Source organism: Vipera berus (genome assembly GCF_964194415.1).
Source record: "Vipera berus genome assembly, chromosome: 2".
Classification (NCBI taxonomy): domain Eukaryota; kingdom Metazoa; phylum Chordata; class Lepidosauria; order Squamata; family Viperidae; genus Vipera; species Vipera berus.
Genome location: NC_138203.1, coordinates 74,161,692 through 74,450,049, shown reverse-complemented (window position 1 = coordinate 74,450,049; position 288,358 = coordinate 74,161,692). Strand labels below are relative to the sequence as shown.

General features: G+C 38.0%; 1 protein-coding gene across 5 annotated transcripts; it reads right to left on the bottom strand.

The window, feature by feature from the left end:
* Nucleotides 1–50,406: 50,406 nt before the first annotated feature.
* KDM4C (lysine demethylase 4C) lies at nucleotides 50,407–268,611 on the bottom strand. Of its 5 annotated transcripts, XM_081319370.1 has the most exons (23): nucleotides 268,008–268,611; nucleotides 254,727–254,768; nucleotides 253,720–253,884; nucleotides 247,608–247,783; nucleotides 243,884–243,998; nucleotides 238,917–239,110; nucleotides 235,370–235,419; nucleotides 219,002–219,105; nucleotides 208,284–208,421; nucleotides 147,436–147,626; nucleotides 142,596–142,846; nucleotides 141,118–141,431; nucleotides 139,110–139,221; nucleotides 121,587–121,768; nucleotides 118,670–118,883; nucleotides 117,957–118,033; nucleotides 93,653–93,708; nucleotides 90,375–90,483; nucleotides 69,254–69,439; nucleotides 68,152–68,322; nucleotides 57,345–57,464; nucleotides 53,103–53,195; nucleotides 50,407–51,464 (listed from the first exon to the last, which is right to left on the bottom strand). In XM_081319370.1, the coding sequence occupies exons 3-23, from the start codon at nucleotides 253,861–253,863 to the stop codon at nucleotides 51,288–51,290; spliced, it is 3,174 nt and encodes a 1,057-aa protein (XP_081175496.1). In that variant the 5' UTR covers nucleotides 253,864–253,884; nucleotides 254,727–254,768; nucleotides 268,008–268,611; the 3' UTR covers nucleotides 50,407–51,287. The 5 variants fall into 5 exon arrangements, with proteins under 5 accessions (XP_081175496.1, XP_081175498.1, XP_081175497.1 ...); XM_081319371.1 differs by lacking the exons at nucleotides 50,407–51,464; nucleotides 53,103–53,195; nucleotides 57,345–57,464; ... (9 more) ...; nucleotides 142,596–142,846; nucleotides 147,436–147,626 and adding exons at nucleotides 172,298–172,346; nucleotides 207,876–207,934; XM_081319372.1 differs by lacking the exons at nucleotides 50,407–51,464; nucleotides 53,103–53,195; nucleotides 57,345–57,464; ... (9 more) ...; nucleotides 142,596–142,846; nucleotides 147,436–147,626 and adding an exon at nucleotides 171,917–172,346.
* Between the last annotated feature and the right edge of the window lie 19,747 nt (nucleotides 268,612–288,358).

Genomic DNA, 288,358 nt, shown 5'->3' with positions numbered 1-288,358 from the left:
CTCTAAGAAAACTATTACACTAGATAAAGAATGTCTTGGTGAGTATTGTTATCCCACAACCCCACTTTTAAGACCTCTGACACAGAGCTGGGTGAATATAAAATCTAGGTATTTTTTTTATTAATTCAAAACATTTATAGGGCCACTGATCTTATAACAAACTCTGGGCCGTTCCCAATCCAAAATTAAAATAACATAAAAACCATATTAAAGCAATTAAAACCACATGCATAAAAACATTGTGCTAAGTCAAACCAGTAGGGGGCTGCCAAACCTCAGGGGGAAGAGGAAAGGGCTGCCACGGAAAACTCCCATACCATGGTGATGTTTAAAAGATGGGCCTAGGCGTCTGCCTAGTTAGGATGGATGTGTAAATGGAAAATGCAGTCCAGCAGATAACCAGGTCCTGTGCCATAGAGGTCTTTAAAGGTGATGTCTAGCATCCTGAATTGCATCTGGAAAGAAACTGGATCCCGGTGCAACTCGCACAACAGAAGTGTGCCAAAGGCAAAACTAGGGGCACCCATCACAGAGTGCACTGCTGCAACCTGCGTCAATTGATTTGTGCCACGTGATCTTCAAGGAAAGCCTCACATAGAGCTCACTGCAGTCATCCAGGTAGGAAGTGGTCAAGGCACAAGTGAGTGAAAATTTAATTAATTTTTCAGTTTAGTCAGAGATAGGTAGCAAAAAGCTGGCCAGAAATGAATCTCTAGTCTGCCAGACTTTTAAAAATGAAGCAGTGAGTTGTTTAAGATTCGTCGAGAACCCAGAGATAATGTATCCCCCAAAACAATTCTGACATAAGAGAGTCTCGTGTTGGTGAGGGCATTGACACTGCTAGGATTAGACTAGTGTGGAGCAAGATGTCTCCCCACTAGGTTTCTGTCATCTCCCACCTTCAATTTCCTCCCTACAGTGTGCTGTTATTTTTCTGCTGGAAAAGAAAGGAGAAAAAGAATGAGGTATGTGAAAGTCAGGGCCTTTTTTGATCTTATTTTTAAAAGACAGGCGTGGGATCTGGAATCTTCAATGTCCTGGTTCCACTTTATGGTCTGGGATTAATGAATGAAGAGAGTAGTGAAATTTATTACTAATAGCCCTGAAATTATAATCAGTTGCTAAAAAGAAAAGTGGATATGCTTGACTAGGTAAAGGTAAAAGGTAAAGGTTCCCCCGCACATGCGTGCTAGTTGTTTCCGACTCTAGGGGCTGGTGCTCAACTCTGTTTCAAAGCCGAAGAGCCAGCGCTTGTCCGAGGATGTCTCCGTGGTCATGTGGCCGGCATGACTAGAAGCCAAAGGCGCACGGAATGCTGTTGCCTTCCCACTGTAGTGGTCCCTATTTTTCTACTTGCATTTTTACGTGCTTTCGAACTGCTAGGTTGGCAGAAGCTGGGACGAGTAACAGGACCTCACTCTGTTACGCGGCAGTCCGGATTCGACCAGCCAAACTGCTGACCATCTGATCGACAAGCTCAGCGTCCTAACCCACCAAACCTTCCTATATGCCCATGGTCTCAATCTCAAAATGTGTTTTTATCTCAAAGAGTACCAAAAAGTAGGCAAACATTTCAACAATCTACCAACAAACAATCAAACAGTAAACAACAGTATACTCAAGGGAATACCAAGTACACTCCTACCAACACCGACAGGGCAAGCCACAAACAGAGAGCAAGCACCACTCCCTTCTAGCACTGAGGATATGGCCTAGTTGGGTAATGAAACATCTGCAAGAAAACAGCCAAGCTCAGAGAGCACCAAGGACCCCTCATTTCAACCCTGAGCTACAAATATTCCCTTCAACACTTACCTGATATGCTGTGAGATTTCTCTGGTTCTTACATGAAATGTCGCAAGATCCAAAGGAGATTCCACAATCTTGCAAGTGTGTGGGTGCTTTGACAGACTCCATTAATTTGTGAAATTATAAATTGAAGCATTTGTTTAATATCGGGGTGCTGTGCGTAGCAATGCTTTGGGAGGGCTTGTCAACCTCCCGCTTTGAAAAAAAGGGGACCAAAAAAAATGGAACCCAAAAAACCAGAGAGTGGAATCTAGCTTTGATTTGCACCACCTGAACTGGCAAGATTGTTGCTTATATAGGATGGGATTTTTAAAAAGCCATTTACCTGTCATTTGGACTGCTGCATTTCCAGAGCCTGTTAAACACAATAATTAGATTGCAAATTGGCATCCAACAACAAATGTAGTGAAATTGCAGAGCCCGGCTTTTTACGGTGCTTTTTTTTTCCTCCTGCAGATTTTGCCTTCCTCACAATCCGTTTCCAGAATAATTGTGCCTCCCTTTGTCGAAAAAGATGGTTGTACTTACGTAGTGCCCTGTAGAAAGTGAACCCATACGGCTCAGTGAATCCCATCATCATTTTACCCCCTAATGAGAGAGATTGTTTGCAGGCAGATGAAATTAAATTGTAAGCTCTATTGACTTCAACAACAGGTGCCATTTGTGGAGACCCAAGGGGAAAGATTGAATTGTCAAAAAAGATTTAACTCTTCCCAACACCGAATATTTCCTCCCATCACACAGCTTTAGCTCACGGAGACATCCGCCACGAACAATTCAGGCAACAGCAGTGCTGGGAAAATGGCCAGGAAGGGCTGAAATTAATTGGGATGGATTGATTTTTTTCCCTTCCTGATTATCAACTTGCAGCCATCAAGATGGAACAAAATAAAGCATGGGGGAAATTAGCTAAACTCATTCTTTCTCCATCGTAAGAAAAAGTTGGAGGAGCGAAGGAGGTGGTTTAAATCATGATTTGGAAGGAAGAAGGCTTAGCAGATGTGGTTAAACATGATGGAACGATTCCAGGGTTAAAGAAATGAATTCAAATGAGATAATGTTGCAGGTAATTCATGAAACAGATTGGAAGGATTTTATTTTATTTTTGTTAAAACACCCTAGGATTTGAACAATTTTTATGATCAATGGCTCTTCTCAGTCTAGAGGTGTAGCTATTATTCTTGATAGTTCTACTTCCTTTGAAAGGAAGGAGATTATAAAAGATAAAAAGATAGATTACCCTTGTTAGACAGTTTGGACTGGGGCTTTAATTATTTTAGCCTCCATTTATGAACCATAGAAATTATAATTCACTTTTGTTTTACAAGTAATAGTTGTAAAATGTATGAATGTTGGAGAGCATGAAATAATTTTGACTTCAGCTGGAATTCTCAGCTGTCACAAAAGGCATATCTTTCACAACTAAATAACAAGTGTAAGAAACTGTTATTTGAGGTTAAATTAAAGGGTAAAAGGGATGAAAATATTCAACTTGTTTCACATATTATTCACAAATCCACAAAACATATTCTGGATTGTTTTCAACTTGTTTGCATCATAAAAGGTGCTGGTTATTACCTATAAAGCCCTACATGGCCTGGGTCCGGGCTATTTGAGGGAACACCTGCTGCCGGCATCAAACGCCCTTCGCCCAGTGCGCTCCCACAGGGAGGGTCTGCTCAGGGTGCCGCCGGTGAGAGATTGCCGGCGGGTGACACCCAGGGATAGGGCCTTCTCAGTGGGAGCGCCTGCCCTCTGGAACCAGCTGCCGGTGGAGCTGAGGACTGCCCCCGACCTCCGATCATTCCGCCGGGGCCTGAAGACCTGGCTCTTTGAGCTCTCGGGCCCAGGCTGAGGAGAAATTTTTAATTGGGGTTTTAAGTATACAGGGTCAATTTAATATTTTTTAATTTGGTTTTTTTTAACTTTTGTATGGTGGATTTTTTAATTTCCTGTAAACCGCCCTGAGTCCTCAGGGAATAGGGCGGTATATAAATGTAACTAAATAAATAAATAAATAAATAAAATATCTTCAGCAATTAAGGATGAATTAAAAATTATAGATCGCATGCTACTTCAATATATATTGAAAGGGGATTATTGTACTGTCCATACCACAGTAAAAATGTGATACTGCTCAAATTCTTCGATCCTTTTTTTTTTTTGTAATAACCAAAACTCAAAATTGATTTTCCAAAACAGTTTGGAAAATCACAATACTTGTTCTCCGGAATGGCTGAGGGAAATTTGTCAAAGATTCCCCTTCATATAAATAAAGTACAGCTTTTGTAGTAAACTCTGTATAGTATCACTCCTAAATTAAATGGATAATCTTCTAGGATCTTGGATTGAGAAGCCTGGGTCTCTTAAAAGGAACTTTAAAAAAAAATCAATGTTATCCAAAGATCTCTTAATTGTTTGACATGTTATATCAGCAATCAACAATATTTAGAATAAATAATTTGAATTATTTATGTTTTAGTATGAAACACAAATATCCACGGCTATAGACACTTTGGTACAGTGGTTAAAACAAAATAAAATTAAATTAAATTTAAAAAGTTGATATGGGAGAGAGCGATACCTATTAAATGTATACCCTGATGATCCTTTATTTCCATCATCAGATCACTGGAAGCTTCTAAGGCATTAAAAGAGGAATCTTTTGAAGGAATCTCAGGTCTCCTTGTTAATTTCCACAAATAAGAATTAGTATCTTCTCACAGATTCAGAGAAAATTAAGAAAGATGTTGCATATTGTTTTGTGCAACCAACAGATTTGTTACCCAGACATTACACTGACAAAGAACTTGAATACATACTTTCAAGGTAATTACACTTTGGTTTGTGTAGTTATCTTAAAAGACTTTGCCAAGTGATAAAAACAGAATGTGAATCCAAGTGGTAGAATAATAGTTATGAATACGATGTTCCTTCTACAGCTTATGTATCTTTTTAATGTGCTGCCCTATTGGACAAATGACAAGCAATTTCATATATGGCAAGGTAGAATGGAAAAGTTTCTATTTTGGATAAAGAATCCAAGAGTTTTGTTTTGTTTTAAACCCTCCTGTATCCACGTACAGCTGGCAATGTTGGCAAATGGTGTATCTTATATAAAATTCTGTTGTGAGGCCTATTCATTAAAACAGTTGATTTCCATACTGAAAGTGGTCCCTACAAGGTTGTGCATTTAGATAGAGGATATAGTGATAAATAATGGATAACGGAGTATAAAATTTAAGGAAAATAACAGTAGATTTTTGGAAGAAATTGATAATGGGCTCTTTGTGAATGAGAATCAATGTTAACCCCTAGGCAATTGCCTAGACATCTCTCTGCAGTTTCCTCAGCAAGATTTTATAACTGATTTATCATTGTCTAGGGCTGAGAGAGACTGGCTGGCCCAAGGTCACCCAGGTGAATTTGTGCCTGAGATGAGATTAGAACTCCCACTGTCCCAGTTTTTAGACTAGCGCCTTCACCACCACAACAAACTGGCTTTAATAGGCCTGCATGTATTCTAAGTCAATTGTGGCATAGAACAGAGGTCACCAACCTTTCTCGGTTGGCGGACCAGAGGGAAAGGGAGGGGGAAGCATTTTACACACACGCACAGACATAGTCGTGAGCATGCACCTGATGCAAATGGGGCCGGGCTAGCGGTCGCATGATACTAGCCGTGCCCCGTTCTTGCACAGCGCAGCACCATTTCCACAACCCACAGCTCAGCAGCAGCCCATTTTTCCACCCTGAGGTGCTGCAGCATACTGTTTTTGCACCCCACAGCATGGCGGTGGCCCATTTTTGTGTCCCATGGTGCAGCGGCAGCCCACTTTCATGCCCTGAGGCACAGCGGTGGCCCATTTTTGCACCTCGTGGCCATAGCGCTAGCGAGAGTGGGGGGGTGCGCACACATGCACACACTGGCCAGCCTGTCCCATGACCAGTGGCCAGCAGGCCATAGCCCACTACCAGGTCATGGCCCACAGGTTGGGGACCCCTGGCATAGAAGAAAAGCCACACTTTTGCTGTAGCTTCTGCTGTTATTGTCTGTCTCTGCATCCTGATTTTCATGTAAAGAAAGATGGAGAGGCACGGAATAAATGGAAGAAAGCAAATTTATTTCTCTTGCTTGTCTTTTATAGAGATAAAAATCCTATCTGAGTGGAGACTTTTCAGTCATCCTTGTGAAGAATCACTGCTTCTTGGCTGGAAAGGTGTAGTAATAGACCATTTCTTTTAAAAAGTGAAATAGTCAAAAGCAGAACTAGGACTTAAACATTTTTAGAAAGTGTAAATAAAAATAGGACCAGTGACAACTGCAACATGTTTAATATCAATGATTTATAAAATGTTGCCTTATATTGAAAAGGGCGCTCTAATATGAGTGAAATATGGGACTGGGGAAGAGATTTAGGAATGGAAAAATGAAACAAATTATGGTAAAGATTTCTTCAAATAGTTAGGCTTTGCAGAACTAAAGGTAGACACTTTCATTTTTGACAGAAATATCATAAAGAGGGTTCAAGATGGTACATCAAATTATTCATCAAGAAACTGAGATTATTTCTCATTTAACATTCCTAACTATTGTTGTCCCCTAAAATGTGACTTAAAACATAAACTGTTGGCAGTTTGTCATGCAACAGTTGGGTTTTGAAAAGAATTGGAAGGAGCATATATGGTCTACCGGTCTGCAAGAGCATAGAATAATATATTATTGGGAAAAATGATGATTAAATTTCAAATGGAAGTCAGACAAAATTAGACATATATGTAAATGAGGGGAATATGTTTATCATTTTTCTAAAAAGAAATCTTCCCAGTAACAAGAAAAATGAGAGTTGGTTCAACATCTTCCAATTGCCAAGGTTGAGAAACACTATTGTAAACTATATTTCATAGTTCTTGTAAGAGAAAAAAATGCTTTGATTTTTCCCAGCTTCTATATGCATGTTTCCTGCTTGCCAGCCTCTGGGTTCAAGTGAATTATTTCTCTCCCACACATAGAAATATCAATGTTCTCCACTCCAACCTGCAACCATAACTACATAACTACCCAACTACAAAACTAGACTTCATAACTTTTAATGGAATTTCTATACAGGAAGAATGATGTTACGACGACAAGGCAATGCTTCCTTCCTATCTTCCCATCATACTACCAGTTCAATATTTTTGCCAAGCATCAAGACAAATAAAATGGCATGTTCTGCAAACATGGTGAATGCTAGCAATTTGCTTTTTGTTCTTCTGAATAGAGTGGAGATGAAGGCATTTTTTATATATTCTAGGAACTGCTTGGGCTTAGGAGCAGAATGCTCAATTTTCTATATTTTGATCAGTTGGAAGGAATAATTATTGTTGGAGGGAATAATTATTCCAGGACTGCTCTCGGCATTCTGAGATAAACATGAGGGGAAATTACTGGACTGCTGATTTCAAAACATATTGAAAGCATTAGGAATGGGGAAAATCTGGTTTCCCATGGTTCCTGACCGTACGTTGTGTATTTATGGCTTAAATTTGAGTGTTCTATTTGGGTTATATCATGACAGACACTAGTGAAGATAGAGAACATGCTGAGATCAAGCTCCTTAGATATCAGGATGTTCAAATATTTTGATCCAGATAAATGTCGGATATAATAATCCTGTCCAGCTGCTGCTTTCATAAGACTATACTAATATAATAGGGGAAGGAAGAATTAATGTTATAACAAAGGTTTTGCAGAATATTTTGGAAAAGTCAATAATTTTAGTCCCCTTGCAACTAATATATAAACATCAATAAACTGTATTAGTATAGTAATCTTAATAATAAACTGTAACCTAAATATGGCTAAATATTCCTGGTCTGTATCATAATTGTTCAGCTCTGTTTAAAAAGACATACAAACCACAAAAAGTCAACTCTAAGCTGTAGTTCACATTTCCTAATTCTGTGCATGTTTCTCCATTTGATGATTCTACCCAAAATGTTAATCTTTGCAATTTTGCTGCAAAAAATCCTCTCTCGTGTAGATTACAGTACATTTCAGTAATGTAAACAACAATTAAATCAAGCATTACAGAGCATCAAAAATTGCCTTAGAGATAAAACATATGCAGATGATGTTTTATTGTCATGGTTAAAACTACTTAATTGCAATTTGAAAATGGAGAATTTTGCAAGACAATGATATATTTGATCCACTGAAATAATCAAATTATTCTTATATCACATTAGTGGCAATTTATCTCTCCTGCCAGAAAAGGAAATTATTTCCAACTATAATAAATGGATTTATGTCATTTATTTCCAGACTAGTTATTTCTACATTGTATAGATTTATTAGCAGATGGAGAAGCCCTAATATGCCAAATATACATGAAGTTTTTGAAAGATGAATGTTATTCCATATCCTTGTGGAATAATCTGGAAAGTGATGCTTAAAAATATTTCCCATCTTCAACTCAACCAAGCAACTAGGTAGATCTTGTGCATGTTGTTGTGAATTGTGCAGTGCAGAAATTTAATATATATTTTTTTCTTTTTAAAGGTAAAGGTAAAGGTTCCCCCGCACATGCGTGCTAGTCATTTCCGACTCTAGGGGCCGGTGCTCATCTCCGTTTCAAAGCCAAAGAGCCAGAGCTTGTCCGAGGACATCTTCGTGGTCATGTGGCCGGCATGACTAGATGCCAAAGGCACATGGAACGCTGTTACCTTCCCACTGCAGTGGTCCCTATTTTTCTACTTGCATTTTTACGTGCTTTTGAGCTGCTAGGTTGGCAGAAGCTGGGACGAGTAACAGGAGCTCACTTTGTTACACGGCAGTCAGGATTCGACCCGCCAAACTGCCAACCTTCTGATCGACAAGCTCAGCATCCTAACCCACTGAACCACCGCGTCCCTTTAAACACTTTATTCAGGTGAAGTCAGGCAACTGAATGGATTTGAGAATTTACTGGCCAAGCGCCCTTCCTGACGCCTATGCAGAGTTCTCAGCATATATTTTCTCTTTGCGCCCTGATAGAAGAAACATCTGCCTCTGCCTAGGATTGAACTCTCAACCTTCCAACTGGAGGTGAGCATCTTCACCTGTAGGATACTCTGCCACTCAAATTTAATAAATAAGTAAATAAAATTCAAACTTTAACAATCCTTCCTTTTCTCCATTTTTCAGGTTCATTCTCATTAGTGTAGATGAATTAGTCTACTTGCCAACAGGATCTGATCCATTTTACCATTCACACCCACATCCTCCAAATTATATTTATAACTGTGCCATAAATTGCGCCCCCCTGTGTATCTGGTTAAAGCTAGCTAGACAAGCTGAATTACAGTTAGCAATTAGACAAGGTTGCATCAAGAGGCAGATGCAAGACTACTGGTCACTCTGCAATTTTTTTATCTGAATGAGATTCTGAGCAACGGATGTCTTACTTAAAGGTCAAAAGGAAGTGGGTTTCTCCCTTCTTACAGAAATCTGGGAGATTAAAAGGAATGCTTTGCTCCGTTGGAGACAACAGAGAGATTTTATTATACGAAATAAGGTAAAACAAAGATCCATGTTTTTGAAGATGTATTCTGTAAATTGAGTATCTCAGATCTTCATGTCATCTTGTGTTTTGCCTGGCTAGTTAATGTTAGGGTTTGGTAACTAAGTGGGGTATATATATTTGGTTTGGTGTAAATTTCTATCTGAATTTTTCTGACTCTCCATTGGGCTATTTCAGTCCTGGCAGGCACATAAAATCCAAATTGTGACATATTCCTAGTTCATCTATACCATCATTTTTATAATAAATGATGGACAGGCTTCTGAAATATGGTTTGGTCTGTCCCAAAAGATACTATAAGAAAAATATGCAAGGCCCCAAGGAAGTGTTGTATGTAAACTAATACACTTTTGTTGTTCAGTACTTCAGAAATTTGATATTCATTGTCATCACCCCACCCACCCCACCCCCATTCTGTGGAGTTGGAAGAATTGAAAGCATCAGACAAATTGCTCTTGTATTTGTACACATGAATTTTCAGGTCACATGCAATGTCATTTGCTCTGAATGAACGCACTCATGCTTCACAAGCAGATCTGCTGTTGGCTGCTGGCTGGTTTTCTGTTCATTTTCAGTCTGAATTGCCCCTCAGAGTTCTCAATTTATATCATCATAAATATAAGTACTTTACAGCCTGGATATTTCTGGCTGCTGAAAAAAAGGCAATAATCTTGATGAAAAAGTGACCCAAATAAATTCAAGATACACCTTAAAAGTCCATCTTCTTCCCGCTGAAGCTATTTTATCCTTCTGAGCAAGAAGTTTCAAAAATAGGAGATGGAGGATAAGCTTTCCTCACCAATGAAATAGGGCCTCACCTTTAGATAGAGCTAGTGGACAAAAGGCCATGTCCTTTTGAAGTTTGGACAGCTGTTTTAAAATACAAAAGAAAGAAAGAAAGAAAGAAAGAAAGAAAGAAAGAAAGAAAGAAAGAAAGAAAGAAAGAAAGAAAGAAAGGAAGGAAGGAAGGAAGGAAGGAAGGAAGGAAGGAAGGAAGGAAGGAAGAAAGAAAGAAAGAAAGAAAGAAAGAAAGAAAGAAAGAAAGAAAGAAAGAAAGAAAGAAAGAAAGAAAGAAAGAAAGAAAGAAAGAAAGAAAGAAAGAACCCATTGGTTTTCTCAAAAGAGATTGCAGAGGTTGAGATCTGTAGAAATCTTTCCTAGATACTGAACTTAGTACAGCTTATTTCTGAATAAGTATGATAACGCCAGGGGTCTCCAACCTTGGCAACTTTAAGACTTGCAGACTTCAACTCCCAGAATCCCTCAGCTCCCTCAGTCCACAAGTCTTAAAATTGCCAAGTTTGGAGACCCCAGACTGTGTTGTAAGGCGCTAGAAAGAAAGGAAGCTGCTTTAAACCATTTCACCATCCAACTGGTAGCTTCTGCTCTGATGAGGAAAGTGTTTGCTATGATAATTGCGATCTATTATTTAGATCAGCTCCTTTTGACTAAAAATCCGGAGGTGGTGTTTGCTTGAAACAGAACGGCTCTGGTGTTAGCACATCTGAAAAGCATCAGTTTGGGAGAAGGTGGTGCCTATATAGAAAACAAAGTTATCATCTTTTATTGCTTATGGAAATAGTGTAAGAAGCCTAAGGGGAATCAATTCTGATTCCTAGTTTCCACTTGCCAATCCAAGCATGAACTATTGAATCACACCATCCATATAGAAAACCTGGTAATAATATTGCCACCTCCTCAGAAAGATACTTTGTTCATGAATAATAGTTGAGCGCTACCATGTTATCTCATCTGAAAATCGAATGAGCCTGCAGGTGTTTGCTTCTTTTCTTGGCCTGTCAGGCAGGTGAGAAAGAAAACCAGTTTCTTTAAGTCCAGGTATAAGCAATTTCCCATGGATGATTCACACCTGGCAAGTAAGAAGAGAGGGAGTGTGAATCTATATGTGTGTCTTTTGGCAACCAACAAAAGCTTTTTCTCTGGAAACTGATCCTCAGATTTACTCCATTATTCACTCGTGGGAGGGGGAGGGGGAGGTTGTGCAGAGGGTAAAACCTGGAGAAATTTATGGCTCACCTTTGCACAAAGTCGGGAATTTCTTAATGCTGGTTTAAATAGACAAGCAGCAGGTTCTTCTCATAACAAGCCATTTTTGCCATTTTGCTGCAAGGCCGGTTGAGCATGTCTGAGTGCACACGGGAAAGGTGAGCCCTGGGATCCAGGCAGGTAGTCCTATTACAGGCAATGCCGGTCGCCTCCTGGGGACCACCCAACCCTCAAGTCAAAGCAGCAAATAGCAAGTGGGTTTACATGTGCTACCTGGTGAGATAATGCCTGTCTCGTTCAAGTAAGAAGTGAAATGTGTTAATAACATCGCTGACATGTAATGATGTTCCTTTCATTTTGAACACATCATTGCACAGATATTGAATCCATTCATTCTGGTAATGGGCTCGAGTTCTGCAAAAGCATTTTCTCCTCAAAATAAATAAATAAATACAAACAATGAGCACCCGTGGGGGGGAGAGGAAGAAATGCAACCTCAGCATTCTCTTTCCATTCTCCATCATCATCGTGGGGCACAGTTTGTATTTTACCAGCTTTGTTCTATTACGGTCACTTCTATATATCTCTGTGAAATACTTGTTTTGTTTTACTTGAGGGTTTTTTTTTAATCCAGGATTCAGGTTTCAAGTGAAACTGTGTATTATTCCTAATTGGGCTTTATATTCTAAAAAGGTAAGTTAACCATAGATTATTTGCAGTCCACTTGGAATGACCTTAACCAGTGCTTTTTTTGTAAAAGAAAAAGGTGCCGGAACTCACACGTCATACAACCCGTCTTGCCTACCCTTACAAGGTTCCATCCAAAAAAGGTGCCGGAACTCCGTTCTGAGCGTTCTATGAGGAAAAAAGCCCTGACCTTAACAACTTCTTCACAACTCTACCCCAGAAAATTGTTTCTATCAGGGCAATAACTCTATATTTCACTCTTGATCTTTTGTCAGTGGTGAGCTGGTTATAATTACCTGCTCATACACACCCTTATGATGTATATGTCACCCCATTATCTGTTTTCCATTGTCAAATCATATTTATTTGTACAATATGTAGCCACCACAATCAGCCAGCCTCTTAGTGTTTGATAACATCTGTATGTATATAAAAACATAGTGTAAATATGACCACGGAGATGTCCTCGGACAAATGGTGGCTCTTCGGCTTTGAAACAGAGATGAGCACTGGCCCCTAGAGTTGGAAACGACTAGCACGCATGTGCGGGGGACCTTTACCTTTAAAGTTTTCTTAAACCAGCTGTCCTTCTGATACATTTGTATGATATTCGTGATTACCTATGCTAGCCAGGAATTTGGAGAATTGCACTTCCAAAACATCTGAAGGGCTACTTGGATTTTCCCCAAAGCCATGAAACTTATCTCGAAGTAATTCAGGACCTAGAACAATTTTATAGACCTGACAACAGCATTGTGGGAACATAAGGATTGGGGTGGGGTATCATCTCACAGTGTTGATAAATCTATACATCTGGAAAAGCCCACCGTTGAGTTTCCATCTTGTTTTTTTTCTGAAATTATTGAAAAGCAGATTTTAACAACACTGGTAAAATAATGCAATTTCTGTGGGGTATTTTTATTGTGTGAAATATGAAACAGGTAAACCTGGTAGCATAGTATACATTTGTACAATTGTTATGATTTTGTCACCCTTGTGGTTTAACAAATATCTCCCCTCCAGTCTATTTTTGGCATAGAAAAACAAATCGTGCTTTGCTTGCCCTCACCTCCTAGATTTCTTGTTTAGAGGGTACCATCTCATTGACCTCTCCAGAGTCCATTTGTTCATAGTCTCTGGTCATGAAGTTGAAAGTAAATGCTTTGAGATAATTCAGCTCTAAATTAAATATATAGTGAAGCATATCACTCTCACTTTCTCTCTCCTTCCCCCTTGGTTAATCTAGCTTCTGCCCTCCTCAAGAATTTTAGCAGCAAATTCCACTTTCCTCTTGGTTCCTGAGAAATAGATTAAATTATTCCCACTCCACTTTTGTATTTCGACTATTGTACAACTATTCAGAATCTGGTGAGGCTTCGCTGCCAATCCAGAACAGCTTTTCCATGAAGCCGAGTGGGACGATTGCACTTGTAGTCCAACAGATCTGAAAGACCCCAGATTAAGAAAGGTAACTGTAATTCCCATTGTGGGAAAGGAAAGGAAAGGAAAGGAAAGGAAAGGAAAGGAAAGGAAAGGAAAGGAAAGGAAAGGAAAGGAAAGGAAAGGAAAGGAAAGGAAAGGAAAGGAAAGGAAAGGAAAGGAAAGGAAAGGAAAGGAAAGGAAAGGAAAGGAAAGGAAAGGAAAGGAAAGGAAAGGAAAGGAAAGGAAAGGAAAGGAAAAAAAAGGAAAGGAGAATCAGTGGAAAGGGGTTTGTATGTATGCTTGAATGTACAATTCCTGTCACTATTTTAGAAAGTACAGGCTGTCAAATCCTGGCTAAAATGATCAGAAGAAGCCTTGAAAACAGCACCTGTGCACTAGAGGGAGTAAATGACTGAGGAGGTGGGAAGTTGCAGCTGGGATCATTTTATAGGTAGGAGGGTAATTAGAGGCAACAAAGGAACACACCTGGATGGATAAGGAACACCCACCCTTGGTGGAGCCAAGCGACTTTGGGGTGAAATAGTCTGAATAGCAGATTTTCTAATTCACAGCCCATGCCATTCATTCTCAATGAAGAGTTCTGTAGATGTACACTACAGTTCCCATCAACTATGTATGGCTGCTTTTACATCTCAATGACTCATTCCTTTAATTTACAATATTATTTTTAATATGTACAATATTATTTTTAATATGGCTCAGTGGGTTAGGACGCTGAGCTTGTCGATCAGAAGGTCGGCAGTTTGGCGGGTCGAATCCCGAGTGCCGCGTAACAGAGTGAGCGCCTGTTACTCGTCCCAGCTTCTGCCAACCTAGCAGTTCGAAAGCACGTAAAAAATGCAAGTAGAAAAATAGGGACCACTCCGGTGGGAAGGTAACAGCGTTCCGTGCGCCTTTGGCATCTAGTCATGCCGGCCACATGACCACGGAGACGTTTTCGGACAAGCGCTGGCTCTTCGGCTTTGAAACGGAGATGAGCACCGGCCCCTAGAGTCGGAAACGACTAGCACGCATGTGCGGGGGAACCTTTACCTTTACCTTTACATATGCACACACACATACTTAGACAACGTTTCATAGTTTTAATGTTCTCAAAGTGGAGAAATTTAAAAAAATTGGAAATTATAATAGAACAGCCAACCATTTATGGTTGCTGAGCTCCTTACCATAAGAACGTTGGACAGCAAATCTCTCCAAAAATGCCCACATAAAGCAACTTAAAAACAAAAACAGCATAGGCTGGAATAATCAGAATATGAGCCAGAAGTCAAGGGGGCAGCATTAGCAAGACTATTTCAACCAATGACCTTTATGAGCAGCTACCTGTTGACATTGGTCTCTCCACAAGGTTCAGCTTCAGGCCCAGTTGTACAATGGACAAATGCTGCCATTGGGTTGTATCAATGCAGAATATTAGCTCTTGCATAGTTAGTGGGAAATCACTGGCAGTTCATACCTCTTCCGACATTAGTCCAAATGCTAAATGAAAAGTGGGAGAAGTGGGAACGAACAGTCTGATCCTACCAATCTGGGCAGATCAGTGAGGACAATTAACCAGCGGAACAGCTTGCCTCCAGAAATCGTGGGCGCTTCATTACTGGAAGTTTTTAAGAAGAGACTGGACAGTCACTTGTCGGAAATGGTATAGGTTCTCCTGCTTGAGCTGGGGGCTGGACTAGAAGACCTCCAAGGTCCCTTCCAGCTCTATTCTATTCTAGTGATTCTAGCAAATCAAAGAAAAATCAGCTCTGCAAAAGGGAGTCTAACCATCTCTGGTTGTGCATTCTAGAACAGGGTTAAGGTGACAATCTTTTTCTAAAACTCTTTGAAAGACCTGAAGCATCAGGCCTCTCATTTATAATCAATTCTGTAAATTGATGAAGCAATGAATAAGTGGAGCATTGGCTTCAAAATATGAGTTGTCACAAGTCTCAAAAACCATCAGCCTAACACAAATTATATTACTATTTCTTCACCTCTCTTGGGGAAAAAACATGATTTCCCCCCTAAGATGTATATATTAGTTTTACTTAAGTTTTAAGCAATTCCATAAAGAACAATGCTTATCTCTCAGTGCCAAACCTGTATTATGTTCTTGCATCCTTCAACAAGTAATACAATCTGCTTTTTCAAATCTAATCTAATTCTTCCCACTATATTAGCATCACTATTTTAAGGTCTAATAATTGTATTTCAGTGTTCATCATCCCCATTGTTTTTGTGAAAATATTAATACCACAATGCTTGTATTTAATTTCCACATAACTACCCTGCCACAATCCAGAGACTCTTGGCCACTTACATAGAATATGAAACCAAATAAAACCACAACTATGCAATTGTAAAATGGTAACATCACCCAAAGAGAAAACTGCAAAGAATAAAAATAGGGAATAGAGTTGGCTTGCTAAAATCAGGAGAGGGCTGCCCAGAATAATTCTTTCTTTAAAAGCTTCCAAAATGTTAACAAGGAGTGGACTAGCACCATCTCCACCAAGAAGCTGTTCCACAAGATTGGTGGTGCTATGGAAAAGCAGGGTCTTCTGATTTTAGCCTTCCAGATCCCTGAAAATGTGGGATCAGTAGCTAAAATTTCTGTTTGATCAGAGTAGGTCTGGTACTTATTGGAATAGGTTGTCTTGTAGATGTCCAAGCACCAAAGCATAACGAGCTTTATAAGTTAAAACCAGCACCTTAAATTTTACTTAGAAATCATCTGATATAATGGACATATCTACTCTATATTACTTATTCCATAACAAATTGAAAAGGTATCACACAACAAGGATATGTGTTGTAAGAAGTTTGTTTTAGCCTTCATGGTATCAAGTACATATAAACAGCTTCTTATAAGATTAATACATGTCCTCAATTAAAGGAGAGCATTCACAGTTAAGTCACTCAACTTCATAGTGCTGGCTCCAATTCTCAATATATTCCCTGGAAGTCTAAAGAGAAATCTTAGTGGGTCAGTGCTTCCACAGAAGTTGTAAGTAATTGATCATTTGAACTTGGCAAATTGATAGAACTTTAAAGGTACTCTTTATTTAAGATTTGTGAAACTTCAAAGGATGCTAGTTGGAATCCTATTCACACTCCTTGTCATATCGTCTCTTATGATTGACTTGTTCCAAACCAGGTTGTAGAGCAGATACCATGCCAAGGCAATTGTGAACATTGTTAGGGTTTCACTGTGCATGATAGTTTTACACATATTGATTAGCTGGGATAACAATCTAATTACATAGGGGAGGTTCAATTGGGCAATGAGATTCTTAAGAAAGGAATTATAATTTGAAAGGATAATGGGCAAGTAGGATTCTACTTTCTATAACTGACTTGCAAGAAAAAATGAAAGAAATTTGTCCAGAGCTTCTATGCAGCCCTAAATTGGTCACAGAGGTTCTATAAGTATTATTTTAAAAATATTTTAAAATAAATATTGAAACATATTTTTTTTAAAAAAAATACATTCTGCATTTCCTTTAAAGCAAGATTTACCACTTATCACCAACCACGTAATTATATTATGGCCATTCAGAGCATTCTAGTCTCTTAGCCTTGCCTTCATCATAAAGAATCTTTGACATGATGTGGAGGAAACTCTGGTCTGTGGAACCTAAAAGTAGTAATGATTTGAAATAAGGATGAAATAATGGGAAAAATAGCACCAGTCTCGCTTTTAAAGCCTCCAAAGAATTTGATAGTATTAGGTTTCTCCGTAGTTATACAGCTACATAATGGAATCAAACTCAGGTAAGGTCATCATGGTGGAATTGGTGTTCCTAGTACAAGTGAGGAACATGTGGCTACCTAGAATGAAAAATACAGAAAGGGGGGGGGAATCCTGTGTGAATAGTACTGTGTGAACAGTATTTCTAAATGCATATCTACTCAGATCGAGTCAAAGAGAGGTATTTGCTTATAGGAGGTATTGTGCCGCAGGCTTCCTCTTTTTCTGCATCTAGAGCTGGTTCAAGGACAGGATACTTCTGTTCTGCCAAAGGTTGTCCTTAGAGAAATCTGTTGCTGGTTTGGAAATGGGACTTTGGGAAATGTGGTGAAACTCTTCTAGTTGAAGTGATTAGAAAAATGAAAAAAAGCTGCATTACTAGATTTTATTTTATTTTATTTTTTAAAAAAGGCCAGAGAAAAGCAGGTAGACCAGGAATATAAATATTCGTTATTATTTAAAAGGAAAACCTATGTTAGTTTTCAGATCAGCAACTTTGAACTTACAAGGCAAATACTATCAACATTGGGCTATTATAGCATCCTAATAAGGGTTTAGCAGCCACTTCTTGTTCAACTACCTTGGTTAGCGTGTGTGTGTGTGTGTGTGTTTGTGTGTGTGTGTGTGTGTGTGTGTGTGTCTTGGCATATTCGGGTCGAATACGCCAAGACCTACATACCTATACCCGTGAAAATGTACGAAAACATATATATACAATGGGGCAAATCTTATTTCCTGTTTCAGCCTAACCCAAGGCCATCCACAGGCTGTAGTCACAACAGTGACAGCTCATATTTGTGTAAATTTTTTGGATTGCTAACAAAGAATTAAAGGGAGGCTGATATGGCCATTTCAAACTCATTTGTTCTCATCAGTCAAACATACCCTTCTGAGAATCGAACCTGGGCCGACTGCATCTTAAGCAGTTGTTCTAACCCCAAGGCCACAGGCTCTCTCTCGCTTTGTTAGCTGCAAGGCAAGGGAAATATGTGTTAAGTGTTTTGTTAAGTATTTTAAATACCTTGCTAGGCCCCAAACACGAGGGAAATCATGTGTGTGTGTGTGTGTGTGTGTGTGTGTGTGTAATTTTTTTGGATTGCTAACAAAGAATTAAAGGGAGACTGATATGCATTTCAAACTTATTTGTTCTCATCAGTTTGAAATTCATATCAGTCTTCGGTTTCGAAACCGAAGACACCAGCCTGAAGATGATGAGTGGGACTTTGTCGAAATGTCACCAAGACACCCTCAATCCTACATGGGAAAAGACCCGAATACCCGAATACGCCAAGACCTACATACCTATACCCGTGAAAATCTACAATCTATCTATGTATCTATGTATCTATCATCTATCATTTATCTATCTCTATCTATGTATCGTGGGGCTGGTGTCCATTCTGGCCACAGGGAAATTGGGCAATATGGAATACTGCATCCAGTTTTGGTCACCACGATGTAAAAAAGATGTTGAGACTCTGGAAAGAGTACAGAGAAGGGCAACAAAGATGATTAGAGGTCTGGAGGCTAAAACATATAGGGAACGGTTGCTGGAATTGAGTATGTGTAGTTTAACAAAGAAAAAGGTGAGGGGGTGACATGATAGCAGTGTTCCAATATCTCAGGGGCTGCCACAAAGAAGAGGGAGTCAAGCTATTCTCCAAAGCACCTGAAAGCAGGACAAGAAGCAAAGGATGGAAACTAACCAAAGAGAGAAGCAACCTAGAACTAAGGAGAAACTTCCTGACAGTTAGAACAATTAACCAGTGGAACAACCTGCCTCCAGAAGCTGTGAATGCTCCAACACTGGAAGTTTTTAAGAAGAGGCTGGACAGCCATTTGTCTGAAATGGTATAGGGTTTCCTGCCTGAGCAGGGGGTTGGACGAGATGATCTCCAAGGTCCCTTCCAACATTACTGTTATGATTATGATTATGATCAACCCAGAGTGTAAAATTCTATAGTGGGAAACAAGAAATGAAAATGCAGCAAACTTGACACAGTCGGAAATGTATGTAAGATCTCAATTATTCTTGATTTAAAAAGCAACATCCAAGGGGAATTGCTCCTTCTTGCTCTGCTCAAGCAGCTCTCATTAGCACTAACCAGGATAATATGTATTCATCAGCAGCAAGAACCTATCATTAAAACTCACAATGTAGCGATTGCTAGGGGGGGAAGTGGGGGGGAGAGAATTAATTAAATGCTGGAAAGTATTTGGGATTAGCAGTCTGAGTTGAAATGCAATCACTAAGTGATCTGATAATGTAAGATCAATTATTGATAATACAAAGATGACAGCCCAAGGATGATAAAGCCAAATTGAGAGTGAGTGCTTAGAAGCACCTCTCTCTGTCTCTGTCTCTGTCTCTGTCTCTGTCTCTGTCTCTGTCTCTGTCTCTGTCTCTCTTTCTCTCTCTCTCTCAGAAGGGGGTGAGAAGAACTGGATCTGGCTCCCCCAACCCCAGCAAGGCTAGATTCTGCCAGCCTAGAATTCATCTACTTTTACAGCTCAGATTCTGGTCCGTCCCTCTCACTTAATTATTTATTAAATTTATATGCCACCCATCTCACTGATAAGGCCACTCTACCATTTCTGACAATATTATTCCCGTAGCAAGCAGCAAGACTCCTCCTTGCATTCTTCTTTCTCTTTCATAGCTCATATGGCCTTCCCCAGACAAATATGCCCATCCATGTTCTACATTAATACTAGCGGAAGAGTTTTTGCGGTAGGCCATCCAGAGGCACACCCTGGAGATGTCTCTATCAATAATGGAGCAATTCTGTCTGGCTAGAGAATTCGGATCAGAGAACTTGAAACGTTTAAGTAGGGCTAAGGCTGAAAAACGGATCTCAACCAAAGTGCCAAACTATGTTTTTCTGGGCTCCATCACAAGAATGGGTAGTTCTAACCCAAACATTATTGTGGTTCTGTAGAGAATTGTGCTTGGTAAATAGATGTGCGGGGATTATGTTGCTATCCTTTATATGCAAGCAGGCTTCAGAGAATTTGAACTCAGAAGAAAGCCAAGAGATCTACAACAACAAAGGACTAAGCAAGCAAATTCTCAATGAATTTAAGCTTTGGTATATGGCCTAAACCAGGGGTAGGCAACCTTGGCTCTTTTATGACTCGTGGACTTCAGCTCCCAGAATTCCTGAGCCAGGAATTCTGGGAGTTGAAGTCCACGAGTCGTAAAAGAGCCAAGGTTGCCTACCCCTGGCCTAAACCAACAGCACTTCCTGAATGCATATAAGACTTGCAATCAGTAGGGCTATCTAACATTTACTGGGTATTGAGATATGTGTAAATTGGTGCTGGTTCATGCTTGAACCCTCTCATTTCAAATGTGTCTTATTAGCACATTTAAGGCATTTGGTGAAGAGGATCATTGCCTACCAAAACATAGGCCACCACTGACTGCTTTTTATTTAAGGCAGCCTTTCCTACCTAATGTTCTCAAGAGAGAGAGATTTAGAACTCCAGAATGTCCAGCAGTTGATCTAAGTCAGGGGTGTCAAACTCGCAACGTCACGTGACGTGCCGCAACGTATCACGACTTTTTTTCCATTGCTGGCAATGGGGAGGGCGCAGTTTCAGCATGACGCATCCGGCCCGTGGGCCCACAGTTTGACACCCCTGATCTAAGTGATCCCTTCTACTAAACCTCAGATTTCCCCCTACCCTTCTTCCACTTTATTTAAAAGATCATTTGGAAACATAAGAGCTCTGCCTTTCAGAATACAAACAAGGCTGATTTGTCTGATAAAGGGAGCAACTAAGAAGTTGAACAAGTACCTGAAGAAAAGGTAGATGTTGGCGACCACATTAACCGAGCCATTTTCATTTTTCTTCCAACTGTTAAAAATGTGCTAGGTTGCACGTTTTGGGGAAAGTGTTGTTTTTTTTATATGCTTTGGTAGCAAGAAGGCCAAAGTCAGGGCTGAATTGATAAAGGGGAATCATCAGTATGATATATTATACATGGCAGCTTTAGCAATGAGAATGGCATTGTTGGTGAACCCACTGTGGGGGTGATGGAGAAATAGGAAAGAAAAACAGATACTGTCTGTATTCCAATAAGGCTTTGATTCTGCATGAGTCAGGAGCCCTTCAAAGGCAGACAACTTTGTGCATTTTCAGACACTGCTTTTCCTTGCCTGTGGAGCTGCATACATTTTTGCCAACCGTACAGTATCACCTGCAAACCAGCATTGATGTCGTGACAGCTTCTAAACAATTTAGCCACTCCTGGAAAACCTGTTTGCATGGGGGTTTTTTTCTCCAGATAAATTTTATGTACCAACATAAAGATATCGGCTTATTTGAAAGACCATTCGCAACAACGTTTTACTATGGAGTGGAAAAAGTGGATTGATTACATCCAGAACAAATATGGGACTAAAAAGTTTCATTTAGCATTTGCATAAGTTTTGATGTGATATTAGTATTGCTTGTAGTCATTTTATATGAGCTAGAGTGCGATAGACTTAATAGCTTACTGTTGTTAGCATATGGTTGTTTATGATTGTTTTTACTTTTATACCTTGTATTTAGCTCTGGGAAGTCGGGGATGGGGGAGGGGGGAAGGAGAGGGGGGAGGGTTAGGGAGGGTTAGGAAGGGTTGGGTGGGGGGTGGGGGAGGGATTGTTAAAGATAAAATGTATTGAAAAACTTTTCAATAAAAAAAGGAAAAAACAAAAAGGAAAAAAAATTTAAAAAAAAATTTATGTACCCTCTCCTCATGGACATTCATTTCCTGTATCAGAGGATTATCCGAGCACATGCAAATGAATCCATTGCAGTCAGTCTGGCAGCGATTCTGCCAGTCGGCTATTCGCACGGACTGTTGCCATGCAACAAGATCAGTATTGGGATGGAGTTAACCTCTTTTCATGGGCCGTTGTAGAGTTTGCTGCATTTGTAGTGTTTGCTCGGCAAGGCTGAACAGAAAACGTTTGAGGCTTCTCAATATATTTGTCAGTCATTTGAATCAATGTTCCCTTTCAGCTACCCTTACAGCAGCCTATGAGGGTACATTTGAAAGTTGCCAGACAAACATATGAAATACATGGGGAAATGCTAGAAACTTATTTTCTTTCTTTTTTGTGAAGAAAGGTGAAGGGTTGTTAATTTATGAAGCACAAGATGCTGTGTGGACAGCACCACCAGTAATTGGGTAGTTTGAAACAAAAGGAGCGAGCACAGATTGATTCTGTCTTGGTGATCAGCTGTTGGCTTGTGCTAGACTTGCAGGCAACACCCTGCTAAAAGCATATGAAATTTACAAATGACAAAAAAAATGTGATGAAATTACAGGTTGATAGTAAAATGTATTGGGAATTATTTACAAATAGAAAGCAGACTGTTTTTTGTAGATAGTATCTTTTCAGCCTCTGAGGGCCAGAGGAGCTATAGAGTTACTGCTGTGACATCAAAGCCAAAAGCAACAATTTGCACTTATTTACAAAGGCTGTGCAAAGCCTCAAAGGAGTGCTTGGACTCGATGAAGCTTTTAACAAAGGAACACTTTGCCAAAGTTGCTTCCCAAAACAAAGTTGTCTTCTTTGTTTTGGAACAGCAGAAGAAAGCAACTCTGTGCAGTGTCTCCTCTTGGTCTTCTCCCACCATCTCTGGCGTTGGTTGAAGTTCTGGGATGAACGTCTTTGAGAAATGCATTGCATGTGTTGAAGATGGCTTGCCTGGGGCAACCTTGATATGTGATTAGTTCTGCAGGCTGGAAAGCTTTGCCAATCCTACACTGTGTAGTCCATATACCCCAAGAGTCCTCTAGACTAGGCAGCTTCAATGGATGCTGAAATCCTGCAGATTTCTAACCCAAAATTGCTGAGTAGAGATGGGAGAGGTAGGAGTTAGCAGATAGTCATCAGCTGTCTTCAGATGACTCCATGGTCTTTGCTTTGGGAAAATTGCATTAACAGAGGGATTCAATCAAGATCACATGAGGTACTACTACCACTCTGTAAAGCCATAGTAAGACCACACCTAGAATACTGCAACCAGTTTTAGTCACCACACTATAAAAAAGGTGTTGAGACTCTAGAAAAAATACAGAGAAGAGCAACAAGGATAATGAGGGGACTAGAGGCTAAAACATATGAAGAATGGCTACAGGAACTGTAGTCTAGTCTAGTGAAGAGAAGGACCAAGGGAGACATGATAGCACTGTTCCAATATTTGAGGGGCTGTCACAGAGAGGAGGGTGGTCAACCTATTTTCCAAAGCACCTGAAGGCCAGACAAAGAATAACGGATGGAAATTAATCAAGGAGAGATTCAACCTAGAAATAAGGAGAAATTTTCTGACACTGAGAACAATCAACCAATGGAACAACTTGTCTTCAGAAATTGTGGGAGCTTCATCACTGGAAGCTTTCAAGAAGACACTGGACTGCAATCTGTCATAAATAGTAGAGTCTCCTGCTTGGGCGGAGGGTTGGACTAGATGCCCTACAAGGTCCCTCCCAACTCTTATTCTATTCTGTTCTGTTCTGTTCTGTTCTGTTCTGTTCTGTTCTATTATGTTCTGTTCCATTCCATTCTATTCTGTTCTATTCTATTCTACATATTGTCTCTACAGGTCAATTTTTTTTCTTCAAACAAAAGCGAATCTAAATGCCTTAATGCAGGCAGGCAGGCAAGAAGGAAAGAAGGAAATCATGACTTAATATGGGGATGCTATGATATCATAAAACTGCGCCTCTGGATAATCAATCCCTGTTTTAAATTCAGCAAAGGGAGCAGTAGGGCCCCCCATACCAACCCCAGGGAGATAGTGCTACTGCATTTAAGTCCTACTTGTAAGCTGTCTACTTGCATCTAATTGGTCACTGTGGGAACAAAATGCTAGACTAATTGGGCCTGCTGGTTAAATCCAGGAGGCCTTTCTTATGTTTGCCAAAACTGATTGTGTAGAGCGCCAGAAGGAGTTCTTTAAACTGGTGGATGGTCAGCTAAATGGCTTATATGCAGTTCAGAGTAAATAAATGTAAGGTGATACAACCTAAAACAAAAATCCTAATTTCATATACCCAGGGCTTTTTTTCTCATAGAACGCTCAGAACGGAGTTCCGGCACCTTTTTTGGATGGAACCTTGTAGGGTAGGCAAGGCGGGTTGTATGACGTGTGTGAGTTCTGGTACATTTTTCTTTTACAAAAAAACAAAAACACTGCATATACCTATTTAAGGAGACTGAGCTACCTGGAACTAAATAGGTAGAAGAACTTGGGGACGTAAAGGATAGCTTAATGAAGATGTTGACTCAGTGAACAGCAGCTGAGAAAAAGGCAGATTCTGTCATTAGGAAAGGTCTCATCTTTTAGCCAACATTGTAATGTCCTTCAACAAATTTATGGCACATCTGCATCTAAAATATTGAGTGCAGTTCTGATCACCTCCTCTATAAGAGGATATAATAGACCTGCAAAATGTGCAGAATTGGACAATTAAATTAATTAGGGTATTTGTACACTTTCCTCACAAAAGAATTCAACACATGGAACTTTTAGGTCAGAAAAATGTCACTAAGAGGATAGAAATGATTGAGGTGCTCAAAATGGAATGGCGTGGGGAACCAGTTTGGTCAAGTGATTAAGGCCCCAATCTAGAAACCAGGAGACTCTGAGTTCTAGTCCTGTTTTAGGCAGAAAAAAAATGTCTGGATGGCTTTGGCTCAGTCACTCTCTCACTCCAGGCTGTTGCTGTGGAAAAAAAATTGGAGGAGGAAGGATTATTATATACAGGTGAAACTTGAAAAATTAGAATATCGTGCAAAAGTTCATTTATTTCAGTAATGCAACTTAAAAGGGGAAACTAATATATGAGATAGACTCATTGCATGCAAAGCAAGTTAGTTCAAGCCATGATTTGTCATAATTGTGATGATTATGGCGTACAGCTCATGAAAACCCCAAATCCACAATCTCAGAAAATTAGAATATTACATGCAATCAATAAAACAAGGAGTGTACATAGAACAATATTGGACCTCTGAAAAGTATGCATATGTACTCAGTACTTGGTTTGGGCCCCTTTTTCAGCAATTACTGCCTCAATGCGGCGTGGCATGGAAGCTATCAGCCTGTGGCACTGCTGAGGTGTTATGGAAGACCAGGATGCTTCAATAGCGGCCTTCAGCTCTTCTGCATTGTTCAGTCTCATGTCTCTCATCTTTCTCTTGGCAATGCCCCATAGATTCTCTATGGGGTTCAGGTCAGGCGAGTTTGCTGGCCAATCAAGCACAGTAATCCCACGGTCATTGAACCAGGTTTTGGTGCTTTTGGCAGTGTGGGCAGGTGCCAGGTCCTGCTGGAAAATGAAGTCAGCATCCCCATAAAACTCGTCTGCGGAAGGAAGCATGAAGTGCTCCAAAATCTCCTAGTAGACGGCTATGTTGACCCTGGACTTAATGAAGCACAGTGGACCAACACCAGCAGATGACATGGCTCCCCAAATCAACACAGACTATGGAAACTTCACATGGACTTCAAGCATCTTGCAGTGTGTGCCTCTCCATTCTTCCTCCAGACTCTGGGTCCTTGGTTTCCAAATGAGATGCAAAAGTTGCTCTCATCAGAAAAGAGGACTTTGGACCACTGAGCAACAGACCAGGTCTGTTTTTCTTTAGCCCAGGTAAGACGCTTCTGACGTTGTTTGTTGTTCAGGAGCGGCTTAACAAGAGGAATATAACATTTGAAGCCCATGTCCAGGATCTGTCTGTGTGTGGTGGCTCTTGATGCACTGACTCCAGCCTCAGTCCACTCCTTGTGAAAGTCCCCAACACTTTTGAATGGCCTTTTCCTGACCATCCTCTCCAGGCTGCAGTCATCCCTGCTGCTTGTGCACCTTTTTCTTCCACACTTTTCCCTTCCACATAACTTTCTATTAATGTGCTTTGATACAGCACTTTGGGAACATCCAACTTCTTTTACAATTACCTTTTGAGGCTTTCCCTCCTTATGGAGGGTGTCAATGATGGTTTTCTGCACAACTGTCAGGTCAGCAGTCTTCCCCATGATTGTGATTCCTACTGAACCAGATTGAGAGACCATTTAAAGGCCCAGGAACCCTTTGCAGGTGTTATGGCTTAATTAGCTGATTAGAGTGGGACACTTTGAGCCTAGAATATTGTACCTTTTCACAATATTCTAATTTTCTGAGATTGTGGATTTGGGGTTTTCATAAGCTGTATGCCATAATCATCACAATTATGACAAATCACGGCTTGAACTAACATGCTTTGCATGTAATGAGTCTATCTCATATATTAGTTTCCCCTTTTAAGTTGCATTACTGAAATAAATGAACTTTTGCACGATATTCTAATTTTTCGAGTTTCACCTGTTCACTGTCTTGAGTTCTTTATTTAAAAAAAACAAGTCAGGATTAAAAAAAAATATTTTTAAAAAATCAGCAGGATCTGTTTTTCTTCCTGTCTGAAATGCCTAAGATAGGGTCATCCAACAAAGTTGTCTGGAAACAAAGAAGTAGCCAAAAGGAAAGTAGTTCTCCATATGCCAATACAATTAACTCTTGGCATTCATTAGTAAATGGTATAGTGAGGACTAGTAACTTGGCTGGTTTTAAAATGAGGTTAGATAAATTCATGGAGGGCAAATGTAGCCTGGGTTATCAATCTGGAAGACTAGTGTCAGCCTGGAGGCAGCATGCCTTCAGATGCAGGTTGCCAGGGAATTTTAAAAGAAATGGCATGTCTCTATCTCTTGCTTGTGGGAGACATGTTCTCTGTCTCTATTGTTGGACACTGGTGGGATACTATGAGAAAACGATAGCTAAAATTGCTCTTGGCCTATTCCAGCAGGCCCATTTTTGTATTCATGTGTTCCACTATTGCTGACTTAAAAGTCTAATATTTGGTCTCTTAAAGGCAAGGTCATTTAGGATGACATGAGCTAATGATGTTGTTATAATTTAGCCTTTCGGGTCTAACTTGCACACGGAGGCTAAAGAACAAAAAAAGCTGGGGTTGCCAAATGATCCTGTAGGATGGAAGAAAATACCTAAAAGGAGGATGAAATGAAAAGGGAACAATTGTCCTGTAAGGTAATGTGAAAATGTGAAATGTTTTTAGTTCAGAAAATAGGCAAGTTGGTAGAGAGCTCTTTAATGACGCATGCTGAGAAGAAAGTGGAAAGCGTTGGGGTGTTTTTTGTTGTTGTTGTTGTTATTATTTTTTTCACCCTGAAGGCCAGAGTCATCCAAAAAAGGAGGGCAGAAGATCAGTCTAAAGAAAAGATTATCTGTACAGTTTGCAGTGCAATTGTAGCATTACCTTCCAGAAGGAAGAAAGAAAGAAAGAAAGAAAGGAAGGAAGGAAGAAGAGCAGTGGGCTAATGCCTCCTTAAGTAACACCAGCTGCCTGCAATTAGTGCAGGTTCGCATCCCACCAGGCTCAAAGTTGACTCAGCCTTCCATCCTTCCGAGGTAGGTAAAATGAGGACCCAGATTGTTGGGGGCAATTAAGCTGACTTTGTAATAATGCCGCTTGGGGGTGTGTGAAAGCCCTAACAAGCAGGCATATACATAGAATGAAGGCTACTGCTAAGCTTGTAAGCCGCCCTGAGTCTTCAGAGAAGGGCGGGATATAAATGTAATAAAAATAAAAATAAATAAATAAATAAATAAATAAAAATAAAGAAGGGGAATGGCCATACCCTCTGGCTTTAAAAGGGAATTGAGAGAAACAAGCTTTCCATTGCTCCACTGTGATTCTTCTGAAGAATAGAAAAATCATGTGCCAGGTTCTCTTTTCAAGAAGAGCGGACCACCGCCCTCAATTTCCAATTGGCAACAGACCAGAACTCTTAAAATAGAAGCATTCAGGGAGTAGCTACAGTACATGGAAGTAATAATGAAGCCAGAATTACTAAGAATATTTTGTAAGAAAATGATAGGTATATTTGTTCTGAAGGTCAAAGTAGTTAAGTGGGAGCAGCTGTTGTGATCCTGAGAATCGGGTCCGGCATTGGTTTATGGGCTACATTTAAGCGTATGGATATTACTGTATACACATGCCAATTTACACATATAGACATCATATACCTGGCTGGAAATCCCTTTTGGACTTTGGCAAGAAGCAGAAAAAAAATGGGTTTTAATGATTAGGAAAAAAATAGATAATAGAACAAAGCGAGGTTTTTTTTTAATGTTGTAATTGTTGTGTCCTTAGTTATGGGAGTGGTTTCCCTTCGGCAGGAAAACCTAGTGCAATCATTGGTTGTTACTTCCCGGCGGGAGATTATGAGCCGGGGATTGGTTATGTTTAAAAGGAACCTAGTATATAAGGTAGAGTTCAACGGCTGCTAGCCAGTTGACCCATGTGAATTCAATAAACGTTCTCTTGTTCTACCTCGCTGTCTCTGCTCGTCAGTCCGGACTTAACAGTGGCGACGAAGGTGGGATTGACGGCAGAACAGCGAAGGAGCCGCGGAAGCCAGCAGAGCGAAAAGCGGGAAAATTTGAATCGCAGTCAATCGAGCAGCAATCTAACTGAACTCACAGGATGGCGCAAGTTGGTTCCCTGAAGGAGTTCGACCCAAATTACCCTGAAGACTGGGAAGAATACGTCGGTCAAGTCGAGGGGTTCATGCTGGTCAACGGGATAACGGAGGACCGGAAGAAGGCGGCGGCTCTCCTAACCATCAGCGGCACCCCGGTTTACCGGGTGGCCGTCGGTCTGTGCCAGCCCCTGCCGGTCTCCAGCGTATCGTACGCCGACCTGTTGGCCAAGCTTAAGGTCCATTTCACCCCAAAAAGGTCGGAACTGTTCTGGCGGAGGATATTTGAAAAGCGGAACCAACGACCGGGTGAATCAATTACTCAGTTTGTGGCAGCAGTCCGAGAAGCAGCCCTGCACTGCAAGTACGACAACCTTGAAATCAGAATAAGGGACCGAGTCGTTTTGGGCCTACGCGACGAACACTTGCAGAACCGAACAATCGCAAAGCCCACCGGGACACTGCAAGATGTATTAGACGAGTTACTCACGAGTCTACCGGCAGGCGCGACCCCCCCTACAACAGCATGGCGGCCTTGGCTGAAGTCAACCTCGAGAGCCATGTGGACGGTGGGGAGGTGGACTACCAGTGGGAAGCCGACGTTACCGAAATCGCCCGACGGTTCGGAAAAATGGCGCCGAGACCAACACGCACCGACGGACCCGACCAGGGTAGAAGACAGCAACCCCCTGCGTTTCAACGACCCCAGAGGGACAACCCAACCAGGCCTCGCGACCCAGAAACGAGGTGTGGAAGCTGCGGCGGAAATCACCTCCGATCAACGTGCAGGTTCAGAAATGCCAAATGCCGAGGGTGCGGTAAAACGGGCCACATCCAGGCCATCTGCCGAAGCCGACCGCGCAACAACCGTCTCCACGAGCTCGACGCATGGGCCTCAGGTGAGGTAACCCCCGAACGGAGTGGCGGAGAGATCCCTAGACCTAAGGCACGCACTTCCAACCCGGGGGCAGGGGTGGGGGTCAATCACGTGGGAACCCTTAGATTAAATTACACCCCTAGAATTAATCACATTTTGAGGCCTAAATTAAAAATAGAAGTCCAACTGCAAGGCATTCCTTGCAAGATGGAAGTGGACTCTGGGGCCTCAGTATCTATAATTTCAAGGGACACCCTTAGGTACGTAGAAAACAGAAGCGGCCGTAGAATTCCCCTTAAATCCACTAAATTACAGTTAGCCGATTTTCAGAAAACTCCTATAGAATTAGTGGGTGAGGCTACCATTAAGGTTAAATACAAGGGGTTTAGCGGATTATTAACTGTCCTAGTCACTGAGGGCCAGAGAACCAGCCTTGTAGGCCTTAACTGGTTCTCGGCCCTGGGCATCTGGGTTGGGGGAATTAACACTATACAAAGTAAAACCCTAAAGTCTGTCTGCGATAACTTCGCAGACGTGTTCGATGGGTCATTGGGTAGGTACAAGGGACCCCCCATTAGCTTCAATTTAGACCCCGCGGTCAGGCCCATTAGGCTTAAGGCCCGGAGGGTGCCTTTCGCCCTTAAACAGAAAATCGAGGCCGAACTAGATAAGCTAGTAGGCCAGGGCGTTCTAGAACCCGTAGAGGGAGGCCTTTGGGAGACACCGATCGTCACACCCCTTAAGCCGAATGGGGATGTGAGGATCTGTGCCGACTATAAGGCCACCCTGAACTTAGCCATGAAAAAACATGCTTACCCAGTCCCGACGGTGAAGCAGGTCCTCGCGACGATCCAGGACGGCGCCATTTTCGCCAAGCTTGACTTGGCGCAGGCGTATTTGCAACTTACTGTGTCTAAGGAAGCCGCCGAGGCTCAAACGATAGTTACCCACAAGGGGGCGTTCCGCGTTCACAGACTTCAGTTCGGGATAGCAGCAGCTCCAGGCATCTTCCAGGAGGTGATGGAGAGGACCTTGAAGGGCATTCCAGGTGTATGCCCTTACTTCGATGATGTCCTAATCTCTGGAAAAACTGAGGACATCCTTGCTGAGAGGCTGGAACAGGTATTGGGGAAGTTTAGAGAGGCAGGGCTAAAATTAAAAAAGGATAAGTGCTGCATAGGTGTAAAGTCAACTGAATTTTTAGGATTTAGAATTGATGCACTGGGCATTCACGCTACAGAAGGGAAGATTAGGGCAATTAAATTAGCCCCTGAACCCAAGAACAAGGCGGAATTACAAGCCTTCCTTGGCTTAATTAATTTTTATCACACATTCCTGCCTCATAAAGCAGCCATTGCTGAACCCCTTCATAGACTTTTAGATAGGAAGACCCCCTGGCTGTGGCAGGAAAAACACAGGACTAGTTTTCAAACACTTAAGGACATCTTGTCCAGCAACTCCACAGTCACTCACTTTATTGAAAACAAACCTATTTTCTTAGCGTGTGACGCTTCTCCTTATGGAGTGGGAGCAGTCATAAGCCACATGGATGAGCAGGGTCAACAGAGGCCTATAGCATATTATTCCAGGACCTTAACTAAGGCAGAACGGAATTATGCACAGATTGACCGGGAAGCATTGGCCATCGTGGCTGGCGTAAAAAAGTTCCACGATTACCTGTATGGTAGGGACTTTACCATTTACACTGACCATAAACCCCTGCTAGGGTTATTCACTACTGATAAACAGACACCACAAATTATGTCACCCAGGATGCTCAGATGGTCAATTTTCCTTTCTGCATACACATTCTCAATTAAACACAGACCGGGCAAAGAGATGGGGCATGCTGATGCTCTTAGCAGGTTACCTCTAGCTGATACTGGCACGGACCCCGCACCGGTGGGGCAAATCATGTCTCTACAAGAACTCTCTGAGTGCCCCCTGACAGCCAGGGACATTGCAGCAGCTACCAAAAAAGACCACATACTTAGCAGAATAGCAGCGTGGGTACAAGGTGGGTGGCCTAGCAAAAACCCTGACCCTAAGTTCACACCGTACTTTAGAAGGAAGGACGAATTGTCATCACACTTAGGATGTATCTTGTGGGGTAGCAGGGTTGTTATTCTAGAGAGGCATAGGAACACAGTGATGGGGGAATTACACGAAGGGCACCCCGGAATTGTTCGTATGAAAGCCCTAGCAAGGAGCCACTTATGGTGGCCAGGGTTGGACACAGCAATAGAGGACAGAGTAGCTGGGTGCTATCAGTGTCAGCGATCCAGACCAGAGCAAGCACACACGACGGTACACAAGTGGGAAGTGGCCAGGAACCCGTGGTCTAGAATCCATATTGACTTCGCTGGCCCATTCCAGGGCCTCACATTCCTAGTTGTGGTCGATAGCTACTCCCGGTGGTTGGAGGTCGTGCCTGTTAAGTCCATGACTTCAGCCAAAACCATACAGGTCTTACGGGGACTCTTTGCCACTCATGGGTTACCTGACGTAATTGTTTCTGACAATGGGCCCCAATTCACATCTAATGAATTTCAGGACTTCCTCAAGGCCAACTGGATTAGGCACGCGACATCAGCACCATTCCACCCCCTCCTCCAACGGATTGGCTGAACAAAACGTCAGAACAACCAAGGACGCCCTCAGACGAATCATCCAAGGCGACTAGCATCAGAGACTGGCTCAGTTCCTTTTGGCCCAACATACTACACCGTGCACGGCCACAGGGAAGAGCCCAGCTGAAATGAGGTGGGGCAGACGTTTGATAACAAAATTGGACAGACTACACCCTGACAGGCTACCAGCGGAACCTGAACCGGTCACTCCGACCCGGTCTCTGAACATTGGGGACACTGTGTGGGCTAGAAATTATGGACAGGGGGACAAATGGTCACAAGGAATAGTCATTGACAAAACTGGACCTTTATCTTATTTAATTGAGGGGGAAGGGAATCAGCTGATCAGGAGACACATCGATCAGTTAAGGAAAAGGGCCCCTGAAGGCGTACAGGCTAACAAAGAGAGGAAAACCACTACATCTGACACTGTTTTCCCCCCTGTCCGGGTTAACACAGCACCTGGGAGTGAAGGGAGGGGAATACAATTCAGGACATTGGAAGCAAACCCCCAAAATTGTAATGCAGAGATAGAACTAGCCAGACAGCCCACCAGGGTCCTCCAGTCAGTCCAATGAACAACAACAACCCACTAGGGAAATACCACCAGAGCCAGTACCACACACTACAGAGTCTGAGGCGTTAGCAAATGGCGGAACTGAAGACACCCCAGCAGTTAGTACGGCCAGCAGATACCCAGCCAGGAATCATAAGCCTCCTAGCTATCTGAAAGACTATGTCAAATAGTAAATTTCATTCCAGGGGGGAAGGGGTGTTGTGTCCTTAGTTATGGGAGTGGTTTCCCTTCGGCGGGAAAACCTAGTGCAATCATTGGTTGTTACTTCCCGGCGGGAGATTATGAGCCGGGGATTGGTTATGTTTAAAAGGAACCTAGTATATAAGGTAGAGTTCAACGGCTGCTAGCCAGTTGACCCATGTGAATTCAATAAACGTTCTCTTGTTCTACCTCGCTGTCTCCGCTCGTCAGTCCGGACTTAACAGTAATCATAGAATGACAAAGCTTTGTAAACCTATTTATATTTGCTGCAAAAGAAATCAAGCATCTTCTTTCTATTTACCCTTTCTTTCCGCACTTTTCTTTTTTTCTTTCTCTCTCTCTTTGTTATGCTCTATTAGTTTGTGTCAATTTTCATGTTCTCTGTGAAACTGTGTGTGTGTGTGTGTGTGTGTGTGTGTGAGTGTGTGTTTGTGTGTGTACATATGTATGTAATCTTAGACAGCGTATACCTAAATTTAGAGATGCATTATACTCACAAACACGCTCATACAGTGCTATTTGAAGTGGGGAAAACTTCTCCCTCAAACCAGCAATCTTGTTGTAGATTGCATTCAAACAGGCATGTTAAGGTCAATTGTTTTATTTTGTTGTGTTGAAGTGTTTTTAATCAATGAACAGTGGATTTACATTCTATCTAGGAAAGGAATAAATAATGGTGAGATGGCTGTCCCCAAATTCAGTGGCAAACATTTCGGTTTGACGAGACCAAATCTTGTCTCGAGTGTGCTGGAGGGTCCCAGAGGGGCCCCTTAATTGAAGGGGAGAAGACGTGATGAAAGCTCAAGTGCACCTCATTCCCATACAGCTCATGGATTTAATTGAAAAATGCAGTCAAAAGGTTTTCATTTTATTTCTAAAATGGGGTAATTCATCACACCTACGCGCTCTCCTCTTTTCTAGTGACAGAAGAGGGATTTGTTAAGGGGTGGGGGGAAGAAAAAGGAAACCTTGGCAGGCTTGATGTGGAGCTAAAATTTACAAGGTCCAGAGAAATGAATCTCTTTTGTGTTTTTAAGATTTTTTTCACAGGATTCTTCTACTGGAGATGCCATGGCTATCAAAAATGAGTCTGATTTCCGTTCCATTTTTACCAGCCAGATCTGCAGGGAGATGTTGCAACACAGAAAACTTCTGTTCAGGTTGTCCATCATTTAATTCCCCATCTGCTCTCCCTTCCTATTTAGGGGTTTTCTGCCAATAGTCATTATTCCTTACCATTATTCCATACTAAGCAAGCTGCTTTTAGATAATTGGTATTCTAATAAAGCTGCAAATATTAGAAAACCTCAAATATACAATTAGCATAGTCTTTATTTGACTGTTTGGGGGGAAAAACAATCAATTTAGTGTTTTTCCCCCCCCAACACAGCTTTTATACTGATGCAGATTTGGGAGTTTCTGGATAACATGCTAATGTCTCTGTTTGTGTATAAGGCTGCTTTGGCTCCATGAACTGAAAATTATTTCTGTGGGCAGATGCAGTCAGTGGATTGGAATACGGGCTGAGCTTTCTTAAGAATTCCATAAAAGCGGTGAAAAATAAGTACAAGTTATTAAAGAAAAGTCACATCTATTTCCCTTTGTTCGTTTTGTGTCTCACTTTCTTGAACTTTTGCTAAAGTTCAACTGATTGCAAATAAAGGACATAATTAGCTCTTCCCTAATAACATAACATTGCCAAAGAGGTTTTTTTATAAATCATGTCAACTTCCTTCAACAAAGTGCTCGTATCTGAATTGAATCTGATCCTTTTGTTAACCTAGGCTTGGATAGCTAACATTTCTTTCTTATGGCAAATTTGCTACGGCTTTCACAAGTGCTCATTTTCAACCCTTTAATAACATCCTATGAGCAATGACATTTTTGTGTTTTCATTTAAGAAATCTAAAAAGCCCTCCCCTTATCACGCTAGGCTTTCTGATAGACACCCTGGTTCAATTTATTTCATTTGATAATCACAGCATCGGGGATGATTTCACAAATGAATAACACATCACTGATAAATAAGACTACAAATAGAACATTTCTATGCATTTCACAATTTTGCTCCAGGTATGAGTCTTCCCATAAAGACAGGCCTATGTCTTATGAACTCTGCAAAATGTTCCACTCCATCGTAGACTCCCATTGGTGCACAGAATTGGACAGAGTCATTTTAAAGTCAGAGTATTTTTTTTTCAATCAGTAAAAGGAGCCCTCTAGGTAGGATATGAACAATTATGCCTGGCATTTCCTCAAATGTTTACCTAGTCTTACTCATGGGAACATCTCCTCCAAAATATTTGATTTAGCTAACTGTATGACAACGATTTTCATAGTTTAAAAAAAGGAAAACTATTTTGCTTGATTGGCATTGCGCCTAAGCTGAAAGGAAATATTTTTATGAAGCCCTTATGAGCCATCATGATTTTCATATGAGACTTTTCAGTCTATTTCCTCTTCTCTTGCCCTTTTTTAACAAAGAGATCTGGCAATCCCAAATTCCCGAGTTTCTTTTGGTGATCTCTGAATTAAATAATAAAGTATTAGACTGGTTATGGAAAAAAATAACTTAGATATATTTTTAAACAGAGAAATTGAGTTTTTATTCTGATGCTCATGTGAAGAAGACATTTTAAAATATATGCATATATTGCTTTACATCCTGTTACCGTAGGTTTACTTCTATAAACCGCAAACTGGCATAGCTAGATCTTTTCTTTTTATTACCTGAGAGGATCAGGGGGAAAAAGCAATGGACATTATGAATGAATGCATGTGATCAATAGGCTGCTTCTTGAATCTTTCTGAGATCTAATTGAACGGGCTGCTAAACTGTTCGTCGAATTGTTCTGAGATGGGGAGGAAAAACATCTTGTTATTCCTAAGCACCTTTGGAGATTGAGAGATAAAAACCTAGCTTAAGCACCTTGGCTGCCATAGATATGAACTATGTTTATCTTTTCCCGTTCTTGGGATTGTCTTTACTTTTACTATGTAATTATAGGATATTTTTGCACTGGAAGCAAAAAACTCCATTTCTACTCTCAGCTGCCTCACCATCCAAAGTAGCCCTCCAGAAATAATGGCCTACAACTCCCAGAATATCAAATCAGTATTAGGAATTCCTAAAGTGCAAACAGAAGACCTCTTTCTCAACTGTGCAGCCAGTATCTGATGTAATTCCATTAGCATACAACATGTTAAATTTTGTAAGCCACCCAAGTCACCTATGTGTGAGTTGGGCAGCTATTTAAATTTGTTAAATAAATAAATAAATAAATAAATCTGATCATGGAATATGGTGTTAGAAAGTGAAGAAAGAAGATGCTTCCTTTTGTTGTAGCAGTGGCCAGATATTTCCCCAGGCTTTGCTTCTCTTCTACTATATCCTGGGGGTTTTTTTCCTACTTTCCCATGTCCCAGAATAGAATAGAATAGAATAGAATAGAATAGAATAGAATAGAATAGAATAGAATAGAATAGAATAGAATAGAATAGAATAGAATAGAATAGAATAGAATAGAATAGAATAGAATAGAATAGAATAGAACCAGGTCTCTAACAGAACAGAACGGAACGGAACGGAACAGAACAGAACAGAACAGAACAGGAGTAGAATAGAATAGAATAGAATAGAATAGAATAGAATAGAATAGAATAGAATAGAATAGAATAGAATAGAATAGAATAGAATAGAATAGAATAGAATAGAATAGAATAGAATAGAATAGAATTCTAGAATAGAATTGGCCAAGTGTGATTGGACACACAAGGAATTTTTTTCTGGTGCATAAGCTCTCAGTGTACATACAAGTAATAGTGATAATCATGATCATATACAACATGAAAATACATTCATCATAAAAAAACATGAAACACAACTTTCATAAATCATAAGATACAACACTTAGTGATAGTCATAGAGTACTAGCTAAGCAAACAACATAAATCATACTAGGGTACAAAAAAACAATATAAATTGTAAGATACAAGCAGCAAAGTTATAGTCATAAGAAGATAGGGATAGGTAATAGGAAAGATGAGGAGTATCATAGTAATACAGCTTTACTAAGTATTTTGACAGTGTTGTAGGAATTAGTTGTTAAGCAGAGTGATGGCATGGGGGAAAAAACCTGTCCTTGTGTCTAGTCGTTCTGGTGTGCAATGCCCTATAAAGTCATCTTCAGGGGAGAAGTTGAAACAGTTTATGTCCAGGATGTGAACGGTCTGTAGATATTTTCTCAGCCCTTTCTTGCTTGTGTAGTATACAGGTCCTCAAAGGAAGGCAGGCTGGTAGCAATTGTTTTTTCTGCAGTTCTAACTATTCATTGAAGTCTTTGTCTGTCTTGTTTGGTTGAAATCAGACAGTTACAGAGGTGCAAATGAGAGACTCAATAATTCCTTTGTAGAACTGTCTCAGCAGCTCCTTGGGCCAGCATTAACCTTTCAAAGGTTTTCATAACTACGGATGTCAGAGCAACCGGTCTGTAGTCATTTAGTTCTTTGATGGAGGGTTTCTTTGGCACTAGGATGATAGTAGAGCATTTGAAGCAAGAAGGAACATAGCACATATCTAGTCATTTATTAAAGATTCGGGTGAAGATGGGGCCAATTGATCAGCACAAGCTTTCAAGCAAGAAGGAGTTATCTTGTCTGGGCCTGGTGCTTTTCCAGGCTTTTGTCTGTGAAATAGACCTTGCACATCATTTTCTGTGATCACCAGAGGTGGGGGACCCAAGGAGATGGGGTCAGTTGTAGGAGGTATGGCTGTTGTTGGTGTATCTGAGATGGGGATGGTGCAGATAGGTGACAGTAGATTCCTCTCATACTTACAGTGAAACACATTCAGGTCATCTGCCAGTTGTCGATTTCCTTCAGCATGAAGAGGAGGTTTGCTGTAACCGGTGATAGTTTTAAGAGTTTTCCACATATTTGCTGGATCGTTTGTTGAGGACTGATTCCTTAGATTTTCAGAGTAACTTATTTTTGATGCTCTGATCTCCCTTGTTAATACATTTGTGGCTTGATTGTACAGCATTCTATCTTTTTTTCCTGTAGGCTTCCTCTTTGGCGTGACGTAGTTGCTTGAGTTTAGCTGTGAACCAAGGTTTATTGTTACTGTACATTCGCAAGTTCCTGGTTGGCCTTCAAAAAAGCTAACATATGATGTTACAGTCTCTGTGAGTTCATCAAAGTCTGCAGAGGTATCTTTCAAATCTTTCCAATCAGTGCAGTCAAAGCAAGCCTATAGTTTTAGCTTTGCCTCCTCAGCCCAAGACTTCACTGATTTAATTGTTGGTTGGTTTTAAGCCTTTGTGTATAAACAGGTACAAGGTTGAATCATACAATGATCAGAGTGTCCCACAGCTGCTCATGATAAAGAACGATAATATATTCTTGCCTCTAGTGAGATAGTTGACATGCTGAAATTATTTAGGTAGTTCTTGGCTTAAGTTAGCATTGTTGAAATCACCTAGCACAATGAGTGAATCAGGATGTTTTTCTTCAGCCCACATAATCTGGTCAGCTAGAGTTTGTAATGACCCAATCAAGCAAACCACACCGTTTTTACTGAAGCAACAAGGATGTGACTTTCTAAAAAAAAAAAGTAAATTGGGGAAAAATCCTAAGCTTTCTAACTAGTAACAGAGCCTTGACTGTTTCTGCCTTTCTTACAGCATCAGCAGAGAAAGCCAGTGAAGTGTGTTCATTGTCTATGGAACGATTAAAAGAAATTCCCATAAACCTTCTGGCTTCCAGCAGCTACTATATTAAAAACAGCCTAAATGACACACGATACAAGCAATAATATCTTGCTTAGGGTAAATGAGTGTGTTAACTTCTGGAGTGACTTGGTGCTTTTATTGAATCTACTTCTTACCTTCTAGCGCCAGAGCAAGTTGTATAATAATTGTGTATGACATCAGCAACAGAGCAAGGACAGTTTTATAACCACTTTGAGTCCCTAATAACAGAGGTGTAAAAGGTAGATTTCACTTTGAGTAGAATAGAGTTAAAAGTATCTTTTTACAGATATATCATAAGGGGGTCTTTGGGAAAGCTGTAAAAGAAAGTGATGAAGAAGTTGAAAAATAGAAAAGTAAACTACCCAAGACCCCCAAATCATGGTTTACTGCATCCTGGATAGCCACTCTATAGAGCAAGCTTTCTGTGATTCAGGATTTGAAAATACCGCTCAAAGTGTGACCGTGACTCCAAAAACAATCTCTCATTTATCCCAAATGTTAATTTCACTCTCCAGTAAGTGAAAAAAAGTTTGCCATTTTCTCTAGGATAGACTTAGGCGTAACTATTATTTTAATTAGCATTACTTCATATTTACAAGAGAAAAGCTTTTTTCTTCTTCTTTTAAGTATTTTCCTTTTGCTGTTCTTTCTAAATCCTTCAGGCATTGTCAACACTTACCCACTCATCTTTACCTCACTCCCTCCTTTAAAAGGAGAAACCCTTTTTAATCATCTTTTCTTTCCCATCATTCCCAAGCCTACTTTAACCAGTTTCTCACAATTTGGCAAGTTTCCCATCTGGGATGCTCTAGATAGGAGACAGTTCTCAAGAGATGTTTCACCATAGATGTTTCAGTGTGACACAACCGGAAGGCCTCTGTCAAAAGCTTTCGGAACTGATCATAACCTTCCTTTTCTGGAGATGATAACACATTGCAGGAGATGACAGAATGAGACATCATTACAAAAGAGAAGGTCTATTTCATTTTCAGCAAATGTGGGAAATCTCTTTAGAACAGGGGTCCACAACCCCCTGTCCGTGGACTGGTACCAGGCTGCAGCACGCCAGCAACCGGTCCACACAAACAAGCAAAAGCCCATCCATGGAATGCAGGCAGCACACAAAACCACACACTCTCTAGTCCGTGGAAAAACCTCTCTCCACGGAACCGGTCCGTGGTGCCCAAAAGGTTGGGGACCTCTGCTTTAGAGCATTCTGCTCACTGCAGGGAAATTGCTTCTTATGTGCATAAATAATATAGAGTAACATACAGTATGTAAAGATTCTGCATCCTGGTTCCATTCTATCAGTTTCCACCTGGTCTCTTTTGAGCAGAGTTGTGCAAAGTTATAACTTCTATTGACATTCACTTGAATGTAACCAAAGTCTCTGTGAAACTCAATAATGCAGAGTTTCTGATTAAGCAAAGGTCTCAACTAATGTTGTGAGTCCTCCTCTGCCAGCAGATCTGGCAGTCGAGACATGAATCAGATGAGGGGGAAGGGTTGCCTGGGGTCACATCGGAGTCTCTGGAAGGCTCTAAGGAGCACGAAGACTCAGAGCTAGATGTGACACCGGGCCCATCTACTCACGCTCAGGCAGAGAGACAACTGGGTTGGGGGCCTGAACTGAGCGAAGATGAGGAACAGCTGGGGTCTGTTCCAGATGCAACAATGCACAGGGAGGAAAGGTGTGCAGGACAGTGGAGGGCGGTGGGGCGGATCATCAGGAAAAGTAAAAGACTCTAAGAAGCCACGCCCTGGGTACAGCTTTGTGATTCTGTTGTTGAATTTCTTGCCTCAGGATTCTTGGATATTTAACCAGGTTTGTCGGATTTCTAGATGCTTGAGTGACTTAAACCTTGAGCATTCCAGCTGAGAACTCAGAGACTGATCTTGTTTGTTTCAACAGCTAAAGGACTAGGTGGAGTTTTGTTCCATAAAAGCTGTGTCAAAATAAAAGGGGTTTATCTTACCAAGTCCTGCCTTGTTCAATGCAAAGGGGTTTTTCCTCGCAAGTAAGCAGTTGAGTAGCATTCGCGGAGGCTGGGACAGAATAACTTTCCTTTCAAGATCAGCATGGGAAGTTGGAGACTGAGATAGGATTTTGGAGAGTTGCATGCTGCACACAACATCATATCTCTTATAGGCCTTTCTCTATTGCAGGGCTTTTCAACCTTTTCACCCATTGTACCACTTTTAGGATATGGCAACATCTGAGTACCTAGCAAAGTGTCAAAAACATGATGACCAAAAAAAAGAAAGGAAAGAAGTGATGAAGTACAGGTAGTCCTCAACTTACAACAGTTTGCTTAGTGACTGTTTGAAGTTACAATGGCACTGAAAAAAGTGCCTCCTAAGCCACAGCCGAGCAAGACACCTGCCTGCCTGTCTGGTGGCGCTCTTCCTCCTGTCCGAGGTTTTCATTGTTGTGAGCATTTCTGTTGAGGATTGACAGCGGGGGGGTGGGGTGAGGAAGTTTGGTTTTTATTCCCCCCTCCTCTGCTGGTGGTTGCAGCAGGTTTTGGTCACTTCACATGACCCTGGGACACTGTGACCATCATAAATATGAATCAGTTGCCAAGCATCTGAATGTAAATCACAAGACCCTGGAGATGCTGCAACATTCCAGCTGATCGGCGCTTCTTCTGGGCTCAGCAGACATGCCAGGATCAGCGCCAAACTCCAGCTGGAGCCTGGCGCTGATTCTGGCGCTTCCACTGAGCCTTTACAGTCCTGCAGCTCCAGCCATCTCTCGCTCAGGCTTCTACGGTGCTGCCGCCGGTTCAGCTCATTCCCCTCCCCCGCTACCACTTTTCTAGGATGGTCGCGTACAACCTGCCAGGTGCCAATGTACCACAGGTGGTACCCGTACCACTGGTTGAAAAGCCTTGCTCTATTGCAACAAAAAAACAAGGGATATCGTGAGATGAAGATGGATTAGTGAACCATGTCTTGGCGCTTGTTTTATTGTACTTAGAACTACCTCTTAATTTTCAATTTTATGTTGAAAACTGTTGCTCTTTCTACAGAGTTCAAAAATTTGATCCAGTAGTCCTGTGATTCCCAGGTATGAAGTAAATATAAGCTATCTGCGAGTGAGGTCTTACCCAGGAAATGAATCTCACTTCTCTTCTGTCATTTGAGAGGAAAGATGGAAAGTCAAGCTACATTTAAATCAAGCCAATTGCAAATACTAGTGTTTTCATTTTCAACCTCTTTAATGGAATACCCTGGTGCATAAAGCAGTTAATTTTTATGGTGAGCTAATTTACATTCTTCAGAAAAGGAAGATATCAGAGCTGTTGTAGTAAAGTCATATGAAGGATGAAACATAATCTCTACCAACTTTTTCTGTTTTCCCACATCACCACCCCATTTCCTTCTACATAAAGAAGTTTTGTTTCTAACAAGCTGAGATGCAAGATGTCTTTTAAAGCAGGGCAAGAGAGGCTGAAGATTTATCAACAGCAGGAGGAGGTCTGTTGTAGTTGCTGTCACACAGTATTATAAATAGACATTTTCTTTGTGGCCAAAGAAAAGAGCTTTACAATGCATTACAGAAAATAGCTCTCCTAATCATATCACAGTGACATCTTTCACTAACAGATAACAGAAGGGGCTGAAAAGCGTTCTTCAGAATTTCATTCATATATATATATATATATATAAGTATCTTTTCAAGGAGGGATGCAAAGAGGTGGTCCCACAGAGCTGCATTCAAAAGTAAGAAATACCTATCTTTTGTTGTTATCCACTTTCCTGGCTATCTCAGATTTGGTATTGTATAAACTGGGAAGAAGGCAAAAGCAAGCTAAATCAAGGTAGATTAATGTGATGTTTTCTTTGCTCTTAATCTGCCACTCTCATATTGATATGGATCCCTGCAATCAATTAACTCTTAAACAGATGTATTGCTGGAGAAATATTTGTTATAGACATGGACTTCCTCCAGCTGTTCATGCAATTCCACTTTACTAAAATCAAATGCAGTTAACAAGAAAGAGAGTGGCTTGTAAGAAATTAGCTCGAGTGTTTAGTTCACTCTGGTGTGTTTCCATCATGTCTTAAAGTGACCACTCAATTCTGAAACTTTCTGAAATTCTCCTGAAATTATTTCTTCATTGCTAGTGGGAAGAATACTATGGTTTATTGGCTTGGAACGCTGAATGCTCAAGGAGTGAGAGGACTAGTAGGATTCAAGCATCTCTCAGTCATAAAGCTCGGTGGGGAGGGTGTGTGTGTGTGTGTGTGTCCCATTATCTTTTAATTTAAGCTATTCAGTTTGGTTGGAGTATAGAAGGAAGAATCATGGATGCTGCCTGAGCACATTGTGGAAAACAAGATGCAAATGTAATCATCAGTACTTTGTGACAGGAGTGGACTCTGAATAATATCTGTTGGCAGTTCCAACCCAGGGGGATTATGTAATGTGATGTTGGAAAAGAAAGATGTGCAAGCCAAGAAGACAAAAGAGAAGATCAGGGGATCTGTGTAATAAAGTATAATAAATGCTAACTGATTGGATAAATGTACTTTTCATGATTGTGACTGGGTAAAGAAAATTGCATTTCACGTGGCTGTGGAAAAAATTAGCTTGGATTTGGACCAAACAAGCCTTCAAACACAGGACGAATATATGGCTTTATTCTATTGTGCGATAAGGCAACTGATGGTTTGTCTTTTCTGTCAGCTGAAGTTGGAAGGGACCTTGGAGGTCATCTAGTCCAACCCCCTGCTCAGGCAGGAAACCCTATACCATTTCAGGCAAATGGCTGTCCAGTCTCTTCTTAAAAACCTCCAGTGTTGGAGCATTCACCACCTCTGGAGGCAGGTTGTTCCACTGGTTAATTGTTCTGTCAGGAAGTTTCTCCTTAGTTCTAGGTTGCTTCTCTCCTTGACTAGTTTCCATCCGTTGCTTCTTGTCCTGCTTTCAGGTGCTTTGGAGAATAGCTTGACTCCCTCTTCTTTGTGGTAGCCCCTGAGATATTGGAACACTGCTATCATGTCACCCCTCACTCTTCTCTTCATTAAACTACACATACCCAATTCCAGCAACCGTTCCCTATATGTTTTAGCCTCCAGCCCCCTAATCATCTTGGTTGCTCTTCTCTGTACCCTTTCTAGAGTCTCGACATCTTTTTTACATCGTGGTGACCAAAACTGGATGCAGTATTCCAGGTGTGGCCTTACCAAAGCATTGTAAAGTGGTATTAGTACTTCACTTGATCTTGATTCTATCCCTCTGTTAATGCAGCCTAGCACTGTGTTGGCTTTTTTGGCAGCTGCAGCACACTGCTGGCTCATATTGAAGTGATTGTCTACTAAGACTCCGAGATCCCTCTCACAGTTACTACTATTGAGCAAGGTACCACCTATACTATACCTATGCATTTGATTTTTCCTGCCTAAATGTAGAACCTTACTTTTTTCACCATTGAATTTCATTTTGTTAGATAGTGCCCAGTGTTCGAGTCTGTCCAGATCCTTCTGTATCTTAAGCCTATCTTCTGGAGTATTGGCTATTCCTGCCAAATTTGTCGTCTGCAAATTTGATGAGTTCCCCATCTATCCCCTCATCCAAATCATTAATGAAGATATTGAAGAGCACTGGGCCCAGAACAGAGCCCTGGGGCACCCCACTACACACTTCCTTCCATGTAGATGCAGTTCCATTGAGAACCACACGCTGAGTACGGCCTGTCAGCCAGCTACGAATCCATCTGGTGGTGATGCTATCTAACCCACATTTTTCTATCTTCTGGAGTATTGGCTATTCCTGCCAAATTTGTCGTCTGCAAATTTGATGAGTTCCCCATCTATCCCCTCATCCAAATCATTAATGAAGATATTGAAGAGCACTGGGCCCAGAACAGAGCCCTGGGGCACCCCACTACACACTTCCTTCCATGTAGATGCAGTTCCATTGAGAACCACACGCTGAGTACGGCCTGTCAGCCAGCTACGAATCCATCTGGTGGTGATGCTATCTAACCCACATTTTTCTATCTTATCAAGTAGTAGGTTGTGATCTACTTTATCAAATGCCTTACTGAAGTCCAAGTAAATTATATCTACAGCGTTCCTCTGGTCCACTAATTTTGTCACTTGGTCAAAGAATGTAATAAGATTTGTCTGGCATGATCTGTTTTTGACAAACCCATGTTGACTTTTAGTGATGACTTTGTTTGCATCAAGGTGTTCGCTGATTTGTTGTTTGATTATCTTTTCCAGAGTCTTCCCAGGTATTGAGGTCAGGCTGATAGGTCTGTAGTTTCCTGGATCTATTTTTTCCCCTTTTTTGAAGATGGGAACTACATCAGCTCTCTTCCAGTCCTCTGGTAGTTCCCCAGTGCTCCAGGATCTTTGAAAAATATAGTTCAGTGGTTCTGAGATCACGTCTGCCAGTTCCTTGAGAACCTTGGGGTGTAATCCATCTGGTCCTGATGATTTGAACTCATCTAGGCTGCACAGGTGCTCACTTACCATTTTCTTGCCTATCTTAACTTGCGTTTCTATTCTGTTTTTTATGGCACTGGTTTGGGTAGGTTGGACTGTTTTTTCCCTTTGTGTAAAGACAGATGCAAAAAACGAATTAAATAGTTCTGCTTTCTCCCTATTGCTTGTCACCTTCTTGCCACTTTCCCCCACTAATGGACCAATCATTTCCTTAACTTTTTTGTTTTTTATATGTTGAAAGAAGCTTTTTTTTTGTTATTTTTGACTTTGGTCGCAAGCCTTAGTTCATTTTGAGCCTTAGCTTTCCTCACTTCATCTTTGCAGGCACGGGCTATTTGCTGATATTCTGACTTAGTTATGTGCCCCTCTTTCCAATTCTTATACTTGTCCTTTTTATCTTTCAATTTATCAGAGAGTTCTTTATGCAGCCATGCTGGTTTCTTTTGAGAGCTGTTATTTTTCTTCTTTGTTGGTATTGTACTAGACTGGGCCTTTATTATCTCACTTTTCAAAATTTCCCAAGCTTCTTGAGTTGTTTTCCCCTTTAGGATTCTCATCCATGGAATTCTTCCCATGGTCTCTCTAAGTTTATTGAAATTAGCTCTTTTAAAGTCCAAGACTCTAGTTTGGCTGTGTTCTATTGCTTGTGCCTCCAGAATGTTGAATTCCAATATTGCATGATCACTTACCCCCAAGGTTCCTGTGGCTTCGACACCTTCTATCATTTCATCTCTGTTAGTGAGAATTAAATCCAATATGGCTAATCCCCTAGTTCCCTTCTCTACTTTTTGGGAGAGAAAGTTGTCTGCTAGGTTTGACAGGAATCTGTTTGATCTTCCACTTGGTGCAGAGTTTGTATGTGGGAATGACCTTGGGAGACAGATGGAAGAGCCACAGACTAGACAATGGTCAGACAAGTAGTAGCCGAGCCTACAGAAGGAATGTGGTATGGCAAATGTCTCAAAAGATGCCCCCCCCCAGTTTCTTAGGACATAAAGGCAGGGTTGGGGTGGGAAGAGATGTACTTCCAGACTTGCAAGTTTCTGATAATTATCTTTTTAATATAAATGCAATTTAGAGCAGGCAATTCTGGATGTCCTTCTTGTCTGGACCATCACACGAGCCTGACAGCTAGTTTCAGAATATAGTTGGGGTTTTTTGCTTGTTTATGCTATGCTGGAAGCTACAGTGTAAACACAGTAAAAAAAATTAAAATGAATAAACTTGACAATTGAATTCTCCAAACAATTCTCTGAAATAACAGCAACCAGCTATAATTAATTTTCAAATGATTCCTAGGAGAAGCCAAGTTTTCATTTACTTCCAGAAGGTGATAAGGGTGGGAACCACCTTTGCTTCAAGGGGCAAACTATTCCAAAGAGCACACCTGCCATTTGGCTTCCATACCTTGTGTTAGGAGGGGCCGTTGGCAGGCATTCCTTGATTCATTGTTTTCCTCAGATGGTCAGAAGCTTTTGAGGAAAGTCTCTGATATATCCAGGCCTTGAATCACGTAGGATTTACATGTATCAACCAGCACTAGCACTTTGAATTGCATTCAGAATTGTGCTGCTGTGGTAACCAGTGCTGTACAGCAGTGGTGTGATGTAGAAGTACTGCAACTCCTAATTAAGAATATGATTTTGGGAACACTTGAAGATTCTGGTTGGTCTTCAAGGGCAGCCCCATGTGGAACAAATTACAGTAATCTAATGACAAAGGCCTAAGCAACCCTCTTCAGTGCATCTGCTTCCCGTGCAGACTGCAAATAGCTCTCCAGTCAAAGCTATTCAAAAAGTCTGCCATAGTCTCTACCTGCCCTTTGGCCAGGAGCCAGCAGTCCAGGAGGACTCCAGATTCAAGGCCAGGTCTTTCTGGAGAAGCAGAAGCCCATCAAAAGGCAAAAATGGAACATTCCTGGAATCAGTCATTCTCTGATGTTCACATTACATTTTTACATGCTTAAAAAGTGGATAACCTGCTGCCAATATTTAGCTATTATGGATGTAATAGCTCCTGCAGAAAGAGGCCCTGAGACCTCAGATGGCCTATCCCCAATTTAAAGCCCTGCTTGCATATTGAAACCTTGGTAAATTATATCACTGTTGACATATGGGGCGGGAGGGAAGATAGTCGTTTTTTTAAGGTATAGGGATCATGGAATAATTCATAACATTATGTGTGGATGAGTTAAACTGTATAAGCAAGACAAATAGACAACTAGCCTACATATTCAATACTTTCTCTTTTCTTTCATCATCTTAATGGGGAGCAAGCTAGGACCGAGGCAGCCATGCAGCCTATAAGATTCATCCTTCTATTCCTTGATGCCATTAGCAGTCTCTGAAGCAACTGCCTCAGGAAATGTCTCATTAGCTAAAATGCATTGTGTTCTCTACAATTCCTATTATTTTCAATTGTCCAGAGCCAGCAGTGTCATATTATATTAAGGCCCTTGCCTCCAGGATAGCTGAGCGAGACTTTTAGAATCAAGCCTTAAAAAAAATAAAGCCTTTAAGTCTATGCACGGGATGTGTCTAGTGGAAATGTGGGTATCAGTATAGAAAATTAATTATTGTAAACTAATACTCCAGAGTCACAGATGAAACTCCTAAAGGTAATTTGCTATATTTCATGCTTGAAATTATATAAAAATGGAGAAAATTAAAAATCAGAGCAGAATCACTGCTCATATTTTTTCAAAAACAGAGAATGTAAAGGCCAAGCAAAGCACAATATTTTAAGGAAACTTAAAAGTTTCTCATGAATTGAATGCATTGGTCGTTCTTGGAAAATTAGGATTCTGCTAAATGACATAGTTGCACATAACGCAACTGAATGACTCTCTCTCTCTCTGTCTCTGTCTCTGTCTCTCTCTCTCTCTCTCTCTCTCTCTCTCTGTGTGTGTGTGTGTGTGTGTGTGTGTGTGTGTGTGTGTGTATGGATATTCAGATTAGTCCAGCAATCTGCATTGCAATAAAATTTATCAATAGGCCTGTTCTTTAAAGCAATAACTTTATTTATAGCCCAATTTTACTATTTTTATAAATAACTCAGGGCAGCTAACATTCCTAATATTCCTTCCTCTTCCTATTTTCCCCAAAAGAATGAGTTGGGCTGAAAGCAAGTGACTGGCCCAAAGTCACCTATCTAGTTTTCATGCTAAAGGCAGGACTAGAACTCACAGTCTCCTGGCTTCTAGCCTGGCGCCTACACGCCACTAGGGCAAACTGATTCTGTCGTATCAATTCTAGTAGTAGATATCCCTAACTAGACTTGCCATATCTTACAGCTACAATATTTTGCATGAAAAGCATATACTGAATCTTTACTGGCAGTACTTTATGTAATATTTACATTTACAGTACCATATTAAGTGGGCTAAAAACAAAGATTAAGAACTCATTTTTAGTTGTCTTGAAGATTGGCTATCAAGACTGAGGACATTGAGATCTCTTGATGATTTTATTCCTGAATGGGTAATATTCCCCTAGATAGACCTGATTCACATTTGGGTGGTCCTCCTAAACCCATGATACCTTCTTGAAGAGCAGATGGCAGCTGTGACTTGTAGGGCCTTTGTGCACATTTGTCATATGTGCCAACTGTTCCCATTCCTAGATTCCCTACTTAGAGTCAACCATACATTGGCACCTTTCATCTTGCTTACTACAGATTTTACATAGACTGCCCTTGAAGATCACTTGGAAGCTACGGCAGATCCATAACGCAGCAGCACAGTTATATAGTCCTCAACTTATGATCACAATTGACCCCAACATTTCTGTTGCTAAGCAAGACAGTTTTAAGTGAGTTTTGTCCCATTTTACAACCTTTCTTGACACAGTAAGTGAACCACTGCAGTTGTTAAGTTAGTAACATGGTTGTTAAGTGATTCTGGTTTCCCATTGACTTTGCTTGTCAGAAGGTTGCAAAAGGTGATCATATGATCCCAGGACACTGCAACCGTCATAAATACAGTACATATCAGTTGCCAAGCATCCAAATTTTGATCGCATGACAATGAGGATGCTGTAACAGTTGTAAGTTTGAAAGAAAGGTCATAAGACCCCTTTTTCAGTGCTGTTGTAGCTTCAGTCACTAAACAAAAGGTTATAAGTCAAGGACTACCTGTATGGGCACATGTTATATGCCCATGTAACTCCTACTTTTCAAGTTCTATTGTCAGTGTGCTTTCAGATGCAATTCAAGGTGCTGGTTATTGCCTTGAAAGCCCTTGATGGCACAAGGACTTGTTCTTGGTAGGGTTGCCTTTATTCAATTTTCTCTTCCCATCCAATCAAATCCAACAGGATTAGCAGGCCATGGGCCCATCACTTAAGCAATAAGCTCTCGTGTGATTTTGGAAACATGTTTTCTCTGTGCTGCACCTGCCCTATCGAGTAGTATATCTGGATAATTACATCCCTTGCTTGCCTTTCATAAGGCTTTGACAACCTTTCTATGCAATGTTGACACATATACAAAAGGGGAAGGGCTTTCATTAGGTGGTCCTGACTATCTACTCTTTTGACTCCCTCACCCCTAACTCCACCTGACGTTCCTGTCTGCATAACAAAGTTTAATCTGATTTACAGAGACCACTTAGAGATGCTGTCAGAATTCAGTATCCTTGAACATCCTGGAGAACTTTCAATTTACTGTACTTAGTAATCCATTTGAATTGGTTAATCTAAATAATGTGAAAGTGATTCGTATAGTTAATTCAGCAATTGCTAAATTCTCTCTAATTAGGAGGAACATGGCTTCTTTGGTCCACCTATAAGAAGATGGTTGCAGGATATATATGGAAAGAAATAGGACTGAAAAACTGGTTAAAACAATTTTAAAACTTATTGCATGATAACGACAAGAAACTATTCTTTTCTGCTACTGTAACATTAGCAAAATGGTATCTTGGCAGAGCCATTCGGGATGGTGAACTCTTGGGATCTTGTCATGTTGAATTTTGCTGATAAAATTATTTCTGTCTGTTCTGATTGTTTACTCCATACTGGGAGTTAAATTTGTAAGTGTAACTAGGCTGTCTAGTAATTATATAAGTTATTTGGAAAGATATAAAGACCAGCAATGTTTTGATTGCTCTCTAGAAGTTATAGAACACATATTGCAACTCTAATAAGCAAAGAGACATCATTTATTTATTTCAAACCCTATTACATTTGCAGACTATTATTTATAAAGGGAAGACAAAATTATTTTTCTATATTACATTAATTCAAAACTGGCCTGCTAAGCAAAGATATGTAAACTGTAATTTTATAAACACAATGAGGCATTTATTGTACAAATTGCTTTCTCTTTCCCCAAGAATATCTTGAAAAAAAAGTTTAAAAATAGATGCCAAAAATATCCCCCTTTAAATATACATGCCCTTTCCATTCCTAAAGATATCATTCATTAAAAACACCTGTCTTTTATTAATACCACCTCCCAAATCCCATGTTAACTGAAACCTAGCCAAAGAGTACTACTAGTAGTACTGTAAGTAGCAAAGGGATAAATAGTGTGAAAAGCCCTGTGCAAAGTGATGATAGCACAGTACTTACAGATTGTAATGCTCTTTATACTTGCATTTGTTTTAGCGAATGCTGTAGGAAGCTAAAACTGATGGAAGTTGTACAAATCATTTGGGGACGAAGATTCCTATCTAGATAGGTAATTTTTAAGTATCAAGGAATTGAGGCAAAGCACTTACTGACTGCAGCTCTTACTCCTGCTAGTCAACACTTTTCCAAAACTGATGTTGATCAAAGCAAATTGATTCAAATGTTTAATAAAGTAAACCCACACTGGAGCCCTAGATCAAGACATTTCAAAGGATTCCGAATACTTTGGAGAAAACTTCTCAATATACATTTATTTAATCCATTTAATCACTCGGTAGACGCCTGAATAAGAGAACATATCTTCAAACATTTTACATTTGTTTTTCTTTGCCCAGCAGGAAGTAAATTCATGCTCTTCATACCCCAAGAGAAAGTGAACCTGAACCCTTTCCTTTTTTTTTATAGTCCTTTCTGGCACTTCTTTTGGAATGAGGCTTTCAGGAAACTGCGGTAGCCGGGGTCATCCACGTACTCATTCTTAAATCTGGAGCTCAATACCCGCTGCCTTTTCTTTGGTCCTTGGATAATATCGGCACCATAGAACGTATCTTCAAACCTCATATCAGAAGCTGTAGACTAAAAACAGAGACTGGGAATATATTTCACAATAGAAAGCCCCTCCTGACAGGTTTTTTTTCCTGCCTTCATATAAAACAAATCTATTTAATATAAATCCTATATACCTCTTAAAGGGTAAAACCTTTCAGATTTAATGGCCACAGTCTATCTTCACCCCAGAGTCAGCCATCATATGACGCAGTCTAGGTCAGATATTGCAGATTTTTATATGCCGAAGGTATTTTTATCTAGAACAAATATGGGATATGAAGTGCTAACTGTATCTTATCCTAAGGTCTTCTGATGAACAGTTCTTGGATTCTTTTTATACTTACACATATACACAACATACACCTTCCTTCCTTCCTTCCTTCCTTCCTTCCTTCCTTCCTTCCTTCCTTCCTTCCTTCCTTCCTTCCTTCCTTCCTTCCTTCCTCTAAACAATTTATTTCTCTGTTCAAAAGTTATCTTTCCCAAACTGGAAATATATTAGTTTCTTAGTTGTTGAAGCACGTAGATTAGAAATATCACCAATTAATGTAATTCCTATTTGATATCTTTCTTTCTGGGAATCTGCTCTCACAATTCCACTGTACACATGAATAAAAAGCTTTATCAGAGTCTTCTGTTGCTTTGAAAATATTGCTGCTATATAGGAAATTATCTACTTTTATTATTATGAATATCTATGTAAGGTATGGATTTGCCTAAAAATCTACTAGATATGCGCTTGCACAAAAATGCCACCATATTTTGTTCCTAAAAGAATACTTTGGCTGCGGTAACCTTCCCCAAAACATTGCTTTGCAGCAGAGATGGAATACAATTCAGCTATAGAAATGGATGAGAAGTTGTTTTGACAAATATAAGCAATCTACAAATTTGATCAATCCATCCACACCATGTTACAGAAAAATGACTGTAAAACCTGCATATTCATGTACCTTCTACTTTATACAAATACATATTTACACACATTTTCATGCCAAATTCATACATTGATATAGAAACAACTTGGCATCAAATATGTTGTTGGTAAAATGCATTGTTGAGAAAAGCAATCAAGCCAGTCTGCCTACCCTTAGCTCTAGTTCAATGTATTGGAGGAGAACCAGAAAGTTGGAGAAAGTTGGACTATTGTTTTACAACAGGTGTAGGGTAGAAAAGACAGTTTATAACTGAGAGTTTAGCTGCAATTATATAAATTGGGGTTAGCTTTAATAAGAAGTATTGTATGGCAAGTTTGTTTGTGATACAGAAGTGCCAACTTCCTTTTATTATTGTTTGCTTGGATATATTTCTAAGTACAGTAAATATCAGTAAATGCTTGCATGGTCAAGGGAAACTAAACTATATACTTGTACAAGACCTCAGGAATCTTGAGGCACATAATTTTATAATATAAATAAGCAATATAATTTCCACCATCACATTCTTCTTGGATTATTTTCCTCCTGCTTGCCTCAATGTGATAGGGAACATATATTTATAAACCGATGTTAATTTTGATCTCTAACACTGGCAGACATTTAGGCAATAATATAAAAGTACTGAATCTTTATAAACATTTCTTAACATTATAATGTATGTCAAAGGTTTGCTTTGTGAAATTTTGTCCAGATTTGTAGCTCTAACACTTTCTTTGCAAATACTTACAAAACGGGCTCTCACTCTTTTGGGTAACTCTTCATCAAGACTGTAAAGTTCTTCTCTTTTTGTTGCTATCTGTGAGCCATCTTCAAATTCTACCTGATAAAATAAATGAATTAATCAAATAATTATTAACTGTTATTTTCATGTGGCAGTATAACTAACTAAATATTTCAGCTGTTCGTATGTAGGGTATTATCCCCATGATGAAACAATCATGTAAAAAATACTATAAATACTATAAAGGAAAGGAAATGTCAAGACATTAAAATTAAAGGCTTTTTAAAAAGTACAATAAGCAGTTAAGAAAAAGGGATAATGTATTTTATTATTTCTAAATTGTGCCAAAATGCAGAATGATATTTGTAAGCTTCATCTAAAAGATTTATTTAATTTTCTCCATAATTTATCTGGGCACATCTTTTCACTTTTTTGGGCAACACAAATGCCACAATAACAAGAGTTGAAAGCAATATAAAAGGAAGCAAAATTTCTCTTTTTACTATCTCCTACAGCCCCCTTTTGCAGAGGCCAACCCTGGACCCCTGTATACTGGACAGTTATCATCTTATCTCCAACCTCTCCTTTGTAGAGAAAGTTGTTGAGAATGCGGTTGGACGCTAGTTGCTGAAAATCGTGGACAAAATGGATTAGCTGGATGGGGTTTAGTTTCAGACCAGGGAAATAGTAGAGAGACAACACTGATTATGCTGGATTGTAACCTGTAGCAGAGTCAGGATGGAGGTGGTGCATCCACCCTCGTGCTCTTGACCTCTCAACAGCTTTTGTTACTGACAACTGTGGTATCCTTCTGGATCAACTGTGGCTAGGAAACACTTTGATGCAGTGGCTCATCTCCCGCCTCAGTGGTCAGTTCCTGTCGGTGTTGACAGACGAGGAAAGGTAGCATCCATGGTTCTCACTCGAGGGATGCCTCAGGTACTACTTTCCTTTAGCATCTACATGAAACTGCTGTAGTCATCTGCTAGTTTGGGGTTCGGTGTGACCAGTAAGTAGATGTAAAGAGTAAGGAAGGTAGCCTTGACTAGATTAGACCAACCATATAATTATTGAGCCCCCAAAATGAGATAAAGATGCTAGACAACATATGAACAATGACTTAATACAACATTTGAATGGAAAATTTACTTAGCCTGCTTCTTTGTGCTTTTGTTTGTGCTTTTTTAGTTTATGAATGAAAGCACAGACATCTATAAAAGTTGGGAGGGAAGGATTTCCCATCTTTAGATTGCCAAAGCCAAAAACTGGGAACATCTCTGAAACAAACAGCTGTTAAAAGGGGAAGTTTTAGTGAAGTGTTTTATCAAAGATAAGACTGTCGCTATAGGACTTTTCTTTAAGCTTATTAAAAGGGCCAGAATCTCGGCTCCTCCATTTTGTGAAAGCTCTCAAGCCTAGACTAAGGATCACTTGTGATTCTAAGAAAGAATGTAATTCTGGGATACTTTCCAAGGGCCTTGAGTATGGTTTATTTCTAGCCAGAATGAACGAATATGTCCAAGTTGGCATGTCTATTCAGGTTTACAGAAAGAATAATATACAATGTTGAGTCACTTAGTGGATAACTAGAAGTTGGGCTAAGAGCAAAACACACAAGGAGATGTCTAGTCTGTCAGACCTCCCTAGGAGAGTGGGCAGAAAACATGTAAAAAGAGAGTTTCTCTTCACCACATAACATCTGACCCAAGGTTTTAGATCTCTATTCCAAAAAGACATTTGACCTAAATGTAGAAGCAGTGACTGGTAGTAGAGAATTTTCTTAGCACAAAATCTTTAAATCCTGAGTAGTGGGGCTAGCAGGTGTCTGCATAAGAAAACATATCTTAGCTGACTGTACTTTGCACATGGAAGTTTTCCATCACAAATGCCGAAGCACTCAAACAGTTATGCAGCATATTAAAACAGCTTGGTGCATTTTCCTCCAATTTTCCAAGTGATAAGCATTAATCTTTCTGTTTTCAAGGTTATGGAAGACTTATGTCAAAAGGAAGAAGGTATGAGTGACACTAAAGGAAATGCCAGTTAACAGAATCTGATGGAACATCTTTAAAATAGTCTGTTGAGAAGATGAAAAGCTTTATCATGCTTAGGTTTAGATCTAATCCAGTATGAACTTCTTTAGCAGCAAATGAAAAAGGGAATGTAGCTAGGTGTAAGGAATGCTAAATTGCTTGCCTGCTGCTGCTGCTGCATTAGTTGTACCTTCCAAAAGTTCTAAATTATTTGATACCATTTTTTAATAAACAGATGTGGTAATTTGTACCTCTACAATTATTTTGTATTCTTAGCCAAATTCATTTTTTAAAAAAGTTCAAAGATCCTATTAAATTAATTATATTTTATAAAAAATTCAGATACAAAAAAATTCTACAGGAAAATGTAAATCCTATTCAAATTCACCTAAAGCATATATGAGAAGAATTCTTAAAATTATATTGACCAGCTCTGCTCCTAACCTCCATGTAATGTTAGAGCCAACCTAATTTTTTTATTATTTAGTGTTGCATTTTGTCCCATCTTATATGCAACACAGTACACATAGGGATCTTCCATCCACACATCAACCTGAGGAAATGCAGCAAGCTGAGAAAAAGTGATTGTCATAAATTAAGTCAGATTTGAAGCTGGTTCTCCTCAGCTGAAGCTCAATTTTGTAGGGTCTATAAACTAGACTCCTGGTGACCATTTTGACTAGTCAAAGCACTTTTCTACACAAAAAATTCAGAAGTGATTTGCCATTGCCTTCTTTCCAGGGTTGAGAGAAAGTGACTGGCCCAAGGTCACCCAGCTGTAAGAATTTCCAACTTTCTAGCCTTGTAGGTTAACCAAAGTGGGTCTCTGGTAAATTACAATGTAATTCACTATATTCCCTCTGATTTCAGAGAAAATTATTAGATGGGCCTGTGATTTCCTGGAGTTATTTCAGAGTTATTAGAAGTTATTAGTAAACAACTCAGTTCTGAAAACTTAACATTACCCATAATGGACAAATCAGAAGCAACTACTAATCTGGAGGAAGTCATCTTGGTATACATTTTCAACTTTTCCATGTGCCACTGCTGTTACTTGAAAATAAATTGGAAAATAACTCCAAATTGTTGAGTTCTAATAACAAGCAACAGTTATTCAGCTGGGTTTAATATAGAGAATGTTAATATATTCCCAATGAGTCCAAATCTGAATTAGGATTTATTTGCAACTATAAACCACCAGGTTTGTCAATCACTGTCCATATTAATTGATATCAGCCTCAAGAGATTTACACACATAATAACATAAAACCACTAACACAATATTGTATCAGTTACATTTGCTATTTAGCTCTATTTGTCTTTGTTGTATTAGAACATAATTAATTAGTGGTTTAATTGGAATTTCTGTAAAGTATTTGATTAGTATACAGAAATTTAGTTGCTGTCATAAGCTCACACATGCCAAAAGATTATATTAGAAAATGATAATGAGCTAACGTTTGGGCTTGTATTTTTTCCTACAAAATTTAACTCTCTACATTTCTGAAAGTCATGGCAGCCACGTTTTCAAAAGTCATTAAAGTTTGTTAAATATATTCTTTTTAATCCTATAGTATCTAGAATCTACACATTTTGAAAAATTACTTATAGGGGTTGCATAGATGTGTAAATAAGCCTTTCTTCAATATTTAACACTAAAATACTGGCTGTAATAAGATTATTACCGGTACATAAATATAAAAATATAACTATACTAGTAGCAGTGTATATTATACACCATGTGTTGACTTTATAGCTGAATTCCATAACACTAACACATGGACAAAGTGATGAAAATTTAACAGAAATGGACAGGAGTTAGACAAAACTCCTCTGGATCTGCTTTAGAATGTTGAGCTGAATATCTGAATATTATATATTAGAATAAATTTCTATGACTTATTGATAAATAGTTTTGCATGAAGACTACCTTTCCTACCACTCTAAGCAAGGAACTGTGCTACTTTAAAAATAAATGAAGCTAGAAAATTCTTGCCATTGGACTGGAATATACAGAATTCCAAGTTTGAAATAACATCATAGTACAGCGTACTATTTCATAGAAGCAAAAGTTATGGGGTCATCTAGCTCAATCTGCTGCTCAGTAATTGGTTCTAGCTTCTTCAGAACTACAAAAACAAGATTAACAAAAATAGTTACTATTATTAAATAATCCCAAACATATGAGTATCTTGGAATAATAAATGAAACTTACGTTGTACATATATGCTACGTTGGTTCCAAGATATTTTGCACCATAAAGTTTTCCATCTGACCATTTCACTTGAACAACCTCTCCCTCTGCAGGTGGGCCAAGCTTCAGGCAGTCTCTGCTCTATTTGAAAAGAAAAAAAACATGTTCAATCAATAACTTAAAGGATAACTTGTGAAAAACACAGGAAACGAGAAACACCGAAATGAGAAGAGATTCTTGTTTTTATCATGGTCTTACACTCTTCTCTTCCTCTCTGAAAAAAATGCCTGCTACAAACAGCATATATGAAAAGTCTAAAGAGCACACACGCACATATTGGTGATTATGTGTGAAAATGTAATCAAATGCATAGATATTGTCATAGAAAGACTTGTCATGCACCACAGAATACAAGGGAAGGGACTATGGCTACAGAGAAGATTTCTTCTTAAAGCTAACAAAATGTACTTGCTCAGCATCTACAAGAGAAGGTAGCATTGTTTCAGTTTGTGAAATATTTATACTCCCTATCTGTCTGTCTGTCTGTCTGTCTGTCTATCAAATATGTATAGCTGCCCATACAAATAAAGTGTCCTTGGGCAGCATACAACCATCAAATAAAACATCAAATGTAAAAACATCAAATATAAAAAATATAAAACCCACATTAAAAGATATTATAAATATGCAACTCTAGACGAAGAGCATAAAAAATGACTACCTCAGCAATAGAGCCACCTAAGCTCTGGGAACACTAGGCCTGATAACATAACCTGGTCTTGAGGGACTTCAGAATGTCAAAAGGGATAGAGCCAATTTAATCTCAGGGGAGGGGAGAAGAGAATGTTCCATAAGGTGGGTGCCACAAAGGAAAAGGCACTTCCCTTGGAACTTATCAAATGTAGGTCCCTAGCTGAAGGTACTCATAGCATATCTTCGCTGCCAGATTTAATGAGGTGCATCAGTCCCTTAGACAGTTCAGGAGTTTCCACAACCTTTCCGGTTTTGCAGACTGGCAAAGGGTAGAGAGGGGATGGTTCTGTGCGAGTGGCTAGCAAGCGCACATGTGCAGCTCCATTTGCACGAACACTGTGTATGCACACAGGCCGCTGACGGAAAAGGAGCACATGTGTATACGCTCACCTGCTGCTCATGCAAGTGGGGATGCACATGCCTACATGCTCGCCCACCATTTCCATGGCCCGGGTTTAAATAGCTCACGGCCCACTAGTGGGCTACGGCCCAGAGGTTGGCGACCCCTAGTCTAGGCCCATGCCATGAAGATTTAAACCGGCACTTTGAAGTAGATCCAGAACCAAACAGGCAACCAATGTGACTTGTGGAGCAGAGGTGTAACATGTGGTGTTCTAGGAATGCAAATAATTGCCCACGTTGCTACATTCTGTACCAGCTCAAACTTCGGGATACTCTTTAGGGCAGCCCCATGAAGACTATGTTGCAGAACTCCAATCTGAAGGTGACTAGGACATAAGTGACTAAGCAGAGCCTGCCTGTCCAGGAACAGGTCAATTGGCATACAAGATGAAGCTGTGCAAAGGCCTTCTTGGCTACAACTGTCACCAACTCATTGTGCAGGAGTTAGGAGGACTAGCAGATTGTGCAATGGGTGTGCCAGGACAGTTCAATCCTATTCAACACCAAAGATGGCACAGAGCTGGAATCAATTAGAAGTCCAAAATCCAAACCTACTCAGTTATGCCAGAGTTCAACTGAAGCATGTTATTCCCCATCTAGATCCTCAAAGTCTCCAGTCACCAGATTAAGACATTCATGGCATGGCTTCATTTGCCAAGGGTAAAAATATCCAATTGCATCATATGTTAATGGATATATAATGTCCATCGATGAGCTCACCCAGTGGCCTAATGTAGATGTTACAGAGGGGAGAGAGCACCAAATCTTGTGGCATTTCATATAGTAGGGCCTAGAGCAGAACATCTTCTCCCTCCCTAATCATTACTCACTGGAACTGACAGTGAAAGGAGGTGAACCAGCACAACACCATGCCACCCACACCCAATGAGTAATCCTCAAGAATACCATGGCCAATGGTACTGTAAGTTGCTGAGAAGTAGACAAGTATGGCTGCATTACCCTCACCTCACCTAGGCTAAAACATGACCAATGCTGTTTCCCTCCCATACCCAGGTCTTGACTAATCTTGACTTCATTCCAAGATGGAATCTTGACTAAAAAGGATCAAAATAATCTGCTCCTCCAAGGCCCTCTGAAGTGTTGCGCAAACGCCTTCACCCCCACCTTCCCTAAGAAAGGGAAATGAGATACTAGATGAAAATTGTGTAGCATGGGAGGGTGTGTGTGTGTGTGACAATGATTTCTTGAGGAGAGGGTGAACCAAGGCCTCTTTAAGAGGTAAAGGAACAACTGGGAACAAATCTGAGCAACTATATCTGGTAGATGCTGTGCAAATTCTTCTGCATGCCCCCTGTAAAAGGTTCTCCATGCCCCCTTTACCCACCCAAGAGGGCACATGCGACCCAAAACAGGTCTGTGGAGTAGCGATATGCCAATGCAATAAAGGCAGAGAAGTACTGATATTAAATCTAACTTTTCATTATCTTGAACATGCTGTCAAAAGGGATTTGGAATCTTTTTGAAATGTTTAAAATCTGCTTCTGAATTTTATGAAGATAGATCTTTTGATTGAATCGTGCTTGTCTTCTACCTTCATATTTGTGGGGGGCACATATTGTAAAAATGTGTATGTCTGTGTAAACACAATCTGTATTTATCTGTAAGCATGTGTGAGTGTATGTTTCTGTGTATTCCAGATAAACAAGTCAACCATAGTTTTCAAAGTTATATAATTTCTTCTGCACTAGATATAACTAAGGGAAGATGAGGGGGAAAAAAAGATTTACCATATAGTCTCCCTCAAAAAGAATGAGAAACTGCACAATCCTTCAGTTTAAAATCCCAGTGCTCTAGAGCAGTTTTTTCGGCTTTCATGAAATGTGGATTGTAGACACAGCGCTTAATTTGGCAGTGCATTATGAACCCACAGCTGCAGATCTCTTCGGATGTTCCCTCCTACTGTCTGAATCTTAATGCAGAGATTTCAGAATAGCTTCTTCACTCCAATGCTATAATGAACTTTGCTTTGCTTTTCCTCATTAACCTAGGCAGTCTCTCCCTCTCACACTCTTTGTTCCATTAGCGGATCCTCACCTATAACATGTGAGGAACTTCCTGATGAGTTGGAGACTGCAACTTTGCTTATTGATCCAATAGCGGCTGTAGGAATTTTTTTCACAGAGATATTAATGTCATAAAAAAGAAGAAACCAAGATCTTGGTGGAGTGCAAGTAGTAGTGCATTGGCTATAGGCCTATTATGCCCATTCCCATCCTTATTTTACTCAGTTTGCACAGTCACAATTTGGTACCATGCTGTCAGATCTGGAGTTGATCTGAGGGAGCACAAATAAACTGTGGGGGAGAAGGTGCTCCATTAATCGTGGAATGTCCATTTCTGCCTTATGTCCTTTTGATGGATAGTAGCATTTTTTTTATTCTTCATTTTATTCCTGATTATCTCTACCGCTCTTAGTAGAGCAATCCATTAAGATCTCTAAATCACTATAGTTAAAAGGAAGCTCAGTTTCAAAAGGAAAATATCAGATACCACGGTAGGAACAAATGACAATACACTGCTATTCATTTCTTTGACAGAGCCCAAAGGTATCTGACCGGCCCCTGTTGAAAACAAAGTGCAGGACAAGACAGATCTTTAGTTGGAGGCATCAAGACAGTTACAGAATTATTTTTATCCCATTATGGACATTGGAGTTTTTCACTGTTATAAGAAACATTTTTAAAGGCCGGCAAAATGGCCTTACATTTTCTATGCACTATAAGAAAGTAGATGAAACCTGTGAAGCTAAGTAGGGTTTTTGAAGATGATGATTGTTGTTGTTGTTGTTGTTGTTGTTGTTGTTGTTTTGCAAAAACTTTTGTTTTATTAGTTTTGCTCCATTGATATATTCTTGTAAGGGAACTCTTCCCATCTACCCCAATCCCATCCCCCTGGTCGTTCACAAAATTTGCAAACTATGCTAAATTTTAATTCCAGAAAACAATCAACATAGTTTGTAAATTTTGTGAAAGATTGCCAGAGAACAATTCCTTCTGAGTGGTTAAAATTACATGGAAACAAAATTGATCTCTTGAATATACTTTTGGACAGTTCTGAATACTAATAGTATATCTGCCAGAAAGAAAAATCTACAAGCTATTCAAACATCAGAACACGGAAACTGCTAGTTCAATATAAACCACTCATCTTAACATTTGGTTTTGAATGTAAATTTGAATGCATTATTTAATTTATATCCCATCTTATACAATTCAACGTGAAATAAATCAGTTTTTCTCAATTTGAGCAACTGGAAGATGTGTAGAGCTCCACACCCAGAATTTTGAGAGTTGAAGTTTATACATATTAATATTTTGGAAGTTCAGAAACACTAATATAAACAACCCTGCAAGGTGGGCTGGACTGAGAGATTGGAAATCGCCAAAAGTCACACAGCCAATTCTAATTCCAAAGGATGCACCGTAACTCATAGTCTCCCAATTTCTAGTCCACTAGCTTTAACTCTATAATGAATCAGCTCCCATATCAGTAAATCCATACAACTAACACTCTAAATACAAGTTGCTGTTTCAGTTTGTTCAGTATACATTCACCTGAAAGCTGTGTTTGAACTTTCCTAAAGAACAGGATTGATGCAATTGTTATTAAAAACTCAAACCCAACACATTTATTTCAGAAATAGGCTTATTGCAATTTATATACTCCTACTAGTAAAACCTCTATTACTATTAAGATTTGACTAAACAGGAAACTGGAATCCTGCACTGAGTAGGGCTTTAGAGTAGGGTTCTAGTTGTACTAGTACAAGCTCCCTGTTTTTATGGGTTTTAATTGTTTTTCTCTTTTTATGGATTTTGTATGCCACCCAGAGTCTTTCAGAATAGGTGGCCCTATTAAATTGAATCTATTAAATCAAATTATAAATTATATACATTGCAGAAAAAAACAGTAAATCAATATTTTTGAACCACTGTTGCTATATTTATACTGCCATCACATAATTCAAGAGCCTTGGTGGAGCAGTGGGCTAATGCCTCCTTAAGTAACACCAGCTGCCTGCAATTAGTGCAGGTTCGAGACCCACCAGGCTCAAGGTTGACTCAGCCTTCCATCCTTCCGAGGTAGGTAAAATGAGGACCCAGATTGTTGGGGGCAATAAGCTGACTTTGTAAAATGCCGCTTGGGGGAGGCCGAAAGCCCTAATAAGCAGGCATATACATAGAATGAAGGCTATTGCTAAGCACATTGATTTGTGCTTCTTAGATTGTAAGCCGCCCTGAGTCTTCGGAGAAGGGCGGGATATAAATGGGATTTTAAAAAAAATATATGCTGCTTAATGGGGGAGAAACAGTGACAGGAGAGAGAAAAAATTAAAAGATAGTGGAGAATTCCAATCTTAAATAATTATTCCTTATCAATGTATTTTTAATATGAAAATGGTAACAATAAGAAAAGTAAATGCTAGCAGAACTAGAATAATTTAAGATACCATACCTTTTTAGATTAGTGGGCTCATCGGGAATTTTGAGAACACCAAACATTCTCAAGTGTTTTTGTCAAATACTACTGGAAGGCCTTGCCCATTTTCAAAATGGCTACCATGAAGGACATAACACACAATTTTTTTTAGAATACAACCTGATACTGCCTCTAGATCCACGTACCCACTGTGCAACTTGCTCCCTTTTCTCAATGATTGATCCCATTTTTTAAGGTTACCATTCACAGACACAAAGAGATACAGGTTTGTCTTAATTCTTTGCTGCCATTTAGTAGTTGTCCATATCTTTGCAACTCAGATTTAGGACCTCTAAGCCAACCCATCATTTTTATTCACTTAGAAAGCTTATGTGATTACTTTGGGAGTCCTATACATTCTTTGAAATAAAAATGATTCCAGATAGTAACGTTTTGCAACACGTCAACTTCCTTAAAAAAAAGAAAGAAAGAAAGAAAGAAAGAAAGAAAGAAAGAAAGAAAGAAAGAAAGAAAGAAAGAAAGAAAGAAAGAAAGAAAGAAAAGAAAGACTGGACAAGTGGACAGAGAACTGGGTAGGTAAGATTGTCCAGGGGCATAAAGGCATCCTTGGCATAATGGATTACATGTGTGGGAATCCAACCTTAATGTCTTAATGAGAGCCAGTTTGGACTAATGGTTAAAGCACCAGATTAGAAACCAGGAGTGGTGAGTCCTAGTCCCACCTTAACCATGAAAAACCATCTGGCTGACCATCTCTCAGCCCAAGTCATCTCGCAAATTGTTGTTGTGGTGGGAAAATAGGAGGAGGGAGGAATATTAGGTATGTTAGCTGCCTAATTAGTTAGTATGTTAGTTATTTATAAAAAACAATAAAAGTGGGAAATCAATCAATCAACCAATTCTAGTAGTTGATGGGTACTTATTAAAAACTGAAGCATATGTCACCTTATCAACAACAGTATTTGGAGATTTCTCTGTGTGTACCTAAAATGTATTCATAGATATTTATTTTTCACAGTATACCAATTGCTCTCTCGGCTATATTTTGTAAATTGCAGTTATAAAGTATAAAGTCACACATTTTTCAAAACCAACAAATATATATGTTTAGCTCTGAACGAACGCCATGGAGCTGAGAACATTATTATGTTTAAACAATGTCTCAAGCTGTCTTGTTATTATACTGGCATTTTGTTAAATATATGATCACAACAGGTCCACAATTCCAATACAAAGGAAACCAAAGATAGCGATTTTGATGTTTCATGAAATGTAAATGTATTTCAAAAATGGAAAGTAGCCTTTACAAAAAATTCTTTGTTATATACTTTTGCTGTTACATATTTTCCATTTTTTTATGGCCGATGAGTTTAGAACCTTAAAAGGTGAAGTTTAATCACTGCCATTCTCATCTCACTGAAGGATCTCTGGACTATTCTATTGAATGGATATGGTTTCATTAGAGTCAACATAATTCTGTTAAGGATTTTGTGTATTAATGTTGATTTTAAAAAAAAAGAGAGAGAGAGGAAAAAGTATCCCTATATTTTTGTTCAGATAGGGGTTTTTTTGCAGATAAGAAAATATTCATTTTGGAAAAGATTGACCAAATGAATCATACATGTATACATTAAAATTAATTTGCTGCTGTGGCTGATTTCTTTGTATTAGTACAACTATGTCATGAGGTAATACATCTTTTATTAATGTTAAGAGCGCTACAACCAGCTAGATGAATTTAACTGAACAATGTTATATATTCAGGAGAACTGCATTGTTTAATGTAAGTATATTGGATATTTTTGAGATGAGACCAAACAAAAACACACAGGCTTTTAGAAAAATTCTCCTAGGATTCATGAAAATGCCAATTCATTCAAATAAGGTGTCAGAATCACAATTTTATAAACTGAAATAGTAACCTTCTGATACATATGCATGCACACACACACACACACACACACAGAGAGAGACACACACACAGGGGGGAGAGGGCGGGAGGGGGGCCTCTCTTTTACAAAAGTAAACTTCCTAACTGTGGATTTTTGTTCTAAGACTGTCCCAATTCCTTGACTGTTGGACCATGTACCAGGACCTATTCAATTTTCTGTAACTGCAAGGCTGACAAGGCAGAAGTGTGACAGAAAGCAAGATAGAAACATATTTTATTTGATTTTTATCCTGTCTTTATTTACTTTATAAGAAACTCAAGGCAGTGAGATATCTAACACTCCTTTCTCCTCCTATTTTTCCCCACAACAACCATGTGAGGTAGTGTGACTGTCCCAAAGTCACCCGGCTATCTTTCATGACTAAGGTAGGACTAGAACTCACAGTCTCCTGATCAGCACCTTAACTACTACACCAGGCTGGTTCTATATTAGGCTGCTTCAACATCTGACATGGAAAGAAGACAATCCTCTGCATTAAAATACTTTTCCCCTTGTTCCCACAAACAAAAAATTAATAGACAAACAAAGTGGGGGAAAAGAAACCTAGGCAGATAGTCTAAGGTATCTGCCTTTACAAACTGAGACGTGTAGCTATTGGCTCAATAAATGTAAGTTCTCTAGGTAGTCTGTGTGATTTCTTTTTCTGAACATAATGGTCTTGATGCCTAAACTGGTTCTTAACCAGTGTGTTGAATTTGAGATTGTATTAAAATATCATACAATAAACAAGCTTGATAGACAGAAAAATTAAAATGCCAGTTATGATTATGGAGATGCTATGGTGGGTTTCAATTCAAAGAGAATCCTGAATGTATTTAATTTTAAAATAAACTGCTTTTAATTTGTTTGATTAAACCATATATTTATTTTAAGGGCAACATCAATATGATAAAATATTTAGAAATGAGTACCAATTTATTAATAATGTATTTAATAAAATAATAAGAACTCAGTCTACAAGAAGTTATTCATTTGAATCTGAGTTACTGGATTTTGAGATTATTTATTTATTTATTTATTTATTTATTTTATTACATTTATATACCGCCCTTTCCCGAAGGACTCAGGGCGGTTTACATGGTGATTAAAAAACCAAAATACAAAAGTTAAAAACAAATTTTTAAAAAAATTATATGTGTCCCTGCCTAAATAAAACCCCAGTTAAAATAAGATTAATCCTCAGCCTGGGCCAGAGAGCTCGAAGAGCCAGGTCTTCAGGCCCCGGCGGAATGAACGGAGGTCGGGGGCAGTCCTCAGCTCCACTGGCAGCTGGTTCCAAAGGGCAGGCGCCCCCACTGAGAAGGCCCTATCCCTGGGTGTTACCCGCCGGCAATCTCTTACCGGTGGCACCCTGAGAAGACCCTCCCTGTGGGAGCGCACTGGACGAAGGGAACTTGATGCTGGCAGCAGGTGTTCCCTCAGATATCCCGGACCCAAGCCATTTAGGGCTTTATAGGTCATCACCAGCACCTTGAATCTCACCCGGAGGGCAACCGGAAGCCAATGCAGCTCGCGGAGTAGAGGTGTAACATGGGAGTATCGGGAAACCCCCATCACAACTCGCGCGGCCGCATTCTGCACCAGCTGAAGCCTCCGAGTGGTCTTCAAGGGCAGCCCCATGTAGAGAGAGTTGCAGTAGTCTAAACGGGAGGTCACGAGCGCATGAGTGACTGTGCGTACTAAATAATTATGGATTTAGTAATCAAATAACCCACAACAATACTACGGTTTAACTTCTCAGATATTGCTTCTTAAAATCACATTAAAATTGTCTTTGTAATTTTGATTTTCGTTGTTTTAGATTTTTTTAAAAAAATCACCACTTCCTGAATATTCATTTGAAATTTATAATCTAATCAACAAGGCCATCTCACGGTTTACACACTGTGTAGCACACTCCAGGTTATGAAAAGTATAGCAGCTACCTATTATGTTTAGTGGTATAGCTTAAGCCAAAATTTTCAGCCCACATATTTCTCCTGTTATTAATATAAAAACAAGGGCATTAAATAGTAACTATAAGCCTAAAAAAATTATTAATGTTGAATTATTTCAACCAGCTTTCCCAACTATAGTTTTCCTCTTGTATTAATATTCACTCCAAATGCCTTCTAGGGAAAACATACTGCCTCACTTGTGTTCCTATAATCAAGGAATATAAAGTTTAATATCCTTAAACCTCTTTTTTTTCCTAGCATTCTCATCAAAATATACACAAATAGGAAATAGTAGCTGGTCTCACATTAATGCAGTTGTGAACTAAACTGAAATTGTGCAGTAACCTGAACACATAAAAAGCATTTGGTATCTTTGTGAGCTAGCCGAACAGGGAAACAGATTAGAGAAATAGCTTCTTCAATAGCAGCAACACTGCTTTTGCACAACGTTTGATAAACAAGTCTTACCTGATATGCACACTGCATGGATTAGGAAAGCAGTTTTTTCAATCTTCTCAGTTACTGAAGCTACAGGTATATTATCTAATGAAAGCACCCAAAGATTTCTCCAAGGAATCTAAAAGTTCTTTGGTGTTTCCTTCAAACAATTATATGTTGTTCTTTTACTATCTGAGAAGCACTGAGGCATATCTAGACCTGATTACATTTTTTCTTAGCTCCAAATCACACTATCCCATTTGGATAGCAAGCAGTTTTTATTTTCTCCCACAGCTCAAGCTTTGATGCAGATGTAAACAAAAGACATACCACCCCAATAAGTAGTGCTGTTAACTTCTTGCTAAAATGTTGATGTAAGTATACTTATTGCAAAAGGCAAAAAAACAGTGCCACTTTGTTTATTCCAACTAAGCATCATTTGATAATACAGTTTACAAATACAATAATCAAACATGTAAACCCAATATCTTACTCGATTCATGTGAATCACGTTGCCTGTTATGTATTTTAACATTAAAGTTTTGGGTTAATTCATCAAGGAATTTTGTTATATTACCTCTCTGAGACACTACAACATGTAGAATTCCCACTCTAATATCTTTTATTAAAAGCATATTTCTTATTTAATTAAAAGACTTTGAAAGATTAGTTGCTATTCATTTGGAGAAATGGTAGCTACTAATTAGCACAAACAAGGTTGGGAAGCCCCTGAGAAAGTGATAATTTTCTGCTGCAAGAAATAACAAACATGAACAGAATATTAAGTTAATTATCTCTGTTGAAAGGTCAGAAAAAAATAGTTCAATTTTTCTGATTTAACTTTAAAAAAATAAAAGAATAAAACTTTCTAAAATAAATACTTACTACAATATCTTCAGGGAAGGTATCCAGACTGAAGGAACCATCATCAAATATAACTTCGTAGAAAACTTGAGATATAATTTCTATTACTCTGCAGCTGTAGTAGCGTGTGTTTCTGTGTTTTGCTATGACAGTTTGCCCAACTGAGACTGCTTTCTCAAAGGCTTTGGTTTTCTTTAAAAGATTAAAACAATATAATTAGTTCAAATACCATCTCCCTCTCTCTCTCTCTTCCTAAGTTTGTTTCACTGGATCCTAAAGAACTCTTACAAATTCTCAGATTGCCTCATCTAAGTCAGATCAAGACTTAAACTTGTAAAAAGCATACTTTATCTAAGTTACTTATAGGTTTGTCCATGGTATGTTTGGATCTAGCTCCTCAGTCCCACCTTTTCCACCACTGTATTCTGTGAAGCATTTTCACAGAGGATGGTCCGGTTAATAATGCTGGATGAAGGAAGAGAGCCGAATCCATGCAACATTCAGCAAAGCTTCAATTTGTGGCTTGCTCTGAATTCCATTTGGCATTTGTGTTTCTAGAAATCCTCTTTTGTTTATAGTCTCCAACTATAGCACTAAATGCTCATCTGACTACAGCCATCAAATTATTATTTTTTACCTAAGGATCTCTTGGGAGGTCCTTTAAGCCAGAGGCATTTGCAAGAAGCAAGGGGTAATCAGAGTGACAAGGGCAACAGTGTGGCGTTGTGATGCCAACTATGCTGCTTCTTCAGATGCATCCAATGTTACCCACCCATTTGAAAGAAGTAAAATTTGTGGCATTATAATGCTGTTCTCATTTTGACCAAATCAGCCAAATTTTCTGAGCACCTCCATCATATCCCATGGTTATATAGCTGAGAGTTTGAGTTGTAAAAAAAGAAAAGAAAAAGAAAGGAGTCTCAACATAGCTGCGATGTAATCAGCAGCTTAAATGAACTCTTAAGCATTTCATTAAACAATCTTCATTTCTTACCTCTTGACCTATGTAGTCTTGGCATTTTCCTATTCTAATAGCTTGGAGGGTTGTAACAGGATATATAATGACAGCAACAATATGTCTAAATTAAAACAATGTAGAAAACAATGGTATATAAAATCTTACCACATTTTGACTTATTTTGTGCCTGAAACACGTGATGTAGACAACGTAAGGCCAGTCATCTGGTTCCATCAACACCCCAGCAGCATGAGCACATGTGACATGGAATGAAGCTGGGCAACGTCCATAAGAGCACTGGATGCAAGCACCAGATATTTTCTTAATTCTTTGTCGACAGAAGATACATTTCTGCAGGTACAAATGGAAGGAAGGATTTCCAGAGATTTAATTTTGAATATTGACTAGCAGGTACATATGATCCATGATTTATGGCTACTACCCGAACCCAACTGGTCATGTGTTTTAGAATGTGGTGCAGAGAATACGGTAGTTGGATAACTGTTAGATATTAAATATTTAAAAGGAAATGTATAAATTAATCAAAATTAAATGTTTTGGTGGCAAACATACCTGTATCAACTACATGATACAAAATAATTTCTGTACAACAGGAGAAATCCGGGTAAGGTACTTAAATTTGATTTTGTAAATATCTGGAGATTTACACTTTTGTTGATGTAGTATTTATACAGAACCTCTCAGATATGCTGGCTCTCTGTTCACATATATCTGTAATATTTCTTTGCTGTTATTTTTTTCTGTTATCTTGGCACATTGGCTCAATAAATTATTTTGTTCTAGAAAGAGCAACAAAACCAGTTGCTTTAAGCGAATGGCAGGAACAAAAATACAGCTCTGAAGGAATGCTAAAGTACAAGAACTAAGGTTACTTAACTGAAAACTTAAAAAAAAACAAGAATCCATTTTTTTAAAAAAAAATATTAAGTAGATAAAATGAAATGTGATGTTGTGATGTTGAAACCAGTCAAAAGCTAGTAAAAACAAAAGAGATTCAATATATAACCCTAAATCCTATCATAGATCAAGTTCAATAGAATGCAGAGTTCTTAATATGTAAATATAAATATTACTGAACAGTATTCTGCATTAAGATTATAGCAAAATAGATACTAAATTAATATTTAGGGGGATAATACTATATGTAGAGAAGCCACTGACAGAAAAATCCCTAATTATGACCTGTCTATGTTCTAAGGACTAGATATAAATGCAAAAATGTATCATTTACCAATTTCAGCAAATGTGCATAAGTAAAAAATAAACCCCTGCATCTATATGGACCCAAAAATCAACTGGAATTTTGTAAATTCAGTCTTTAATCAAGCAGTTTTTATTCTGGACATATGTCCTTAAGTAGTCTGTAATGTCCTAAAACAGTCTAGCTTTAGAAACCAGTAAATAAAAATCCATTACTAAAATTGAAATACATCCGTAAAGTGACTAGGACTAATAAATAAAGTCAAAGAAAGGTAATCTAAGTCTAGGTTGTAAATATGATATCTAATTGTACATAAAATATGTTAAAACCTAAAATTACATAAAATACACCTAAACAGCAAGATTTTGTGTGGTCAATCTGGCAGATTTTACATGCTACAGCACACAACCTATTAACACAGGGATGTCAAACTCGCAATGTCACGTGGCGTCGTGTCACATATTGCAACTTTTTCCCCATTGCTGGCAATGGGGTGGGTGCGGTTTCGACGTGATGCATCCGGCCTGTGGGCCGGCAGTTTGACATGCCTTTATTAGCATAACAAATAGCAGGACATCTGTAAGTAGATGTAGACAGTTAGAACAATAAACCAGTGGAACAACCTGCCTCCAGAGGTGGTGAATGCTCCAACACTGGAGGTTTTTAAGAAGAGACTGGACAGCCATTTGCCTGAAATGGTATAAGGTTCCTGCCTGAGCAGGGGGTTGGACTAGATGACCTCCAAGGTCCCTTCCAACTTATTATTATTATTTTTAGTAGTAGTAGTAGTAGTAGTAGTAGTAGTAGCATCATCATCATTTTGGACATATGACAAGTCTGAGCAATCACAATATCTACTGATCAAAGATAGGATAAATTGAGTTTGAATCTTTTTATAAAAGGAGCAACAAAGAAATTATATATTCTGTGATTTCCACCTCTGAACCTTTTAGCTATTGATATTTTTTATAATAACCATCCAAAAATGACAGTGGTAAGGGCTTTATAAATTAATGCAAGTACTTTGGATTAAATCTAGAAATTGTATATAAAGCTTATTTTCTCATAAAGTTTAATTTCCAATTAATTTAAATTCCTGAACTAACCCAATGATTTTTTCTTCAGCACTTATAATTTTAAACACCTTCCAGAAGCTACTTCATATATAACGTATTGTAATAATATACTAGAGAACCAGTTTGGTATAGTGGTTAAGGCATCAGGCTAGAAATGGGAGACCAGGAGTACTAGTCTCACCTTATGAACAAAGCCAGCTGAGTGACTTTGAGTCAGTTACTCTCTCTTAGCCCTAGGTAGGAGGCAATGGCAAATCACTTTGGGGAAAAACTTGCCAAGAATATTGCATGGACTTGTCAAGGCAATCTCCAACAATCCAGCAAAAGTAGGCAATATATACCAAGATAAGATAAAGTCAGCCTCCTTTTCTTGGTAAAATGCAGTGAGATCAGTTTATTGAGGACAGTTGTGAGTAATGATGGTTCAAAGCCTATATGAGCTGTTTAGAAACTCCCATGAGATGGAATTTCAGTGCAGACCTAGAAAGGAGGATATATTTCCTGCTTTGAAGGAATCTGTCCACTATTATTTCTTTGGGATTTTCTGATTGGCAGAAGGGTCATAAAGTCTTTGTCTTATTGTATTGCTGAATATATTTTGATTGCTGTCCTGCATTAATTATTACATTATTTTCTTTTACTGCCTTGGGATAAGGCCTTAGATAGTCATAGAAGTGTGATCATTTCTTCGAAATTCAAAAGAATCTGTGTCTGAACCCTGCTAGCCAGGTGATAAAGCCATGTTGTTGTTGTTAGTTGTGAACTTATGTCCGACCCATTGCGACCCCATGGACAACGTTCCTCCAGGCCTTCCTGTGATAAAGCCATATAGCACCTTATATGATATTAACCTAATATCATGAGCCCCCAAAATCATTTTATCAACAGATCTCTAACCGGTAAAACTTTGCACGACATAGTAAGCTTGTATAACACATACACTTAGATATACTGGTTACAAATGAATCACCTTGTTAAATTATCTGTACATTGGTCTAATACAACCAGCAAATGTCCTTGAAATGTCCATTGGAGTTGGGCAGCCTATAAGATTAAATAAATAAAATAAATAATAGAAATAAGGTTCTGGGCTACAATTCACATTGGAAGACCAATTCCTGAATGCTATGTACCATGGATATACTATTAAATTTTTGTCATAAAAATAACAAATGCTAGCCTATTTTTCATAAAAAGTAAAGTCCATCTGAGCAGAATATAATGAATCAGTGAAACCATCACCCAAAAAAAACAACCCTCACTCATGTATAAAGATATAAAACAGGGCCAGATATAGCGAAGCATTTTTAAAAACAGGAATAAAAGTGACTTTCCTTATGCTCGTGCCATCTTTATTCAAATATATATAATGAACTCAGGTTTACAAATGGGGCAATACAAATAAATTCAAGAGATAGGGTCAAAAGTTTCAGTTATGAGCTCTGAATTTCTGAACTCTGCCCTCCAATTAGTTATACTTTTCACTTTCTACCTTTCTAGTTGTTACAAAACATACATCTTTCTATCTGCAAAAAAAAAACCAGGGAAAAAATAACTAGTTCATACTAGGCAGCCATTTAAAACTGATTGACCAAGATGAAAGGATTAAATTCAGAGCAATATGCTCTAAGCAATTTATTTTACTGAGGAAAAACCCCGCAAAGAATTCTTTATCACAAACTGGGTGCCTGTGCCTCCTAACCAATAAACCTTCCCTCCTTCTGAGGCTGACTTAGCTTGCCTGCTGATACCAATAAGCTAAAAGATAAATATTTTTTTTTCTCCTACAAACCTCAAAGAGATAATTTAAATTAAAAACACACACGTACACCTCATGAGAGAAGGAAACAGTCCTAAGATATCCAGTCACATTTAAGGCTTGCATGTTCAAATATTTAGAAAGAAGAATCTTGGCGCGCTCTGACAGAGAATTCTGATGTGATACAAATATTCATATCAAAATTTCATCTACCTTGAGGCTACTTACTGGCATTTCAGCAATGCGCTGCAATGTATTTAAAGGAGACACTAGAATCCGTGTGTGTCTGGGCAAGAAAAGACCGTTGTCAGTTATGTACGTGGATGCCTCTGTACTGGAGAGGTAAAATGCTGCATTTTTGAAGTGTATGGATAATGAAAAACAACACTGTTGTTTGTGTTATCTGCTGAAGTGGAGTCATTGCAGATGTAAATGCTGCATGAGCATTGTGGCCAAGGCAGGTGTTTGGGTCACTATGCACCTTCTCATTATTCTATTCTAAATCTTAGAATATCATTAAAGAAAGATGCCTTTCCAGGAATTACTAGTGTTGAACAATTCTTATATTTTCAACTATTTTAATGGAAGCATCCAATAAATGTGTTCTTATTTTCTCCAGCCCATGGGAAGAATATACATATTATTTGAGAGTTTACTCTTCTGGTTTAAGTAGGAAAGGTTTGTGGAAATATAACTATAAAATCAAAAATTAGTTGGTGGAAGAACTTGCAGTTTGTTGTTCATTAAACCATTTTTCTGAACACATGCTTCTCAGACTCTACTAAGAAATATAACAAATTTGTCAAAATACAAAACAAATGTACATTATTTGCCTCATGTTTTATCCTTACAATTGAGAAATTACAATTTTCTAAAAAGAAATAAAACATTTTGGAATTTGGTTTAGAATAAGCATAGTTATGTATACAAATTCTGACAAAATGAAAGATTCAACTGATTGATTTTACATCATGATGACACAAAGCAGGGATTATTCATGATATCTAGACCTATACAAACATATTATTATTATTTGCACCACTAACATGTTAGGAGTACTTTGGCATATTTACACTCTCAGAAGTGTAAAACATATACCAGATAGGCAGAAAAACATCTGGAACTTCACTGCAATGCATTGGAAACAGAATTTGAAATTCCTGTTAGAAATCTGTAGGACAGCATAAGGGGGAACCAGGATTTTTACAAGTAGTGAAAATTGCTTGTTCTTTCAATAAGTTGGGATACAATTGAGATGAAAAGAAATAAAAGGAATTGCTTGTACAAATCCTATAATACCAAATTAATATGAAAGTATGAGTTGGCACTGTTTGCTCAGGGCAATATTTTCAAATATTATGGTGTCACCAAAATCATTCTAAATGTGTAAAAAGTGGCTAAAACAAATATGAAAATATAGTTCATGTATACCTACAGAATATTCCTTTAGAATCAGAACACAAAATGGGTAAATATTCAACATGAGTGAACATGCCTAAATCTCGCATCGAACAGTTTACAATGAGCAATTATCTCCTGGCACTAATCTTCCAGACTTCTAACTTCATGAATTCTAAAACAAAATATTCAAATCATATTCAAATGCCAGTCCTTATCATTATAATACTAATCCAATCTTAAAGGACTCTTTAAGATTAAAGACTAAAGTCTTAAAGCACTCCTATTGTTGAAAAAGCACTAAAAATTAAAGAACATTATAGTTATTTCCAAGTATTTTCTCTTAAGAAAGAAATATTTATGCTTTATTCTGTAATTGTTTCTTCAATATGTTCACATTTTATTTGCATTATAAATGTTGAACCTAGAGGAAAAGAATCCCCTGCCTCAAAATATCACAACCTAAATATATTTGATACATCAAAAATTATTTCCTAAGATTTAAGATTACTGCATCAGTAACAGTTTATCAGAGTATCTCTACTCTGGGAACATTCAAGATGGCTAATAAAATATTAATATAAAAACAGAATAAAAAAGTCAAAAACATAAATTTATCAATAAAAAAGTACTAAAACATCCAAAGCCTGAGTTAATTTGATTGATATTGGTTTCTGGCATGCACTTATTGACAGTTTAGTGACCAGACAGATGAGACATGGAAAATATTATGGATATATACATTAATCTTACAAAGACATGCTATTCTATTTCTCTAAAAAGGTTCAGAATAAAGAGGAAAGGAAATGAGTAGGAAATTAACTTGAAAATAATAGCTATTCTATCCAAATCACACTGACGACTTGACCATTTTGTATTATTACACTATTTTGTATTGCAACTCTCTCTCTCTCTCTCTTGCTCTCACTCTCTCTTTTACACACAAACACACAGGGGGAGGGAGAGTTCAATGTAAATCATATTTAGCCTCAATGAAAGGATATATAGTCTGAATCAATATATTAAAACAAATATTATAATACATTGGTATCAAGCTGCTGGCCCGCGGGCCGGTTGCATCATGACGAGGCCGCGCCCACCCCAGCTCTGGCAATGCAAAAAAAGTTGCGATAACATCACAACACATCACGTGACGTGGCGAGTTTGACACCCTTGTTATAACATAATGTATTGAATAGCAACAAAGATAATATTCAGTGCCTTGAATATCACTAAGAGAATGACTACAAGCAGCTACCTGAATTAGTTATGAGAAGGCTTCAAATATTATTATTCAAATTATGTTATTGAGAGTCCAACTGATTTTAAAATAAGCAGCCTGAAATTTAAAACTGCAGCTTTATTTTATTTACTGAGTGGGGGAAGTAGTTTTGAAGTTTGTTTGCTGCAAGTAAAACCAATTGAACTAAACTTCAATTATTTCTGAACAGGCCTGCGGTTGATAGAGGTTGTAAACCGAGGCTACAAGTGAAAATGGAATTGTATTAAGCAGGATAGATTGGTCCTTACATTCCATTGGATGGCTTAATAGAAGGTATTTGTCGCTAATCACAAAAACATAGACTCTGAATAAAATATTTTGCAGATTGGCTAGAATTAAAGTGTGTTCCCTCTCTCATTTTTCTGCTGAAACAATAAAGCATAGATTATCAGCTTCAGCTCTTGGTGTTCTATAAAGTGCTATTTTCCCATATACATTGTGGACAAATGTACACTCTTAAACATTAATAAAGGCCCCATTGTTAACCATAAATTATATTCTTTCTTTAATTGGCTTGTATACTGAAATACAACAAGGCTTACAAATATTCAGTAAAATATAGGGCAGTTTCTTTGGTCCTTTCATTTTTACTGGAGATTATTTGGTTTTAATAAATCTGTGAAATTTATTAGAAATGATAAATTGGAAAACAAATCTTTTTTTCCTAACTCTCCCCCATACATATCAACAAATATACTGTCATATTTTATCAAGTATTAACATACATTCTTTTTACATTCTTATCTATCAGATACTCTTAATAAAATAAATACATACACATAAATTTTGGTGTTGCTCGTCCATTTCCCTTTCACTGTATCCACTCTCCTTCTCTCTCTTCCCTCTTCTCTACCTTCTTTCTCCCTACCTTCTTTCTTTCCTACTTCCCTCTTCTTCCTCTCCTCTCCTCTTTCCTTCACCACTCCCCTCCCATTTCTCCCCACTTCTCCTCTTCTCCTCCAACCTTCCTACTTCCTTCCCCCCTCCTCTACTCTTCCCTCACTCCTCTCCTTTCTTCCCTTTCATTCCTCTTCAGATACAATTCAGGGGTAATGTCCGAGCAACTCCTCTCCCTAGATTTTCAATATTTATATTAGATATAATAAGATTAATTTTCGATTACGTTAATACTTCTATTAATCTGACCTTCTCGGTATATACTTCTATAAATATTTATACAACCTCCAGTTATTCAATATTGCGTCGCCTGGGTCTCCCTCCTTATCTCCTCCTTTTTCTTCCATCTAAATTAGTATTGTTGTTGTTAGCTGCAAAGTTGTGTCTGACCCATTGTGACCCCATGGACAACGTTCCTCCAGGCCTTCCTGTCCTCTACCATTTTCTGGAGTCCATTTAAGCTTACGCCTACTGCTTCAGTGACTCCATCCAGCCACCTCATGCTCTGTTGTCCCCTTCTTCTATTGTCCTCAATCTTTCCCAGCATTAGGCTCTTCTCCAGTGAGTCCTTCCTTCTCATTAGGTGGCCAAAGTATTTGAGCTTCAATTTCATGATCTGGCCTTCTAAAGAGCAGTCGGGGTTGATCTCCTCTAGGACTGACCGGTTTGATCGCCTTGCAGTCCAAGGGACTCGCAGGAGTCTTCTCCAGGACCATAGTTCAAAGGCCTCAATTCTTTGCCTCTCAGCCTTTCTTATTGTCCAACTTTCACTGCCATACATTGCAACTGGGAAGAAATTAGTGTTAGCTATCTTTTAACCATATTCTCTTTTCACCCAATCATAAAATTTTCCCCAAATTTCATAATACTCTGACTCTGTCTTATCTTTAATTATCATTGTTGATCTGTTCATTTCCACACATTCCAATATTTTCCCAATCACCTCTCCCTCGGGGTGGGGGGGCTTTCAGTGTTTTCCAATTTTGTGCAAACACAATCCTAGCTGCGGTGATTATATGAATAATCAAATATGTTTTCTCTTTATTATATTTCTCTGGTAAAATACCCAACAGGAATGTTTCTGATCTTAGTTCTATATGTTGTTGTATCATCTATTCTATCCATGTTCTAATTGTATTCCAATAAGTTTTAGCTTCTATACACATCCACCACATATGATAAAAAGAACCTGGTATTTGATTACATTTCCAACATTTCATAGATCTGTCCTTAAAACATTTTAGCTAATCTTTCTGGAGACATGTGCCATCTATAAAACATTTTGTACATATTTTCTTTATAAGCTGTCGCCATTGTCAGTTTATAGTTTCTTTCCCATAGTTGCTGCCATCTAATTCAATCGTATATCAAAAATTTCTTATCCATTTTATCATTGTCTCTTTCACTTGTTCCTCCTCTAACTCCATATAGTAAGTAACTATACATTTTTAATCCATTTTTCTTCAGTCCCCATATTTCATCTAACTCTGTTGTCCTCAAGTTAAAACCATCTATTTTAACATCTTTTTCATGTCTAGATTGTATTTGTGTTCTCATGTACCAATCCATCTTCATTCCTTGTTCCGCTAATTGTTGTTTGGTTTTCAGCTCCCCCGTGTCTGTTATTAAGTCTTTATATCTTATAATATTTCCCATATTAAACATACTGGGGTGTATTAGCGCTTCCATAGTTGAGAGCCAATTTGGAATCTTCAAATAATGCTTTCTCTTTATTTTCTCCCAAACCACAAATAAAGAATTCCTTATATGATGTCTCTGGAAATAGCTATGTATCCTATTTTTCCCATACCATATGAAAGCATGCCATCCCAACTGCAAATCATGTCCCTCTAATGCCAATAATCTCGTGTTCCTCAGTAAGATCCATTCTCTCATCCAGGATAATGCTGCAGCCTGATAATATAATTCCCAATTAGGTAGACCAAACCTACCTCTGGGCCTTGTATCTTGTAACGTTTTAAAATTAATCCTTGCCTTTTTTCCCCCTGCCAAATATACATCAGTATTATTTTATTAAGCCCCTCGAAATATTTCTTTTCCAATCTTATTAGTATTGTTGGAAACAAAAACAATAATCGTGGTAGTACCGGTATATTCATTCTGATTATTGCAATCCTTCCCATTAATGATAGTTGTATATTTTTCTATTTATCCAAATCTACTTTGATTTGTCTTTTCAATTTGTGATAATTATCCTCTTTAATTGTTGCACATCTTGCTGTCAGGTGGATCCCCAGATATTTTACCTTCTTTACAATCTGTATATCTAGCTTTCCATTAATTCTTTTTTTTTGTTTTTCAGTAATATTTTTCACCAGCATTTTTGTTTTATCTTTATTAATCTTCAGCCCCGCTACCTCACCATATTTTTTTATTTGTTCTATTAATACAGGTCCTGTCTCTAATGGTTCCTCCAAGATAAATACTAAATCATCTGCAAATGTTTGAAGCTTATATTCTTCCCTCTTAATTTTCATACCTTTTATGTCATTATTCTGTCTTATAGTTCTGTTTAGTACCTCTAATGTCAAGACAAACAATAGTGGAGATAAAGGACATCCCTGTCTTGTTCCCTTAATCTCCTTAGTCAGATCTCAATTTATCATTATTTTGGCTAATTGCTTATTATAAATAGTTTTGATTACATTTATAAATTTCTCCCAAAAGTCCATAGTCTGTAATTATCATAAATTGCCAGTTCACATTGTCAAATGCCTTCTGTGCATCCAGGAACATCAGTGCCATCTGTTTTTCCGGGTGTGTTTCATAATATTCTAATGTGTTCAATACAATTCACATATTGTCTCTAATCTGTCTTGTAGGTAGAAAACCATTTTGATCCGATTGTATAAATTCATTTAAAAACTTTTTAAGTCTTTCCACCATTATTGATGAAAATATTTTATAGTCCACATTCAGTAGGGAAATCGGTCTATAGTTCTTTATTTTCTGCATTTCTGTTTCTTCCTTTGGTATCAGGGTAGTAAGTGCTTCAGACCAATAATCTGGTATCTTAGCTTCAGAAAGAAGTTCTGAAAGCCAAAACTTTAAACAAATAATCATGGAAGAACAAATAAAAGCAATTTCAATAAATATAAATGGACTAAATTCGGCCATAAAAAGGAAAAGAACACTAAATAAACTGGGGACATAAAATGGACATAATTTGTTTGCAAGAAGTTCATATTAGGAAACAACATAAAAATCTATTAGAATATCCAAAATTGGGAAAATTATATAGTTCACTTGCAGATCAGAGTAAAAGAGGTGTGGCATTATATATTCAGAAAACTAATCTTAATTTGTGAGACACCTGACACTAAATTCACAAAACTATAAAACTGTAACACATATTCCTCAACAACAGCTTTTAAATTATATTTTAATACCAATATGCAAAACTCATTTTTAGAAGTATTTCTCTTTGTACTTCAGTTGTGGAGAAAAAAATAGTACTGCCCAGTTACAGATAATAGTGAAAGGTAGTAGTATCTACCATTACTCGCAAGGGACAATGATTACCCCAGTGAAGTTAGCTTCATATAGATCTTTATGCAAAGCACCTTTTTTTCTGACTTCATGTTGTAGGCGCTTATAATCAAAATCTTTGAGGACTGTCTAGAATAACTAGACCATAAGGTCTTTCACTATATAAATAACAAACCCCATGCATTATACAACTTGCAAACAGTAGCTTTATATTATACATAATCTTTGAGGTTGAGTTCCTTTTTAAAAATAAGTAAATAAGGATACAGGCAAGCCACTGAGAGTCTTTGGATTGTGGAACTTAATCACAAGAAAAGTGGTTTAAAACAATTAACCAGTTATTGTTTCATGTTGAGCCTCTTTTTCTGGCATCAGTACTTTTCGCCTCTAACCTTCTAATTTGTGGTTAACTGTATGACAAGATTTATTATGAATTCTGTATATATTATAGCATACACATATACCTAAAATCGTTTACACACAAATAAACAGAATACTTAAGTAGAATACAGAACAAGTTTTTCATAAAAGCTCAGGAAATAACATATCCATAATTCAGAGAAAATATTTCCTCCTCAAAGAGGTCTGTGGAAGAACATTGTCTTAAATAAATTTAACTTGAGCAGCGTATTGCAATGAGTTGGAACCACAACTCATGTGATTGCTTATAATAGTCCCCTTTAACTTTACTTTTTGTTGTTATTTATATTTTTAAATATTAATTCACTTTTATTTGTAACATTTTATTTCAGCAATCTGTATAGGTGACATGTTCATAATGATTATGATTTTATATCACTGAAAAGGATTCAAAATATGTTTGGTCGACACAGTGTTAAGGATTCTTCTAGATATTTTGGAACATATTATCTCCTTCACACTATGTTCTACTACCACCCTCAAATAAGAGAATCTAATTTTGGTGAGAAGGAATTTCATTCATGGCTTACTGCAAGCAATTTAGCTCTGAAAGTTTTTGAGGACAATATCTCATTTGGAAATTTAATATATGCTTATCTTTTGTAACAGTATTTATTCTTGATATTCTTTGCATGGTGTTTAATTTGTTTGTTTTATGTTTATGGCAGCTAATAAAGAGTTAACCTGATTCTCACTTTTCTTTGTGTCTATTTATTAAACTATAGATGGAATGCTATGCATTCAGTGTAGTATATTCCCACCCAAAAACTACATAAGATTGCAGCTTTACAAAACTTTATGCTTTATGAAAACTCAGCATAGTGTTACCATTTAAATAATGCAAAACTGAAGGATCTACAAAACCAATTGTGATAGTATTTTTCTGATGGAAAACTGATATAAACACTATTTTCCAAGAGGAAAGCAACTTAGAAAGATACAGTATGTGGTTTGTTCATTTTTATTTAAAAAAATCAGAAGCTGATTTATTGCATTTCAAACACTTAAGGGTTTTGAGCATTAAATATGGGTCAGAAATCTCTAAACATATCAAAAAATGACATTCTTTCAAATAAATTCCACAAAATGACTCTTGCATAGTAAATTATGACAGTGCTTTGACTCCCATAAAGAATGAGAAACTTTCTCAGAAAAACTATTTCCCTCTAGTATACGGCTTATTTTGACATTGTCAATTCATCATTTTAAAAATGAGACAAAGCATAGACCACTTCACTCAGGAAGCTCATTGCCTCATTAAAAATATAGTCAGTATAGAACTTTATTTTTCTTAGATATTTTATTGTTAAACAAAATAATTTAGAGGGAAAAGATTCATCCTGTTTTGGCTTCTCTACTGTCATCTCAACTTGCATTGTAGTTAGAGTTGAAAAACAAAAGGCAGACATAATAGTGGGTTTTAAAATGTAAAATCACAATGTCTATTTCATGACTGCCTTAAAAATCCATGTAGTGAAGCCCTTACAGGTAAAAGCCTTTCCTGGAATAAGCCTCAACAATTGACTTAATGTTTGCACCTGAAACATCAGAAATTAGAAAAGTTGTGACAAACTATATCCTATAGATTTGGCTTCGGAATACCAATCAAATAATTTTGCCCCACTAGACTTGCATGCCCCTTAATCCATGGGGGTCCAAGCTTCTGGCTTGCCTGGGCTGCACTGAATGAAGAGGAATTGTCTTGGGCCGCATATAAAATATATAATATACCTAATGTATATAAATCCCATACTAAAGTTAAAAGTTTACGATCTTGTGGGGCTGCATTATCAGCTGTTCAGGGTTGCATGTGGTCCATGGGTTGCGGGTTGGACATGCGTGCCTTAATCCCTCTATACTTATATTCTGTCTTTGTGCCAGTTTTGATCCCAGGTGTAAATGAGTCCACTCTGATTCAGGTTTATTCTAAAATGAAGGTTTAATATTTTGCTTAATTGGTAGAATATTATATTAGTATTGTTGTGTAATCTATTAATAGGAATATGTAATATTTATGTTTTATATTGTTTCAGCATTTAATATGGAAAACATACCAAACTATTAAAAATACACAGTCAGAAAATTAATATATTAGTCATTGTTTTTTAAGAATGATGATCTACAATTCACTTTGGATATCATATAAAACTATATTACTTCTTTTGGTGGAAACACAATGAGAATATAAAAAATATCTGCCTGGAATTAAATAGGATTTGTACTTACTGCATCAAGAGACACAGTACTATAACCTATTGGATATGCTTTAAAAATGTCATGTAAATAACATCAAGGAACTATTGAGAATAAAATCAATCTGATCATATTAACCAGGTTGCTGTTGCACTTATTTCTCAGAATTTGTTTATAATTTAATTTTAATAAATTTTAAATTTGTTTTAAATAAATTTGTTACATACAATAATCCCTGAGTTACAAGTGTACCCTTAGCAAACGTTTGAAGTTACACGATAAGCGCCCCCTAGTGTTTACAAAAAATCCTAAAATTACGAATGTTGCCGCACCACGGCAGTTGTTCACCAGTACAAATGACTGCAGTGGCACTGCAATATTCACCCTGGCCATTCCCTCCCTTCCCCCCCCAAGATCTCCCTAGGCCAGAGGTCAGCAACCTGAAACAGTGAAAGAGCCACTCGGAACCGGTTCCCTCACAAAAGGAAAAACCGGGAGCCGCAAAAAATGTGCGCGCATGCACGTACATTCACACATGCGCAGAACAGGGTTTGACTGAAGAGTGGAGCCAAGCCGTGATATGCACCTACCCTGCATATTTGAATTGATTGGTTGAACTTTTTTAGACCCACTTTTTTTTTTGGACTGCACATGGCAGAGGACTGGGAGCCACAGGAGACGGCTGCAAGAGCTGCATGCAGCTCCAGAGCCGCGGGTTGCAGACCTGTGCCCTAGGCCCTAGGCCTGTGGATACTCACCTTGTGAAGATCGAGAGATCCTTCACTTTCTTGGCTGCTCCAGGCCTTTGGTGCATTCGCAGAGAATGGAGGCCTAAAGCAAGATTACGTGAGATCAGTGGCAAGAGATCTCATGCTACTGATTTCACATGATCTCATGGTAGTTTAAGCTTCTGTTCTCTGCAACAGAGAAAGGAGGCTGGGGATGCTTCCGTGGGCCTCCAGAGGCCCAATTTGGGCATTGGAAGCCTTTTCTGGGCCACTGCCACTCAGAAAGGAGGCTAGAAGATGTTTCTGCAGACCTTCGGAAGCCCATTCTGGGCCTCCGAGGCCTCCTCCAGGCCTCTGAGGCCCAGAACAGAGGCTGTGGGCAGTGGCCACGTGGTTCTGGAGGTTTGTTTTTGGCCTTGGAGGCCTCCCTCTGCTCTTGCTGGGAGCAGAGAAAGAAACAGAGAGGCTGGAGAAGAGACAGATATTCACAAGCAGCAGGATTCAACAGGGGAGCAATTGTGGGGACCCCAGGGGAGGGAGCATGAGGAATCTCAATGGGGGGGCTTGGGTGGTCTGAAGCAGGTGGCCTGTTCCATCACTAGGCCTCCCTATGACCTTCCCCACACTGAGATACCTCATGTCGCCCACCATTAAATTAGAGAATGTGTGGGTGAAAGCTGGGAGTGAATCATGTTCAAAGTACAAGATTTATTCCTACGAATCCTAGGGTTACGAATGGAATGGGCAGGCTCCATTACATTCATAATTTGAGGAGTGCCTATATTGTTAAGTACTCCAAATGTATGAAAGTAAATTATTAGAGTTCACATTCAGCATTATTCATAAATACAGACTTTTATGCTCACAATATTTCTAAATAAACTTTATATGTACCACTGACCAAATTATTTATGGATATGTAAAAAGCTGATATTTAACAATTTGTAAACAATGTATATCTCAAATAATAATATAAGAGAAAATTTCATTTACTCTGCTATAGACATCAAACATTGGTTAATAATTGATCTACAGGCATAAATGTCTATGTGTTCTAATGTGTAAATATTGTAAAAATAATGTTCTCTCAGAAGCTTGTAGAATGTATTTGATTTTTTTCCATCATTTAAAGTCTTGAATATAACTCTTTATTTAAGAAGAAGAAGAATACTAAATTTACAATCTATAATTCATTTCCATACATTCAGGATTTTAAAAGTAGTATATTAGTCCAATATATGTTTTATAAAAATATTTTACAGCTATATTACCTACATACAAAATTAACCAGTAAAATCAATTTACTGCAACATATAATTTTGAGGAAAATGAATGTTTCATTCATTTTTACGATACTAAAATCAGATTAACAAAAATGTATGATAAGATATATTCTACACACTAGCATCATTTTAATGCAACCATAAATTATTAACTAACAAAAAACTCCCTCTTGAATTTTTAGTCTACTAACTATATTTTAACAACATTCTGACTGAAAAATGCAAGCATTCACTCTTCATCAACGTATTTTAATAGAAATATGGTTGAACAATTCTGAGTATTATTCCAAAACAGAAAATATGGAAGTCAGATAGTCAATGTATAAGTTAATGTACAGTATAATGACTTTCCTTCATGTTACTCCCTGCAGCAATATTTTTGAAATGCTGAAAGTTAATCAATAGTTGCTTATATTCTAGGAATTGCATGACAACAGCATAGTGTATCAGTGTCAAATAGTTGTACACTGCTAGAAAAAAGGGTGTTATCTTTTCAAAATTTTGTACTTAATCATTTTCTTGTAAAATTAAATCCAAGACAATGTGCAAAGTTGTTTAGTTTTTAGATTTTATTTTATAAGTGGGTTACAGTATGGATACCCTTAGCACTACTATACTAACTGTTCCATTTTATTTTTTTTAAAAATTGACATATTAAAGTTATTTACCTTCAGGTGCACATTCAGATAAAACTTTGACTTTACCTCATACTGAAAATATCATAGATTTGCTATCACTGCGTTGTAATTTTATTTTCAAAATACTAGTCCTCACCCAAAAAGTACTCATGGATTTGAGGATTCACTTCTAAAATATAAAATATGAGGTAACCAAAAGCCCAAGGCAACTTCAGTCTGTTCAAAACTCATTTTCCCCTCTGCTTGGAGAAATATGTCTGAAATGTAAAAATAATAGGAAACTATGTGGTAGAAAAGAAAAAGTCACTGCCAGTCATTGTACAGATAAGTATCGCTCCTCATGTCATTCAGTCTGCTAACATTCAAAAAAAATTTAAGAAGACTTAATGACAACACAATGAAGTCCAAAAGTTGGCTTCCAAGCATTAATTTTTGTTTTAATCACTGTTATATTCTCAAAATACAGTAGTTTATATTATTTTATACATAAGCACATTATTTTAGTTTTATTTTTCTGCATTGCCACAATTGGCTATGTCTTTATCCTAATGCTTTATATAAGGTACATTCTTTTTTTATCCAGATTGAAGACAGGATTTGGCCTCTGAGAGGCATGCTGGGGTACAAAAGGGAGGGCGGAACAGGAAAAAACACTAAATTTCCTCCCCTTTCCATTTAATAAAAATTATATACAGTTAATATGATTATTCTCCAGGCATAATTTAAAAACATCTTACCTCAGTTGCATTGAAATTAAAATTTAGTAACAACTTTTGGAAGCTACTGGGCACTTTAAGATTTAATAGAACTGCATTTGGCCGTCAGGCTCTGCTGTACAATTACTGCAGTTTTACAATTATTATTAGAAAATAAAGCCGATCGTTAAGTTACTTCCTATTTTTCCAGTAATAGCATATTAGAAAAGAATGCAACTGCAAAAATGTGAAAATAAAAATCTTCATAATATAGTTGTGCATAATTGATTTTTTCATTTTTTTTACCCCAAAAGTTTTCTGAAAGGGAAACCAGCTCTGAACTTCATAATTAAACTATTGTTGAATTGATTTAGTCAATGGGTTTTTCATTTTTTTATATACATACAAAACTTCACTCAGAACATCTGGAATTTTATGAAGATTAATGCTGACAATGTAAAAGTCCAAAGCATATGAACAGTTCATTGCTTGAGTAAATAAAAGCTGTTTTACCCTCTTTTCCCCTGAGGGGAATGAAAACATTAGCTATTTTTAAAAATAAAATATTCTTCTTGCTGTTTGTGAGCTAACCAGACACTTCATGTGTATAATAAACATCTGTGCTTCTGACTTGAGCAACTGCTGGCAATTTCCTTATTTTCAGCTGTGGAAGACTTGGATCTCAAAGATAAATTCATACATGAAAGCAAACAAGCAATATGCATATTGATACGCTATGGTCCATTTGAGTTTCAAAAAATCTTTATCTGAGTGGGAAAGGGTATTGTCCAGATACTTTTATTATTTCATCTTCATTTTACAATCAAAACACCACTGATCTCCAAATCTGAAGATGAGAAGGGCCCCAACTGAAATGCCCTAAGATAAGTTTTGTGCTGCTTTTTTGTCACTCAACTTTAAATAAATTCATCATATTTTGTCTGCTAAACCTATGGTTACAGGAGAATCAGAATATGTTTAAATAATCACAACAAATGTTGTTAGCACATTAAGGCATCTTAACCCAAACCAAAAAGAACAGTCAAATTTCCTTTCTTTGACTTTGGGTCATCTTGTATTGAATAAATTTAATAAATAAATAAATAAAAATAAAGGACCTCAGTGGTGGTTCTTGATCAGCCTATGGCAGAGATGTGTGATACCAAGGATATGACATATCATGACCACAAATGACCTCTCTCCAGCAGCTTAGATGTTAAATAGGAATTAAAAGAAAGTAGAAGCCTGAGGCACCACAAAGCAGGTCCTCTGGCTTGACCTCAGCCCTCTATCAACATTGACTGGAACTGGTCCCAAAGAAAGGAAAACTACCATAGCACAATGTCTCACACTCTAATCCCCTAATCTTCTCAGAAGGATTCATGATCAAGGAGAACAAAAGCTGCTGAGAGATCAGGGAAGACCAGAAGACCCAAGCTCATCAAAGGACATCAAAAAATGCAACCAATGCTATGTCAGTATTTATGGCCAGGCCTCAATCCTGGCTGACAGTATGACAGATAATTTGCTTTTTCCTAGGCCCTCTCAAGCTGTAAGTCAACCACCTTCTCAACAATGTTCCCCAAAAGGGGAAGGTTAAAGACTAGAGGGAAATTGTCCAGATTTGTTGAACAATCCTGGATAAGTCTCAATTCTTATAGTTTTAAATAAACTCTAAGCAGAACAGATTTGTTCCTCTTGATATTTCCTGTCAGTGTCTTTTTCACCAGTCCCTTCAATACTAAGAATTTTCCCTTTTGTAGTCAAATATGGCAATGGAGCATCAGCAGTTTTCCATTTAATATGTACTTTTGGTTCCCTAATGCTTAAAAACCATGCTTTATCATGTAGGTAAATCTAGAATTGCCCTGCCGCCCTGTTTTTAATGATATGGATAGCTAGAAATTTGGTTTCTTTATCATGAGCTAGGCTCATGATAAAGGGATGCGGTGGCTCAGTGGATTAGGATGCTGAGCTTGTCGATCGGAAGGTCGGCAGTTTGGCGGGTCGAATCCCGAGTGCCGCGTAACAGAGTGAGCGCCTGTTACTCGTCCCAGCTTCTGCCAACCTAGCAGTTCGAAAGCATGTAAAAATGCAAGTAGAAAAATAGGGACCACTACGGTGGGAAGGTAACAGCGTTCCGTGTGCCTTTGGCGTCTAGTCATGCCGACCACATGACCACAGAGACCTCCTCGGACAAGCGCTGGCTCTTCGGCTTTGAAACGGAGATGAGCACCGGCCCCTAGAGTCGTAAACAACTAGCACGCATGTGCGGGGGAACCTTTACCTTTACCTTTTTGGGCATTATTACATTTTTCCTTTGTATGCCTGATGCCTTTCACCATCTCAAGATAGTTTTCAGAAATTTAATCAGGCGGCAATAACACATCCCTATTTATGGTTACAGGTCATCACAAAAATTGTTCTTAGAAAAAAAAACTTATCTTCCAGTGCATTTAGTACATCTGATTTTATATCCTATTTCAAATAAAAAGCAAGACCCCAATCCAATCCATTCCCTGACCTTTCTACAGTTTGGTATATACACAATTGGATATGGTTATTTACATATCCAAATAAATATAAATTTATTTATCTTTATTTGGATATATAAATAGCTATACCCAATAGTCAAATGTTCTGCAAGGTTTCAGTTAAATCTACAATGTGTTTTTGTTGTCCATGCATTAACTAACTTCCAATGCAGGCTCTTACAGTAGTACCAAGAATATTTTTCAAAGAATGCTTGCCACTTGATGCTTGCTGAGGCAGAACTTTGTGATATACAGCTAGCATGTTTGCAATAATAGCTGGAAAAATTGTTTCTCTCTGTAAATATTTCAACTAACCTATTTTAGAAACATAAGAAAACTTCAGGGTTTTATAGCTGGCAATGGAGCAAAATAAATAAATAAAAGCAAGAAAGAGTAAAGCACAAAGGGAAAAAAAAACACTAAATGATGTGATGTTATAAATTTGCAGGTGAATGTACCGTATTTTTCGGACCATAAGACGCACCCAGTTTTTAGTACCGGTATACTAAAACAGGGCTTTTCAACCTTTTCATCCATTGTACCACTTTTAGGACAAGGCAATGTCCGAGTACCACCAGTCGCCCAGCAAGGTGTCAAAAACTTGATACCCCCCCACAAAAAAGGGAAAAAAATGATAAAGTACAGGTAGTCCTCGACTTACAACAATTCACTTAGTGACTGTTCAAAGTTATGACGGCACTGTAAAAAGTGACTTATGACCATTTTTTACACTTATGACCGTTGCAGCATCCCCAGGGTCATGTGATTTACATTCAGATGCTTGGCAATCGATTCATATTTATTGATGGTCACATTGTTCCAGGGTCATGTGATCGCCTTTTGCAACCTTCTGACAAGCAAAGTTAGTGGGGAAACCAGATTCACTTAACAGCCATGTTACTAATTTAATTTCTCTCTCCTCTCTCTCCCTCTCCCTCTTTCTCTCCCTCTATTTCTCTTTCCCTCTATTTCCCTCTTTCTCTCTCTCCCTTTAGTTCCCTCCCTTTCTTTCTCCTTCTCTCTCTCCCTCTTTCTCTCCCTCTCTATTTCTCTTTCCCTCTATTTCTCCCTCTTTCTCTCTCTCCCTCTACTTCCCTCCCTTTCTTTCTCCTTCTCTCTCTCCAAACGGGGGCGGAGAGCTGCTGCCTTCGGCCGTGTTTCTTTCAAACGCGCGGACGAAGGCAGCAGCTCTCCAAACAGGGCGGAGAGCTGCTGCCTTCGGCCGATCTCGCGTTCCTGGCAATCTCCCTCGCTCCATTTCAGCTTGCTTTCTCTTGTAGCAAGGGAAGCTGAAACAGAGCGAGGGAGATTGCAGAAGTGCGAGATCGGCGTTTCTCAGGACGTGCCGTTCGTGCTCCTGGCAATCTCCCTTGCTTTCCACTTGCGGAGGTTGGGGCTGGCCATACGGATCACCTTCGGACCATAAGATGCAACATCGTTTTCTCCCCCTTGTTTGGGGGGGAAAGTGTGTCTTATGGTGCAAAAACTACGGTAAATGCTTCCAGTCTGCTATTGATAAACCAATTTTAAGGTATACTTAACTGTATTGAAAATACAGCAATGCACCTATTGTTTATATGATTTTTAAAATTTGCTGTCTTATGGCCATGAATTATATATTATAGTAACAATTTAGAGTATTATTACTCACCAGTTTCAATCTCTGCAATGGTATCCTGCTCGTGTCTATTGGCGTTCTCTCTGTGACATTACCAAACCTGACTTCAGGAATAGCAATTGCACACATGACGTGAGCCCACCTATAAAATTACAGAAAAGTACATGCATGCAAAGACAAAAGAAATACAAAATTAAAAAAATTAAAACAAAAGTTCATGTAATTATTTTTGCATATTTCCAAAACTGCATGTAAATCAAGATCATGGTTTTAAATATTTTAAAATGTTGAATTCATTTTTAAATATGACCTTCAGGTAGTCATATGAAATAAAAGTACTGTATTCAATTTAATTTCTCTTTTTCTCCATATGATTATTTCCAGTTGTATCAACTATGCAATTTTTGAAACTTAATTCATATTTAGTTTTTTAAAAACTATATTGAGGTGATATTAATGATTTTAATTAATTTAAAGCAGGGTAAAGTTATATTTTGATTTAATCTCTATAACAATAAAATATGAGACAACTACAATTATTTATTACAAGAGCCTTGGTGGAGCAGTGGGCTAATGCCTCCTTAAGTAACACCAGCTGCCTGCAATTAGTGCAGGTTCGCATCCTTCCGAGGTAGGTAAAATGAGGACCCAGATTGTTGGGGGCAATTAAGCTGACTTTGTAATAATGCCACTTGGGGGGTGTATGAAAGCCCTAATAAGCAGGCATATACATAGAATGAAAGCTACTGCTAAGCTTGTAAGCCGCCCTGAGTCTTCGGAGAAGGTTTGGATATAAATGGAATTAAAATAAAAAATTAAAAAAAAATTATTTATTTTATTCTATTTCTTAGATTTCTTTGCCACCCATCTCATCAAGAGTCGACTCTGGGAGCTTACAAACCTTAAAAGCTAATAAAATAGTTAAGCAATAAATAATCATAACAGCAATAATTTAGAGTAAAAAATTGGGAGGAAGGGAGAGAATGCACGTAAGGGGGTGCCTTGTTTTAATCCATCAGCCACTCCAATGTGATGCGCTCCTGTTGGTTGAATGAAACATTTATATATCTAAGAATTTAATAGATTTATATGCTATTTTAATAATATGTACTTTTACAGTTGCTTAAAACAGGAAATAAAATTTATTTATTCTTTGATTGCAAAGTGGTTACTTGTTCAGTATTCCAATATTACCTTAGAAGTAAACTGAATATTTTAGAATATTCAAATTCAGTTAATACTTCTTTATTATTATTCCATGCTTAGCTGGTAACTTGTAACTGCACATTCATTTTCCTATAATACTCTGTACTAGAGCTTTGTCAAACTTTGTCTCTAACTTGACAAACATTGGACCAGTATGGAATTTCATTCTTTTATAGCATCAATGGATTTATCCCAACTGACTATTTATCTGCACAGATAATACATGTAAAATAATCTGGAGAAATCATTAAGTCTTATGATATAACTTTATATATCTTAAGTACATTTAACTTAATTTTTAGCCATTAACTATTTTTAGCCAGATTTCATTTTATCTGCATTTTTAAGTGAATTTGATTCATACTTCTCAAAGTAACATGCACATTTGAACATAATTATTCTTCAGATACCATGTTTTTAAAAATTAAAAATTTGAGAATTTTTTAAAGAAAAATTGTATATTCGGAGCACTTTTGAACAAGTACAAAGATTTCTTGTTTTTTTTAAATTGGAATATAGTGAGATTTGAGGAAAGATTAGCAACTGCAATAGCACTTAGGCCACTCCATTGTGCTTTACAGCACTTTCTGAGCAGTTTACAATGTCAGCATATTGCCCTGAACAATCTGGGTCCTCATTTTACCATCCTCAAAAGGATGGAAGGCTGAGTCATCCTCAAGCCTTGTCAAGATCAAACTCCAAACTATGGGCAGAGTTAACCTGAAATACTGCATTCTAAATACTGCATCACCAGGGCAATGTACTACATTTACATTGCTCTGAACATAAGCCTAGAATTTGAATGAAACAGATAAATAGATACAGTATAACACTGTGAATAAATGAAGTGAATAAGAAACCATTTACTGTGTTCCAAAATGAAACATACAAGGGAATTATCAGTGGGAAAATAATAATAGGCAGACTTGTATATTAAAGCATAAGATAAAATAAGATATTGTAATGACTAATCACAGTTGGCTTTAAAAATAGCAATAGTTTACCTATAGACTCTTCTAAAAGTAATGTTTGTCATGAAGATCATCTGTGAATACTTTTTCATTAACCTGGTGTCCAAATTCTCATTGTTAGAAACTGAGAATGAGTGGAGCTTCTTATGTCACATTTACCCTAATTTTCAAACCAGTATTTCAGTTCTCATGCAAACAGTGCCTGTCAGGGAGAGCAATTTACTAAGGAAACTTGCAGATGCTACTGAATTACATATCCCAGCAATTCCAGTCAGCATTTAATTCAACACCAGTTCAAATAGTACATGGGATTGCCCCTCCCATGCACTAGTTCACAGGTCTGCAACCCGCGGCTCCGGAGCCACATGCGGCTCTTTCAGCCGTCTCCTGCGGCTCCCAGTCCTCTGCCATGTGCAGTCCCAAAAAAAAAGTGGGACTAAAAAAGTTCAACCCATCGTCCAGTACGCTCACACAGAGAAGGCCTCCTCAGGGTACCGTCAGCTAGGCAATGTCGGCTGGCGACCCCCAGGGGGAGGGCCTTCTCTGTGGGAGCACCAACCCTATGGAATCAGCTCCCCCCTGAGCTTCGGATAGCCCAAAACCTCCAATCCTTTCGCCGCGGCCTCAAAACACACCTGTTCCACCAAGCTGACCTAGACTGACAGGCATCTTAATTAATTTATATTTAGTATTTTTAATTCATTTTTAAATTCTCTAATTTTTTATTGCACTGATGTTCTCAATTTCATTTATCTTGATTTATGCACTTATTATATGTTTTATTGTGAGCCGCCCTGAGTCCTTCAGGAGATAGGGCGGGATATAAATCCCATCAATAAATAAATAAATAAAACCAATCAATTCAAATATGCAGGGTAGGTGCATATCTCGCCTTGGCTCCACTCTTCAGTCAAACCCTGTTCTGCACTTGCACGCATGTACGTGCATGCGCACACATTTTTTGCGGCTCCCCGTTTTTCCTTTTGTGAGGGAACCGGTTCCGAGTGGCTCTTTCACTGTTTCAGGTTGCTGACCCCTGCACTAGTTGAACTATTGGTAATACTTTAAAAGTTCATTATTGTTGATAAAATAGCAAAGATGGAATCGAGGGAGCTTATTGGATAAGTTACTTACTTTTTGTCAGTAGTTTGCTTGAGTGCTCCACCTCTCAAATTACAGAGGCAACATTCCTATGGGAGAGCAGAGGAGAGGAAGAATTAACCTTAAACTGCAATAAACTTTATATAATTGATTGTAAAATATAAATAACAATTAATCTCAATCTAATCTTTACCGTCATAAAACAGCATAATATAAATAACAGTGTTTTAATGGCTTTCAGTGCTTTTTTGAGATATTAAAATATTTTAAGGTAAAGGTAAAGTTTCCCCCGCACATGCGTGCTAGTCGTTTCCGACTCTAGGGGCCGGTGCTCATCTCCGTTTCAAAACCGAAGAGCCAGCGCTTGTCCGAGAACATCTCCGTGGTCATGTGGCCGGCATGACTAGACGCCAAAGGCGCACAGAACGCTGTTACCTTCCCACCAGTAGTGGTCCCTATTTTTCTACTTGCATTTTTACGTGCTTTCGAACTGCTAGGTTGGCAGAAGCTGGGACGAGTAACAGGCGCTCACTCTGTTACGCGGCACTCGGGATTCGACCCGCCAAACTGCCGACCTTCCGATCGACAAGCTCAGCGTCCTAACCCACTGAGCCACCGCGTCCCTTTTAAAATATTTTATTAAATAGTAAATATTTTAATCCCTCTAAAAAGTTAATGGAAGTAGAGAAATCACATGACGTTCTGGAAATAGAATTTGTACAGACTTTTGTTAAATGTTATAATATATGAAAATTACACTTAAATCTGCTGAATTATTTTGGACAGATTACTATGCAGCCTCTGCTTGAAAATCTCCAGGGATAATAGCCCATTCCTCTGGCTGCGACCTCTTACCATCAGAAAATTCTTTCTAACATTTCCCTGTAGTTTCATCTGATGTCCACTTTCTCCTCTTTATGACCGTCCTTCAGATGTCTTAAGACAGCCATTATATCACCCTTAGTCTTCTCCGTTACAGGTCTGTCTGTTTGTTTGTCTGTCTGTCTGTCTGTCTCTGTCTCTGTCTCTCTCTGTCTCTCTCTCTCTCTTTGTGTGTGTGTGTGTGTGTGTGTGTGTGTGTTTGCTAGAACTGCATTCCCAAAAAAAGACATGATCAGGATATATTTTTTTAAAAAATGTTAACTAGACTAAAATTAAGTTTATGTAAAATAAGCTATACAATTTATAAATTTAATTGATGACCCAAATACAAACCATTTTCTCTCACATACATAAACCTTTCTTACATATATAAATACAAAATACAAACACGTGCATCCTTCCAGTAGAAACTGCAAAAAAGAAGGGGGGAAAACAGGATGCGTTTACAGTGAGGAGAAAGAAAGTATTAGAAGGAAAGGGATGAGAAAAGAGGAGATAAGATGACAGAGACAACTGGACTGTTTAAACATTACAAAAATATTACACTCAAGAAGCAAGCTGATTCTTTTTAAAAAAAAATGAAGGCATTTGGTAACAGCAAAGCATGATGATTGTAACCTCCTTCACTTCTGTTTCATTCACACAGCATCACTGATTCCTCTCAGCTAATGTAAAAGCTTCCACCTACTCACTGGTAATTATTGAGTGGGTGGAACGTCATCTTCCTATCACATGAATAAGATTTTGGTAGGACTTCCTCCAAAGAAAACATGCTCATTCATAGTCTTCAAGTCATCTGACTGAAAGAATGGTCACTAAAATCTGAGAAATCTTTATAGCCTCAGGAGCAGGATGGGGGGAAATTATGTGGATTCACAGATGACTTTTCAAAGAATCACAATTACTGGTTTTTTTATATTACGGTGGAGCAGTGGGCTAATGCCTCCTTAAGTAACACCAGCTGCCTGCAATTATTGCAGGTTCGCATCCCGCCAGGCTCAAGGTTGACTCAGCCTTCCATCCTTCCGAGGTAGGTAAAATGAGGACCCAGATTGTTGGGGGCAATTAAGCTGACTTTGTAATAATGCCGCTTGGAGGGGATGTGAAAGCCCTAATAAGCAGGCATATACATAGAATGAAGGCTACTGCTAAGCTTGTAAGCCGCCCTGAGTCTTCGGAGAAGGGCGGGATATAAATGGAATAAAAAAAAAAAAGAAGCTTCCCAAAAGGGGCAGACAAATCAAGAAAGCAGGAAGCAGCATCAACTTGAGTCCAAGGTTCCGTCTGATTATGTCAAAAGTACAGAGATCACTATCACCACGTAGGTACCCTTCATAAATTTAGGTGAGCAACTATCTGAAGGAAGGCTACTCATTAAGATAAGTTTCCTAGAGGAATGTTCCCACAGCTGTACAAAAAACAACTGATACTTCATAACAAAATCAACCCTTGCAGATTACACTGTGCATTTCTCTCTCTCTCTCTTTTTTTTACAAAATGTTATTGAATATACAGTTAAAAACACAGAAAACACAGTGGACATGATACAACTTCCCTGGCTTAAACAATATTATTAGTATTACCTTGTGAAAAGAAAAAGAAAAAGGTCTCTTTACAATATGACAAAATATACGTACAGAATCTGTGAACTCTCTAGTAATGGTATAGGGTTTCCTGCCTGAGCAGGGGGTTGGACTAGATGACCTCCAAGGTCCCTTCCAACTTTTATTATTATTATTATTATTATTATTATTATTATTATTATTATTATTATTATTATTATTATTATTATTATAAATATTCTTTCGATCGTGTACATTACAGTTACATAACTTTCAATTCTATCTTATAGAGAATACTAGTGTAAAGATTTCTAAGCTGTCGACTTATCAATCAACATTTGTCCCAGCCTTCCTCCTTAACTCTAGCCATTTATACACTTCATTCCAAATTTCGTAATAGTCTGTTTCAGTTTTGTTCTTAAGCTCTAATGTTAACCTATCCCCGTGGAGGCGAACCTATGGCATGCGTGCCACAGATGGCACGCAGAGCCCTCTCTGTGGGCACACGTGCCGTTGCCCCAGTCCTAGGCCTTCAGCTGGGTTTTACAAAACCTTTTCGCTTTAGGTCTCTGCCGCTGTGTGCAAAAAAAAGGTTAATCAATCCATTTCAACTTCTCGCAGGAAAAAAAAAGATCTCACAAAGTTGGAATTGATTGATTGAACTTTTTAGTCCCACCCAGTCTGCTGTTACCACTGCAGCCACGCCCACCCAATGGGCCACACCCACCAGGCACCCGACGATACATAAGTGGGTTTTGGGTTGCAGTTTGGGCACTCAATCTCTAAAAGGTTCGCCATCACTGACCTATCCATTTCGGCGCAGGATAGGATTGTATTTATTCTTCTTCGGTGGGGGTTTCTTTTCCCTTCCATTTCTGAGCATAGGCTAGTCTTGCTGCAGTTAGAATGTGCAGTACTAAATATAAAGATCCTTTACTGAATTTATCCTTAGTAATCCTGAATAAAAAAAGTTTCTGGTTTTAATTCGATTTTTTGTGATATCTCTTCCAGCCAATTTTTTTATCTGATGCCAAAATTCTTGAGCTTTTAGGCACTCCCACCACATGTAATAGTAAGTCTCTAGCAGTTTTCTACATTTCCAACATATCGAAGAATTTTTTTATCCATTTTTGCTATTCTTGTGGGGGGGAGATGCCATCTGTAAAACATCTTATATAGATTTTCTTTATAGGTGGTAGCTAACATTAGCCTCCTGTTCCTATCCCATAAGGTTCCCCCGCACATGCATGCTAGTCGTTTCCAACTCTAGGGGCCGGTGCTCATCTCTGTTTCAAAGGCGAAGAGCCAGCACTTGTCTGAGGACGTCTCCATGGTCATGTGGCCGGCATGACTAGACGCCAAAGGTGCACGGAACGCTGTTACCTTCCCACCGTAGTGGTTCCTATTTTTCTACTTGCATTTTTACGTGCTTTCGAACTGCTAGGTTGGCAGAAGCTGGGAAGAGTAACAGGCACTCACTGTGTTACGCGGTACTTGGGATTTGACCCACCAAACTGCCGACCTTCTGATAGACAAGCTCAGCGTCCTAACCCACTGAGCCACCGCGTCCCTTTTTCCTATCCCATAATAATTGCCAATTATCTAGATCGATACTGTAGCCAAAATTTTTGCTCCAAATTAGCATTGTGACTTTTACTTGTTCTTCTAGCGTGTCTTGTTCTAATAAATATTGATATATCTTATCATTTTATCTTCTGTTCCTAATAGAATTTTATCTAATTCTGTGCGTTTTAATTTTATCCAGGGTTCTTTTTTATCTTTTCTGTATCGTGATTGTATTTGCAGATATGCCCACCATTCTAGCTCTATGCCATCTTCTAAACTTTTTTCCCTTGTTTTCAATTCTCCACTTTCATATAAAATGTCTTCATATGTAATTACCTTTCCTAAATTCATAAATTTTGGGTGCATAAATATCTCCAATGTCGATATCCAATTGGGAATTTTTATGTAATTATTTTTTTTAATTTTAGTCCAAACATCTAATAGTGCCCGTCTTATATAATGCTTCTGAAAATACTGGTAATCCACTGAAAATAAAAGGATAATGTCTGATGAATGCTGGAGAGATAAAGGAAGTCTCTAAGGAAGTCAAAAAAATATAACCAGGAAAATCAAGTACCATCTCAAATATAGTCTGGATACCACCTTTCGCATGAACAAAATGTATTGAGGTTAAACAATGCCTTCTCCTTATGAAAAAAACTGGACATAAATCAGCCTGGATAGCATCAAACTCATAGATCTTGCAGAAATTGACTATAACTATTAAAAATGCTGTTTTTTGAAACACAAGATGTAACCATCAAATAGGCATAGATTCAAAGGACTTACTTAATGAGTGACTAAGAGAAAAAGGATTTCCCCGTAGACACAAGGCTAGAAAAAGTTTCAGCGTAATAAAAGATATAAACCTCTAGTTCATGCCATAATCAGAATAGGAATAAAGGAATAAACTGAATTTCCTTCATTGCAAAAGAAACAAGCATTTTGAAAAATGTCTTTGTTGAAAGTTTGTGAGAGATCTCAATTAGTTATTACATTAAGCATAAGTGTGTCACTGATGTGATTCTTGACTTTGTTAGCTGTCTTGATAGTAAATATCACAAAAATACAGCAGTTCCATTATTAATGGAAACTGGCAATACTTTCCTTTCTATATAAAAACACTAGAGTAAACCCATATTTAATGCTCCACTTGACCTTGGAGTTCACTGGGATTTAAAGGAATTGGGGAATGGAAGCAGGATAAGCACTAATGTTCAGATATAACAAAGAAAATAAATGCAACATCTTCTCTCTTGGGCAGAAAGGCAAGATATTAATTGAAAATAATAATAATAATAATAATAATAATAATCTCATCTTAACCTATATTGTGTGGTTACAAATCATTCCATACATGGATAGATCTAAAGGCAAAATAGACTGTCAACCATCTCCATATCCATTCCTTAATGTGTACAGAACCATTAAATTGGTTTACAGGTAGTCCTTGACTTACAACCACAATTAAGCTTAAAAGTTATGCTGCTAAGTAAGACATTTATTAAGTGAGTTTTACCCCATTTTACAACCTTTTTTGCCAGAGTTATTAAGTGAATCATTGCACTTGTTAAGTTAGTAACATGGCTATTAAGTGAATCTGGCTTCCCATTGACTTTGCTTGTTAGAAGGTTGCAAAAGATGAACTTGGGACACTGCAACTGTCATAAATATGAGTCAGTTGCCAAGCATCTGAATTTTGGTCATGTGACTACGGGGATGCTGTAATGGGCGTAAGTGTGAAAAATGGTCATAAGTCTTTTTTTCAGTACCATTGTAACTTCGAATGGTCACTAAACAAAGTGTTGTAAGTCAAGGACAACCTGTATTAGCAAATTCTCTAGCCTGCCAAATAAGTCAATACTGTATAAAATTAATGAGAAATATACCACCCAAAAGTGCCAAGATAAATGAAAGAAGCTTCATACTTTGTCGCTTGCTGCTCCTAAAATACCTGATGTCTTAGTATTTGTAAAAATCTCCCGTCCTATTTTACTATCTTAATATTTATAAATCAAACATAAAGTACTTTGATACTTTATACTCATGTACTCATATATACTTATATACTTTATACTTTCCCATGTATTTATGGAAAAACTGTTCTTTGTCTTGTAAATTAATAAAATCTACAGAAAGCATTTCTGTGGTAATGCTCAATGATGTACTTCATTCTAAGCATAAAGATGGCTTGGAGGATCTTGCCACCTACCCTGGGTTTGCGGATCCTTGCTTTATAACATGGTGCTCAGTATCACATGCTGCTTTATCACTTAAAGAAATGACTTGATTGCACATAATCAATCAATCAACATGTGATTAGCAAGCTGTCTTAGAGAAATAGGCAAAGAAAGATGGCATTATCACATAATGATATCACATAACAGTGATATCAAACTGCACAAGCTTGGTAATAATTCTCAACAGAGAACAATACAATAAGATTCTTCTCCCCCCACCTTTTAAAAAAAACAATTAAATTTATTTCACTATTCTTTTATGTAGTATGTGAATGCTGGACTGGTAAACCTTAATAATAAACACGCATATATAACACAGGTGTTCAATGATATAAATCAGCGGTTCCTAACTTTTTACCACACACCCCTAGAACGTTTCTGATATATTCTCGCACCCCTTACAAAGGTTTGAAATAACAGCAATGAATTATGCATATACATTATAATTTTGAAACTTCTAAACCCAAGTTTTCATACCCCCTGGGATATCATCTTGCACCCACAGAGGGTGCAAGCACCTGCAGTTCAGAACTCCTGATATAAATGAAAGATTGTCTGGGAAACACATATGCATATAAAGAGAATTGTAATGGCAAGGGATCAAAAGACAATCAAATAGTGACTAATGAATCTGCTGTCATGAACAAGCAGTAAGTGAATAATAATATACAGCAAAATTAAAAAATATTCACGAACAACAAAGGTATATTGTTATTGACTAGGGTTTTCCCAGTTGTAACATGGCTGTGAAAGGAGGACCCTCAGAAAGGTTAAATGAAAAAGAAAAGTTTTTAATTGTTGGAGAATACCATAGATCAGAGGTCCCCAACCTTTTGGGCACCAGGGATCAGTTCCGTGGAGAAAGGTTTTTCCATGAACCGGAGTGTGCATGGTTTTGTGTGCTGCCTGCATCCCACTGATGGTGCTTTGGTTGTTTGTGCAGACTGGTTGCTGGCATGCTGCAGCCCAGACTGGGGGTTGGGGACCCCTCCCATAGATTGCAAGAACTAATCATTCAGCCACAAGAATGAGTGTACCAATAAGCACAATAATTTACAATTTGGCCTCTTCCTAACAAAGACAGACAAAGAGAGAGACATTTAATAGTAAAATTTACTCTTGCCCTTAGTATAATTATTGGGAGAAGGTATGAGAAAAATGAATAGATGTGGCTGTTTCTGAATACTTGGGAGAAGATTTCTACAAAAAGGCTTTGCCTTAGAACAGGGATGTCAAACTCGCAACGTCACAGAACGTGTCACGATGTATTGTAACTTTTTTTTCCATTGCTGGCAATTGGGTGGGTGCGGTTTCGGCATGACGCATCCAGCCTGCAGGCCAGGAGTTTGACACCCCTACCTTAGAAGGTTCAAAATGAAATGTGATAATACTACAAAAATATATATTAATAACATAAAATGCAAAATTAGCATATTACTAATCTCATCAGGAATATACAACTGCGATCAGCTAGCTAGGCAAATGCTATGAACTTAGATCATACTGGGCTACAATCTATATTTTGGGAACCTGGGAATTGTTTTCAGGAAAGCAAAATCAATGGGTCAGTACCAGCCAAGGCAGGTTAAAGGTGGATTGATTGAGTTTGATTCTGGTTGACTAGTATAATAACGGAAGTCATTTAGTACACATGCAAGGCAAACTGTCAGATTAGGTATCTGGATAATGGTATATAAGGCAACCTACCTCTGCTGCTCCTGACAAAAAGCTGTGACCTTAGTAATTGCTATCACTGTTAGATAAGTGTTCTTAAAAGATGTGCCCCCAGACAAGTGCTGCAGACTAGATTTCATTTTCTCTACAAGCACATCTTATCTGATCAGGTCAGAAGGTTATTTCCTCATCAAGCACATGCTATAGTGATTACATCTGAACATAATCTTCAATTTAAATAGTCTCATTAAAAGCTATGAATCTTATGGAGTGTAAATGTGAAGAGAGTCTATTAAAATGAACAAAAAAGAGGCAAGTATAATTCTCACAGTAAATTGATTTATCTTTTTTTGTCAATTATTCTTCGGGTGGCTGAATGAGGGGAAAAAATCAGAAATCATTGTCAAGACAAATCATTCCTATATGAGCTTTGGGGGGGGGAGGAATGGAGTGTCCTTCCTTCTAAGTGCTTTGCGTCTGTGGCTACAATATGGCAAAATTACAAGTTCCTATTTTTACTTAAATAGAGTTGAAATAATTCTTAGAAAATATAAGTGTGCCAGCCTCATTTTTCCCCTGTTGATTTCATTCTACTAAAAGTATGTTAAGACACTAAGACAGGGGTCCCCAGCCCCGGTCCGTGGACCGGCACCAGTCCGTGTCATGCCAGAAATCGGTCCGTGCAAACAAGCGAAGCCCCATCTGCAGGATGCAGGCAGCACACAAAACCACACCCCCTCCGGTCCACAAAAAATCCTCTCTCCACAGAACCATTCCCTGGTGCCCAAAAGGTTGGGGACCTCTGCATTAAGGTACATCCTGGTATCTTATAATGCTGCCTAAAATCATTTGTTTAAAATGTAGCAAGTTTCATATCAGCATTTGGAAGAAAAAAACCCAATTTGTTTGAAAACTATTTTCACCTATCTTTAACCATCTTTAATAGCAAACTGCAGAGATTAAACACAATAGACTATGAGAGGGACTCACAAAAATTAAAATAATGAATACATTTAGATTGAAGATTAAAACATTGACATGGGTTCTACAAAAAACTGTTAACAAGTTCAGTAAGGTCAGGATTTTAGTATTTGTGTTTTCTTGATAAGGGTGCTGAATGTTCCATTTTATAATCTACATTTAGCAGGGAAACATTAAAAGCAAATCTCACTTAAAGTTGTATTTAAATTTGTTTTTCTACCAACAATTGGCTCTTAAAGCAATTATACAAGGTGTCTACAGAATGGCTAGGGAGGAATATGATTAAACATGAATTCAAATTCTTCCCCTATATTGTTAATTCTCAAATCCTTTTAGGATAATTTTATTGTTTTATCTATTTTTTATATTTGTATCCATTTTATACTTCGCGAATTCAAAGTTTATGCTACACATATTGCTAATTTTAATCTCTTTTCTCTTTTGTCACACATATGTAGCCTAAGCAAGCAACAATGTTTTTTTAATTTAATATAGTTTTTAGCCAAAATTCTTTCTTTGCATTTACCTTTCTTAATTGCCCTGATATTGTCAATTTAATTTTGAATACTAATTTTGAATGCCAATTCCCTTATGCAGGTTAATGACCATAATAAAGTATTTCAATTTCCACTTACATATTTAAGTGCAAACAAAGCAAAACCAAAAAAAGTGAAACTTCCAAACTGAACAGCCAAAATCCATTTATGTACAACATCTGATGAAATAAAAATACTTTTGAATCATATTCTGACCTTTTTTGCAAAAGAATTCCCAGGCCTGGGAGGGACTCTTTTTATTTTTACTAGACTTTGTCATATAGTACCAATTTGGGTCTTTATACATGACAGCCAGCACTCCAACACTCTGAATCATGTCTGAAAATGGATGGTAGCTAGTTATGAATGGCATGAAGTAGACACAGGTAGGAGCAGCTTTCAAAGCAGCTGCTTCAGCTTTGCAAAAATTGCAGCTGCTTTATGATCCAGATATGGTTCCTATGCATTTCCATGTATTGCAAAGCACTTCTTTCAAGTAGCTTTTTTAAAAGAATACAGTCATATGCATGACTGGCTACAGTCAATTGTTTCTATACAGCATTCTGGAATTTCTGAACTTTTCAAATTGCAGTAGAGAGGATTCCAAAACATAATTCAATTGATAAATTTAAATTTAAATTAAACTAAACATAATTACGTAATTGATCGATCTGCAAGATCTGGCACTCTTGGGAATACATTATGGTTAAGCATAACAATGCAATCTAAGCCTCAGTCAAAACTTGAGTATTCAAGTTCAGAAATGAATCCAGGAGTACCCTGAAACAATATTTTCAAGAAAAGGGGTTTGTTTAGTGCAGCCTGAATTCCAATTCCTTGGTGTCCCTATCAACAGTAATTTTGTCTCATTTGCCATAAATGGCATTATTCATACCATTACCAATGGACATTCATTCACCATTTTAAAAACATCTTTGGATTTTGATACCAAGAAAAAGAGCTATGTCATCACTAGCACTTAGTGCCAGTAAAAATTAAATCCATTTTATTATCTATGTTTAGAGGGCATGTTCTATCCAGGTTTCTAAACAGATTTTTTAAAAAAATCTGTGGGCATATCGGAAATTTTGTTTCCAACATCCCTAACAGAGGAAGATTTTATATGAATCTTCCCCTAATTTGCATAGACATTAACATAAATTGTAGACCAGCTTTTTAAAAGTGTAAATTTCTTTAATGTCATTGTTAGTTACACTAATTTTTCCAGTGCAGGCTTTCAAACTGTTAGCTTCACAAATATGCAATCATTTTTCCCTGCTGCTTATTTGGAACATGTACCATCCAACTCAATCAGTGTGACTCTGGGCAGTGTACAAAATAATCAAGCAACAAATGCAAAAGAAAACAACACACACAATTAAAAATCAACTAAAACAATACATGGCACCCAGAAACATCTCTGCTCATTTTGATCAAAAGGCCTGAGGAAACAACCAGGTTTTGATTGCCTTTCCGAAGGCCGGCAGGTTCAAGGTTAATGACACAGGTTGTCCTCACTTACGTAACTACCCCAATTGAGCCTGGAATTTCTGTTGTAGGTCAGTGCAGTCACTAAGCATGTTACCACATGACCTGACTTGATTTCAGAACCGCTTTTGCAATGGTTATAAAGTGAATCACTGTGGCTATTACAGTTGTTAAACTGGTAAAAAAAATGCTACAAACTGCAGTCACGCGACTGCTGAATGCTGCACCAAGTCATAAATGTGAGCTGAGAACATGTGGACCAGGGGAGAGGGGATGGTGCCACAGTTGTAATCATAGGCAGGTCATAAGTACCTTTTTGGTACTTATGATACAACGTAACTTTGAACAGTCATTAAGAGACACGTAATTAAATGAGACTATATGTTGAAGGAAAATCATTCAAGCGGGAAAACTACATAGATATTGCTGTTTGTGGTTTTAAAAAAATCTTTTTAAATATAATTTTAATGAACTTTTAATTGGAGAAAGATGGATATTACAGTTAATGGAATCATACTTAATGTTCTTCTTGCATCAATTCAGAAAGTTCAGATTGCCTAAGGATCTGCTGGTACAGTTCTACAGAGGAATTATTGAGTCTGTCATTTGTACCTCAATAACTGTCTGGTTTGGCAAAGAATCCAAACAGGAAAAGTACAGACTTTCATGGATAGTTAGGACTGCAGAAAAAATAATTGCAATCAGCCTGCCTTCCACTGAGGACCTCTACACTGCACAAACCAGAAAGAGGGCTGACAAAATATCTACAGACCCTTCACATCCTGGACATAAAGTGTTTCAACTTCTCCCCTCAAGACAACACTACAGGGCATTGCACACCAGAATGACTAGACATAAGGACAGTTTTCCCCCCACCCCCAGGCCATCACTCTGCTAAACACCTAACTCCCACAGCATTGCCTTATGCCAAAAGATATTTACCCATGTAGTAGGCTGTATTGCTATAATGCTTCTGATCTTTTCCATCTTCTCATCTCCTCATTTTTCTCACCTCTCATCTTTCCCACTACCTTCTTCTATTGGTAGATTATGATCTATCAGTTGTTGTTTCTATCTTATGATTTATGATTGTATCTTATGATTTATGATCTATGACTTATCACTTGTTGCTGTTTGTATATACACTGAGCTTATGCACCAGAGACAATTCCTTGTATGTCCAATCACACTTGGTCAATAAAGAATTTCTATTCTATTCTATTCTATTCTATTCTATTCTATTCTATTCTATTCTATTCTATTCTATTCTATTCTATTCTATTCTATTCTATTCTATTCTATTCTATTCTATTCTATCCCATCCCATCCCATCCCATCCCATCCCATCCCATCCTATTATTTGATTAGGGCCTGTCCTCACACTGGAGCCTCCATCTCATTGCTAGACTACCTCTGAGATAGAATGAAGTCCAGCTAAGGTAGTCAGCAAGTAAATACCAATTGCAGCATGAAACCTAAAAAGGATGTCATTGACAAAGAAACGTTTTTGGGGAGAAGACACCCAATAATGCTAGATTACTTGACAGAAGCTCATCTTATTTTCTTTTTTTAAAAAAATGTTTTATTATTTTTTTAAGAATTACAATCTTTTGTGCTTAGTAAACAACATGTTGTCTGGGTTCACATATTTAACATTAATTTCTTCAATATAAATCTATCCAGTACTGCACAATCCAGTATTTTTTCCCTGATCCTCTTTTCTTCCCCATATTTTTTACATTTTCCCCTCATTACACAGTTACAATTTTGGCACCGCTAATGTATTCAAAGTTAGCTATAAGCATCTTCATCATATTTTACTAATGTTATACAAATAACAATAATATCAATTCATAAATCAATATCCTGTTTTTTGTGCTCTTGTTAAAAGTTTGATTTCCCATCAATATTTGAAGTATCTTTATCAGTTAAGATTCTTCTTAGTTTCTGTTCCACAGTGGTCCAATGCTAGCTCAAGCAGGAATTAGTATTAGTTCTTAATGCAATACTAATCTTTCAATATAAATATTAATATTTTGTTGCACAGGGGTATTTTCCTGAATCTGTCTTTTAGGTTTGAGAAATAAAACAGGATTAGGCTGGAGAGGGAAGAAAATAAGACATGTCAGGGTTATGGAAAGTGAAATAATTTGTGTTTGTTTCATGGATAAAGATGCTTGGGGGAGGAAAGGCAATATAAAATATAACATGGTTTCCAGCATTTGAATTGAGGGAAAGGACAATATGGGGGATTATTGGTAAATTGCCAAGTTATGTAGAACCTCTTTTAATAAATGTGATTATGGAGATCTCCATATTTATTAAGCCAAATTTCAATTTAAAAGCATCATAGCAGTCAATTCTATTTTCTATTTTAATATAGATCTTTCCTTAAGTCTTTCACTCCCCAATCCTGGTCAAGTACATCTCAAATTTAGACTCAGTTTAATGATTTCACTCAAACTAGAAAAATTCTCTAAATAAATTGACAAAAACAGTGTGGTTGAAGAATTGAATGAGTAGCCGTTTTTTAAATGAAATAATGCTGAATATTCACATTTTAAAACTAGCAAGGCATATTTCTCAGCATGTTTGCTTTACGAAAATTCTGTCACTGTTAAAACTACAGCAAGCATAGCTTGTAAACTGGACTCTCTGTTAGATATTGTGGTATGTTTATCCATCTCAGCTAGATAAATTTAACACTGTCAGAGATTTGTATTTATAATATATAATACTAAAATTGTATACAAAGAAGTCTCGGGAGAAGACAGAATGTCTGTATTTCCTTGCCAAATAGACAGCCAAAGGTGTATTCCAAAATGTTTTTGGCATTCAGCCTTCCCTCCTCCCCAATTTCATATACAGACTTTAAAAAAAAAAGAAAAAGAAAAAGTGAAAGTGAAAGTGAAAAAAATTGTAACTTTTCCCCTAAAAAAAATATTTTAACATATGCCCCTAAATTAAGAAAAGTTAAATGCATTTTAAAATATTAGAATGCGTCTTTCTTACCAGGATTACGCATAGAAAATAATCTTACATTTCCCCCCCCCCAAAAAAAGTATTCAATTGTGTCATCAGTTAAGCTTTGGGGGGTCAAAAAGGTGAGAAATACATAAATAAAAGACACTTCCATACGAAATGTTTCCACTCCCCTCAATCAACATTGGAAGCCAATTTGCAATCATCTTCACTTTTACCAGCCTCAAAATGCTGAGAACATGCTTAGGCCAATCAGTATTCCCCCAGCTGACAAGGGGAAGAGTATAAAGAGTAGACTGCTGAGCCAGATCCTTGAGAAACAAAAGACCTTTAGCCCTATTCCACAGAAACAAGGAAGGAAGGAAGGAAGGAAGGAAGGAAGGAAGGAAGGAAGGAAGGAAGGAAGGAAGGAAGGAAGGAAGGAAGGAAGGAAGGAAGGAAGGAAGGAAGGAAGGAAGGAAGGAAGGAAGGAAGGAAGGAAGGAAGGAAGGAAGGAATCTATTCCTTTTTGTGCTTTACATTTGAATAGGAAATGATAGCTTCATATTCATAATTGGCAGGAGGGAAGAAAACTCCAGGAGTTGTGGGCAAAGCAACTCAAAAGAACTCACGCAAACACAACAAAGCTGCAATGATGCAACTGTTAAAAGGACAACAACAGAGCATTAGAAAACAGGTAAGCAATCATAGCTGTCCCAAGCTAGATTTAAAAGAGAACAGAATCCTTATATAGGAGAAACCTGAGATGATTATTCAACAAGCAGGAAAAACAAACAAACATCCACACACACTTTCAAACTGCACTTAATAAGAGGAAGTACCAACCATCCCTTCCTCAGTGATTTTTTTGGGAATATACCAGATAATATGCATTTCTTCAGAAGCATGCATAGCTAGTTAAATGGAACCCACTTTAGCTAAGGTCAACATGGAATTGCAGTACATCCTTGCAGTACATATGTTATGAGCTATAGACTTCCAGTTTATATTCTCCATTATACATTTGCTGCTCAGAATTATGAAGAAAATAAATATTTTAGTACGAATGAGAAAACCGTAGGAAACTGTTATTTAATTTATACACATTTACTGATTTTCAATCTTTAACATAAACTGTTAGAATTCTTATCTTCCCATTTAGCCTTATAAATAAAATGAAGGCATTCGTGTCTGAACGGACTGCCAGAAGAATAAATTCAGGACTACGTACTGTACAGGATGCCTTCTTCCCTGAATTGTTAGTCATTATTCTTCCTGACTTTATTAGTAGTTTCTGCTCAAAAAACGTTTAAGATTAATGAGGCATTCCTCTCAATCAAGAAGCTATGGGTGAATATAGTTTCACTTTCAAGAACAGGGCAGATGAATTTTTAAACTTCTTGGTTCTTTTATTCTCCAGACAAAGCAGGGCCATTCTTTTCCCTTCTTGATTTTCTTTAAATTAGCCCCCACCACCAAAGGTGGGTAATACAGAATTCTTTGTCTTCTTCAGTAACTATTAGCAGACACATAGTAAACAGTGCAAAAATAAATAAATAAATAAAAATGCACAAAATCTTTTGAAGGGGTGGGAATGGGACATGAATGAATGAATGAATGAATCCCTCCATCTTGCCTTCTACCCACTCTCAACCACCCTTGCCCACTCTCTCCCCACAGGACATAACGGGCCTGGGTGCAAGCCACGGTGGCAGAGTGGCTTGGCCTTACACCTGCAACCCCATAGAGGTGAGAGCTCTATGGGGTTTGCTTCACCCAGAGTACGTTCTGGACCACCCCCGGAAGCAGAGTCACAACCCATTGTGAGAGGATGAGGAATGGCCTGCTTCTGGGGGTTCGCCCGGCCAAGTGGCAGTGGCAGGGCGACGATCCAGAAACGCACCTACCCGACTCGACCCTCCTACAATTCACCATCCAGGGGACTGCCTTCCCGGAACCCCTTATGACTATGCTGGTTCAATACTCCAGCACAGTACTACACGCCCTCAGGGGTTCCCCACTCTCCTGGGTGCGACCCGCCTGCATCACATCCAATCTCGATGACGGGCCCAACCACTGGGCCTCTGAGAGATGGCCGGGCAGGGTCAGGGTCCTCCAGCATAAGCCCAACAAGAGGCCCCTGATTAAGTTCTTAGCTAAGTTTTTTGTGGGGTTAGGGAGGGGGGAGGGAGAAGACTATGGTTGCGCGGGAAAGGCACGCCTTCCAGCCACCATAACGCATGCCAGGCCCACGACCATTCGCGACGGCGTACAACGAGGACCAGTCGCCGATAACACCCAGTGGCGTATTGACAAACATCCCATCCCTAGGATGGTGGGGAATGGCAGAAGGTGCACAGACAGAGGGCCATATCATCACCGGGAGTGTCATCTCCGCTCTGTAAAAGCGGTGAGATGCTCCGACCCTCTGTTCTCCCCCGGAGGACCCGGGAGCAAAGGTGCGCCCCCTCCCATGCTAAGGCTGGTCTACCTGAATGCAAGGTCCGTAGCTAACAAAGCCCACCTCATTCGTGACCTAGTGGAGAGCGAGCATGCGGACCTGGCTTGCATCACGGAAACCTGGCTGGGCCCAGAGGGTGGTGTTCCTCTGGTTGACCTCTGCCCGCCAGGTTTCCAGGTGCTGCACCAGCCTCGGGCTCATGGGAGGGGTGGGGGAGTGGCAGTTATCATCAGGGAATCCCTTAGCCCGCGAGAGACCACCGTCCCTCAGATGGTCGGGTGTGAGTCTCTCCTACTGAGATACGGCCCAGGGGCGCAGTTGGGCCTGCTGCTGGCGTACCTACCACCTAATCGTGCAGCGGCGGCCCTGCCCGAGCTACTCGATGCCCTCTCAGGGTTGGTGGTTGAATTCCCAAGACTCATGGTCTTGGGCGACTTTAATCTACCGTCCCTGGGAGGATCGTCCGAACTGGCTCGGGAGTTCATGGCTTCCATGGCGGCCATGGACCTGTCGCAAATAATTTCTGGACCGACTCATGAGAGAGGCCACACCCCAGACTTGGTGTTCTTGTCTGGACGGTGGCGTGATGATATCGGTGGGGGCACCACAACTGTTACGCCCCTGTCATGGACCGATCACCACCTCCTGCGGCTAGACTTCCCCCTTGCCACCCCCCACCGTGGGTGCACGGTGCCAGTCAGATGGTACCGCCCTAGGCGCCTAATGGACCCTGATAAGTTCCAGGCAGCGCTTAGGGACACGCATGCACTCCCTGCTCACAGCTCGGCGGATGCCTTAGTGGAAGCCTGGGAAAAGGCAGCCACGGAGGCTCTGGACCGAGTTGTACCCTTGCGGCCTCTGACCCGGCGCAGATCCCAGCGAGCCCCATGGTTCACCGAGGAGCTCCGGGAGATGAAGCGTCGGAGACGGGGCCTAGAGAGCCGTTGAAGATCCAGCCGATCCGAATCCGACCGATTGCGACTAAGAATCCTCACCAGGTCTTATCTCGCTGCGATAAGGGTGGCAAAATCCAACTATTTTTCCACCCTCATCGCGTCCGCAGATAATCGCCCGGCTGCCTTGTTCAGGGTGACTCGCTACCTATTAAACCAAGAGGTGAGGGAGGAACCCTTGCAGGGTCGAGCCGAGGAATTCGGTCAATATCTGCTGGATAAAATTGCTCGGATTCGAACTGGCCTGGACTCCAACTGGGCTGAGATGGAAGAACAAGACATGGACAGTCTTGTCGACGTCATCTGGGATGAATTTGATCCTGTAACTCCTAAGGAAGTGGACAGGATTATGAGAAGGTTGAGCTCCTCCACATGCTTACTGGACCCGTGCCCTTCCTGGCTGGCCTATGCAGCTCGAGAGGGGACACGTGGATGGTTCCTAGCGGTCATCTCTGCTTCTCTGAGTGAGGGTCACTTCCCCACCGCCTTGAAGGAGGCGGTGGTGAGACCTCTCCTCAAGAAGCCCACCTTGGACCCATCCTCTTTAAATAACTTTCGTCCAGTCTCCAATCTTCGCTTCCTTGCGAAGGTTGTTGAGAGCGTGGTGGCGCACCAACTTCCTCAGATCCTGGATGAAGCGGTTTATCTAGACCTGTACCAATCGGGTTTCAGGCCGGGCTACAGCACGGAGACGGCATTGGTCGCTCTGATGAATGATCTCTGGAGAGCCCGGGACAGGGGCTATTCCTCTGTCCTAGTCTTATTAGACCTCTCGGCGGCTTTCGATACCATCGACCATGGTATCTTGCTGCGACGCCTCAGGGGACTGGGAGTGGGAGGCACGGTTCTGCGTTGGTTCTCCTCCTTTCTCCAGGGTCGCTCGCAGTCGGTGCTGACAGGGGGACAGAGGTCGACCCCGAGGCCTCTCGCTTGCGGAGTCCCTCAGGGGTCGGTCCTCTCGCCTCTCCTGTTCAACATCTACATGAAACCGCTGGGTGAGATCAATCGCAGTTTTGGAGTAGGGTTCCATCAGTATGCTGATGACACCCAGCTTTTTATCTCAACTCCAAACAATATCAGTGATGCCCTAGACGTGATGTCCCGCTGCCTGAAAGCGGTCCGGGAATGGATGGGGAGGAACAGGCTTCAACTGAACCCGGACAAGACTGAATGGCTGTACGTTCCGGCAAACCAGGATATTCAGAATGTCCCATTGCTTTACCAACCGAAATCCGGATGGCCCCCGACCTCCGTACCTTCCGTCGCGACTTAAAAACTTTCCTGTTCCAGCAGTCCGGCCTGGCATGATAGCGTTAATTGGGGTCCCAGTTTGTTTTCACTATTGTTTTTATTACTTTTTATTGTTCATCTGTATACCTTCCTTCCTCTGTACACCGCCCCGAGTCCCTCGGGAGAAGGGCGGTTTATAAAAACTAATAAATAAATAATAAATAAATAAATGTCTTGAATGATGCAAGAATTGAGTCATTGTGAGTACTGCCAAAAGGAAAGGCTGTAGGGATGACTATATGTAGTTAAGGGATTTATTCATAAATATCTTTTTAGGGGTCTTCTAAAAAAAGAACTAAAAAAGAGGGGAAAGGTGGTATGGACTAGAAACTGTTTTATAACTGTATTTCATTCTACATACCACATATACTGTAATATACTGTATATATACAGTAACTAGTGAGCATTAACATTATTTTAAATTATTTCTCTTCAAAATACAATCACAAATACAAACTGAAGAATTTTATGGCAGATTAGAACATGTGCCAAATACCATTTAGAAAGAGCATAGTACTTTGCATAACTACGATACGAAAGCTAGAGAAACTGAAGAAGTAGACATTGTCAATTGAGTGTTGCAAAGAGAATGCTTATGTTCACTGCTAATACCTGCTTCAAGCAACAGAAAAGCAAGCTCCACACTGGACATTACCATATGGGTAACAGTGGAATCAGATCAATGAATAATTCAAAATAGAAGGCAGAAAAATACAATCCAGTCCAGCAGAATACTTCTAGTGTTTATTATGGAACCAATCATGAATTATTAAATATATCAAATATTTTAGAAAAATAAAGGGAGGAGGTATGCCAGAGAAGTCCACCCAAAATTTCACGGAAAAGATCAAAATAGATTTTATAACAAGAAAAGCCACTTTCCCCCAAAAAAGATGGAGAAATCCTTGGACAACAAAATGGATATACAAGGACTGAACACAACAGGTTTTCAACATCATGCAAAAAAAAAGTTAAAGATATTTTGATAATGAATGCCAATACATTTTTTAAAAAGGGAAGAAAAATAAAATGTTTTAAAAACGTGAGAAATTAAAAGGATACTTGCAATTAGAAACTAATAAAGAGTAAATCATAAATGATACCTTAGGCAAAATTTTAAGACAAGAAAGATAATATTAATCAGAACAATTAGTGAAACAGAGGGTAAACACATGAAAATGGTAGATTGGACTATCTCTGGGCTCGGGAATAAAGGTAGAAAATGTGCAGGAGAAGTAAAGTCAACATTAAAAATGCTGAGCTTGTTAGCTGGAAAGCTGACAGTCCGGATTTAAGACCTGAGCACAACTGGGTAAGCTCCTGTTACTTGTCGCAGCTCCTGCTCACCCAGCAGTTCAAAAGCATGCAAATGCGAGTAGATAGATAGGTACCACTTTGGTGGGACCATAACCGCATTCCGTGCACCTCAGCATATAGTCATGCTGACCACATGACCATGGAAGTGTCTTTGGATAACGCTGGCTCCCTTGGCTAAGAAACGGAGATGAGCACCTCCCCCCAGAGTTGGACATGACTGAACAGGGGAAACCTTTACCTTTACCTTTTATTATCTCCATGCTCAGGGGGAAAAGAGGTAGACAATATGCAGGAGAAGTAAAGATAAATCCTAGAGACAAAGTCATTGAAAAAGATATTTGCGTGTCAAGATCAAAATTGTTAAAGCAATAGTTTCCCATCTCTGTTAACATGTGGCAGTTAAACCTGGGCATTGCAAAAGGGTAAGAAACAGAATGCAATTGCCTTCATATTAGGGATTTAGTGACAATTACTGAAAGTAACAGCATGGATTGCAGGAAGAATCAATTGGTTGATCTGGATGAAAGAACCATTGCTTGCTTGAGATGATCAGCAAGCAGAAATTCATACATTTTGGACATGTGATTCAATTGGATGACTGACTACAAAATTATAACATTTAGCAGGATTAATGAAAACAGAATGGATAAAGTAGACAGATTGATAAATTATCAGAACTAATGATTGGGTGAGATGGTGGGCAGCTGCTTTTCCTGGAATGAATATAACTCAGGGGGGAAAAAATAACCTCAGCTCCAATGTCAACCAAAGAAGAACCAATACAGATGCTGCCTTCCCCACTCTCTGATATAGAGTATCCTGACCTGGAGTTGGAGGAAGGCCTCCCAAGTTTTGAGAATGCCAGTAGCATGTATAGAGGTTAAGATGATAGCAAAGCAAAGGAATAATCACTTGCAATGGAAACACCTGACGTTTTTCCTTGTCTGACTCTAGTAGTAAAGAATTCTTGAATATTAAGGGCCCTACTGAGGTGAGATACTTTGTAGGAACATTTGCAACATCAGAAGATGTTGGACGTTATATGAATTATGCATGTTGCATGAATTCTTGACTATTGGACTGGTTCCAGCAACTGCACCTACCTCTGCACTGAAGCTTGACTTCTGTAATTAGACTTTTACTTCAGTGTTACTGCCTGATCCCCTGCAACCCAGATGAAAGCCTGATGCCTAATTTATGGCTCTACAAGCAAATACAATGATCTATTCTCTGATCTATGACTAACTTGTTTCACTTTCTGCTGGAACATAGGTTGCAAAACAGTTGTTCATAGAGTTGCTCAAGGCTTATTTTTAGACTTCAGTTTTGGTCCCAGCACTAAAACCTACTCTTACATTTATCTATTCATAGGACTGTATCATTATGTGTAGGTATTATTAGATGAGAAGCCCTCATCATTCTAAACATTACTGATCTACCTACTCAATGAAACTCATGATAATTCTTACTAATGCTAAAAGGTGCCAGGTCAGTTCCTTGGCTGAAATAAAACTGACAAACTCTGGTTAGAGCAGCAGGGCTGTTTATCTCCATTTACTGAACTAAACTGATAATTACATTCTGACTTAAAAGACACACTGTCAGTTCTTGGGATTGACTTCTACCATTCCCCCTCCTTTCTAAACCCACCCACAACTCTTACAGAAGCTGTAACAAAAGCAGTTTCATAAGACCCAGAACTTCTGATTGTCTGATAAGGAACCTTTCACAATTTTCTCGGATAACCGACAAAGGAAGAAAAATTCAATTTTGCCTGGAAAGAATGCCTATCCTGCTAAAACGAAAACGTATTACACATTCAGAAATGGACTCTAGGAACATTTTAATAGCAGTTCACCAAGCAAACTCTGAATTAGCTGTATGTGAATCAATGTTTTTGTATTAATCTGTTCTACATTGGCATTTGCCATTTTATTTGCCTGCCTTGGTTAATATGCACATCATATTTGCTACCTTCTGTTTGTTCTTTACCAACAGCTGGAAGGAATTATTGTCCCTGCCAACTTGTTCAGTCTACTTCTTTTCCTAAAAAATAAATAAATTAATATATTCCATAGTAGGACTGAGGCAGTCACTATTTATTGCAAAGTTCACTTACTAATCCTTCTCTTCCTAATTTGTGTAGGACAGGGGTAGGCAACCTTGGCTCTTTTATGACTCGTGGACTTCAACTCCCAGAATTCCTGAGCCAGCCGGCTCAGGAATTCTGGGAGTTGAAGTCCACGAGTCATAAAAGAGCCAGGGTTGCCTACCCCTGGTGTAGGACAAAGGATAGTTCTTCAGTTACATCAGAGATAACATACAAATATGTTATGAAAAATTATAGATACAAAAGTCAATTAGCAAAATAAATTAGTTTTTAAAAGTATAAAGTAGCCCAGTGTGGTTTTAGGTATTCAGTTTTTACGAGGAACGACAGCCCAGGATCTGGGTATCTTGAGGCTGCCTTCTGCCATCTTTAACTGAGCGCCCAGATCTGAGAGACCTTAGGAACAGCCTTTCTCGTTATTGCCCCCTTCCCTTGGGGCATTTCCTCATACCTCTGATTGTATCCAAAAGTGTTATGGTTTCAATAGGCCATTAAGGCTTTTCAAAACACTTTTTTAGAGGGCCTTGGGGATCTGTTCCAATATTTTCTCTCCTGCACTAAGAATAGTACTGCTTGTTGTTTCTTGTTACTTTTAGGCAATGCTGTTTTTAAAAAGTTAGTGTTTTAATCTCATTACTGGATGGGGGAATGTTATCTACTAACAGTCACACATGAATGGAGCACGGGATAAACCCAAAATAAGCAAGCAGGTAAATATAATTTCGTGCATAATTTCATAGCTGTAATGTAATGTATAGACGACCTTGGGGAATGAGGGGAAAATATGCTGTCTAAGAAACAGACATGGAGGCCCTCAGTGGCTTAATGGTCAGAGAAAAAAACTTAGGAAGGATCTGCCCTAATAGATCAAGCGGTTAAAAGTGACAGTGGGAAGTTTGTACCATCAGACTTGCAAATTTGTATGAATGTAGCCTTGTAATAAAGTAGAGGTACTTCATCTAGCCCTGTTTACTGTATGGTTTACCTGGAAGGGCTACAATAGCTTTAGATGGAAAGAAATGCCAATTTTTACAAACTGAATGGTAAATTCTGGACTACTGTACTACATGTTGAATTTATCAGCACTTATAAAATAAAAATAATACAGTAGCACACATATATTTTTGAATAATTGATATCCCTTTATACCCATCATGTTTATAAAATGTTCTCTCAGCACATTGTGGGTTTAGGATTTTTTCCCCCTTTAACCACCTTTAGCTTCATGAAATGTTTCAACTAACTTGAGATAAATGAAAGTGCTATGCCTTATTATTGTCTCTAAATGTGAAAGTTGGCTCAAATTTCAGTAGTTTTATCTTCTACAATCTTACAACTTAATTATTCTGAAGATTTTAGTTATTGGGTTCATTCAGTTGAATTTACCATAAAAATAAACTTAATTTTTAGAGGAAATCAGTAAACTATAAAAAGATTCAGCATTTCTTGCAGGAAAAGAAACTTATACTGGAACAACATAGGAAATGTATTCAAGGAGTAAGAGGTATGCATCTTGAAACCATTCAACCCCAGCCATGAGAAAGCATAAACATAGCATAAGATATAAATATTTTCGTTAAAAGTACATTACCATTCCCCCAAATCCCACATAAAATACATTTGTAAAATAGAAGAACATCAGAAACATGTCTTTCTTTAATATCATAAAACTAAAATCTCAATAGAAAATAAAGATTTCAAATTATTGCTATTTTGAGGCGTACATTATATTCTATATAATTCTTTTATATACCAATTACCTGTATAATATGTATTCAACAAAGAATTTCAGTCTACTGCTTTGCACCTTTGAACTTAAGTATTTACCCTTCATTGTTATCAATTTTAAATTTCAGTCTGTTCATCCAGCTACAAAGGGTGGTAATAAATAATTGACAGTCCATTAATCTTTCTAGATGGAATATTGTGCAAACTTGGAATAACTTGTGCAGTACTCAGCAATTTAAAAGAATGGTATCAAAAAGCCTCAGTTGATTAGCTACAGTCTGGAACTAGCTGACTATCAGCCACATTGCAACAACAAATAATGAGAGCAATTTCTGATTATTATTAGTATCAAGATATTCAGTATTTGGATTTTTTCCAATTGTTCTTAATTTTTATATGGTTTATTTACCATATACCAAAATGATATCAAAAATTCATTCCAAACAATAATAATTAAAACAATATGTTAAATTCATAAAATAAATATTTGTCAATTCTGAGATACATACATTTATGTTTTATTGTCACATATAATATGGAGATTAGTTGGTTGGGATTATGAACAATTAAAGGAAGTTCCTAACTTACAGCTGTCCAGGCTCCTCTTTTACATCGACAACAAAGCCATCCATCGTGGATTTCGTGAGAAGGAATACCATAACAACCTATAAGGAAAGAGCAAAAATGATACGACAGGTTTTGCACTTTGTTATTTATCTAGCTAAAGCAGTAACATGTAATTGAACCATTAAAAAAAAAGATTTGTATGCTGTGATTAAAGAAAGTGAAGAACAAGCATTTGCTCAAAAATATGCAGCTGAAATAAAAGCAACAGTTCTCATTCCTCAAAGCAGCTTTCTTCAAAAATTCTTTGACTATGATAGCCTACTTATTAATCCAATACCCTTGCCATGGGAGAAAATTACTATTTGATCACAATAGTAATAATGTTCTATAATGAAGGGCCAGTACTGGGTAATGATCAATGCTGTGATTCAATCAAGTCACTTAAGTGTTCTAAGCTTTTAGGTCATGGTGTAAAACATGGTTGTAGAACTATAGATTCCTGCAAACACAACCGTTCAGTAATTCAAATCATGCTCTATTTCTGCTGTATAGAATATTTAAACCCATTTTCTGATTTCACCAGTATTAGGCTCTTTCATTTTTTGATACAAATGATTTCTATATCATCCTACATCTCCTCTAGGAATAATGATAGATTAATTATAGTAGTTACTCAAAGATTAGCTGAACAATGCAAACAAAATGAAAGTGGAATGTAAAGCTATGATACATACTTGCATGGACCTGTACACAACATTTTACACAGGATATTAGCATACTAGTCCCATCTTCTTCAATAAAGCCATTGGATGGATAGTTTTCAGTATTTTCCTCGCTATAAATAAAACATATCTCTGGAATAAGTGGTTTTGTCTTTTCATTGGACACACGTATTTCTTTTTGTTTTGTTTCAGACCAAGCATATATTTCTTCATTAGGTTTATCAGCCTGAAAAATAAATTATAAATAGAAACATGTTTACTCAATTTTCTTGTAATTTATTTTTTAAATTGCCCATAATTTATAATATTATATTTGATGCAATTTCTTTTTGAAGTTTTTATTTTTGTAAAATTAGAAGTTGAAGCAGACTTTGGCACTTATTTTTAATCTTTCTTGTTTCTGTCACCGCATTTAGTTCTTACTATTAATTTTTAGAATTGGTAAAATAAGAAAAGAGCAGAAAGCAGTATATTGACAATGAGGGAAGCATCAAGAGTCGTTCTATTAAGTAAAACTGCATCTGCTGTAGCCAGGGAGTATTTGATTAAGACCTGGAAATTTTGTCTCATGAGGTATACAACCAGGAATATCATTATTCTATAGTTGCTGAACTAGATTGGATTCAGATTCAAAAGAAAGATCTAAGCTCTGGCCAAAAATGGAGGCTACACTAATTAACTACCAATGTAATGTTCACCCTTTCATAAATTCAGTGGTGGGATTCAGCCAGTTCGCACCAGTTCAGCAAAACCGGTAGCTAATTTTTTGTTGCCCAGGCCCAGAATGGACTTCTGGAAGTAGCATCCACACAGAGAAGTGATTGTTCACATACTGAATCCCACCACTGCATAAATTGGTAAATTTTAGGGATGCTTAGTACAATATACAGAGTACAATATATACAAAACAGGGAGAACATGAGTCTTTTTAGAAGTTGCCAATTTTTGTAGCAAATAGAATGAAAATGACAAATGTTTTGAAGAACAAAAAAAGAGAAAAAATATCACAGCTATCAGTGTATCGAAATGCATATTTATTTTATTTAGCCATATGGTAAAATAGATTATTATCCATGATTACATATCATTAATATCTGAACAGCGAAAACTACAGTAAACGCATTGAAGAACATACGCTCATATTGAGACTGAGTCAAAATAATTGCAATGTAAACACTAGAAGATGAGAAAATATTTATTTCAATCTGAAATGGAAAAGGCAGCCATGTGAAACAAGATTTTTGAAGTAGCTGCCCAACTGTGGAATGCTGTCCTTAAAAATAATCAGTATCTTTATTATCAGGATCAGTCTTTTGGTTTTAAAAATTCTCCTGCAATTTTTTAGCACCTATTTATCTAATTGTTTTAGTTCCATATATGAAAATAAATTTGTTATTATCCATTCTTATTGTGCTTTATGCCGGGATTTAGGATATTATTGATATTTTATATCTTATTTGATTTTATGATTTATACAATACAGATAGTCCTTGACTTATAACAATTCATTTAGTGACCCTTCAAAGTTACAACAGCACTGAAAAAAGTGACTTATGAACATTTTTCACACTTATGACCTTTGCAGCATCCCCATGATCGTGTGATCAAAATTCAGATGCTTGGCAACTGGTTCATACTTATGATCGTTGCTGTGTCCCAAGGTCACATGATCATATATTCCAACCTTTTGACAAGCAACATCAACGGGGAAGCCAGATTCCCTTCACAACCGTGTTACAGTACTAACGTATCAACTGCAAGTGTGGCAAGAAAGGTCATAAAGTGGGGCAAAACTCATTTAACAAATGTCTCACTTAACAACAGAAATTTTGGGCTCAGTTGTAGTTGTAAGTCGAGAACTACCTGTATTTATCTATTTTGTAAGGTTATATAATAAATCAAAATAAATACATAAATAATACAAAACTTTCGGCTTTCCACAGCAAGCAGGAAAGTACCAAATCTCTATGTAAAATGGTAATTGAAAAAATTAAATATAATTTAAGCAATGTTGTTAATAGAATTTTTTTAAAAGCAAAGTTTAAATATAGTTCATTAAAAAAATTACAAAATGATCTAATCTTTCCCCTACATGCACATGGGAAGGATCTTGATATGAAAATCAGCTTTGCATAAAGTGAAAGAGGAGATCCGAGACAGGAGGAATATGCATTCATTATTTAAATTTCAGTGTATGTGCCTATCTACATTGAGGTAACTCCTAAGTGAAATTATACTCTTAGTTTAGATACACACATACACACAATTTCCTTCTATTTCTTTTGTCACATTATGCAACTAAGCAACAAAGACGATTGCTACAAACAAGAAGCATAGTTCTTCCTTCCTTCCTTTTTTAATGGTAAGTATTACAATGTCTAAGGGGCGCGGGGCTCAGTGGGTTAGGACGCTGAGCTTGTCTATCAGAAGGTCGGCAGTTTGGCGGGTCGAATCCCGAATGCCGTGTAACAGAGTGAGCGCCTGTTACTCATCCCAGCTTCTGCCAACCTAGCAGTTCGAAAGCACGTAAAAATGCAAGTAGAAAAATAGGGACCACTATGGTGGGAAGGTAACAGCATTCCGTGTGCCTTTGGTGTCTAGTCATGCAGGCCACATGATCACGGAGACGTCCTCGGACAAGCTCTGGCTCTTCGGCTTTGAAACGGAGATGAGCACCGGCCCCTAGAGTTGGAAACGACTAGCACGCATGTGCGAGGGAACCTTTACCTTTTACCTTATTACAATGTCTACATACCTCCCTGGAATCAGAGTACTTATTTTGATGTGCTAGATGGAGGTATATTTACCTTTCAAACCTTTACATGCTAAAAATAAAGAGACATTTTGTAGTTTCACAATAAAATAGTTGTGTAAGTACTAGAATTTTTGTGTAGCTGTACTTTTATTTTTCAAATAAAAACTTCCTTACCTTATAGTAAGGTTTGAGTAGTGTGCAAATGGCACAATAGGGTTCCAAGTTGGCAACAGCTGCATTGTACTCCTTTTCAGCAGTAAAATTTGGTATTCTGTTCTGCCAAAGATAGACGAGAGGCTTGGCCCAGGATTCTGTTTCTTGTATTTCCTCTTCAATTAAGAGAGCCTCAGGCAGTTCTTAAAAGAAATTGACATATGAAATAACTATATTTGGAAGGTAAAAGCAAACAATTATTTAAGTGGAAGTTAAAAAAGAATGAATGGCAACTTCATGAAAATGCATAAGAATAAATGAATTCAGGTTGAAGAGGTAGCTTGTATTTCAAAGATACAGAGAATTCCGAAAAGTCAACCAGTTCTCTTAACTCCCTATTTATGACAAGTTACTCATTCCTGCCAAAATATATATCAAGTGATAGTCAAACATGCCTATCACTGACACACAGAACAATGTGCTATTTTGAAAATAACTCCTTAAAGTTATTAAAATCTTTTATACTTTAAAGAAAATTATGTATCATAATGTGATCTTGGGATATTATTAACTAATTTATGATTAGCAAATCCTTTGCACAGAAGAAATTTAATGGTACCCTATATACTGAAAGAACAAGATGCTTAACTGTAACATCCATTCTTTGAATGATCTTCTGGACATTCAAAAGTATAGGTTCTACACCTGCTCAAATCTTTGTCAGAAACTATCTACAGCTAATGTGCTTTTTGATGGAAAACACAACTGAAACTTGGGGTTACAACTTCCCCTTCTGCACAAACAGAGACAATGAATACTGCTTTTAAAAGCAAATTTATTCAAGGCTAGTGTCCTCCACCAACAGAACTGAAAAACTAAAACAAAACATTAGTTTGAGGCCTAATGTTACATGGTATGCGGCCAGTTTATTTGCAAGACTGACGGTATCTGCTCATGACACCAGAATAATGTTGCAGGATTCAATCTGAGTCAGTCACTGGGACCAGAGGTTTGTTCTTCTAAGCTTTTGGACTCATGCTGGAGCCCATCCTCAGGGAACATTTCAATTTCTAAACAAGTGCACAGTGCATACATCCTAGAGATTGAGAAGTTCCCTGAGGATGGGCTCCAGCACAAGTTCAAAAGCTTGGACTCAGATGGGATCCTTGAAGTTAAGATGAAGTTACAGCCTGAAAATTGTATTGTTAGATAGACTGGATAATTTTGATACCAGATTTTGCTTTTATAGGGTTTGGAGGGAAGGACAATATTATTGTTGTCAATTCCCAGAGCTACCTTACATAAAATGGACAGCCATATAAATCATATAAATAAATAGATGATGTTCCTGAAAAGTTCTAATTAGACACACCCTAGGAAAACACATCAATTTCAGATGCAGATTATCCAATGCCTACGAACTATTAGATGGTTGAAATAAGATCTTCAACTGCCTGCCAACCACTAGTAACCTTTGAGATCAAAATAGGTTGTAAGTCAACAGGACTTAGGCTCAGAAGAGCTGTCTACCACCGACATGCAGTATTAGCGATTCAGCTGCTAAGCCTGGAAATATATTTCATTAAGAAAACCTTTGGAAACCAATTCTGTTGTGTTCTATGTAAGCAGACAAATGGCACTGTAGAAGTGTAGTTACCAAAGCCTCGGTGCCAACTATCATACCATTGCTATTAAACTGATTGCCTTTTGATATGAAAGGAACAACCTTGTGAAAACTGCATCTACTTAACCTCCAATAAAACAGTGAGAATGCAAAAGTACCCAGTTCTTCTAGCTACTGTAACACACAACTTCAGATGTTGTAACCCAGGGGTCTTCAAACTTGGCCCTTTTATGATTTGTGGACTTTCAATTCCCAGAATTCCTCAGCCAGGCATGCTGGCTGAGGAATTCTGGGAGTTGAACTCCACAAGTCATAAAAGGGCAAAGTTTGAAGATCCCTGTTGTAACCAGTTGAAAGAGTGCACCAAATGTGACTCTCAAATGTATTTGTTTGAGACAACCAAGAATCTATTGTCAATGCATGGATATGGATTGTTGAGAAACAGAGGTAGACAGCTATACATTTGCCTACATTCTTTAATGCTATAGAGAGATCAGACAGGGGAACTGAGACTGGAGTGTTGTATTTAATTACAAATTTTGGATACTTTTGAAATGTAGTAGTCTGATCTTAATTTAGAAATACATACCTCAGTATAATTAATTTTCTGACATACCGTATTTTCCGGCGTATAAGATGACTTTTTAACCCCTGAAAATCTTCTCAAAAGTTGGGGGGTTGTCTTATACGCCGGGTCGTCTTATACGCCGGAAAAAAAACAAATCAGTCGAGCGTCCCCGTTCTTGCAAAGCCGGGCCGCCCCGCGCAACTGAGCTAACTCCGGCGCGGCTCCGGGACACGGCTGGGCGGGAGCGTCGGGCGGCTCTCCCCACACGAAGGCGGCGCTGCCCGTTGGCTCTTGGCCCGAGGGGAGGGCCTCGCACCCGCCGGACTCACCTGTCACCAGCACCGCTCTCCCCCCCCCCACGGGGATGCGCTTCCGCCGGGCGGTGCTGTCGGAGACGAGCCAGCCTGGTGGCCGGGATCGGAGCTGCGCGCCGGACTAAGAGGCCGTTTCGTGAGGCGAGAGGGCGGCAGGAGGGGGGAAGGAGGAGGAGGAGGAAGAGTCCCCAGACGTGGCAGCTCTTCCTGCCGCCCGTGGAGCGAGGTCGGTGTCCTCATCAGCCGCCTTTGCCTTGGCCAGAGGGATGCAGGGTGGGCACTTTAAGAGGCAGGCAGGCGCGGCGTCCCAGGAGGGGCGTGGGCGCGGCAGTCGCTCTCCCGGTTTGGCAAGTTTCCCAGCAACAGGTCCGAGCGCAGGAGCCGCACCGCCAGGCTGCCCAGGAAAAGCAGCCACACCGAGAGGCTGCACGCCCAGTCCAGCTCCATGAGGGGCAGGGCGGGAAGCCGGACGGGAAGAGGGACCGGGAGCCCGGGCCAAGCACGCCTCGGCCGACAGTGAGAGGGAAGCGCACGAGTTCTAAAAAAGAGGCTGCGGGCAGAGCGGCCCCGCCCTGCGCCCAATGGGAGAAGTTCAAGGCCTGGGGGGGAAGCAGAAGGGGCACCGGCCGTGGTGGGGTGGCGGCTGCCCTCTGGCGCTGCCTGCCACCTGGGAAACGCTGCGCCTCGGGGGCCGGCAGAAGCACGGGAGCAGCGGGAGGGCCGGCGGGGCCAGTCGGGCCTTCGCCTCCTCTGCAACGGGCAGGGCATGTAAGTATTTTCCGGCGTATAAGACAAAACCTTGAAAATCTTCTTAAAAGTAGGGGGTCGTCTCATACGCCGGGTCGTCTTATACACCGGAAAATACGGTATCTAAAAACAGCAATAATTATAAAACATTTTAATAGCACTTTTAGTGTGAAATTATATCATGTTTATTCTTCAAGCGTGCAATTGTTGGGAAAATTCAAACAAATTTTGACTCCTATTGTCACTTTCTTTATTGTGTTCTTCACATAATGCAAAACAAGCAGATCTAAATACAATATAATTTTGGATTTTTTAAAAAAAAATATTCAAACATAAATGGAGAATCGGGTGACGTGGAAATTATATTCTTTTTTCATAAGTTTCTGTTATGATTTCTTGATGTATTTTTAATCAATATAACCATCAGCTAAATAAGCCACAGAAATTCATTTGGGGAACAGAACAACAGAAAGCAACATAGCATTCAGAATAAAATGAAAAAAGTCAGTCCTGTTTAGCCAACATATTCGTTACTTTAGTAGAGTAATGTAAATTTTATGTGAAGAATAACTATCCTCCTATTGAGGGTAGACTGAGAAACAAGCCCTTTCACAGAAACCTTTCTCAACACAGCCTAGATTAGCTAAAGCAGGGGTCTTCAAACTTGGCCCTTTTATCACTTGTGGACTTCAACTCCCAGAATTCCTCAGCCAGTGTGCCTGGCTGAGGAATTCTGGGAGTTGAAGTTCACAAGTCATAAAAGGCCAAGTTTGAAGACCTCTGAGCTAAAGCCAGCCGAAAAGCAAACATTTGGAAGCATATTTAACATCACTACCTGCTCAGAAGAATGTTACAACAAAATTGTAAAAGCGGGCCTGTTATGTTTGGGAATAAGGATTAATGTGAACAACTGGACTGTTTGTAAAAAGCAGGAAAGAATAGAACCCAGTACAGAATAAATGGTGTGGTGTGGAATCAGAAATATGACTTACAGATGGGGAAAATTATTATCAGGAGCGTTGAAAAACTACTACATAAGCTGTAGTTAACATTAATAATGAGGGCTCGCTATTCCTTGGAGAATCAGCATATGATGCTGATATGAAAGGAAGAGTGCAAGTATCAGGAAAGGAAAGGAAAAGTAATAATTGGCATTGGCTGTTTATAACTAATGAAGACAAATATATGATGAGGGAATAAGGCAGATTTTCATTTTCTAAGAATTTGTAGACAACAGCAAGTGGCAAATTCCTAAACGGGAAAATAGGAAGACATTTTACAGTAGCACAGGTAGTAAAATGGACACTGGGACCCAGCCGTCAAAAAAACCAGGCACTAAATTGCTCAAGCAGAAAGAAGAGCAAAAACAATGGAAAGAGCACAGTTGTGTGTCATGCTTTGTTTTTGAAAGAATAGGAGGAATTAGATGGTATAAATACCCGAATGGGTATAGGTAAAGGTAAAGGTTCCCCCGCACGTGCGTGCTAGTCGTTTCCAACTGTAGGGGCCGGTGCTCATCTCCATTTCAAAGCCGAAGAGCCAGCGCTCATCCGAGGATGTCTCCGTGGTCATGTGGCCGGAATGACTAGACGCCAAAGGCGCACGGAACGCTGTTACCTTCCCACCATAGTGGTCCCTATTTTTCTACTTGCATTTTTACGTGCTTTCGAACTGCTAGGTTGGCAGAAGCTAGGACGAGTAGCAGGCGCTCACTCTGCTACGCAGCACTCGGGATTCGACCCGCCAAACTGCCGACCTTCTGATCGACAAGCTCAGCGTCCTAACCCACTGAGCCACGGCGTCCCTTATATAAGGGACGAATGGGTATATCGGGGTATAAAAAAGCATTTATAATGTAGAGTTCAAAATGAGGGCAACTAAGTGCATACTAGGCAAGGAAATCATTATTTATATCCAGTGGAAACAGTTGATTGTCCCTTGATTTGTCCAACAGAAAGTGATGGGGATGATTTGGATGATTTCTTCTCCTGTAATACCATGGACCGCTGCACTTTTAGGATAGTTCAATTTTATTCCACCCATAGAATTGTTTTGTATCTAGTATTCTAACAGCTTAACTATTTCATATAAGAATCTCTTTTTTATACTTTATTTTTCAGCTACCTCAATGTGAAACAAGGCCCATTTAAGAAGCTATGGGATAGGGTGAATACTGGAATTTCTATTACCCAAAATGATCACAGTTAGGTTATCTAGAAAATTACCTACCTTGTTTGAATAATAATGCCACATGGAGTGTATCAGAGATAATCACACTTTTTAAAACAAAACCTGCTGTATGCCACCACTAACACTGTTCCTAATTTCATACAGAATCATTAAATTGAGCTGAAGTATAGGAATTTGGGTTAAACTGGGTAACAATTCTGTAGCCCAATATGGAGCAGTCTGAATGTTTTAGGAGGCAATAGGTCAGTTAAGCAGAATTGCATTTTAGCTTTATGCTTATCAATTTTGTACCCAATTATAACAGGGAAAAGGGGAAGGGAAAAGAGGACATTGGGGGGAAAAATACACTGTAATCAGAGACGTTCATTGAAAAGGTATTTGAATTCTTAAGGACCTCCAAACTCTCCTGACAATTCTACTTGCTAGAAGCCCTCTTGAATTAGGACACTCTCCTTCCTAGAGCAGTGAAATGAAAATTACACCTTGCCTGTTTGCTTCAGGAATAATTTTCCTGAGTGAATGGATGCCTACATAATGATTAGGACAAGATTATCTTTTTTTTGCCCAGATTTAATCCTTAAATAACACTGATATTTCTGAGTCTTTACTTGGAAAACAATTTCCAATGAAATCAACAGGTCTAGTCTGTTGAAAGTTAATAATTAGTAGTAAATGAATGTTAATATAGCTGAATTAGACAATACAGTGCACAAAAGCTGAATTAAATCATTTGTTTAAAAAAAAGATGCTGAAGCACTTCTAAAGTTAATCAATTGGCATAATTCAAATTACTTCAGTTTGGCTTAATACTTGCCTTATTTCAGTTCAATACTAATATTACATGTCAAAAATTATCAGGATTGGTGGACTTCCGGTGGCTCCGCGGCGACGGAGACAGCCTTCCCGGGCTGCCCGCGGCTCAGCTGAGTGTTTTTTCGCCCGAAACAGCGCCGATCAGCTGTTCGGGCGAATTTGAAGCCCCCTCCTCGGGAGAAGAGGAGGGGGTGAGGCCCCAGGTAGGGGTAGAGTTCTCCGGGGCCGCCTGAGCTTGGAGCTTGGGCGGCTGAAGGATTGAACTCCCCCGAAGCCTGGGTTGCTCCCAGCTGGCCGGCGTCTCTGCTCCGGATTTCTTGGAGCAGAGCCAGGCGTCTGCGACCACCCCTGCCTGAGGAAAGGACTATGGATTAAAAGGAGCAGGCAGAGCGGTACAAGAGGAAAAGGTGAAGAGGATTATTTTATTTTATTCTCGAGCTTGATGGATTTTTTAAACTTTAAGTGAAAGTGCGTCACAATTGAAAGTGAAAGATGGCGGCTAAACCTCCCCCTAAAACTCTTCGGAGTGGTGGATCTTCTCCGGTGCAACAATCATCATTACAGGCGTTGCACCCTCCTGATGTATTGACACCGAAGGACTTACGAGATGCTCTGGATAAACATGCCCAGGTACTTTTGGAATCAATTAATCAATCAATGGGTGATAAATTTGCACAGATGGAGGAGAAATTGGAGAAACTGGAGGAGAAAATAGAAGAGAGGATGGAACAGAAGTGCAGCGTGATGAAGGTAGACATTTTGTCTTCAGTGCATAAAGTGGCGGAATGTGTGGATGATTTGGATGAAAAAGTGGATGACTTGACTCAAAAGAATGCCATATTAGAAGCAAAAGTACGGGAGAATGAAGATTTAAGAGACAAAATGGAAAGGGAATTAAGTCTTGCTCAATATTACCAGATGCAGTTTGCTGTTAGAATCAGAGGCTTAAAAGAGAATATTAAGGAAGATTTAAAGCAGCTGGTTTCTGAGGCTCTCGAAGTGGTATTGAATCAGCCAGCATCTGAAATAAGAGAAGCTATGGATAAAGTGTTCCGTGTGAACTCATGGATTGCTAGACAGAGAAAGCTACCTAGAGATGTGGTGGTCTACTTTGCAAAAAGAGAAATTAGAGATGAAGTTATACAAGCTGCCTATGATGCTAAAGTTGTGATTGCTGATCAAGAAGTCTTGGTTTTAAAAGAAATTCCTCCAAAGATTTTAAGGAAAAGGAAAGACTTCACATTTCTTGTGCAAGAGCTTAAGCAACGAGATATAAGGTTCAGATGGGAGATTCCAGATGGGTTGATGGTGATGTATGAAGGCAAAAGGTACCGGCTGATTACTGTGAAGCAAGCGCGTGATTTCTATAATAACGTTTTAAAAGCAACCCCATTAACACTTCTGGAAGCTGCAAAGGGATCTGGAGAAGGAGAACATCAAGAGGTTGAAGTAGAGGAAAACGGTGCTGGAGGAGATCAAGCTATAACTTCTTTGGATGATCCTAGAGAGCAAAGGGTAACGCGTGCTGCTTTAAAACGAGCAAAGAAAATAAAAGAACAAGACCAGCAAAAGTCTTCGGAATCTTCACAATGTACTCATAGCCAAGCAGTGGGAGGAGCACGGCCTAAAGAAGATAGTCCTATCAAAGCAGTGCTTCAAGAGCTTTGGGAGGATATGCATGGCAACTAAATTTTTGACTTGGAACGTTAATGGACTAAATTCACCACAGAAGAGAAAGAAAGTTTTTCAATATTTAAAACAATTCAAGATAGATGTTATATGTTTGCAAGAAACGCATATTAGGGCTATGGACCAAAAGCTTTTATTGAACTCAAGACTGGGTACGCACTTTGTTGCCTCTGCAATGAATAAGAAAAATGGAGTGGTTGTTTATATTAAAAGTGCCATAACAGCGGACTTAATTGAAGCAGACAAGCATGGAAGATACGTACTGATAGACTTGTTGCTAGAAGGCAAAAAGACGCTTTTAGTTGGACTGTATGCCCCTAATCAACAACAACAACAGGCTGACTTTTTTAGTTTACTTCATACAAAGGTTACCCAGTTGGATTATAAATCTTTTATTTTTATGGGGGACTGGAATGGTGTTTTGGATGTACAGATGGATAAGGCTGGAGCTTTTAAGCGCATTCCAAGTCATGCTAGACTGCCTAAATCTTTTTTTGAAATGAAGGATGACTTGGAACTGCGAGATATTTGGCGTGAGAGACACTTGCAGGAAAAGGATTATACTTTTTATTCTGATAGACATCAATCTTTTTCGAGGATTGATTTTATTTTGGTGACTAATGATTTTTTTTTGAGGACTAAAAAGGTGAAGATTTGTGCAAGAACTATCTCTGATCATAGTCCAGTTTGGTTAGAGATTGATAAGGAGAAAAGAGACAGGCGCTCGTGGCGCGTAAATGAGAATTTGTTTAGAAATCAGAGAAATGTGGAAGAATGCAAACAGCGGATGAAGGATTTTTTTGAAACTAATATGAACAAAGGTACCTCTATGGATATGGTGTGGGATGCTAGCAAGGCCTACATGAGAGGGGTGTTGATATATATGAATAATAAACATAGACGTGCTGTGGAAGTTAGGAGGAAAGAACTGGAGAATGAAATAAAGGAAAAAGAAAAGGCTTTGATTTTGAACTCAGAGGATGTGAAGACTAAGGAGGCTATTAAATTGTTAAGAGGACAATTTGATAAATTAATGGCTGACCAAGTGGCAACCAATTTGCGGTTTGCCAGGCATAATACTTTTTGCAACGCTAATAAACCAGGTAGATGGTTAGCTTATAGATTAAGGAAAAAACAAAGGACTTCTAATATAGACAAGATTGAGCATAAAGGAAGGGTTGTGTTTCAACAGGACCTTATCAAGGACGCTTTTGTGGATTTTTATTCTAAATTATATGCTAAGGAGAAAATTAATGAAAAAGACATTGATATATATTTGGAGAATGCTAGCATCCCGGTTCTTACGCAAGTACAAAAAGAAGGGATTAATCAATTGATTACAGAAGAAGAAATTTTTACAGCAATTAAGGAATTGAAGGTGGATAAAGCACCAGGTACGGATGGTTTGACTGCGGCCTATTATAAAAATCTACAAATAGAGATGATAAAACCGTTAAAGGAACTGTTCCAGACAATCCAGAGGGGGGGAAAGGTGCCACCGTCTTGGAGAACAGCTTTTATTTCCTTGATTCCGAAGGAAGACCAAGATGCTACTCAAGTTAAAAATTACAGACCGATATCGCTTTTAAATACAGATTACAAGATATTTGCTAAGGTTTTGGCTAATAGACTGATGAGGGTTCTGCAACAGGTGATTCATGGGGACCAAACGGGGTTTATTAGTGGTAGGCAAATGAAAAATAATGTGAGGCATATAGTTGATGTGTTAGAGTTTTTGGAAAGGAACAACCAGATCTCTGCGGCGCTAATTTTCTTAGATGCTGAAAAAGCTTTTGATCAATTGAATTGGCAATTTTTGTTGAAAGTTTTAGACAAAATGGATTTTGGGGAAAATTTTTTGCAACCGATTAGGGCATTATATCAAAAACAAACTGCCCGAATTATAGTTAATAATAGCTTGACAGAAGCATGTAATATTGAGAAGGGCACAAGGCAAGGGTGTCCGTTATCGCCCTTGTTATTTGTGTTAACATTAGAGATATTATTGGTTAAAATACGGAATTCGGAAAAAATTAAGGGGATACAAATTAGAGATCAGGATTATAGATTGAGAGCATTCGCAGATGATCTGGTTGTTACAGTGACCCAGCCAGAGAACTCTGTTGTGGACCTGATGGAGATAATAACACAATATGGGAAGGTTTCTGGATTTAAAGTTAATACACAGAAAACCAAAATTTTGGTCAGAAATATGACAGTTTTGCAAAAGGCTCTTTTAGAAGGACTAACTGGATTTGAGATTGTTAAAAGGGTTAAATATTTGGGGGTGTTTTTGTCGCCCTCTAATACAAAGTTATATAAAAATAATTACGAAAAACTATGGGGGAAAATTCAAAAGGAATTGGAGAATTGGGAAAAATTGCAATTGTCTTTGTTGGGACGGATTGCAGCAGTGAAAATGAATGTCCTGCCTAAATTTTTATTTCTATTTCAAATGATACCGATTCTTAAGAAAGATTCTAATTTGGAGGAATGGCAGCGAGGTATCAATAAATTTGTGTGGGCAGGGAAAAAGCCACGAGTTAAACTTAAGATTATGCAGGATACTCGTGAGAGAGGTGGGCTTAAAATGCCCAATCTTAAACTATATTATGAAGCTGCTGCATTAGTAGGAATAAGTGATTGGATTAATTTGACACAAGAGAGATTATTAAATCTTGAGGGCCATGATTTGTTGTTTGGCTGGCATGCATATTTGTTGTATGACAAGAAGGTAGATAATGTGTTTAGAGTGCATATTTTAAGACAGGCATTGCTGAGAGTTTGGAAGAAGTATAGACATAAGTTAGATTGCAAGATACCACTGTGGGCAATTCCAAAACATGCAATAGAAAATATACATGCTGGTTTCAAACATGATGTGACTACGTACAAGGAGATCCTAAGTTTGGAAAGAAATGTCTGGTGTTTGAAATCATATAGCCTCTTGCGAGAAGGGAAGGTTGTTCAAAACTGGTTTCAATATACTCAGTTACGGGCCAGGTGGAAAGAAGATCAGAAAAATGGTTTTACAATGACTGATGAAAATTTGATAAAGCAAATTAGAAACCAGGGACCAGCACATATTAAACGGATATATCTTGCGTTGATAGAGATTGATTCAGAAACAGAACTTGTTAAGGATTGTATGATAAAATGGGCCCAAAACATCCAGGAAGTTATCACAATGGACACGTGGGAAAAGATTTGGGTGAGGAACGTAAAATTTACACAAGCTCAAAATCTAAGAGAGAATTTTTACAAAATGTTTTATAGATGGCATTTAGATCCTAAAAAGCTCGCAAGTATGTATCTGAATTATCAGCCTAAATGTTGGAGGTGCGGTGATGAAGATGCAACATATTTTCATATATGGTGGACATGTAAAAAGGTTAAGGCCTTTTGGATAAAAGTTTGGTGGAACATGCAGAAGATTTTTAAACAGAGGATAAAGTTTTGTCCGCAACTTTTTTTGTTGGGAATAATTACAGATGCTACAGTTGTGGACACTAAGTTGATGTTGAATTTAATTACGGCAGCAAGACTCTTGATAGGTCAGTATTGGAAGAAAGAGGAATTGCCGTCTATAGAAGAGTGGACTTTAAAGGTTTCCGACCTGGCAGAGATGGCGAAGATTTCGGCCTATTTGAAAGATCACTCGCAAGAACGCTATATTATGGAATGGAGAAAATGGATTGAGTTTATCCAGAATAAGTATAGGGTTAAGAAGTTTTATGTAGCATTTGAATAAGTCTTCTTTCTTTTTTCTTCTTTTTTTCTTTTAGTTTTTTTATATATATATTTAATATTACTAAGCTTTGTTTTATCCTATATAAGCTAGAGAGTGATGGATTTTAGAGTTTATAGTTGTTAGTATATGATTGTTTATGATTGGTTTTTTTTATATATACCTTGTATTTAGCTCTGGGAGGTCGGGGGGGAGGGGGGGAGGGGGGAGAGGTAGGGGGGAGGGTGAAGGGAGGGGGAGGGGGGGGTTTAAAGAAAAATTGTATGTTAAAACTTTTTAATAAAAAAAAAATTATCAGGATTGAATAGACAAAATATGCCAATATCAGATCTTTTTTGTGAATCATTCCAATTTTCTTCATTTTTAGCAAAACAAAGATACTGGTTTTTCTGAAAGACAATTTCAAGATTGTCTCTTTGCCAGCTGCAATATTACTTTTGCTAAAATAACACCATACCTAAGGTAAAATGTAGCCAATTACCCCCATGAGTTAATTAAGAACTTCCATTAAAAGTTAACTGACAAACTCTTACCACTATCAAAATTTTGAGCTACTTTATTATGTCTTAGGATCCTCTTCTCTCTCTGCATAGGGCAGACACATGCCACAATGAGTCATCCTCTGTACCCAGTGAGCCTCCTGCCCATTTTAATTTCTGGTCTTGAATCATAGCAATAGCACTTAGATTCATATACTGCTCCATAGTGCTTTTACAAGCACTCTCTGGGTGGTTTACAATGTCAGCATATTTGCCCCCAACAATCTGAGTCCTCATTTTACTGACCTTGGAAGGATGGAAGTCATCCTTGAGCCTATCAGGATTGAAATCCTGGCTGTGGGCAGAGTTTGTCTGCACTACTGGATTCTAACCACTGCGCCCTCACGACTCATCTTAGAACTGGCATCCATTTTTGCCTGCAAGACATTCTCTCCTCTTTCAGCTTCCACCTGTCTCCTGCTCCTGCCAGCTTCTTAACACATTTCAACTTCTCCTACTCCTATGACAGTGTCTATGCAATAACTTTTGTTTTTTCTTTCAACTCTATCCCAGATTATAACATACAAGTATTGCATGTACGGTGGTTGCATAACAAGATGGAAGATGGGATTTACTTTCTCTATTCTGCAACATACCCATTAATTTTATTAATATAATCTTGTATTTAAGCACTTTCTTGGTAGCAACAGCCAATTGGAAATTTCATTCTTGACACAACTAGCAGAATATGGATAAAACTCTGTCTCTGCTATTTCATGAAAAACACAAGAAATATAAAACTACATCTCAGCACAGTTTTTATTTATTCTGCAGACTAGTAATTTTTGAGAACTTACCAGGCTACACTACCAATTTATTTCTATATATGTGGTAGAGCTTGTTTCTTTAAAATGGAAGAATGATACAGATGAGGGGAAATGTACTTCAAATCTCTGCTCCTTTAGTTCTTTGGACCTGAGAGAAGTCTGACAAGGACAGCTCAAAATGTCCTTGTTTTCAAACATTTTACTTAAGTTCAGCCAAAGTTTACTATCATCGTTAGACACAAAAATAATCTCTAATTTAAAATGGAGCAATTTCATTTAAATTGAATAATTTTACCAGATGGCTTATAACAGTAATACAGAATTTTTGTGTAAATTAGGGGAACGTTCTAAACTATTGCTAAGCACATTGGTTTGTGCTTAAATTGTAAGTCACCCTGAGTCTTCGGAGAAGGGCGGGATATAAATGGGATTAAAATAAACAAATTAAAAAAATAAACCCACTCATAATCTTGTCTCCTTAGGACAGACGTGTCAAATACAAGGCCCGGGGGCCAGATGTGGCCCACGAAGTGGTTTCATGTGACCCGCGAAGCCATCCTGGAAACAGTGTGGGAACAGCCCCCGCTGCCTTGACCCCCGCCGAGGCCGGCCGGGAGCCAATGTACAATTTTGTGGTGGCCATCTATGCTGAAACGCATTCAGTCTTAGCTCCACAAGGCCATCTGGAAACAGCGAAGGACCAGCCCCTGCTGCATCGGCCCCGCCCACTGGGCGCACGCTGGGGAGGTATCACCCTTTGTGAGAAATAAAGAAATGCACCATTGCCTGGAGGTGGCCAGCACATGGCCCTGCCTACTTCGGGCAGGCTAGGGGCTGGGCAGCGTTGCGCTTCGCTTCAGATTCATGCCACCCGGCTCAGCCTCTCAGGACTGTGAGGAAAGTGCCCCACTGCCTTCCAAAACCAGGCAGGCTGAGGGCCGGGCAGCCTTGCGCAGGTAACATTGACTCTCATGCTGCTCATGACATCCCTTCCCTCAGAGCCCACCAAGTTGGATATGTGAAGTAGGCGAGGGCCATGTGCTGGCCACTTCCAGGCGATAGTGCATTTCTTCATTCCTCACAAAGGATGACATTTCCCCAGTTGTGTTTCTTGCCTGTTGTTCTCCCTCATCTCAAATATTTTCCCACCACTGGAAGGAAGGAAGGAAGGAAGGAAGGAAGGAAGGAAGGAAGGAAGGAAGGAAGGAAGGAAGGAAGGAAGGAAGGAAGGAGAGGGAGGGTCTGAGGGAAGTCCTGCCTTAGTCCTTCCCTGCTGCCCTTTCACCATCCCCTTGCCCCCTCCTCCTGGCCTATCCTGGGGGGGTCTCCCATCCTATTGCTAAGGAAGCTTTGGATACAAAGCCAGGTCTTCTCACATGGAGAGGGAGTGGGCCTCCCTCTTGACTTTGCCCTCGCACCCATCATGAGCAACCTGGCTAAGGAGAGCAAGCACAGCAGCAGCAGCAGCCTTGAGGAGGAGGTAAGTGCAGCTGGGCGCCCCTTTGGGGAAGTGGGGCTGGGCTTGGTGCCGCGGGTGCTTGAGGGATGGGATGGGCATTTGACCTCCGCGCCACCATCCAGCCCTGCCCCCTGCACGGCCTAAGATGAACAGTGAGGCTCCTCCAGTGGACCATGCCTTGGCACTTGCCCCGGTCCCATCTCCTTCTGCCAGAGACCTTCAGATCTGTCCCACTCCTGCCCAGGCCCCCACAGGCACCCTTGACCTGAACGATGTAGAGCTGGCCATGCCCACCCAGTAGGCCACACGCAGTCCAGCCATGCCCACCCAGTAGGCCATGGCCACCCTGGCCACACACACACCCCCGAGGGCAACCGCAATGCTGATGCAACCCTCAATGAAATTGAGTTTGATATCCCTGCCTTAGGACAAGCATATATTACATAGATACAGCTGATGGCTCAGAACTTTCTATAATTTGAAGACAGATGCTTCACAACTAATTGAAGTACTGTATTCAGTGAATTGGTGACATCACTCCACCCCAATACCAGTTCTGATACACATCTATAGATCTATTCAATTATTCACCAAGGAGATTAAAACAAAAACAAAGTTATATTCTGTAGCTGATCTATTCCTTATCAGTCTAGAAATATCAAAGAGAATAATTCTATGGTTGTAAAATACTAAGGCAGGAGACAGATGCCCAAGGTTTATTACTAAACATCCTTCATTTCTCCAAGCAGCAAAAAAAATATGATGTAAGTGTCTGCATTAGTTTAATCAAAGACTATAGGCAATTGCAGCATTTCCTTTATATTGAGAAAGCAAAGAAAGATTAGCATTGACTTAGTAATTTGGGCAACCATATTGCAGTTTTCAGCTAACACTAAATAACTAAATAACAGTACCTGACAGACACTTCAGAATGGTTATTGTTTTTTTATTGTTATTTAGAGGCATGCTGATTTTGATTATGAAGGCTACATATAGCTGTCATGACCAACAACCACTGGCCGCTTTCTTGTCTGATAATTCTTGGTCTGTTGCTGTTTACTACTTAAGACTTTTTTATGACAACCTGATTACTACCTGTTTCAAATTACTACCTCTCTCAATGTTATTCTGACTCTCAAAGAAATTAACAATCTCTTAGACTAATCAGCTATCACTCTTACACATGTAGCAAACCAAATTAGAAAAAAATTAAACTATACTGCATCAAACTCAATACTTTTTTTCCTTGTAGTTGTCTACTGCAAAGGACCCCAACCTTTTGGGCACCAGGGATCGGTTTCATGGAGAAAGGTTTTTCCATGGACTGGAGAGTGCATGGCTTTGTGTGCTGCCTGCATCCCATGGACGAGGTTTTGCTTGTTTGTGCAGACTGGTTGTTGGCATGCCGCAGCCCAATACTGACCATGAATTTTAAGAGAAAACAACAAATAAGCCTATAAAATGCATTTTCCTTTTTTTTAAAGGACTCTATGATTAATCTTTAACACTTCAGAGATAAAAAGTAGATATGGAGTTTTTAGAAAAAATGATAAACTTATAAAACCATAATTAGTTGTGTAGTGTAATAGTGTTGGGGCACAATAATTCAGCAGTTAAAGACACTGAGCTTGTCATCTGAAACAGCCTGGGTTCGAAATCTGAGTTCTGCACCTACCGTGTTTCCCCAAAAGTAAGACCTAACCCCAAAACTAGCCCTAGCTTGATTTTCTGGGTGGACCGAATATAAGCCCTACCCCAAAACTAAGCCCTAGTTTTGGGTGAAGCACACACATAAAAATCAAGCTAGGGCGGGGGAGGGGGGTGAAGCTGCCCCATGCGCTCCACCCCCATTTACCATAGCAGCCAGGCCTCCCATGAATCGACACCTGCCTCACCTCGCTGGCCCACTTGTTCTGCGGCACCCACTGGCCTGCATTTCACCGTCAGAGGCTTTCTGGAAAGGCCTCTGCAGCCGAGAACCAAGCTAAGGATTGAATCTGTAGCTCAGTTCTTGGCTGTAGAGGCCTTTCCAGAAGGCCTTTGATGGCAAAATGCAGGCCGGGGGGGTGTCATGTGCATCAACCTGCAGCTCCATTCTTATTGGCAGAGGAATTTCCTTTGGCCGAAGAAGTGGGCCAGCTAGGTGGGGCTATCAGTGCCACCATGAGGTGAGACTGTTGGACACCCACCCCCCCAAAATATGACCTGGTGCCTCTTTTGGAAGCAAAAAAAAGGAAATACAGTAGCAGTTCGAAAGCATGCAAATGCAAATAGATTAATAGGTGGGAAGATAACAGCATTCCGTATAGCTATGCTGGCCACATGACTATGGAAGGATTATCAGACAATGCTAGCTCCCTTTGCCAAGAAATGGTGATAACTCACTGTGCCCTAGAATCAGATATGATTGACAGGGAAACTTTACCTTCATCAGTGGTGGGATTCAGCCACTTCACACCACTTTGGCAGAACCGGTAGCTAATTTTTTGTTGCCCAGGCCCAGAATGGACTTCTGGAAGCAGCATCCACACAGAGAACTCTTTGTTCACATATATGAATCCCACCACTGACCTTAATAGCAATATAAAAGGATGCACCTTTTCACTCTTGTTTCATATTTGAAATTAGATACAAAATTCAGAACATAATAAAGGAGAAATAAATCAAACATTTTTTGACCCAAAACTGTGTCAGATCCAAATGTCCATTCAAGGTACAATTTCTCTCCCTAAGTGGGTTTGATATCTTTTTTAATGCTTCATTAAAATAATGTTTTTATGATGTTCTAAAGCTTTTTATATTCTGGGATGAAGTAATTACAGTATTTAAGCAACAGTTCTGAGTATCTTACCAGTTCTTTTTCCAATGCATTCAAAAGACAAAGAGAATAGAAGGATAGAAAGGACATTATGTATTCAGGAAACATGCCAAAAACATTTAATGCAGTTCATTCTACAATTATTGAATTTTTGGCATGAGATCAAATACCTTTTCATCTTTATCACTAAGCAACATTTAAAATGTATGCATATTAATTTATTGGCTGGAAAATACATTATTACATGGTGCTTTTAAAATATGCTCACCTTCATCACTTACTGCCTGCTGTTTAACCAGCGTCATAGGAGATCTGGCAGGGGGTTTATTTAGTGGATGACGCCAACTTTTTGATGTTTTGTTTTTTTCTCCTTCAAATATCTACGAAAGACAACATATACTGTATTTAAGATGAGAGAAGAGAAGAGAAATTATGCAGTGTATTGTACAATATCTTGCTTTCATGATCGGTGTTTTTGGGGAAGGCTCATGCCCAGTCGCAAAAGGTTGCCCCAATTTTGATCATATATACAGTAAGACGAAACAGAAAATTCATGGTATTGGTATCATGGTTAGCAGATAGCACATATCTTCCAATTGCAATGCCAATTTAATTTAGTTTAGTAGTCTTCAAGAGAAAAAAAATAGAAATGACTTTTGCCATCACAAAATGGAAAAAGGATTGGGAACTCTTGGAGATAAGTTTAGAATACATCATTCTGGTAAATGAGAGCTTTTAAAAACATATACAATTTCTACTATTGTATCAGCTGGCAAGGTCTTGGCACCTCACATTGTGAAGCATTATTTGGGACAGTGGATATTTAACATTTCTCTAAGATGTTATGATCTGCTATAACCCATTCCTAATTAAGTTGGAGTACTGGGATGGTAACTCATATTCCTCTAGTTGAGGCTATTCTACACTGTTAGCACCTACTGTTAGAATTTCAGCAACATCTGAAAATACACTACTTTTTCAGAGAAAAAGTAATTATTCTCTAATTTTAATCTTGATGGTAGCAATACAGGTAGTCCTTGACTTACAACCATAATTGAGCCCATAATTATGGTCATAAGTCATGACAGTTGTAAAGCAGGTCATCACATGACTGCATCTGATGGAATGATCCTTTTTGTGATATAGTTATGTAAATATAGCACTCATAAAGCAAATGCCATATTGTTAAGCGAACACCATGGTTGTTAAGCAAACTCATTGTTCGCTATAAGACATTTTTTGGCGGAAATCAAAAGTAAATGCTGGTTTCTGAAAAAATCATAAATTGTGGTCATGTGGTTATGGGACACTGCAAATGGCTGTAAATCCAGTCCTGTTGCCTAGCATCCAAAATGCAGTCATGTGATCACTCGTGATGTTTTTTTCCCAGAAAGTGCTTGATAGAGACCAGAATGTAATCTATTAGCAACTTACAGCCATCGTATACTTCTGAGCTCTTGGGATAGCCAGGTCTGTCTGCTACCCTGAAGAGTGGTTAGCTTAATGCATTACACAGCTGGTCTTATGATTAAAGAATATAGTGGAGTCACTAAACAAAGCAAAGTATTTGTGCAGATATTTGAATCACATCTGGATAGAGTCCTTGGTAGACAGACATAGCATACAAACATATTAGAAAATATTCGGAAACCATTTAGGAATAACAAAAAGTACCCAAGCAAATGAATTAAATATAAGCTGATATGCAAAATCTCATTATTGAGGAGATGTTTATTAGCACATTATATTAAGATGGAAGGACTGGCTTTGAGATTGTTAAATCTCATCCCTTTATAGAACAAAAATGTTGGAAGAAGGTGCCTTATTCTTGCGTTTAAAATATACCTTCCACTTTCTCAGGAACCCTGTCAATCCAAAACTGTACAAGTGCCAAAAGCAAATCTAGTCCCAAGTTATTGCTTTTTGAAGTCTCATTTAAATGGGGAAAAAACTAAATACTTAATAGAAAGTAATATGCAATAAACAATTATAAAGGCACTAGTTCAAATCCTCACCATAATCATATACAAATATACAAAACTATAGCCACAGGTTATTACATTATCTCATTCTTACACACAGCTCATAATTGCAACATAATGCTGATCTACATGCAGTTGTTGCAAGCATTATTAATGTATCTTAAAACAATTTATGAAAGGATATCTGCCTTATTGTAACAGAAAAATATAAGAAACCAATTAGGGGATTTTATTATTGTTTCTAGCTAAATACTAGGTTTTCTCTCATATTCTATCATCTTTCCTGGTGCTTACCGTTGATATTTCCCCTGGTTCCAGATCACTTTTATTGCTTTCAGCATCACTAATCTCATCCTCTTCTGTGGATACACTACTAATTTCTTCTTTCTCAAAGCTCACAATTTCAGAAGCAGAATCCTCTGGAGCTTGCCTTGAAATATTTGAAGCTTTTAAAACATCTTGATTGCCGCCAGGATATGAAAGCAAAGCCACTTTAGATTCTTCAGAACAAATATGTGCAACGTCAGAGACTTCTTTCTCTTCCTTTTCAGACTGTACATTATGCGTTTGAGGAACTTGATCAAGTTGTGAACTTGAAGGGGAATGACCTAAATAAAATTCACCATAAAGACAAAATAGACACTAACAGTTCTTATTCATTTCATTATTATACAAAAAACCTATCTGCAGACATTTTAAGTTTAGTGATAGATAATTGATTTCAACATCAAATATTTTAACAGTTGAGAAATAACTGATACTTTTAAACCTTCAGATTAAAATTGAATAAAGTCATTTCTTCTTTGTTAAATTTTGGAGAAATGGATTTGTTAATCTAAATATTTTTGGTATGTATTTATTGGATCTAGGGTCATTCTACAGGCAAAAAATACTTCCTGTGCTGAATAGTGTACTGTAATGAAAACACATTTTCATAATGAATACTATAATAAAAACATGTTTTCTAGTATCACTTCTTTTTACAGTCCACAATATATGTTGCCCACTATTATGAACAGTCTCTCTCTACCCATTTTATCAAATTGTTCGGAGACATTAGTATTCTTGAAAGTAGAGATTTAGTGAAGATTACATCTTCCATTATAATATAAAAATGCCAAATTAGATTCTCAGTCTTCCATGAACAAAATTAGTCTTTTCAACTTTAAGGAAGGAAATTCTAAATCCAACTCTATGTTTTTAAACTATTTTATTAGCTTAGCACAATTCAATTCTAATCCTTGGTAAACAGTTACAGAACAAGCAGACTTAGACATCGCTTCTTTAATAGTAATATAAGTGAGGAAGGGGCCTTCTATTTAATAGGAAAAACCAGGCTGTAATTCCAGTAGTTTTGTGCCATGTAACAATATGCTTACATGGAACACTGTGAAAAACTATACATTATAAGGTACATAGGTACTTTATTTGAAGGGCCTTTTTGCAATTTAATCCCTTCCTAAATATACTTTATATATTAGTAGTTATTATTTTCCCTGTTGTTATCCACTCCTCAGCTGTTAGGAAATCATGAGATAAAGTTGAAACTTTAAGAGCACTTAGCAATAGTTGTCTTCTGAATTATTACTGCTTTATTGGGACAACATTCCATTATTTATTATTGACAAATATTACAAGGGTACTAAGCATAACATAAATGATCATGATTGTGTAATATCACTGCAGGAATAAAGAAGCATAATGGAACAGAATAGGGTATAAATTAGAATCACAATATCAACAATCTGCAAAATATATGAAAAAATAAATACCATTTATCTCACCCAGTATCTTTTTGTTATCCAATAAATTTTTATCTATGTGCATGCTGCTTGGGACTTGTTCTTCCCCAGAAGGCACTCCTGTGTCTACTGGCTTTACTTTTTGTGATGGTTTGTCTTTGACCTTGAAGCAATCTGTAGCTGCTTCAGTGGCTGTGATTTCTGTACCAACCATTATGGTTGATGGCTTCTTGTCTTCATGAGTTTTAAGCTTTTTTGATCGTGATTGGGTATGCTGGAAGCTGTTATAAGAGATACTGCTGTCAAAATGGAACATCTGGCTTGAGTAAGATAAAATAGCTACCAATAGAAATGTTCTTTCTGCTTGCTTTAAGAAATGAAAAAAATGACATTTTTTCATCTTTTTGTGTAGAGATAGTTTACAATTTATTAACGAAGAGATTAACAATAGAGTAAAATTAACCTTTTAATCTGTCATTACTACACTTTAAAACTAGCATTAAACTAAAATGACCTCAAATAACCCTGCTAAAGCAAGTTCCATAGTTGGTTACTTGGTTCACCATTATTTAGAATGTGACAGTGCTTATAATCGCATTCTATCAATCTTTAGCAATGATGCTCAGCAGGGCTTTTTTTGTCATAAAACGCCCAGAATGGAGTTCCGGCACCTTTTTTGGATGTAACCTTGTAGGGTAGGCAAGGCGGGTTGTATGACGTGTGTGAGTTCCGGCACCTTTTTTTTCTTTTTCTTTTTTTTTACAAAAAAAGCACTGATGCTCAGTCACAAAATGTGGAAGACACTTTGACAATTGACTCTTCTGTAGCATTTACAGAAACTATACAGGTTTTTTGTTTGTCAGTCACAAGTACAGCTTCAGCAACAGCTCTAACTCTAACTGAATTGAACTACATGTAGTCCTCGATGTACAATCACAATTGATCCCAAAATTTCCATTGCTAAGCAAGACAGTTCATAAGTGAGTTTTGCTCAATTTTACGACCTGTCTTGCCACACTTGTTAAGTGAATCACAGCAGTTGTTAAGATATTGATATTGTTGCTCAGTGAATCTGGCTTCCCTATTGACTCTGCTTGTCAGAAGTTCACAAAAAGTGATCACATGATCCTGGGACTCTGCAACCATCATAAATACAAGCCAGCTGCCAAGTGTCTGAATCCTGATCACATGGCTACAGGGCTGCTGCAGTGGTTGTAAGTATAAAAATGGTCATAATGGCCACTTTTTTCTGTGCCATTTTAACTTCAAATGGTTACTAAACAAATGATTGTAACTCAAGGACTACCTGTACATACTGAGAATTTATTTCTATAGTAGAAACTACTAGACTACAGTGTATAAGATTTTAGAAATTATATTTAGCTATTAAGATTATTCACAATCAACAAAAGATGGAGAACCTGACTGGTGCTCTTTCAAATTCTAATGCACACATATTATTGCTCTTTTATTAGCAAACTGCTTCTATCTGAGGATGAATTCCCATCTTTTGACACATGCTGCTGAAATGGACTATTACTTAACAAAAAGAAAGTTTCCTATTTTTAGAAAAAATGGAAATAGAGAAGTCTCTGTCTGAAAGCCATCTTAATTTTACCCAAAGTTTTTCACTTGAGCATGATAAATAGCTCTAGAAAATGTATCTGAGTGCTGAACCATTAGAAGAGTGTCTTCTAGAACAATTCCAATATATCTGAAACTAGAAAAACTACCAGCTCAAAGCAAGAATTTCAAACCAGTATTATATTTTGCCATTGTTCTTTTAAATAAACCAGATACTAAGGTTATTTCTTCTCAATCTGATGAGTCTAATAAATACATTTTTAAAAATCTACATAATTTCCCTTAAGCTGTAGTATAATTTATATTTTTCATTGAGGCATGAAGGCACTGTTGAAGCTGATGGTGCCTATTAATTCTCTAGCAATGCTATATAACGTGATCGTGATTTGCCCTTTAAAAATCTATTGCACAAATCATGTCACAATAATGATTTCCATCTTTACATAAGTACCTTAAATTAAGCAGTATTAACATAAATGATTGCAACACAAATATTATCACTTAACTTTTTCTTTAACCTGGTGTTTCTATATACATGGGATTCTGTCTGAAAATGTATTATTCCCAAGAGTAAAATTATAATATTTTTCTGTGACATATTAGAGCAAAGATGAAACTGAACATTTTATCTTCATTTTGGAGATAAACATCTCATGTGTGTTTTCACTTGTGTGAGGACTATTAATTAAGCAGCACAAAAATGCAACCACCAGTTTAGCATAGTGGATAACTGCAATCCATGTACATACATCTGATAAAACTTTTGACATAATTACTACAATGTATCCATTTCTAATTTTAACTTTACTATCCAGATAAATATAGGTTGTACTGACAAGGAAATAATTTCTCTGACAAGTACAAATGGTACTTGTATAATAAATATGCCAAATTCTGTAGCAATATAAAAGTAACACTGAATAATTATATGACCTGCAGTTAAAGCTTATCAAGTTGTAAATGCTAGTATGCATATGTATTAATAATTAGATATGAGATGTTTGTTTAAAGTGTAATATCCTGCAAGAATTGTCATTTTTGGAGAGAAGATTATAAAAAAAATAATAAAGAGATCAAGAAGAGATCAAGCAAGGGCATATCTATCACAGAAGTCAAGTAATGATTAGGCAATGATTCAATCATTTGCTATATTGGAATGAGAATAGGAAACTTTTAAATAACATTCCCAGGGTTGATATAAGAAATAATTCAATTTCTTTATCAGATTTGGAGATGAGTTAAAGCAAAACTCATTCAATATTTATACTGAAAATCTGGGGTGAAGGAGATAATCGTAATCAATTTAATAGTATTGAAAAACATGTATGATCATTAAAAGTTTTATTAATCAAATAACAATCCTCAAATTATTCCTGCAAATTTTTATAAGTCTAAAGAAGAACTGTGGTTTCTCAAATAAATTTTGTTGAGAGTTCTCTCGTTCCAGTCAAAATATCATTGTGAGCAGTGGTGGAATTCAAATATGTGAACAAGCAGTTCTCTGTGTGGATGCCGCTTCCGAAAGTCCATTCTGGGCCTGGACAACAAAAAAGTAGCTACCGGATCTGCAGAAGTGGTGAGAACCGGCCGAATCCCACCACTGATTCTGAGACATAATGCAGGCACAGCTCGTATTTCTCATGATAGTGCTGCCTAACATAATGTAGAGCATGGAATATATCATATTTTCCACATCCACAGCGGCCATTTACATCCAAAGTGCAATAACGTCTAATTAGCTACATCTATTTTACCACAGTATATTATAGTCATAACATTGATTAAATTCATTAAACATTTCAAATGCAATTATTTTACCAATCTGACATAAATATATTTTATAATAGAATGTAACAAATATCTATTAAAATGAAGGATATTACTAAATCAAATTTTAGTTGTCAGCTCCTCTTAGAAGACATTACCTGTTGATTAGATCATTTGCAAAGGCTCTATATCAGGAGTGTCAAACTGGCGGCCTGCGGGCCAGATGCAGGCCATGCCCACCCTGGCTCCGCAAAGGCAAAAAAGTCGCAATATGTCATGTGACGCGATCAAGTTTGACACCCATGCTCTATACGTTTGGTTAGAACTAACCCAGGAAAAGCACCTGGTTTTTGATTCTGTAATTCTTTTCCTAAAGAGCTTGCTTCATTCCCTAATTTACATTTCAAGACTGGGTTTTTTAAAAAGAGGCAGAATTTGTTTTTGTTCTGTTTTTGTCTAATCTTTTATGAAATTGAACTATGAATGAATTGTGACCGTCAGGAGCTGCTAGCTGTTATATTGCATTTTTATTTTGTGTGTCATTTTTATTTTCAAGTCTTTATTTTACTAGACATTCTTGTAATTACTACTATATATGACTTAGTGCACAGAAGAGAAATTTCAGCAAACTTTAACATTGTGCATTTCCCTGTCTCCTCTCAAACTTTGGTGTGGCTTCAAAGAGAAATCTGAAAGCATCTACCACACTTTAGAATAAACACAGATGTCAATTTTTGAAGTATTTTTAGTATCTGTAAATTATAAATCCTGATCTAACAGAAAAACAGACAACACTACATAAATACGTCTATTAAAGCTTTCTACATTTTGAAGCGTTCAGATGTATTGATCTATAGTTCCCATAATTGTCTGATCTTTCATCCACACTGGCATGGGGACTATTGTCTAAAATATTTAAAGGACGTTAGATAAGAAAAGAGGAATATAAACACATAAATTGGAAAAATATTGGGCAAGTAGAAAACAATGTGTTTTTATGTTGGGGGAAAACATCAAAATAGATGTTGGGTGTTAAAAATAATGTTTACTTATTAAAATATATTTATTTGATCACATAATAATAGGTATACAAAAAAGATAAAATATATGTTTTTGATGAAAAGCATTGTTTAGAAAATTGCCTCTTTTGTTCTTTTTTATGCCTTGGAATTAGCCCTGATTCCTGGTCATTGCTGGACAAGTCTATGCAATTTTCTTGGCAACATTTTCAGAACACCTCCATAAAGAGAAAAAGTCTAAATATTATATTAATGCTCAGACCTCCAAACATTAAAGTTTCAATAATGCTTTCTTGTTCAATTTTTCAAAATCAATATATGTATTCAGTAAACATGTCCATGATGAAATACGACCTTTTGACACCCAAGATCAGTGTTAAATTTAACAAGACACAAATTAACTAGAATAAAATAAAATAAAAACTTCTAAATACAACATCTGAGACATGAAACCATATACTTTAAGTTTAACTATAAATAGTGGAAAACATTATTACCACCTGGAACATCTCTTTGTTTTCTTTCTTCTCTGCAACCAGGCCTTCACCTCAGGGGTGGTTTCAGGGGTGGGTTTTGTATGATCAATATTATACAAATCCTTTCCTTGTTTCCACAGCTGGTATCTATCTGGTTGAAATTTTCTCACAAAGATGTCCATTGATATTGTCACCATGTCTTTTCTACAGGTACACTAGGGAAGGGATTAATTGGATATGTTAAAATAAGCTCATATACAAAGAATAAAGTACAGTAAATAAAACCACTGAAGTAACGCACAGAATTCTCTGAATAACAAGCCGTCTTTTAGGACAAGAGCTCCAACAAATGGTAAAATCAATTAAAAGCAGTTACAACACCAATCCTCAGGTTACAGCAGTAATCATAGAACAGGGATTGATGTTGCTAAATGATGCATTCATAAAGTGCAACATCACATGAGGGTACCGCTTAGCAATGGCAATCCTAGCAGTCCCAGCTGCATCATAATCCACAGACTACAGGGGTTGTGAAACAGGAAAAGGCAGGAATCTAATTTAAGGAATGCAGGGGAATGTGGATGTTATGGGTCAGCAGGCTGGGAAGAGCAACATGACACTAGGAGAGTGTTGCAGGTCCACGCTATAGTGTGTGGACAAGTGCATGTTACAGAGTATGAGCAGGTGGGGGTGAGATTGGAGCCCTCAGGAGAAAACGCAGCAGAAGTGACTTATGGGAGCGACTTTTCCTGGTGTCAGAAGCCGGCAGCAAAAATTACAAATGGTGATCGCAGCTTGGTGTAAACCAACAAGTTTGCAGATATACTTCAAAGTACTATTTTTAACCTATACAAATCTACAGTGCTTGGCTTCTAGGTATCTTCAGCTCCTTGCCCTCAAGGTAAAACTAACCTGACCTATAAACAGAAGAATAACTATCTGTAAGAATGGCTTCAAGTTCAATAAACAGTATTTTTTAAGCAAATGGAATTCCAGTCTTAATGTATTAAAGCACTTCTTTTCTTATGCATATTTCCTATCATAATATTACTATAGGCCTCAGAATCATTTTTTTTCAGATGCTTTGCAGTGCTTCTTCATCACATATTCCGATGTATTTCTGGAGCTCTTTTCAAACATAAGCACTGATTGCATCACATAATGAAATTAATTGTAGAGAAATGCAGAAATAAAGTTAACGAAGGAATACAAAAACCGTTTGCAGAAGCATTAAGAGATAATAAGAGAATGTAAATGACAACATAGTCTTACAAAAGGGGGAACATAAGAATGAGACTCAGAATAACCCTGCCTTTATTGTACATAGTTATACAAACCAGGAAAAAAAACCTGACAGATTTTCAAGATCCTGTTATTGTACCCTACAACAGAGCTCCAATCATTCTTACGCTGTTTTTTTATCTTTCCTGACATATATATTCATGCTACCACAAATTAAAATGGATTTATTTTGGCATAGTGATATTTCTTCACACATCTTTTCTGTACTTAATCTAATCTATTTCCTTAATCTATTAAGGAAATTAAAACATATACTTAATTATTTTCATTATAAAAAGATACTTAGTTTGAGTCAAATATGTCCTTTTAAATAGAGAAAGAGGATGGAAATAACTTTTGCTATTTTTTATCCCATTGTTTCATTCTTGATGAATGAAATTGATGGTTGAGGGAACATAAGAAACATGTGGTAAGTGATCCTGGGAGCAGGAGATGGAAGGAGAAACTGGTCAAGTGACCTCCCTCTTCTTCCATGATCAAATCTCTACTATTCTTCTGAATATTAAGCATGTTGTTGTTAGTTGTGAAGTCATGTCCGACCCATCGCGACCCCATGGACAACGTTCTCCAGGCCTTCCTGTCCTCTACCATCTTCTGGAGTCCATTTAGGCTCATGCCTACTGCTTCAGTAACTCCATCCAGCCACCTCATTTTCTGTCGTTCCCTTCTTCTCTTGCCCTCAACCTTTCCCAGCATTAGGTTCTTCTCCAATGAGTCCTTCCTTCTCATTAGAAGCTCATTAGGTGGCCAAAGTATTTGAGTTTCAACTTCAGGATCTGGCCTTCTAAAGAGCAGTCAGGGTTGATATCTAGGACTGACCGGTTTGATCGCCTTGCAGTCCAAGGGACTCGCAGGAGTCTTCTCCAGCACCATAGTTCACTGCCATACATTGCAACTGGGAAGACCATGGCCTTGACTATACGCACTTTTTTTGGCAGGTGATGTTTCTGCTTTTTAGTGTGCTGTCTAGATTTGCCATGGTTTTCCTCCCCAGGAGCAAGCATCTTTTTAATTTCTTGGCTGCAGTCCCCTCTGCAGTGATCTTGGAGCCCAGGAAAATAAAATCTGTCACTACCTCCATTTCTTCCCCATCTATTTGCCAGGAATTGAGAGGGCTGGATGCCATGATCTTGGTTTTCTTAATGTTAAGTTTCAACCCAACTTTTGCACTCTTCTTCTTCACCAGCAACAAGAGGCTCTTTAGTTCCTCTTCACTTTCTGCCATTAGAGTGGTATCATCTGCATATCTTAGGTTGTTGATATTCCTCCCGGCAATCTTAATTCCAACTTTTGATTCATCTAGCCCTGCCTTTCTCATGATGTGCTCTGCATGTAAGTTAAACGGACAGAGCAACAGTATACACCCTTGCTGGACTCCTTTCCCAATTTTGAACCAATCAGTGGTTCTGTGTCCAGTTCTCACTATTGCTTCTTGACCCGCATATAGGTTTCTCAAGAGACAAATAAGATGGTCTGGTATTCCCACCTCTTTAAGAACTTGCCACAGTTTGTTGTGATCCACACAATCAAAGGCTTTACCATAGTCAATGAAGCAGAAGTAGATGTTTTTCTAGAACTCCCTAGCTTTCTCCATGATCCAGCATAAGTTGGCAATTTGATCTCTAGTTTCTCTGCCTCTTCGAAATCCTGCCTGTACTTCTGGTAGTTCTCGATCCACATACTGCTGGAGTCTAGCTTGTAGGATTTTAAGCATAATTTTACTAGCATGAGAAATGAGTGCAATGGTGCGATAGTTTGAACATTCTTTGGCACTGCCTTTCTTTGGAATTGGAATGTAAACTGATCTTTTCCAATCCTGTGGCCACTGTTGAGTTTTCCAAATTTGCTGGCAAATTGAGTGTGGCACTTTTACTGCACCGTCTTTTAAGATTTTGAATAGCTCAACTGGAATACTGTGACCTCCGCTAGCTTTGTTTTTGCTCAGCTTTCCTAAGGCCCACTTCACTTCACATTCTAGGATGTCTGGCTCAAGGTCAGTGCCTACCTCATCGTGGTTATCAGGGACATTAAGCTCGTTCTTGTATAGTTCTTCTGTGTAATTTTGCCACCTCTTCTTAATCTCTTCTGCCTCTGTTAGGTCCCTGCCATTTTGGTCCTTTATCATACCCATTTTTGCATGAAACATTCCCTTCATCTCTCCAATTTTCTTGAAGAGATCTCTGGTCCTCCCTATTCTATTGTTTTCTTCTATTTCTTTGCACTGTTCATTTAAGAAGGCATTCTTATCTCTTCTAGCTATTCTCTGGAATTCTGCATTCAATTGGGCGTATCTTTCTTTTTCTCCATTGCCTTTCGCTTCCCTCCTTTCCTCAGCTATTTGCAAAGCTTCCTCAGACAGCCATTTTGCTTTCTTGCATTTCTTTTTCTTTGGGATGGTTTTAGTTGCTACCTCTTGTACAATGTTGCGAACCTCTGTCCATAGTTCTTCAGGCACTCTGTCTATCAGATCTAACTCCTTAAATCTATTTGTCACCTCTACTGTATATTCGTCAGGGATATGATTTAGTTCATACCTGAGTGGCCTAGTGCTTTTCCCTACTTTCTTTAGTTTAAGCCTAAATTTTGCAATGAGAAGCTCATGGTCTGAGCCACAGTCAGCTCCTGGTCTTGTTTTTACTGACTGTATAGAGCTTTTCCATCTTTGGTTGTAGAGCACATAGCCAATCTGATTTCTGTGTTGACCGTCTGGCGATGTCCATGTGTAGAGCCGTCTCTTGGGTTGTTGGAAAAGAGTGTTTGCTATGACCATCGTATTCTCTTGACAAAATTCTATCAGCCTGTGCCCTGCTTCATTTTGTACTCCAAGGCCAAACTTGGCTGTTATTCCTGTTATTTTTTGGCTTCCTACTTTAGCATTCCAATCCCCCATGATGATAAGGACATCATTTTTTGGTGTTAGTTCTATAAGGTGCTATAGGGCTTCATAGAACAGGTCAATTTCATCCTCTTCAGTACCAATGGTTGGGGCATAGACTTGGACTGTTGTGATATTGTATGGTTTGCCTTGGATTCGAACTGAGATCATTCTGTCATTTTGGGGATTGTATCCCAGTATTGCTTTTCCTACTCTTTTATTGACTATGAAGGCTACTCCATTTCTTCTGAAGGATTCTTGCCCGCAGTAGTATACCTGATGGTCATCTGAATTAAATTCACCCATTCCTGTCCATTTTAGTTCGCTGATACCTAAGATGTCGATGTTCAGTCTTGTCATCTCTTGTTTGACCACGTCCAGCTTGCCTTGATTCATGGATCTTACATTCCAGGTTCCTTTGGAGAAAAAATCTTTACAGCATCGGACTTTCCTTTCACCACCAGATACATCCACAGCTGAGCGTCCTTTTGGCTTTGGCCCAGTCACTTCATTCTTTCTGGCGCTAGTAGTACTAGCCCTCTGCTCTTCCCCAGTAGCATATTGGACGCCTTCCGACCTGAGGGGCTCATCTTCCAGCGTCATATCTTTTTGCCTTTTGGTACTGTCCATGGGGTTTTCATGGCAAAGATACTGGAGAAGGTTGCCATTTCCTTCTCCAATGGATCACGTTTTGTCAGAACTCTCTGCTATGACCTGTCCGTCTTGGGTGGCCCTGTACGGCATAGCTCATAGCTTCATTGAATTACGCAAGCCCCTTCACCACGACAAGGCAGTAATCCATGAAGGGGGAATATTAAGCATACACTCACTTTATTACTTTTGGAGGAGAAGCACATGAGAGGTAGTTCACAGAAGAGTCACAGTTTCTTCCCAACCTTCTCAATCACATGCCATCTAACGTCAAGGTACAGTGGTATCAATCATGAAAAACAATTCCTTAAATATTTAAAAAGGCTAAAATATGTGCTCCAAATGTTTCTGGAGTTTGAGGTAGGATGAATACCACTATTAATTCATTGATGAAATATGTCTTTTCTGAATATCCAGAGGTTTCTAGTCTTCAGAAAGCAAACTGTTTATATAAAAGTATAATAAACAATGTAAGGAACAAAGGGAAGTCATAATTTAAAATATAACACAAATTTTAGATTCACTGTTAGCATTTACAATCTGTCGGATAGACTGAGATTAACCGGTTGGATTCCACAGCCTTGAGGGCTGGTGGCAGAGAGGAGAGTATAATTCAGGTTTTGACAGGCAGAGAAAAATATAGTGGGAATCTGAGAGCTGGATGATTTGGGAATTAATGGTCAGTCCCACTTGCCAGCCTTGATGTCAACTGCTGGATCCTAGATAGCCCTGGGCTAGTATATAATAAGGTGACTCTCATCATTGATTTGATCATGAACAAGGGAGCTGACCTGGCATGTACAAATGACATCGGTTTGGGTCTAAAGGGAATTATCCTCTTGAAATATACCCAATTACTTCTGAAAAAGTGAGCAGGATCCTTGGGACTATTAACCCAACCATCTGTTTATTAATAATGGTGTGTGGCTGAGTCCATGCTACAGTATTGACTTGTTGAGGGAGGGGTTTAGCCAGCTGTGAAGGAGGTTATTCTATTTCCCCCTCCATAAAATGCTGTCAATGGATCCAATAGTTCTGGATTACCTTTGTCCGGGTTTACAAAGGTTAATGAGTAGATGGTGAAAAGCACAGCTTTAAAAAGCCCTGGAGGAAGTAACCTTTTAATCCAGGTTGAGACTGGGATACAATATAGAGATGGCATCGGCTGAACTTGTAGATGAAGTCTGCTTGGGATGCATAGGTGTGACTGTTCGGCTCTTTTTCATCTCTCAGCTGCTTTCAAAGACATTGGCCAGTATAATAGTTGTGCACCACCCATGGGGCACTGTGTGGTGATAGTTTTCTTCCTTTCTCTGTGGCTAGTTCAAGTTGGTGGGAGTTTTTTGTTTTGTTTTGTTTTGGAGGGGGGAGCATCAATCATCAAGCTCAAAACAGGGCTACCTATTAAATTATCACAAAATTCACTAAGCTACCTCAGAAAATCTTCCCGGGTTCAGAACTGTTTGGAATAATACTTTAAAACATGGCAATTATAGGCATTTTTAAAACACTTGCCATATATATTATTTGGGAAAGGGGAAGAAAATGCCATCACACAATAAAAACAAATATCTGAAACAAGGACTAGTTGTGCAGTGCAAGTGGCTCATTGTTTCGTAAAACATATTTGGAGATGAGAATTCTCTCAGGAAAGTTCAGAAGGAATACTTTCCATTTGTTTTATATATGCAGTAAGGCTATTTGTGACAAAACATGAGAATCAGCATAGTACAATATATGTAAATTTCACATCTATCTATCTATCTATATCTATCATCTATCTATCTATCTATCTATCTATCTATCATCTATCTATCTATCTATCTATCTATCTATCTATCTATCTATCTATCTATCTTATCTATCTACCTATCTATCTATCTTATCTATCTATCTATCTATCCATCTATCTATTTATCTATCTATTTGTTGTCAACATATGAGTATGGTCACCTATCTCAAAACACAACTCTGGGCAGCATGATTAATCTTCATGCTTTTCAAGAGACTCAATGGTATGAAGTCCATAAGATGTATGCTAGAAACTGAAATACATAATAAAAATAGACTTGCATAATTCAGTATGTGCCTATTCAAACAATTTACATAAGACTAAAGGAGTACTTGCCACTCATTTCTCTCAAATAACAAATAAATCTAGGTATCTAGGCTTCTGAGTATTGATTGAAATTCAAAAAATATCCTTCATTCTTTGCCTTCATTCATTTTTTTTTATTGAAAAGTTTTACAATACATTTTATCTTTAACAATCCCTCCCCCCCTCCCACCACCCAACCCTTCCTAACCCTCCCTAACCCTCCCCCCCCCTTTCCCCCTCCCCCCTCCCGGACTTCCCAGAGCTAAATACAAGGTATAAAAGTAAAAACTATCATAAACAACCATATGTCAACAACAATAAACTATTAAATCTATCGCACTCTAGCTCATATAAAATGACTACAAGCAATACTAATATCACATAAAAAAACTTATACAAATGCTAAATGAAACTTTTTGGTCCCATATTTGTTCTGGATATAATCAATCCACTTTTTCCACTCCATAATATAACGTTGTTGCGAATGGTCTTTCAAATAAGCCGAAATCTTTGCCATTTCCGCCAGGTCAGAAACTTTTATAGTCCATTCTTCTATAGTCGGCAGTTCCTCCTTCTTCCAATATTGACCTACTAAAAGTCTTGCTGCCGTAATTAAGTTCAACATCAGCTTAGTGTCCACAACAGTAGTATCCGTAATTATACCCAATAAAAACAGTTGTGGACAAAACTTTATCCTTTGCTTAAATATCTTCTGCATATTCCACCAAATTTTAATCCAAAAAGCTTTAACCTTTTTGCAGGTCCACCATATATGAAAATACGTTGCATCTTCGCCACCACATCTCCAGCATTTAGGTTGATAGTTCGGATACATACTTGCAAGCTTTTTAGGATCTAAATGCCATCTATAAAACATTTTATAAAAGTTCTCTCTTAAATTTTGAGCTTGCGTAAATTTGACTTTCCTCACCCAAATCTTTTCCCAAGTGTCCATTGTGATAACTTCTTGAATATTCTGAGCCCACTTTATCATACAATCTTTAACAAGTTCTGTTTCTGAGTCAATTTCTATCAATGCAAGATATATCCGTTTGATATGCGCTGGACCCTGATTTCTAATTTGCTTTACCAAATTTTCATCAGTCATTGAGAAACCAATTTTCTGGTCTTCTTTCCACCTGGCCCGTAATTGACCATATTAAAACCAAGTTTGGACAATCTTCTCATCTCGTAAAAGATTATACGGCTTCAGACACCATACATTCCTCTCCAAACTTAAGATCTCCTTGTACGTAGTCACATCATGTTTGAAGCCAACATTTATGTTTTCTATTGCATGTTTCGGAATTGCCCACAAAGGTATCTTGTAGTTTAACTTATGTCTATACTTTTTCCAAACTCTCAGCAATGCCTGTCTTAAAATATGCACCTTAAACACATTATCTACCTTCTTATCATACAATAAGTATGCATGCCAGCCAAATAACAAGTCGTGGCCCTCAAGATTTAATAACCTCCCTTGTGTCAAATTAATCCAATCACTTATCACTGACAACGCAGCAGCTTCATAATATAATTTAAAGTTGGGCATTTTAAGACCACCTCTTTCACAGGTATCCTGCATAATCTTAAGTTTAACTCGTGGCCTTTTCCCTGCCCATACAAATTTATTGATACCCCGTTGCCATTCCTCCAAATTTGAATCTTTTTTAAGAATAGGTATCATTTGAAATAAAAATAGAAATTTAGGCAAAACATTCATTTTCACTGCTGCGATTCTTCCCAATAAAGACAATTGCAATTTTTCCCAACTCTCCAATTCTTTTTGAATTTTTCCCCATAGCTTTTCATAATTACTTTTATATAACTTTGCATTTGAGGGTGACAAATACACCCCCAAATATTTAACCATTTTAACAATCTCGAATCCAGTTAACCCTTCTAAAAGGGCCTTTTGCGATACTGTCATATTTTTGGCTAATATTTTAGTTTTTTGTACATTGACCTTAAATCCAGAAACCTTCCCATATTGCATTATTATCTCCATCAGGTCCACAACAGAATTTTCTGGCTGGGTCACCGTAACAACCAGATCGTCTGCAAACGCCCTCAGTCTATAATCCTGATCTCTAATTTGAATACCCTTAATTTTTTCTGAATTCCGTATTTTAATCAATAATATCTCCAATGTTAATACAAATAATAAAGGTGACAACGGACACCCTTGTCTTGTGCCCTTTTCAATATTGCATACTTCAGTCAAGCTATTATTTACTATTATTCGGGCAGTTTGTTTTTGATATAATGCCCTAATTGGTTGTAAAAATTTATCCCCAAAATTCATTTTATCTAAAACTTTCATCAAAAATTTCCAATCCAATTGATCAAAAGCTTTTTCAGCATCTAAAAAGATCAACGCTGCAGGGATCTGGTTGTTCCTTTCCAAAAACTCCACCAAGTCAACTATATGCCTCACATTATTTTTCATTTGTCTACCACTAATAAACCCAGTTTGGTCCCCATGAATCATCTGTTGCAAAACCCTCATCAATCTATTAGCTAAAACCTTAGCAAATATCTTGTAGTCCGTATTCAAAAGTGATATTGGTCTGTAATTTCTTACTTGAGTAACATCCTGATCTTCCTTCGGAATCAAGGAAATAAAAGCAGTTCTCCAAGACGGAAGCACCCTTCCTCCCCTTTGAATTGTCTGAAACAATTCCCTTAATGGCTTTATCACCTCCGATTGTAGATTTTTGTAATAAACCGCAGTCAGTCCATCCGTACCTGGCGCTTTATCCACCTTCAATTGCTTAATTGCTAAAAGAATTTCTTCTTCTGTTATCAATTGATTAATCTCTTCCTTTTGTTCTTGTGTAAGAACCGGGATGTTGGCATTCTTCAGATATACTTCAATGTCTGTTTCATTAATCTTATCTTTAGCATATAATTTGGAATAAAAGTCCAAAAAGGCTTCCTTTTTTTTTTTTTTTTTTTATTGAAAAGTTTTAAAAATACAGTTTTCCTTTGAAAAACCCCCTTCCCCCTCCCTCCTCCCCTCCCTACCTCCCCCCTTCCCCCCCTCCCCCCCTCCCTCCTCCCCCCCCACCTCCCCCCAACCCCCCTCCCCCCCCGGACTTCCCAGAGCTAAATACAAGGTATATATATATAAAAAAGCAATCATAAGCAACCATATACTAACAACTATAAATTCTAAAATCCATCACTCTCTAACTTATATAGGATCAAACAAAACTTAGCATTATTAAATATATATAGAAGACAAAATAAAAAAAGAAAAAAGAAAACGAAAGAAGACTTATTCAAATGCTAGATAAAACTTCTTGACCCTATACTTATTCTGGATAAACTCAATCCATTTTCTCCATTCCATAATATAATGTTCTTGCGAGTAATCTTTCAAATAGGCCGAAATCTTCGCCATCTCTGCCAAGTCGGAAACCTTTAAAATCCACTCTTGTATAGTCGGCAGTTCCTCTTTCTTCCAATATTGACCTATCAAAAGTCTTGCTGCCGTAACTAAATTCAACATCAACTTAGAGTCCACAACTGTAGCGTCAACAATTATTCCCAACAAAAAAAATTGCGGACAAAACTTTATCCTCCGTTTAAAAATCTTCTGCATATTCCACCAGACTTTTATCCAAAAAGCCTTGACCTTTTTACATGTCCACCATATGTGAAAATATGTTGCCTCTTCATCACCACACCTCCAACATTTAGGCTGATAATTCGGATACATACTTGCAAGCTTTTTAGGATCTAGATGCCATCTATAAAACATTTTGTAAAAGTTCTCTCTTAAACTTTGAGCTTGAGTGAATTTTACATTCCTCACCCAGATCTTTTCCCACGTGTCCATTGTAATAACTTCCTGAATGTTTTGGGCCCATTTTATCATACAATCCTTAACAAGCTCTGTTTCTGAATCGATCTCTATCAATGCAAGATATATCCGTTTAATATGTGCTGGTCCTTGATTTCTAATTTGCTTTATCAAATTTTCATCAGTCGTTGCAAATCCATTTTTTTGGTCTTCTTTCCACCTGGCCTGTAACTGAATATATTGAAACCAAGTCTGAACAACCTTCTCTTCTCGCAAGAAACTATATGATTTCAAGCACCAAATATTCCTTTCCAAACTTAAAATTTCCTTGTAAGTAGTCTCATCATGTTTGAAACCAGCATGTATATTTTCTATTGCGTGTTTTGGGATTGCCCACAATGGTATCTTGCTGCTTAACTTATGTCTATACTTCTTCCAAACTCTCAGCAATGCCTGTCTTAAAATATGCATCCTAAACACAGTATCTACCTTCTTATCATACAACAAATATGCATGCCAGCCAAACAACAGATCATGGCCCTCAAGATTTAATAACCTCGATTGTGTCAAATTAATCCAATCACTTATTCCTACTAGTGCAGCAGCTTCATAATATAATTTAAAATTAGGCATTTTAAGGCCACCTCTCTCACGAGTATCCTGCATAATCTTAAGTTTAACTCGTGGCTTTTTCCCTGCCCACACAAATTTATTGATACCACGCTGCCATTCCTCCAAGTTAGAGTCTTTCTTAAGAATCGGTATCATTTGAAATAAGAATAAAAATTTGGGCAGGACATTCATTTTCACTGCTGCAATCCGTCCCAACAAAGACAATTGCAATTTTTCCCAACTCTCCAGTTCTTTTTGAATTTTCCCCCATAACTTTTCATAATTATTTTTATATAGCTTTGTATTAGAGGGCGACAAAATCACCCCCAAATATTTAACCCTTTTAACAATCTCAAATCCAGTTAATCCTTCTAGGAGAGCCTTCTGCGAAGCTGTCATATTTCTAGCCAAAATTTTAGTTTTCTGTATATTTACTTTAAATCCAGAAACCTTCCCATATTGTGTTATTATCTCCATCAGGTCCACAACAGAGTTCTCTGGCTGGGTCACTGTAACAACCAGATCATCTGCAAATGCTCTCAATCTGTAATCCTGATCTCCAACTTGTATCCCCTTAATTTTTTCCGAATTCCGAATCTTAACCAATAATATCTCTAATGTTAATATAAATAACAAGGGCGATAGCGGACACCCTTGCCTTGTGCCCTTCTCAATATTACATACTGTTGTCAAACTATTGTTAACTATAATTCGGGCAGTTTGTTTTTGGTATAATGCCCTAATCGGTTGTAAAAATTTTTCCCCAAAATCCATTTTGTCTAAAACTTTCAACAAAAATTGCCAGTTCAATTGATCAAAAGCCTTTTCAGCATCTAAAAAGATTAGCGCAGCAGAGATCTGGTTGTGCCTTTCCAAAAACTCTAACACATCAACTATATGTCTCACATTAGTTTTCATTTGTCTTCCACTAATAAACCCCGTTTGGTCCCCATGAATCACCTGTTGCAGAACCCTCATCAGTCTATTAGCCAAAACCTTAGCAAATATCTTATAATCTGTATTTAAAAGCGATATCGGTCTGTAATTTTTAACTAAAGTAGCATCCTGGTCTTCCTTCGGAATCAAAAAGATAAAAGCTGTTCTCCAAGACGGGGGCACCTTTCCCCCCCTCTGGATTGTCTGGAACAGTTCCTTTAACGGTTTTATCATCTCTAATTGTAAGTTTTTATAATAGGCCGCAGTCAAGCCATCAGTGCCTGGTGCTTTATCCACCTTCAGTTCCTTAATAGCTGTAAAAATTTCTTCTTCTGTAATCAGTTGGTTAATCCCCTCTTTTTGTACTTGCGTAAGAACCGGGATGCTAGCCTTCTCCAAATACGTATCAATATCTTTTGCATTAATGTCCTCTTTAGTATATAATTTCGAATAAAAATCCACAAAGGCATCCTTAATAAGATTCTGTTGATACACAACCCTTCCTTTATGCTCAATCTTATCTATATTAGATGCCCTTTGTTTTTTCCTCAGTCTATAAGCCAACCATCTGCCTGGCTTATTAGCATTGCAAAAAGTATTATGCCTAGCAAACCGCAGATTGGTCGCCACTTGATCAGCCATTAATTTATCAAATTGTCCTCGTAACAGTCTAATAGCCTCCTTGATCTTCACCTCCTCTGGGTTCAAAATCAAAGCCTTTTCTTTTTCCTTTATTTCATTCTCCAGTTCTTTCCTTCTAGTTTCCACTGCACGTCTATGTCTATTATTCATATATATCAACACCCCTCTCATATAGGCCTTGCTAGCATCCCAAACCATATCCATAGAGGTACCCTTATTCATATTCATCTCAAAAAAATCCTTCATCCGCTGTTTGCATTCTTCCACATTTCTCTGATTTCTAAACAAATTCTCATTTACGCGCCATGAGCGTCTATCTCCTCTTTCCTTATCAATCTCCAACCACACTGGACTGTGATCAGAGATAATTCTTGCGCAGATTTTCACCTTTTTAGTTCTCAAAAGAAGATCATTAGTCAACAAAATAAAATCAATCCTCGAAAAAGATTGGTGTCTATCAGAATAAAATGTATAATCCTTCTCCCACAAATGTCTCTCACGCCAAATATCTCGCAATTCCAGGTCATCCTTCATTTCAAAAAAAGATTTAGGCAGTCTAGCGTGACTTGGAATGCGTTTAAAGGCTCCAGCCTTATCCAACTGTACATCCATAACTCCATTCCAGTCCCCCATAAAAATAAAGGATTTATAATCCAACTGGGTAAGCTTTGTATGAAGTAAACTAAAAAAGTCAGCTTGTTGTTGATTTGGAGCATATAATCCAACTAAAAGCGTCTTTTTACCTTCAAACAACAGCTCGATCATAACATATCTTCCATGCTTATCTGCTTCAATTAGGTCCGCTGTTAAGGCACTTTTAACATAAACAACCACTCCATTTTTCTTATTCTCTGCAGAAGCAACAAATTACGTACCCAGCCTCGAGTTCAATAAATACTTTTGATCCAAAACTCTAATATGCGTTTCTTGCAGGCATATAACATCTATCTTAAATTGTTTTAAATATTGAAAAACTTTCTTCCTCTTCTGCGGTGAGTTTAGTCCATTAACATTCCAGGTTAAAAATTTAGTTGCCATGTATATCCCCGAAAAGCTCTTGGACCACAGCTTTGATAGGACTGGTTACTTTAGGCCGTGCTCCTCCCACAGCTTGGCTATGAATGCGATATGAAGAATCTGAAGACTTTTGCTGATCTTGTTCTTTTATTTTCTTTGCTCGTTTTAAAGCAGCACGCGTCACTCTTTGCTCTCTAGGATCATCCAAAGAGATTGTAGCTTGATCTCCTCCAGCACCTTTTTCCTCTGTTTCCTCCTCTTGTTGTTCTTCTTCTCCAGATCCCTTTCCAGCTTCCAGGAGCGTTAATGGGGTTGCTTTTAAGACATTATTGTAGAAATCACGTGCTTGTTTCACAGTAATCAGCCTATACCTTTTACCTTCATACATCACCATCAGCCCCTCTGGAATCTCCCATCTGAACCTTATATCTCTTTGCTTGAGCTCTTGCACAAGAAATGTATAGTCCTTTCTTCCCCTTAAAATCCTTGGAGGAATTTCTTTTAAAACCAAGACTTCTTGTTCAGCAATCACAACCTTAGCATCATAGGCAGCTTGTATAACTTGATCTCTAATTTCTCTTTTTGCAAAATAAACCACCACATCTCTAGGCAACTTTCTCTGTCTGGCAATCCATGAATTCACCCGAAACACTTTATCCATAGCTGCTCTTATTTCAGATGCTGGCTGGTTCAATACCCCTTCGAGAGCCTCAGAGATCAGCTGCTTTAAATCTTCTTTAACATTCTCTTTTAAGCCTCTAATTCTGACAGCAAACTGCATCTGGTAATATTGGGCATGGCTTAACTCCCTTTCCAACTTGCCTCTTTCAATTTCATTCTCCCGTGCTTTTACTTCTAGTATAGCATTCCTTTGAGCCAAATCATCCACTTTTTCATCTAAATCTTCCACACATTCCGCCACTTTATGCACTGAAGTCAAAATGTCTACCTTCATCACGCTGTACTTCTGTTCCATCCTCTCTTCCATTCTTTCCTCAAATTTCTCCAATTTCTCCTCCATCTGTGCAAATTTATCAGCAATTGATTGATTAATTGATTCCAAAAGTACCTGGGCATGTTTATCCAAGGCATCTCGCAAATCCTTCGATGTCAGCACTTCAGGAGGGTACAATGCCTGTAGTGATGATTGTTGCACCGGCGAGGATCCTCCACTCCGAAGAGTTTTAGAGGGAGGTTTAGCCGCCATCTTTTAATCCTCAATTATGACGCACTTTCAATTAAAGTTTAAAAAGTCCAACAAGTTAGAGAGTACAGTAAAATAGTCCTCTTCACCTTTTCCTCTTGTACCGCTCTGCCTGCTCCTTTAAATCATAGTCCTTTCTTCAGGCAGGGATGGTTCGCAGACGCCTGGCTCTGCTCCTTAGCAGAGACGACGGCCAGCTGGGAGCAACCCAGGCTTCGGGGGAGTTCGATCCTTCAGCCGCCCAAGCTCAAAGCTCAGGCGGCCTCGGAGAACTCTACCCCTACCTGGGGCCTCACCCCCTCCTCTTCTCCCGAGGAGGGGGCTTCAATTTCGCCCGAACAGCTGATCGGCGCTGTTTCGGGCGAAAAAACAAACAGCTGAGCCGCGGGCAGCCAGGGGAGGCTGTCTTCAGCGCCGCGCCGCCAGCGGAAGTCCTCCAAAAAAAAAAAAATCTTATCTTTAGCATATAATTTGGAATAAAAGTCCAAAAAGGCTTCCTTAATAAGATCCTGTTGATACACAACCTTGCCTTTATGTTCTATTTTATCTATGTTAGAAGCCCTTTGCTTTTTCCTTAACCGGTAGGCTAGCCATCTACCTGGTTTATTGGCATTGCAAAAAGTGTTATGCCTAGCAAACCATAAGTTAGTTGCCACCTGATCAGCCATCAACTTATCAAATTGTCCTCTTAACAAATTAATAACCTCTTTGATCTTCACATCCGATGGATTCAAAATTAGGGCCTTTTCTTTTTCCCTAATTTCATTCTCCAATTCTTTCCTCCTGACTTCCAAGTTACGTCTGTATTTATTATTCATATATATTAACACCCCTCTCATATAAGCTTTACTAGCGTCCCAAACCATGTCCATAGAAGTATCCTTGTTCATATTAATTTCAAAAAAGTCCTTCATCTGTTTTTTACATTCTTCCACATTATTCTGATTTCTAAACAAGTTCTCATTTAAGCGCCAAGAGCGCCTATCTCTATTATTCTTATTAATCTCTAACCAGACTGGACTATGGTCAGATATAGTTATCTTCTTAATCCTAGGAAAAAGATCATTAGTCAATAATATAAAATCAATCCTGGAAAAAGATTGGTGTCTATCAGAAAAAAAAGTATAATCCTTTTCATGTTGATATATTTCTCTCCAAATGTCTCGCAATTCCAAATCATCCTTCATTTCAAAGAAAGATTTAGGCAATCTAGCATGGCTCGGGGCATGTTTAAAAGAACCACACTTGTCCAGTTGTACATCCAAGACACCATTCCAATCTCCCATAAAAATAAAAGATTTGTAATCCATCTGGGTAATCTTACTATGAAGTGATCTATAAAAATCAGTTTGTTGTTGATTAGGAGCATACAATCCAACCAAAAGCGTTTTTTTGCCTTCTAACAGCAAATCTATCATAACATATCTTCCTTGTTTATCTGCTTCTATTAGTTCCGCTGTCAGGATATTCTTGACATAAATAACCACTCCATTCTTCTTATTCATTGCAGAAGCAATAAATTGCGTACCCAATCTTGAGTTCAACAGGTACTTTTGGTCCATAACCCTAATATGTGTTTCTTGCAAGCAAATAACATCAGTCTTAAATTGTTTTAAGTATTGAAAAACTTTCTTTCTCTTCTGTGGTGAGTTTAAACCATTGACATTCCAAGTTAAGAACTTAGTCGCCATCCTTGGCTTCCCGAAGCTTCTGGAGCACGCCTGCCAATAACCCCTTAACTTCCTTAGGCCGTGCCCCTCCCACAGCTTCGCTATAGGTATGCTTTAAAGGTTCCATAACTTTCTGCTGATCTTGCTCTTGCTCTTGTCTCACTCGTCTCGAGGCGGCACGCGTCATCCTCTGTTCTCTAGCGTCTTCCGATGAAGCTGTAATTTGATCCCCTCCAGTAACTTTCTCATCTGCCTGTGTCCTTTGCCTTCATTCATTAACAATATCATACAAATATTACAAATATTATACAAGTAGTCCTCAACGTACAACACAATTGGGACCAGAATTTCCATTGCCAAGTAAGGCAGTTGTTAAGTGGGTTGTGCCTGATTTTACAACCTATTTTGCCATGCTTGTTACATGAATCACCACAGTTGTTAAGTGAGTCAAGCAGCCATTAAGTGAATCCAGCCTCCACCACTGACTTTGTTGAAAGCCATCGGGGAAGGTCACAAATGGACAGCAATATTTTTATGATGACCTTCCAGCAACTTGTAGTCAGTACTGCATAACCTTTGATATCAGCTATCCATTTATAAAAGTTACAATAAAACAGGGTTCTTTTGATAAAAAGTCCTGAAAAGCACATTGTCTGTTTTTTATTCACAAAAAGGAATCAATGTTATCAGTGTCTAACTTATTTTCAAAACATGTACCTTTCAAGATTTTAAACTTTAGTTCTATCTTTAAAAAAAAATTTAACGGACAAAAATGTTTTCAGTTCCATTATGGGGAATTACTGATATACTGGATAAATAATAGCTGTCAGCATACATTAATTTCATATTATCTATTCTCATTGCACACAGCAGCATCAAGGAAATAAATGTGTACATGATTATAACTAAAATGAAATAAATAAATACTATATATTCAGAGTTGTGGTCTATGGCAAGAAAAAATATTTTTATCCTTTTAAGCCACCTGCTATTAAATGATAATTTAATCAGAACAACATAATCAGTTCTTGAATATAATGACGTTTAAATGTTGGCTGCAGAATGGGAAAAGGCTTTGTCCTTTCTTCCAGTAAGAAACCATGTACACTGAAGGCTAAGGCCATAAATATTCTCTGAATTATGTCCTAATCAGAAGTTCATTTTCTCTTAACTAGTGAAGCAAATAAAAGTGAATTTGACCAAAAGATTTGGAATAAAATTAATCATACTAATGAGGTCACTGTGGAGATTAAAATGATTAACATAACTTTATAAGAAATCAATAACTCAGTATTTCAGAACTGGGCTGATGGAACTTACACTAACATTCTGTAAAAGGCATTGTTATACAGCAAAATAAAGAACAAAAAGAATGCCACTACACCAATTCTTCAAAATAAAAAATACCACATACCAAATATTCTGTCATCTGTAGAGGCTAGGAATTTTATATTCCGTTCTCTCTAATTTTGGCAGATTTTTTCCAAAATCAAACCACACCAATCAATGCCAGGGATAGCAAATAAACCTATCACGTCAAGGTGACTGTTCACATAACCAGCACAGGAAATTATCCTCAGGATACAAAAAATAACAAAGCTTTTTTTTTAACATGTTGTAGGCACATGTTGACACAGCTGCTCTATGGGCTTCACTTCACAGTCAGTCACACATTCCTTTAGCATATCATTCTGTTCTACTTCCCTGCATGTGTAATTTCTGTGCAGCTTTAAATATATTTTGTTCTAGTTCTGTGTGCCTTTCCAGGCATAATGATAGCATCCTGTTATTTCTAAATGGACTAAAAAAGAAATCCACATCAAAGAAAGGAAATGACTACTCTAACTTACAAAACCTAATGCAATTGGCAAGCAGTACAATGTAGCATGATACCTATAATAACATACAATTGAGTATATGTTGAAAGTTTGGAAAGAATTCTGATATGGCAATTTAAGCATAGTAAAAGATGATCTCTGCAAATTCAAACCAACTTCTTCAATTTCTCCTTCACCTTAAATGTACTACACTACAGGGCTATGGGTGGAAGGAAGAGCTCTGTATACATAGATTCTGTACAAAAGGGGAAAACATTGTCCATTCAGATCATAAACCTCTATGATTAAAACAATATTGCATAGTAATTAGTTGATGCTAAGGTATTAGCTCAAATCTTTGCCATTTTAAATTCTCTAAGCAATGTTAAAGGTAAAGGTAAAGGTTCCCCCGCACATGCGTGCTAGTCGTTTCCAACTCTAGGGGCCGGTGCTCATCTCCGTTTCAAAGCCGAAGAGCCAACGCTTGTCCAAGGATGTCTCCATGGTCATGTGGCCGGCATGACTAGACGCCAAAGGCGCACGGAACACTGTTACCTTCCCACCGTAGTGGTCCCTATTTTTCTACTTGCATTTTTACGTGGTTTCAAACTGCTAGGTTGGCAGAAGCAATGTTACCCCAAACCAAAACAAGCTACCTAAATACCCATACCCTCACATGGAAAATAACTACGTGTTTTTTCTGTTTGGAATTTGGAGTCTAGATGAAAAAAAAATTCTTAAGAAAAATAATCATAAATCAAACAAAATCTATATAACTCATGTGTCCCTTTCCTACTAGATGTCTATGGAGATTCTCCGTCCTCCAGGTCATGGTTGTCCCAAAGGTGCTTTTTCAAAAGGCAACTGGACTTTCTTTGTTAAATTATAATTAAAATAATTAAATTATTTTGCCCCTACTCAAATTGAACATTTTAATGAATCCTGGGTAAATAGAAAGCTACAAAGTTAAACATATCTTTTTGCAAATTTGAATGCACACTTAATAGTTGTTTATAGTTTATTAAGAAAACACAGAATATATGTAACAGATGTTTAGACATCCTTCCAATCACTACTTTGTAAATACCTCCTTGGACGGAAATAAAAGTTGCAAACATTTTATATAGCCAGATAAGAGTCTTACTTTTTCTTTTTTGGAATTTTTCTTACTCTTCTTTGTAGAACTCTTCTAGATCAAAAATATTCTTACCTTTCCTTGCATACTCTGCATGTCTGAGACATTTTCAATTATATTCAAGCCTGGGGACTATGAAAGCTATTCCAAAACCGTTATCTTTCTTTACTCTAATGTACTTCATGGTTGATTTGGTTTCAGACTGTTGCCTCTATCTACCTCTTTTCAGTTCAATTTCTTCACTGACTTTCAGATATTAGTTTCTAGGATATATTCATACTTAGTTGAATCCTTTCATATGTATAGTATTTCTTTTCCTACTAGCCCCCGCGGCAAGGTAGGTGGCAAATACATTTAACAAATAATAGTAATGATAATAATATAGTTTCCACACAACTCCAAAGCACATTGGAACCAATCTGTCAGGTCCCCAAATCCTTATTGTCTTCCTTGCATATTTACTCTTGTGCTTTTGTTTTGGGAACTGCCATTCTGTTGTGGGGAGGGGGGATATTTGCTTTCGCTTGAGATAACTTTTGCTTTCTACTTTTCTTCTCCCGCCTCTCCCAACTTGAGAAAGGAATGTCTCTCAGGATGTCATAACAATGGATACTTGGGAAAAGATATGGGTTAGAAATGTAAAATTTACACAGGCTCAAAATTTAAGAGAGAATTTTTATAAAATGTTTTATAGATGGCATTTAGATCCAAAAAAAATAGCAAGTATGTATCCGAACTGTCAGCCTAAATGTTGGAGGTGTGGTTGTGATGATGCAACGTATTATCATATATGGTGGACTTGTAAAAAAGTCAAAGCTTTTTGGATTAAAATTTGGTGGAACATGCAGAAGATATTTAAGAAAAGGATAAGGTTTTCTCCACAGTTATTTCTGTTGGGTATTATTACAGATTGTACTGTTAATAGATACTAAATTGATGTTGAATTTAATTACGGCAGCAAGACTTTTAGTAGCGCAATATTGGAAGAAGGAGGAAGTGCCTACTATAGAAGAGTGGACTTTGAAAGTTTCAAACCTGGCGGAAATGGCAAAGATTTCAGCATATCTGAAAAAACAATCGCAACAGAGATATATTGTGGAATGGAGAAGATGGATCGAGTATATTCAGAATAAATATGGGACTAAAAAGTTTCATTTAGCATATGAATAAATATTAGTTTTATATGATGTATCATTAGGTATTCATTATTAGTTAGTTATTTAGTTATGTTTAAGGGGAGTTAAAGTGTGATATAATTTAATGTGTTTTTTTAGTTAGTTAGCATATTCTAGCTTTAGTTTGTAAAAGTTAATACCCTGTATTCAGCTCTGGGAAGTCAGGGGTGGGGGAGGGGGAGGGAGGGTAAGTTGGGGGGAGGGGGAGGGAGGGAGTTTATGTTTTTAAAATGTATTCTAAAACTTTTCAATAAAAAAAGAGAAAGGAATGTCTCCCCCTTATCAGGGAGACGGTTACAGAGAAACAAAACTGGAGAAGACCTTGAGATGTGCGCCAACTGTGCCAGTTACCTGCACACTGTTGCCACCAGTGGATTGGCTGGATTTCAAATGGACATTACGACTTTGGTGGGAGGAAGAATATTGCTGGTTTAACTATACCGTTTAAGCGGGATTTTTCCCAGATCTCACCTTGACTTCCCAACTGTCACTAACCCCTAATAAAAGTTTCCTTTTGAGACAATGCCTGATTCAAGAGTTCTGCTTTCTTGGGTGGTTAGCTGCGGTGGGTCCTTACACAATCCCATGCCTAACACTGGGCAAAGTGTTTTTTCCCCCAAATGCTTCACCAATCTTTCTCCAAACCAACTGCATCTTGTCTGGCTTGTGACCATTCAATCTTAGTCTAAAACATTTTGAAACAAAATTTATCAGGCTTCTCAAGATTTTCTTTTTATACTTTAGACAATGTGATTGGAAAAGAAGTTTCCTTCAGACAACTCCTCCACACAGATTATTGTTATATAATGTTGTGGACATAAGAGATGTGTAATAATATACTATAGAAATGAGAGGTTAAAGGGCCACAATATTTGTATACCACAGCAATTATTTTCTGATTAAATGTAGGGTTGACACATCAGTTACTTTTTTGGCCTTTTTAACCACTTTATATAAATAAGGCACTGAATCAACTAGATTAATATCCTACCATATTCACTGTTTTCTTATTTGAATCTTTAAACAACTATATATAGGATATATATTCTATCTGAAAAAAGTCACATTTAACTTTGCATCATGTACACAGCTTGTGTTACTTGAGGGCTCACTGAAATATACAATTTAAATAGGACCACCTAAATCTTTGTATGCAACTGCAATGTGGAGATAATTGATAATATTGGACAATAGGATTTGTGTAGCATAAATGCAAGCTATTCTTAATGAGGTGTCAATTGCTTATAAAAAATTGCAAACCTTTTATAAAAAATCCTTAATATACAACATATCTTAATTATACATTCATCACAGATTTTCGAGAGGATATTTTTAAAATTATTTGCAGTTATCTGGAAATCATCCATAAATAAATCAACCATAAATAAAGCAGTTTAGTACTTTTGGCAAGCAATAAAGACCATTCTAAAACAATTCTGCTTCCTACTCTCCAATTGCATATTTGATGCCAAAATAGACATCTGTATGCATTATATAGTAACAAAAAGAAAAACTATTAATATATGTAAAAAGGAAATGATAATGTGACAGCCCTTTTCAGCATGTCTTGAAAAGTTGCTTCCTATTGTGGTCTTTTCAATGTCAAGAAAGAAATATGTTGAAATATATTCTACCTATCCACTTAAAATTTTGTCCAGATTAAATTAGAATAGGAAACTTGTTTGGAAGAACAGAACAGAAACCAATATGAAACAGATTTTTACAACTGTAACTTTGTATGAAACACATCTGACATAAGTTTAGCATTACATGATGGAAGTATTATTAATTCCTATCTGATGAGTTCAAAATAAAGAATTTTCTACTTAATAATGTAACAAAATCTCTCTCTACCACAAAAACACATACAAACACACAGATGTAGTGATTTCCCAAATGTACTATGATTTCTATTATGACAACATAAGACATGTATATTATAGCTATCCAGATTAATAATTCAATTATGTTTTCAGATGTTTTCCATATTATTATTTATTGGCTGCAAGATTTTGTGGTCATTTATTAAGTAATTAGAAATTATAAATAGAAAAAAATAAAAACTAATATGGACTGTAAAAATATAAGAATTAAAAAGAAAAATATATGAAAAGGAAAAAAGAAATAACTTCACCCTTCAACATAACAAGTATAAACAATTATGGTGACATCACCATCTCATGAAATATAAGTACTCTCTTCACCCCATATCTCATCTGTTAACTAAAAATAAAATCCAAAAAACTTTTTCCTTCTCAGCAGAAGTCCAGGATGGGTTGCCAAATATAACTATTTATTTTAACCATGATAAAAAAACCCAACCTCGTATTTCTTTCCTAAACTTTTAACTGTCTTGATTTTTAACATCTTCGAATGAAGTCCCAGAGGTTGAATTCTTTTCAGCTTTTTTGTCCCTTCTTAAAGAATCTTCCAAAACTTTAACAGAGCTGATTTGTATATACAGTAAGAAAAAGTTATGCAAACTGCTTTTCTGATTTAATACTTGTATATCTCCTTTAAACAATGAAATATAAACTGATTTTGTTTGTATATTCAATACATCTTCCATATCTTCTCATTACTTGTCACACTTAAAACTATATTCAAATTAACTTCAAACTTATTCAATATAGCTTGTTCTTCTTCTATAACTTCATTGACTGACTAGCTATCAATCATATCAAATGATTCCAAAGACCATTATTCAAAAATATCCATCAAAAATTCCATTGATGGTGTATTTTGCTCCTTTTTTAATCTTTAATTAAACTCTTTATTATCTCCTACCTCCCTCTGGTGTCCAACCTTCAAAAGTCCTATATCATGTTTTCTTTCAAAGAAACCCAAATAATCACCATTTGCCTAGAAGGATGCTTGTAATTTATTTAATATTGTAATTCCTCCATATGAGGCCTTAACTCATTGCTACTTTCTGAAATCAATATTCTAAGACCCCTTTTGCTATTTAATCCAAAAAGTGATTATTTTTTCAAAAGTTTAAAATAATATTTAAACATACTTCTCAAAAGAGAAGGCAACTCATCCAGTGAATACCATATAAGTCTCTATTCTGGTCTTAATATTTCAAAGGTAATAAAATACATCCAAAGTGATTAAAAAATGACGCTTGGTTGAGCTTTATGTCCTTAAAAAGAGCTACGTTCATGCCTGGAAACAAAGATGGCTCTTTCCTGACTCCCATCAGCTCAACACCGACTGCAGAACAATTTATGTGGTCTACTCATAAGGAGCAACTATGAGGACTGCATATGGGATATCACAGGATCTCCTCTTTCTCAGGGAGATCTTGGCAGCTTATAAAGTTCAAAAATAGCGTACCAAAAGAATAACTGTGAAAACTGGAACTTATTTAAAGTTTTAATTGTCCATTTCCGAGCAAATAAAAGAATGATTTGTTAAAAATGTATATACAGCTTGCAAGCCCACTTGTCTAACAAAAGCTTGGAGTATTTATACAGTAGGTACCCGATGCCTATTGATGCTGATGTTTTGCTGATGTTTTTCTTATTCTAATCCTGACTGTATTGTAATGTCTACTTGGGTTGGAAAATTAACTTAATTTATTCATTTGCACTTAATGAGTCAACTACATCATGAGGCCGGATGAGACCCTCATCTCAGGCAATGCATCAGGAGAATAAACGGGAGGGGGGTTTGCCATTAAAAGGATTACCCCATTGTTTTGCTATTGTAGAAAGTTAATCCAAATAAAGCAGCAGGAAGGCATCTGGCACTGCTCTTCAGAATGGCTGTCCATGAGAATACAGAGGAAAGTGTTGAAATGAGCCAAACAAGTTCCTTTCCTGCTGTGACAAATGCTAGAGCAACATGCAGTCTCTGGGGCTATCTCAGCCTCAAACCTACTTCACAAGTCAGCACATGGAACCGAAGACGTGTAGACAATACTGAAATTCAACTATTAATGGGGATCAAACTTCAAGCTGCCACATCTACTATAGTCTTGGGCCAGCACTAGGAAAAATAAACAAAAAGAAATATATCCAATAAATTCTTACATTCAGTGATCAATTCAACATTAAATAATAATAGCCCCAACATCAAGCCTCATTGGTAACTGATTCAGATCTCAAATGCATTAATGTGCACAACATAATTTGAAGAACTGACAATACATCTCTTAAAAATATGAGTTGTATCATTTCCAGCTGGTGTGCTCCATAGTCAGGCTAGAATGCAGTTGAAGCTTCCCAGTATGGCAAGGCATGGTTCAAAACAGAGCTTTATTACAATATCAGAACAACATTCTAAAGCATTCAATTGCTTCTGACAATTAAGGCCAATTCCCAAGTTTATATTCTTTTGGTTGTCATTCTGGGTGTCTTTCTTTCTGCATTTTCTAAGCATAACAATAAACTCATTTAATGTTGCCCATGGTGAGTTCTAAGTGATAATTTGATGTTTACATTCTCTGCGTTCCGTCTTTCGGATCTAGTAACATATCCCCAACACCAACAAGCCAAAACCCTTAAAAGCCTGCAAGTTATACATCTAAGACATTTTTGTCTTAGAGCTACCATGGTTATTTACCTGTACTTTGATCTGTGAACGCACACACATGGACTATGCTCCTGCACTAAGCTCTATTCAGAATTTTCTATACATTAAAGGCTTTTTGTAAAAACCCTGAAGGAAACTTTTCATTTTCTTCACCCAGTTTTGAAGGAACAATGACTTTATCTCGACCAAGAGAATAGGAGGATTGCTTCTGTAAAAACTCTGATGATTGTTTGAAGAATTGTAATTACAAATAAGTAACCATTTCTTCATTGTAATCTAATTCACACATGTAAGTGAATAACAAGCTTTTATCTGGAAGGAGATATAGTTGTCATGAGAGAATGGACTTTCAAAGGTTACAGCTCTTGGGCATAGAAATCTGGTCTATAATACTAGATGACAGTTATTTATTATTTTGTTATAAACCAGGTCACTTAGGTAAGATGGGTGGTGCAGAAATTTAATAAATAAATAAATTTCAGTTGCTTGGAAATCCTTATAGAAGCCAACATAGACTGCTATATTCCAACCTAAAGGGCCATGGAATAGAATCATCCATAACCATAAAGCAATAGAAACCAGTCTGGATAAAGGTATTTTCCCTAGTGATTGGAAAATTAGTTGGGTCAGCTCTGAAGGTAGAGATACTAACACCAAATAAGATAGAATATGCATAGTTGTACAGTATGCTTGGTATGTCCTACCAAACAAGGTTGTAAGCTTTAGAAGGTTCTGAACAGACCTCTGTGAAAATGTTAAAAGTGTGCCAATGAATCACTGTGATTTAAAAAAAACAACTAATTACTTAGTAATTGTATCCTCCAGCCTACATTTAGTCAATTTTTCTGTAGACCATGATTTTACACACACACACACACACACACACACACTTAATAGTAAAAAGAAATCTGAGAATACAGTAGATGCCAGTTCCAGGTAATGCTCTCTTCATCCCAACTGAACAGTGAAGAGTATCAGTGTTTGTATCATCAAAAAACAGAAATTGCAAAAGAAGCCCATCTGCTAATTTTAGAGGGTGAATGTTCATGCAAATAAAGCTTTTAATCATAGGTTAAAATATATAAGTTAAACAAATGTAAAGCTAAAATATATTATCAAGAGATTTAAGTATACTACAAGAAATAATTATATAGCTTATAACGCTGATTCACAAGCCTGTAAAACTGAAAACTGTTAACTCTCAGTTATCTCAATTAGTCACTCATTCAAAATCAATTCATCTTGTCTATTTGCACAAGATAAAACCACACACAATTACTGCATTTTGTCTCGAATGAAGGCAAATATGACCGATCCAGACTGGATACTGCATTTTGTCCTTGGGCTTGTGCTTGTAGAAATAAAAGGACAAGTTTGCATTATATTTGATTTTTTTTGTCTGAAAAGGCTTTAAGTGAAAAAGATATAAAGCTATTAGTTAAATATCCTCTATCACCTATCTCTCCTCTAACAACTTAGTGCATATTTACTTACACAACCACAAAGAAAACATCTATTTACAGCTGAACATGACAGTGTCATGGTTCCAACAGATGAAACCAGTAAAAGAACTTCCAAGGCAAGAATTCTTCCTTAAAGAACATTTTATTAGGAAACAAAGTATCGGCACTTACATAGTTGAACCCAAAACTGAGATTCCCTCCCCCCCAGATACAAAGTAACAAGTTGCAATTCCCATCCCCCAAACGCTGTCATAAATCACATTCCCCAATTAACGCAAGACACAGACTTTTCTCACCAGCCCCTCAGCCCGCCAAAACCTTATCAGACTATGTCCTTGAGTTCCCATACTTCTACATTGTTATGGCTAGCTAAACCCTCAAGCATTTACCCCATCCCTCCTTCTAAATCTGAACTCTAAAAGAATAGGAAAGGCACGCTAGAAGCAAAAGTAAAAAATGGCTGCTGATTCTCAGTTGCCAGAGCGACGACATCCATTGTCACGGCATTGACAGATTGTCACATCTTTGAAGAGTGGGGTCAACAATGAAGCAGAGCACTAAGCCCTGGTCAGGGAAATTTCTGCGAATAAAGAGACAACAACTATGTGCACTTTGGAAGGCAGCTCCTCACAAGGAAATCCCAGGGCACGAATAAAAGGAAATGGAAAGAAATGACTACAAGTAATCAAAAATAATCTACAGGGGAAAAAACTTGCTAAATTTTAGACTATGAACATTTAAAATGGATAAAGGGTTTAGCTGAGTTGGGACTCTCCTTATTTTAAAGCATTTTCAAATTGGTTAAAAAAAATCAAATAAATAGCACATGTCTCTGTGGGAAAGAGGTTTGTTTGAATTTTCAAAGAGAAATGATTAATGGATTCTTCCACACTAAAAGACAAGGAATTGTAGAATATGTTGAATGGGATTAAAAGTTAAGGATGCAGAGAAAGGAAGAAAAGGGGGGGAGTGTCATTTATTTCACCCAGAGTCAGACACGACTGAATGGATAACATCATCATTTCATCTGCCTGCCTGCCTGCCTACCTACCTATCTCTTTATATATCTATCAAATTTATTTGCTGCCCATCTCGTGGTTCTGAACAGCTTTTCACTGTTGCTCTACCAGCTGGCTATTATCAGGAAAGCAGAAAAAGATTACTAACACAGCAAATACCAGGAAAAAATATTTGTAGTTGTAAAAGGTAACTCAGTGATGTTTTATAAAAGATGTAGAGGAATTGTGGAAGATTATTATAAAATCAGTGAAAACTTCAGTAATTGAATTTGTTAAGAAAGATCTGGCTGAATGGATTTGCAAATGTGGAAGAGAAAATGAATTTAAAATTTTGAAGTATCTGCAATATAAATGATTGGAGAAATTAAATCAATGGAAAAAATGGAGATCCCAGATTATAAAATGAAAATAACAAATCAGAGCAATTATTGAAGACCTGGAAATGGCATTTACTGGAACCAAGAGAGGAAGAAATGTATTTAAGTCTGAGAGTAAATTTGGAAAACCTAATCAATCAGGGGGCTGTTGAACCACTAACAGAAATTATGTAAGGAGAATATTTCAAGAGATATACCTATGCACTCTGCCTGGAAGATTTTTTTATTTAGTTAATTATTTGTATCCCCCTTTATTATTTTTACAAATAGTACAAAGTGGTGAACCTATCCAACAAAATTTCCTCCTCCTATTTTCACAACAAACCTTTGATGTGGGTTGTGCTTAGAGAGAGTGACAGGCCCAAAATGACAAGAGACCAAACTATACAAAAATACTTCAGTACTCAATTAATTCTGTTCAAAGCAGCAAATTAGATACTGTCTATAAGGAAAGAATATAAAGTAGATTTGTTTGACCAGCAGTGAAATAATATATATTTTCATAACAGGTCAAAAATCCTTTATGGAACTTTCATTACAAAATTTAAAATGACCAGGGTTTTTGGGCTTTTGTTAATTAAAAAGATTGAATATGGAATGAGGGGAAATATGTATGAAATTTTAAAGGGGGAGGAGGAAAAATATGTTTGTTTCTAACTGCTGTAAAGAAGATAGGAAGTCACTTCTTTTTCCTAATTTTTTTTCTTTTCTCTTTTCTGCACTTATTTCTTTTTTTCCACTATTTTATATTTTTTCATGTTTCCAGATTTTTCCTGTATTTTTTCAACTTATTATAGTATAAATTTCCTTCTACAAAAAATAAAGAGGGACTTTGAAGTTCTTTGCGATCTTATCCCTCCAAATCAACAGGAAACATGGTGCACTCCAAGATAGTTATAAATCTTCTTAAACTCAGCTGAGAAAGAAAATAGCTCTGACTGGCCAAGATTAAATTAAATAGGTATGAGCAAGGTAAAAGTCCAGTGCTTTAATTTGAAGGATGTATCGGGGCATGCTTTCATCTCTACAATTTAACATCTACTTGAGTCCCATTTGTTTAGTGTCATGTATCATCCATATACTGATCATAGTAGTTATATATCTTGTCCTTCAGCTGGCACATGAAGTTGTGAAGGCTTGGATAGGGAGGAATACGTTCAAACTCAATCCTTACATGATTCAGTAGCTATGATGATCAAATCTCCTCGTGCTGAGGATTTTCCATCTCTGGTCCTGAATAGAGTTGCACTTCCATGTTCAGGTACAATCAGAGGGCATCGCGGACACACAGTTCCAACTTGAAGACTAGTTGGAAGCTTGTCCCAGGGTGGCATTCCCCTTGTGTGTCAGTTGTGCTCTTCCTGGACTGTGTGATTTTTCTTATTGTCATTCATGCCTTGCTTTGGTCTACTGCAATGTATTCCACATGTGGCTGTCCTTGAGAACCATTTGAAAACCAACTGGTCCGCAAGTGGTGGGTAGACCATGTCATGCCCAAGTAACATCCATGTTCTGTGAACTGCGCCAGTTATCAGTTAGCTTCTGGGTTCAATTTATGATATTGGTTGCCACTGTTAAGGTATACATGGTATAGAACCTAGTTAATATAGGGACTATATTTTTTACTGTCTTTTTTTGCAACAATGTGCTTCCTCAATGAGGGCAATGATTTGATTCATACATGTCAGGAAATTCAGCATTATTTCCATTAAAACAGCAAAAGAGCGAGAAAATGGATGGTATCTGACTGCAATCTCAAAGCACTTATCAAATAATATGTTCTTACCATGCTGTAATTGATATATGGAGGAAAAATGCTAAATTGGAGGTTTAGTACTTTAGCAGTTTCCTGAATATGAAGATGGTATATAACTCAAGTGAATAAATAACATTTAGTATAAGATATTATTCTAAATAATAATAATCAAGGCTGTTAAAAATGTTTGTATATATGTTGCATTATTCAAAATTTATAAATTCAAGGCATGGGACAATATAATACCATGCTAACATCATCTGTTTTTGTCACAGTTCTATACCCTAAGGAAATAACTAGGGCAAGAGATAACTTAATTTTCACAGATCATTTCTCTAATTATCCTTTGCACTTGTTCTGCAACCTTTTTTAGGCTTGTGAAGTACTGGAAGTTTCAATTCAAAAATACCACCAAGCAATTTACTTCTTACATCCACAATACATCTGACAACCAGGGAGAGCAATTTAGGCTAATATTTGTTGCTCTGTGGATGCACTATGCAGTTTTTATCCTAGCAGGATACTGGTGATCTTCAGCTCTGATACCACCTAATACAATTGATGGTGTTTAAGTTAAAAAGGCTCCTTTCTTAGTTCAGACTGAACACATTCCAAAAACATGGAATCCCTATCTGAATTTAGAGAATCACCCAGCAATTTGGACAAAATTGTAACAGATCTCATCTTTAAATACAGATCTGCCATAATCATACCCCATATCTCACTTAACAGCAGCCGATTCCTTTCCCTCCATTTGAGTTCCAGTAACAAAAGTGAGGCTGATTTCTGAAATGAAGGAATAACTAGTTGGCCAGCTTTCATTCTGGCTCCATCCAAACCCCACCCCCCACCCCCAATCCTGTTTGCCTTACTAGCCCAAAGTCCCGGTTTTCAGAAGGAAAGGAAAAGAAAGGAAAAGGAAACAAAGAAATTCTGTTGATGCAATCCAAATCTGAATTTGCCTTTTTTGCAGCTACATCATATTACTGACACACTTTCATAAATATTATTACTAATCTTGGAATCTCTTACTGAATACATTTGATTCTTGTCTCAGTTAAATTTTATACTGTGCTATTTATAAATCCATTTTTCTAAATCTATTAAAACTATTTTGAGTTTTCTGTCTTTAAGGTATTAGCTATCCATTTTACATGATCTATTACTAATTTGATGAACATTTCATCCACTTCCTCATTTAGGTAATCAATAAAACAGTACATGACTCAGGACCGAGTCTTAGTTAATATTTCATTCCAGTTTGAATAAGAACCATCAATAAGGACCATTCAAAGTAGTTTTTAAGTTAGTTGCTTATGCCATTCAGCACACATTGTTAGCTTGCTCATCCATATGTTGTTTTATTTATTGTATTGTATTTATATATTATTTTAATCATTACAGATACAGGGTAATGGACAATTTCAAACTCACATTAAAGCAAATGATAATACTTAGAGAGTTGCACACGTAAAGTCCTTTTGAAAGTAAAATGGTTTCCATAGCTTTCTGGAATAAGACAGGATAAGAGCCAAGTACATCAAGTATTTTGTCAAATGCTTTGCTGAAAACAGAACATATTGTATCTGTATCATTCCACACAATTTATTAAATCAAATCCTTGTTTTTAAAAATTAGATAACTTTAATCTGGCAAGGCCATGACGACCTCTGATATTTTTTTTTCAAATGGATTTACTCTATAATTTTCCAAGTATTGAAGTTAAACTGTCTTATCTTTAGTTTCCTAATCCTTTTCTCTTTTTTTGAAGATGTGGACTTTTGCCTTTCTACTGTCACCTGGCATTTTATCTATTCTCTGAGATTTCTCAGAAATAATACACAGTCGTGCTTAAATGTTTGTGAGTTGTGACTTGAACGTTCAATATTTCTGCATAAATATGCAGAATTCCCCACACGTCTTAAAACTAGGAAAAAAGAATTCAATTAAACAAATCAGTCAAAAATATTACACTTGTCAATTTATTATTGAGGAAAATAATCCAAAGCTTCCTTCTCTTTTTGTGTAACCGTTTATTTTATTATCCATCATTTTTGTTGGGATTTTTGCAATTATGCTGTTAGAAACTCTTTGTGGGAACCTCCATCCTAAGCTTGTGCAATGAATATTAATTATGAAAGTTATGAACGTATTTCCAAAGTCCAACTGATTTAAATCTATTGTCAGGTTTTCCCCAATATTCCTGTGCTACTATTTCTTATCTATATCTTCCATGCTGTTAGTATTAAGTCTAGGATAAGTACTAAGTACTCCTATTGTGCCTTCTATCCCGTGAAAGAAAATGATAGTAAGTGATGTCAGGAGCTACCCATAATGCGTTGTTCTTGCATAATTTGTCTCCCAACAAATGGCCAAGTAATTAAAATCACCCTTTTATTTATTTCTTCCAACTATTTTAACCATTTTCTCCACAATTACCAACTTCATTCATTTGAATTTCTGAGCAGATGTGTACTTCTATTTCTTTAGTACAAGCTGTATTTGCTGTATAATTATTTCCTGTACTCCAACAATTAGTGTAGAGAGAATGAAAGACGTGAACTTTATAAACCAAAGTTCTTCTGATCTTATTATGTACTTTCATAGGCCTCATTGCAGCAACAGTTTTTCCCCCACAGTGCATACATCTTTACTAATGGTCTCTAATTCAGATTTTTTAACTTCCACAGGATTCAGCTTGATTCCTGACCATGATTTGGTCAAATAAAGATTTATAAATCTTTATGAAGTAGAACCCCTCTTGTACCAGCAGTCTGTTATCCAGATAATGTGGACCATGCTTCTAGAAACCTAATCTATCGGTACAATTCATTTCTAATTTTTCTTTCTCTTTCTCTCTTTCTCTATTCCTTTCCTGTAGTTTCCTATGGACTGGAAGGATGAATAACCACACTTGAGTTAATATCTTTTCAGTTTTTCAGAATTCAAAGCTCTAACTTTCCTTTTCAGTGCCTTTTGTCTTCATATACTGTATATTGGCAGGAAGAGATTATTGTCAGTGTATTTATTTAATAAGTCTTTAGTTAAATAGTCACATCCTTGATTCTGGCAGACAATAAACCACCGTGTGTTAAGATGTCAGATCCTTTCCAACCTAAAAACTGTCTTGAAATTTGATTCAAATTTTATATTTTTATCTTTTATCTTAGGCTTTTTAATTCTACCAAAACAAACATTGCCAGAAATATATTTTAAATCAGGTGTGTCCAACCTGTGGCCAAAGGCCACATGCCCTGGATAGCTAGTAATGCAGTCCCACAAGATTGTAAACATTTAACATTATTGTGTGATTTATATATACTAACTACATTATATATTTTATCTGTGGTCCAAGACAATTCCTCTTCACACAGGGCGGCCCACACAAGCCAAAAGGTTGAGCGCCCATGCTTTAAATCATCCTATTACTCCTTTGCAGAGTTCTAAATTCAATATTGATCTGTATGCAAAAGAATCAAGCTACATTTAATCTGCATGCACATACATACATACGCATTGCTGGTTTGTGATTAAGTTGGTACATGATGTTTCTTGTTATGTGCATCTTTTACAATTAATTCTTTCCCTGTTTCCCTATTGTTTGCCTTATGTATAGCAACTAAGCAGGTTAACAAACTACACATATTGAAAATTTATTGTTTATTGTGGCTTTACACAGATCCACCAATTTGCTTTCCTGGAAGTATACCATGTTTTTCAGAGGTCATTCTTGTTGACCACTGCCTGTTATCCTAAAATAGGCCTTGTCACTACAGTAGTTTTACAGAAAAAAAGTTCTATAAATAAGCTGACTGTTCTTTTTAGTAAGGTTTCTCAATCTTCTTTTTTTAAAAAAAAAAGATAGAAAACTTCATTCTGAGAGTTTAAGCTGTATATTCTACAAGGAAGGTACAGAGAGAATTCTTTTGAATCCCCTGACTTTCAGCTGCCAGAAATATCTAATTGTTAAATTCACATTTTCTACTTTGTTCCCCTTGATACCTGATCACATTCTTGTTTTCCATAGTCCTAACTCCTTCCGAAATCCAGAATTGATTTTTCTTCCATACTACTTCTAGCCCAAATCCTAAAATTTAATATACAAGGAGCAACAATACTTTATCTTTTTAAAAGAGTTTGGGAAGAGAAGCCACATAAAGTTTACAAACTTTTTTCTCAGTGATAGCAATTTTACAGTCAGACAAAAATGTTGCCTAGGCTCTAAAAAGGAAAAATACCATTCTGTATACTGAGTAAAATAAATAATTTTAAATCATTTTCAATAAAATATTATGGAAACATAATTCTAATCTCTAAAAATAACTGGAGGACTTCTTTCTCTGACAAATAGCACAATCCTATACTGAGAAAGATAATAGTGTTCAGCAGAGTTTAAGAACTACAGATTCTGACTTCTTCTAGTACGTCTTAATTTGTATTTATTCATTGAGTTACAATGGCTAAAATGTTAAATAATTATTTATAGGCCACTTCAAGTTGCAGGCAACGCTAAGGGGCAAACATTCTAGTACTATAAACAATTTTATTAAAACAATACAAGTTATAACCAAATTTGCTTTTCTAAATCTCAGCAAATTTTTAGATTTGCATGTCTGGAGTCACTCTTGCATAATAGTCGAAACAAGCATGCCCAAATGAAATTATTCTACTTTATTAGAATAATTATTACATTAACAAAATCTTGCAATTTTAAAAATTCATTTCTCTCCCTGTCCCCCATTGACATTCCCACATAACCCATAGGGTTTGCCTGGTGCGCCAGTTGCGACCCTATCTGGACCGAGATGCCCTACGCACAGTCACTCATGCGCTCGTGACCTCCCGGTTAGACTACTGCAATGCTCTCTACATGGGGCTGCCCTTGAGGACCACTCGGAGGCTTCAGCTGGTGCAGAATGCGGCCGCGCGAGTTGTGATGGGAGTTTCCCGATACTCCCATGTAACACCTCTCCTCTGCGAGCTGCATTGGCTTCCGGTTGCCCTCCGGGTGAGATTCAAGGTGCTGGTGATGACCTATAAAGCCCTAAATGGCATGGGTCCAGGTTATTTTAGGGAGCACCTGCTGCCAGCATCAATCTCCCATCATCCTGTGCGCTCCCACAGGGAGGGCCTCCTTAGGGTGCTGCCGGTCAGTGAGTGCCGGCGGATGATCCCCAGGGGGAGGGCGTTCTCTGTGGGCGCGCCTGCCCTGTGGAACGACCTGCCTGTGGAACTCCGGACCTCCCCCGACCTTCATTCGTTTCGCCGGGACCTAAAAACTTGGTTGTTTGATTTATCTGGCCTGGACTGAGGGGTTTAAAATTTTTAATTTTAAATTTAAATTTTAAATTTGGGCTATTGTTATTTAATCCTATTTTAATTTTAACTTTATCTTAACCTTTGTACTGTTTTAACTGTTTTTAACTTTGCCCTGTAAACTGCCCTGAGTCCTTCGGGAATAGGGCAGTATAGAAATCTAATTAATAAATAAATAATAAATAAATTACTCACATATACACGCACCTGATTGTCATCCCATTGATTGAAACACCTGACTGTAATTTCTCCTTCAAGGAAACTGAAAACTGAGAGGGGGTTATGGTAGACAAAATCTACACTGCAGGATTGCAGGAACAGGATTTATGAATGAAATAATTTAAATACTAGAATATTCAATGTAATTAGTTTTCTTTTTATAATGGCAAAAGTAAAAATGAACTCAGAAAAAGTTATAATTTGAATACTAAATTTGAAATAAACACATACTAAAATGTCATTGCCAGTTATGCTTTCATATAGCCCCTGAACATAAATCAGTTCTATCATTTTTACTGTGCAGACAGAATTGACCTTAATCAAATGTATATTTCTCCTTAAACTTCAAAACTGCAGCTAAAAACGATTGATAATCAGCCTTGTTCAGCAATACTAAATTACATTATTTCCCTTTCCTTTTCAGAGAGAGAGGGAAGGAGACAGGGAGGAAAGAACCTAATTTAAAATACTGCAAACAAGTGTTCAAATCACAATCCTCCCCCAAAAAACCTTGCAATTAAAATACTGGCAGTAATTTATAAATTAACAGTTCATCAAATTAAAAGACTACACTCTGAAACTTGTAACCATTTTTGCCTGGCACAAACAAACTACATACCTCTGTGCCGCATCACTTACAAATCAAGAGGGCCTTGAATCTTCAGAAGCTAAAGATTCAAATACCGTAAGAAGAGTTCTGTGATGGGGACATGGCTTTGGATCTGAATTATTTCATTTGCGCTGCACTTACTGTATGCAAAAAATATGGTTGCAAATTGTTTAATTGAAATGGGTTCTCACTGAAAGGGAGCAAACTGTCTCAGTTCACACACTTCTTACTGAAGGGGGCAAACTGTGCAAGTTTATGTACATGCCAATCTTTAACTTGTGGGAGCTATGGGTAGGAAAGTATGAAGCTATGATTTCTCTTGTTGGTGAGTAACTTTAGAATGAAAAATACACCAGCCTTTAAAATCTATATAAGAGACACTGCCACAGGATTGTTCTTCCATGTTCTTAGCCGTCTACCTGTATTATGGCTTCAGTTGTCAACAACACCTTTCGCCAACCAAATTTCTTGATAGTCAAAAACTAAGGAAATTAAAATGTAGTTTTCTGTTCTCTCATCTAGAAGTTTTTGTTTCCAACATGTCCGAAATAGTAAAAAGAAAAATATATATTATATTAAAAATTATATTGAAAAATTCTTCAGCAGCATCTAGGATCCAATATTATTTTCTTTCTATTCTCTTTTCATGAAAGAAAACTGCAAATTGAAATAGTATCTTGGAATTCAAGCTACATATTCTTATGTAACTTGGATTTCAAGATACTATTTCAATTTGACTAAGTAGGTGCTCTTGCTTAATCATTTTTGTATCTCTGTGCAATAGTAATTGATAAATAGTCTTTTTCAGAAATATCTTCATTTAAGGCTGTTGAATAAATTTCCAACCAGAGTTTTCCCATTATATAATTTACATAAACACAATCAACTTTTTGTCAAATATATTTAGTGCCAAACCTGATTACGTATGGAATTTTTTGGGGAGAGGGCTGGGGGGGAAGAGGCTAGATTTTTTTTTGTCTCCTACTAGTAATTCTATTACTATCAACCTAAAATACATTCCAGAGTACTACATTTTATCAATGGAATGGCAGGAATGAGAATCCATTTTATTCATTTCTCACTGCTTCTTTTTCTCATCAAAACCTATTCTGATTGTTAAACTGGAGTGGCAGGAAAAGAGTCAGTCCCCTTCACATAACAATTAATCTATACTTTCAACCTTCTGTATTTTTCATTAAACAAAATACAATTTTATAGTATATACTTTGACTTTCTTTTAATTGGTATACACTCTTCCATAGCCAGCATATGGACAAGATAGGACAGTATAGGTGGTACCCCGCTCAATAGTAGTAACTGTGAGAGGGATCTCGGAGTCCTAGTGGACAATCACTTAAATATGAGCCAGCAGTGTGCTGCAGCTGCCAAAAAAGCCAACACAGTGCTAGGCTGCATTAACAGAGGGATAGAATCAAGATCTCATGAAGTATTAATACCACTTTACAATGCCTTGGTGAGGCCACACTTGGAATACTGCATCCAGCTTTGGTCACCATGATGTAAAAAAGATTTGAGACTCTAGAAAGAATACAGAGAAGAGTAACAAAGATGATCAGGGAACTGGAGGCTAAAACATATAAAGAAAAGTTGCTGGAATTGGGTATGTCTAATTTAAAAAAGAGAAGGGCGAGGGGGGACATGATAGCAGTGTTACAATATCTCAGGGGTTGCCACAAAGAAGAGGAAGTCAAGTTATTCTCCAAAGAACCTGAAGGCAGGACAAGAAATAATGGATGGAAATTAATCAAGGAGTGAAGCAACCTAGAACTAAGGAGAAATTTCCTGACAGCTAGAACAATTAATCAGTGGAACAATCTGCCTTCAGAAGTTGTGAATGCTGAAACACTGGAAGTTTTTAAGAAGAGATTGGACAATCATTTCTCTGAAATGGTATAGGCCCGTGGTGGCGAACCTGTGGCACGTGCGCCATTGCCCCAGTCTTAGGCCTTCAGCTGGGTTTTATAAAACTTTTTCGCTTTAGGCCTCCGCCGCCATGTGCAAAAACAAAAAAAGGTTCAATCAATCAATTTCAACTTCTTGCAGGGAAAAAAAAAGATCTCGCAAAGTTGGAATTGGTTGATTCAACTTTTTAGTCCCACCCAGTCTGCCGTTACCACCGCAGCCATGCCCACCCAATGGGCCACGCCCACCCAACTGGCCTCACCCATATAATGGGCCACGCCCACCTAGCACCCAATGATACATAAGTGGGTTTTGGGTTGCATTTTGGGCACTTGGTCTCTAAAAGGTTCGCCATCACTGGTATAGGGTTTCCTCCCAGAGTAGGAGGTTGGAATAGAAGACCTCCAAGGTCCCTTCCAACTCTATTATTGTTGTTATTTTGTTGTTGTTGTTATAAATACATACACATACATACTGTGTTTCCCCCAAAATAAGACCCAGTCTTATTTTTTTTTGCCTCCAAAAGAGGCACCAGGTCTTATTTGCGGGGCTGGGGGTCTTTTCCACTCACTTTGCAATGGCAGCACCAACAGCTCAGTCCAGCCAGCCCACTTCTTCTGCGGCCAAAAGAGCAGCTTCATTCTGAAGCTGAGAATGAAGCTTGAGCCTGCCCTTTATCAGAGGCCTTTCCAGAAGGCTTGTGCAGGTAAGAACCGAGCTACAGATTGAAGCTGCAGAATGAAGCTGCTCCTTCGGCCGCAAAAGAAGAGGGCCGGTTAGGCAACTGTCGATCCATGGGAGGCCTGGGTGCAATGGTAAGCTCCACCCCCATCCTAGCTTGATTTTTAGGCATGCGCCTTACCCCAAAACTAGGGCTTATTTCAGGGGTAGGGATTATATGAGGTCCACCCCCCAAAATCAAGCCAGGGCTTATTTTTGGAGTAGGTCTTACTTTGGGGAAAACATGGTACATACACATATACATACATTTTAAAATCACAGTTTTTGCAAGAGATAGGGGGGAAAGGTTAATTGAGAATAAGAAAGATTTATAAAAATACACAGTATAAGCAAGTGAATCAATGGAAGCCAATTTTCAATGATGTCAGTATGCCACAAAAATGATTTTAAAATCATCTTGACTTCTGTCATCGAAACACTACTATCTCAGAGGAATTCACAGCAGAACTTTAACAGATGATCCTGCAGATGAATCTCTAATTCATATAAGAATTTGATGAAACTTATTTTTCAAACAAATAAGTAGTGTTTTTTATTTATAGCATCATCATTGAAGCTAATCACTGTGACTTGCTGAACTTAATACGCTTCGCCGTTAGAAAATAACTTCATAAAGTTTCACTGTTCTATTAAGTAGTAGTAATAATGTTCACCTGAATTGTCATTTCATTGCCATCAGGTTTATATGTGATACTACCTGCTTATTTTATGCCATATCCTTATATTTTAACTCTGTGTCCAATAATAAACAAGTTGACTGCCTACAAATATATGAGGTTACACTGCCCTCTGCTGATGAATAAGCAAAAAGTAATAGTTTGCTTCAAATACTTCTGTCTAAATATTTCATTTCATCGGGAAAAATCAAGATATATATTGCTCTAATGTAAGTTCACAAACAGCAAGTATCAGTTCAGTTTTACAAGGGATTATGACAAATGCAAAACTACAAAAAAGATTTGAAAATAACATGCAATTTTGGACTTCCCTATTAGTTAAAATATATACAATCAAACTTAATTCTAAACTAGGTTATATCTCTCTGCAGAAACCACTTTCAAACAACAAAGCAGTGTTTTCTTTTATAGCATGAATCTTTCTCCACTTCTATGAAAATAACAAAGGTGGTGTGAAAATATATTTCTTCAAAGGTAGGCTTGAAAAAATGCTAGGAAATTAAGACAAAAGATTTTGTTACTATACATTCGTTTAATTTCCAGATCTAAGTCATTTTTTAAGAATCTCCAGCCCCTCTTCATTTGCACAACAAAATTGCACTAATGTTTAAATAAAACGCAACCCTATTAATTTATATAATTTATATCTCAGTCACTTGGAATTTTGTGTTACAAGTGAAAATTTGATTCACATTTATAATGCATCAATCACATATCATGGCCTAAAGCTACTATATTTTTCTAAAATTTAAAAAATCTGATTGACTGAGATATGTTTTCCTCACATCTCATACTGCTGTTTAAAAGAAGCTATCTCTGATATCTAAAACCACATTTCTTTAAATTTGTTCTCTCTCATTGCTGAGTCCAGCATAGAAATGATTGAGTAGAATTTTTATTTTAAGGAAACTGACACTAGTAATATTATTCACTTTTTCAGCTACTCCTTCTTCCATGTCTATCCCTGGAGACGTATTTGCTTCAACTTACACCAACTGTATACCGATTCATTATTTCACCAAGAGACACAGAATAGTTTGCCAAAATACTTTCATTGTACATTTCCTTATTGAAAAGTTAGGTGAAGCTGAAATGTATGCCTATATATATCAGATATAGAATGTAATTCTGAGAAATAATTATTCTCAGAGAGAAAAAAGGCCCAATAGTTAACTGCTGGACCAAAGATTTTAATTGCTAAGGAACAAAATTGTAATACTTTCCAGAAATAGTTTGTGCCTAAAGAAAAAAAGCTGCACAGTAAGCATGGTTGCATAATGGCCATGAATATAAATGAAGAGTGACAATTATATTTTATATTAATTCATATTCTACAACTATTAAGGCATACTGGACATTGAGTTCTTCAGATAATCAAGAAAAACATTACCTGGTATAGAGTGATATAAGTAAAAAAGTTTAAATGCATTTTCAGTATTTATTTCAAGTTATATTCTGATTATACGTATTCCTAGATGTCTTATTTCCGCAAATACTTTTTTATATTTAGATTTTATCACAATAAAAATAACATCAAAATGTTCTTTTATGAGCACTGTTCTAGCCAAATAAAACGATCAAAATTCCCATTGATAAAATCCCATAAAAAAATTAATAAGTAACTCTTTTGAAAACGTTACAATTTACCTCTAAATGAATATACAGAAAACTAATAATAAAATGCTATACAGTTATATATAGATCTACCTGCTCAAGTGAAGAAAAAATTATAACTTCCAATTTTAAACCTCACAGCATCACATTAGTCCTCTTCATGACTCAACAGTTTTTCGTTATTACTTTTCTGGTATTACCACTATTCAGATCTATGTATTTGGTTTCTATTTATAATATAAAATATCCTCTAAAAATCAAACGTAACTTAAAATTGCCCAAAATTTGAATTTGGAATGAATAAAACTGCAATATAAATATGGCTGCAATACTTCAGGATATGAACGTCTTTACAAAATATTGCTAAGGATTTTTACTTAATCCATAGAAGAGATTTTTGCTAATACCACACAGACTTAAAGGTATACTCAAGATGCAAACTTGATAATTTACAAAGACACATTATTCACTCAGACTATCCTGGTACCATATTATCTGACTAGGATACAGTTTGCTGGCTTCATCCCATTTATTGCCTCAGCCAAGTGCTGACTAAGCACTTCCACTCTTACATGAAAATGATGAAAAACAGGGAATGTCAGATGTAGCCCAGGAATGATGCAAAACAATCCAGATTTTAAGTTCAGTTTTTTACTGCTTACATCTATGGTCCCCAACCTTTCCAGCTTTCCGGACCGGCTGCAGTGGCAGGGGGAAGAGGGGATGGTTCCTCACGTGCATGCCACTAAGTGGAGCTGTGCGCACTCACACGATCACCCATTGCTTGGGCAGACTGGTTCTGAATGGTGGTTAAGGACCCCTGGCTTATATCATATAGGCAGAATCTACCCTAAGATAAAAGCCATAGCCTGAGATTCTAGGAAGTGGCTATCCTCTTCCCATGATCCAGCTCTGGACTGTGCTATCTCTTGTCACCCACCACCCTCCTCCTTGGAATGTGTTCCCCCCTTCCTGGGAAACTGCTGCATTAATGTAATCTGTCATAGGGACAAAGAAAGCTGTGTATTATCAACAATGCACTAAACATAAGATTGACTTTAGTTAGCAGTTTTACTTAGATATTAACAGCTGACAAATATAATAGAATCTTGCAGAAGCCTTCAGACTAAAAACTCAGCATTGAGCCTTCAGTCTAACTGAGCATAATCCTTTTAGAAGAGAATCTGATGTGATTGGGCTTCTATTTGAAACACATTGCAGCAGTCATTAATTTGGCTTGCCAACTAATTAAAAAGAAAAAAATACTGTTCACATTCCAAGAAAAGATTTTATTAAACTAAGGATAAAGCAAAAAGGATAAAGCTCCAGTGCAAGGCCAGAACTATTAGACCCCATACCTATAAGCCTCTCCACAATCGAGGAAATGAATATTTTTATTTGCTCCATATTATTGATAGATCACTATTTGCTTATATATCTTGGTATTTTGAATCCACTTTGAAAAACATTGTGACTAATAAATAAAACAAAAGGTTGTATTTGCATCTCTGGTGAAAGAAATATGGACATTGATCATAATCATGCAGCTACTTCTTTGCATTTCATTTATTTTGATTCTGTCTAAAAAAGTCTGGTTTTATTTTGTGAATAAATGCTATATTTTAAGTAATGTGATTTTTCTTCTACACATACATTTTCAGAAGAGCTCTGGAAGTTAAACAAAATAATAATTAGATAATAAATAAAGATTAAAAGGTCCTTTCTTCCATACTAGTAACAATATGAATTAAATAAACAGATTTAATGAAAGCGTTCACATTTGATTCTTTCAAATCTCATGACTCAAAATATTTGAAACAGGTTTCCACATAATGCACCACTGAAATGTATTCCTGTATTGTTTTAAAATGAATAGTGATCTCTATCATATTAGATAGATGGATGGATGGATAGATAGATAGATAGATAGATAGATAGATAGATAGATAGATAGATAGATAGATAGATAGATAGATAGATAGATAGATAGATAGATAGATAGATAGATAGATAGATGATAGATAGATAGATAATTGTGCTCTGTGAAGAAATAAATCTACAATTTTTGTATCATACATCACTAATACAGTTTTATTTCAGTGATAATTCTGTATAGCTTTAGTATCATTACCAAGGCTTACAGAATATGATTTCAAAGAAATTTCTTAGCATTACTTTAATTTTTTGAATTTTCAAACCCTCACTCTTTTTACTCTTCTGTACTTCTGAGTTGTTTAATTTTTATGATTTTTAATTGCAGCTTTTGCTAAGGCTGTCTAGAAATAAGAAGGCACTGCGAATTCATCATTCATGATGAACAAAATATATGCAGGTACTTTGAAAATGAAATTAACATTCTAATGGTTCTCAATATTGAACTAAAGATGCTGAATAATACTGAAGGCTAGTTTGAATTTAACAGCAAGAGGTTTAACCAGATTTTCTAAATCTATGGATATATATTCTTGCAATTAAGGTTCTTTCATTACTGTTATTCAAAGAAGCTTTGATTTTTTTTAAAAAAAAGTTTTACTATGTATTAAATATATTTTTACAAGAATAAAGCAAAAACAAAATCAGGTAAGTGTGTGTATATTCTGATTCTAGAAGTCATATTACGCATGTGGATATACTTTCATAATTATACAGAAACATGAGGAATGTTGTGAATGTACGTATGTGTGTATCTCTGTTTGTGGTGGGGGGGTGTATCATATTAATTTGTTATTGACTAGATTTACTCCATTATTGCTATATGTTTTAGAAGTATCTATGTCTACTAGATACAGGTAGCTGTCGACTTTCAGTGACTCTTCAAAGTTACAACGGCACTGAAAAAAGTGATTTATGACCATTTTTCACACTTATGACCTTTCTTTGGTACCTTTGCAGAAATGCAATGATTATATATTAATAGAGATAAGAAAATACTTAAGATTCCTTCCTTTCAGCAATCTGGCCAGGAGGTATGACTGAATATAGTGAACCAGCTTTGTTCATTTTTTTATTCTTATTATATTTCTTTCTGGTAGGATTAAAAATGAATGAATGTGAAGGATCAAGGAAAACAATCCACCTGCCTAATCTGTCCTTAGCACTATAAAAAAATACTAAATTTGTTTCTACCAAAATGTTGCACGTGCGGTAAAGACTCTTTCCTCAAAGATTAGGTAAACAAAAAACACACTCTGAATAATATTTAATCTATGAAAAACAAACTAACCTTTCTTTGACCACATTTTCACCATATGACTTCCTCATACTGCCTTTTGGAATACAAACCACACAAAACTATTTATTTCATATTTTATTAGTGTCATATTCTATCTGCCATTTTGCACATCAAACAATTAAAAGTACAGAGACAAACATTAAGGAATTTGACTTCCTTTGCAAACTATCCTTATCAGCTAAGATGGCGGCGCCTGGAATGGCTGCGGCTGCATTGGCTCTTGAAGGCAAATAGTTTTGGGAGGGATAGTAAGGGCTATAGGCCACATGATCAGGAAGATTTTAATGTGTTTGAGCAACATGGTGGAACTAAGGTAACATACGACATACAACCGACAATCTTTGCTGGCATGGTGAGTTTCTAGTTGTTTTGGAACTGTTGGTGAGACTGTTAAAAGTCGTTGGCACTGTTTGAATTTGTTCTACCAGCAGCAAGATCTGACTGCTGGCCCAGTGATGGATTGTATTGCAAATCAGGGCTGTTTCCAGAGGAGGCAGAGGAGGAGAGGACCTGGAGCTTATGGAGCAAAGGAACTGGATGAGGCTGTCGGCAGGCCCAGAGGAAGAGAGAGAGGCTTTTGGAGGAGTTGGTGGCGGCGGCAGTGTGCTCCAGGGGCGAAAAAAAGCAAGGCCTCTTTAAGGAAAAGGTGGAAGAGTCAGGATCAGAAAAAGGAAAGAAGGTGAGGTTGTCAGAATACAAGCGAATTTGAGGGCTAATCCACATGGAGCCCCATTTCCATCTGTCCTGTGTGCCATCGTTCACTCCCTAGAGACTAAAATGGACAATGTAAAATTTGAGTGGGCCACGAACAAGAAGTATATATCGGAGGTGGTGACCCTTTGAGAGCTGTATGCAACGAAATTTCATTTTGATGTATGCCGATTGGTGTACATTCAAAGTGACAATAAAGTTATCATCATCATCAACAGGAACACATGTATGCAGTTACTGCTGATGAAATACCTCATGCCTATGCTCACCTATGCTCTTCCCAACTGAACAATCCAACTCCTAATGATTATTACGATCATGCAACGTATTTAATTTTTATTAAACAGATGAGTGAAGTCTCTAGTGATAAATGATAAAGCACTGTTCTGTAAGATTGTCACTAAGAAAATTTCCAAAGGAGTAAATGAGAATAGGTTTTGGTATTTTTGAGGAGCTAGAGTTCAAAATTATACTATATCAGTAAAAAAATTGAATGCAAAGAAATAAAATTATACTAGCCAAAATTTGTTTGTCGATATTCATATTTATGACTAGAATGTGTTAAGGACTGTAGTCATTTGGCAAGATGCTGATAAAATTGAATGCTGCTATCTTGACTGTGTATCAGCTGATAATCTACTTTCTTGGAAACAGCAAGCAATTCCAACAGTCTTAAAATGTTTATTTAGGGAAGAAAATACCATCAATAAAAAGTATAGTAAAATATTCTTAGAATCCTATATTACTAAGGTATGATGCAGTTCCGATTCTCAAGAGAAAAGAAACATTCACCACCTTTAAATGATATTTCCAGCACTTCCTCAGAAGATGATAGCAGAATAGTCTATTCCTCAGACCAATATAAATGAAGAGCAAACAACATGCTTTACAGGGATACAAAAATGACGAAGAAACAGAAGGGTCAATCCAACTTCCAGAATAACAATATACTGAAAAAATAGCCTACAAAATGCTTTATTTCTGTTTGCTGTAATTAAGAGTAGCTACAATCAGTGTGGGGTAAAGATCACGTTTCTTAAGAGAAGATAAAAATATTATAGCTTGAGCTATTTTTCCATGATTTAAAATAAAAGCAATAAACAAAGCAACTTCAAAGCCTAACCCTCAGAGAAGTACTAAATGATTATCAGGCATTTAATTTATTTGTAATGTAAACGACATGGCATATGACTGGTTGTAGGTTTTTATTGTGCTCACCAAAATTCATTTTAATAAGTAGCCACTTCTATTAAGGGAAGAAAAACGGTTGGATACACCAGTTGGAAGGATGGCAATTGAAGCCCAGATAACTGCAATTCAAATTCTATTAGTATATGCAATGAAAGCAAATCTTCTCAATTTTATTCAAAAACTGTTATGAAGATATGTTGATTATTATAAACTATTCATGAACTGCAAGTTTTTAGAAACTTAATTCTTAAGTTTCTTATATAAGCTACTTCTAAAAAGCATTCATGCAAATTTGCTAGTCTGCAGAAAATCTGTCCAGTATGTTTCTTATCTTAAGAAATGAAATGTTACAGTACTTTAAGCTTCAAATACACCATATAAAAGTAGATCATATTATTTCTATTCATATGACAACAATTTAGCCCACAAATCCAATATTCAGTTTAAGAAAATAATACTTTCTACTTTTTATTTATATACACAGTTAATTAGGTTTTGCAACTGTGAATACAGCCAAAGATTTCTAGAAGATACAATTTACTATTTTTTCCTATTAAGTTATAAAATATTTCAGATGCCATTTTCTTAGTTTCCCAATTGATTTTAATATATGTATACAAAAGGATCTGGTATTTATGATACACAACAAAGCACATAGATTTGGGTTTTTTTATTGAAAAGTTTTATAAAAGTTACAAAAAATCCCCAAAACCAACCCACCCCAAACCCGCCCCCTCTCCCTCCCCCACTTCCCAGAGCTGAGTACCGGGTTACAAATATAATAATCATAATCTAACTAACATTAACCAACTATATAAATAACCAAGTTCATAATGTGCTTTAACTCCCCTTTAACATAAATACAAGCAAAATGAAAGTATACATAATAATAATAAAAAACATAAGTTAAATTATAAAATACCAATCTGGGACATTTGTTTTTTTTAAAGTTGAAATTTCAAAATAACATTGAAAAATCTGAATGAATAATTCTACGTTATTCCATAAAAATATCATTCATTTCAATAGTTTATAAATCCAACATCTATTAATGTTCACTGAGAAAAGATAGATGTGCTATTTTTTCTTTAATACTAGCTATAATGTAGCATGTACGTTTCTCACTCTTAATAAAAATCCATGCATCTATCCAGACAGATTTATTTGTAGTTTTCCACTGTTTCAACTTAAAAAAGCAACTTAAACTGTATTAATATATTCACATTACCTTATCCTGACATGTTACTTAATTATTGAATTTTTAGTATATAACAACCTTATATTATCATATAAAAGCCACTTTGCCTTATGGAATCTATGAATAAAGTCATATACAGATGTTTTTTCAGCCTCAGAAATTGAAATATACATATGCTTTTACAGTAACTACAATATGTGTTTACATTTTTCAGAATTATTCTTTGAGCTAATTTCTTAGAGACAGAGAAGAATAAATGGAGTTATGTTTGTACTGCAAGCTAAGTAGTTATTCACAAGCACTGGGAAATGGAAACATGTAAAATATTGAGATATTTGAAGTATGAATGCCTACCTATATATTCTAGATCAGACATGTCAAACACAAGGCCCGGGGGCCGGATCCGGCCCGCGAAGTGGTTTCGTGTGGCCCGCGAAGCCATCCTGGAAAAAGTGAGGGAATGGCCCCCTCTGCCTTGGCCCTGGCCCAGAGACCCTCCTTCTGCCAGAGACCCTCAGATCTGTCCCACTCCTGCCCTTGATGCGAACAATGTAGAGCTGGCCATGCCCACCCAGTAGGCCATATGCACTCTAGCCACGCCCACCCAGTAGGCCACGCCCACCCTGGCCATGCCCACCTGGCCCCCTGAGGGCAACCGCAATGCTGATGCGGCCCTCAGTGAAATTGAGTTTGACACCCCTGTTCTAGATACAAGAATGTCCTGTAACAGCAATCAATATTATATACCCAAATGTCAGGTTAATACATTTCTTTCACTAGCAAAGCAAAATATTTGTACAGGAAATACGTAGTCCTCAACTTACAATCATTCATTTAGTGACTGTTGGAAGCTACAATGGTCTGAAAAAAGTGACTTATGACTTTTTCACACCTACCACCATATGCTCTAAATTGAGGTGCTTGGCGACTGGCATGTATTTGTGACAATTGCACTGTCCCCGGATCATGTGATCACCATTTGTAACCTTCCTAGATGGCTTTCGACAAGCAAAGTCAATGGGGGAAGTCAGGTTCACTTAACTGCATTATTTACTTAACAACTGTAGTGATTCATTTAACAACTGTGACAAAAAGGTCAAAAATGGGGCACAACTTACTTAACAACTGTCTTGCTTAGCAATGGAAATGTTGGGTTCAATTGTGGTCATAAGACAAGGACTACCTGTAAAGTGGATTATCCCAAAATTTGGCCTGAAGTTTCATGAATAGGCAATAAAATGCAGCTCTACCTGCAATGTGATGGAAACCCTAGAATATTGGTTTGTGTGTGGTACTTAATACCATTTGAGTTTGGTTGTTGACTTGCAGACATTTCTTTATCCAACCAGGTAGCACAATCACTGCATCAGTTTGTTTATGTTACTGCATTTTAAATCATTCACTAGCAATAGTACTCTGGTTTCAGAAGCAGTTTGAGGATGGGTGAAGGCAAGCAAGTTTAAACAATTCAGATAAGAAAAAAATTAACAGTTGGGAAATATGCTGATCTTGAAGATGTGTGCAAGTGTCTTGAGGGATGGTGTAAGCATCCCTTCCATGTAAGATTTAGAAGAATTATCTTCTCAATATATGCTCTGTCCCCATGGGAAAGGCTGAGAAGCAGAGTAAGAAGAAATGCCATAACTAACCTTAATGGGTATAAGTCTAATCAACTCTTTAAGTGGCTTCATCCTACTGTGCAATGAAGATTCCTATCTAGTCATACCATGCTGAGTATCTGGCAAGCTGCATTCTACTGTAGTAAAGATTCCTTTACTCACACCTGATCCATCCCCCTCCCATCAGCAATTCATCTCCTTATGACCCTCACCTGATTAATATCACAAGACTCATCACAAACCTCTCTCTGATGACTCATAGCTGACCCATCACAAGACCCTCACTTGACACACCCACACCTGAACACTGACATCCCCTAAACGCTGCTGAAGATGCTACCTAGCCTGGTAAGAAAACATTCATAAACCAACCCACAAGCTCAGAGAACGAACCTTCACCCTCCTCCTACACACAAACTACAGATATTCACCACTATTGCATTAAGATTCCTATCTAGTCAAATTATGCTGAATATTTGGCAAACTTTTGTTGAGTTCACTCCAGGGAGCCTTACAACTTGTCCAATACTAGCTAGAGATTCTGTCAGCTGTACCTTGAGAAAGCTGCTTGATTACCATACACCCTATTAACATTTGGGCTGCATTATTATACTGTCCTTTTAACTGAGATTACCATGAAGACAAGCAATTGATGCAAAGTGTTACAGCCAGAAGAACTGCAATATTTCAGATCTACGATTTATTTGAACAATTCACAGGTTCTCTATTCATTTCTAGATTCAAATTAACATTTTAGATTTTAGATTTTTTTTAGAAATTCAATGCTTTGAGATAACCTTATATGAGGAACTGGCTATACCTTTATAAGCTCACCAAAGCTTTAACATTAATATCTACTATCCAACTTTTAGGTACTCCAAAGAGTGTAGAGATAGACAAGAACTACAGACAGAGTTTTGTTACAGTAATTCTCTATTTACAGAATTACACTCTTCCCCATATATAAGACCACACATGGAATATTGTATCCAGCTTTCGTCACCACCATATAAAGTCAAAAAATGGGGCACAATTTACTTAACAATTGTCTTGCTTAGCAATGGGAAATTTGGGCTCATTATAAAGTTAGGTGACCGTATATATTTAATAAAATATAAACAAATACCTATATAGAATTTCCAAATGTATAACACCACTAGTAACATAAAATGGTACTATAGTTCTAAAATATTAAAAATTATATATACAAATACAATTATTGTTTTCTTGAAATATCAGTTATATAAATCTAGTTATTGAAATAAAAACGAGTGCAACGATATAAAAAAGAGTGCAGAGAAGAGCAACAAAAATTATTAGGGGCCTGAAGGCTAAAACATGAAGAACGGTTGCAGGAAGTGGTTATGCCTAGCTTAATGAAAAGAAGGATTAGGAGGAGGATATGATAGCAATGTTTAATTTAATTTAATTTAATTATGGGATTTATATGCCACCCTATCTTCCGAAGGACTCAGGGCAGCTAACAACAATAAAACAACAATAATACAAATATTAAAAGAGATTAAATTTACAAAGCCCGACCAAAAACCAATAATTAAAACAAAATTAAAACCCCCGTCTTCAGTCCAGGTCGGCCAGTTGGAAAAGGTATGTCTTTAGGTCGCGATGAAAGGACCGGAGATCTGAGGCCATCCGAAGTTCTCGGGGGAGCTGATTCCAAAGGGCAGGCACCCCAACAGAGAAGGCCCTCCCCCTGGGGGTAGCCAGCTGACATTGTCTGGCCGACGGCACCCTGAAGAGACCCTCTCTGTGTGAGCGCACAGGGCGATGGGAAGTCCTGTCAGCAGACGGTCCTATAAATATCCCGGGCCTAAGCCATGTAGGGCTTTATAGGTAAGAACCAGCACCTTGAACCTCACCCAAAGGGCAACCGGCAACCAATGCAGCCCATGCAGGAGGGGTGTAATATGGGAGTATTGGGATGCTCCCATCACAACCCACGCAGCCGCATTCTGCACCAGCTGAAGCCTCCGGGTGGTCTTCAAGGGCAGCCCCATGTAGAGAGCGTTGCAGTAATCTATACGGGAGGTGACGAGTGCATGAGTGACCATACGTAAGGCATCTCGGTCCAGATAGGGGCGCAACTGGCGCACCAGGCGAACCTGAGCAAATGCCCCCCTGGCCACGACTCCATATATGATGTTCTAAATAGAGTCGTGCATCCAGGAGGACGCCCAAGTTGTGCGCCCTATCAATGGGAGGCAACACCTCCCCCCCATAACCAAAGATGGTAAATCTTGGACAACATGAGATACCGATATGTAGAACCACTCGGTCTTGGCCGGGTTGAGTTGGAGCCTTTTCTTCCCCATCCAGATTCATACCGCTTCCAGGCAACGGGACATCACGTCGAGGGCATTACTGGGTTGGTTCGGAGTGGAGATGAAAAGCTGGGTATCATCAGCATATTGATGATACCTCACTCCGAAACCACGTATGATCTCACCCAGTGGCTTCATATAGATGTTGAACAGGAGGGGGGAGAGGACCGACCCCTGAGGCACCCCACAATCAAGGGGCCTCAGGGTTGACCTCTGTCCTCCTGCCAACACCATCTGCGAACGGCCCGAGAGGTAGGAGGAGAACCACCGTAGAACAGTGCCTCCCACTCCCAACCCCCGGAGACATCGCAGCAAGATACCATGGTCGATGGTATCAAAAGCCGCTGAGAGATCTAATAGGACCAGGACAGACGAATAACCCCTATCCCGGGCCCGCCAGAGATCATCCACCAGTGCGACCAATGCCGTCTCCGTGCTGTACCCGGGCCTGAAACCCGATTGGTACGGATCCAGATACTCAGTTTCCTCCAGGACCAACGGGAGCTGCCATGCCACCACGCTCTCAACAACCTTCGCAAGAAAGCGAAGGTTGGAGACAGGACAAAAATTATTTAAAATAGCTGGGTCCAGAGCAGGTTTCTTGAGATATTGTTCCAATATCTAAGGGGCTGCCACAAAGAAGAGGGGGGTCAACCTATTTTCCAAAGCACCTGAAGGCTGAACAAGAAGCAATGGATGGAAACTAATCAAGGAGGGAACCAAGCAAGGAGAAATTTTCTGATAGAACAATTAATCAATGGAACAACTTGCCTCTAGAACAGGGGTGTCAAACTGCCGGCCCATGGGCCGGACATGTCATCCGGAAGCTGTGCCCACCCCATTGCCGGCAATGGCAAAACCATCCCAATACATTGTGCAACATCACATGACGTCATGAGTTTGACATGTCTGCTCTAGAACAGAGGTCCCCAACCTCTTGGCCACTGGGCAGCATGAATAGCTGGGCAGTGCACGCGCATGTGTGCATGCTCACCCCCCCTCATTCCACTTTTGCCGCAAGTGTTATGCTGGCAGTGGCAGCACCGCTAGTATTGGGCAGACAGCAGCAGCGTCGCAAGTGGCAGGTGGACCGCAGCATGATTTTCTCACGGGGCAGCGGTGTGATCCTCATGCCATGGGCGGCATCACTGCAGGCTGCAGCATGACCCCCGTGCGCGGGCAGCAGCATAATCCTCACACTGGGGGTGGCATCGCTGCAGGCCACGGCACAATCCTCGCACAGGGTGGTGGCATGAGCCTTGCGCTGGGGTGGCATCACTTCAGGCTGCAGTGTGTGCCACGTGCTGGTGGTAGCATTGTCGCGAGCCTGGAGGAGGTGGTGCCACAAGCCTCACACAGGTGCTTCCATCGCTGGGCCTCACACGCCTGCCGCAGCCCCATTTGCATGATGTGCATGCTCACAGCCTGTTTGCACATGCACGCACACTTGTGGCCACATTCATGTTTGCGCATGCATGCATAAGGCACCTGCCCCTTCCTCTCCCACTGGGCCACCAAAACAAAAAGGTCGGAAAACCCTGCTCTAGAAGTTGTAGGTGCTCCAACACTGTAGGTTTTTAAGAAGAGATTGGACAACCATTTATCTGAAATGGTATAGGGCAGGGGTCGGCAACCTGAAAAAGGAAAAGAGCCACCGGGAACCAGTTCCATCACACATAAAAAAAGTGGGAGCCGCGTGCGTGTGTCCATGCACGCGCATGCACAAAAAACGTTTTGCGCATGCACAAAACGGGTTTTCCTTGCGCATGCGCGGACGCGCACAGTTGCCATTTTTTTTATGTGTGATGGAACCGGTTCCCGGTTGCGCGACGGCGACGGCCCGTTTGCAGAGCTACCACCTTCAGCAGCCTGCAAACGTGCCGCGACAGCTTTCCCAAAGAGCGGCGCCGCTGCCCGTTCACGCGGAGGTCCGCGCGCACCTCTTCAAAGGTTTGGGGAGGTACGCGCGCACCTTTCAGAATGGGCAGCGGTGCCGCTTGTTGGGAAAGCTGCCGCGGCCTGTTTGCAGAGCTGCCACTTTCGGCAGCCTGCAAACGTGCCGCAGCAGCTTTCCCAACAAGCGGCGCCGCTGCCTGTTCGCGCGGAGGTGCGCGCGCACCTCTCCAAAGGTTTGGGGAGGTGCGCGCACACCACTGCCCGTTAGAAGAGGTGCGCGCGCACCGGGCGGCTGGGAGCCGCAGGTTGCCGACCCGTGGTATAGGGTTTCCTGATTGAGCAGGGGGTTGGACTAGAAGACCTCTAAGGTCCCTTCCAACTCTGTTATTCTATTAAGAAAAGTATATGACCCCTTTCTGCAGTCCTATAAAACTTAGCATTAATTTAATTTTACATTTTAAAATTCTTAGCTGTGCTAACTCCCTTGAGTACAGTATAAATCAAATAAATAATACACTGTTTTTAATTAAGGTTTTATTCAGTGGTATCCACAGGCTCTCACTACTTTCTTCAGAATTACAAAACTAGTGTCTCCCTTTACCTCCTACCCAGAGAGTCTATGGACTTTATCTGCTGCTGCTATGTTATTAATTATGGTTATTACAAAAAATAAAAATAATCTTGATTGGTCATTTTTTTTTAAAAAATTATCCAATCTGCATTGTGAGAATTTTATCCCAGTTATCATATTATACATCTAACAAGCAAATCCTTTCTGTGTATACAACAAGCACATTGCAGTATGTAAGTAAAGGCTTGCCAGAAAAAAAAAGAACTACACTGATTGCTAGAGGGATTGACAAAATCTCAGGTGTTAGATAGAAAAACTGAAGTATAAAAGTTAGTTTGAGTAGGTAATTTTGAGTTATGTTCCACAAACTAATATTAGATATTTGCCCTTGAAAAGCATTATTTCAAATTAATTATCACTGAAGCCAAAAGACATATTTTGTAGATTTATCCAAAAAAAAAGTATTTTAAACACATGCCATTCATATATTTACAACTTTTGCTGATAAGCTTGGGAAAAGCAAAAGCAAAATCCATTTACTAATTACCACCCACTCTTGTTGCAATTGATTTTTTAGAATATATTACAAAAATGTTTCTCAATTGTAATACTATCATTTCTATACCATCCTGTCATACAAAAACAGTTGGAGTAGAGAAAAAAGTAATATAAGTTGAATAACAGGTTTAGGAATCCTGCAACGATATCAGATGTGTTAAAAAATAACAACACTCTGAATACCAGTACCTACCAATACCCTAACCCTATTTTTTTTTAATCATAGGAAGTGGTGGTTGAATGGGTAGTGGCCAAAATACCAGCCAGGAAACCCCCAATGCACATCTGGGAATTCTGCAATCTTCTAATTTGTGTCTCCTAATTTCCTGATTTCTATTTTTCCCCCCTCGCCTTACCTCCCCTCATTATGTAAATTGTCAATTTTTCTCTCTCTTTCATTACCTTGTAAATATATTTTTTTCTGCCTTCAAGTTTTAAAAAAGTTTGGGCATTAGCATTTTCTTTTCTCCAGAAGGCTTCTAAGAGAAGGTGGAAAAGAGGCAGGATATATTGGTATTTAGGGGTTTTTTGAAAATGTGAATGGCATAGAATGTCAAAGTTGAGAACCTATATCTTCATTGGCTGCAAGGAAGGAGACACATCCCATTGCTGAAACAAAAGCTGATTTATGTCACACTGAAATTTTGCCTTATGTTTTTGTGTACCAAATCTCGTGTATTTCTGGAAATCATTTATTTTATAAAAACACATTTATTGTTTGTTGGCTGAATTTTTTCCCACTGAAAATGAGATATACCTAGTCATTTGTTATTTCAAACATAACCCATACTACTACAAATCTTAACTTTATAAATCCCATTTATTGTTTAGAAACCACAGGCTAAACCTAATTATCTGCAGGGCAAGAAATTCTTTTTTTTAAGTCAAAGAAATCAACATAGTAACTAACTTTCCTTGGCTTTAGAAATAGTCATAAGTACTTGAGGTTGCATAGCACCAATATAAAATATCTGCACAAATGTCTCCAAACAGTCAAGCTGAAAATCTAAGCCAAAGTTTCATTTAACAGCCTGTCAATTTTTTGATGTGAAGCTAATGAATGCAGTGGCAAACAAATCCATCAAACCTAACATCAAAACAACTGCACTTCATCCCACCAAAGGGGGAAAAATGAAATACAACCTGCAGGCCAGCACTTTGATCTAACCTACCCACACAACAAAGGTCTCTTAAGCAGCTACTGCTGCAGAATATGGATGAGTAATTATGGGCTTACATCTCACCAACAAGCTAATCATTTTTAGCTGCCATGATTTCAGAGTATAACACTGGCTCCTTTTGGGAACTAGTCAGTTTAATAGCAGATCATAGGAGATAATCTCAGAGAGAATTTTGAGCTGTCCTAAAAGCTTTAACAAAAATTTATATATTTCCTTTTGTTATGTATTAAAATAAAGCAACAGGTAGTATATAAAATTGATATTTTTAAATTTAATTTATAATTATAGGCAAAAACTATTCAAGCCCTCCATCTGTGGTAATTATAGATGGTATAAATACTTTGAATTTTTATGCCATAGTTTTTTTTTCTTTTAAACTTTAATAGTTCAAATGATGAAGATGGAGGTGATATATACCAGTTTCTTCATTATTTCCTCTGAATAAGATCTTCAGTTTTGATTTACTTCACTCACCACTTGGGATTATTTTCACTGAAGTTTTGATTAATGCAGATTTATGATCGAAAAAGTACTTTATATTGAAATCAATATAAAGTTACCTCAAGGACACATTACAGAGCAAGTAGTGTAACAGCATTATGCAATAATAACTGTAAGACCATTAACTGCTATATTTTAGTTATGGCTATATGGTATTTTGAAAACATAAATTAAAGGATATCTCAATGTAGAAAAATATTCTTCTAATCTCCCCTCAAGTTCTGCTATGGTTCTTCATCACAATGAAGACGGTGGTCCCAAGGGGGATTAGTGAAGAATTCTGGGGATATATGGCAAGGATATACACTCCCAACAGGGTCACTCATAGCAATAAGGTCATTCCAGCTCTCAACTAAAGAAAGCAAATATATTGGGCAGCAACAACAGAAGATGATGTTGGAAGCAGATGATCATTTTAGTAGCAAATGATTTATTTTATAGTACATGAGAGAAGGTAATGATTTTACCAAAAACCTCCCATGGCTAGACAAGATAAAATGATTGACAATTATATTGCTAGATAATGTTTCCTCAGATTGAATGGTATTCTACATGCTTCCTAGAAATAGAATAGAGCTGGAAGGGACCTTGGAGGTCTTCTAGCCCAGCCCCCCGCTCAAGCAGGAGAATCTATACCATCTCAGAAAAGTGACTGTCCAGTCACTTCTTAAAAACCTCCAGTGATAGAGTGCCCACAATTGCTGAAGGCAAGCTGTTCCATTGGTTAATTGTCCTCACTATTAGGAAGTTTCTCCTTAATTTCAGGTTGCTTCTCTCTTTGATCAGTTTCCAACCAATGTTTCTTGTCCTGCCCTCTGGTACTTTGGAGAATAGTTTGATGCCCTTTTCTTTGTGGCAGCCCCTCAAATACTGGAACACTGCTATCATGTCACCCCCTATTTCTTCTTTTCTTTAGACTAGCCAAACCCTGCAGCCATTCTTCATATGTTTTAGTCTCCAGGCCTTGGATCATCTTATTTACTCTTCTCTGAACTTTTTACAAGGTCTCAACATCTTTTTTGTAGTATGGTGACCAAAACTGGTTGCAGTATCCCAGGTGTGGTCTCACTAGAGTTTATAAAGCATTACTAATACTTCACGTGAACTTGATTCTATGCCTCTGTTTATGCAACCCAGGATTGTATTAGCTTTTGGGGTATTAGCTTTTTGCTAACATGCATTACTATTACCATTGATATTAACTTGATAATTTAACAGACTACTCAATTAACTGGAGGCTCTATTAATGGAAATTTGTAAAAATAAAAGTATTTGAATTTTTCTTGGTATTTGAATTTTTAAAATCGCTTGGAAGAACAATCCCTAGACAAATGTCTTTGTCTACCATATAAATATATTGAACTGTTTACCTCAGATTGATATTAACAGAAATAGATGCTAAACATCCAATAGGTTTAAAGGAAATAATGTTTGATGAAAAAATATTACTTCAAGACTGATATATGTAATACAGGTAAACTTCCCTCAATGCCTCCTTGCTTAATGGCCAAAGTTACGACTGTTGAAAAAACAGCTTTGTGACTAATCCTCACATTTACGACCATTGCAACATCTCATAGTCACATGACTGCCAGTTGGGCGCTTTGTCATCACTGCACATTTACAAGACTTATAGTGTCTCACAGTCATGTGATTATCATTTGCAAATTTCACAGTCAGCTTCCAACAAGCAGAATTAGCAAAGAACGTGAAACCGAAATCGCAAGCCATGGTTATATGTCTCATTTAACACTCACAATGATTCACTGAACAACAAAAGCAGAAGTGACATAGTAAGTCTGGTGCAGTCATGTGATTTTTCCCTTAGTGACCATGGCACTTAGCAACAGAGTTGCCAATGCCAATAGTGGTAAGTAAGGACTATAGTAGTCTTCCACCTCATTTCCTAGTTCTTTAACTCCACTGCTTTTTTATTTTCTTTCTGCCATTATTGTATATCTCTTCCTGTCACTACACTTGATGCATATCCCTATAGTTGTTTTTCTTTACTTTTTCTTTATTCTCCTTCACATCTCGGTGTCATCAAGTGGACTAAGGCAGTCATAGAATGGATTCCACTTGATAAAAAGCATCCACAAAAGAGACCTAAAACAAGATGGAGTGACATCATCAGCAAGTATTGCGGGCCCAATTGGAAAAGAAAGCTCAAGACCCTATTGGTTGGAAACATGCAAAAGAGGCCTTCACCCTGCAGTGGATAGACAATGGCTAGAATGGTGATGTTGATGTTGTTGTTGTTGTTGTTGATGATGATGATGATGATGACATCTCTGTGCACCAATGTCTATTATCCTGTGTAATGACGCAGTATGCTCCTGACACAAAACAATTTTTCATTACACTCAACTGAGGAAGAAGTGTTTAATCAATGGATTGGATGATGATATACAAACTAAATCTCAAACTAAACAAGAATGAGATCTTGTTAGCAGAGAGGTTATTTGTCTGGCTGAATGGTGTGCAAACTGCTATGGAAGATCTTGCCACTTGCTGTTTGGATCAAAGTATTTTTTTGAAAGGTAATTATTTCTAAGGAAACTTTTGATTTTTAAAAAACAGGAAAGATAATCACAAAGTTTGCAAACATATATATTCAGCAGTTTAGAAGCCTGCATATAGCTCCAACTTCAGCACAAATATTGCAAGCTAAGCACAAATTAAAGAAGGCCCTAGCACAAAACATGAAATAATTGTCACTGTATCATCTGTTTTACTAACATTTACAAAATGCACTCAAGCAGAATATGTCAAAATGTTGTCCATAGAAAAATACATCTCTAACCAACTAACATGAAGATAGACTCCGTTAGATATTTACAAAATCTAGAAAGTTCTGAGAAAACATCCTATCTGCCCTTCTTTAAAATCTTAATATCAGACTTCCTCTATATCTTCATTAGATGTATTGTGCAGAGAAGGGAGATGACATTAATGAAAGAGAACAAACTATATGTAGGCTGTAACTGGCAAACATATGCTATTAATGTAGAACTTATAGTTGTAGAGAATGCCCTATTTTCCAATTCAGCTGTGTTCTGTGGAACTCTGCACTGATCAGTGAAATCAGTAATGCTAGATAAGCTTCCTGAAAAAATACCATACAAAACTTTCCTAGAATGTATGGCTACAGTGTAATGCTGGATGTGCTCACATCTGCATTTCTAGATTAAGTTAATTAACAAAGTAAAGACCCAATGCAGATCCACAGAACAGGAGTTAGAGCAGACAATACAGATGAAAAGGAAAAAAATTGCTGCCTCCAAAAAGCAGAGATGGAAGCCCATGATTTTCCTCATGTGCTAAGAAAATTTGGTCAAGGAAAGATGGGCTGGAAGTTAGAAAATACAAAGACAGTGTGCTTTATTATTTCTCTACTCATTTGCTTATTGAACTAATGGCTTCTCTTCACAGCCATCCTTCTATGTTTGTATTCATACAACTTTGTAAAATACTTCAATCATAAATGTGTGAATACTGTTAGCATTTGAGGCATTAGGCTGGATCCACAGTGAGAATAGGCAGGGCAGGAGATCCTATGACCCTGAAATGAGGAACTGTGGCAAGTTGCTAAAGTTGAGAAAGTGGTTGAAGGTTTAGACAGTATTAATTGAGAGTTAATCTCTCTCATCTAAAGAGGGCAGGTAAACTCACAATTTGTTTATATGGAGCGTACAGCCTTTAGATTACCAACTGGCTGGCTGATACTAAATTTTACAGCACATAAAGTGGCTGTCAGTATGTTGAATTTTGGTCCAAGTCCCATACTGAACTAAACCTTTTAACTGCTAAAGTCAAAGTTGTTGATAATATATTCCCATCTTGTTGATAGCTGTTCACCGTCCCCCAATGATTCATTTAATACTGCTAGGCTAAGACACTCAAGAAATCTCATCAATATTCTTCTTGGAAAAACAAGAATCCTAAAAGCCACAACATTAACAAATGTCATTCCCTTGGGATTCATGGGTTCCAGATTTTAGCCCTTTTGAGACACCTTGGTTCAAAAATTGTTGCCTTACAATGCACCATTTTGTCCAGTTAAAAATCATGACAAGAATTTTAGTAGTATATAGATACTGCTCCTACATAGATATAACAGAAAGTTAAAATTATCAAAACAGCAAAATATTTGGTTGAATTTTTAAGAATTTACCCAAATAAATCATTAATTAGATGAAAATGAGAAATTTTCTCAGTTAGAAATCACAAAATACTATATATTTTCTGAGAAGAAAACCTCACTGAACCTATTTCTGAGGAAACTTGATCAGACCATAGCAAGGCAACCATTATAGATGAACAAACTCTGAAAATAATTCAGATGAAGTGTTGGAATTAATAAAAATATAAACCTGTAAAGACTGTTATTGTTTTAAAAATCACAATAACTTTAATGAGCCAATTCTAACAAAGTGTGCATGCCTTAATAGCTATATCTACTGTAGGAAATGTCTGAAATATCTGATTATTTTACTTGTAATCCTTAATCCTTAATAATGCTTAATACTTAATAATGCTTAATTCTGTATATTACACAGAATATTTATTCAGTATAAATTGCTTTTATTGAAATTACTACACTCTTCTTTTAAAATTCTCTTTTTTAAAACACATTCTTTGGATAACTTGGTTATCAGTAATATAATTTGACTTACCAATTTAGCTACTTTTCCATAATCAATCCATCTAATTGTTGCAAAGTTAGTTGATTCTGCACAGTTGAAACCATGATTATACCCTGCATGGTATCCATATGGGAAAGTGATCATAAACTCTCCAGCTTCCTGCGTGATCTAAAAAAAGAAGACCAGGACAATAAATGAGAATCTCTTGAATATGGCTATAGATTCCTTGTTTTTCTCGATGTTACCTCTCTGTTCTTTTCTATTCTCAGTATTTCTGTGTGGACTGTATAATAGATATGCCAAGTGGGACATTTGACATGAGAAACAGATAAAGATTCCCTTAAACCGTGTTGATTTCAGCTGGCTGTATGAACATATTCCTGTAACATATCAACAATAGAAAAATGAGTTCCTGTTGTTTTTTCTTGTCATGTTTGTTCAAGTGCCCACTCTAGCCTACCCTCCTGGTCTCCCACCAAAATACTAATGGAGTAAAATTCCATTTAACTTTTTGCCTTAATTCCATTTAAATCTTAAAGATCACCCAAGGTCAAATATATGCTACCAGCTGCTAAGACATCAAGATAAAGTATCTTCTCCATATTAGAAAGCAGGAATTAAAACACATAATTTTATATAGCCAGATTGCTATCTCCAACAACCTCGCAATCACTCAGTGCTAAAATAGATAACAAGAGGTCAAGGATCCATTTTAAAAACTAAGTCAAAAGGCAATCTTCAATAAACGTTCTACCCATTATTTTATATGCCACTATATCACAGTGCTTAAGAGAGTTAATTACAACTTCTCCTGGGATGGCAAAACAGCTAAAGCATATTTAACCAAAAACAGATAATAGCAAATTTTGAATCTGGGCATAGGAAAGATACATAAACCATGGAAAGACTCATGACAAGGGTAGATTCATTATGCTCCATACCATAATAATAGTCTTAAAATATACACTTTAGAAACAATACATTTTCTCCTTTGGCCTTTAAAACAATCAATTGTTCTTGCTACAATTTCAAAAATCATTTAATTACAACACGATACTTGGAAATTAACATGCAAAAGAATGGGAAAAAGGAGGAAGTGAAAAAATCAACACTGTGATGAGAGAGTTTTATGCATGAAAACGTGCATTATCCATAAGCATATATGTATCTGCATGCGAGCCTCATTATGACCTCAAACAAAAAAGTTATACAGAAGAGGAGGACAATGACAATTACTATCCCATCTTCCTGCTTAGAGGACATTCAAACAAAACATAATAAAACATTGTTAATTCAAACAGCAAAAGCTTGACTGAAAAAGAAACCATTGATTCCTTTTCTAAAAGCAGTAAAAGAGATCTAAGCATAACGGCTAATACAGAGCACTCCAAGGCTTAGAAACAACAGCAGAGCAGTTTCTTTCAAGCAAACTTTCCAAAAAATGTTTAAGAAGGTATCTCTCACTGATCTAAGTTTTCAGGTAAAAGTATTTAAAAAGTGGTGTCTTAGATATTTAGATCTTAAGGTTTTTTTTATAATTTTCAAGATAAAATGCAACACTTTATATTGTGCCTGGAAAACAACTGACTAATAGTGGCAGTTTTCATTTGGGTCTATTTTCTGAATTTTATAAAGGTCAGCAACCAACCTGCTGCATTTTGCACTGGATACATTTTAAGAATAGCCTTATACAAAACACATGTTAGGGTGTGGTATAAGAAAGGTATCAGTAACTTCTAACTACAGCTGAGGAACACAGTTGATCTATTTGAGTACAAACGTGTTCTTTGCCACTATGTTATTAGGAAGCTGAAAGACAGCTAGGGTGAAGAAGCATCTATGGATTACAACTTCTCCTCAATTTTCAACAGTTCATTTAATGACCATTCAAAATTACAACAGCATTGAAAAATGTGGCTTATGACCATTTTTCAGAGTTACCACCTTTGCAAAATCCTCATAAACATGTGATCAAAATTCAGATGCTTGCCAACTGGTTCATATTTATGATCATTGTCCCTGGGTCATGTGATCACCTTTTGCAACATTCTGACAAGCAAAGTCAATGGGGAAGCCATATTCATTTAACAACTGAGTTACTAACTTATCAACTACGGTGATTCACTTAACAAATGTGGCAAGAAAAGTCATAAAATGGGGCAAAACTCAACTTATCAAATGTCTCACTTAACAACAGAAATTGTGGGCTCAATTGTGGTTGTAAGTCAAGGATTACCTGTATAAGGGGGAAACATAATCTTAGCAAGAGCAGGCTGAACTTCAGTGCCTGAGAATATTTCCCTATCAACCAATATAATCTTTATCTTATCAGAATCTAACTTCATCCTTATTCAGTCCATTATCAAACTTAATCTAAGGGAGGCTGCCATTTACTTAAAAGTTAAATGGCAAGAAGTAGAGCTCAGTAATACCACTATATTGATAGCACCTCAAAACCTCCCATGAGATCAGAGAAAATGGAAACACTTCTAATTTCCAAAATAGTTTAACCATCAAGCTAGTTAAATAGTATGACTTTATATCCAGTTGAACAGTCTAACTCAGGGGTAGGCAACCTTGGCTCTTTTATGACTTGTGGACTTCAACTCCCAGAATTCCTGAGCCAGCCAGGCTGAGGGGAAAGGGAGAGGTTTCCAAGCTGAGCCATGCTGGCTCAGGAATTCTGGGAGTTGAAGTCCACGAGTCATAAAAGAGCCAAGGTTGCCTACCTCTGGTCTAACTGAAATGAGTCCAGATAATTTATCATCCCGTTAAAACAACTGTTTCTCAATTACCTCAACCAGAGATGGCACATTTAAGACCAGCTGATTCTCAAGCTCTTTGAAGTCAAGAGAATTTTTCTTTAATATTGGCTTCATCCTATAGGCAGAGAGTGATACACAATTCCTGTAAGGAAGTATTAATTACTTCCTTTAATTGCAGGGCTATATTAAGATGCAAAAGCCAAGCAAGCATACAGGCACTTTCCCTACTTCATCAAAGGTTTACAAATTCAAAAGTATCCAAAATAATATGACAAGTGGTTGCCATGTACTAAAAATCAATTAAATGAATAATTTTATCTATGAAGAATGTAGAATGCTTTGTTCCACCTCCCCAGCTTTCTAGTGATGGCAATTGTGCATAATACAAAAAACACCAATCAGAACAGTAATGACAAATTCTCTATCCAGAGATAGAAACATTCTTCACTACTTTTTATCACCACAGAATTCTCATTTAAAAAGAAAATTGGATCCATCAGGTACCTAGGGTGAGCCACTTTAATTAGATCACAAGTAACCAGAGAAGGATCAGTCTGTGGATAAATTACACTGATTGTCTGCAGTTTCATGTTACTGGTTCTACCCATACAGAGCATCAGATGATCTAGAATATGTTTTATATGTTTGAGGTCCGATATTAATTGGACCAATGTACTATTTCAAGCTGAGAAAAATATGATAGATCAATTTATAATTTATTGACTAGTGGTAAGGCAGGCAGAGAGCTGTGCATAGATGCATACCCTCAAAAATATAGGGAAAATATAGGGAAGCAAGATAGAGCTGGCTACATCATAGCAGTTTTGAGTTAATTTAGAATCAACCAGGAACAAACGGGGTACACTTTCAAGGGAAACACCCAGACAGCAATCAGTCAGTCTGAGTCAGAGAGCAAAGGGAAAGCAAAGACATAAGAATGCTGATCCAAAGTTAGTAAGTTGTTTCCAAAACAGACATATTTGCTGGCAGCTGTTTTAAAACGGGCCAGATGTAGTAGGTATGGTTCAATTACAAGCATTAGTGTCTTTCTTCTCTGCTTAGCTCTCTAAGCTGCTAATACGTTCTGAGTTGGATGCCCTACAGGGAGGTGGCCCCTCATCCCGACTCCTCTGACACCTGCTCCTGCTGATGTTTCGCTGAGTGAGATTCAGATTGCCTCAGATCATTGTTGAGTCCTGACAATCTGATGAACCAGGCTTCACCCTCTGATATGCAGAGGAGTCAGACTAGCCCATGACAAAGAGGTCCATGATCTAATTTTGGCGCTGGCTTGGTCGCTCAACAGTGAGACACTGGTGAAGCAGGCACAACACCACCTGCATTTTCTGCATCACATGAGAAAAGCTGGAACTATTGGGACTAAATGCGAACAAGCGGGTTGCGAGCATGCCATATGTACATTCTATCTCTTGACCGTTAAAACGGTCACACAAGTGTATTTGTAAAATCTCCTAATCTTCAGCCCTAACTCTGATGATGTCAACAGCTAGCTGACGAAAGCTTAGTAATAAAAAGGCTACTTTATATCCCGGAATTCATTAATTTTACTAATTTTAAAATACACATATACACACACACACACACACACACACACACACACACAAACATACATACATGTATGTATGTAGCATTTGTATATGTGCGTTATGTATGTCTATGGATAGATACTGTATATACTTTCTTTTGAGAGCAGGCAACAGAATTTCATTTTTAATGTGCGCCAGTGTGCCCAGAGTAAAAAATGACAATAAAGGTTATCTGATTTTATCTTTTAACTTATCTATTTCATATAGGAGATTTCTATAATACATTCTAGTTCAGCTTTTTTAATTATTATTTTAGATGCCTTACTAGCATACCACATTAGGATAGAAGAATATGATTGCCCTTCTCTATGAATTCCCTAATCACACTGCAATATGAAAGGAAGTATGTCAGTCAGCATACATGTCCTTTCCCTGTAACAAATAGGCTGAAGTTTTCCTCTTTTTCCTGGGTGGACAAGTTAACTTCTTCCACCCTTAGTAGCAATAATCTCACTGATTATATCCTAATCATTTCTTGTTTCCTCATCTCCCAAACACAATCTACCACATCAAGCCCCAATAAGATCAATCATATATTCCTTTGCCCAATGAAATATGATAGTATGATCTTCATACAATCACCATAGGAGGCCTCACAAAATTCTTTGTAAAAGACCATCAAAGAACCTAGCACCAACTTAGCTTACCCCAAAAGAAGTGACCGTAAAGCTGTTTTATATAAATCCTTGTTTCCTTACAGCCCCATTAAAGGTAGCAGTCGCACGCTATATCTAAGCATAAGCAATATAGATGGGATTACACACAACAGCCATATGTTCATGCTGAGATTGTGATTGGATTGTTTTATTTTTAAGAACACAAAAGTGAGTGCACAGAAGTATAAACATTTTCTGTGCCAGTAATTCCCAAATTTATCTTGTCATTCACCGTCACTGATGACAGTTTAGCAGGTGTGCTGTGGCAATAACCAGCAGTTCAGCTGTCACCTGGTAGGTGTAGGCTGGCTTATCAGTGTTCAGCATGTTTCCAGCTCTATCACTCTAAGCCACAAGAGATCATAGCCTGACTCCCGCTATTCTCATTCTCACAGAGGTATATTAATTAGAACTCCAGTTTAGTATTGACTGCTCCCTAGTGGTACAAAGTTACATAACTATTTGAAATGCTTAAATGAGAAACTAGGGAGAATTCTAGGGAGATTCAGGTACCTTAAATAAAATAAAATGAAATGAAATAAAAATAACATAAAATAACAAAATAATATACTGTAAAATGACAAACTTTGCATGCTCTATACCCTTCAGCTTATGAAAAACAAATTTGGAAACATTAAAAGGAATACTTTTGCCAGTATCCTTGACATTTATATGATTTTTCCAATGTTTCTTTTATTTCAGCTTGTAGAATACGAACAAAATATAAAATAAAAGCCAGTATATGACATATTCGGAGAGGAACAAAAACTAACGTGGTGTGTATTTATATATGTAATATAATTAAAGCCACTGAATGTGTATAAATCTTTGGAGGAATCTCTATCACTAGAAAAGGTAAAAAGAAATAGAAGGGCATGAATGGTGTATGGCCTCAGTTACAATGGCAATCAGCACACCATTGAAAGACCAGAAAGACGAAGTTAGGGAGATTGTCATATAGAGAAAATCTATGTGGTCACTAATAATCGATACCAATTTGATGGCACATCATAAACAGTGCTGAAATACTGATTCTGTTTAGTGATTTTATACTTACAATGAACAATTATATAGTGATAAAAGCAGGACACCCCCTCCTCACCCCAAAGAAAAAAATACCTTGGCAAATACAGGAAGAACCCAATACAAACTAGTCTGACTCAGTGGCAGCCTGAGGCTAAACAAGGAATCCAGAACTGGCTAACAGCAATTAGGATTGATAGAATTAGAATAGAAACACCAAAAGGTCCTGGAGCAAAAGTTAACACCTTTTAGACAGAACTGAGAAAGAAATTAACCCAACAATAGACACTGACCAACAAATCAGAAAATACAAATTTAAACTCATCAATCAGAAATGACAATTTTGGAAACCATGAAAAGGGATAATGCTTGAGGACCATTCTGTCTAGGTAGCCAGGGATTCATGCTGAACTGTCACTCAACTTTAATCTCCGTGATTAAACCTCTCTTTCCAATAGCTGGCTTCACATTCTATTTGTTCTCCTCTGGGCTGCTTGTGAGAATCCTGGCTGGAAGACCCTGAATGGGAGAATTCCTCCCAACAAAAAGTTATCCAAATATGTTTGGCTGTAATTCTTTCATTATTGATTTCACATCTCTAAATAGCGTAGAGGTATCCTGCATAAAAAGAAGCTGAAGACATTCTAAAGAGATGTTGAAACAACTCATATCTGTTAGATCATTGTCCTCAATTTAGCAATTAATTCTTCTTTATAAACTCAAATGCATACTCAGGAGCAACAGACTTAATTTGGATATATAAGCTGATTTACTGTAGATAAAAGAAGCCCTAATAACAATAGCTACTGCAGATTTGAACCATCAAGCTTTCTATTAAGTGGCCTGCAGTTTTAAATCTTACATTTCTTTTTTCCACCAATACATGGTAACAAACCTCTTGCAGCTCATTTCTTGTTCCTACATATGGAAGAAAGCCATATTGTGTTTTGATAACATTCTTGGCTGATTTGGGGCTCTGTTTCTATGTTTTCTGGCTTTGATCCTCATATACCTATTGTAAGAAAATTGCAGCTCTTCTACAATTAGACTTAGTCATTTTTAAAAATGTTTTCAACTACCTCTCCAAGACTATAAGGCAGGGAATGAAACAGAAACCATTATGTTTTTGCAGTAGTCTTATATTATTTTCAAACCTAAGGAAAGATTTAAGTTTTCTTATTTATTTTTCTTCCTTTATATTGAGATACCTCTCTCTTTTTAGAGGCTGCCACAGAGTTTGCATTCAACAGGACACCCAATCTTACCTCTATATTATATATTTATGCATCTATGTTGTATTTGGGAAAAATGGGAGATCAAATATTTTAATATTTTATCTTTATCCCAAGCATTCCTGCAGCAATTGTAAATACCTAAGAGTTCCTAAGAGAGCAAAGTGCAATGTCTGCCAAACACCTGGGACTACAACTTCCACCTCTCCAATTTAAAATGGTCGTCCATACTGGAGAAATCTGGAATAAACTATTTGTCTGCCATGCCACTGTTTACTTACTTAAAACATTCCTATCCCACCTAATGTAAATGGCTTACAATACAATAAATATAAAATCACAAAACAGCAGACAGAAATTACATTGTGCAATAGAAGCAATTTATTTATTTATTTATTTATTTATTTATTTATTTTTGGGATTTATATGCCGCCCTATCTCCCGAAGGACTCAGGGCGGCTAACAATAAAAACAACAATACAAAAGTTAAAAGGAATTAAATAAACAGCCCCAAAATAAATTAACTGAACAATTAAAAATTAAAACATTTTAAAAACCCGTCGTCAATCCAGGTCAGCCTGATGAAAAAGGAAAGTTTTGAGGTCGCGGCGAAAGGACCGGAGATCCGGGGCCATCCGGAGCTCAAGGGGGAGTTGGTTCCAAAGGGCTGGTGCTCCCACAGAGAAGGCCCTCCCCCTGGGGGTCGCCAGCCGACATTGTCTGGCCGAAGGCACCCTAAGGAGGCCCTCTCTGTGTGAGCGCACTGGGCGATGGGAAGTCGTCCCCGGCAGCAGACGGTCCTGCAAATATCCAGGGCCTAGGCCATTTAGGGCTTTAAAGGTAAGTACCAGCACCTTAAATCTCACCCGGAAGACAACCGGTAACCAATGCAGCTCACGCAGGAGGGGTGTAATATGGGAGTATCGGGATGCTCCCATCACTATCCGCACGACCGCATTCTGCACTAGCTGGAGCCTCCGGGTGGTCTTCAAGGGCAGCCCCATGTAGAGAGCATTGCAGTAATCCATCCGAGAGGTAACGAGTGCATGAGTGACCGTACGTAGGGCATCTCGGTCCAGATAGGGGCGCAACTGGCGCACCAGGCGAACCTGGGCAAATGCCCCCCTGGCCACAACTCCAATATGATCTTCAAAACTGAGTCGTGAGTCCAGGAAGACGCCTAAATTGTGTGCCCTATCAACAGGAGGTAACACCTCTCCTCCCATAACCAAAGATGGAACCTCTTGGACAAGTCGAGATGCCGGTATGTAAAGCCACTCAGTCTTGGCCGGGTTGAGCTGGAGCCTGTTCTTCCCCATCCAAATCTGTACCGCAATTTGATAAAAAGAGTAATACTTTTATATATTGATGGCACTTTTAAAAAGAAAGATCCACTAATTTCTGGAAATTTATGGATAAGGAAATGAGATGGAGCTTTCTGGAAATGAACATTTCATTTCAATTCCTAGTCACAGTAATGGAAAAAGAGCTTTTCATAATCGCAAACAAATAGCTTACAATATATAAAAAATATCTGATGATGCTACCAACAAGTAAACAGTTTAATATGGAAGAATGTTATACTTCAAATATTCTAGTCCTAAATCATTTGGAGCCAAAAAAAAATCAACACAAGCAACACAGTTCCTATTAAGAAACAAATTGTAGCTCTAAATAAAAATTCACTGAAAAAATCATCATCATCATCATCTGTACATGATATATCTAGAATCACAGAACTGGAAGAATTGGAAGGATCTATTTAGGTCAGGGGTCTTCAAACTTCACCCTGGCTGAGGAATTCTAGGAGTTGAAGTCCACAAGTCATAAAAGAGACAAGTTTGAGGACCCCTGATTTAAGTCATCAAGTATAAATGCATGCTTACTGCAGGAATCCAGGTTAAGCATCCCAGACAAATGGCTGTCGAGCCTCAGTCTGAAAGCCACTTGAATGGATCAAAGTGCCCAGTTCTGCATTCTCCAACAATGGCTATAATTGCCCACCAATCTGAGTTACACAAAGTAATGCCTGGACACTTGACAGTTGGAATTCCAGGTTCACAACTGGATCCAGAATGATCTCTGAAGTGAGTTTTCAAAGGAAATGTTAGTTCATTCAAAGGTAATTTCTAAATCAGATCTACCAATGAAAAAAAAAACTTCTGTATGATTAGAATTCATCTTCAGTTTGTTAGTTCTATGGAATCCCTTCTTCAAGATCCCAAGAATTTCTTTAGAATGAGATAGGAAGGATAGAGTTGGCTATTATTCAAATACTGCTGACACCAAACCTCCAAATTACAGATGACTTCTTATAAAAACAGAATGGAAAATAATAAAATAAGCTGCCCAGAGTAGTCCCATGATAGGTGAGATAGGTGGCAAATAAATTTAATAATAAGTAAAATTAATTAATCCCTCAGCACAATATTTGAAGCATTAACAGAAATAATTAAAGCCACGGTAAAAGTATACCTTTAAATCCTATTCCTAAAGGTTATCCGGAAGTTTGCCATGCTTGGTAGTAATGAAAATATGCTAAAAATCTAGCAGAAACCCCCAAAATACCACTGTAGATCATTCAATAAATTAATCACAACTTTCTTAGTGCCCAAAAGGAGTAAAGTTGAATCTAATCTAATTTTGTATATTTCTTATCCAGATGATCTAAGTACACATGTAGCTAGGCCTATATTGCCAAGAATCCTATCCATGTTTACAGACTGCATAATTTGAAACACATATATAATTTTAAGTGGCCAAGCAGGTGCCAAAGATGTATCTACTAATATTGATCTAACAAATATTCAAATGAGTATTCAAATAAAAATAGTTGTGATTTGTCTGCAAAAAGCTTTGCAAACTGATCACAGTGAACCACCAAACCCAGTCAGTTTGCATCTGTCTGCACAAGCTAAAGGCTGTAATTAAAAGCAAAATCCATTACACTCCCATCAACCAATCTCCACTTCTACCCCAAACCAGTTTAAGTTTTGAAGATTTCTATAACATGATACCCTATTTTAAGACAATTAGGTTACCCATAATTGTCTTTGAAATGTTTGTTCTGGTCTCATACAATTATATTGTCAGGTCTATTCCTTCCAAAATAAAGCAACCATATATGTTGCTTTGAATTCTTTGAATAAAATATAAGATACAACTTAGGTTGGAATTTTCATGAAAAATCTATGCAAATCTTAGTTCACCAATCTGATTGATTTAGAAAATTTTTTGTAGGATGAAAATCCAAAGAAAGGGAGGCAGGGAATATGTATCTAGAGTTATATGTATTCAGTAAATAAAGTTTTATTTCATGCCTTCCTCACTCTTACCAAATATATGTACATAAAAGATTTCTTCATCAAGATATGTTTGTTTAAAATTGAATGTGTGTAAAGATAAATGTGATTTACTATGCATTATTTGATCTAATGGATGAGGATCCAAACATAAATAACTCACTTTATTAAAAGGAATTCCATATTTTTTCAATATTGAGGGAGAAATTAATGTCATCTTATGGCGTAGAAAAGCATCACATCCTTGAGAACTGCTTGGGAAAAATCCTAAAAAAACAAAAATAAACGAAGAACTGTATTAGACATAGTTGATAAACAACATACTGTGAATAAATTATTTGAATTTATCTGTAATCAAACTCATATATAGAACAATAACTCCTCTCAAAAACAGCATTCTGCCTTTAAACAAAAATGACAAACAAAAGAGAACACACATAATCAACAATAATTGGTGCTTTTAAACTAAAACCCTCATTCAAAGAGTTCCCCCCAGCAATTATATTAACATACATATCAATCTCACAGGAATTATTTTACAGTAGCAATTACTGTTGAATAATTTATTATCTTGGTTGTTGACATGTAAAACTGATAGCTTTTCCAGATAATTTGAAAATACTATAATTGCATTGTTGAGCGATTCAAATTTCTTTTCTACAGAACTGCAATTTTTATACCTAACTTTCAAGAAATCAAACTAATGAATTTTGTCACGGAGATTGTATCAGACGAGGGCAACTCTTTCCACAAAAACAGTGGATTCTGTGCGAACTTTACTAAAAAGGCACTTACAAATTGTGTTGAACAATTTCATCTGTTGAAAGTAAGAAAGTGGGAATAACACAATTATTTGAACACAAATACATTGGCAAGCCTCAATATATTACTGAAAAAGGTATGCAACTAGCAAAACGTAAAATTAACGTAAAATTGCCCAACATATTTCAATCAAAACCTTCCTCAAGGAAATAAGACATTTGTGATAGAGTTGTCTTACTAGAATAAGTGAATAATGGAAATTTTCCTCCTGGAGAAAGCTTGCATTAAAACCCATGAAACAATTTCTTACTTTACAAAAATTCCTATAGTTTCCAAAAGCTTGCCTTTTTCCATCAATTGTCTTTATAGAATTTTCAGTTACAAGAACCAAGTAACTAAGAATAACTGCAAAGTTCTATTTTAAAACTATGCAATATTTTCCAAACAAAAAAGTAAAAAAAGAAAGAAAAAGTGCTGATACAAAGCTTGCATTTCATTTTCTTGCCTGCCTAGAATAACTACAATTTATCTAAAATATAAAGTGAGCCTAATCTTCTCAATCCACATTTGGAAACTTCTTGGTTAGCAGCTAATATTTACCGTCTAGAATGCATTAATTTAAGTCTTCACATAAATATCACTATTTTATAAACCCTTTTATCAAAATATTCCTTGCCAATCCACTAGCCTAAGGACCTCAAAATGTTAATAACTGATATCTATGAAGTTAGCAATACGATTCCAAAGCACACTCCATTTGTTAAATGAATAGTGAAATAAGAGAGGCACCTAGACCGTTTATTAATAGCCCAGCTGAAACTCCTGATAAAGAATGTTGTGCTTTATAGAATAGCATTTGTTCTACCTTCTTTAGCCTCCACATTTTCCCAGAAGTTACAAAATACTTCAACCAAAAATATTATGCAAGATGTGGGCCTGCTAGCAAGAAGACAATCTGTAACTTTATGCACTGTTAGGCACTCATTTCTATTTTACCAAACTCTATACTAGCAAGATTTGAGATTATATGGAAACTTTCACAAGTACAAACTTTTACATGCAAATACAAAAACCTCCACACTGTAAAGAGCTGCATTTTGTCCATAAATATTTCTATTTTACCTCATTCTACAATGTAATACCCCTTCATGGATTACTGCCTTGTCGTGGCGAAGGGGCTTGCGTAATTCAATGAAGCTATGAGCTATGCCGTGCAGGGCCACCCAAGACGGAAAGGTCATAGCAGAGAGTTCTGACAAAACGTGATCCACTGGAGAAGGAAATGGCAACCCACTCCAGTATCTTTGCCATGAAAACCCTATGGACAGTACCAAAAGGCAAAACGATATGACGCTGGAAGATGAGCCCCTCAGGTTGGAAGGCGTCCAATATGCTACTGGGGAAGAGCAGAGGGCTAGTACTAGTAGCGCCAGAAAGAATGAAGCGACTGGGCCAAAGCCGAAAGGACGCTCAGCTGTGGATATGTCTGGTGGTGAAAGGAAAGTCCGATGCTGTAAAGATTTTTTCTCCATAGGAACCTGGAATGTAAGATCCATGAATCAAGGAAAGCTGGACGTGGTCAAACAAGAGATGACAAGACTAAACATTGACATCTTAGGTATTAGCGAACTAAAATGGACAGGAATGGGTGAATTTAATTCAGATGACCATCAGGTATACTACTGCGGGCAAGAATCCCTCAGAAGAAATGGAGTAGCCTTCATAGTCAATAAAAAAATAGGAAAAGCAATACTGGGATACAATCCTCAAAATGACAGAATGATCTCAGTTCGAATCCAAGGCAAACCATTCAATATCACAGTAGTCCAAGTCTATGCCCCAACCACCGGTGCTGAAGAGGATGAAATTGACCGGTTCTATGAAGCCCTACAGCACCTTATAGAACTAACACCAAAAAATGATGTCCTTATCATCATGGGGGATTGGAATGCTAAAGTAGGAAGCCAAAAGATAACTGGAATAACAGGCAAGTTTGGCCTTGGAGTACAAAATGAAGCAGGGCACAGGCTCATAGAATTTTGTCAAGAGAATACGATGGTCATAGCAAACACTCTTTTCCAACAACCCAAGAGACGGCTCTACACATGGACATCACCAGACGGTCAACACAGAAATCAGATTGACTATATGCTCTGCAGCCAAAGATGGAGAAGCTCTATACAGTCAGTAAAAACAAGACCAGGAGCTGACTGTGGCTCAGACCATGAGCTTCTTGTTGCAAAGTTTAGGCTTAAATTAAAGAAAGTAGGGAAAAGCGCTAGGCCAGTCAGGTATGAATTAAATCATATCCCTGTTGAATATACAGTAGAGGTGACAAATAGATTTAAGGAATTAGATCTGATAGACAGAGTGCCTGAAGAACTATGGACAGAGGTTCGCAACATTGTACAACGGGTAGCAACCAAAACCATCCCAAAGAAAAAGAAATGCAAGAAAGCAAAATGGCTGTCTGAGGAAGCTTTGCAAATAGCTGAGGAAAGGAGGGAAGCGAAAGGCAAGGGAGAAAAAGAAAGATATTCCCAATTAAATGCAGAATTCCAAAGAATAGCTAGAAGAGATAAGAATGCCTTCTTAAATGAACAATGCAAAGAAATAGAAGAAAACAATAGAATAGGGAGGACCAGAGATCTTTTCAAGAAAATTGGAGAGATGAAAGGAACGTTTCATGCAAAAATGGGCATGATAAAGGACCAAAATGGCAGGGACCTAACAGAGGCAGAAGAGATTAAGAAGAGGTGGCAAAATTACACAGAAGAACTATACAAGAATGAGCTTAACGTCCCTGATAATCACAATGAGGTGGTCACTGACCTCGAGCCAGACATCCTAGAATGTGAAGTAAAGTGGGCCTTAGAAAAGCTGAGCAACAACAAAGCTAGTGGAGGTGACAGTATTCCAGCTGAGCTATTCAAAATCTTAAAAGACGATGCAGTAAAAGTGCTACACTCAATTTGCCAGCAAATTTGGAAAACTCAACAGTGGCCACAGGATTGGAAAAGATCAGTTTACATTCCAATTCCAAAGAAAGGCAGTGCCAAAGAATGTTCAAACTATCGCACCATTGCACTCATTTCTCATGCTAGTAAAGTTATGCTTAAAATTCTACAAGCTAGACTCCAGCAGTATGTGGATCGAGAACTACCAGAAGTACAGGCAGGATTTCGAAGAGGCAGAGGAACTAGAGATCAAATTGCTAACATACGCTGGATCATGGAGAAAGCTAGAGAGTTCCAGAAAAACATCTACTTCTGCTTCATTGACTATGCTAAAGCCTTTGATTGTGTGGATCATAACAAACTCTGGCAAGTCCTTAAAGAGATGGGCATACCAGACCATCTTATTTGTCTCTTGAGAAATCTATATGCGGGCCAAGAAGCAACAGTGAGAACTGGACACGGAACCACTGATTGGTTCAAAATTGGGAAAGGAGTCCGGCAAGGCTGTATACTGTCGCCTTGCCTATTTAACTTATATGCAGAGCACATTATGAGAAAGGCAGGGCTAGATGAATCAAAAGTTGGAATTAAGATTGCCGGAAGAAACATCAACAACCTAAGATATGCAGATGATACCACTCTAATGGCAGAAAGTGAAGAAGAACTAAAGAGCCTCTTGTTGCGGGTGAAGAAGGAGAGTGCAAAACTTGGGTTGAAACTAAACATTAAGAAAACCAAGATCATGGCATCTGGCCCTCTCAATTCCTGGCAAATAGATGGGGAAGAAATGGAGGTAGTGACAGATTTTATTTTCCTGGGCTCCAAGATCACCGCAGATGGGGACTGTAGCCAAGAAATTAAAAGACGCTTGCTCCTTGGGAGGAGAGCCATGGCAAATCTAGACAGCACACTAAAAAGCAGAGACATCACCCTGTCAACAAAAGTGCGTATAGTCAAGGCTATGGTCTTCCCAGTTGCAATGTATGGCAGTGAAAGCTGGACCATAAGAAAGGCTGAGCGCCAAAGAATTGAAGCCTTTGAACTATGGTGCTGGAGAAGACTCCTGCGAGTCCCTTGGACTGCAAGGCGATCAAACCGGTCAGTCCTAGAGGAGATCAACCCTGACTGCTCTTTAGAAGGCCAGATCCTTAAGCTAAAACTCAAATACTTTGGCCACCTAATGAGAAGGAAGGACTCACTGGAGAAGAGCCTAATGCTGGGAAAGATTGAGGGCAAGAGAAGAAGGGGACGACAGAGGATGAGGTGGCTGGATGGAGTCACTGAAGCAGTAGGCGTGAGCCTAGATGGACTCCAGAGGATGGCAGAGGACAGGAAGGCCTGGAGGAACATTGTCCATAGGGTCGCGATGGGTCGGACACGACTTCGCAACTAACAACAACAACAAAAACACAATGTAATAAATCAAAGGCTGCGCTTTTTATAGATGCCCATGATGTACTCTGATCCATGAGTGGGACTCATAATACTTACATAATACTGACATATACACAGAAGCAGGAAGGGTCAAAATATCAGCATTTAATAAAGCCAAGTACTAATTGTAGGAGTTTCATACAAAGTGCATCAAACATTATTTCATTGCCTAGTAAATGCCAACCTGTATAGTACAATATTTTAGGAAAGTTGGTACTGAAGACTGATAAATTCAAGAGCAGGAATAAGAAAACCTGTCTATTAGCCATACACTTGAAATGAACCCATCATCACATTTTTAAAATCTAGACGTTTGTGCTGCATTAAATAAATTAAATTTTAAATTAAAATCAATGAAGAAAGAAGAGACTATTTAAATCACCTTCTTTATGGATTTGTAATCAGGGCCTGAACAAATGTGGTGACTGGTCATAAGTTAATTTAAATTGGAAAACCACTGGAGTAAGGTAATGCACAGTATATTAAGCCCAGCACATCACTTTAGATTGTATATTTACAATGACCCTGGAAAATTATATCCTATATCATCCCAGCAGGAAGGGAAATACAATACAAGATACATGCTTTGAAAGCCAATCTTCTGTGAATATTTTAAATTGGTTACACTTTTAACACCAATAACATTTTTTGCACAAATGCCATAATCTCCAACATTATATATATATGAAAATACAATATGCTTGATATATCTTAGTAGGTGGGCAGTATTTTATAGTTTTCATTCTGTGAACAACTATGGTTGGAGAGCATGCTCACAGAAGACCCAAGAGACAGAAGTCATTTTTCTTTTCTTTTTTTAACAAATGTTATTGATTTTCTAATATTACATTCACATATTTGAAAAGCAACACGGTAGCTGGGTAGTAGTAATTCAATTACATACAGATATCATTAGTACAGATTTCAAATTGCTACCATAAACATTTCCTCTCTTTTTCCCTTCATATATACTGTCTATTTGTAAATTAAAAGACAAGTTTTATCCTATCCATCACATAGAAAATAACTTTCTTATATATATCCATAGTTTTTAGTTTACACATATTCTAACTGTTTTAACATACAGTCTTTTAGACAATCAATGACCTAATAGATTTTTCAATTTTAATTTCCACTAACATTTAGATTTAACGTTTGATATTTATCATTCCCAAGATTTTTAGTATACTCCCAATTCATCTAACCACCATTCCTCACAAAATCTAATGTTCAAAATACACATCCCGTTTACTTAACTTCTCACCGTCTATGTCAACAAATTAAGGATACAGTATGATATCCTTCCTTTTTGCTAATTTTCAGTTGTTGTTTTTTTAAGTAGTAATCAAAATTTCTTTTTATTTCAATATTTAATAGAATATTCCTCTCTTCCTCTTTGTATCTGCTCTCTTAAACTGATAATTTTCAGTTTTAACATTCCATATAGACCTATTTATTACTTTCAACAATAGGTTTTTAGCTTGTCTATATTATTCACCTTTACATGACCTTTATGAACAAATCAATATTCAAATTAGCTATTAATATTTATACTGCTAAATTTTAATGACCAAAAAATTTTCTTTCTCTCAGTTCATGACAATGTCTTGTGTTCAACGTACACATCTTATCTATTTAAGTACATTCTGTTTTAGATTTCAATAAGATGGTCAAAATTCCATTCTTCTTGAGTCTTATTCTGGCTTTTTCCTTTGCCAAATCATCTTAGGTCATCAAACCAATCTCCTTGTAATATCATGTATATTAATTGATATTGGCAAAACCATCCGGTTGCCATTTTTTTTGAGAGGACTTGTAGGTCTAGTGGGTCGTCTCTTTATTCTTCCATATTGACGTAGTTGTTCTGAATTGTTTGTCTTCTCATCCAACTGTTCTTTTCCTAGATCCTTCTAGTTCCTTCTGAGTTGTATAAGAAACCTTTTCCTTTTTCCAAGTTGTCAATGTCTTTTCTGGATTTTCAAATATCGATATTTGTTTAAGAGTAGATTCTTCTGTCATCGTACTTGATGTTTCATTTTTTCTATTGTATTTTCTTTAGTTGTGGTCAAAGTTTGGGCTTTCATATCTGGGCTGTCTTCTTGTTTCTTCACATGGCCTCTTAGTATTTCATTGGTTGTGGTAAAAATTTGGATTAGTGTTTTCAACATGGCAAGTTTGTTAATCTTCATCTATAAATAAATTTTGTTCCTGGTCTTCTTCCATATTGGTATTTTAAGCTAAAGGCTTTACACTTAGAAAATCCAAAAGAGAATTTTTTTTTCTAGGTAGGGAACACAAAGCCTTTCACAGCTGTTGTTTTAAACTTCTCAAGGTTATGTATCTTATCTATTTCCCTGGGCAGTCAGCCAGGCCCCTTTTAAAGTTTCCCTTTGAGTCCCAAAGTTGTCTTAATCTTTTCAGTTTTTCTTTTTTTGTTTTCATAACAAAGAATCCAGATTTCCAACAGAAGTAGACAATGAAAAATAGGAAATAAAAGATCTTTCAATCCACATGCTTTGAGAAATAAAGTTTTAATTGGGATTCAGTTACTTTTTCAACGTTTAACATGCCCCTGGGTATTTAGTCGCCACTCTTTCTGGAGGGAGGGCAAAAGTCCCCCTTCCCTCACCTCAGGGGGGAAAATGCTTAGCAGCTTAAGGTGGTATAGAAAGTAATTAGGGTGTAAAAGAGATAGATCTCACCCAGTCTCTTCTGCGCTGCTTTAAGAGTTGCCTGGTGGAAAATGTGACTTCAGCTGTTCACAGCCTAGGGACCAGCCATAATGGCCGGTCCTTTCGTTTGCCAGTTTGGAGAGTTCGCCAGGTCTAACAGGCGGCTTTCCGCCCTTTTCAGGGGCCCCCAGCGATGCAAAACTGGACAGGGGAGAGAGAGAGCAAGTCTCTCAGCCATTCATAGCGGCTGCGTGACAAACCGGAAGTCCCAGAAGTCATTTTTCTATCTTCAGTTTCAGGAACACAGCCAATTAGAGACTGTGCAAAATCTCAATTTTAGATCCTGCATTTTAGTTTATTATAGATCTTAAGTATCAAGGCTTGATTACAATAAGCAGACATCAATATAATTAGATCAATTTTAGTATATACATGGAGTGTTATAACTAAATGTCAAGAAAATGTAAAAGAAAATAGAAGTCTTTCTGCCATTCTTGCAATAGTGATCATTAGCTGAGCAACATATGTGATTATTTATATGAGGTGCAAATTATTTATTCCAATGGAAAGTACAATTAAATGAGGTGAAGTTAGGTATATTTATAACTTGGATTTTTTCTCCTAATGCTCTCTTTATTACAGTAAAGGTAAAGGTAAAGGTAAAGGTTCCCCCACACATGCGTGCTAGTCGTTTCCGACTCTAGGGGCCGGTGCTCATCTCCGTTTCAAAGCTGAAGAGCCAGCACTTGTCCGAGGACGTCTCCGTGGTCATGTGGCCGGCATGACTAGACGCCAAAGGCGCACGGAACGCTGTTACCTTCCCACCGGAGTGGTCCCTATTTTTCTACTTGCATTTTTACGTGCTTTCGAACTGCTAGGTTGGCAGAAGCTGGGATGAGTAACAGGCGCTCACTCTGTTACGCAGCACTCGGGATTCAACCCGCCAAACTGCTGACCATCTGATTGACAAGCTCAGTGTCCTAACCCACTGAGCCACCACGTCCCTTCTTATTACAGTAACTGACCAGCAAATTAAGCTTCCTAAATTTCTTAAAAGAATAAAAGAACAGAGTACAAGAAGCCATAGGACTGAAAGGGAAAACCATTATCTGGAAAATAACAGCAGAATGCCTAAAACCTAGAATGTTTCTAAAATGTGGATTAAAGTACATGTAACAATTTACCACAATGAGGTGAATACAGAAATAGAGGCCAAATAATAGAAACAAAGTGACAATTAGTAAAAATAGTACTAGTAAAATATTTTAAGCACAGAGTACTACTTATGAAATATTGAGCAATTAAGTGGCTATATTATTACGTGGGTTACATGTGAATGTAAGTATATGGTTAAAACCATATAATGGGTCAGTGACATATAAAATATAATAGGAGAAATAAACCCCCAGATGAAAAAAAGAAAATAACAAAATGGAAATATACATTTGTACAGAAAATAGAAGTATTAGTGTCCTGCTAATAGTATTGTGTAGCATTTATTTTCTTCTATTACTGGGTAGACATTTCTGCTATACAACTTATAATGTTATGGAAAGTCTTTGGTATTTTTTATTTAAAAACTAATTGAGCAGTCTAATTCATCTCTCTTTTTTTTCTTTTTACAACCCTTTAATCCCTTTATTCGGGGTGGAGTAAGGGCAACTAGATGGAGCTGACCATTTCTTAAAAGTGACAAAAATATTAACTTCAGGCTCCTTGGAAACAAAATTTTAAATTACAAGATGCTAGGATAGACCAAGAATTGATCCAAAGTTTTCTCAACTTTTCTGAAAAAATGGAACTTCAAAATGTTCAAAGGGATGTGAAACTATTTGTGACATGTTATGTTTCATGTCTAGGACCACCAAATCCTTGACTGATGTTTGCACCATCCAAAAGGATGCAGATTTTTTTTCACACAGTCAACAGGATAGCTATATCCAGTTTATGCAATATAATATGTGCAAACAAGAGCAAAAGCAAACAAAACTAATTTTACGGCATTGTGATTTCATTGACACACATAAATGAAAATAAAAGAACGTACATAAGCAACTATCTGAGTAACTGGAAAATCAATTCATATTTTGCTCCATTTTTTTAGAGCAGAGCAAATTCTAGCCCAAATAATGTACAGTAACCTGGATTTAACTCTGAAAGTTTGCCTTAACATGATGTGTGAATGAATCCAATTTAGTTTATGCAACAAACTACAAATAAATATGCCATGACTTAGTGCAATGTACAATCCAGTCATCATTTCAGTGCTATTGATTTATTTTACAGGATTATGCTACCGTAGTTTCCGGCGTATAAGACTACTTTTTAACCCATGAAAATCTTCTCAAAAGTCAGGGGTCGTCTTATACGCCGGGTGCTGAAAATTTAGGGACAGGGCTGGCTGGAAAACCTGGAGCGGATCTCCCATTTAGTCTGCGCAGGGAAAGCGGGACCAATTGGAGAAGAAGCTGCAGTCTGTGATTTTTTACAGGCTGGAGTCTGGGCGTCTTTTCTTCTAAAGTTGAAGACCAGCTGTAGTATATCCCAACTTGAAAGGCAGGTGGGGAAGCCAGCAGCCAGAGCAGCGGCTTAGCTCTAAGGACACATTTGACTCAGGAACTGGGCGGGCTGGCTGGAAAACCTGGAGCGGATCTCCCATTTGGTCTTTTTTTTAAAAAAATCCCATTTATATCCTGCCCTTCTCCGAAGACTCAGGGTGGCTTACAATTTAAAGCACAAATCAATGTGCTTAGCAATAGCCTTCATTCTGTGTATATGCCTGTTTATTAGGGCTTTCACACACACCCCCAAGCAGCATTATTACAAAGTCAGCTTATTGCCCCCAACAATCTGGGTCCTCATTTTACCTACCTTGGAAGGATGGAAAGCTGAGTCAACCTTGAGCCTGGTGGGATGCGAACCTGCACTAATTGCAGGCAGCTTGTGTTACTTAAGGCTCTGTGCAGGGAAAGCTTTAGAGTGAATTAAGAAAAGTGAAAAAGTGAATTAGGAAAATAGGGAATGGTTGCTGGAATCAGGGGCTGCCACAAAGAAGAGGGAGTCAAGCTATTCTCCAAAGCACCTGAAAGCAGGACAAGAAGTAATGGATGGAAACTAGTCAAGGAGAGAAGCAACCTAGAACTAAGGAGAAACTTCCTGACAGAACAATTAACCAGTGGAACAACCTGCCTCCAGAAGTGGTGAATGCTCCAACACTGGAAGTTTTTAAGAAGAGACTGGACAGCCATTTGTCTGAAATGGTATAGGGTTTCCTGCCTTAGCAGGGGGTTGGACTAGATGACCTCCAAGGTCCCCTCCAACTTCTTCTTCTTCTTCTTCTTCTTCTTCTTCTTCTTCTTCTTCTTCTTCTTCTTCTTCTTCTTCTTCTTCTTCTTCTTTTTCTTCTTCTTCTTCATCATCATTATTATTATTATTTAATCCACTTGCACTGTTTTATGTTTACATGTTTGATGACAAACAGCCTTATGTTTATAAGTGACAGTTTTCCTACTAAGCACCTGCATGTCATAAGCATTTGAATTAAAATTACCATATTAAAATCAAATCTGATGTTTTTTAATTTTTATTTGGTGTGCGTTGGAAGAGGGGTAGTCTTATACAGCGAGTATAGCCCAAACCCTATAATTTAACAGGAAATGTAGGGGGTCGTCTTATACGCCCAGTCGTCTTATACGCCGGAAAATACGGTATTTTTCTTAGTTTTGAGATATAGCAGCTTGTATATGGTCATACAAATAAAGAAAAGGCAAATTTTTAACTAGAGACATTATTTCCTGTGCCAGTGCATCCATTTAAAAACATTAAGAAGAATTACAGATGATATCTGAAATTTTAAAACAAGCCACACCCATATTAAAACAAGCCACTTTATGGCTCCACTAATGTAGCTTAAGGGACGCGGTGGCTCAGTGGGTTAGGACGCTGAGTTTGTCGATCAGAAGGTTGGAAGTTTGGCGGATCGAATCCCGAGTACCGCGTAGCAGAGTGAGCGCCTGTTACTCGTCCCAGCTTCTGCCAACCTAGCAGTTCGAAAGCACGTAAAAATGCAAGTAGAAAAATAGGGACCACTCCGGTGGGAAGGTAACAGCGTTCCGTGCGCCTTTGGCGTCTAGTCATGCCGGCCACATGACCACGGAGACGTCCTCGGACAAGCGCTGGCTCTTTGGCTTTGAAACGGAGATGAGCACCGGCCCCTAGAGTTGGAAACGACTAGCACATGTGTGCGGGGAAACCTTTACCTTTACCTTTTAACGCCAATAAGCAAACATATGGCTGTGTTCCAGGAGTAGTAAACAATAGTCCTACTAAAGCCTCATTTTAAAAAATACCATAATAACCATAACAAGCTAGTGGAGATTTAGGCAAATTTATGTTCAATGATTTCAGTGGCCATAAATCTATATTGCGTTAACTTGGCAACATAACACATTATAATTTAATACAATAAAACCTATGTTTAGCCCCAAATTTTCTAATGTCAGTAGAGCAAAATAAGACTAGCAAAGTATACCAAATGAAACAGCTTCTAGTCTCTATTGTAAATCCTCAAAAGTACCGGTAGCTCAAAATGCATACTCGGGTCTCAAAAAACATGCCAGTTATTAACTGATAATTATGTACAGTAAAATATTGCTCCTTTCTCAAGATGTATTACAGATCTGCTAAACTTGCCTTATCAATGAAATTTCACATCGTTGTAACAGTATTTCTTTATAGACTTAAAGTACTCTTTAAGAAGTATACTGTTCTTAAAACTAGGGTAGGAGTGTTCAAAATCTGAAATTTCATAAGCCCCTGACATGATAAATAAGTTTATACATTTCCCTCCTGCCCTCCAAATGAATAAAACTAAGGATTTCATTGAGGTTAGGGTTGGGCAGGAAATAACAAATAACATTTACTTTTAATAATTCTTACTCTGTGTATCAAGTATAACCATACTATAAACTGACAAGGCTGTAAAATAAAATTTGTTTTACTGACAATAACAAAAAAAATTAAGTCTATTTTAATTAGAACAATGAACTTATTTCTGCATTATAATTAGAATACAAATAGTGTTCCTGCAGACACAATTACCATATTTTTATACTTTTGAAAAATGTCATCACTGAAAATACCTTTATTACTAGTTCTTGAGAGAGAAGTCACATACAGGCAATGCCTGACTGTTGATTTCTGAATAGAGTGAATGGCAAATCTGATTGATTTTATTATTACCTCTCCTCTCCTCCTCCCTTAGTCAGGGCAATTACTTTCACTCATCAAATTCAGAAAAAAAATAGGAAAGGTTCTCTTAAACTACTGTTAAAATGTTGTAGCTTACAAAACATTGGCAGGCTGTAAATTGCCACACTCACCCATAATTACAGTATTTTCCTTGGTACTGCTACCTGTACTTCCCTCCCCCACTCCCCCAGCCTCACAACTCTCTCCTCCTTCCATACCATAGTAATTTCTTCTGCAGGGTGAAAAGAAGAAGAAGAAGAAGAAGAAGAAGAAGAAGAAGAAGAAGAAGAAGAAGAAGAAGAAGAAGAAGAAGAAGAAGAAGAAGAAGAAGAAGAAGAAGAAGAAGAAGAAGAAGAAGAAGAAGAAGAAGAAGAAGAAGAAGAAGAAGAAGAAGAAGAAGAAGAAGAAGAAGAAGAAGTTCGAAGGGACCTTGGAGGTCATCTAGTCCAACCCCCTGCTCAGGCAGGAAACCCTATACCATTTCAGACAAATGGCTGTCCAGTCTCCTCTTAAAAACTTCCAGTGTTGGAGCATTCACCACTTCTGGAGGCAGGTTGTTCCACTGGTTAATTGTTCTAACTGTCAGGAAGTTTCTCCTTAGTTCTAGGTTGCTTCTCTCCTTGACTAGTTTCCATCCGTTGCTTCTTGTCCTGCTTTCAGGTGCTTTGGAGAATAGCTTGACTCCCTCTTCTTTGTGGCAGCCCCTGAGATATTGGAACACTGCTATCATGTCACCCCTCACCCTTCTCTTCATTAAACTACACATACCCAATTCCAGCAACCGTTCCCTATATGTTTTAGCCTCCAGACCCCCAATCATCTTTGTTGCTCTTCTCTGTACCCTTTCTAGAATCTCAACATTTTTTTTACATTGTGGTGACCAAAACTGGATGCAATATTCCAGGTGTGGCCTTACCAAGACATTGTAAAGTGGTATTAGTACTTCACTTGATCTTGATTCTATCCCTCTGTTAATGCAGCCTAGCACTGTGTTGGCTTTTTTGGCAGCTGCAGCACACTGCTGGCTCATATTGAAGTGATTGTTTACTAGGACTCCGAGATCCCTCTCACAGTTACTACTATTGAGCAAGGTACTACCTATACTATACCTGTGCATTTGATTTTTCCTGCCTAAATGTAGATCCTTACTTTTTTCACCATTGAATTTCATTTTGTTAGATAGCGCCCAGTGTTCGAGTCTGTCTAACAAAATGAAATTCAATGGTGAAAAAAGTCAGGTGGTCAGAATATTTTAAATATTGTAAATATTGTAAATAAGTTTACAAAAGAATCTAGTGTCGTCAAAGAATGATTATTCCTCCTCTGAGTTTAATATACAATACAATAGCCCGCCTCCAAGGGGGGAAAAAACATTTAGACTTCACAGTCTACAACAGTGATGGCAAACCTTTTGGACTCGACATGTCAACAAATTAGAAAATGCCTAACTCTGCTTCTCCCTTTGAACAAAAGAGAAACAATTCTCTCTCTTTCCCCTCCCCTCCCATCTAAATCACCCTGATAGGGCACTCAACACAGGGCCACAGGATCTTGGGGAATGGTGAAGCTGTTCCCCAGATCTTCCGCGTGACGCTTATCTTCAGGTGGCATTCTCTTTCTGTTGAGAGCACCTGCAGTCTATCCAAAGCTGCTCTGGATCACATAAGGCTTTTCTTCTTGAAGAAGTTTCAGAGAACGCTCTTCCACAGCCTCTGCAGCCTCCAAAAACCATATGAAAATACTCCCCATTCTCATGCAACTTCCAGAAGCTGTGCGAAAGCACACCCATTCTTGTGCAGCCTCTGCAGCCTCCAAAAATCAAAGGGAACGGGGTGTGCTTTCGAGAATATTGTTGAATGTTTATGAATGCTGCCACGTCACCCAAAACAATTGTGGTTTGTCACCTTTGACACACATAGATTCAACATCACTGGTCTGGAAACATCTCATTGCTTTGCATTCCGCATACTTTTATACCAAAGTGTATAAAGGTGGTGGTGTATTGAAGGCACTTCCTTAGAACTTCCATTGTCTTATGTCCTCCTAAGAATTGTGACCCACTTTTGACCCATACTTTGACAAGACAGTATCTGAAGCTACAATATTCACAGTAATGCACAGGGAAATTGTGTTTATTTATTTTTAATTCTAATATATAGCTTGCATACAAATGAAGAAGCTCTGTGAAAACTTAATTCAAAGACAAATGATCTGCATAAAGAACTATATTCAAATATACTATATATATTCAAATATACTATATAAAGAACTATATTCAAATGGTTTATTAACCATTTTTCTCTGCCCATGTACATACCTCATTATAGATTATGTCTGTTAAACATAAAAGAAATTTTTTAAACAAAAATCTTTTCTAAAATGTGCTTTGTGATATGGCTTCAATTTATTTGTCTGTCATTTAGATTTGTCGTCTAAAATATAATCTGTTCTATTTTACCTTGCATTTTATAACTATGGAAGCTACTGTCAATATCTTAAGTATTCAGAAGTATTACAGAGAAATATCTAGTTTCAAAATTGCAGTAACAGCTCACTTGAGATTTTATTACATTTGTAGCTATACAAAAAGGAAAGAACTACATGAATGAAAAATAATCTAAAGAGCTAAATCAGACTTCTGCATTTATTAGATGTAAGTCTAATGTCTTTCAGATAAAATATTTGTAGGTGCCATAGTCAATCAAGTATTCATGAATTCCAAAGATGAAAGCATTCATGCATAAAAGGCAATGTGATAATTATGATCGGCAGACAATATAATGAAAAAAAATCCTAGGCTTCCTTTAATTTTATGTATCAAGTACAGGCTTGACCTAGATAACCTGCAATGCTTCACCACATTTACTGCATTATTTTAGCATTTTAATTATTTAGGAAAATTCAATTAATTCAGTAGGCATCTGTTAAGCAGTCCAACTTTGCTGCACCTCACAGCTTTTTTTGAGTTGCTGCAATTCTGGGCTACATTTTTAATATAAATATGTAATTAAGCTTAAAATCTATTCACTCTGCAAGTTTATTAACCTTTGCTGATTATGCAAATTATAGCTGCAAGGCTGTTATGACATTTTCATAATTTAAAAAAAACACCTTGTTTTTATTTTTTTTATTGTAATCTTTGTGGTTGGAGACCACAGGATGAAAATCAAGTATGTATCTCTTTCCTAAATTCTATTTGTAACAAAACAGAATTAATCAAAAGAACAATGAAAGATAATAAACAATATCAATTAAAAACTATAAACCTTCAATTGAAACAATACAGCTTGCTAAAATCTTAATTAATTCAAAAAATGAATTCTATTCCAACAAGTTGAACTTGTCTACCATAAATTACACATAAATGTTTGTGTGAAAAGGTAACAGCAGTCACAAGGCCTTGCCTCGCCTTTTAAATATAGTATGAAAGTTGTGTTTAAAACCAAACAGATCTACCTTGAGCAAGTCGTTCAAGTCGCTTTCCGTGCTCTGGAGGAATAGCATACCTAAAATTTATGTAAAGGAAAAATACAGATTAATTTAGAGATAGTTAACCATTTAGAATTTTTTAAAAAATACTCTATAGACTATAGGTGACATAGAACACAAAAATATTTAGCTTAATATTTAAATGACATTCCTCTTTCTAAAATAAAATTCAGATGCTAACTGCAAGAGATTTTTTTACATATTTATTTGATTTACTGTTATAAAATAATGAATATAAATAAAACCTGAACCAAAAACTAATCTGAAAGCAACTGCCAAGTAAATAAAATACACTTCATCAGCTTCCATCATAAAGATGCTAAAAATAGGTATTGCAGGGGCAGAACAAACATCAAGAAGTTTCCTGAACTAACATTTCCTAAGAGGCCATGCTGTTCTTGCTCATCTAGCATATCTCAAATGATAAAGAACTGTAACTGATGTTCAGAATGGATATTCCTCAAATACTCAGGTCCCAAACTGTTAGGAGCTCACATGTAAACCAATAAAATGTATGCACAGAATATAATATATGTACAAGAGAATTTTCATTTAAATTAAAGTAATTGTATTATGTTTAACATTGGTTTATTGTTATGAAGTGTTTAAGAAAATCCTAGAAACAGGATGATAAATATTTTATGCAATTCTTACATGGATTTTTTTTGGTCCAAATATGTATGTGCTTATAACCATGCTGCATTTTTTTTTGTAAATTCCCAGATTGTATCTCATCTTGCATAAGATGATGCTATTTTTGAGTGTATATTTACAGACATTTTCATTTTTACTTTCAAGAAAGTATTTTTCATTACCGGTAATTAAAAAAATCCATATTCCATGACATGTAGAAATTAGTAACAGTAGATAACAGCAGAAACGATAGAGGAGAAACTCAAGTTATCATTTGATATTCATAATTTTTATTATTGAAATATAGATTACCAATAAATAAAAATGCATGTATGTACAAGTGCACATGTACAAACTCTTGAAAAGAAAAAGATTTTTTTAAAAAAACCTACATTGTATTATATGTGTGCCTTTAAATTAGTTTTGACTCCTGGTTATTGTCTGGACACCTTGCAGATTTCTGAATTGGTTTGCCACTTCCTAGGGTTGAGAGTTTGTGACTGGCCCATGATCACCAGTTGGTTTTATGCCTAAAGCAAAACTAGAATTCATAGTCTTCTGGTTTCTAGCCTGACGCCTTTAAGAGTTCTCCCTTGTACTCTATTTCATTTATTATCTATGACAAGGGGGTGAAATACCATTGGTATGCTAACAATCTCTCTTTCATCCCCTATAAGAATCAGATAAAGATATATGGGAGCGGAATCAGTACCTGAAGCAACAATTGGGTGAGAGTTAATGAACCGGAGTTTAATTCCAACAAAACAGAAATGCTTTGAATGATTTCAGAAAAGAATCAGAATGCTATTTCTAGCACTACTTCACTTACTAGTTCACCAAGACAGCCTCATAAAAATAATTCATGTTCTTATAACTTCCTAGTTGAAATATTATAAGGCATTCATTGTCAATCTGTCCTTGGAAATGCTGGGAGAATGCAGCTTATGTAAAACTTAAAACAGAAGAAATTGAATTAGTTTTGATTGTAAGAGACTAAATAACATCTATTTATCTTTCAGCCCAATTCTAGATGTTAATTAAAATGCTAAAAGGCTTAGGACACACTTATCTAAAAGGAACTTCTCATCTCGGACTGCCATTTCCTGTTTTGAAATTAGAAGACCCCTGTTGTTAAGGCTTGCTGGAAGCTAGATTGGCAGTAATATTATTTTCTAACACATGTTCCTTCTACCTTTTAAACCAATTAAAGGTAAAGATTTCCCCTGTCCAGTCATATCCATCTCTAGGGGTGGTGCTTATCTCCATTTCTTAGCTGAGGGAGCCACGTTGTCTGAAGATATTTCCATGTGGCCAGCATGACTATATTCCAAGGCACACAGAACGCTGTTACCTTCCCACTGAAGTGCTATCTATTTATCTAGTCACAATTGCATGCTTTCAAACTATTAGGTGAGCAGGAAGTGAGGCAAGTAATGGGACCTCACCCCATCGCATGGGACTTCGGTCTCAAACCCGGGCTGTCAGCCTTCCAGCTGACAAGCTCAGCGTCTTTAACTGCTGAGCCACTGTGCCCTATTTAAACCAATTATGAGACTATATATCCAGGAGAAAGACTTACAGGTAATCTTCAAGTTACAACCTTTTTTAGTCAGCAATCATTCAAGGTTACAACGGTGCTGAATGAAGAGATTTACACTGTTTTCAAAGTTCTGGCCATTGTAATAGCCCCATAGTCATGTAAACAAAATTTGAATGCTTGGCAGCCAGCTTGCAGATAGTACTGGTTGCAACCTCTCGTGTTGACATGATTTGCAATGGTTTATGCTGGCTTCCCACAAGCAAAGTCAGTGAAGGAGCCAAGAGGGAAGACTGCAAGTTGCCCAGGTAAGTCTGTCCCACATCTGGCCTTTCATTGCTCACTTGCACCACACCCTCCTTCTCCCTTTACTCACACATACCCCATGCCCTCCTTCCTTGGCCTCTCTGTATTTGCATGCACCTCTTTCGAGAGCCTCCTTGTGTCTATGGCAATTCTGGCGATTGCAATGGCAATCCTGGTCCAAATTGCAGTTATAATTGAAGGACTCCCTGCACTATAAATTGTAACTGGGTGAAAAGGGATAAACAAGAAGCTTCCAGCACAGTTAATCAAAATAAAAATGATAAAATAATAAAATTATATGAATGAAATTGCAGAAAGTGAGAGTTTGGTGTCGTGGTTAAGGCACCAGGCTAGAAACCATGAGACTGTGAATTCTTGTCCTACTTTAGGTAAGAAAGCTAGCTGGAATACGCTTCTAGCTAAGATAGAAGCATAGATGATTTGCAAAGACAGGATGGTATAGGTTGGTATTATGAATGATCTGTGTAAATTAGATTTTGATATGATTTCTTAACTTTTTCTCATGCCTCAATACCTTTGGCTTACTATTTCTTACTCCTCTGCATTTTGTGTAACACTGCTGACTTCGCTTCTACTTTCCTTTTTCCACTTTTTTCCCATCACTCTAACCTAATCTTTGAAACAGAATAAAGATTTTTGAACAAGTAATATGTCTTGGCTTGAAAATAACATATTCCTTATATTGCAATATTTTTCTTAATGTATTCAATAACTCTGTAATGTATACTGTAACTATTATCTTTCTTAAAGATGCCAGAGACAACACCAAAATTTCATTCATGCAATATAAATCTGTATTTTTTAAAGAGATATTTGAAAGTTAAGTATACTTCTTTCCTCACAAATCTGAAACACTAGTTGATTTACAAATTGCTGACAAGACGTTTCCATATCTGCTTTTAGCCATAGACTTAACATTGCAGCTTTTCATATTTTTTAATCTTCCAAAACGAAGAAACATTTTGCACTCTATCTCTCCTCACTTCCCCCCACACACAAATAAAAGAGTTAACTTGCCAGGATTTTGGTTCCCCAAAGTGGAGATAATTAATACTGTAGAGATCCATATCTTCAGTGTGCCACGCAAATGTTGTTTTCCACATTCCAAAATACAAATATGGAGTGTTGACTCCCTCAATTGAGATTCCACAATCTTCTTCTACAACATCCAATATGGTATTGAGATGAGCGATATTCCATTCATTTATACCCTGAAAAGCAGATGTGAATAAAGTTGATCAATAAATATAATATAAAACAAGCATAAAAGAATAATGCATCACTTTGGAGATCTAGTCTCCTTTTGGAAAAAGGTAGCTGTATCTAAATTGTCAATTGATTTTCTTAGGATACAAACCTGAATGATGATTCCTATGTTAGGGGCAAAAGGTGAATGAAAGTAATTTTTTAAAATAATATATCCGCTAAACTACTGTAATTATTATTTAAAGTATTAACAAGAACGTCTTCTGTTAAAACCACACTTCCTAGGCCACACAAACTATTAGCTCAAGATAGTGTATAGTTTTGGTTAGGGCATCATGAAAAAGATACTGAAATACTAAAAGTACTGTGAACCAAGAAAGTTTGGGAACCTTTTAACCAAAACACTGAAAGTGGTTTCCATACCAAAACTGGAAAGTTCAGTTATACCAGAGGGGGAGCAAGAAAGCAACATCATTCTGTCATCTCTATTAAAAGACAAGCCAACAATTCTGTCTGAAATGTATATATATATATAAATATATATAAATAATTTTTCTGGCCTTTTTCTTTTCTGTTACACTATAGACATTGTAAACCAGCACATAGGAATGTATTAATATTTTAGTCTTCAAATATAAATAATTATTTTTGACTGAAGAATGCATAAAAATGCTTTTAATAAAAGCAGTGTAAATATATATAATTCTAAAGCTACATACATATACATATATACATACATATACACACACACATGTACATATACATATACATATATACATATACATGAGTTTCGGGTATCTACATGTTTAAAAACTAAAACCCAGATCACCGAGACTGAAAATTTTTATTTAAAACTTAGCTTTTGTCAGCCCCTGCTGACATCGTCAGAGTTCTAGCCAGGATTGAGAATCAGGTTCTTATAATCTGCTCACACTCTGCAGGGGTAGGGCAGGAGGGGAGGGGTAGAGCACCAAAATTCAAACAGCTGCCAACGAGCCCGATGGAAACAGCAGCGGAGCAATTGACCACAAGGGGGCAGGAGCTGAACAGACCCATAACACGTTCATTGGCTAAACAACTGGCATTAGAGAGATTTAAAATTTTCAGTCTCGGTGATCTCGATTTTAGTGATAGAGAGAGAGAGAGATGTACATGGATATAATATATATACATATACACATACACTACACACACACACACACACACACACACACATATATATATATATATATATATATACATATACATATACATTTATACATATATATATATATATATGTGTATATGTATATGTATATGTATATGTATATGTATATGTATATGTATGTATGTATGTATGTATATGTTTTCTGAGGTTTTCGCGGGTGTTTGTATGTAGATCTTTGGTCATTCGGGTTTTTTCCCACGTAGAATTGGAGGTATCAGGGCGTTTCGACGAAATCTCATCCGTCATCCTCAGGCTGGTGACTTCAGCTTCGTTCTTCAACAGGCGCTCACTGTTACACGGCACTCGGGATTCAACCCGCCAAATTGCCAACCTTCTGATCGACAGGCTCAGCATCCTAACCCACTGAGCCACCGCGTCCCTTACATATATACATACATACATACATATACAATACACACAAACACACATATATATATATATATATAAAGGTAAAGGTAAAGGTTCCCCCGCACATGCGTGCTAGTCGTTTCCAACTCTAGGGGCCGGTGCTCATCTCCGTTTCAAAGCCGAACAGCCAGCGCTTGTCCGAGGACGTCTCCGTGGTCATGTGGCCGGCATGACTAAACGCCAGAGGCGCACGGAGCGCTGTTACCTTCCCACCATAGTGGTCCCTATTTTTCTACTTGCATTTTTACGTGCTTTCGAACTGCTAGGTTGGCAGAAGCTGGGACGAGTAACAGGCGCTCACTCTGTTACGCGGCACTCGGGATTCGACCCGCCAAACTGCCGACCATCATCAAGCTCAGTGTCCTAACCCACTGAGCCACCACGTCCCATATATAGGAACAAACAGCCACTACCACACACTTCTCCCAGAAGAACGAAGCTGAAGCCACCAGCCTAAGGATGACGGATGAGATTTCGTCGAAACGTTGCTCTTATACCTTCAATTCTACGTGGGGAAAAACCCGAATGACCAAAGATATAAACTGTCATGGGTTGACAGTTAAAAACAGCCATCTAGCTATATAAGAAGTTTTCTCTAACCACCGATTACCAACTCTGACGACGTCAACAGAGGATTGACGAAAGCTAAGTTGTATTTATTAAAAGTTTTTTCTATCTCGGAATTCAGTGGCTCTATTGTATTTTAATGAATTTACCTGGGATTCAGGTTTTTAAGATTATATATATATACACATACACATACACACACACAAATACATATAAATCATTGACACTCATTTCATGGCCAAGATACTCATATTTTCTACAAGCGATTGCTAATCTATGACCACCTAGTAATGAGTACTGCACAGGATTAGCTACAGTCATAGCATAATCAAGTGTAGTGGACATTGTATACTATTGCAATTATAGGAAAGTAAAAGGAAGATAAAATATGTGTGTTTTATTATTTGCATTTATGAGTAGGCTACATGCCATAAGCCTCTAATAAAAAGCTGCCCTTGCATTAGAAGTAAGAGGTCATTCAGGCTGTTTTATGTACTTTTTGAAGCCATCTCCTAAATACATACGTAACTGCAAAAACTAGTCAAGAGCAAAAGCTTTAAAATTAAAATACTTGTATGGTGTTAACATCCATATAACTTTGTAAACATTTACTAGAAATCAGGGGCAAAGAAAGAACAGCAGAGATCAGTCACTCACACTGTCAATTTTTTTCCCCAATAAAAAAATATTTATGTTAAACCTGGCTGGGTCTAAAGTTGAGTCTGCAGGCACTAACAACCGCAACAAGGGGGAAAAAAAACCCAGGGACATTAGTAATACCAAAACTAAAGTTGTTGCATTTACTAAAATATGTAGTAATTGAAAGCATAATTGGAAACAAACAATAACAGTACTGAATAAATACATTTCTTCAAATATTGAGGAGCCATTTTGTAATCTTCTCTAATACGGAAGAACCAAATAAAAGATGTCCAATGATTCAGCCCTATTTGCTAGCTGCAGCAATAATAACTTTGTTCCTTCAACAATAAAATTCTTTAAACCCAAGTCTTACAGCACACAGCCTGTACATATGTGCGTCTTAAGAGCTTCCGAAGCAATCCAGAATAAATGTGTAAGAGCTATTTTTTATGTCTCCAGTTGTATTTCAAATGCTTTCTTGTGTTTAGTAGCTGGTCTTTTTTTTATACATTTGAAAATCTGTCGGCTAAGGTATTGGTTAACATGAAACTGTATGGAAGACTCTCTTGACCCTCTGCTTTACTGGCAAGGTTGCTTTATGTTAGAAGAAAAACACAACCAAGTTGAAAAGATCACAAAGATTCTTATGACAAATCAAACCACCTCAGTTCTGCTGAATCCAATTAGGAATGTCATGGATTGAAATGATTTTTCTTTTTTGCGTGGAATATATATGGTAAATCTCTGAGCTACAGTCCTTCCCAATATGTTTTCAATGTCTATTCAACAAAAATATAAAACAAAGATGTTGCTTATGCTTAAATCACTTGTTGAACCACAACAATTTTAATTACTATGAGATTAACTCCAGAGGTTGCCATTTGCCCTAAGTAAAAGCCTTCTCCAAAACTCTAAATAAACACCAAAATACATATATTGTGGCCACATTTTTTAAATGTAAGCTTCATAAAATAACAGTCTTCATATATTATAGAAAATAAGTAACCTCCATTAGGATACCTGAATTGCTTTCACTCTTGGATAACACAATTCATATATGGTTTCCTGGGAGTTGAATAAACTCACCATGCACTGTTTCCTTCCTTCATTCATTTCTAAACAGCTTGTACTTCATCATTGCTGAATACAAGAAAATCCCCAATGTGAATAAATATGGGAGATCATGATTCTAAATGTAGAAGAGCACATAATACTAATACTAATGAAATCTATCCTTGTGCAAGGTTACCATCTGGTGGCCGATAAAGAAATAACCAGTCCAAAGTGCTTTTCATATTAGAATACCTGGAAATGTACAGCTGTCAGAACACACTTTGTTACTCTGAGAAGGAACTGGCTATTTAGACCATCAATCTGCTATATTTACCTGAGAAATGTGAACACTTCTGTTGAGACATCCATAAAGACCTGTTCATAATCTAGTATCTTCCATATGCTTTCCATTATTTTATTTTTTCATTACTTTCTTCTGCCAACTTTTTGTTAGATGGCATAATTTCTCATAATTATGCCATCTAATAAAATTGCATGGAGTTGTCCATAGTCACAGGAAGTCTTGAGTGACTTGAAGGCACAAGGAAAATATTTTAGAGACATCTGCCACTTATGCAATATGTAGATGATTACTGAGATATGAAATCATATGGAAATGATTATAGCTTATTCCTTTCAAAGAAAACACAATAATGCCTAAGACCCAATTAAAGCTTTAATTTTTGCCAGATATTGCTAAATAACATTTTTATCATAAATGTGTGGCTATTATTTTACATTACAAATGACTACATGCAGAATACAGACTGCAAGCTCATTTCATAAAATATACCTGCACTCAAAAGAAATCAACCATAGCTATATTCAATTTATATTTCTTATTCATAGTAAAAATAATAAAACATCAGACAACTTAGGAGGATACAAATAATGTGCCTACTTCATTATATATGCTTCCATTAATATCTGCTCCATAAATTGGTGCCACAAAAGTTAAATTTTTCCAGTATTTACGTTCTAAGTCTTCAAAATCTAAATGTCTTGGAGTACAATATCTGCAACGAAAAAAGTAAAAAAAGACAATGGTTTCAAAGAGTTAGTATTTATATATATAAAAACTTTGTTACTTGTATAACTAAAGAAACCTTTAAATAAACCTTAGATTAACAAAGAACACTGTGTGTATGTATTTTGTCTACATGTATATGTGTCTACCTATTAATCTTCTTGAAAAATTGAAAGATTTTTGAGTCTTGTTCTATCAGCTAGTATCAACTTTACACAAGAAATAGCTCAATCTTCCAGCTAATGTTATTTACTTTAATGTTTTACACCTTGTTCTGAATGCATTTTATTACTGTTGCATATAAAATTAACAACAAACAGACCTTTTTCAAAAATTGCATAAACTAAAGAAAAAATGAAATGAAAATCCAACATAGCTGTGAAGCTTTTTCATTCTGAAGGACACTAATTGAAATATTAGGTGCTGTACCAGAATCCTAGATCTCATAGTTGATGAAAGGATGAAGGAAATGAGTTTTTTCTCTTTTCAGTAATCTTTTTTTTTTCAGCAAAATTTATTTAGATCACTTGAGAGGAAGAGAAATATTCACTGTTTTCTGCCAGTGAACTTGGTTCAGTTTCCCAAGTTCTGGTTGACAATTGGAAATGGATATTTATGAATCTACTTTCTGGGCTGCCAACAGATCATGGGTCAGCATGTACTATCATGAAGAGCTTTTCAATATGAGAATGCTTCCCATAAAGCACCAATCAACAGAGAGCTGGAACCATGACATAGGGAAGCAGCCTCTACTGCACACCACACAGATGTCTTTAAAAGATCTCATGTGACACACAGACTGGCACCTCAGTTTCCTATGTAAAACTGTTTTCAGGCAGATCATTTTTAATTCCCCTTTTCTCTTTGTCAACTGCCACTCTCTTCACACCTCTTTTCAAGTTCTCTTAATGTGTGCACCATCTTCCTTATAAAGAAGTGTTTAGTTGATTTCTTACTTTAGGAGAATGCAAGTAATTTAACATCTCTTATCACTGCTATTTAAGGGCAGTAGATACATTTCTAACATACAACGCTACAAATGCCCACCCTCAGTTCCAATTAGTACTGTTAGTTACAGGACACATCAAGAGGGTTGGTTTATAGCTGCAAGAACCTTGTCCACATGCTCAGACTACCACAACAATTGAAATAAATTTCTTGAAAATGCACATATGGTAAACTGGACATCAGTAAAGAGGAGATTGATTTTAGCTTTAAAGTACTATGACAAGAATTGTCATGGTAGGCAACTGGGGATTTACATATAATGCCGCTTGGGGGTGTGTGTGAAAGCCCTAATAAGCAGGCATATACATAGAATGAAGGCTACTGCTAAGCTTGTAAGCCGCCCTGAGTCTTCGGAGAAGGGCGGGATATAAATGGAATTAAAATAAAAATAAATAAAATAAATAAAATATGTTCAATTGCCATTATGTCTAATCCTCCAAATTTATTTTCTAGTCATGATTCAGCCTATTTCGCTACCACAATTTCTTTAAATAAAAGAATATACTTACTCTTAATTTCCTAATAGGAGTAAGAATTCTTTTCAAAGAATCAAATCATCTATACTTCAGGCAACTGAAGTACTTTTACTTTTCCTGAAAACTTGTTATAGAACGTAGAGCTTCAAAGTCATTAGAAAGCTGTCTAAAATTCTTACTGGTAGGGGATCTCAAAGTTGTGATGAGACCTTACTGGAGAGGGGCAAATTTGAGAGAAGTCACATTCACTCCCATTCTGCCTGAATATAGGTAGCAACTACTACTACTGGACTGGTTAAGCATTAGGTGCCAATCCTATTGCTCTCCTTTGATGGCATTTGTGCAAATCTTTCAAACCATCCAGAGAGTCAGAGCGCCATCCAAAACGACCTGCCCAGGATCAAGATGTTCTTGTCTAGTCTCACTTTCCACCTATTCCAAGGGTAGCCACATGCTTTTCTTGGAATAAGCTAAGCTATGCTGTAACAGGCTAAACTGTACCAGTAATGGACTCTCAGTGGAACATCTGGAATGCTGGACCAGCAGACCTCCAGGTACAGCATCTCTCCACTTAAAAAAAAGAAGACTGTTACAAAAGTCTCTCTTAGGTTAGAGCAGAGGTAGGCAACCTTGACTCTTTTATGAGTCGTGGACTTCAACTCCCAGAATTCCTAAGCCAGATTTACCCAGATGTTGCCCCAGAAAGAAGCCTTAGGAAAAGTGGGAAATGAGGACCCAGATTGTTGGGGCAATAAGCTGACTTTGTAATAATGCCGCTTGGGGGGGGGGGGCGAAAGCCCTAATAAGCAGGCATATACATAGGATGAAGGCTATTGCTAAGCACATTGATTTGTGCCTTAGATTGTAAGCCGCCCTGAGTCTTCGGAGAAGGGTGGGATATAAATGGGATTTAAAAAAAACTTAAGATTAGGTAACAGCACCTCAGTCCTGGTTGGGTTGCCTTGGGCAACATTTGGGGCAGGTTGAGATTATTTCAGGAACTACTATGGTGAACACAAAGGCCACAAGGAAAGGCCTACTTTGGATGCGAAAGTCTGGCTTATACAAATACAGCAGGACCACAAAAAGACCTCATTTCCATTCTGCTTGGACAAGCCAATGGTTTATTTGTAAAAGGTTCACTATTTGACGAAATCATGGCACCACATTTGAGAACTCCTGATGTAAAGTATTTTGATTTTTAAAAAACAGTATGTCAACAAAAAAAAGTAAAAGGAGTTGCTGTGGATTTTAGTCTGTTAGTCATTGCCGACTGCGGGGGGCAGTGCTCATCTCCATTTCTAAGCCATTGAATCAGAGCCATCCAAAGACATTTCTGTGGTTATGTGGTCAGCACGATGCCACGGAGCACTGTTATCTTCCCACCGAAGTGTACCTATTTATCTATTGGGATTTACATGCTTTCAAACTGCTAGGTTGGCCCCATCACATGATGCTCAGGTCTCAAACCTGGGCTGTCAGCTTTCCAGCTGACAAGCCCAGTGTCTTAACTGCTGAGCCATTGTGCCACCCCAGTGAACAAAATATCTTCTAAAAATTAACATTCTGGAAATCAACAATGCCATCTTGAGAAAATAGCTTTAAGCCACTGGAATAAAATGCAACAAAAAAAAATACTGAAATAATACAAGAAATCTATTAATATAAACTGAATGGAAAGATAAATGAATAAATCCACCTCACATCCTTCTTATCACAGTGTGTCATTCCTAGTAAATTTTCTCTTACTGTGAATACGTTGCTTAGATAACTAAGCAGTAAAACTCAATTCATTTATTTTTCCTAATCAAGAAACATACCAAAAATCATAAGGAATAATAAATAAATCATTTATTCTGAATTTCAAGGATAAAAGGTCTGAATGCACCAGAGGACAGATATACAAGTCCCAAACAGAACATTTTTTTCCAGCTAAGTGCCCTTATTTGCCTCTATGGAGCAGTTGCTCACCATAAAATAAATGAGGCCAAGATAGCAGAAAAATATTGACTGAATTTAAACGTAATTAACAACAAATGTGGTTAATTAAATATAATTTAGATTGTGCAGATTGTGCACCTTTATGAAACAAAGTATGGAATCAATATACCTACTTGTCACTATTAGCAAGTTGCCTAAATTCTTTCACAGTCATTGGCTTTTTTTGAATGTTGTATTGAGTGAAGAGACCTGATTGACCAGTTACCATCTGTTGAATAGGAGCTGGAATCATCAGATCATCAATATCATCGTAACTTTTTCTTGGCTTCCATTCCTTAGGAGGAATTATCTAGAAATTTAGAAGGACAGAAATTTAGTTGTAAACAATGAAGAGCAAAATGTTACATTGGGATGGTCTGTATAAGTAAACCTAGGAAGATTACCTCAAAGTTTTTATGTAAAGATATATTATATCCCCATAATATTAACCAGGTTGTTAATATAGCAATATTTGCAAACAGTTGATTATGCACTGACATAAAGGTGAATAATGTTTACGCCCATACTATTTCTTTATTTAAGGCTGTATTTTAAAATAAACAGTTATTGCCCGAAACAGTGGCCTGGATAAGCAAGACTGCTAGTTGGTAAATCTAAATGGCTCCCTGAGAGTCAATTCAGGAGAATAATGCTGAATAAAGTTCAGCATTAAGTTCCCTATAGATATTAAAATATATAATGAATCCATTATATTATGTCATTGCATTTTGCATGTATAACCATCATTTGTAGCAGTACCACATTCTATGCAGCAAGAGTAAAACTGGTATGTTACAAAGAATCAAGAATAAACTCAATATGACAATATTGCTTTTTGAAAAAGCATTCTTTATCTGTTTACAGGTATGTCTATGCACCAACTGTAAGATTTTATTTGGGTTTTAATCTGGTGGTTTCCAACAGCATACAACAAATGTTTCTAAATATATTTACCAGGCAACCAAGTTGGGGTTTTTTTCTGTTTTTTCTCCAATTGCTTGACATGGTTCAAATAGAAAGAGCAAGTGAGGAAAGCAACCGTTTTACCGGTTTTCGAGTGCTGCTGATGTTACAGGCACGCTAAGCAGCTGTAAGGCTGACAACGCTGAAAGGCAGCAGAGTGGTTGCCGAAAGAAAGCCTCCCCACGCGGCTTTCAAAATGACAGCCGCAACGAGCGCACTGCGATAAGTGACAGAGGCGCCTGGGGCTTCTTGAAGACTGCAGGTCAGTAAGAGCTTTGCAGCTCCGAAGGGAGAGAAAAAAACGCTAAGCGGTTAGGCGCTGCACTAATCACAGCGCAGAAAGCGAAATGAAGAATCCACAAATGGGAAATAAACCATACAACCTGCTCTGAATTCAGTCTGGGAGCCAAAATTATCACGTCCTGGCCCAGGAGAGGCGTGGCAAGTTTGACAGACTTCGTCTAATTGGGCAGGAAGACAGAGTTAACCCATTCGTGGATTCTCCATCTATCATGCTGGAGAAGAAACTGATTTATGCTGATGAAACTAATTTATGTTTACAGTGATGCACTCCTTGCTCAAGAAGCCTAACTTGATGCAACTAATTTCCCTTTTTGGGGTGGTGGTGAAGGTTGTGGAGAAAATAGTGATTGTATACTGCAAAACATGCTAGAGGAAGTAGATTATTTAGATCCTTGTTATTCAGGAGTCAGACCTGGATGTGGCATGAAAACCACGTTGGTCCTGCTTGTAGATGGCATTTGGAGGGACTGGGATCATTAGGGGAGTGCAATGTTCTGAATCCTCCTTTATCTCTTGGCAGCTTTTAAGTATCATCAACCATTGTATTCTTCTTGATTGCTTCAAAGAGATTGGGAGGAAGGCATTGTTTTGTAGTGGTTCGCTTTCCTATTGGTTCAAACCCAATCAATGGTGGTTGGAGAAGAGAAACCCAAATGGGTATTTTTTATTTTGTGAAGACAAATCTCTCTTCTTTCCAGTCCCTTTTAATATCTACATGAAGCCACCAGTTGACATCATCTGCCAGCATGAGATTTGGTATCATCAGTATGTTAATGATACACAGTTATACATCTCATCTGCAAGCCACACAGATGGTTGAAGTGCTGACTCATTGACCAGAGATTGTCATGTATAGGTGGGTAGAAACAGATTTTAACTAAATACCTCTGAGAGGGAGTGGCTTTTGGTTTGTAGCCTGAATTATTCCAAGGATGTTCCTTCTTTCACTTTGAACAGAGTTGTATACACTTGCACAATTTGGAAGCTTTTCTAAATTCACAACTCCTCCTTGAGGAACAAGTGGCATCTGTGGCTAGAAAGCTTTTGAACAGCTAGATTTTATGTGCTAATTGAGACCTTTCCTCAATCAAGATGTCCTGTTCATAGTCACTCATGTTCCAGTTACTTCCGATTTCAATGGTTAATATGATACACATGGGACTGCCCTTAAATAATACTGTATCTGTAAGCTATAGGTGATGCAGAATGCAGCGGCCTAGGCCATGATGTGTGTAGGTCGACTACACAGGTGACCCTTCTGTTTTGAGAATTGCATTTTTTCCAGTTGACATCCAAGTAAAATTCAAAGTTCTGATTGTCCCAATATGGCTCCAAATCTGGCTACTGAGGAACTTTCTTCTGCTGCTATCATCTGCCTGTCCAAATGGTTCAAATACAGTTAACTCCCTCCAAGTCCCATCTCTATGGCACTGTGACTGATGGGTGTTCTTAACGACTGCCCCCACTAGAGGCATGCTTACTCCATGTTGGAATACATGCATCATGATATATAGTTGTAGGCATTGCAGCAAAAGAGAAGATAACATACTATAATCCAAGAGAAATTCAAGCATAACAGAGGCATAATCATAAGACCTATGCTACAGCAATGACGGAACACAACAGGATATGGACAACATCCAAGAGGTTCTTTAGGTTGTGGATACATTTAATAAATCTGACAAAGTTCAGATTCCATTTGTATATCCATATGAACAGTTTGGGTATTATTCAAATTACCTGGATTCATAATGGGCTTGTAATTACTTTAAGAAGCACTGTGCTAAGGTGTCCAGTACACTATCTAATAATATTTGTTTCAGTCATTTTTACACTGTCTCTTGAATAAGCCAATAAGATTCTTAGATATGTTTATCCCATTACAAGTATGATTCCATCTTCCAAATGTTCAGACAAATAATACTTCCTTCTTGCAGGCTGTTTCTCATCCCCTTAAATGAGGCATCAGAAATCAGCTTTGCTTCCAACCAATTTGAGCAAACATAACTGTCTAATATGGTCAAGCTGATGGGGGAAAAAACTAGCACTATAGTTCCAGAAGCGTTCATATAAATGGCTTGGCTTGTTCCTTTCCAGTCTAGATTTATATTTAAATAGGGCACGAAGACTGTCATGGTAACTCAGATAGATTATATATGTTTGGAGAGAAATGGGATAATGCAAATTTTGACACTTTTGAATCTCTTTGTACCTTGCTGGAGAGTTTGGAAAAGTTGGGGAAGTTTCCGCTTTGTAATGATTCTATTCATACCACTTTAAGAACTAACAGAAAATAGTACCAAGAAATTTCTGCTTGAGAATTATCCAAGTGTCCTACTCAAGCTTATATCTATATTCAGCTACTAAGAAAAAGAAATCAGATGCACTTCTTTCTTGTGATTTTGGGATTAGATCTCAGCAGAACCGTCCAGCCTAGACGAGTTCAAATCACCAGGACCAGACGTATTACACCCCAAGGTTCTCAAGGAACCGGCAGACGTGATCTCAGAACCACTGAACTATATTTTTCAAAGATCCTGGAGCACTGGGGAACTACCAGAGGACTGGAAGAGAGCTGATGTAGTTCCCATCTTCAAAAAAGGGGAAAAATAGATCCAGGAAACTACAGACCTATCAGCCTGACCTCAATACCTGGGAAGATTCTGGAAAAGATAATCAAACAACAAATCAGCGAACACCTTGATGCAAACAAAGTCATCACTAAAAGTCAACATGGGTTTGTCAAAAACAAATCATGCCAGACAAATCTTATTACATTCTTTGACCAAGTGACAAAATTAGTGGACCAGAGGAACGCTGTAGATATAATTTACTTGGACTTCAGTAAGGCATTTGATAAAGTAGATCACAACCTACTACTTGATAAGATAGAAAAATGTGGGTTAGATAGCATTACCACCAGATGGATTCGTAGCTGGCTGACAGGCCGTACTCAGCGTGTGGTCCTCAATGGAACCGCATCTACATGGAAGGAAGTGTGTAGTGGGGTGCCCCAGGGCTCTGTTCTGGGCCCAGTGCTCTTCAATATCTTCATTAATGATTTGGATGAGGGGGTAGATGGGGAACTCATCAAATTTGCAGATGACACCAAGCTGGCAGGAATAGCCAATACTCCAGAAGATAGGCTTAAGATACAGAAGGATCTGGACAGACTCGAACACTGGGCACTATCTAACAAAATGAAATTCAATGGTGAAAAAAGTAAGGTTCTACATTTAGGCAGGAAAAATCAAATGCATAGGTATAGTATAGGTGGTACCTTGCTCAATAGTAGTAACTGTGAGAGGGATCTCGGAGTCTTAGTAGACAATCACTTCAATATGAGCCAGCAGTGTGCTGCAGCTGCCAAAAAAGCCAACACAGTGCTAGGCTGCATTAACAGAGGGATAGAATCAAGATCAAGTGAAGTACTAATACCACTTTACAATGCTTTGGTAAGGCCACACCTGGAATACTGCATCCAGTTTTGGTCACCACGATGTAAAAAAGATGTCGAGACTCTAGAAAGGGTACAGAGAAGAGCAACCAAGATGATTAGGGGGCTGGAGGCTAAAACATATAGGGAACGGTTGCTGGAATTGGGTATGTGTAGTTTAATGAAGAGAAGGGTGAGGGGTGACATGATAGCAGTGTTCCAATATCTCAGGGGCTACCACAAAGAAGAGGGAGTCAAGCTATTCTCCAAAGCACCTGAAAGCAGGACAAGAAGCAACGGATGGAAACTAGTCAAGGAGAGAAGCAACCTAGAACTAAGGAGAAACTTCCTGACAGTTACAATAATTAACCAGTGGAACAACCTGCCTCCAGAGGTGGTGAATGCTCCAACACTGGAGGTTTTTAAGAAGAGACTGGACAGCCATTTGCCTGAAATGGTATAGGGTTTCCTGCCTGAGCAGGGGGTTGGACTAGATGACCTCCAAGGTCCCTTCCAACTTTATATTATTATTGTTATTGTTATTGTTATTGTTATTATTAGTATTTCCATAATGCAAAAGAATAAACATGGGAGAAAAGCTGAAACTAAATAAAAACAAAATGGAACTGATAGTAATTCCAGAGGCCATTTGGAACTGGTTGCATCCCTTCTTAAGGATCAGACTTATTATCTGGGCTTTTTATGGATCCAATACTTTTGCTAGACAAACACATAATACTGTTTGGATTATTCTAATACATTGCTATGAGACCTAATAAATAACAAGATATTGGTAGTGGGTTATTGTGTTAAAAAATAGAACTGCTAAGTAAGTATAATATTATATAAACATTTAGCAGAAGCTTTTAAGATGTGAAAACAGATAGTTCTCGATTTACAACGATAACTGAGCCCAACATTTCCGTTGCTAAGCAAGACAACTGTTAAGTAAGTCTTGCTCCATTTTACAACCTTTCTTGCCACAGCTGTTAAGTGAATCATTGAAATTGTTAAGTTAGTAACACAGTTGTTAAGTGAATCTGGCTTTCCCACTGACTTTATTTGTCAGAAGGTCGCAAAAGATGATCACATGATCCCAGGACACTGCAAAACCCATAGCAGTAGCAACAGCAATAGCATTTAGACTTATATATTGCTTCATAGTACTTTACAGCACTCTCTAAGAGGTTTACAGAGTCAACATATTGTCCCCAACAATCTGGGTTCTCATGTTACCAACCTCAGAAGGATGGAAGGCTGAGTCAACCTTGAAGTGGTCAGGACTGAACTCTTGGCAGTAGGCAGAGTTAACCTGCAATACTGCATTGTAACCACTGTGCCACCACAGTCGAATGCTAAGCATCCAAATTTTGTTCATATGACCATGGGGATGCTGCAATGGCCGTAGGTGTGAAAAATGGTCATAAATCACTTTTTTCAGTGCCGTTGTAATTGCAAGTAGTGACTAAACAAACTGTTGCAAGTCAAGGGCTATCTGTAATGTAGTAACATTCCTCCATGTTCAGTATTTTAAAAAAAAATACCTTTGCCAAACCAGCACGATGTGCACCTTTTGATTCCATATACGCCAAGTACTTGTTAAAATCCTTGAATTCATCCATTGTCGGTTGAAATGTCATAATTTTACAGCTTGGATTTGGAGGGGAGTCCAATGATAGAGCAGCCATGGCTGCTCAGCGTTACACCTGCTAATAAGAAAATACATATTTACTATTATTTGCTCTGTTTGAACAAAACATGTTATGAATGAATTTTATCTAAATTTAAACTTACATTCTTAAATTTCTGTTTTTACAATGATTTTATACAATATCTTCAAGATAATATGAAGAGGCCATTAAAACGAAAACAGACTGAAAGAAAACAGTAGTTAACAGCCGGAGACTCTAAAAATTTAATCACCATTAATTCCATGACTTTACATCTAAACCTTCAGTATAATCCAATTCTACATGCAATTATGTTTATCTAGGATTCAGTTTTTAAACAAAGTCTCCCAGAATCCTCAGGTCATTTTTGTGGGCCTTAGTACTTTATTCCTATGTGTGCTGTAGTCACTTTGGGACATAAATACAGAGATTCAGTAAGCTAGTCTAAAGAAGAATGTTAGATCACCTCCAGTTTAATCCAGTCTTTGGTGTAGAATTTTACATTTCAAATGGAGAGATTTAACTGAACCATGCACAGGTTTTCTATTTTCTGTAATAGTTGAAATATACTTTTTATGCTTGGAGGTTGGCAGATGGTATGAAAAAAATAATTTCTGAAAATTCTTCTATAATGGCCATTGCAGCTACAGAATTTGCCTTTGAACCTATCTGAATGTATTCTATAGAATATTTTAAAAAGCTTTCCACAAATGAAATACCATAGTCTTGCCATATATTTGAAGGAGATTGGAATTACTAGATCCATAAAGTAAAAAAGCAAATGCAAAATTAATTGTTATATAATTCCTGTGGTTAAGAAGTCAAAGTATTTTAAGTACTGTATATTAAGTAAGGAAGATGGGAGGAGATATAATTTTTACCTGCCAATTCTGCTTTTTCTTCTATTTCAACTCAGTTTTCTTCTGCCCATAAATTAGGAAAGAGATGAAAGAAAAAAGAGAAATAAAACATTTACATTAATGCATAAGTAATAAAACTTCTACAGATTTTCAATATATAAAATTTTCTTAATTTAAAATGAGTTCATAAAATTGTCCTAAATTAAAAAACAATCTAAAAGCACTCAGCAGAACCAAACAAGCACTCTACAAAACCAAATAACAGAAACAAGAGCAATTTGAAATTACATCAAAGATTTTGTAACGTCAAAATAATTAACTCTGATTTGTCAGAAATAATGTACAGGTAGTCCTCAACTTACAACCATTAATTTAGTAACTGTTTGAAGTTACAACGGCACTGAAAAAAAGACTTATTACTAATCCTCACATTAACAACTGTTGCACCACTTCTCAAGATCACATGATCAAAATTTGAGACTTGGCAACTGGCATGTATTCACAACAGTTGCAGCCTCCCAGAATCACGTAATCACCATTTGCAACCTACCTAACTGGCTTTTGACCAGCAAAGTTAAGGGGGAAAGCCAGATTTGCTTAAATGGCTATGTGATTTACTTTAACAACTTCAATGATTTGCTTAACAATTTTGACAAAAAAGATTACAAAATCATGATTCATTTATCAACTGCCTAGCTTAGCAATGGAAACTCTGGTTGTAACATGAGGTCTATCTGTAACTGATGCCCAGCAAATTTATAAAATTATTTCAATATCTATCTGATTTGATTAATGCACTTAATTAAAAACTGACATCTTACATATAAGTAGCAAAAGTTACTTAATTTTAATTTCTTCACTATTCTATCATAGCAATGGCAAAAAATCATGTAGTTAAATACCAAAGCTGTTTTGATAACCGCTAGGATATGGGAACTGAAAAAATAACAAGAATAACTTTATGATATGATTTTATATATTTGTATCTCTTTTCTATTTAAAACTAAATAGATAAATCTATTTAAACTATTATTATATCAAAAACACTCAAGACATGTCTAATTTAATCCTAGCAGTCTCTGTTCCCACTGACCTTACAGTTATGGTGATTGTCCCAGACTCTCTTAAACAAGACATAACAGGCCCCAGATACTATCTAGTTCCATATTAAGTAGTTTGATGCAGCACAAATCAACTCAAGCATAGAAGCAGCAGTCTAGTTTCAAGACTATTTGCCCATAAAAACTTCCTTTGCTTACGTCAGGGGAGTCAAACTCGCAACGTCACGCAACGTGTCGCGACGTATCGCAACTATTTTGCCATTGCCAGCAATGGGGTGGGCATGGTTTTGCTATGATGCATCCGGCCCGTGGGCCGGCAGTTTGACACCCCTGCCTTACGTGCTGACAAAATGGCAGGAAAAGTTGGAGACTGTCCTCATTCCCAATTTCCTTTGATAGCCTCTGGTATCCTATTTATTTACTTAGGTAGTGCAGAGCATCCAAACAATGATAAATACAATGCAATATAACAATAAATGATAATATTATACAGTTTATTCTTCTGGATAAAACCTGAGGGTTGTGAATGAAGTTAAAACACCTGAGCATTTCTATTCCTGAGAGTTTGGATACAAACTCCCCGTGCCTTGTCTTAGAGATAGCCTAGTTACATATTTTCATACCAGAGCCTCCAGTTTAGGCCCAGGTTACTCCAAATGTTTTCCTGCAGAAACTGTGCCAAGATTCTGGGGAGATGAGTGACCTACAGGGCTCCAACTGGCTTATTGCTAGATTGCTCCTCTCATCTGGCCACAAGTAGCTCCTTGGCCATTCCTCCTTTGGCTATCGAGAGAAAAGCACTGGAGGAATACACCAAGAGTAAAATAACTTGTATCATTTCTTCAAAGTTTTTTTGTAAATCTATTTGAACTGTATTGTTTGTTTGAAGATTCTGAGCATTCCAAAAACAAAAAAATCTCAAACATAATTATCTCTTCACTAATATTTTTGTATTTTCATGAATTAATACATATTTAAGCAAGGAGCAAAGAGACACAGAACAGTAAGTCCAGGCAGATGCTTTTTCTGTGTTTACCCTACATTTTTAATACACTGATTTTTATTGAGTGATTTCATATGGGTTGTGCATTTCTATCTGTATCAAGTCAAAGATATTTATGCAGCCTTGCCTCTTTAGCAGAAGTAAGGAAATATAATTTAGTATGGGACCCACATTAAACACCTCTCAGTATTCCTTGGTTCAGTCCATAGTTTCCAGAAATACTATGAATAAGTGGTACACAAAATATGCAATGATATTAGTTGTTTCCTCCTAATTATCTGTTTGCATTTTCAATGAATTTATGAACACCTTTCAAGAAACACCATATATTGAGAATGTAGTATGTACAGTAATTTATCTGTACAAATGTATATTAGCTTTATTTCTCATGCAACTCTAAAGAAAAGGCTCTGAATTTGTTCTAATAAACACTAGAATCCCAAAATAATCCTCCAAGGATCTAAAAAGTTAGAAAATTAAAATAGATCTTAGAATACCCACAACTGAGATGCTGACTGACCAATTCATTTCAAAATTATTAATAATGGAACTTTACACTTTGATGTATGATTACAGTTTAATTATATAATTTGTGTTTAGACTTTCCTATTTTTCAATTTGCAATCCAAATCTTAGAGAAATTGTACAAAGATGGTAAGTGAACTGTGGACAAAATGTTTTTTCAGTATACATGTATGTCTAGAGTAGTAATAGTCACCTAAGCTAAGAGAACATAAACTATACAGTATCCATATTCCATGTTTAATTACCGGTAAATCTCTTAAGTTTCAGTCAAGACAAAGCAGGATATAATGTTACATTGCTACTCTCCTATAACAAAGATTTCAGATTCAGCCCACAGTTAACCAACTCTCACGTGTCCAAATTATAATATACCAGCTGTGACTTTTTTCCAAACAAGAGGAGCCAAGAGGATCGTCTATTCTCAGTACAAAATATTTGCAGCAGTCAAATCTGTCAAAGTATTGCACATAATGTTCATTTTCCAAATATCCAGATATGAATTAAATATTAATTCCAAGTGACCTAAACTGTACAAAAATGGGGTGAGGATGAGAAGAGAAGGATAAAATATATCAGGAGCACATGACAATGATGATAAGCTTTAAACTTTTACTTGACTATACAAGCACAGATTAAGTTTCCAAGTTACTTCTCAATTGAACTCATTCTACACAGCACTTTGACAGCAGAACTATCATAGCTTATATTCAAAATACTCTGAAAGCCTAAATGTGCTTAATATTTAAAAACCTATTGTACTACCAGCACATGTGCTGATGCAATGTAGTGCTATTCTTGAGCAATTTTAAATATTAGCTGTGGGATATAAACATTCAGTTTATTTAATATTTAATATTCAAGTTTAATACTTTATGTTAAATATTTATATGTCAAATAATATATATATATATACATGCGTTTTATAAAATATATAGAGAAATTTAATATAGAAATGTGCTAAATATTAAAGATTAAATCATATATGATTTATTGAGTTTATGATTTATTGAGCCTTTGAGTTATTGTTGACTTCTGGCAACTGTGTGAACTAGACTCTGCAATTTTCTTGGCAAGATTTTGGAAGCAATTTGACATTGCCCCCTTCCTAGGGCTGAGTGAAAGTGACTGGCCCAAGGCCATCCAGCTAACTTTGTGCCTAAGGCATAAACAGAACTCATGGTCTCCCAATTTCTAGTCTGATGGTTTAACTACTACACCAAAATGTATCTCAATATTAATATTACCGTAAATATTATTTAAGATTATTGTAGAGGCAAGCACCATACCAGAAAGCAAACTGCTCTAAATGGAACTGAGTTCCTCACATTCCACGAGAGCCACCTGACAAAAAACACTTTCAGTGGCAATCATAATTACAAGTTTAGAGATGGTGCAACAATATGGGATTTTTCCAATTTTTCCAATCTTTTTTTTTTAGAAAGGGAAAGGGAATTTCTAATACTATTCATCAATGTCTTGGAAACCAACCCACAAGCTCAGAGAACAAACCTTCACCCTCATCCTACACCCAAGCAACAGATATTCGACACTATTGGAAATCAATGTCTCTGCCCTTAAATAATACAAAGTGTACTTTCTAATGTCATTCTTCATAGCAGTTTAGTTTACTACAGATAAAATATAGTTGCCTTATAAAAGCTAGAGATTGCTGTTGAGAAACAGCTCATGAAGTGTTTTATTAAGAAATGCTATGTGAATTAATTGTTTGAAATAGTTCAAAGAACAGCTGCAGCGATGGAGAAATGCAAAGCAGCTTTGCAAGAAGCAAAGGGGGGTAGTAGATGAAAAACTAAAGAATTTGGGATATTTAAGGAATAATAATTTTAAGATAGCAGATTTCATTTTATTTATTTGGATTTATCTAGAATCTCACAGTTGTAAAGATAATTTAGATACAAGCATAAGTGGTCTGATGTCATTTTGAAAGTATGTAAATATAACTTTATGTAAGTAAAATTATCTTGTAACTATGTACATTTATACATGTTTGAAAAAGCAGAGATATATGATTTGGAAAAGTAGATAATCCAATCTTATCTCATGTTATCTGTCCATGATTGTCTGACTACATATAAATTTTTAAATTAATGGATAGGTAAATTTAATTTTCCAGGGTAACTCATCCTTTCTCTGAGTTTGCCTCAGATAGGCTAGTTAGTAGAAAACAATATTTGGTATATTAGGATATACATTTAGAATCCTGATCTCATGCTAATATACTGGACTAATCCCTTGATATAGATAATGATATATGGATGCCATTCTGTTTTAATCTGTACAATATTTATGTTTTTAGTAACCAGAAAGAAAGACATTCATTGCCTCAGAGAATGACTTAAAGATAAATTACTATAAGTCTAAAACCCCAAGAGGCATATGTCCCAGGAAATCTGACATAAATTTAAATGCACCCATAACTCCTAAGCTAATGTCATAGTTAAATGGGAGACCCATCAAAAGAATTGTTAAAGCAATAGTTCACATTCTGAATAAGAACAAAAAATCCCTGTGGCTCCCTAAGCAGTTTAGTTAGTATCCCAAACTTCCCTGTAAATATTGTTTATTTATGTTTGCATCTTTATGAAATCTATTATGTAGAAAACAGTCTTTCACTTAACAACTTTGTTTAATAGTTTGTTAGCTGGGTTCACTATTTACCAAAATTCAGATTGAAAATAACAGATAGGCCAAAGACCCTAAAATTATCCTTAATACTTACACAATAGTTTGAGCACAAACATGGGATTCATTTAATTAAATACTTCTAACTAGTAATTTCTTTTCTTTCTAAATCTATCTCCTTATGCTGCCTTTTTTGTTTTTTTCCCTAACAGTAGAGAAATGCTCTTTGAAATGCCCTTTAAAATCAGTATAGAATAGCAGCCTCAAACACAAATTCTTATGAACTCCACATGAAGACCAGTTCATTAGCCTGAAGTCTCTTCATAGATAATACAGAAGTTTCAAGCGCACAAAAATGAAGTGCTATATACCATTAAATGTAAATTTATTTTACTGAAGAACAGCAGATAAGATGATAACTGTTATTGTCATTTTTTTAATGTGAGCACCCTGGTCCACATTAAAAATGAAATTCTGAATAAAAAATTATTATATTTTGCCATTTAAGTCACAGGGGTAGCCCAGTGATGGTTGGGGTTGCTTTTGACCTTGTAGCTGGCTACAAGTAAATGGCGCCTGTATGAAAAGCTATGAATAGCAAAATCACTGGATTTGCAGAAGAGACCCTGGGAGTCCTGCTGACATGCCCAAGCACTGGAACTCCAGGCAAAGGCATCTTCCCACTTGAAAAAGCTGCTATTCTGCAGTGAACTCACAGAACCTACCACAACCTTCATAAGCAGGCATCCCTCTTTCTACGCAGAGTCTGAGGGAACCATGGTCAGCTTATATAGGGAGTAGATCCGTGCAGCTGTTACTGAGTGCAAAGAGAAGGTGTGGTAATGGCAGGAAGAAATCAAGAGGGCTAATGTTAGAGTGCCCTTATTTTTGACCAGCATCATCAGCCTGACACAGAAACATTTTGTTTTTCAGTCTAAGGGAAGATCCATAGTGCTTGGTCAAAATCTGCAAGATCTGCAGTCTTTTTCTTTCTGTTTGACTGAAGCACTTTTTATTGTTCTGGATTGTAGCAAGCCAGCATTCACCTTTTCTTTCCTGTCTTTTCTAGAGTTATGCGGTTTGCTCACACCTCATTTGCCACACACACTGAAAGGGGCAGGGGACAATGCTGATTTTTATTTACTTATATTTTAATAGGTCCACTTGAAATTACTTGGAGAATTGCATATGGACCACAGGCCACAAGTTTCAGTTACCTAATATAGAAAACTACTAGGAACAGTGTAGTTAACTCTTAGGAATCTTATAATTTTTTTAAAACACCAGCTAGTTCAAATTATAGCAGTATTTCTAATCTTCAAACTTCTCAAGCAATTCAGGATGATATCAGCCGCCTTGAGAGGTCTAATAGCACCAAAAGAAACATAATCCCTCTGACCAGATCTCCAAAGTGGTCATTCAGCACAGCAATCAATGTTGTCTCAATCCTTTGCTCAGATTTGAATTCTGACAAGACAACCTGTTTTCTCTATGATTTTCTGGACTCTAAAAATCGGGAATCAAGAACAGGAATTGGGAGGATGATTATTGTTCAGGTGCCAATTACTTACTGAATCTGGCTGTATATAGCCTACTCTGATGTCCCAAGAAGCCAGACAGACCATTATCCATCCACAGGTAGAAAACCTCTATCAAATTCCTTAGATGTCACAAGCTTAGGTGGGAAAAAGTGGAGTGCAAGTAAAATAAGCAAAAATGTCTCTGCTTTATCCATACTTCATTCTTCACCTGCAAAGCAGGGATGGGCAAAGTTCTCAGTACAGAAGGAGGTAAGAATCAGTTATTTGCTAGCTATGGGGTAAACCAATTCAGGAAGAAAGCTGAATCCAGTCTTCCAAACATTTCTGCTTTAGAGATCCCAATAATGTTTAGGGCTGCACACTTTTTAGACTTGCTCAAGAATTTAGAGCAATACTAAAATAACCTTAGTGGCATTTCATTGTATTGAATGAATGAGTAGAAGATTCAGAGCCTTTTCAGTGCTCTAGTTAAGATGTCTCTCAATTAAAATCTTTCTTCCCCCCCAAAAAATCTGCCAGTCATTGTTGGAGTTTTTTAAAGGAAACTAAGCATACTTATTTCAGTATGTTATGTTATAAAACATAGCTCTTACTTCTTTTTATGTAGAAAATTTGTTTCATTCTTGCTGGTTGACTTTGTGTTACGTTTGCTATTGCTTTTTAAGGAATTCCTTGTATTACTACAGAATAAGTGACTATGATGTATATTACCTGATGCACTTTCAGAAGATAAGCCTAATAATTTTTTATTTTATATTCAAAGTTTTAATAATACATAGTTATCAATTAGTATTGTATATAGCACAGAAATTAAGGAAATAATTTCACTATGTCTCTGGTTCCACAGGCTGCTAGATCAGATAAAGAAGTAGGTTTTCTGCAATCTTTAACAAAATAGTACATCATTTTCACCTTTCAAGACAAAGATCCCCATTTTACAGAGATTAGACACAAGGCCCATTATTAAGCAAAGTGAAGTTATCTGTTCAAGCTGCAGATAATGAGCACAGCAATTGCAGATTCTTAAACATCATACCCCTTGCAGAACAGACACGAATGTACCATACAGCTTATCTTGTATCCTCTAGAGCAGGGCTTTTCAACCTTTTCACAGATTGTACCACTTTTAGGACATGACAATATTTGAGTACCACCAGTGCTTAACAAGGTGTCAAAAACTTGATGACTAAAAAAAGGGGGGGGGGGTTGGGTTTTACTGGTTAGATTCATTTGTTGTTATAGAAATGGCTAGTTTATAATATTATGGAAAAGTAAAAACTTCAATGTTAAAGCTTCCTTCTACTGCAACAGAGGAAGTCTGCTCTTTTTCCCTTCCCCCCTCACTTTTCCCCCCCCTTTTCCTCCCCACTGGGTCCTACTATTTGCTTTTGTATTTTTGTACTTTATTCTATAATCTAATAAAATACTACAAACTCTAGGAAAAAAGGAAAAAAGTACCAGTTTTAATTTATTCAGTGGCTGTTCCTTTGCTGAATCACTTTCCCTTTGCACTGACAAATATATGATGAATTTATCCATGTTTATTAATATGCACCACTACCAGCTAGCTCAGGGGTCTTCAGACTTGGCACTTGACTTGTGGACTTCAACTCTCAGAATTCCTCAGCCATCATGGCTGGTTGAGGAATTCTGGGAGTTGAAGTTCACAGGCTTAAAGTTGCTAAGTTTGTAGACCCCTGAGCTAGCTGGTTGGCCCTTCTTCCTCTCTCCCTTCTGAGTTCTTTCCACAGTTAGTAAGAATGCACACACACCCCAATCCCTTCCCTGTACCCTTAAAAACACAGGATTCAAGTGCAAAGCAAGACATGCTCACAAAATAAAGAAATAGATAAACTCTGGGTTTTTTTTCTTTAAGCTGCCTCAGGCATGTCACAATGTTGCAATACGAGACTGAAAGGCTCCGGCAACTGTGAAAAGCTTTAGCTTTAAATCAGGGGTGTCAAACTCAATTTCATTGAGGGCCGCATCAGCATTGCGGTTGCCCTCAGAGGGCCGGGTGGGTGTGGCCAGGGTGGGCATGGCCTACTGGGTGGGCGTGGCTAGAGTGTGTATGGCCTACTGGGTGGGCGTGGCCAGCTCTACATCGTTCGCATCAAGGGTGTCTATGGTGGCCTGGGCAGGAGTGGGACAGATCTGAGGGTCTCTGGCAGAAGGAGGGTCTCTGGGCCAGGGCCAAGGCAGTGGAGGCCGTTCCCTCACTGTTTCCAGGATGGCTTCACGGGCCACATGAAACCACTTCGCGGGCCGGATCTGGGCTCCGGGCCTTGTGTTTGACATGTCTGCTTTAAATTAAGCTTGTTTACCTTCAAAGAAAACTTTCTAAAAGCCATAGACAGATTCCATTAAAGGGGGTAAAACTAATTACATTTGTTTAAAGGGATTAAACCTTTCCCTGTTGCCTTTTTTTTCCCTTTTCCGCCCAAACCACCTCCTTTTATAGCAGTGATGGCGAACCTTTTAGAGACCAAGTGCCCAAACTGCAACCCAAAACCCACATGTATCATCGGGTGCTGAGTGGGCATGGCCCATTGGGTGGGCATGGCTACAGTGGTAATGGCAGGCTGGGTGGGACTAAAAAGTTCAATCAATCAATTCCAACTTTGCGAGATCTTTTTTTTTCCCACGAGAAGTTAAAATTGATTGAACCTTTTTTTTTTGCCTAAAGTGAAAAGGTTTTATAAAATCCAGCTGAAGGCCTAGGACTGGGGCGACGGCGCGCGTGCCCACAAAGAGGGCTCTGTGTGGCACGCGTGCCATAGGTTCGCCACCATGGTTTTATAGCCTCTCCTCGCACCCACCTTTTTTCTTCAGTTCACCTCCAGCTCTGAGCTGCTTCTGGAAGTGCTAATCAGCTGGAGCCAATTAGTTGGAGCCCTGCCAGCTCCTGCTGAGCCCAGACAGTCCTGCAGCTGCCTCTCCCTCAGGCTTGGCTCACTTCAGCTCATTCTCCTCCCCCGCTACACTTCTCTAGGACAGCCGTGTACCACCTGCCACGTGGCAAAGTATCACAGGTATGGGTACCACCGGTTGAAAAGCCCTACTCTAGATCTAGGGCAGGGGTAGGCAACCTTGGCTCTTTTATGACTCGTGGACTTCAATTCCCAGAATTCCTGAGCCAGCTGTGCTGGCTCAGGAATTCTGGGAGTTGAAGTTCATGAGTCATAAAAGAGCCAAGGTTGCCTAACCCTGATCTAGAGTCTCCAAACTCAGCAACTTTAAGACTTGAGGACTTCAACTCCCAGAATTCCCTAGCCAGTACGGCTAGCTGAGGAATTCTGGGAGTTGAACTTCACAAGTCTTAAAGTTGCCAAGTTTGGAGACCCCTTCTCTAGATTAATATTCTCCCCTCAATAGAGTGAAATATTATTTTCCTTTCATCAATTTTGAAACAATATTCTATAGACAATCCAGCAGACTACTGTTTGTGGAACTAGGGAGACACCATAACATTCCTTACCTCAGAAAGTAAAACAAGCATTATCAGCCCTGGAGCACCATATTTCTGAGGGTTCCTACTTTCTTAAATATTAAAGTTGAATTTCTTCAGGGTTCAATAACTTGATATTCAAATCACAGTAAACAAATTACATATCATGTACAAATTAATTTATATTAGGTGGTACAATTCTATATTTCATAGAAGACCACACATGCCAGTTATGTCTAAGTGTCTCAACTTGCTTTCTTAATGCTACACAAAATGAGCCCAAACATACCTCTTTTTAAGTTAAGAATATTTCCATATGTTATTCTTGACATTTATTTCACCTTCAGCCACATAATATAGAAAGGTGATGCAATTACAGCAAGAAAGATTGTTCTTTACTCCAATTTTCTTTTTAAAACATGGGATTAGCAGGAAATGGGCAATATACTAAAAGAAAATTTGGAGGTAGAAGGGCTAAAAGTTTTATAAAAAGGACAATTATTGGTTTTGATCTGTAGATTACATTGAAATGTACAGCTGTCTGTGTATATGAGACTGTTATGCAGAATTTTATGAGCATTCTACAACTTAGATATTTCTATAATTTTAACTCATTGGTAAAAATAACTTCCAATTTTAATATCAAAAATTATAGTTGAAAAAGTTCAATAAACAAAATAATATTTTTAAACTATAAGCAGTTTACTAACTAAGATATAGAATCACAACCATGAACCAAATCAGAAAACCTAGCTCACCAAATGCTTGAGCAATCAGATATGTCTTCAACTAGCCACACTCAGTGTAAATCCTACCTGAAGGAGAGAACTACACAAACAGTTCTGTCTCAAATTGCCATGTAGTGACTCCTTAACAGATGCAATGCTAGGACATCTCTCCTACATTTGAAATTTTAAAAACTACCTCAAGAATAGTCCCAAATACACCAAACTCATTTAGTTTTCAGGTTAACAATGTACAAAACATACTATGTATCTGTGTTCAAGAGAAACCAGAACTGTTAAATTGGTCATAAAAATGAAATCTTTGCTACAAACTTTCTAGTGATCATAATGAAATTAAAACATCCTCTGATTACCAAATAGTCCTTTACAGAAAGTGCACCTTATCCAAATCAGAAACATTTCTAATGTCCAAAAACCTTACTCAGTGTCTGCTTATCATGCTGAGACTCAGCCTCAGCTGTCATTCAGGCAACCATCACCAATCTTAGGGCATATTCAATTTTTGAAACATTTTTCCACACATCATCCACACCATGCATTATGAGAGATTTAAATTTGAGAACTTACAAAATATTCGATAGGTAATTGATTAATTAATAGGTAAATCTATGATATCTGAGTGCATAAATGAGTGAGCATTTTGGTACAGCTAGGCCTGAAAAAATAGATTGAAATGTACTAAACTAACATCAAAGGCTAACAAATGATAAAACTGCTTTTAAATTGATCTGGGATATAACGTATTCAGGATTATTCCTATAAATATAAAAGTTTCAGGATTCTTAATTGAAAATAAACCAAATCAAATTGAATTTTTGAACTGAATATTCAAAAAAATGAATATTAAATACTTTTAATAAGGAAACAACCTGTCAGTATTAGAAGCCTTCAAGCCAAGTTATGGGAACTTAAATTTATCAGAAACTTTGGGGGAAAGTTTGGAATATAAAATATTAGGACAGTGCAGTGACATTTAAGATGTAGACTAAATAAATTCCACCAAAGCAATGGAGGATAACTTAAAACTGACACATTTTGGGTAGTAATGGGTTTGGTGATGATCCAAAAACCTATACAGACAAAACACTTGTAAGATAATTTTGTATCATTTTCCATTAATGGAATGAAGAAAAAAATCTATTTTTCTTTGCATTTTAAAACAAATTAATCCAGTTTTAGATACTGTACATTTAATTTTTGTGATTTGCACATTATGACTTCCACAACTATTTTTTCAGCAACTGTTCTGCCAAATTTCAGTAATCTAGTCATTCAGTAATCTAGCTTTCTCGCCCTGGGGAATTAACAAAAATGGCCAGTTGAGGTTGTGTGTTTAACACCCTATTAACTGATCTGGAGAATCACAATTAAAACACTAATGTAATTCTTTATACAGATAAATAAACCATAGAAATAAATCTTATAATAACTTCAAATAAACTCACTCTCATTGGATAAACCTACTTCCAGGTTGCAAAAAGGGACAAAGACTTAGAATATCTGTGAATGAAAAGGATTTATGCACAAATGCTGTTGCCATCCTCTCTATCTGTTTAGTCTTTGAGGTATCACTTTCCAATATAGCTACACATTAGATGCTTTATTTTTCATTCAATGTACTTTCAAGCAGGAATAGAGAGCTGAAGTCCAGCTTTTTCATTTCTCAGAATGCTCCAAATAAGGAACGAACAAATTTCATGTAAACCGAAACTTAACAAAAAAGCCCAGCCCTTGAGATCCCTACAAAATTAGTCCGGAAAACATGACTTCAAAATTATGAAACAAAACAAAACACTACTTGACTGCATAAGGCCATGTAAATGTAGCTCCCTCTTAGGGGGAATCCCCCCCCCACACACACACACACACTTTCTCATCACTTGTGAGCCCCTGAGTGCAAAACACCCGGAAAGAAACCTAGTTTGTGATTTGGTTTTATTCAAGTGACCCTTCTGGGCCTTTGACAATTCTAGAAAAGGGGGCAAACACAACAGCCTCTCCTCGGATGCCGCCTTTATATAGGGCAGGGGTCGGCAACCTCGGCTCTTTTATGACTCGTGGACTTCAACTCCCAGAATTCCTGAGCCAGCATAGCTGGCTCAGGAATTCTGGGAGTTGAAGTCCACGAGTCATAAAAGAGCCGAGGTTGCCGACCCCTGATATAGGGCTATTCCTCACTTTGCTCTTCTCTGACGACCTTACTCCTGGTCTCGACCCCGAAGGGCCACCGGTTGACTAGAATTTCTCTCTCCCAGCCCAGGGGGAGCATTTGCTCCCCCAAAGTCCTGCGACACCCCCCCCCTCCAATTCCTTCTCCCCCATCCAGCCTACTCACCTGTCTCCCTCACTAGAGCTTTTCTTCTCCCCGGTTGAGGCGCCCCCAGCCCTCTCCTTCCCTCCTTATTGTTCCCCACTTCGCCTCAGCGGCTGCTCCTCGACATTTCTCACCAGGCCAACCCCACCACCACAAGCTCTTTCCTCCGCCGTGCCCCGAGGGCCAACCCCCGCGACGTCCTTTTCTCTTCCCCTCTTTTTCTTTTTTTCTCCTCAGACCGCCCGGGCCGGGGTTTCTCACGCAGCCTCCCTCTCGGTTACGAGGCGTCCCCCGACCATCTGTCTCCCTCAGGCTCTTTCTCCGCGAGGGGAACGGCGCCTTCGCCAGACAAGTGGCTAAGTCCTCCTCCTCCTCCTCCTCCTCCTCCTCCTCCATCACCTTTGCCCATTTTACCTGGACGCGGCGGTGGTTCAAAACGCCGCTGCCTCGAGGCACGAGTGGAGGACGCCGGTTGTCAAAAGTCGCCGGACTTCCTTGAAGCTTCCAACTACGATTGTAACTATCGCCCCCTCAACATACACACACACACACACACACACACCTCTCGCTGGGACTTGTTGTTCCGCACACGGATGACAGCTAAGAGCTGCGCAGGCGCAGTCCGTTCGGGGGGAAAAAGGAGAGAGAGAGAGAGAGAGGGAAAAAAAAGAAAGAACTTCCCACTCACCCAGCCAAAGCCCGCTCCCCCTCGCTCGCCGCGAGAGCTTTTGAGGAAGGCAACCCTGTGACGTGAAACGCGGCGGCTTCCTTTCCGCGGCCACGTGACCTAAGGGCTTGCACACGCGACCCGTGCGGTTCCGCTACGCCGTAGTGCCATTGAGTCGGAACGTTCCACGGAGGCGCGAGGCGGAAGAAAAACAAATCCATCGTGTTGGGTCACGTGGGCTCTGCACGTGGGATCCTGGCAGCTGGGTTGTCTCTCTCTCTTTTTTTTTTTTTTTGGACCTCGTAGAGCAGGGAGTCTTCAAACTTGGCCCTTTTATGACTTGTGGACTTCAACTCCCAGAATTCCTCAGCCAGCTTTGCTGGCTGAGGAATTCTGGGAGTTGAAGTCCACAAGTCATAAAAGGGCCAAGTTTGAAGACCCCTGTCGTAGAGGCTGTCTCATAAAATAAAAAAAATCTCGTCAGAGCTTGAAATTGGGGCGCTGTGCCCCAAATCATCGAGAGGAAGAGGAAGAAAACAGATGGGGAAAAAAAACCTTCCCCCTCCACCCCGCCTTGACTTAGCAACCTGGCAGACAGCCTATTCCCACAAGGCAACTGGGGGAAGCGGCTGAAAAGCCAGATTGTTATCCTCAACCTAACTTTTAAAGTGGGACGGATGAAAAGGAGCTTATTTGGATGACTTGGACAATGTTAGTTGGTGAATCAGAATCCTAGTTGTTCCTCTGCCATCTTTTTTTCTTTTCTTTTCAATGGCTAGGGAGAGAAATGGGGTTATTATATTTCAACCAACTTTAACTCATAATTGGAAATTTAATGGTTGGAAAATCAACTTTCCCTTGAGTTCGGGGAAAACAACAAGAGGATGCTGGTAGGATGAGGTGCTGGAGATAGAAAATCAGCTATTTTTCATTACTGTGTCGTGTAAGATATATTCTTTTTTTCCCCCCAGTTTGTAACATTTTATTAAACTATAGAATAAAATGCAAAAGCAAACAGTAGGACACAATGGGGAGGGAAAAGGGAAAGCAAAGTGAGGGGGAGAATGGGAAAAAGAAAAGAAAAGGCACTGACTTCCGACTTCCTCTGTTGCAGTAGAATGAAGCATTAACATCAAACCCCAACTTTTTACTTTTCCATAATATAAGATGTATTCTTGTATTACAATGGAGATACAACCGTGTTCTATTTTCAGATAGCAGCAATGGGTAGAAGTTTCTTGGGTGGGACTCAGAACCATGTTTTGGTTCACTGTGGATAGTCATTACAGAGTTGGGTGGCTTTATAAATGTAATAAATAAATGCATACGCACATAGTTGCAGGTTGTATGGTTTACCTCCTACTAAGTAGTCCCATGAAATTTTGAAAATAATGAGCTGTGGAAATGCAGAGTTGAAGAGTAAAGCCCAAGGTTGTCATGAGATAGATAACCTTTATTGTCATTTTTACTGCGAGAACAATGGAACACATTAAAAATGAATTTTTGTTGCTTGCTCTCAAAGTGTACACATACATAACACACATTTAAAACATACTATATACAACATATGTATAGGCCTGTTGTTGTTGTTGTTAGCTGCGAAGTCGTGTCCGACCCATCGCGACCCTATGGACAAAGTTCCTCCAGGCCTTCCTGTCCTCTACCATCTTCTGGAGTCCATTTAAGCTCACGCCTACTGCTTCAGTGACTCCATCCAGCCACCTCATTCTCTGTCGTCCCCTTCTTCTATTGCCCTCAATCTTTCCCAGCATTAGGCTCTTCTCCAGTGAGTCCTTCCTTCTCATTAGGTGGCCAAAGTATTTGAGTTTTAGCTTCAGGATCTGGCCTTCTAAAGAGCAGTCAGGATTGATCTCCTCTAGGACTGACCGGTTTGATCGCCTTGCAGTCCAAGGGACTCGCAGGAGTCTTCTCCAGCACCATAGTTCAAAGGCCTCAATTCTTTGGCGCTCAGCCTTTCTTATGGTCCAACTTTCACTGCCATACATTGCAACTGGGAAGACCATAGCCTTGACTATACGCACTTTTGTTGACAGGGTGATGTCTCTGCTTTTTAGTGTGCTGTCTAGATTTGCCATGGCTTTCCTCCCAAGGAGCAAGCGTCTTTTAATTTCTTGGCTACAGTCCCCATCTGCAGTGATCTTGGAGCCCAGGAAAATAAAATCTGTCACTACCTCCATTTCTTCCCCATCTATTTGCCAGGAATTGAGAGGGCCAGATGCCATGATCTTGGTTTTCTTAATGTTAAGTTTCAACCCAAGTTTTGCACTCTCCTTCTTCACCCGCAACAAGAGGCTCTTTAGTTCTTCTTCACTTTCTGCCATTAGAGTGGTATCATCTGCGTATCTTAGGTTGTTGATATTTCTTCCGGCAATCTTAATTCCAACTTTTGATTCCTCTAGCCCTGCCTTTCTCATGATGTGCTCTGCATATAAGTTAAATAGGCAGGGCGACAGTATACAGCCTTGCCGGACTCCTTTCCCAATTTTGAACCAATCAGTGGTTCCGTGTCCAGTTCTCACTGTTGCTTCTTGACCCGCATATAGGTTTCTCAAGAGACAAATAAGATGGTCTGGTACTCCCATCTCTTTAAGAACTTCCCACAGTTTGTTATGATCCACACAATCAAAGGCTTTAGCATAGTCAATGAAGCAGAAGTAGATGTTTTTCTGGAACTCCCTAGCTTTCTCCATGATCCAGCGTATGTTGGCAATTTGATCTCTAGTTCCTCTGCCTCTTCGAAATCCTGCCTGTACTTCTGGTAGTTCTCGATCCACATACTGCTGAAGTCTAGCTTGTAGGATTTTAAGCATGACTTTACTAGCATGAGAAATGAGTGCAATGGTGCGATAGTTTGAACATTCTTTGGCACTGCCTTTCTTTGGAATTGGAATGTAAACTGATCTTTTCCAATCCTGTGGCCACTGTTGAGTTTTCCAAATTTGCTGGCAAATTGAGTGTAGCACTTTTACTGCACTGTCTTTTAAGATTTTGAATAGCTCAGCTGGAATACTGTCACCTCCACTAGCTTTGTTGTTGCTCAGCTTTTCTAAGGCCCACTTCACTTCACATTCTAGGATGTCTGGCTCCAGGTCAGTGACCACCTCATTGTGATTATCAGGGACGTTAAGCTCATTCTTGTATAGTTCTTCTGTGTAATTTTGCCACCTCTTCTTAATCTCTTCTGCCTCTGTTAGGTCCCTGCCATTTTGGTCCTTTATCATGCCCATTTTTGCATTAAACGTTCCCTTCATCTCTCCAATTTTCTTGAAAAGATCTCTGGTCCTCCCTATTCTATTGTTTTCTTCTATTTCTTTGCACTGTTCATTTAAGAAGGCATTCTTATCTCTTCTAGCTATTCTCTGGAATTCTGCATTCAATTGGGCATATCTATGTTTTTCTCCCTTGCCTTTCGCTTCCCTCCTTTCCTCAGCTATTTGCAAAGCTTCCTCAGACAGCCATTTTGCTTTCTTGCATTTCTTTTTCTTTGGGATGGTTTTGGTTGCTACCTGTTGTACAATGTCACGAACCTCTGTCCATAGTTCTTCAGGCACTCTGTCTATCAGATCTAATTCCTTAAATCTATTTGTCACCTCTACTGTATATTCAACAGGGATATGATTTAATTCATACCTGAGTGGCCTAGTGCTTTTCCCTACTTTCTTCAGTTTAAGCCTAAACTTTGCAAGGAGAAGCTCATGGTCTGAGCCACAGTCAGCTCCTGGTCTTGTTTTTACTGACTGTATAGAGCTTCTCCATCTTTGGCTGCAGAGCATATAGTCAATCTGATTTCTGTGTTGACCGTCTGGTGATGTCCATGTGTAGAGCCGTCTCTTGGGTTGTTGGAAAAGAGTGTTTGCTATGACCATCGTATTCTCTTGACAAAATTCTATCAGCCTGTGCCCTGCTTCATTTTGTACTCCAAGGCCAAACTTGCCTGTTATTCCAGTTATCTTTTGGCTTCCTACTTTAGCATTCCAATCCCCCATGATGATAAGGACATCATTTTTTGGTGTTAGTTCTATAAGGTGCTGTAGGGCTTCGTAGAACCGGTCAATTTCATCCTCTTCAGCACTGGTGGTTGGGGCATAGACTTGGACTACTGTGATATTGAATGGTTTGCCTTGGATTCGAACTGAGATCATTCTGTCATTTTGAGGATTGTATCCCAGTATTGCTTTTCCTACTCTTTTATTGACTATGAAGGCTACTCCATTTCTTCTGAGGGATTCTTGTCCGCAGTAGTATACCTGATGGTCATCTGAATTAAATTCACCCATTCCTGTCCATTTTAGTTCGCTGATACCTAAGATGTCGATGTTCAGTCTTGTCATCTCTTGTTTGACCACGTCCAGCTTTCCTTGATTCATGGATCTTACATTCCAGGTTCCTATGGAGAAAAAATCTTTACAGCATCGGACTTTCCTTTCACCACCAGACACATCCACAGCTGAGCGTCCTTTCGGCTTTGGCCCAGTCGCTTCATTCTTTCTGGCGCTACTAGTACTAGCCCTCTGCTCTTCCCCAGTAGCATATTGGACGCCTTCCGACCTGAGGGGCTCATCTTCCAGCGTCATATCGTTTTGCCTTTTGGTACTGTCCATAGGGTTTTCATGGCAAAGATACTGGAGTGGGTTGCCATTTCCTTCTCCAGTGGATCACGTTTTGTCAGAACTCTCGGCTATGACCTGTCCGTCTTGGGTGGCCCTGCACGGCATAGCTCATAGCTTCATTGAATTACGCAAGCCCCTTCGCCACGACAAGGCAGTAATCCATGAAGGGGATGTATAGGCCTACACCCTTACATATAAACAGTGCTTTTTTTCTAAAAAAAAAAAGGTGCCGGAACTCTCATCTTGGCGGGTGCAGGAGGCGGGGGTGGGGGGGCGGTGCTGCTGCAGTCACAGGTGCGAAAGGTGTTGGCGGCGGGCTCCCATCCCTGGGGCCGGAGCCGGCGTGGCTGGTGCTGTGGGAGCAGCAGATCCCACTCTATATGGCGGGGCTGCACAATGCGGGCAGCGGAGGCGGTGCAGGCCAGGCGATGTTTTAATCTTATGATTTTAAAAATATATTTTTTCTATTGTAAGTTTCCCCAAACCTCGCCATGTGGATTGCATACAAATATTATATAATTGGTAAATAAAGGTAGAACATATGTTTAATATACATCAAATGATAATATGCTTCCCTACAAAGTCAATTCTTGCTCAATGACAGACCAAGGAGTTAACTCGGAAAGGCAAGAGGAAAATCTAGAAGAGGTCTGTGCAGCTCTTCAACATCTTCATCAACGATTTGGATGAGGGGATAGATGGGGAACTCATCAAATTTGCAGACAACACCAAGCTGGCAGGAATAGCCAATACTCCAGAAGATAGGCTTAAGATACAGGAGGATCTGGACAGACTCGAACACTGGGCACTATCTAACAAAATGAAATTCAACTGTGAAAAAAGTAAGGTTCTACATTTAGGCAGGAAAAATCAAATGCACAGGTATAGTATAGGTGGTACCTTGCTCAATAGTAGTAACTGTGAGAGAGATCTCAGAGTCCTAGTGGACAATTACTTAAATATGAGCCAGCAGTGTGCTGCAGCTGCCAAAAAAGCCAACACAGTGCTAGGCTGCATTAACAGAGGGATAGAATCAAGATCAAGTGAAGTACTAATACCACTTTACAATGCCTTGGTAAGGCCACACCTGGAATATTGCATCCAGTTTTGGTCACCACAATGTAAAAAAGATGTCAAGACTCTAGAAAGAGTACAGAGAAGAGCAACAAAGATGATTGGGGGACTGGAGGCTAAAACATAGGGAACAGTTGCTGGAATTGGGTATGTGTAGTTTAATGAAGAGAAGGGTGAGGGGTGACATGATAGCAGTGTTCCAATATCTCAGGGGCTGCCACAAAGAAGAGGGAGTCAAGCTATTCTCCAAAGCACATGAAAGCAGGACAAGAAGCAACGGATGGAAACTAGTCAAGGAGAGAAGCAACCTAGAACTAAGGAGAAACTTCCTGACAGTTAGAACAATTAACCAGTGGAACAACCTGCCTCCAGAAGTGGTGAATGCTCCAAAACTGGAAGTTTTTAAGAAGAGACTGGACAGCCATTTGCCTGAAATGATATAGGGTTTCCTGCCTGAGCAGGGGGTTGGACTAGATAACCTCCAAGGTCCCTTCCAACTACTACTACTTCTTCTATTATTATTATTATTATTATTATTATTATTATTATTATTATTATTATTATTATTATTATTATTATTATTATTATTATTATTATTATTATTATTATTATTATCTTGTAGAAAGGAAAGGCCCACACTGATAAATATTTTTGTGGTCTGCAAAGGAATGCTGGTGGGCTAATCAATGATTTGGTGACTAGAGGAGCATCTACAGTGTTGGAGCTTGTGGTCATGGTAAGCCATGGAGGCACTAGGCAACATGACTTTCAGGGCAGTGGTGGTGATTTTATTACTTTAAAAAAAAATCTGTGCTCTGTCCAAGGGTGCTTGGTAGGCTGCATGTACAGGCCTGGTCTAGAATTTATTTTGGAGCATTCAACTATCTAGAGCAGGCATGTCAAACTCATTTTCTTTGAGGCAACTTTTTATAAAAGAATTGCCATTAATTTGTTTTAATAAAATAATTTAAATCAATTTTTCACTTGATTTCAAATTAAATGAAAGAGATATTTTTTTAGTATGATTGCCAAATGCAATAAACTGGTTTTAGGTATATGTTACTGGAAGGAAAAAGCAATCCCTGTTGCGTTACTGATCCCAGAGAAACATTTGCATGTATACAGGTATCCTTAGGGTGCCATAGTTATGGATGAGAAATATTGGTTGCAAAGTTGGCATTTATGGATGTAATACAGATATTTTGGACTTATTTTTGTTTCATAGCATGTTTAATATTTTTAAAAAGGCATATGCTACTGACTACGCTTATGCACATATGTAACATGATCACTGCTTGTCCAAAATTTTACTATACATATAATACCCCCAGAAATTATTTTAGCCTTTTTAATAAATGTTGTTATTGATGTTAAGCTCACCAGGGAAAACATCATACATTGTTATGTATATACTAGGTTAATTATTTAAAGACTGAAGTGCAACATAACTAGATTCTAAATAATCTATTTTTCAAAACACACAACAGTCCAAACAGTAAAAGTAAAGTCCAAATTGAGAATATTTCATTCTTAAGAATTTAGATTCAAAATAGTTTTCAAGAGTGTACAAAAGATACTATTTTTTTCTAGAATCAGCTAAATTAGACATATTACATTGAGAAAAATGTTTCTCATTTCTTTCCTGTTACCTTTGATTTCATTGCAGAGATGTTAACATAAGAAATAGATTATTTTGTTATCTAATTTTACCTTCCAAAAGACAGAAGCAGATGAAAAATGTGAGGTTCTTTCCTGTTGGCTTTTCTGAATTAGCTGTTTTAGATTCTAAAAGTTTAGTTCTTAAAGAAGTAATCCTGTAAATAATTTTAATGTCCTCCTCTAGTGCAGGCTCTTTTATGACTCAAGGACTTCAACTCCCAGAATTCCTGAGCCAGCATGGCTCAGCTTGGAAACCTCTCCCTTTCCCCTCAGCATGGCTGGCTCATGATTTCTGGGAGTTGAAGTCCACAAGTCATAAAAAAGAGCCAAGATTGCTAGCCCTGCAATAGGCTTAGGAAAACCAATAAGGGAGCTGGGTTGTTTGTTTTTGTTTTTGTTTTTGTTTTGCAAAAAAAGGTTCTGGAACGTCGTTCTGAGCATTCTATGAGAAAAAAAAGCCCTGCATATAAGTAACATAAATATTATTCACTGTCCATCTTGAATACATAACGGAAGGAGGAAGCTTTAGAGTTCACAAGGATAATACTGTATGGAACAAAACTGTGACTGAATCTGAATTTTCTGCTTCGTATACCACGGAGCCTCCTCCCAAAAGTTAACAAGGAAAGACGATGTGTAGCGTGAAGAGGATGTGTAGCATCCCAGACAATCTTGTGGATCCTGTTCAAGCAACACATGTGCTATGCCCTGGATGGAAGGGAGGGAACTGCCAATGATCTATTCAACCATCCTCACCACTCTCTGCACTGCCTTCCTGTCTGAAGCAGTGATGCTTCTAAACCAGATTGTGATGCTGTATGACAGGATGCTCTCGATCGTCCCTCTGTAGAAAGTGGTAAGAATAGGGGAAGGAAGATGTGCTTTTCTCATGCAACGCACAAAATGCAGGCATTGCTGTGCCCACTTCAGCAGTGCCTCACTGTTGAGCGACCAAGCCAGCCTACTTGTTAACTGCACACCCAGGAATTTGATGCTGGTAACCATCTCCACAGGTGAATCATTAATGCACAGAGGAGTGTGGCTGTGCCTGCCTTTTCTGAAATTCACAATGATCTCTTTGGTTTTTTTCAATGTTTAAAACTAGGCTGTTTTCCTTACACCAGTTCACCAAATGCTCAACCTCCTTGTGGTAAGCACCCTCATTGTCATCTTGAATAAGGCCCACTACTGTTGTATCATCCACGAACTTCACAATATGGTTAGTGGCAAACCTAGCACAACAGTCATGGGTCAACAAGGTGAGCAGCAGCGGACTTAGGATGCAGTCCTGATGAGAACCTGTGCTCAAGAAAATGATGTTAGAAATATTTGTTCCAGCTCGCACATACTGGGGCCTGTTAGTAAGAAAATCAAGAATCCAGTTGCACAAAGGAATGTTTAAGCCTAAAAGGCCCAGTTTGTCTACTAGATGCTGGGGAATGATTCATGAGTTCTTATGATTCAACAACTAGAGTCCCACACCTTCCAGCTCAAGAATTATCCAACTTCTATTCACCTTCCAGAACTATTTCTTTGTAAATATTGTTCTGCCTTTTTAAGTAATGCTAGGGGATAATCAGTGTGAATGATGCTTTTTCACCATCACCACCAGTGAAGAATGGACATCAGGAAGTTCTTCACTAAACAGAAAACCAAATTAAGAGGACACACCTCAGGAGAGACAAATGTATGAGAAAGGAGAAACCAGCATATTCTCTTCTGATGGGGCTCCAAGACCCTTGGAGAAAACACCCTGACTTAAGGACAATGAAAGCTACAGTGCCAGTGACACCATCATCTCTTCTTCTAGTGTGATTACACTTCGAATCTTCATTATTCACCCAAATGATATAGGGCTGTAGGTTAACATGTGACAATCCAAATGTTTTTTTAAGAAAAAACACCTCTACCCTGCAAAACTCAGTGATTACATTAAATAGGCCACACTTGTGTCATGATTGCTTATGCGATCTATCACTAATCTCCACATCTCAATGGAAATTTCTGCAAATTATTGCCACAGGCAATTCACTGTGGTAAAAGAATGCTTTTATAAGTAGGGCATTCACAATGTACAATTTTCATGAAATGCCAAGAATCATATCACTAATGCCTGGTACAGATGAAAGCAGGTCTCTGAAGCAAAGGTGACAGCTTGAAATAACCATTACAGCACAGTGCTGCAAAGTCCAAGGTAGTAGACAACTAGAAACTAGGTTTCATACTAATATTGTTTAATTGTGGCATGGGGCATAAGAGAGAACTTTGGAGGCACGTTTAAGGTCAAGATTAAAGTTGGAAATAAGACCACAGAATCATATGGAAACAGCATCGTGCAATTCTTGTTATATATGAGTCTATGTGGAACATGAAATTACAAAGAATTGTGAAAAGATTATCCAAGAAGATATTGCTTATGCAGCCAAAAGACAGTAGGATTTTTCAGTCTTGCAGATGAAACTACATATTCCATTAGAATTTGTGCATGAAACAATTTGTGGATGTAAGCCTGTCATTGTTGCTTGCCCATTATTTCTGCCTTCACCAAAAGCAGATTTTGGAGGAAACTCTAGTTCAAGGCTGAAGCTTTATTACCTGGCATGCAACATCTTCCAATGAGGCATCTACTGGTCACTGAACTTAAAATCATGTGATTATTTGTTCCATTCAAGAGAAGGGGGGGATCACGTTTCCAAATGACAGTCAACTATATGCATGATTCTAATGCAACATCTTCTGTTCCTGTGATCTTAGGTGTTCTGGTGCTCAGATGTCACCTAAGCACAATGAATAGTAAAATGAATACAACAACACAGACATAAAGAGAAACTCCTCCAGAATAACGTAAGATTGACATTAGTCTAGGAGGAAATGTCCTTTCCTGTAAAGATATAAGCAGGTTTTGCCCAAGGAATGTTTTGATTTGTGGAGAAGGGACACCATTAAGAGATAGGGTAACTATAGCAAGGAACATATAATAGCATTGTTGCTTGTTTGTAAGCCAGTAATGCAACTCTATATCCTTTGTTTGCTTCCTCTTAATTACTAGGTGCTGTAGAGATGGAGGTCAAGGATATGAAGGGACCATGCGCAGCAAACTGCCTGCCTTAGTATCTTGTTAACCACATGTCTATGAGCTCATTCCAATTAGCCTTGCCAAGGACTGCCAAGAACCAGCTAGATAAGGAAGACTCTGCCCTGGCTTGGGATGTTCGGATGTTCTCTAAGATTGACTAGGGAGTACACCAATAAACAATGCTTTTGCTGTGCGTAATTTCCAAATCTCTTTCCAAAATCTTCTGTATAATAAGTTTTCGCTATTAAGATCAATGGGTTAGCCCCAAAACATTGATTCCCAATGAGAAAAAGAATCAAAATGCAATTTATAGAAAGTTTGCCACTGATATTATAGCTGCAGGATCATGCTGGAGCCCATCCTCAGGGCTCTGCTAGAGAGAAGTTCAGGGCTCCAGCTTCCGAGTCCAAAAGCTCAGAAAACAAAAACCTCCGATCTCGGTGACGGACCCAGATTGGATCCTGCAACATTATCCTGGGACATGTCTATTCACCATAATTCGTAACATTATAGTGATAGGACTTATATTAAATCTACTAAAATCTGAATCCAAAACTGTTCCATGAACTAAAGTTATCATGTATAAATGGACAAAAAGAGTGCAGGAAAATAATTTATACTGAGTATGTCACATGGACTAAAGAATTCCTAAACAGGTAATGAATTCAGTACTTACGGAAATGATAATTAGCTGTTGATAAATAGTTTCCTATTAGTATCAACCCCAATTTCAGCCAATTAACAGAGTATTCCACAATTTACCTAAATACATTAGCGCCAGTACCTAAATTCATCAATATCCAAGTACATTAGAGCCAGAATTGAAATAACAAGTGCACAAATAATAAATATCATCATGTCCCACTAATTTAAATACCAATGAACTATGCAAAAAAATCTGGGTACTGTATTATTTCACTTTGGCCACTAAACTGGCAATTTTTTTATTTTGTTAACCAGAGCCCCAATATTTGGATTTATTACTATGGTTTTGTGTAATATTTTTCCAACATATATAAAATGATATAATGTGAGAAATTCTGCTTTTGTTTCTTTTCTACCTTTGTTAAGAAGAGAAATGATTCTTCAGACCATTCACTGGTTCTTTGCCGCAATCAAAGTTTGCTGTACTTCCCCTACCAGTCTCCATGTAATATCTTAACTGAAATCCATAGCCATATTTTTCATAGACATTGCAGAGTTTTATAAAAAGAAAACCATATCAGAAGTATTAAAATATTTTGAAGCAAAGTCTACGCTTGGCTTTTAAATGATATGCTGGGAACCACACTTCAAAAAGTAGATTTGTTGTTGTTAGCTGCGAAGTCGTGTCCGACCCATCGCGATCCTATGGACAACGTTCCTCCAGGCCTTCCTGTCCTCTACCATCTTCTGGAGTCCATTTAAGCTCACGCCTACTGCTTCAGTGACTCCATCCAGCCACCTCATTCTCTGTCGTCCCCTTCTTCTATTGCCCTCAATCTTTCCCAGCATTAGGCTCTTCTCCAGTGAGTCCTTCCTTCTCATTAGGTGGCCAAAGTATTTGAGTTTTACCTTCAGGATCTGGCCTTCTAAAGAGCAATCAGGGTTGATCTCCTCTAGGACTGACCGGTTTGATCACCTTGCAGTCCAAGGGACTCACAGGAGTCTTCTCCAGCACCATAGTTCAAAGGCCTCAATTCTTTGGCGCTCAGCCTTTTTTATGGTCCAGCTTTCACTGCCATACATTGCAACTGGGAAGACCATAGCCTTGACTATACGCACTTTTGTTGACAGGGCAATGTCTCTGCTTTTTAGTGTGCTGTCTAGATTTGCCATGGCTTTCCTCCCCAGGAGCAAGCATCTTGTAATTTCTTGGCTACAGTCCCCATCTGCAGTGATCTTGGAGCCCAGGAAAATAAAATCTGTCACTACCTCCATTTCTTCCCCATCTATTTGCCAGGAATTGAGAGGGCCGGATGCCATGATCTTGGTTTTTTTAATGTTAAGTTTCAACCCAAGTTTTGCACTCTCCTTCCCCCGCAACAAGAGGCTCTTTAGTTCTTCTTCACTTTCTGCCATTAGAGTGGTATCATCTGCATATCTTAGGTTGTTGATATTTCTTCCGGCAATCTTAATTCCAACTTTTGATTCATCTAGCCCTGCCTTTCTCATGATGGGTTCTGCATATAAGTTAAATAGGCAGGGCGACAGTATACAGCCTTGCCGGACTCCTTTCCCAATTTTGAACCAATCAGTGGTTCCGTGTCCAGTTCTCACTGTTGCTTCTTGGCCCACATATAGGTTTCTCAAGAGACAAATAAGATGGTCTGGTACGCCCATCTCTTTAAGAACTTGCCACAGTTTGTTACAATCCACACAATCAAAGGCTTTAGCATAGTCAAGGAAGCAGAAGTAGATGTTTTTCTGGAACTCTCTAGCTTTCTCCATGATCCAGCGTATGTTGGCAATTTGATCTCTAGTTCCTCTGCCTCTTCGAAATCCTGCCTGTACTTCTGGTAGTTCTCGATCCACATGCTGCTGGAGTCTAGCTTGTAGGATTTTAAGCATAACTTTACTATCATGAGAAATGAGTGCAATGGTGTGATAGTTTGAACATTCTTTGGCACTGCCTTTCTTTGGAATTGGAATGTAAACAGATTTTGAATAGCTCAGCTGGAATACTGTCACCTCCACTAGCTTTGTTGTTGCTCAGCTTTTCTAAGGCCCACTTCATTTCACAATCTAGGATGTCTGGCTCCAGGTCATAGGCCTGTTGTATAGGCCTGTTGTTGTTGTTGTTAGCTGCGAAGTCGTGTCCGACCCATCGCGACCCTATGGACAAAGTTCCTCCAGGCCTTCCTGTCCTCTACCATCTTCTGGAGTCCATTTAAGCTCACGCCTACTGCTTCAGTGACTCCATCCAGCCACCTCATTCTCTGTCGTCCCCTTCTTCTATTGCCCTCAATCTTTCCCAGCATTAGGCTCTTCTCCAGTGAGTCCTTCCTTCTCATTAGGTGGCCAAAGTATTTGAGTTTTAGCTTCAGGATCTGGCCTTCTAAAGAGCAGTCAGGATTGATCTCCTCTAGGACTGACCGGTTTGATCGCCTTGCAGTCCAAGGGACTCGCAGGAGTCTTCTCCAGCACCATAGTTCAAAGGCCTCAATTCTTTGGCGCTCAGCCTTTCTTATGGTCCAACTTTCACTGCCATACATTGCAACTGGGAAGACCATAGCCTTGACTATACGCACTTTTGTTGACAGGGTGATGTCTCTGCTTTTTAGTGTGCTGTCTAGATTTGCCATGGCTTTCCTCCCAAGGAGCAAGCGTCTTTTAATTTCTTGGCTACAGTCCCCATCTGCAGTGATCTTGGAGCCCAGGAAAATAAAATCTGTCACTACCTCCATTTCTTCCCCATCTATTTGCCAGGAATTGAGAGGGCCAGATGCCATGATCTTGGTTTTCTTAATGTTAAGTTTCAACCCAAGTTTTGCACTCTCCTTCTTCACCCGCAACAAGAGGCTCTTTAGTTCTTCTTCACTTTCTGCCATTAGAGTGGTATCATCTGCGTATCTTAGGTTGTTGATATTTCTTCCGGCAATCTTAATTCCAACTTTTGATTCCTCTAGCCCTGCCTTTCTCATGATGTGCTCTGCATATAAGTTAAATAGGCAGGGCGACAGTATACAGCCTTGCCGGACTCCTTTCCCAATTTTGAACCAATCAGTGGTTCCGTGTCCAGTTCTCACTGTTGCTTCTTGACCCGCATATAGGTTTCTCAAGAGACAAATAAGATGGTCTGGTACTCCCATCTCTTTAAGAACTTCCCACAGTTTGTTATGATCCACACAATCAAAGGCTTTAGCATAGTCAATGAAGCAGAAGTAGATGTTTTTCTGGAACTCCCTAGCTTTCTCCATGATCCAGCGTATGTTGGCAATTTGATCTCTAGTTCCTCTGCCTCTTCGAAATCCTGCCTGTACTTCTGGTAGTTCTCGATCCACATACTGCTGAAGTCTAGCTTGTAGGATTTTAAGCATGACTTTACTAGCATGAGAAATGAGTGCAATGGTGCGATAGTTTGAACATTCTTTGGCACTGCCTTTCTTTGGAATTGGAATGTAAACTGATCTTTTCCAATCCTGTGGCCACTGTTGAGTTTTCCAAATTTGCTGGCAAATTGAGTGTAGCACTTTTACTGCACTGTCTTTTAAGATTTTGAATAGCTCAGCTGGAATACTGTCACCTCCACTAGCTTTGTTGTTGCTCAGCTTTTCTAAGGCCCACTTCACTTCACATTCTAGGATGTCTGGCTCCAGGTCAGTGACCACCTCATTGTGATTATCAGGGACGTTAAGCTCATTCTTGTATAGTTCTTCTGTGTAATTTTGCCACCTCTTCTTAATCTCTTCTGCCTCTGTTAGGTCCCTGCCATTTTGGTCCTTTATCATGCCCATTTTTGCATTAAACGTTCCCTTCATCTCTCCAATTTTCTTGAAAAGATCTCTGGTCCTCCCTATTCTATTGTTTTCTTCTATTTCTTTGCACTGTTCATTTAAGAAGGCATTCTTATCTCTTCTAGCTATTCTCTGGAATTCTGCATTCAATTGGGCATATCTATGTTTTTCTCCCTTGCCTTTCGCTTCCCTCCTTTCCTCAGCTATTTGCAAAGCTTCCTCAGACAGCCATTTTGCTTTCTTGCATTTCTTTTTCTTTGGGATGGTTTTGGTTGCTACCTGTTGTACAATGTCACGAACCTCTGTCCATAGTTCTTCAGGCACTCTGTCTATCAGATCTAATTCCTTAAATCTATTTGTCACCTCTACTGTATATTCAACAGGGATATGATTTAATTCATACCTGAGTGGCCTAGTGCTTTTCCCTACTTTCTTCAGTTTAAGCCTAAACTTTGCAAGGAGAAGCTCATGGTCTGAGCCACAGTCAGCTCCTGGTCTTGTTTTTACTGACTGTATAGAGCTTCTCCATCTTTGGCTGCAGAGCATATAGTCAATCTGATTTCTGTGTTGACTGTCTGGTGATGTCCTCTTCAGCACTGGTGGTTGGGGCCAAACTTGCCTGTTATTCCAGTTATCTTTTGGCTTCCTACTTTAGCATTCCAATCCCCCATGATGATAAGGACATCATTTTTTGGTGTTACTTCTATAAGGTGCTGTAGGGCTTCATAGAACCGGTCAATTTCATCCTCTTCAGCACTGGTGGTTGGGGCATAGACTTGGACTACTGTGAAATTGAATGGTTTGCCTTGGATTTGAACTGAGATCATTCTGTCATTTTGAGGATTGTATCCCAGTATTGCTTTTCCTACTCTTTTATTGACTATGAAGGCTACTCCATGTCTTCTGAGGGATTCTTGCCCGCAGTAGTATACCTGATGGTCATCTGAATTAAATTCACCCATTCCTGTCCATTTTAGTTCGCTGATACCTAAGATGTCGATGTTCAGTCTTGTCATCTCTTGTTTGACCACGTCCAGCTTTCCTTGATTCATGGATCTTACATTCCAGGTTCCTATGGAGAAAAAATCTTTACAGCATCGGACTTTCCTTTCACCACCAGACACATCCACAGCTGAGCGTCCTTTCGGCTTTGGCCCAGTCGCTTCATTCTTTCTGGCGCTACTAGTACTAGCCCTCTGCTCTTCCCCAGTAGCATATTGGACGCCTTCCGACCTGAGGGGCTCATCTTCCAGCGTCATATTGTTTTGCCTTTTGGTACTGTCCATAGGGTTTTCATGTCAAAGATACTGGAGTGGGTTGCCATTTCCTTCTCCAGTGGATCACGTTTTGTCAGAACTCTTTGCTATGACCTGTCCGTCTTGGGTGGCCCTGCACGGCATAGCTCATAGCTTCATTGAATTACGCAAGCCCCTTTGCCACAACAAGGCAGTAATCCATGAAGGGGAAAAAGTAGATAGGCTATGAAAAACTGCCCTTGGTCCATATGGATCTTTGGTCATTCGGGTTTTTTCCCGCGTAGAATTGAAGGTGTAGGAGCAACGTTTCGACGGAATCCCATCCGTCATCCTCAGGCTGGTGGCTTCAGGAAGAAGAAGGAAGCCACCAGCCTGAGGATGACGGATGGGATTCCGTCGAAACGTTGCTCCTACACCTTCAATTCTACGCGGGGAAAAACCCGAATGACCAAAGATCCACATACAAACACCTGCGAAAACCTCAGAAAACATATATATATATATATATATATATATATATATATATATATATATATATATATATATATATATATATATATATATATATATATATATATATATATATATATATATATATATATATATATATATATATATATATGTATATATATATATGTATATATATATATGTATATATATATATGTATATATATATATGTATATATATATATGTATATATATGTATATGTATATATATGTATATGTATATATATGTATATGTATATATATGTATATGTATATATATATATATATTGCAAAATACAATGTGCTTTTAGGATAACTGAAACCATTCTAAATATACTGAATAAATTGAAACTACATTTTACTATGTGGACAGTAGGTGGCAGCCTTTACTTTTTATTTGTATAGAATTATTTCTCACACTTTTTGGAAAATAAAATATTCTTGGCAGTAGGAAACCTGGTTGTGCAATTAATCTTTTTTTGAGACAAAAAACTCTAATGAGGATTAGAGAAAAAAACATATACAAATGTCAAATTGATAATAACTAAAAGTATTTTGGCTTTTTCATAAATGCTGTCTACCCACCCTAGAATGTTATTTAAAACTGGTCTTATGAATATTGTTCAACTTACAGCCAGAAATAAAGTTTGTTGGTCCTTTAGCAGAATGTTTACCCCAAAGATAATATCCTTTTAGAAGTGACAGAAGTACCAGTCTCTTGCAATAGTTTCTCAGAAAACAGATTATAGAAGTGATTGTGTTGAGAATCAATTTAAAATTGATCAATCTCCTTCCTATCTGATAAAGAAATGGTTTTGTAGGGAAAGCCGGGGACTCTGCTCCTAGTAATTGAAAGACCTGGGCTGTGATCAACTTACGACCGCAACGGAAGTTCGGTTATAAGTCATTACCATTATTTTATTTTTATTTTTATTTTAATCCCATTTATATCCCGCCCTTCTCCGAAGACTCAGGGCGGCTTACAATCTAAGCACAAATCAATGTGCTTAGCAATAGCCTTCATTCTATGTATATGCCTGCTTATTAGGGCTTTCAGCCCCCCCCCCAAGCGGCATTATTACAAAGTCAGCTTATTGCCCCCAACAATCTGGGTCCTTATTTTACCTACCTCGGAAGGATGGAAGGCTGAGTCAACCTTGAGCCTGGTGGGATGCGAACCTGCACTAATTGCAGGCAGCTGGTGTTACTTAAGGAGGCATTAGCCCACTGCTCCACCAAGGCTCCATGTGATCAGACTCATTTTATGATCATTTTATGAGGGTTGTAAAGCAAGCCACCATGGTTGTTGTCAGGACCCACCCCAAACCACGTCTTAGGAAGACAAAACTCTTGGAGCCAAATCTTAGTCCAAAAGGAATCTTTACTATGACATGCTTGGTTGTAGGAGGCGAGACAGGACTTAATATTTCCACGAAGTAAACCCTTATAAAGAGTTCCCGGTTTAACCCCCCTTAATCCCCATTTGGTCAGTCCCCCATCCTTCCTCTCGTATCATCCATCTCGTGGGAAAAAGGAAGTTAGGACCCTTTTGTTTATTGCTGTCTTCCGTGACAAAAACCAGATGCTAGCCCCCCCTTTTGTTTCCCCAGTTCAAAAGGCTTCTCCTTTCCTTTGAAATGCCTATTGCCGGTTCAATACACATCTATCCTCTTCTCTTCGGGAGATGGCAGAATCCATGGGATATGTTTGAAACATTCCATTTATGAATATGATATAAATGGATTCTGACAGTCCGCTCTCCTTAGAAAAAAGATGTGTCCATCTGTAGGGGGAGAAAAGAAAAGAGAAGAAAAAAAAATGTGTAAATGTTAACTCGGTTTGTTTGGATATTCTGTATGAAATCTCTTAAGCAGCTTTGTTGCTTTAACGTGGTGTTTGCTGACCCATTCATTTTCTGAGGAGGGGAGGTGTTTCCAAGCCACTAGATATTGAGTTGTTCCATGATGTTTCCTGGAATCCAGAATTTCCTTCACCTCGAAATGTAGTTCTCCTTCCACCATGATGGGAGGTGGTAGTGGTGGAATTTTTGTTCGTAGGGGAGATTGTTGTTCTCTCTTTATTAGACTGCAGTGAAAGATTGGGTGTATTCGTCTAAGATTTTTAGGTAGTTCTAATTCAACTGTTACTGGGTTTGTGATTCTTTTAATTGGAAAAGGTCCAATGTATTTTGGTCCTAGTTTTTTACAGGGTTGGAGAGACTTAAGGTATTTTGTAGACAGATATACCATCTCTCCCACCTTGAACGGTGTGGGATCGGATCTTTTCTTGTCTGCCTGTGTCTTGTGTGCTAATCTAGCCTCTGTTAATGCTTTTCTGACAATAGGCCAGGTGTATTGTAACTGAGCAATCCATTCCTTTAGTTCTGGAATTACCGGTTCTTTTGGAGTTAGATCAGGTATGGGGTTGAAGCTCTGGCCTGTGGCTACTTGAAAAGGAGTGTAACCTGTGCTGGAGTGAATTGCGTTGTTATATGCCACTTCTGCGAAAGGCAGCAGGTCTGTCCAATTGTTCTGCTGAAAATGTACATAACATCTTAAATATTGCTCAAGTACAGAGTTAGCCCTTTCCGCTTGCCCGTTACCCTGAGGGTGATGACTAGATGTCAGTCCTTGGGTAGTTCCTAACAGAGATAAAAATTCCTTCCAGAATGCTGAGGTAAATTGCACCCCCCTGTCAGATATGATGCGTTGTGGTGCCCCATGCAATCTGTAAATATGTTGTACAAAAAGTTTTGCTAATGCTTTTGCAGTTGGAATTTTTGGGCAAGGTATGAAATGGACTTGCTTAGAGAACAGATCAGTAACAGTCCAGATAACAGTGTTTCCGTTGCTTTCTGGTAGTTCCACAATAAAATCCATGGCTATTTCTTTCCATGGGGCTGAGGGATTCGCCACTGGTTGTAACAGTCCTGGCGATTTCCCTTGTAACCTCTTGGCCATTGCGCAAATTTGACAACTACCCACATAGCTTTCTATGTCCTTTTTCATAGATGGCCACCAAAATTGCCTTTTAGTTAAGTGTAAGGTTTTTACAAAGCCAAAGTGTCCTGCTGATTTTGTATCATGG

Bases quoted from the DNA above. Each gene is read 5' to 3' on its own strand.
- KDM4C (XM_081319370.1), bottom strand. From the start codon at position 253,863: ATGGCTGCTCTATCATTGGACTCCCCTCCAAATCCAAGCTGTAAAATT. The intron at 247,784-253,719 runs GTATTTTTTTTT...CTAAATTTCTAG, and splicing joins ATCGTGCTGGTTTGGCAAAG to ATAATTCCTCCTAAGGAATG. The intron at 53,196-57,344 runs GTAAGTTTCATT...TTATTTTATCAG, and splicing joins ACGTAGCATATATGTACAAC to GTAGAATTTGAAGATGGCTC.